General features: G+C 41.0%; 11 protein-coding genes and 1 non-coding gene across 27 annotated transcripts in view; 4 read left to right on the top strand and 8 right to left on the bottom strand.

Annotated features, from left to right (window-relative positions):
* Nucleotides 1-2,284: 2,284 nt before the first annotated feature.
* tmem181 (transmembrane protein 181) lies at nt 2,285-10,829 on the top strand. Of its 5 annotated transcripts, none has more exons than XR_004019189.1 (18): nt 2,285-2,608; nt 3,898-4,001; nt 4,137-4,204; nt 5,692-5,782; nt 5,899-6,017; nt 6,165-6,281; nt 6,412-6,492; nt 6,613-6,712; nt 7,675-7,805; nt 7,895-7,986; nt 8,074-8,131; nt 8,418-8,520; nt 8,611-8,662; nt 8,752-8,834; nt 9,121-9,210; nt 9,302-9,368; nt 9,476-9,610; nt 10,454-10,829. XR_004019189.1 is itself a non-coding variant. In XM_030721613.1 (17 exons), exons 1-17 carry the CDS (start codon nt 2,475-2,477, stop codon nt 9,558-9,560), a joined length of 1,575 nt encoding a protein of 524 aa, XP_030577473.1. In that variant the 5' UTR covers nt 2,286-2,474; the 3' UTR covers nt 9,561-10,316. The 5 variants fall into 5 exon arrangements, 3 of the variants coding, with proteins under 3 accessions (XP_030577473.1, XP_030577474.1, XP_030577475.1); XR_004019188.1 differs by having other exon boundaries at nt 2,286-2,608; nt 9,476-9,717; XM_030721613.1 differs by lacking the exon at nt 10,454-10,829 and having other exon boundaries at nt 2,286-2,608; nt 9,476-10,316.
* Nucleotides 10,830-10,852: 23 nt separating this feature from the next.
* Nucleotides 10,853-13,465, bottom strand: dynlt1b (dynein light chain Tctex-type 1b). The gene is made up of 5 exons (XM_030721616.1): nt 13,336-13,465; nt 13,098-13,139; nt 12,689-12,812; nt 12,243-12,320; nt 10,853-11,030 (listed from the first exon to the last, which is right to left on the bottom strand). The coding sequence occupies exons 1-5, from the start codon at nt 13,360-13,362 to the stop codon at nt 10,960-10,962; spliced, it is 342 nt and encodes a 113-aa protein (XP_030577476.1). The 5' UTR covers nt 13,363-13,465; the 3' UTR covers nt 10,853-10,959.
* Nucleotides 13,466-14,918: 1,453 nt separating this feature from the next.
* LOC115774975 (U2 spliceosomal RNA) lies at nt 14,919-15,109 on the top strand. The gene has a single exon (XR_004019247.1). It is a non-coding gene; the product is annotated as a U2 spliceosomal RNA (small nuclear RNA).
* Nucleotides 15,110-17,256: 2,147 nt separating this feature from the next.
* On the bottom strand, nt 17,257-18,463 carry gtf2h5 (general transcription factor IIH, polypeptide 5). 2 transcript variants are annotated; one of them, XM_030721782.1, is made up of 3 exons: nt 18,278-18,463; nt 17,866-18,021; nt 17,257-17,758 (listed from the first exon to the last, which is right to left on the bottom strand). In XM_030721782.1, the coding sequence occupies exons 2-3, from the start codon at nt 17,898-17,900 to the stop codon at nt 17,578-17,580; spliced, it is 216 nt and encodes a 71-aa protein (XP_030577642.1). In that variant the 5' UTR covers nt 17,901-18,021; nt 18,278-18,463; the 3' UTR covers nt 17,257-17,577. The 2 variants fall into 2 exon arrangements, with proteins under 2 accessions (XP_030577642.1, XP_030577641.1); XM_030721781.1 differs by having other exon boundaries at nt 17,258-17,758; nt 17,866-17,953; nt 18,278-18,453.
* Nucleotides 18,464-18,841: 378 nt separating this feature from the next.
* Nucleotides 18,842-25,719, bottom strand: serac1 (serine active site containing 1). Of its 4 annotated transcripts, none has more exons than XM_030721442.1 (17): nt 25,604-25,719; nt 25,000-25,124; nt 24,876-24,912; nt 24,635-24,777; nt 23,299-23,388; nt 22,551-22,682; nt 22,335-22,456; nt 22,123-22,251; nt 21,863-21,976; nt 21,449-21,611; nt 21,048-21,198; nt 20,807-20,948; nt 20,500-20,600; nt 20,266-20,363; nt 19,964-20,146; nt 19,738-19,881; nt 18,842-19,651 (listed from the first exon to the last, which is right to left on the bottom strand). In XM_030721442.1, the coding sequence occupies exons 2-17, from the start codon at nt 25,091-25,093 to the stop codon at nt 19,515-19,517; spliced, it is 1,980 nt and encodes a 659-aa protein (XP_030577302.1). In that variant the 5' UTR covers nt 25,094-25,124; nt 25,604-25,719; the 3' UTR covers nt 18,842-19,514. The 4 variants fall into 4 exon arrangements, with proteins under 4 accessions (XP_030577302.1, XP_030577301.1, XP_030577304.1 ...); XM_030721441.1 differs by having other exon boundaries at nt 20,807-20,963; XM_030721444.1 differs by lacking the exons at nt 23,299-23,388; nt 24,635-24,777; nt 24,876-24,912; nt 25,000-25,124; nt 25,604-25,719 and adding exons at nt 22,869-22,904; nt 23,033-23,150.
* A 2,838-nt stretch (nt 25,720-28,557) lies between these two features.
* On the bottom strand, nt 28,558-32,246 carry myct1a (myc target 1a). The gene is made up of 2 exons (XM_030721780.1): nt 31,903-32,246; nt 28,558-29,944 (listed from the first exon to the last, which is right to left on the bottom strand). The coding sequence occupies exons 1-2, from the start codon at nt 31,955-31,957 to the stop codon at nt 29,397-29,399; spliced, it is 603 nt and encodes a 200-aa protein (XP_030577640.1). The 5' UTR covers nt 31,958-32,246; the 3' UTR covers nt 28,558-29,396.
* Nucleotides 32,247-37,209: 4,963 nt separating this feature from the next.
* Nucleotides 37,210-174,216, top strand: syne1a (spectrin repeat containing, nuclear envelope 1a). Its single transcript, XM_030721981.1, is given in 146 exon segments — nt 37,210-37,268; nt 50,497-50,558; nt 55,681-55,776; nt 56,401-56,484; nt 61,175-61,267; nt 62,508-62,689; nt 62,787-62,983; nt 64,519-64,631; nt 65,032-65,070; nt 66,213-66,320; nt 66,686-66,823; nt 68,145-68,309; nt 68,477-68,589; nt 68,811-68,979; nt 69,199-69,295; nt 70,550-70,755; nt 71,202-71,366; nt 71,505-71,657; nt 76,072-76,215; nt 76,305-76,481; nt 77,176-77,334; nt 77,582-77,746; nt 77,952-78,086; nt 78,347-78,508; nt 78,635-78,843; nt 78,924-79,032; nt 79,129-79,293; nt 79,375-79,542; nt 79,722-79,886; nt 80,647-80,787; nt 80,880-81,040; nt 81,506-81,662; nt 82,200-82,427; nt 82,509-82,607; nt 82,751-82,938; nt 84,527-84,680; nt 84,806-85,461; nt 85,775-85,954; nt 86,050-86,203; nt 88,187-88,345; nt 88,940-89,122; nt 89,214-89,315; nt 90,584-90,787; nt 91,253-91,460; nt 92,130-92,242; nt 92,573-92,778; nt 92,888-93,049; nt 93,146-93,425; nt 93,692-93,864; nt 95,324-95,633; nt 95,748-95,912; nt 97,204-97,563; nt 99,020-99,156; nt 105,237-105,414; nt 107,510-107,692; nt 107,939-107,960; nt 107,963-108,081; nt 109,326-109,481; nt 110,397-110,403; nt 110,406-110,560; nt 111,591-111,763; nt 111,933-112,086; nt 112,295-112,437; nt 112,730-112,733; nt 112,841-113,005; nt 113,226-113,543; nt 114,630-114,785; nt 117,896-118,066; nt 121,118-121,444; nt 121,790-121,942; nt 122,145-122,312; nt 123,021-123,197; nt 124,294-124,440; nt 124,743-124,868; nt 125,000-125,176; nt 125,311-125,576; nt 125,803-125,959; nt 126,056-126,454; nt 126,642-128,246; nt 128,771-129,108; nt 129,258-129,402; nt 129,634-129,852; nt 131,102-131,388; nt 131,778-131,943; nt 132,727-132,882; nt 133,171-133,323; nt 133,896-134,078; nt 134,193-134,330; nt 134,647-134,832; nt 135,510-135,632; nt 135,814-135,996; nt 136,796-136,939; nt 139,269-139,499; nt 143,352-143,465; nt 143,669-143,830; nt 144,254-144,448; nt 144,573-144,746; nt 146,795-146,986; nt 147,695-147,826; nt 148,019-148,119; nt 148,272-148,422; nt 148,613-148,741; nt 148,875-149,048; nt 149,245-149,460; nt 149,569-149,670; nt 149,779-149,898; nt 149,976-150,176; nt 150,275-150,448; nt 150,576-150,707; nt 150,817-151,013; nt 151,129-151,261; nt 151,376-151,558; nt 151,973-152,122; nt 152,210-152,386; nt 152,467-152,622; nt 152,705-152,860; nt 152,949-153,119; nt 153,232-153,365; nt 153,486-153,690; nt 154,441-154,623; nt 154,729-154,875; nt 155,004-155,158; nt 155,817-155,964; nt 156,048-156,142; nt 156,244-156,478; nt 157,020-157,214; nt 158,307-158,432; nt 159,605-159,760; nt 160,045-160,203; nt 160,421-160,587; nt 163,632-163,794; nt 164,369-164,556; nt 164,874-165,024; nt 165,526-165,708; nt 165,874-166,011; nt 166,124-166,315; nt 166,427-166,745; nt 167,629-167,762; nt 168,181-168,307; nt 168,398-168,609; nt 168,912-169,118; nt 169,691-169,819; nt 170,183-170,437; nt 170,536-170,610; nt 171,165-171,223; nt 172,700-174,216. Coding segments are annotated over 146 exon segments (25,998 nt in total). The 5' UTR covers nt 37,210-37,252; the 3' UTR covers nt 172,977-174,216.
* Nucleotides 174,217-176,299: 2,083 nt separating this feature from the next.
* Nucleotides 176,300-186,347, bottom strand: esr1 (estrogen receptor 1). Of its 3 annotated transcripts, none has more exons than XM_030721060.1 (10): nt 186,281-186,347; nt 185,195-185,620; nt 184,136-184,344; nt 183,241-183,357; nt 182,517-182,710; nt 182,196-182,349; nt 180,708-180,846; nt 179,677-179,810; nt 178,219-178,402; nt 176,300-178,030 (listed from the first exon to the last, which is right to left on the bottom strand). In XM_030721060.1, exons 2-10 carry the CDS (start codon nt 185,488-185,490, stop codon nt 177,694-177,696), a joined length of 1,764 nt encoding a protein of 587 aa, XP_030576920.1. In that variant the 5' UTR covers nt 185,491-185,620; nt 186,281-186,347; the 3' UTR covers nt 176,300-177,693. The 3 variants fall into 3 exon arrangements, with proteins under 3 accessions (XP_030576920.1, XP_030576922.1, XP_030576919.1); XM_030721062.1 differs by having other exon boundaries at nt 185,195-185,616; nt 186,281-186,300; XM_030721059.1 differs by lacking the exon at nt 186,281-186,347 and having other exon boundaries at nt 185,195-185,633.
* A 1,349-nt stretch (nt 186,348-187,696) lies between these two features.
* dcph1 (damage control phosphatase 1) lies at nt 187,697-191,350 on the bottom strand. Its single transcript, XM_030721063.1, has 5 exons — nt 191,088-191,350; nt 190,592-190,697; nt 190,259-190,500; nt 189,607-189,772; nt 187,697-189,244 (listed from the first exon to the last, which is right to left on the bottom strand). The coding sequence occupies exons 1-5, from the start codon at nt 191,144-191,146 to the stop codon at nt 188,465-188,467; spliced, it is 1,353 nt and encodes a 450-aa protein (XP_030576923.1). The 5' UTR covers nt 191,147-191,350; the 3' UTR covers nt 187,697-188,464.
* Nucleotides 191,351-195,547: 4,197 nt separating this feature from the next.
* zbtb2b (zinc finger and BTB domain containing 2b) lies at nt 195,548-203,590 on the top strand. 2 transcript variants are annotated; one of them, XM_030722252.1, is made up of 4 exons: nt 195,548-195,849; nt 198,916-199,096; nt 199,406-200,550; nt 201,185-203,590. In XM_030722252.1, the coding sequence occupies exons 2-4, from the start codon at nt 198,924-198,926 to the stop codon at nt 201,196-201,198; spliced, it is 1,332 nt and encodes a 443-aa protein (XP_030578112.1). In that variant the 5' UTR covers nt 195,548-195,849; nt 198,916-198,923; the 3' UTR covers nt 201,199-203,590. The 2 variants fall into 2 exon arrangements, with proteins under 2 accessions (XP_030578112.1, XP_030578111.1); XM_030722251.1 differs by lacking the exon at nt 201,185-203,590 and having other exon boundaries at nt 199,406-201,053.
* Nucleotides 203,591-207,589: 3,999 nt separating this feature from the next.
* akap12b (A kinase (PRKA) anchor protein 12b) lies at nt 207,590-260,747 on the bottom strand. 3 transcript variants are annotated; one of them, XM_030722144.1, is made up of 4 exons: nt 260,472-260,747; nt 230,129-230,204; nt 208,726-212,961; nt 207,590-207,861 (listed from the first exon to the last, which is right to left on the bottom strand). In XM_030722144.1, exons 1-3 carry the CDS (start codon nt 260,610-260,612, stop codon nt 208,730-208,732), a joined length of 4,449 nt encoding a protein of 1,482 aa, XP_030578004.1. In that variant the 5' UTR covers nt 260,613-260,747; the 3' UTR covers nt 207,590-207,861; nt 208,726-208,729. The 3 variants fall into 3 exon arrangements, with proteins under 3 accessions (XP_030578004.1, XP_030578003.1, XP_030578005.1); XM_030722143.1 differs by having other exon boundaries at nt 207,590-207,864; XM_030722145.1 differs by lacking the exons at nt 230,129-230,204; nt 260,472-260,747 and adding an exon at nt 216,672-216,915 and having other exon boundaries at nt 207,590-207,864.
* A 3,690-nt stretch (nt 260,748-264,437) lies between these two features.
* Nucleotides 264,438-287,033, bottom strand: part of mthfd1l (methylenetetrahydrofolate dehydrogenase (NADP+ dependent) 1 like) — a 46,061-nt gene continuing 23,465 nt past the window's right edge. For all 3 annotated transcript variants that reach the window (XM_030721738.1, XM_030721739.1, XM_030721740.1), the window contains 8 exons: nt 282,689-282,828; nt 281,659-281,700; nt 277,764-277,867; nt 277,421-277,598; nt 274,816-274,923; nt 274,530-274,682; nt 266,268-266,380; nt 264,438-266,038 (listed from right to left, as the gene is read on the bottom strand). In XM_030721738.1, coding sequence (XP_030577598.1) covers nt 266,291-266,380; nt 274,530-274,682; nt 274,816-274,923; nt 277,421-277,598; nt 277,764-277,867; nt 281,659-281,700; nt 282,689-282,828 — 815 coding nt within the window. In that variant the 3' untranslated portion in view covers nt 264,438-266,038; nt 266,268-266,290. The remainder of the gene's footprint in view (nt 266,039-266,267; nt 266,381-274,529; nt 274,683-274,815; nt 274,924-277,420; nt 277,599-277,763; nt 277,868-281,658; nt 281,701-282,688; nt 282,829-287,033) is intronic.

Raw genomic sequence — 287,033 nt, forward strand, 5'->3', positions numbered from 1 at the left:
ACATTCAACCATAAAAAAGTCACCAAACGTAAGGGATGAACCAGTGTTGTTTACGCATAGCAGATAACTTGGCAAAGAAGCAATTTTAAACTATTTTAGGCACTTACTTGCAGCCTGTCGCAATAAACAATTTGTTCCATTTCTTTAGTTGAGGCTATGAAAAATACCAGCGATAACAGTTTGACAGGCATAAAATAGTATTTTTAAAGGGAATTCCCAAAGAGCTATTAGCCCAAAACTTGACATATCTCAGCATGGTGTGCAGTGTGCCATTATAAAGTTGAGGAAACTGAACAAGTATGGGTCAAAACAAGTGGCAGACCTTTAAAAAAAAAAAAAAAAAAGGACTATCTACACTAGTTTAACAGTATCTGAAAGTCATGTCCATAAGAAATTGGGAAAAAATGTTGAAGGCCTGACAGATTCATCTACTGTTCACTGAAGCCTCCTCAGAAATGGTCTCAGTGGAAGGGTGGCTGTCAAGGAGCCATTTGTAAGGAAGGGAAACAAATGGCTGAAGTATGTCAAATTACACAAGAACTGAACTGGAAATCAACAAAAGGCAGCAAACATCCAAAGATGAACTCTGAATATCCTTCAAGAAGCCTGGAGAACTATTCCTGAAGACTACTTAAAAAAAAATTGCAAGAAAGCTGCCCAAGAACATTCAGTTGCATTTAAGAATAAAGATAGTCATAATAAATACTGACTTTCAACCTTTTTAAAATTGTACAAATTCTGTTTTTTGCCTTTTATACTGCATTCCCATATATGATTTCATGTTTCAATAAATCGCTGCACCTATTTCCTGGTCTTCTAGAAAAATGTAGCCCTTTCATGCATGAATTATGAGAACCGTAGTCAAGATTTTTTTTTCTGAATGTTTTATTTCTCTTTAGGCAAGAAAAAAAGAATGCAATTAAAAATTTGTTTATGAACCTATTTTTCATGGAGTTACAAAAATGTCCACTCAACTGGACACCATGCATTTGACTTTTCAATCAGAGAAATGTGTATTTTACACACCAATAACAGAAAATGATATTGCATCCTCAGATCGATTGTCACTATTGCTAATATTCACTAATCCTGATTCTGTTAATTACATTCAAGTAACAAATAAAAATTAAAAAAAGCAACTCCCCATGACTGGCCAATCGGTAGCAATGTATGGGATGATGCACAAGCATCCACTGTGTTGACTGATATGCAACTATAACAACATAACACAGGCATATACAAGAGAACAGCTTTGAACAGCCGTCCACTGTAGTCACCACTATGCATGAAAGGGTTAAAGAAACAAGGGGTGGCTCAAGACTTTTGCACACCACTGTATACACTCTCATGGTTGAAATCAGATCTAAGCTGCTGCTGGACCAGTTTGGACAAGGTGATTCTATTGTCGCAAACAGCAGACACTTTGAAAGCAGTGACATACCTGCACAGCCATCGCTGATAGAAAAAGTACCAGTCAGTATGATATTTACTGCTGGGAAAAGGAAAAGGACATCACTCACTTCTCCCATCATAATGTTGATTGATTATTACATGTACAGTGTAAACATCTCCTATTGAATTATGCATATGCCTGTGGAAGTTCCACATTACATGACTGCTTAAAGGCTAGACAACAAATAACTTAATATACCTTATCTTGATTTTAAATTAGAAGAAAATGCCTTGAGTTTAACTGCAATTTTCATCAACTATAATTCATATTTATGAGAAAGCAACCATAAGGATTAAGCTTACATAATGTTTTGTTGTATTTAGATTTTTACTTGTTGAAGTCCTTTATTTTGTGTAATTTTTATGTCATTGAAACATTCGTTTTGTCGTATGATATAATTTATTTTATTGAACCATGTTTAAATGTTTTGACTGGTGTAATATAGGACCTTTTGGAATAAATAAATTTATATTGTCTTTACCTCAAAAAAAAAAAAAAGAAAAGAAAAAAAGCTATATTATCTATGTATTTTATACACTTTAAAAAAAATAAATAACCCACCTATGTTCCAGGACTGGATTTTGCTATGATTGCTCGCTCCTCCTGTCAGTCAGTGTGACTCAGACTGTGCTGAGACTCTAAAATGGCCTGTTTATTGATTTATTTTATGTAAAGGCAGTCTCTCGGGGGTTGTTACAGCTTAAAGACAGGTCCACAGACCCTTGTTACTGCGGATTTATGTTTCACCGTAAATCCTCTATTGACCGCAGTCTCTGTCCGTGGTGCTGAACACTGATCACGTGACTCTCTGCGCTTCCGCGCCCCTCTTGTTTTAACAGTCCCTTTTTTCCCCGCTTTTTTTTTCTTTTTTTGCTTTATTTGAAGCGACACAAACAAAACAGCTTGGGCTGCACTTTTAATTTACCCACGTAACAATACAGACAGGTGACTGTGCTGTTCACTGAAGGCCTCGGATTCTTTGCTCATAGCCATTTCGGGGCTCGACTTGATAATAATAACAATGGACACCGACTACTCGTCCGGCCTGGAGAACCCTCTGTATAGCGAGCTCAAGTATTTCTGCAGGAAGATACGGGAGGCCTACAATGAGCTCAAGGAGGACCTGACACCTTACCGCGACGACCGCTTTTATAGGTAAATGTACCCAGCCTATATATATATATATATATATATATATATATATATATATATATATATATATATATATATATATATATATATATATAATGATGGTGCGTTTACGTTCCAGTTCGCAACACATCGGGCCTCTTTCAATGTGCGTCTGAGTTTTAAGTCAGAAATCTCTTACGTGGTTGGTCTGTTGTGACGCCAAACATTTATTATTATTATCATTATTTTATGTTGTAAATTGTGCCTAAAGCCATAGCATAATACCGCAGAATTTCAAATGGATGAGGGAAACGGGAAAGCCATTGAATCTTTGTCCGACATATTATCACGTAGTACGCATATGTTAGCTAAATCCACAATTTAAACACGGTATGATTTCTATCAAAGGCAAAAAGTGCTACCTTGTAGAAGCTAATGTCTTTAAATCTATGTTATGGTTAAAAGTCATATTCGTCTTTTTTTTTTTAAATGTTGGTTTTCTGATCCGTGAGAGATTACATTTTGTTAAAAGTCAACGGCTGGCTTGCGACGTGTTCCTACCACGCCAGCGAGAAATTACAGTCAGCCGTTACTAAACGGGCGGCTAAGTAAAATAATCGGCCTCCATAAATTAAATACAATACCAGCCGAAGGTTTAGACACACTGACCCATTCATATGAAGGGGTAGGTGTGTCCAAACTTTTGACCGGTATTGTAAATGGATCTAATTTACAAAACTAAATTACTTTACACCCTGTACACTATGTTTCATATGGGATTATAGCACTACACGCTAGTGAGCAAAAAATAAATTAATATAAAAAAAGGCGAGAGGACTTGTCTCCTTCGCTCTCAGAAGTTCCCTTTTCACGCCCCCTTTTTTGCTTGTCTGCTGGCGTCACGTGACCGCGCCCCTCCCATTCAATGACGTTGCATTCCAGTTGTCGCAGACTGATGTTGATACGCGGATGTGGATTCACTGCGAAATTTTCACGGGTTTTCACACCACCGACGTCGCTAACCGACTGAAATGGAGCTGTACGGGTAAGGTTTGTCCAGCGGACACCCTCGCAGTACGCCGCTAGTACTTACACGTACGACGAGGAGTGGTAGAGCCACTGTGTAGCTCTGTGCTGGCATCTGCCACTGCTAGCACGCAGTAGCATGGAAGCTAAACACTGTTGACATATCCGCCTCTGAACAGCCTGTGAGCTAAAACAATAACCACTAAGCTGGTTTTGTTCCCGGTACTTTCTTCATGTGGATTTGTTACGAGTGTGTGGTAACCCCAGTGACTGTCTCCCTGTGACAGATTGGCTCCCATGCGGCTGTACACCCTGTCTAAAAGACATTTCGTGCTAGTCTTCGTGGTCTTCCTGATCTGCTTTGGCCTCACAGTCTTCATAGGAATTGCAGGTATGGAACATAATCATCATTCCTAACCCAGATTTTTGGGTAAACCAGTCGTCTCGTGTCTCTTCCTGTTTGGGGTTAGGTTTCTGGGGGTGTTGCAGTAATTTAAAAAGTCTCTGTGTTTTGTTCATTTTGCAGGCCCAAGGATTATTGCTGAGCAGGAGCAGAATGGTGACCAGTTTCTTGCAAAAAACTTTTCTGTTAAGGTAAAACATTTGTTAGACTGAAGGGTGTGCATTGGCAGTTTTTCTCCTCCTAAATCATTTAAACAGAATAAAAACTTGTTTAGATGAGAGATTGTTTAAATAAGGGGTGTGGTCGAAGAGTTCAAGAAATGCCCTTTACTTTGACGGAAAATGTCATGAAGTCAAGGTAAAGATAAGAGAACCATTGCTGGGAGAATCAGACTGGTCTTCCACAAGGCTTTTGTTGACGTGGGTCTGCAGTGGTGAAACTACAATGTCCTGAAGATGGACTACAAAAATGTCACCTTGAATAGTTTGCCCCACATGTTCTTACTGTGTTGTTTCATACAAGCATGGACAGCTTGGCAGAAAAATATAACACTCATAATTTCCTGCCAAAGAGACAATCCTTTTGTCAGTGTCTTCTTGTGGCTCTCTTTGACTGACGTCAGATTCATTAGTCATCATTAATAATAATAAAGGTGATTAATGCAAACTGAATGATGGTCAATGTTAAATTTACCTTTATTTTATAATCATCATTTATAGAGCTTTTTAAAATATATACAAAGTCAAAAGTGTGTCCAAACTTTTGACTGGTACTGTATATCAAGGCAGAAACTTGATAAGAAGCAGATTGTATTACATCAGCTTAATGTTCATAGTTCAGCTGTGTTTAGCAGCGTGTCGTTAAAGGTTCAAAGCTTATCAGCAGGTTTTGGATAATACACTATTGATTACCATTTACATGATGACCTGCACCACTTGTCAGTCATTTTGATTGTCTGATAGAGCATCCTTTCCTTTCATAAAAGTGTTTCCTCTAATAAATGAGGTAATGTTTATTATATGAGGTACAGTTTATTATATTGCTATGACCATCTTTGCTGTTGCAGAATTCTCTCATTCATTCACATTTTAATTAAGAGTTTCACAAATATCTTTGGTTTAGATTTCCAATGTAACTGTTTCTGTTCTGTTGCAGATATCAAGTTGCATGTAAAGGGGGTGACTTTCACACCTTTACATATATTGCAAACACAGATGTTTGATCAGGATTTTTCCTGCAAATAAAAAATCTGGCCTTCCCACAAAGGAAACCCACAAAGACTGTGCTAAAAATTATTTACCCATACATTAGTGCTTATCAAATGCCCCCCCCCCCCAAAAAAAAAAAAACTAATAGACTTTTGTTAAGTAACATAAGAAAGACTGTTTTTACATATGTGCAGAATAATTGTGCTTACATAGTCCCATCCCAAATGTCCATCATGCTCAAATATAATGTTTTTACAAGCAACACATTGCTATTAAATAACATTGATACTGATACACTGTTACACTAAAACTTTCTAAAGAATATTATAGCATATTACGTCATTTGTGTTGACTAAAATTGTCATTGATTGGAGCAGTCTATTTTTTTATGACTTTTTTTAAACAATTGATAATGTTGATAATAATGATAAATTCATAAACTGATTGTGTCGTTCTTTATGTGTTTTCAGACTGGGCCCTTTAATCTAGAGTCTCCTCCCCTCACCACCTACAACCAGCAGCTATGGCTCACGTGTGTGATGCAGGCTGAAAACAGCAACAGTAAGACCAGAGAATGAACTTGTTACAGTTTAATGCTGAGGGTGGAGATAGCTTTCTCTTTTAGTTTAACATGCCATGGTTAGTAACATAACACCACTGTTATCTATGGTTTTCAGTGAGAGATTTCAAGCAGCCGTTCGAGATCAACGTTGAGCTGAAGGGAGTCATACAGGATGCCAGTGTGAAGGACATCAACAACCCGCGCCAGAAATTGCGGATGCTGCACTGCGCGGCTGTAAGTGTCAGTCAGCCTCTCAGCGCTTTTCCTGACACATCAGCGTATGTGTATGAGAAGACATTTGCAAATTTAGGAAGTAGTGCAACAGGTCATTGAGGTTTAGTACAGGTGAATTTTTTATTTATTTATTTTTTTGTCTCACAGAAATGTGATGAGATCATTGTGCTCCATCTGGGTTATCTGAACTACACCAAATACCAGGTTATGGTCGGCTTCAAAGGCCTTGAAAATATCACCTATGAAATCAAGGTTAAGTTTGTGGTAAGTTTAAAAAAAAAATTTTGGAGATTTTTTTCTTTATTTTTTAATTGCTTGAGCCCTCAGGTAACTCATAGACTTTTTACTCCTCTTCTTCCCCTTCTCTCTTGCTCCCCTGTTTTTCCCTCCACAGTGGAAAACATACAATCCCACCTTCTCACAAGTGGAAATCTGGTTCCGGTTTGTCTTTGTGGTGTTGACCTTTATGGTGACAGTAAGAACATGGTTTACTTCACTCAGCATGATCTGCACACTCTGACCTGCGATGACACTTAAAAATTTGTTTTTCCAGTTTGGATGATAACTAATTTTTTTTTTTTTCTGTTTGTGCCAGTGTATGTTTGCTCATTCACTGAGGAAATTTTCCATGAGAGATTGGGGAATAGAGCAGAAGTGGATGTCTATTCTGCTCCCTTTGCTACTGCTCTACAATGGTAAGTTTCTCTTCTCACTTCAGGACATATTTTACCTGTAATTTACACACCTGGAGCCGGTTGCACCAATTCAACAATTAAGATCTGGACTTTGCCAAGGCTGCCCTTTGTCACTGATTCTGTTCATAATTTTTATGGACAAAATTTCTGGGCACAGCCAAGAGGCAGAGGGTGTCTTGTGCACGATGTGGTCCTGTTGGCTTCATTGTGCGACGGCCTCCAGCTTGTACCGGGGTGGTTTGCAGCAGAGATGAGAATGAGCTCCTCCAAGTTTGAGGCCATGTTTCTCCGCTGCAAAAGGGTGGGGAATGCTTCAAGTGGAGGAGTTCTGATATCTCGGGGTGTTAAGGAGAGATTGATAGGTGGATTGGTGCATGAGTCTGAAGTGATGCAGATGCTGTATTCAGTCTATCTTGGTGAAGGCAGAGGTGAGCGTGAAAGCAAAGTTGATCTACATTCCTGCCCTAATGTGTGGTCACATGCTGTGGGTATTCACCAAAAGAATGTCACAGATACAAGTGGCAGAAATGAGCTTCAGATGAACATTGTCTGGGCTCTTCCTTAGAGATAGGAGTGGATAACATCTTAGCTGGCTTGCTGTCCTCCCAGAAGAGCTGGAAGAGGTGGCTGGGCAGAGGGAGGTCTGGGCCTCTGGATAAGTGGCAGAAATTGGATATTACTAAATTAAAGTGGGTTTCACCTTATAAATACCTACAGTTTTGCTGTAGAGACTAGTTGCCATTTATTTCTTTATTTAAGCATATGTACGCAAAACTAAGGAGAGCTGGAGACATGACACTTTCAAACAGGTGACATGAAATGTGGTGAGCACATCACCTGACACATTACAGAAACATAAATAAACAAATACGAACAGCAGGGAAACCCTTCAGAATATCACTTTCTATCTAAAAGGTCCATCTCTCTGTGTACACACTCAGCAGTTTGTTTTCATCATTCAGATCCATTCTTCCCGCTGTCATTCCTGGTGAACAGCTGGTTTCCGGGGACGTTGGATGCCTTCTTTCAGGCCCTCTTCCTGTGTGCTTTGCTGCTCTTCTGGCTCTGTGTTTACCACGGCATCAGGGTCCAGGTGCGTGCAACTTTAATCCAGTGCTACGGTGGTTTCCTTCCATTTTTACATCATCACAAATCTTTTATCTCGATATTTTGCTTCTGCAGGGTGAGAGGAAATTTCTGACCTTCTACCTGCCTAAGCTGGTTATTGTCGGTCTGCTGTGGCTATCAGCGGTTACTCTGGGCATATGGCAAACGTAAATATGACCTCCACACAGAGCAAAGCTGATTGAAATTGTGATTTACATGCATGGAGAAAAGCTCGACTCTGTCTGTATTTTCAGGGTTAATGAACTCCAGGATCCCACCTATCAGTACAAAGTGGATATAGCAAACTTTCAGGTAAGACTGTTACCTTTAACGAGCTTTTCAACAGCTTATAAAGTGAGAGCTGAAGAAATTTGTCTCATCCGGTGTGTAATATTTGATCTGTAAGTTACCTACATCATTTCTTTTTGGTATTTGAAAGACTAAGGTTTATTAATGTTTGTTCATTTTTATTTTATGTCCTAGAAATTGAGATAGAAATTCATTTTGAGATAATTTTCTCACTCTGCCCTCTTCACAAAATGTCAGAATCTGTCTACAGCTACATCATTATTAACTAAGGCCTTTGTCATTTTTCAAGGGTATGAAAGTCTTCTTCCTGATTGTAGTCGCCCTCTACATCCTTTACTTGATATTCCTGATTGTCAGAGCTTGTTCTGAACTCAAGAATATGCCTTACTCAGGTATCAGAGCATACCACACTTCTATGTATTCGACTGGACTCCAGCTTTTAATGTAACATTATTGATGAGCTTTGTCTTCTTGATCACCAGATCTCCGGCTGAAGTTTTTGACAGCGCTGACATTTGTGGTCCTCGTTATAAGGTACGTTCAACAAGGAGCAGTTTTGTTTTGTTTTTTTCTTTGAATGTTGTAATTTGTGTCCGTGTTGCTGATGACTGTTTCTCCTCCAGCATGGCTATTCTCTACCTGAGGTTTGGTGCCAAGGCTCTTCAAGACAACTTTGTGGCTGAACTGTCCACCCATTACCAAAATTATATCCTTTCACATATATTTGTGTTTATTTGCATCACAGCATACTGATGGGCGGCTGTAGCTCAGGAGGGTGGAGTGGGTCATCCACTAATTGGAAGTTGGTGGTTTGATCCCTGGCTCCTCTAGTCCGCATGTTGAAGTATCCCTGTGCAAGATACTGAAACTCCCCAATACATTGGAGTGTGAGAATGTTAGGTTAAAAGCACTTCAGAAAAAAAGACGATTTTGTGTGTGTGTGTAAATGAGGCTTCCAATTAATCATTGCTGTTCCTTAATTCCCAACGTACCAGCTGAATTTTTATCCTACTATGGCCTGCTCAACTTTTACTTGTACACATTAGCATTTGTGTATTCTCCCTCTAAGAATGCACTTTACGGTGAGTCAAAAAGAAGTTTCCTTTTCACTCAGTTACACCAACACGCTTGGCTGAAGACTATTTTTTAAAATTATATTGTTTCATTTTCTAGACTCCCAGTTAAAGGATAATCCAGCGTTCTCCATGCTAAATGACTCAGATGATGAAGTGATATACGGGTATGTTTTATTAACTTGCATTTCTGAATTCTTGCTTTTAATTGTGCAGACTAAATTCAGTGTGAACACACCAAATCTCCCTGGTGATTTTGTTTGTTTGTTTTTAGCAGTGATTATGAAGACATGCCTTTACAAAACGGACGCGCTATCAAAGCAACCACCAAGTACCGGGATGAGAGTGACAGTGACTGAGGCGTCTCTGAGTGGAGTTTATGCCTCCATTGTGTCCACACTGGAAACTGGTGTGTGCATGTGCAAATAAGATGCACATGAATTTATGTACTCCAAGTGTACATAAATATATTTTTAAAAGGGTTCATGTCGACTGAATGTACTGTACTTTTGAAAGGTGAGGTATGATGTAGCCACTCAGACTTTTTTGTTCTTAATCAAAAACAAGGGAAACAAACACCTGGTTTTAATCTGTACACTTCACCCTCTCATTACCAGCATTTCTTCACCACCTGATGATTAAAATGATCAGGAAAAAAAAAATCATATTAACTGGGGATGTTTGTGTGAACAATTCTTTTTTTCTTTTCTTTTTTTAATGCCTTGTGTTGAACCACTGTTGTCGCTCTACAGTCTTGCATTAATGCCATTCCTTTCCACTCTGGGAACGATGGGAATTCATTTATTCGGTCAGAGCTGAGTGACATTTAAAGGTCATGCTGCAGCTGCTGTATGAGCTCCTTAAAGTAGGTAGTGTGGCTCGCTTGTCCTGACATGACGAATGAACAGGGAGTCTGCTGACATTCGTTTGTCTTCAGACATTTAAAAAAATAAATAAAAATACAGGGAGCCTTAACTCACGTGCAGGTACCACTCACTATTTCTATTTTTGGCAAAGCAGCTTTGTAATCGCACTTTTCAAGAGTTTTATTTATGTTGCCAAAAAAAAAAAAAAAAGTGACACTTATGTGACAAGTTGCATGTATTTTCTCACGACAGTATAATATAGGAATACGGACCTATCATGTTAAATATTTCTTTATCTCAGCATGTACCGTAGTTATAAATAAATGTTCCCCTTGTTGGTTTGTTTAATTTGAAGCAGTGATTTCTTTGTTTTTTTTTCCTCACAGCTTTGTTCATACTGCCTACAATGTGGAACACTGGGCCATTTCTTTAGTCATCTATAACTGGAGCTCAAGTAGACAAAACAGCCAAAACATGTATTTCTCTTCTCTATAAATATGTATTTTAACCAAGATGGTGCCTTGTCTTTACATCACTCAGTTTTTTTTTCCTAAATGGGACTGCAATCTAAGAATTGTAAATGCTTTGAGATCAGTGTACATGTCTGATTTTTTTTTTGGTGTGTAGCTCTTGTTTGTTTCAGGTGGCTAAACTGGATTGTTTTTGACATGTAGAAAATACCTGCCATATTTGTTGGTTCATGAGATAAATCCTGTACATGTAGCAGTATCATGTCATGTGTAAATAAAGCTATATATATATTTTTTTTTTAATATATATTTTTAATAAATCTCACTTAACACACAAACTATATACATATATGAAAAGCACAAACCAAATAATGCAAGTTCTCAAAAATTTGGACAATTCAAACAGTGGGGTTGTCGTAGGTTCAGATGGCGAGCCCAAAAACGCTGACAATGCAGTACATAGACTTGTTTTCCCATCTCACTGCACAGCTTCCTGTTGGGTGCAACATTACATTAGTAACTGAGTTACATTTACACATTCAAAGTAGATAATACTTTAATTTTCTGACAAGAGACAACTAGAAACAGCATGAATCAATTTTTAAGATTAGCACTCTGATAGTTCTCTTCATCACCATTCATCTCTGTTGTTTTGTCTGTGTTTAGTTCTGAATTTGAAGGCCGCACCACAGTATTTCAGTTAGGTTGAGGTATGGACTTTGACTGGGCCACTGCAGCACCTTGATTCTTTTTTTAGACATTCTGTTGTAGATTTGCTGCTGTGCTTGGGATCACTGTCCTGTTGCATGACCCAATTTCAGCTTTAGTATACAGAGGAGCTCATGGTCAACTCAAGGTGCCCACATCCTGTGGCTGCAAAGCAAGTCCAAATCATCACCCCTCCACCATCGTTCTTGACAGGTAGAATGAGGTGTTGTGCTGATACTGCCATGTTCTTTATAGTGAGGCATTCTCCTGATAACCCTTCCAAACAAGCCCTAATTGTTCAGTCTTTTACTAATTGTAAAGTCATTAACTTAAACATTTAACATGCTAACCAAGGCCTGTAGTCTCAGATGTAACTCTTGGATTTTTGTAGTTTCTCACAGTCTGAGCTTGAAGTGAATTTACTAAGACATCCACTCCTGGGAAGACTGGCAACTGCCTTGAATGTTTTCCATTTTGTGAACAATCTTTCTTGCGGTAGAATTATAGACTTCAAATCGTTTATGAATGGCCTTATAACCTTCCCAGACTGATGGCCAACAACAATTGCTTCTTTGAGATTACAGCTATGTTTTTCCTACATGTCTTTGTGTTAACACACACCTGAATACCCCAGACCAGCCAAAACTTCTGCTTTTATAGAGGTGCTCACACTTGCTGATGATCACTTGATTAAGTGTATTTGATTGGCTGCTACATACCCTCTTAATTCCTATGGATGCAGTAAGAGTGTGGTTGTTTTTCCCACACTGCCTCTGCATTTTGGCTTAGTTTTTGTTAAATAAATAATCCCACAGTGTAATATTTCATTTGGTGTTGTTCATCTGAGGTTGTACTGAAATAATTTTAAAACTGCTACAGGTTTGACCCCTGCAGATCTAAATACACAATCAACATACAAATCTTTTCATTGATGAACCAATAACTCAAGAAAAGAGCACAGTCTACATGAGAAATACACAAGTGTTTTTGTGTTTACCATCAGTAGAGTTGTCCCAGAAGCATGCGCTGGCTGTTTGCAGACCTGCTCCATTTTTCTGCATGATGACACAGGTTACTAACAGAACAAGAGACAATAAAAAGATATAAAATATTTTAAAGTTTTTTTTAATCCCAAAGGTTGGGAAATGTGCACAATTAATTTTTAGCTGCCCTTGTTACAGCAGCTAAAAATTAATTGTGCACTCTTATTTACAGTATTCAAAAGTATAAAAATAGTATATAGGTCCATAAAATAAAATACAGCATGAAATCATACTAAGTTCAAATTGCAATACATATAATGAGGTAAAATATGTCTAACTGCAACAAAGCAAGATGAAACAGAATCAGAAATGCAGTAAAAACAAATATGCAGTTTTTTAACATCCACTGAAGACCCTATGAAGCATCGGGTGGTTATTTCAGGGGCTGCAGATCACATACCGATGTATTTGAAAGGCTTTCCCAGCTTGCTGAGCTGACTGAGGCACTGCTCCACTATACTGGTGGTCCACTGGTTCACACGGTTGTGCTGGTAGGCATTTCCTCCAATGGCTGCTTCCACCGACTACACAATTTATTTTTACAGCTTAAAATAAGTTTTCACACAACTAGTATTATAAGAAAGTGAATAAAATAAAGAATTTTAATGAGTATTTACCTAAATGAGTAAATATGCTTTAGTAAATAGCTGTTCGGTTAGAGACGGTGCCTAGCAACCGTTACCGTATCCTTAGCAACCGCTCGTTGCTAATAAAGTTAAAAGCGATGGGCCACTAAAACCCCAACTTTAGGGTTTTTTTTTGGGGGGGGGGGGGGTTAAACATATTAACACTACCAATGTGTTCTTTACCTCATTTATGATTTTGCTCACGTCTTCAACGACGAATCCAGCCTGTTGGATGAGAAACAAACAAAACAGCGGAGTAAAAGCTAATCAGGCGACGCCGCCGCTGGCTTTCTAACCACACTTTAAGGCAAATGGAGTCTGGAAACATCTTTAAAGACAGGACTTGTGTGTGCTGAGATTTAAATGGGGATTGGAGGAGACAGAAACACATGCAACAGTTAGTGTCGAGTATAAAACCCACCTCTTCGTCTGTCTGATAGTCGTCCATGGTTGCGGTCTCCGGAACCGACCGAGAAATATCACTTCCGGTAGTTTTCCTTCACAATAAATGCATATCGAGAAAAAAATCCAGGGATTTAAGCGTTAATTCAACGTTTGACATGTTTTCTATCTTCTATTGAGAATTTATGAGATCTGCAAATCACTGCTTTCACATAGCGATTCAACTTTTTTGGAACTGGGGTTGTATTAACGTCTGCAGCTAAAAACATTTCACTCTCTTCAGTAAAATCTCATAGCATCATTATAAACTACATAAACTGTCTTTTTGAATTTGTTTTTTACACTTTGTCCGCAAATGTGCAGTATGGAGAGGTGTACACAGTAGAATATGTTATAAATACGGATGTAAACAAGCTGGTGCAATAGTTATTCAGCAAATAAAAAAAATAGCTGAAAATGGTTTTGTTTAAGGGCACATCATAAATGTTATTTTATTATTATTATTTTCTGATAAATGTTTTACGGTTTTAAGACGTCTTAAACCAGATTATTAAATCAAAACCGCCCCCTACTGGTCAATTGTAAGCATTTACACAACATTAAGGCTAACCTGAGGCACCTCTCGCTGTTTTGGGGACATTTTTAAGGTAGGCATATTCATAGTTTATGAAAAGTGTCTTTTATTGTTATTATTTTGTCCTTTGGCCTTACTTTTAATACCCAAGGTGACGCTACCTCTGGCTGCGTGTGTTTTTTCTCCAACTTCACGCTTCAGGACTAACTTAATATCTGATAAAGCAATTAGCCCGTCAGGCGTTGATGGGAGTCACTTCACACCTAAGTAGCCAAAAGTCAGACTTAGTTGCGACGGACTTAAACTAGTTTTGTATGTCTACTTCTATGGTTAGAAATTGTAAATCAAGAAAACATTTGCAACTGCGTTATTTTGAAAAAAGAACTCCGCATGTTTAAATAATTTCGGTATTTGCTTGATGAGAATTGGCAACAGGTGAATAGTTTAATTTAGGCGGGAAATGCCAGTCATTTTTACACATTTGCTTAGGATCTTGCGATATCCACGTTTCCTAAATTGAACCTTTCAGCACGACGTAAACTACACGAGTGAGTGAGTTAAGGTTTGTGGACTGGGTGCAGTTTTCCGACTGCACACCTGAGGGCGGAAGAGCCCTTCTCGTCCTGGTTTCTTCGTGAAAACGTTCATTATGATAAATCACTGATTTTCATTCCGACACACGAATCTGATATTAGAATTAGTTGTATAGATCAAATAATTAGTAGATTAGAAAAACAGTTGTAACACCAGGAAAATATGAATTTAAGAGTCTCCCTTTTAGCGATCGCTGATTGGCCTGTAGACTACCACGTGACCTTGAATATATTAACTGGCGAACGCTAAGGGTGAGAAAACAACTAAAATGTGCTTATATCGTGATCTTTTTTTGTGTCAGGTATCCCTAAAACATCGACCCGTCCACCGTGATTTGTTTGTTAGAAGTGGAATTTTTTTGTGTTATTGTTGTCAACCGTGAGTTAGAATCGCAGTGAGGAGAATGACCTCCCTTCTTCGCAGCGTATTTCGGTATCGCTTCTCGGCCTTTTGGCTAAGATCAAGTGTAGTATCTGTTCTTATCAGTTTAATATCTGATACGTCCCCTACCCGGGGACCATATATTAAATTGATTTTTGGAACAGGGAGATGGAATAGGGGCTTGCTCCGTCCACTCCACGCATCGACCTGGTATTGCAGTATTTCCAGGAACGGTGCACCCCCACCTGAACTGTTTAAAGAAATACCAAAATATAATGTATACGCTGTTATCGAAGGTTGTCCCTATCAGTCAATTTTAAATGGTATCAAAATCATGCAGGAGTCAGTTGATTTTCAGCATACAGTTGCTGGACAGTAAATAATGAATATATTTAGTGTTTTTGTGTGTAATGGACTTCTACCTGAAGGTGCTGCAGTCTGTGTTTTATGTAGATGGCAAAATGCTTGTAACTGGCATTTATTACATGATAGCTTTCCAGAGTCATCTACTTTGGATTGTCATAACTGTAACTTTGGATAAATACCATCCTGGTGGCCTGTCCAGGGTTTACCTTGCCTCTTACAGCTGGGATAGGCTCCAGCCCTCAGAAGAAAAAGGAAGAATGATGTATTTTAATATGAATAAGTAACATTTTTCCAATTTCTCTGAGAAAATCTTACATTTTTGACCTGTGCAGACGATTTTGCAGAGGAGAGAAAAGGTTGTATGAATGTTATGTTCCAATTGGATAATTGAAACATATCCTGACCGCTGTGTTTCGAACCACTCCGGAGCTGAGCTGGTCTTCAGAGCCTGTTTGTGTGCTTTCAAAGCCTCTGTGCTGTAGGGTTTAATCCCGGGATCCGGGATTCCCGGGAAATGCGATCAGAACCATTTCCCGTTTCCCGGGAAACGTTAGACGGGAAACCGGGAAAAAAGTCGCGCGCGTCGATTTGACTTTCAGAAAGAAAAGAAAGCTTCAGAAAGATAAATTTAAGGAAATATTGAGAGAAGGGTTTGTTTAATGCGAAAAGCATTACTCTTCATTTCAGGCACGTTCAGCCTCCGTTTAAGGCTTCAGCCTTCATCTCAAGCGTTTTAATAGAGGTATTACACAGTTGTGCTTTTTTCCTCTTTAATTTGTTGAAATCGTAGGCAATGTGTTTACCCTAAGGTATTTTGTATTATATAATTTTATATTATTATATATTGTTATATTGCATTATATAGCCTATAAAATATGCCTGCCCTGAACAATAAAGAAATATCTGTTTAACTTCGAGTGTTTCCTTTCCTCGTTTGCAGCCGCTTACTAACAATCATGAATTAGGATACGGGCCTAATGTGTGAAGAAATTATCATGAAATAGATTGCTTTAACATATTTTGCTTTTTAAATGGAGTTGAGTAAAATGTATATTTTTTAGGCTATAAGGATTGGCCAGTTTTTCAAAAGACGATTCACAGCGAACCTACTTTAACCCTCAGACACGGTGTTATAAATTTGCTGTTGCCAGAATGGCAATGACCAAGTCGTGGTGCATTACTCAAGGCCCTGTGTTATGCCATATTATAGTGTAGTACGGTAGTTAACTTTTCAATGACTATTACAGCGTTCCACTGGTGGAGATATAGCGCAACAGATGTCGCCACGACAGCGTGGCTGAGCCGTATTGTTTTGCACCAGCAGTTGTAAAATATCTTGGTATAATTCCATGTACAATGGAGGAATATTCGAATTATATTTGTTAAGGGAGTGTTGAGGAACGATACAACACCGCATAGCTCGAGCACTCGAATGTCCAGATGTAGGTTTTATTGCGTTAATCAAGCCGACGTTGCCCCCTACTGGGCATAACAGGACATAGCTGGAAAGCTACCTCTACAATATCAGAATAGGTTAAGGCCGACACAGGCTACAGAAGGCCTAATTAAAATAAATAAATAAATAAACTTTTTCCCGGGATTCCCGGGAAATGGCTCGTCATTTCCCGGGATTTGATTCATGTCATTTTCGGGAAAAATATTAAACCCTACTGTGCTGTCCTTTTCCTGCCACTTCCTCTATCTGGTGGTACATCCTATGCTTGGTATTACACGATAGATGGTTATAAAGAACAGGAGGAGGAACTATCTTTAGCTCCATCCTTTTTTTGTTTTTAAATATAAATATATATGAAAAGAGAGGCAACCTTTGAGCAGCAAAGTTAAGTGATGCAAAATAGTGATAAAAAGATTCTTTACCCAAAGTGATTTTCATTTGAATACAGGGCCTGAATTATTTCCAGTTCATAATTGTGTTTTGATTTACATTAGACAGAGCATACCAGCATTACTGAAAGCCTGTTTTAAATATTTTAGACCAACTTTAATCAGAATGACAAATATGAAAAAAGTTGCAAACCCAATAAAAAATGACAACCAGTTCAGTCAACTTATTTTGGTTTGGATCCTTGCTGCATTTATCCATAAATGAAACAAACAAACAAAAAAAGACAGTCTGCTGCAGATCCAGTAACAAATCTTCAATTTAAAGAAAGCATAGAGAAAGCACTAACGTACTGTGCAACTGGCTATTAAAATAGATTTGAAACTCCTTGAGTATTTTCACGTAATTCATTGTTGTCTGCAGTTAAAACGCTGCAAACCATATTAATCTAAATCACGAACATTTCATGTCAAAGATGAAACACCTCTTCTGAGAGTTTGGGGTCATTTCTGCGTGATGGGGAATGAATTCTGGTCCATTAACTCTCCAACTCTCTCCTGGAGGGTTTGAACCACCTCTGCAAGGATAAACACATGCGTGTCGTCAAGGTCCTTGAGGATGAACTTCTTTCCCAATGCCATCGTTTCATCCAGATAGAGGAGAAACTGTTTCATGGCAGGATCACTGGTTCAAAAAGCGAGAGAAAACGTGTTAGAGTATTAGTAACTTCAAAACGGATTTCTGTTAAACTAAATCCATTGGTTTCTTGCCAGAGCTGCAGCCTCCCTTACCATTCAACAAGGACCCCTTTGTGCACGTTGACCATGTTGACAGGTGCAGAGAAATGGGACGGTGGAGGTAGATCAAAGAGCCGAAAACCTGCAGCACAGTAAACAAACCGACAGCTGTAGGCCTCACATGGAAAAAGCTAAACTTAAGCGTAAACGCTTGTAAAGACACAAACCAGAGAGAGCAAAGTTACGCATGTTTTCCTTCACTTTAATAAGAGTTTTATCACAGTTAGAAAATGAAAACACTTTGCAAGCGTTTAAAGAAAATGTGGGTTAGTTCGTTGTTTTAGCCCCGGTTAGCATTTTGCAGCTAGCGTTAGCTCCAAATAACATTACCACGGGCGTGTTCTGCGACATACTACGATTCTCAAACGTCTAAAAGAGAAAACCTCGCATATACACATGTACATACCTGGCTACAGTTAAGCAAAGCGTTTACATAAAGCGGCAAACAGAGAGAGCTCCAGCTGTTTTATGCTAAGTTTTCACAGCACCGTGGGGTTTATGTAAGGTGTGCGCCAAGGGACAATCTTCTGCTCTCCAAAAGTCGCGTTAGCGTGTTTCAGAAATCTTTGGCTGTTCCTGTGCTGCTTTTCTCTGCTTGGCACAAGCTCCTTAAAACTGATATCCAGTCAGCCAATCACGTGGACGTAAGTCAATGCATTTGGGAATGTAGTCATGGTCAAGAGGACCTGCTGAATGTATCAGAATGAGGAAGAAAGGTGATTTAAGTGACTTTGAATACAGCATTGGAATCATGGATGGCATCATGGATGTGCAGCTGACGCATTTGCAACAATTGTTTGATGCCATCATATCAATATGGACCAAAGTCTCTGAGGAATGTTTCCAGCAGATTCCTTGTGGAGTCTGTCATGAAGAATTAACAGCTCTAAAGCCAGTACTGGCAAGGTGCACCTAATAAAGAAACTGGTTAGTATATATATATAGAGATGCATTAACGACTCATAAACCCTTAAAATGTATATATTTATTCAGTTCATTGCTAGCATTCAGCACTGTTAGTGGCAGTGGGGCCCGCAAGCACACGGCGATTAAAATTAATTTGCTCAATTAGTCCCATTCAACTGAATCTGCAATCTGAACTAAGGTATTGATTCAGGTCCATTTGAGGTAAGGCATAAGTTTTGGCACAAACAATGACAGTTGGAAGAAAAATACATATAAAAATAAAATCCTAAACCTTTGCTGCTGTCCAAAGTCAGGCTGCATATGTGGCAATAAAATATCAGTGCATTTTAAAGTAAACACGGTAGATAATGTGCATTGCGTGTCCCATATTTATCTGTAATATAAAATAAAGGGAGCTCTAGAGTAAGTTTTAATTTGCTGAATTTACTTGTAAACAACACTGGTGTGTTCCTTTAAACTACTTGATGTCCCATTAAGAGACCGATCTCAGAGGATGACAAGAAAAAAAAACGCATCTTAACACAACAAACGGTTTCCCACAAATAGCCACATGTACATTAAATATAATTTCTTTAGTTATACTGTCATCACATTTGTGGTTCTTAATGTGAATGTGCAACAGGGAGAGGCAATCGTGTCTCTGTTTGGTTTGGAGTGTGGTACACATGTCAAATATACACCAGATGGTCTCAGTGTCTCGTTTTTCTATATTTCAGTCAGTGGGTGACATAGCTCTGGAGAGCTTCCAGGATGAACTGGAGGCTGCGTTTGTACAGAAATGAGTCCTTCTTCTCTGGTTTGCAGATGTTTAGGTGATCCACATCCACTTCGATGAGCTCACCGATGCCGAGATCTGAAACCACAACAAATATCTCGATATTTAAGCTGTACATTTCAGACATAACAGCATTCTTCCCTATGTGCACTCAAGTTACATACTTGCAGACTGTGTTGGTACCACAAGTATCTTGATCATGGGACCGATGTTTGTTGGTAGCGTCTCCGCAAAGCTGAGCACCTTGAAATCTTTTTCTTTGGCCAGATTCAGGAAGTTGTCATTCAGGCTGTGCAGAGCTGGGGAATCTTGAAAATATACACATTAGATGTTGAAACGTTTTCATAAAAGATTAAGTCTTGGAGTATAGAATTCATCATGTTCACTCACCTTTACACAGTTCTCTGACCTCTATAGAGGGAAAGAGAAGATATCTGACATTGACAGAGTACTCTGCCATGAAGGTGCCGTGGTGAGGAACACTGTAAAACATGATGCCTTTGGTGTTCTGTAACAACCCATGCATTTCTGGGTCCTGTGAGGCATCCAGCAGCATTTTCTTCACAAGCAGTCCTGCAAGAGAAACCAAATGCAAGATGACAGATTTGTAATTTGTTTTTTTTCAAGTTGTATTCAAGGGATCTGAGTAGAAGTCCGACATGCTTGTGGAAGGAAAGATGTGGAAGAAATACCTCCCATACTGTGGGCTACCCAGACCACAGGCCTTTCTCCAATGCCCGCCAGCTTTAACTTCTTTAGCAGCTCCTGACTTCTGTAGGCCAGAGACTTTCTGAAGAGACAGTCAGCCATTTAATCTGCTGGAATAATGAATTAAAGGGCACCTAACAGTGCAAAATATTTACTTTTACCAAGAGTGGCAGCTCAAGTAGCTTCAAAGACTGACAATGTTGATATATATTTTTTACCTCTGATTCTCAGCAGGACACTGGGCCATCCAGTCACTGAGATGACTGTCATACTCCACCGACAGCACTCTCAGATTTGGACAGTCAGCAGCCAACCATGCCTGTCAATAAACAGAGACATAACACGGAGATATGATTCATTTTCTCAAGATAAATCTAAATCTGTGTGAGACATCATGTTTCACAGAGAGAAAACTGCACACTTCTGAGTCTCCAAAGATTTTATTTCGTTCTAAGAGGAAAACACTTGGAAAAAAAATCCATTAATGTAATCACATTAATTAGAGGAATAAGGTGCCTCCGTTACCTTTGGCCAGCACTCTGTATAGTCATCTTCACGTTCAGCCTCCTTCTCTTCCTCTAATGTATTGCGGTCCTTTTGCCTCCACGTCTTAAAAGCTGCCCCTAGAATCCCGTGGATGAACAGCACGTCTGCTTTGATTGGCTGACTGGAAATTAAAACACTGTCAAAGACAATTGTTGCGTTATAACAGTAAAAATAAAATGAAACAAATGCATTCATGTAACAACTGAATTAGTTTTCCTACTTGCCACGTGTTTGTGGGTGCAGGATATAGACGCCATCTGGGTATTTCTCTTTTACCGTCTCCCTGTCCAGGTTGGCGAGAGCGCGAGCTGCATGAGACGCCTGCATGACATGAGGGGACTGCATCATCTCAGCCAGGACAGACACCCAGCCTGAAGGTATTTTTTATGGGTAAAGTAGAACAAAGAGAAGAGCGTGAGCAACACTATAAAAACTATAAGTTGGGGTGGATAACTGTAGTGAGAGCATTAAAAACAATGCAATAAGTAATGGTGAGAACTTAATTTCTAATTGAAACAGACACAAACTTATCTTGCTTCCATAACATCTTTAGTGCATCCAGTCAGGATTACACATAATCAGAGCTTTCTCCAGTTTATTCAGATTCATTTACAGACTAACCGGACTGGGCTATGGCCTGATGGGCACCTTCATTAAGTGCCAAATTTCCGATGATACGAACAATGTTTCTCTGAATCTTCATCGAGTCTCTTCTGAGCTGATAAACTCTCTGGAGAAGCTGTAGACCCCCGTTGGCAACTATGTGGTCACAGTGGCTCCTTACCTGCAGATGATCAGCACATAATTCGGTACATTACTGCAAAGTATCAACCGCGAGGCAGCAAGGGCCACTCTAACCGTGGAGTACAAGAATCCACTGAATAAACTAAACTGTGGCATAAAGTGCTTTATTTTTTTCATAGAATTGACTTTAATACACTGCTACAATGACTCCAATGAATAGTTTGTTTTTAAAAGTAGCAAGCCACCTCCTCAAGACTAAGTCACCTTTGGATGCACAATGGCAGTGATTACCTTTGAGTGCTGTACCAGTGCCTGCAAATAAAAGGACTCCACCTTCTCAGAAGGAACAGAGGTGAGGCTCTGGGCATAAGGCAACCCATTGCCACCAAAACTCCACAGACCACCCTGGAACAAGGGGAAGCACACGTGTTATTGACAGGATATAAATAAGTATCTTTGTTTTGTTTTTTTTACACATCCCAGTGATTGTTGCTGTTCTGCTGTTTGCTGTTTTAGACCTTCACCTTTACATGTATGCATGTGATTATTACCCTTTGTGCTGCCAAGGACTGAGTGCTTTCTCTCAGTGCCAGTGACGTGAAGTACTGAACACATTTGTCCACCTCCGACTGAGGCAGAGATGCCAAAAGCTGCCTCAGTCCATCCTCTGCCGACAAACCCTGAGAAGACGTTAACACATTATAGTGACATACAAGCGCATATGTGAGGTAACCATTCAAATGGCAGATATCCTAAAGCGTACCTCCTCCAAGTCAGGCAGTGCAGGTGGGTGACGGAAAAACCGCAGGTCTACCTGAGGTGTCCGGGCCAAGCCCACTGCTGTCCGCTGGTCTATAACCTGGGCTGCTGTCTGGTACTGGTAGTCTGGATTATGCAAAACAGATGTAATCTAAGACCAGACTGATTCATGTGTTGTGTATCAAATTAAAAGTGACAGGAAAATTTTAGGGGATTTTACCATGCCAGTGGTGATTATCTGCAAGCTCCTGAACAGCCTGTAGTCTGACGGCTTTATTGGCTGACTGTGTCTTCTTCAACAGGACCCATAATGCCACCTCGTGTGGGTCTGCATCCACATGACTGAAGTGCTCTAAGGCACAAAATTACAGAACAAGCTGACCGGCTGAACATTTACAGAAAAAAACTGGGAGACATGTGCTGCTAATTCCCCTAATGTAACCTTTTAGCTATTTTAACTATGGCTAAAAGGTTAACTACCAGTGTCTACTGCACCAGCTTTAGATTATTACAAAAGCGAATGAGTTACAGTACAAACCTTGTGGGAGTGAAACTTGTGTCATCAACTTGGCAGCTATTAATTTGTAAAAGGTTAAAATAAATAAAAGTGAAATTAACTTTCTGTGTATAAATAGCTAAAAAAAAAAAATTAAGTCTGTGTATTTAATTTAAAACTACGGGTGGTTAAAAACAATCTCAGACCTGTTTTTTCCAGTGACTTTCACAATACACACACAATTGTACAACCTGTGTGACATTCCAAAACAGGATGTGTGTGTGTGTAAAGGCAGGTGTTTCCTTTGTTCTCTGTGTACAAAACTCACACAGAAAAAAATGACTGAATGACTGCAGTTTCTGAGCATGTGTGTTTATATTGGCAATAATACCTTTCAGTCCAAGAAATATTAGGAGTAATATTATGGTGTAATGCTGTGTTATTGGTGAGTTGGTGTGTCATAGCTTCTTACCATCAAGCGATTGCAGAAAAAGCCTTGAGGACAGTTCCACAAACCTTCTTGCTGCTTTATGAAGTTCCCTCCTTGCTTTGTGAGTAAGTCCTGGAACAGATGCAAATGTAAAAAAACAAACAAAAAATAGCCACCACCCGTTAATGAAATTTTTAATAACATTTCTATAGCAACATTACAAAGACAGCAGAAACTAGTAATGCTTTCCTGTAGAGGTGGACAGTTAATCAAATTTGAGTCAGCTATCTTCTGTTTGTATATTGATAATAATGATTTTATTGGTCTTCTCTTTGATTATACATCCATCTCACCGTTACAGCTATAGCACCTACCTGAAATTGTAACCTCTCTCCCTCCCTGGCTGTTGTGTTTTGCTCAGTTCATGTGTTTGTTTTTATTTTAAGTTCAAAGTAAAATGAACGCACTATGAGTGAGTAAATAATCTTAATTTCAATACTGATAAAAATGATCATGATTTTTATTTGAGCATAATTTGGTTGTGAAAGCTTCCACTAAAAAGTAAACCTTGATTAGTGGAAGTCAAATCACCCAACACCAAATGACCTAAAGATCCTGGCAGGAAAAATAGTAGAGAGGGAAAGGAAACACAGGAAGAATGAAAGCAGATGGCACTGCCCTGCTGGACATAGAAAAAAATAAAAAACTCAACAACTTTGTGCTCATAGAAGAAATAGATTAAGCCACTCAGCATATTTGCCAGATAACGCCCTGCAGGAGGGAAGCAGGAACATGCCAAAAACAGTACATCTAACCTAAAAGTCTAAAATGATCTTATACTTTTATGAGCTAGTGGAAAGACCCCCAAAGCACTTTAGAGGTAAAATAAAGCACAACAAATTTTACAGCACAAGAGGTTAAAATGACATTGTACAAGAAGTCATTGCCCAGCCAAATGGGAGAAGCTACACCTGAACTCATGTAATTTCAGTGGGCTGGAGATTCATCTGCATGTATGTAGAAACAGAATGTGAATATCTTGATGCAGTGAGGAAACATGAGACTCTGTGATGAGTGCATGTATTTACTTTTAGACTGTTTATGAAGGATGCACAAATCCTTTAAAGGTTGCATCAGGAAGGGCATCCAGGGTAAAAAAAAAATTTTCACCAAATCAAATATGAGGCGCTACCTGCTGTGGTGATCCCTTGTGAATAAGGGAGCAGTAAAAAGTAACTTTTATGCTGGGATTGTCCCAGAAACACCAAATAGTGTTTGCTGAAAAGGTGTGACCGAATCCAGGATATATAAATATATTAAATGCCACATCATAACATCCCACTTTGCCCATGAAGTTTTAATGAATGGCATTGGTTACCTGCAGTTAGGTTGTCTTTCTCATCTGAAGGAGTGGCCCTCAGATAGACGTATGACTTGTTCTTCTCCTGAAGAATTGCACTAGTGTCAATGGTCACAGCCTTATCCAAGGCTAACACCTCATAGGTAATAAAAAGACAGCCCCTGCAGAAAGGAGCTTGTTTAATAAACTGTGGCACTGAGATGATCCTTCTCACACAAAATGCAGAAATAAAAATTTGCATTTTAATAATGCAACTTACCCCAAGACAACTGCACCAGTTACTTTAGCAACTTTCCCTAAATATCAGCATAGAGGGAAATATTTATTAATAACATATTTACAGTAATGTGGTGTAAAACTGCTTATTATGTCTAATAACTTACTTAAATCTTTCCACTGGAGCACTTTCTTTACTCCAGGCGGTCCAGCTGTACTAAGCCTCCGACAGCGGATCCAGCGCAGAGCTGCTACAGACATCCTCCCCCTGCGCACCGGACTGCTTTCTGTCCTAGACAGACATGAAGACAGTGTCTGAAAAAGCCTGTCTAATGGAAAGCACGTATATAGCTAACAGTATGGCATAACGTAAAAAAAAAAAAAAAAAAAAACACCCGATAATTACATTTAATGTTGTAATTTCATCTTAAACAGTTAGCAGTGCTAATTGATCTAAAGCATCACCTTATTCAAAGTCAACTAACTAAATGTTAGCTAGCCGTAACCTAGCAGGTGGGTGCGGCTTACCGCTTGGTTCTCAGCCAGGTTAAAATAACATGAACACTTAACTTTCTGTCATAAAACCAAAGCTGGCATGAGCGCCACCACTTAATCTGGGTGAAGCTAAAGGAAGCGTTAGCTACCGCTAACTTGCTGGAGATTAGTTAGCATTTGGCTATCACTGTTCTAGCTCGGTGTAAGAGACCCAACCGGCTGACGGAGCGACCCGGTGGGCGAGCTGCGGATTAATGTAATGATAAGCGATATTACCGTTTTTTTTTATCGAGGAACACGTTTTAAAGGAACTACGATCGCGTCCTCCGAGACTGCAGCCGGTGTATATAAACACAACCATAGACATAACACAACAACATAAAGTTGTCCCACAAATAACACGTCATCTATCGCAACCGCTTTCATTTATTTATTGATAATTTCAAAAAAACAATGTGTGAGTACAAGATTATAATACAAAAACGATTTTATAAAAATTAAGTATATCATAACAGATACACAGGGAAAAGGGGATGAGCGAGTTATGGAGAGCTCAAATAAGGACATTAAAAAATGTAAATGGTTTTTCTTGTCGTGGGAAGAATAAACTGCCCACACAAAGTTCCATTTCCTTCATGAAAATAGGGAAATGTGGCTTCATTTTTGAGAACTCGGAATTTGGCAAGGAGTAAAATGCTTTAGTCTTTCTCACTAAACTCAGTACAATCAAGCAGGAGTTTTTATTTATTCATTGTTAAAATGCAAATTTTGACAAGCTGTTGTTAGAGCTGAAACTAGTAATGTCTTTACATAACACCTGTGTAAAAGACCAAAATAAATGGGAACAACTCTCTGTGAAGATCTCACAAAAAGAGCAAAATATATCTTTTTTTTTTTACAGGATAAAATCTATGAATTAATTTAAATGAAACTCACTTCACTTTGTTTGCAAGAAAAAAAATTGTGGTAAAGACCAAATCCTTATCCAGTCAATGTCCTTAACAAAGGTACTCTGGTAAGAGATAGATGGAGGAACAGAGATCACCTGTTGAAATTTTGGTACTGTGAGAAGATGTGATGGGAGATCTGCTGCAACTACCTCTGCAAGAGAGAAAACAAAAACAAACATACAGTAAAATATTTTCTGTTTTGCAATAATTTTTTTTATTTCATGTTTTGTTTTAAGATGTTTTCTCAAGCATTGTTTTCAGAAACAGTGCCTCAGTTTCTCAAAACTCTAAACACCTATTAAAAGGAGTTAATTAGTCAAAATTTCACCCATCTCTTTAGAAAATGAAATGAAACAGTGCTCAAAACCATATTCTCTATTCTCAAAACTGATTTCTCCCACCAAAACAACACACACACCCTTCATATGCTCATATCTTACAAACCATCAAAGAAATACTGATGCGATAAATTCAAAAACCTTTCCCCCAAAAGTATTTGTGTATACTTTTGGTGTCATGAGGAAATGTTACAAATGAAAATGTACACAATTGTGTGGAAAAGGTTTCCTTTTTCTTGATTTGGTGAAGTGCAGGGTCTTTTGTCCCAAAGTAGCATTTACAGTAGTATGTGTATGTGCAACACAAGTCTTACCTCTTTCATGTAGTATGCAGCAAAACTCAGTAATTTCACCATGTGATGTAGGTGCAGTCAGAAAACCACCAAGAAAATCAGTACAGAGATACAAAAAGGTAGCAAAATAAATGTTTATTTTTTTTTACTACAATACAAAGTGTTCAGCTGAGTTGACAAAGTTGCACATATTTCACTGGAAATATTGGTCTTCCTCTTCCTGCTCATCCTGGATAGCCTCTGCTTCCTGCCAGGCCCCCTCTTACTCTCACTCTTCCTCTTCCTCTGTGTTCTTGCTGCCCCATCCTCTTGCTCGTATAAGTCACTCAAGACCTCTTTTTTTTTTTCTCTGACACACAGTTGAATTGTTCTTCCAGATGAGATCGAGCAGCTGCAACATGAGTGAGACTAACTGTTAATCATTGTGTTGCATTTTGAAGGCCAGTGTTTCTAGGTGAACCAAATGTGCTAAATGATGCGAGTTGTGTGTCAGAGATTTGCGAAACTGTGATTTAGAAAGATATTTGACTGAGACCAATGAATCTGTGCCATTTGGATCTGTGTTGTTGATACATGAGCTTCATGTTTTCAGATTTGAGTGCATAGTTTTTTGTTTTTTTTTGGGGGGGGGGGGGGGGGGGGGGGTTGTATAAAATGGGGCAAAAATGTAATAAAGTTTAGTCTAATTTAATTTCCAGAGTTTGCTCAGTCATGTTAACATCCTAAGTTTTGGTAAACAAGTAGACAAAAACCTTATTGGGCAGCTTGTGATTTCATATTTAAGTGTAGTTTAGTTTTCTGTTTACTTTTAGTCAAGTGTAATAACCTTAGTTATGACACGCTTTGCTGTTAGGAGTGCTGCTCTTCCTTCGGTCCTGGAAAGTTCAAGAGCTCTGTTGACATCATGTCCTTCACATCTCAAACTTTACTGCTGCACACTAGTTCCTTCTTCAGGAAACAGCAGTCAGGATAGTAATAAAAGTGACAGCACAGCTGCAATATAAATACAGCAGTCTAATCCAACTATTATCCAATAAAAACAAAGTTAAGAATTTTTTTTGTGATCAAGAAGAGGTGTTTCTGCTGCTGGTGTTGACTGATTGACATGCATAGTGCATGGTGGTGAATTCTGTTTTTTATTGCACTATAATACATTATTGTGCATCAACACTACAGTCTTAAACTGTTGGTAACAGATACTTGGGTGAGTGCTTTTTTGGGTTGTATCATGAAGTCTTTATGTTGACTTTCACAGTGTGTAGTGTAATGGTTTACACATTTGCTTGGTAAGCAAAAGGTTGCTGGTTCAGTTCCAGCTAGCACAAATCCCCTTTGGGGTTGTGTGTGGAAGGGCATCTGGTGTAAAACTCTGCCAAATCAAACATGCAGAGATACCTGGTTTAGTGAACCAGTGTGAGCAGCTGAAAATAGCCACAGCTGGAGTGGTATAGCACAGGAATAAGAAGAACCTATTCGATTTTGAATGGCTCAGGATCATTTCTTTAAAACTGTGTATTAGAGGACAGCCTTTGGGGGAAGATGCCTTCTCTTCTCTTTTTTTTTTTTTTTTTGGTCATATACATATTTTAGTCACCTTATGTGAGGAAATGGCACAGACCTATTACAGACCACAATGTCTGCAAGGAAAATCTTTTTGAGTCTTGCTTTATTGCATTAACTTAAGAGCAGTGTCCAGTAAAATACATTCAAAACATATGTAACAGAAAGAAATTCTTACACCTAATGCCCACCTTTTCTTATGTGTCACATTCACAAGTGCTGTTCATGCAAACACATACATAAAATCATTTTGAGTTCCCCCCTCCACCCACACACACACACACACACACACACACACACACACACACACACACACACCCACACACACACACACACACACCAATTGTGGCAGCTCTGTAAATGTGTGTGATTCAGCAAATTAAAAAAAAAAGGTCCATTTTACCCAGTTTTCAACATTAATTTGACTGAACATCAAATGGGTCTTTTGCACTTTATTAACTACAGGCTTGCACACATTTAGATTTTTTTTTTAAGCTTCACATGTACAATATTATCTCCCTTTTTGCATAGTTATTGTATGACCTGCAGGGAGAAAGCATATGTCTTTCCTTGCTCCTTAAATAATCAAAATTACATACAAACTACTCGGTTTAAAAGGAATAATGTCTGCTCACATTGTGAGCAGCTGGGGCCTCGTGTGCAGATGACTGTTTTTAAATATTTTATAAGGCATTTAATGATGAAAGGCAAATATGTTTATAAATATAGAGCAGAAGACCTTGAAAAATTATGTAGTTTCAGAGACTTATTGTGTTAAGCAGGGCACTTAGCTGAGCTTGACCTCGACCTTGTTTTCGCCACCCCTGCTCTACCTGCTCATAAAAATCAGCATAGTTTTAGTCCAGTATCATGTGGAAATCCATTTCCATCTTCCAGTTAGTGTCAGCCTGTATTGCTCTCACTCCTCTCAGGTTTGGGTTTCCTGATAAGCCCTGATAATACTCTCATAAGCTGGTGGTGGGGTCTGTGTAGCATGGAGGCCTCGCACACTGTTGTTCCCCCAAAATGACTCTGGTATTGGTGGGGTGGCAGCTGGCTGGGCTACATTTTGAGCTGATCCAGTTGACATGGCCAGAGTTGGTGTACGTGGCAGTGTGGTTTGGCTCCCCTCCTCTGCCTCTCTTGCAATTTGGCTGCACTGGAGGAGCGGGTGGAAGGTGGAGCCCCTGAAGCTGGATTTGTGCGCCATTGGGTCAAAGTGATCTGGGGACGAAGTCTGGCGGTGAAAGGTGAACGCAGCGGTGACTAAGCTGTTGTTGCTTCGCCGATCATAGCTGCTGCTGCGGTTAAAGCCTGGACGATGGCGGGGAGAAGTGTGTGAGTGGCGAGGCGGGCGCCGGGTGATGCTGGCAGTGCCTGCTTTGCGTCTGGAAACCCAAGTCAGCATCACATAAACTAGGGCGCCCAGGAGAAGGCCCACTGCCACAGACACACAGAAAGCTATAATCAGGGGGACTGTGAAGAGAGAGAAACATACCATTAAAAAATGAACTTTTAAAAGTTATCTGTGCTGTATTATCTATTTTCAGTAACAAATATCACCATTACAGTGCTGTGAAAAAGTATTTGCCGCATTCCTGATTTTAGTTTTTTGCTTATTTGTCACACTTAAATTTTTCTGATCACCAGACAAAATTTTAATTTACACAAAGATAACCTGAGTAAATACAAAATTGAGTTTTTAAATTATGATTTCATTTATTAAGGGAAAGAAGCTATCCAAGCCTCTGACAAAGTGAAGCAGACTAAAAGATCTCAAAAAAGCAGCACATCATGCCATGATCAGTCTGGAAAGGGTTACAAAGCCATTTCTGAGGCTTTGGGACTCAGGACAGCCATTGTCCACAAATGGAGAAATCTTGTAACAGTGATGAACCTTCCCAGGAGTAGCTGGCCTACCAAAATTACTCCAAGAGCACATCAATGACTCATCCAGGAGGTCCCAAAAGAACCCAGATCAACACCTAAAGAACAGCAGGAATCACTCGCCTCAGTTAAGGTCAGAGTTTATGATCCGACAATAAGAAAGAGACTGGGCAAAAATGGCATCCATGGGAGAGTTCCAAGGAGAAATCCACTGCTGACCAACAAGAACACAAAGGCTCGTCTCACATTTGTCAAAAAACATCTGGATTATCCCAAAGACTTCTGGGAAAATATTCTGTGGACTGACGAGACAATAGCTGAAATTTTTGTAAGTTTTGAGTCCCGTTACATCTGGCATAAACTAAAATGGCATTTCATAAAAAAAACATCATACCAACAGTCAAACATGGTGGTGGTAGTGTGATGGCCTGGGGCTGCTTTGCTGCTCCAGGACCTGGATAACTTGCCATAACGGATGGAACCGTGAATTCTGTTCTCTACCAGAAAATCCTGAAGGAGAATGTCCAACCATCACTTTGAGTCCTGAAGCTCAAGCTCACTTGTGTTATGCAGCAGATCAATGATCCAAAGAACGACCAGCAAATCCACCTCTGACTGACTCAAAAATAACCAAAATGAAGGTTCTGGAATGGTCTAGTCAAAATCTGGACTTAAATCCTATTGAGATGCCTTGGAATGACCTTAAATAGACTGTTCATGCTTGAAAACCCTCCAATGTGTCTGAATTAAAACAATTCTGCAATTACTATGAAAGAGTCATTGCCAGTTATCACAAATGTGTGATTGCAGTTCTTTTGCCAAGGGTGGCACAACCAGATATTAGGTTTAGGGGGAAATTACTTTTTTAAATCATCCACTGTGAATACAAGGAATGTTAAGTTTACTAGGAACAAACTGAGAATTGCCAGAAGTGTCTTGAAAGATGGTGCCCCTTGACAAAATAATAACAGGCTTTCCTCTGCCTGTGTTTAACAGAGCCTTTTGGAGAAAACAAACTGACTGCATTTCATTTCCACAAAAAAAAAACAAAAAAACTTTTGACTTATTCTTGCTGAATGCTACTTTGCCTTGGAAGCAGCCAACATGAGCATGCATGAGAGAAGAGAGAGAATGTAGCAGATGAGACAAATACCACTGGACCTATGCCAGGAAAACAAATCAGTTTCCTTTCAGTAAAATGTTCAAAAAGCCTGAACCTGCTTTGTCACTAGACCACATTTCCACAAGTTTCTTTTTCTCTAATTTTGGAAAAAGGGAGGGCAGACACTAGTAAAAAGTCATCTGGAAATGACATTAGGGAAAACTGAGAAAAAAAAAACATCAGCAGCAAATAGAGTGAGCATTCTTAGAAGTCAGAAAAGTTTCTTTGAATATTCAAATTTGTTTGATAAAGCATGATTCGACGGCAACAGGCCCACATATTGCATGGAGGTGATTAAAGCTTGAATTCCTGAGGGCACCAATCAGAGCAACCACATGAAAAAAAAGACCAGCTGAAAGAGAAGGAAAGTTAGAAAAAAACTCACCAACATCGAAAGGCTGAAGTATTTCCAGAGGGAGATTTGTGTTGTTCTCAGCCATGACTTTATTTGCTTTGTCAAAGGAGAGGAGGAGAGACTGAAGCTCAGTTCAGTCTGCCTTTTCCTCTCTTCTTCTCCCTTTTCTCCTGTCAATTCTTTCCTGTCCTTCTTTCCTTCTGATGGATTTCCCTGTCTTTCTGCCCCGTCTCTTTTCCTGTTCCCCCTTTGCTTTGTCCCTCTTCTCCTCCCTTACTCACTTTTGCTGTCAGTATTTCTGACTCCCTCAAAAAGGAGGCTCAGCCCAGAGGCTCGCAGGACTGGCAGCTAACTCTGGCAGTCAACTTGTTTATGGAAGCGGAAAACTACACTGTCACATTTCCTGCTTTTCTGCTGGAAATTAGCAACAGGAGGGGCTTATCTATCCAGGACAAAGATCCTGGAGGTAGAGAGACCGGGTGTTTCTGTAATCACTTCCCCTGTCATCATTTCCTTCAGGTTGATAGTTGGAGAAAAAGGATCACCACAGCAGCACAAGAGCTTCAGCTTTTACCACAGGAGATCCCACTACGCTCACAAATATTTTCCTTCCTTTCAGAAATGATAGCTATTTAAATCTCTTGTTTTTTCTTCCACATCAGAGACCACAGGTGACAGGCCACCAGCAGTTACATTTCTGGGCTTGAAATGGGAGTTGAAGGCAAATCCCTAACTGGAAATGGTGATTGCAATTTTTTAAGTGCATTTAATATTATGTGTAGTGCCTGCAGCATCTTTGTTAGTAAGCTCAGTGTTTCCACAGTGTCTGCCAGATCAGGGGTGCTTGGATTGGAGAGGTGCAGTAAAAGCGCTGTAGTTTGATAAGAAAGAAAAGCTGCACAGCTACTCTTTAGATACACCAACATTTTTATTTCAAGTTGTTGCCCCCCCAATATTGACAACTCAAGATAAAATGCATGGAAGTGAGTTTCCATGTACTTGAAAAAGACAAAATAAATAAATTGCAGCCAAATCTGCAAATTAATCAATTCAGTCAGAAAGAAGGATGCGAGTAGTTACATTGGTATGCATCTGAAGTAGACCGAACCCTTTGCTTCAGCAGCAGATTTTTATTGTACTTTCTGGAGCTAAACAGCTTATTCAATAAAATACAAAATTATTGGCATTTTAGTCAAAATCTTTGTGAGTTTATTAAGTTAAGAACACTTCAGCCTTCTCACTGACAATGAGAGAGAAAGAGAGAGAGAGAGAACGAGCGAATCCCAACCAAAGCTTGAACTTCCTTTGATTGTTGGCTCTGCTGTATAACTTACTGAAAATAGTATGTCAGGCCATTGTGTTCCGATATAGAGATGCTGAAGGGCAATAGACCAACACACTGCTATGTGGTGGAGACATTCTTTGAGCTTTTATAGCTTACGTTCACGGTATTTATCAAATGTGATAGGGCAGTGTGGTGGGAAGGGGTCCTTAATATCTTAGTTAAAAAAAAAAGCATCCAGAAGGACTTCAGAGGTCTAGGAAGCGATTAAAGATGCAGATTTGCAGATTTAAAAAAAATCAATATTAACCTTCAAAACTGTAGCTTATATCATTGCGCACTTCTGGAACCCTAGCCTTTTGTAAAGCTCATAAAAATAAACAGATAGGTGAGAGGAAGAGAAACAACTGGGCAATATTCTTTCAGTTTAGAGAGGCTGTATAGGTTAGAAATAAATGCTAGCCACCAGGAAGTGACTCTCTGTGTTTCTTCTGTCCCCTCTTTGATCAGTAGATGGAGTAATACTCCAGGGTAACTTCAGAGAACGTCTCTTCATGTGATCTGAAAGTCAGAGAGCATGTCTGCTCCCACCCTGTAAACATTTGGGCTGTTTGAAATAGACCAGATAGGAGAAAAAAAAGAGGAGAAAGAAACATCTTGGTTGGCTAATCAGCAGACTTTTACAAGCCAAATGATATTTTGAACATTTATACTAATCTTTTCAGTGTGTGATACAGTGTGTTTGCAGACCTCCACATAATGATTATCATGCAGTGTTGCATTGAAAAAAGCCATGCATTCTGCAGCTTAATGAATAATGGGGTGACTGCCCTATAAGGCAGATACATAGGTTTTTCATGATTTGTGAAAATTTGTGTCCTTTTTTGCCTCGGAAAAAATATGTAAATGGCTTTTGAATTGAATGCATAACATTTTTTATAATAACCTTGGTGCATATTGGACATCAGTATAACTTGGTTCGGTTGATTGGTTTGGTTCATAAGGAAAAGAACATTTTTGATACTAGATTAAACAACTTTTCAGACATAATAATTCAGGACATATAATAGATTTGCAGAACAGCATTTCCCTCTTAGCATGTTGATTTTGCCATGCAGGTTGACAGCAAACTTTCTAATGAGATTTCAGAAAACTGCTGACTATGCATGAAAGAGATTACCATGCTAGCAGTCTTGGTCCCAGCTCTCTGCCTGTGCAATGATTAGATAAGAAAACGGATCTTAAAAGGGTAAGTATTGGATGGTTTCCTATTGACCTGAGTGTTTTGTCTCTGCTCTCCTCAGCTGCAGCATTGTCGGCTCTCTCTTTTGCTGAATCCGTTTTGGTCCACAGGGGCATTGAACGGTAGAGGTCACCTCGAGCTGAGTGGTGTAAAAATGTAGGACTCAGCAGTCCATTCCTGCTGCAGTGCAGCCGGCCAATCCAACTAAATCCCAGAACATTTCAATGCACTGACAAGTCAAACATCCAATTCTGACACATGTACTTGAATTGGGAAGAAGTGCCTGTATAGCTGATACTGAATTCACCAAGGTAAATCTTTGTCCCCAGATTTTCTAATAGTGGTAATGTCAGGCCTATAATTTGGATAGATTTTTTTTTTTTTGGCCTTGTCTTACACTGTGGTTTAGAATATTTTGTGGTAGGTTTACCAGTAATACACCCAAACCAATTAATCTTATTTTGGGGAGTTATTTTGAGGTTTTCATGTTTCTACACATTTTCTCTCCACATATTTTTGGCTGAAAGTCTGTTTTTCCCAGTAAATATAATGTTTACACAGTCACTGCAACCCCCCCCCCCCCCCAAAACAAACAAACAAAAAAAAAAAACAGCACACAGCAGAGCTTCAAAAGGCTGCCAAGACCTTACAGAAATCTAGACATCCAGAACTGCAGATATTGGAGTGGAGGGCTGTCCTGCAAATCCCCATCCTTAAAATCAGCCTTGTTCACCTGCTGCCAATCATTTACTGAAATCAAAGAATTTTCAATCATTTATAAGTTTTTCTGTTTTCCAGTCCTGCCCTTCTGTCTCTGCCTTTGTTGAATGGCGCTGTGGCCAGAGCTCTGTAGTTCCTTCTTTTAGTTTTCTAAGAGCTCTCCTGAGATGATGATGAAAGGACTTGTCTAATGGGATTACACATCGCGATAAGTGCTCAGAGCCTAGTGGTTCATCACGCCTCCCTCCTGCATTTCAAAGAGTGGCATTGATCTGTTGTAGAGCAGTATACCTTGGACATTGTGTTTTGAGAGCGATGCTTTATTAGCAGAGCTTTGTTCTTATTACTGTTTGTCGTTCCAGCTCCAGAATCTTCACGTGTCTTTTAAAATTACATTTAAAGAGAAATGTGCTTTGTTTAGGATCTCAGTTGGGTCTTTTCAAGGATTTTGATCCACAAAAGATATCAATCTCCCCCCCTTTTAACCTGAGCAGCAGAAGTGCTGGTTGTAAAGGTGATGTCATGAGATAATTCATGAAGTTCCTCAATAAGCTGTGAATTATGTAGCAACTGCAAGTTCTAGTTTCTATTCAAATAAACTGAAACAGCGTTATATCATACTAATGCACAGGTGTGCACATATGCTTCCTGTATACATATGCATGTTTAGATTTAATACTGCTAGAGATGGTCTAGCTCCATTAATACCAGTAAAATCACAGTTTTTTTTTTGTTAGGACTGATGACTAATAAATAGCAGTTCTAATCTATTATTTATAATAAGGAGAAAAATATAGGCAATATATTATTGTATAGCCATTGTATTATTTAATTTATTACAATAAATTCACATTAAACAACTGTATATTTAAGGTGAAACCCAATGCAAAAATATTAAAGAACAACACTAGTAAAACTTGATTTATAGAGCAGGTTGGAGCTGGAAATGCATTCCTTAACCATCAAACAAAGCCAACCAAATGTTAGTCTGCCTTAAAGCATTAGGATTTTCCACATCCTTATATGACTGACTATAAAAGAAATTTCCTTTTAGATTTTTATTTAGTAGAGCCATTTAACTTATTTTCAAAATAACATGCTTTCAAATTTAAAAGTGATTTTTGTCCAAGCATACCATACCATACCATCTTTATTTATAAAGCACTTTAAAACAACCACAGCTGACACAAAGTGCTGTACATTAAAACACAAATAAATAACAATTTAATAACTCTTTCCGGTCATTAGAACTAATTATTTTTCATCTATTTTGCCTGCGTTTTATTTTTAGTAATTTAAGAGCTGCTAATCTTGGTAAATAGCATCCATTTTCCACTGTTAATAAAACAAATAAATCAGTCCTTCAGTCTGGCTCAAGTTGTAGTTATCACTCTGGAGAGAGTGCCTAAGTTTGGCTTTGACCATTTCAACAAATTACACAAATTTATTGCTCTGTGTAACTTTTCTGCTACACCTCAAATTGAGTCTGATAAATTTGCAACAGCCTTAACATGTATTGGTGCTGACACAGCCTTTGAATGCCACCTCTTTTTAAAGCAGGATTTAGACTGTGTCACAGATTTTCTGCTACTTATTCTGATTTCTCTTGTTTCTTCCTTGCGTCTCTCTGCTGGCATGCACATTCCCCAGTGAAGAACTAGCAGGCATGAGAAGATGTCCTGTCCTGAAATCTCACTGAGATGGAAGAGCATTCCTTTTGGTTGGACAGCAGGTGGCAGCACATGCAGACCACAAAGCTATCCTGTCTGCAGGAGTAAAAGGCTCAGGCAAGGGAGGGGGGCCTCTAAGATGTTCAGTACACACACGCATACATCCTCGCATACACATCCAGTTTGCACTTACATCATCATTATCAGGGGAGGAGCTTTGCAGAATGTGAGGATTGCAGACAGCTACTGTAACAGGGATGACTTGAAAAGAAACAGCAACATGGACATGATACAGTCTTGACATCAGTCAGTGTAAAGACTCCAAACTGCTGCAGTCCTGGACAGAGCATGAGGATCCTGCCAGGGTGATTCACAGCAGCTGGGACGTGACTTTAGTGACCTCAGTACAGCACCATGGCATCACCCAGGCACTACGGACACTCTGCTAGGGATATTACCAACGTGATGCAGAAGCTGCAAGGTAGGCGTAAAATGCTTACTCACACTGCTCTAACTTGGTTTGCAGAGTGTTTAGAGGTGACCTAGAGCTTGGTGTGACACAGCAGACCAGAATGAGGTAGAGACTTAGTGTGAAAAATCTGTGTCATTTATCTGAGCCTCATGACATGAATGTCCTCGATGTGTAATGTTGGAATTCAAGTTCATATGGTTGTTGAATGTTGGGTATGAGAAGGACATAACTCAGTGGAATGTGCAGTGTCACTGCATGCAGTATGCAAGTACAGTGGAATTTATGGTTTACAATCAGTTTTATTTAATCTCACCTTCACGTCCTATCAGTGCTTTGGTTTGGTTTTAAATGCTCTGCAGCTTCTTGGCATGATTAAAAATAGAGATGGAGAAGGCTGTAGCTGTTGGAGCTGTTAGAGATATAGCTTGGAAAAAAAAAACAGCTTGATCAAATGGGTGAGTGGGAGTAGGAGAGACTACATTACTGTCATAGTCTTGTTTGTATTTTCTGTTTGTTTTATTTGTCCGCTTGCTCACTGTGTGTTTGGTGTATCTGTGTGGAGTGCAGCGAATGTGTGTGCGTGTGTGCATGTGTTTCTGTGTGTGGATTGACAGGGAAGCAGACAATAGCAAAGCTAATCCTCAGAGAAGCTGACAGGATGAAGTCTATTCCTCTCTCTTAACTTGGCAGTAGTAGCAGGACTTCTTATAATGGACAGTTATATTCTCAGCTTGTTGTGGCTGTAACACTGGCACTGTTACATCCATTGTGTTTAACCATTGGTCTACTTAAAATAAGAAGCTTGAAATATATATATTTTTAAATCTTGTCTCACCTCTGCTCTAACTTTTTTTTTTTTTTTTTACTGCAGCAGCAGCAGATAACCAGCATTTATTCAGATTAGCTAAAAGTCAAACACCAGGGCTGTAACTACTTCACAAGCTTCCAGTGGAAAACGGTGTATCTCAGTGTGCCGGGATCACATATCCGTTGCTGACAGGATCAGATTGATGACGCTCGCAAAGTAGCAGGAAAGTCAGGTGACACTAGAGCTGAGATCCAATATGGCTGCTCACTGTGTGGCTTCTGAGGTGGCAGTTTCTGTGAAAGCAGAGAACAGCATCAGCAGCCACGTGGTTCTTCTGCATCACTGTGTGCAGGTGTGGATGCACACTTTGAATCCCAATCGTACACTGATGGATCTAATTTTAGAAGCCTCCCCTCAAGCCATCTCTCCAGTGCAAAGACAGATCCATGCAGACGCACATTCAGTGAGAATTTAACCATTTATCACAATGCAGTGGTGTCAAATGTTTCCATTATTTATTCATACTTCTCAGAATGAAAAAAAAAATCCTCCACAGGCAGACACCTCTGTTTTAAAGAGGTGCATAATGTTTCATCTACACCTAAATGATGGTGTTTCTAGATATATGGCAAGCTTCCACTGCTCATAGGTATAGGAGTCTTAGTGAACTCTGTGAGAAAGTAAGTGACATGAGCTGTAAATATGTCAGTGGCTTGTTACAGCCACACTCTTCTGACTGGGTTCTACTTTTCTGGCAGTGTGTCAGCTCCAGTTAGTGAAGTCTTTATCTCATTTTAACAAACGGTCCTTTTACCAACAGTTGCTTTATGGATATAGGAATAGTACTGCTCTATCATAGCCACAGTAGCCATTACCACAAAGATACACTGTTTAGACAATGTTTGTTTCTATTGAATTTAGTATGTAGCTGTATCCTCAAGTAGAGATGTGCCACATGTCTGATATATTGCCTGTAGTTTGAATATACACCATTCTTACTAGATGTGTTGAAAAAGTTGCATGATTCTCAGACAAAATGCAAAATCTCTATTTGAGCTACACTCACTGGCCATTTTATTAGGTACACCGGTTCACCTGCTTAACACAGCTATCCAATCAAGCAATCATTGATTTAGAATTTAGGCATCAAGAATTTAGACATGTACACATCATCAAGAAGACCTGCTGAAGTTCAAACCGAGCATCAGAATGGGGAAGAATGGTTATTTGAATGCAGCATGGTTGCTGGTGTCAGATGGGCTGTTCTGAGTATTTCAGAAACTGATGATCTACTGAGATTTTCCCACATAACCATCTCAAGGGTTTACAGAGAATGAACTGAAAAAGAGAAAATATCCAGTCATCTGCAGTTCTCTAAGAGAAAATGCCTAGTTGATGCCAGAGGTCAGAGGAGAATGGGCAGACTGCTTTTTTCTCTTTTTGTAACATGTAGTTCTTTGTGTAGTTCTTGTTTTTGTTTCAGAGTACAGAGTCACATTAGCTTGGTGACGGGGGCATGCAGAATCAAATTTGTTTGATGTGTTCTGGTTGCCGTTCATCTCCTGGGAGGCGAGAGCTAAACCTGTGATAATATAATCAAGATGTTTTGTAGGAATCAAAGAGGAACACTGTTTTTTTATTATTATTAATCTGCAGATGAAAGTCAAAAACAACATAAACACGTTGTTTGTCTTTCTGGTATCATATAGTTATGAGTTTGTGCCCAAAGGACCGCTGTAAATGAAATCTATGTAGCCTTTGTTCAAGACACCTTTCCGTAAATTTCATCTCAGGCTCTAGTTGGATAATTGTTATGTTCACACATGTTTGGGGAAAAACTTGGTTGTAATCCAATTTCTTAACACCTGAAAGTTGTATAAATATAGGTATCTTGTATGCCTTTTAAACCCTGATTAGTTTAACATATTTTACTCATCATCTTGAAGGAATGTAATGTTCTCAAATCACCATGAAATGAACCATTCTCCCTCAAGGCTCAATTTGGCGGCCCTTTGAAAAGAAAGCAATGCAACATCAAAATAATCAAAACTTTTGCCCCAGTTTCATTGTGTTTTTTCCTCCCTTTAACCAGCTCTTTTGGTGCACCTCTCTCTGTCGCTGCGAAAAGAAAAAAAAACAAAAAAACATCGCAATTAGTGACACCATATGGCAGAGAATGGCGAGGCCGCTTTGAACACCTCCCAGCCTGAACTCATCCATATGCTGTGGAATTTGCCCGTTTGTTGTCTCTCATTAATGAGAAAAGCAATGCGCTGTTTTTGCTTTTACAATTTCTCACCTGTTTTCTCCGTTGTGGGCGACAGAGGCGCACATCCCCTGCCTACGCCTCTGGGCTCTGCCGTCTGCTGGTCTATCAAGTGGCCAAGTTTGTTAACTCTCACTGTGTTGGGTGCACACCTGCATGAGTTTTTTCTGCGTTGGCTGTGTGTAATCCTATGCTTGTGATCACATAGTACAGAAGAAGATAGCCACAGATCGAGTGTCTTGAGGGGGGATGCATTTGAGGAAACATGCAGGGTGGTTCAATTTTTATAACTCTCCCACTGATATAATTTTGGTAAAGGAAGAGACTTAGCAGGGAGAAAGGTTGAGAGGGGAAAGGCCATAGGCAACAGAGGGGCAGCACATCTGGAAGACATGAGCCCCATACTGAGAGTTTCAGATGGATAAAATGGGAATGAGAGAGGCAGCGGGAAAAGCAGGAAAATGAGGACTGGACAAGCAGAGTGGGGGGGGGGAGCAAGAGCCCACACACCAGCTTTTAAGCTCCTGATTGCTAGTGGGCCTGGCACAGATCCTCAGGTTGGCACAGGGCCAGCATGACATCCTGTTGCCAGGGGCGACATTATGATGCGGCCGCAGCCAAGGAAGGCCTGAGCAGACGGTCACCTTGAGCCATGCCAGCCTCCTGTTTAGCTGTGACACCACTATTTATCGTCCATGGCTCTGCATACTGTGGCTTCACACACATACACTGACACACACACACACACACACACGTGCCCAGACTTACACAGACACCGAAACAAACACTTGGTGTTAAAAATAGCTGTGATGCATCGTTCTATTTTTTGGTTTTTTTTGCCCCCCCTTCCACTATTATAGCACTGGGAGTCAGCAGTTTAGCTGAGTGGTTAAACAGACCCGGAGCAAGCCTTCAAGGCCACCAGACCAGAACAGTGGCAGAGGGTCTGGTCTGGAACAGAGCTGCAGCATGAGTTGTTATTTATTCTGCTGCTTCTTCTCCTTGTACTTCCAGATTGTGTTTGTGACTCGTTGCCATAAATGGCAGTCGCATGACAGCCAGCACGGGGCATTTTTTTTTTTTCACCCTGTGGGCTTATGGGCCATGTCTGGTTCAGGCTCTGCTTCTGTAACAGAACATTATGCTTGATAAAATGGTGTGTGTGTGTGTGTGTGTGTGTGTGTATGTGTGTGTGTGTGTGTGCGTGTGTGTGTGTGTGTGTGTGTGTGTGTGTGTGTGTGTGTGTGTGTACATGTGTGTCTGTGCACTAATGGATATCTGTGTTCAGCCTTTGCAAGTTTCTCAGTGACAGCTTCTGTTGCATCAGATTCTAATCTCCTTTAACCTGACAGTTAGTGAGCATTTGAGTGACATATCACAAGATTAGGTCACTGAGGGTCCCTCCCATACAATATGTAAGGTGGGTCGTGCTCATCCACTCTACAGGCTCTTTGAAATGTCACCCCTTCAAAAAGGTCAGAGTGTATTCCTGAATTATTTCAGTGAAGAAGAAGAATTATTATATCAAATCGTTCTTTGACTCCTTCTAAAATGCTTTGCAACCCAAGCGACATTTAATGCCTCTAAAGCTTTAATGAAAGGAGCATTTATGTTATCTTGAACTATTAGGTACTGTTGACCCAGTATTAAATACAGTGTGAGCCAAAATTACAGCTTTAAGCCACACCGATTCCACGATATGCTATCTTCTCTGATGCTGTCTGTCAGATTGAAGCTTCAGATAGGTTTGATGGACGTACCAAACAATGTCTTTACTGATAAAATCCTGACACCTGAGCTTTTGACCCCAAGACACATTCAGCCACCATCTGTAATACTTTTGAGTGTCATGCAGGCTCTTATCTCTCACCCACAGACACCTCTGTCCCCCTTTTTCCCCTCCGTCTCATTGTGATTGGATAGTAGAAACTTTTGCCTCTGGCGGTAAATTTAGCACTTGAAGGTTTTTAAAAAAAAATAGAGGTCAGATTGTGAAGCCTTGACCTCATAGAGGTCATCCAGCCAGATAATGTGGAAATAAGTAATTTTCAAGTTTTCACGTTAAAAATAATCTGTGGCTCACAGAAAAAAACTCTGACATTAAAAAAAAAAACACCTGAACGTATTTGTTAAAACATTTCATCAATCATTTTCTTATCTTCTTTATACAGCGTGTATGCAAAATGAACCACTCTGTCAACTGTTTACTCCTGAATTCAATTACCTTGTTTCCAGAAGGCCAGGGTCCACCATCACTTTTCATTTAATAAATGAAAAACAACGCAATGAAAATGCCATATCTATGAAATGTTATTTCCTGTTGTGTTGCAGGCTGACACAAACACAGCCCTGCTGCTCGACACAAAAACCCCTCTTTGCTTGTTGTTTTGTTTTTAATATATCCAGAATGTTTAGTGACTAAAACCTCCCAAAGAATTCGGGTGATGTTTGGGAAATTTGAAGGAAATGAAATATAATGCTTTTACAGAGCTGCACTATGAATTGGACAGGTGGGTTCGGTGAAACAAAAAGGCACACATACATCTGCCGGTCACAAAAAAGAATTGGTTTAGGCTCACTTTTAATAATGCAGAAAATGGGCCCAGCTGGATGGGCATAAATGCACTCAAGTGGATATGTGCAACAGGATTTTGCAGATGATTCTGGCTCCGTGCCAGGCAGAATTTTTTACTTCACAGCAAAGACGAGCTTCATAACTGAATTTACTGCTCTGGCCACAGTGATTTATTTAGTGTGCTGACGCCAGTCCTTTCACTTTACTCGTCCCTGTAATGTGTGGCTGGTCGCTGAACCTGGATAAAGAGCTTAGACTGTCTGAACCCCCCCTCCCCACACACACACACACACACACACATACAAAGACACACATAATCATCACACACATAATCATCACACACATTCATGGAGAGCAGCAGAGAAACATCCAGCAGAATTTTTTTTTTTTCAAAGCCAAATTGAGTCTTTCTAATGCTCTTAGTGCCACTGAATGGTGTTTTGATATGACCCCCTGTGCCTCCAGTGGAATAGATGCTTTGTATTAGCTGCATGTTCAGGTCTGATTGTGTGTGTGGTGTTAAAATTTGGTTTTGTTCACCTAAATGTATTTTGCTGTGAAAAAGAAGGCCTTGAAAACAAGATAGAAGATTGTAGCTCACAGACTAACACTAATATGCTGCAGGATATATCTTATTTTCTACAGCTTCTCTGTCAAAAATGAATCCAATTAATAATAATAATTGAAATAATTGAATAATAATTGAAGTAATCATTGAAATGACTATACTTTTTACCCTAAGTAAGATTATTTGTTTAGGCCTATATTTTTTGTCATATATATATATATATATATATATATAAATTCCTTTAGTTTGTTTTACTGTAATTCATTCTGTAATTCATTTGCATTCTAATCTGCTGGTGTGTGTGTGTGTGTGTGTCAGTACTGCAGGTGCTAAAATTGCTGAAATTACTGTATCAGTGGCCTGGTTTTAATGAACACTGTGATATTTGGACATTTTTGTCAAACGACAAAGTGCCTTCTCTGCACATCTGCTACTGAAAAGGGAGTGATGGTGCTTGAAAGATGCAAGGGGTTGTTTTGATAATCACTTTGACTTGTTCCCCCTGTCTTAGTCCTTTTAATGTGGTATCATTATTACTGAAATGTAATTAGGTATGCTAATTGGCTGACATTTGGACTTCCGTCTCAGCACTTATGTCGGGTCTGGTAAAAATGTGTTGTAAATGAAGTGGGATGGAGAATGAGGAGGCTGAATGGACGTGAGGGTTGAGTGGAGGTGCTAAGAGCATGATAGATGGTGTTATTGAGTGCTAGGGCTAAAGTACTCCAGCGGAAGTGCAGAGAAGGGTTTTTTTTTTTTTTTAAATTAGGAATTGTTGGGGTGAAAGAGAAGAGCTGGAGTCAGGAAGTGGATAAATAAGCTGTTGGAAGAAGCAGGGGTAGAAAACCTGTAAAATCACTTTATGTGTCAATGCAGTGGATTGCATGTCCGTGCAAGTGTTGCAAAATAGGCTGTGTGTGAGAGAGAGAGTATGGAGCAATTATAGGGTACCTCTGCAGCATACAACAAAGCCATCCATTTAGTGCATGATAGTGTTAATAGGCATGATCCATTAATGTTGTGCTGCAAGACACACTATTTTTAGAAAACTAAAAAGGCCTTATTGTATATACAGAAGTCCATGAATTTAAATGTCCACCAGCTTGAATAATATGAAGATAATATGATTAAATCAATGTATTATGACATTAATACTTGACAGCAGAGTGTGTGACCTTGTACAGTAAGTGTGCGGAGTGCCAGTCCATATGTGACCAACCATAATTATGGCTGGTGAGTTGTGGAGTCATTAATAGATTAAAAAAGATCAGAAATGCTTTGAGTGCAGAGCAGGGTCATCTGAGAGGCTGCAGTTTAAAGCTGAGCTTGTTCTTTTTAATGTCTTGTTGCATCTCTCTTCCTCTTGAATGCTTTTTGTGAAATAGGCATTAAAAAAAGCAACTTAAAATACTTAAAGCTTTACTTATCCACAAGGTGGCACTGTGTCTCTGCACAGTCATTAAGGGCTAAACAAGAAGTCTTGTTCTCTCAGAGAGCAAACCCAAATATCCTTAGGGTGAATATATTATATGATGAGCAGAAGCAGCGTTATTCCACCTTCCAGGGGGCCGTTTGTTTTTCCTTTAATGGCTGAAAAGAGACGGTTCCTCCTCTCCTCAGGAAGCATTGTACCCCGCAGACATACCTGTGTGAGCGCCGGGTGCTGACCCATGTCCAACCTCCACAACCTCAGTGAAGGATCTGGTATTTTCTGGGGCTGCCAGGGGCTCCAACAGAGATCCAGAACAGCTGAGGTTCAGGCAGTTTCAACCCCCCACCCCCCTCTTTTTTTTTTCTCTTGGAAAGACTGAAACACTCCTGAGATCTGCAGCCTAAAGGAGTCTGTTGGTTTATTCTTGTACATACAGTAGATGTGAAAGTGATTGTCTCCATTCAGCTTATTCTGTTCAGTGTGTGTGTGTGTGTGTGTGTGTGTGTGTGTGTGTGTGTGTGTGTGTGTGTGCGTGCGTGTGTGTGCGTGCGTGCGTGCGTGTGTGAATGTCTGTGTGCACCTGCTCACCCTGTGGTTCTCTTCACTCCTGTGGTGAAGTCTAATAAGTCCCATGAATCCTCACTGTGTTGTTTTGATTTTTGTCCCGGGGTTATTTTTCTTAACAGTTTAGCTCACAGAGAAGTTCTGCTTCCATATTTGTTGCTGTTAAAAAGGAAGAATTATCTAAAATGCACCAACAAAACCAGAATACTGTAGCTTAAAAGATTTGGACTGCCAGCATAACTATAACTGGTCACTATTTAAATTTACTGTATTAAAGTGGATTAAAAAGTCTCGTTTGCGGGTTCAGCACCTCGGCTAGTTCCCTCACACTTCTGACTTCTGTGCAGCTCTTTAGCAACACCTTGAACTTAGCAGAGAGGTTGGAATAAATGGAAACACGCTGTGTGTTGGTCAATATATTCTGTTTTATTATTTACATCATTGATAATGTGTGGGCTCACTAGAACAATAGATCTTTGTCTGGCTGCAGCGCAGTGTGGACCAAAAGATTTTCTTGCAGTAATTTTATTGAATTGGGATTGCGAGTTTGCACAAAATGATAGCCCCAATGGATTCTGCTTTCCACTGGTATAAATCATGTTTTTTATAGTCTAGAGAAGGCTGGTAAAGGCAATGCAAATGTAAATATAAAAAAAAAAAAAAAAAAACAGGGCTGCATGAATATTTCTTTGAACTCCCAGTCAAGCTAAAATGCTTGCACAGTCCGGCACATACACAGCTCTCAAACTGTACGTTCAGAAATGTAAAGCGCACCCTGACAGACACTCATTTCAAAGACACATCCGTGGAATAGGCTCATATTATGACGGCTAGTTCCAGGGCTGTTAGAGGGAGGAGTGTCAACGATGTGATTATCAGCAGACAGATAGCAGATGACAGCTGCCATCGATTATTGATGACTTTTATAATTAAAATCCCTTATGGGGAGAACCCAAAGAACAAAAAGGGAAAAAATCATACAAATGATGAATGGTCCTTTCATCTTTAAGGCAGATATAAGATGCACCAAGCTCTTCAGCATGAATATTGCTTTCCAGGAAACTCTCTGAGTATGGGTTCAAAGAGGAGCTTGGTGCTTTTAATACTGCCAGAGCTCACACTGGCTGCATGTTTTTGTGTCCATGTGTGTGCAAACACCTGTGTTTGTTAGAGGAAATGGGAAACAAATAGAAAAGTTGAATACAAGAGAGCGTAGGCCAGACAGAAACAGAGATACAAATCAGAGCGTGACAGGACAAAGGGTCAACATACTGGGACACTTTCTAATTTTACTACAGCCATGCTACATGCACACCCAGCTTTATGCAACATCATGAGATGTTCAATCAAAAGGAATGGCACAAATTGGTTTTTGTGTAATTCCCAGTATCATCTTGGGACTTCTTGCACCCAGAGAACATATCTTTATAAACTGAACTCTCAGTAGTTGTACAAACAATGCGGCCATTGTCTTATGTTTGTTTGTTGCCTTGTTTAACAGTAAATCTTTTACCAGCAGCAGTGCAATTTCCACAGCATGACTGAATCAGAATGAAAGTGGATTAAAACACGACTAACACTGTTATCTTTGTTCTGGAATTCCCTATATTGTTTTTGTCTTAGACACTTTGTAGACTATTTATGTTTCATGCAGTGTGACATCCAATTCTTATCCCAGATATTGCATTCTCCTGTATTTTTTTCCTCTTCTGTTCAGTACTCCCTTCCCCGAGAGAAAACAAACAGACAGATGTACTGTTTGTGACTGGCTGAGATGAAAGTGGCTCTTTTTTGAAGGGAGTACAGTAGCAGATCAGACAGGATGATTGTCAGTGATAGTCTACTCCCCTGCAGGCTCTATGGAGTAAAAAGCTGCTTGTCTCAGAGCACTGCATGGTATCTGTGTGGATGACAGAGGCAGAGAGAGGAGGGGAATTCAGAGTGCCAGCAGCACATAGGGAATTCCTGCACGCCTTAGAACATGTGTGTTTGTGTGTACGGTGCTGTCACAGTAGCACTCCCGCTTTATCTCTACTAACCTGCTAAATGGTCTCCTTTAACCCACCCACCACCGCTCAGTCCTCCCCCTACACATCCGGATGGGGCTACTGTGACATCACTCATTCCCACGCGCTCTGATTGGCTGGCCATTGGAGGGAAGTGGATTTTTCCTGCAGCCTATAGCGAAAAATTGAGAGAGAGAGAGAGAGAGAGAGAGAGAGAGAACAAGTAGGAGGGAAGGACCAAGGTAGAGCATGTATGAGAGGGGAAGAGCGAGAGGGAGAGGGGGAGAGGGGGACTAAGCAAAAAAAGATTGATGCTGAGGCAAGCCGGCACTGCGCAGCACTCTCTTACACACATACACACAAACAGTCATTGCATCACGCGTACTCTCACATCACACTCTCAAGCTGCTTAACAGGCAGGAAAACCACTGAGTCTGACTGAGTCTGCAGTCCGTTACTGCAGGACAGGACAGAGGACAGCAGTACGTAAAGGGCGACAGGACAAGAGCGTGGTTCCTTCCTCACTGCTTTACCTCAGCGCAACAGTTCCACTTCTGTCATCTCAGGAGGTCTGGTGCTCCAGGGAGCTCTTTAAAGACACCTTCCCAAAAAACGGTGGGGTGGGGGTGGTCAACAAGGGCAGGAGCAAGGGCAAGTGTTGCCTCTCCCGGAGGTTGTCGTTGATGTCCTCTCAATGTTCCCATGAGAACAGGCAGAAATCGAGGCGTAGTCTGGGGCACAAGATGGCACGGCGAGTAGGGGGCGAAGCCTCCCCGAAAAAGAACACATCCCTCAACCTGGTGGTGGGCTTCTACCACTACCTCCGGGGTAAGTGGGGCAGTCTGCGTGCGTGGCTGTGTGTGTTTCCTACTGAGACAGAGAGACTTTAAAAAGAAAGCAAGTGCACAAAATGTATATTTTGCATGTGTGTTGGGTGTGTGATTTAGAACGGCACTGCAGCATGGACTGTACGTGCCTGCAGGATATAGATGTGTATGTGTGCAAACATGAACAATTGTGTGAATTTTGCAGTGTAATTTTCTTACAAAGTGTTCCCTGAAGGATATGTTTTTCTTTTTTTTTTAAGCTGAGAGTGTGTATATAAAGTGAAATGAGCAGACATCTGAAGGGGGCATTTTCACATTGGCAGAGTCAGTGAGTGAGTGCATGTATCTGCCTGTGTATGTTTATGTGTGTGTTTTTGTGTGTGTAGGTCTCCAGCAGGTGAAACAAGCATGCCCAACAGACAAGTAACAACTCACTGCAGGTGTCACAGCACAGCGGGTTGACTGTCAAAATGTTTGATTCCTTATCTCTCTGTCTGACCCTGTAGCTATCTGCCTCTCTGCTCATCAGTATTTGGATACCACATATTCAGCATTCTGTCTGCCAGCTTGTCTCTGATAGATAAATCACATTATCAGTCTATTCTGCTGATAAGTTAGAAAGAAAATACGTTTGACAACTGGTTGGCTTGTTTTCACCAAGTTTGTACTCTTTTCCCTAGCTGAATTATTGATCATTTATTAAGGTAATATTCACTGTGGGGGTGTCAAATTGGGAAGTCAGGGACTGTGCATGAGACAAGTGATATAGAAGGTAATCAACTGTGTTAAAATGCTGCTGCGAAGGACAACTGTTTCCCATTGTGATATTGAAAGAATCTGAGCGTGCGTGCTTAAGAGTGATTGCGTGTGTGCGGCAGGTTCAAAGTCACCTCGTCCCTGAGACTGAGAGGCTGGCACTGAGCGCGCACGTGCAGGCATGTTCTCCGTCACGCATGTTCCTGCTGTAGGGTGTGTGTGTGTGTATGTGTGTGTGTGTGGGGCATCTTTCCCATTCTCATCCAATATTACCGCCCATCAATATTTGATTACTCTCGGACCCAATCAAAAGATTAATTCGTAGAGTGGGGATCTGCTCAGTGGCACGCATGACTATGTGTGAGTGTGTCTGCATTATGTATGAGCGATACCTCCCCTCTGACACAGACCTCTTACCATTTGCTTCTGTTCATAGTACCCAGTGACACACTAACCAACTTGAGTGTAATCAAGGTGTCAGCATATTTCATTAAGGTAGAGGGAGGCGCTGTGTCAGACGTCCTCTCTCACTGATAACATGCTTATCTCAAGGATATTGTTCTGCAGCACAGACGGCACACACACACACAAAAAAAAAACATAAATTGCTGTGTGTGATCCTCTGAGTCCCAGGTAGGCTGTGTGGTTGTGTACACTCTAATAATATAAGTGTAGCAGCTGCACATGAATTTCCCTGAGATAACCTCATTCAAGTTCTTTTTTTTTCATACATGGGCTACACAAAACATTGAATTTTGCTGACGCAAGACATCACGCCGAACAAACTGTGCATTAGTTGGTAAAAAGCCAGCAAAACACAAACACATACTTTCATCCTGTAAATGCATAGGAAATTGTATACATGCTTGGACATAGATTGACTTGATTTATTATATTATTCTCATTTAGGTTAAGTGGCTTTTTAGGGGATATTGTCAGCAGACATCTATGCTATTGATTGTGTCTTTCCAAAAGGGGCTTCATTACCTTAGCTGCCATAAACAATACCAATTAATTTGGAGTAATGTTGGCTTTGTGTACTATGATCACAGAACTGAACAGAGCAACAGATTTCATGCTTAAACTGTACTCAGAAATGACTAGATCATGGCAGATAAGAGGGAGAACCACTGGCCTTCTTTCATTTAAAGGGCATTTTTGAGAGCACAATTTTCCGTCCTCAACAAGAGGAGTTCAGATAATGAAAATGCCATCTGTAAATGTCAAATGCCTTCTCTTTGTACATTAGCGTAAGGTATGATTTGGTGTGACTGACACAAAGAGGCAGGAATATTATCAAAGATAACAAGAGGCTCCATCCAGCATTGCAAGCCCAATCAACTCACAACAGACAATGAGAAGATTGTGTTTTTAATCTCTTCTTTGTTTATTATTGTTTGTGACTAATAGTAATGCTCTGGGCTCTGATTTACAGATGAGCAGGAAGCAGTGCAGAAAAGGACGTTCACAAAATGGATCAATTCCCACTTGGCAAAGGTAAGAAAGTCTGGTTGAGTCTCACTGCTACTGCCAGCATTGTGTTATCCATTTACACAAAAGCTGGTGCTGGTGTTTGTTTTAAAACTCCCCGATCTCAATGTTTTTCCACTGTGAGTGACTTTACTGCATCTTGTGTGCATGCTCTGACATTTTCTGGGAGCTGGTCATGGGACTGCCTGTTCCAGCTCAGACCACACATGGTCCTTCTTTCTTGCATGCCTTTCTTATTCCTTGTTATTCCTTCAATCTTATATAGCTACTAGCAAGGATTTACTCTCACTCTAATTATCGCTTACACATTACAGCATTTAATACACTGTATAACCCCCCCCCCTCCCCAAGCTACAGTCATTAATTTACATCTTAGTAACCTCTTTATCTCAGTATGGGCCAATTTAGATTATTTATGATAAGAGTTTTTCATTAAAGCCTGCTCTTCATTTGTCTACTCGATGTTCTTGGACAATATGTCTGCAACTTATCCTAAACAAACACACTTGATGCCACCACATGCTGAGGGGCCTGTAATTATTGCATTATACTACGTTAGGCTCATCAGTTTCGCTCATTAATGCTTAAATGGTATGTCAGAAATAGGCAGACAAAGCAAATATGGCACAGTGCAACACAATTAAGTGTTATTCCAATCAGTGACGCTCCTCTCAAGGTTCCCTATTTGATTACGACAGCTGTGGAGGCCTTGAACTGCGGAGACGTGGAGCAGAAAATTCATTTGAAGAGCACTCAGAAGGGAATAAACCATGACGTAATATTAAATAAGCACGTCTCAGGACTGTGCCAGCAGAAAATTATACACACAGCCCAATATTTAAATGCTGTGAATTTTTAATAACATTTAAAGTATAACCACATACTTTATTTATCAAGCCATTCTCCTGCAGTAGAGCAGAGCTGTGGTCCTTTTGCTATTTCATGGTCATTGAAAATGTTGCTGAGGGATTCCCAAGAAGTTTGGACTATGAAGCTTAAAGGAATAGTTCAACATTTCTTTTTGGTTAAATGAGAAGGACCGTAAATATGGAGACGAGTAGATGTAGATCCAACATCTCAGGATCTTCTTTTTCTTCTATTTTCGGCTCCTCTTTTTATGGATCACCACAGCGAATCATCTGCCTCCATCTCACCCGATCCCTTGCATCCTTTTCTGTTACACCAACCCTCTGTATGTCTTTCATCACTACATACATGAACATCCTATGTGGTCTTCCTCTTTTCCACTTCCCTATAAATAAATAAATTAAAAAAAAAAAAAAATCTCTGGCTAAAGCTGACCATTTTTTAACATAGCAGTCTAGGGGAATTGACCTGTTTTTACAACCAGCTTCAAGTGGCCATTCATGGGGCTGTAGTTTTGACACTTCAGCTATGGGCTAATTTTCATCCCAGAGGTTGCGGCTTTGTCTGAGTTCTATATTTGCTCTAAAAGCAGGAGAGTGACATTTATTTTCTGACATAGCTTTCAGCATTAAGGACAGATGTCTAATCTTTTGGAATAAAGTACAATAAGATGGTTCCTGCTAGAACAACATTCGTGCAGTTAAAAACTCAAATGAACTGATCCAACAAAGATCCTGGAGACTTCATTAAAAAACCATTTAAATTTGCCTTAATTAATGGATTCAGGTAATTAATAGATTAGTCATACCACCACACTTCCCTGGAAGAGAAAACCATATTTGTTCCCTGTGCTTTTCGCTCTGTCAAATTGATCAAATTATGTAGCTGATGTCCTCCTCGCTCATCGTGGAGCTGCGTACACTTTCACCTGATGCCTGATGTTACCATAGTGATACTGATTGGCCTATATTTGTCTTAAAAATGTCTTGGCTGCCATGGCGGCTTGGTGAATTTTCAAAGAGCTTTGTGATGAGCAGGGGTAAAGGTTCACTAACTTAAAGGTGGTGCAAAGGATAAAGAGGGGCATTTCTTGAAGTCATCATTCTGCAGACTAGTAGAGATTATCTGGAATTTTATGTGCTCACTTTCACGCATATAGCTACTCATACACATTAGGCAAAAAAAAGTGGTGTGAAAGTGAGACAGGAGGATAGAGGGAGAAGATGAAGACAGAGAAGCTTTAACAGTTGGTTTGGCTCTGCTCTCACAGGGATAAATCATGCCCTTGGCCATGCAGATGATTAGGCCACTCCAGTTATCACAGGTCTTTAATTCATTGCCTAAAGGTATGTGATTAATCGTTAGGTGAGTTGAGCCATAGCATGAGGGCTTCCTTTTGCTATCTCCACCCTCCCCCTCACTTTTCTGCTCCACAGGTATAACAAAAGAAGTCTTATGAGTTCTGACAAAGACTTTGTATGAGAGGGGATCTATTGGAGCTGGTAATTTATACAGAAGATGAATGACTCTCATTAGTTCACCAGATTAACTCGCCAAAGATATGAACTATATGAGAGCTGCAAGGTAGTATTTTTCCAGAGTGTGCATTTCATTTAGATAAAGGTTGATGTCATTTAGAGCCACTGACTCACCCTCAACTTGCAAAATTGCTCTCCTCACAGTATATTTCAGTATACCTCAGTAGCGGGGTTTCAATCAGCAGACCCCAAGTTTCCATTCTGATAAATCCTTTCTGAGAATGTTAAAGCTTATTTACAGAGCGGCCAGTGTGAACAGCAGAGGTCTCATCAGCTTTCAGGCATTTTCCCAGAAAACAGCTTTAGTTCAGCCATCAGTGAAGCAAGTGTTCTTTGAGATTAAAGCCGTAAAAAAATGAAGCTCCCAGCTCCTCTCTCACTGTTTACGTCTCTGCTCCCACTGCTTGCTCTTTTTTTGGGGGGGTTAGAGTGAGGGGAGAGGGTGATAGAAGTTCAGACCCAGTAAATCATGGTGCATGGCATGTGCTGTAGCTAACTCTGCTGCTGGTATGTTTTTCATATTAAAAATTTCAAGCAGCCAACTATGCTTGTGGCGTCTGGCTGTTAATTTGTTGTTGGCACAGCCAATAACAAATTTATTTTTTTTTTAAATTTATGACAGTGTTTTTTTTTCTTCTTTCATTTCAACTTGTACTTTGTGTTTAGGAGTCATACACTAAGCTAAAATGATGATTTTGCTGAACACTACATCTCTCTATTCTCCTCTGCTGGAGCCTATCCCCGCTTGCATAGGGGCAAGAGGTGGGGTACACCCTGGACAGGCTGCCAGTCTGTAGTGGCCAACACAGAGAGACAAACAACCATTCACACTCAGAATTCACACCTAGGCTATTTTAAAATGGCTAATTAACCAAATGGGCATGTCTTCGGACTGTGAGGGGAAGCCAGAGTACTCCAAGAGAACATCCAAATTCCACATAGAAAGTAGATTTGAATAGTATGGCTGTTAAATACATGATTGTACTATAGCACTTGGACAGAGCCAGTGCTTTTTTTTTTTCAGTATTGCCCATAATGTAGCTTTAAGATCAGTTTATGTCTTCAGTCTTTCATTGTCATTATTGTTGCTTGCATCCACAAATTATTTCAAATAAATATTCTCTTAAGTCCTGCATTATTTAAAGTTAAACTTATTTCCATCAGTATTTAATAATTCCCTTTCAGAATACCATCATCCTCAAAAGACTTGGACAATAGCCTCCTAGGTTTAATTGTCCCTTCAAACTGGATGTATTGCAATTCAAACTTACCCCTTTCAGTCTTCTCTTTGTTTCTGCCCCTTCCTGTGGCTTTCATGCTGTTGATCTTTGGGGATCCAGTCAAATATACCAGGGGAATAACAAGAGAGCACAGACAGAAGCACATCCTCAAACTCCTCTGCTCACAATCAATTATGATCCAGACGCTCATGTGTAATTAGCTCATTAAGTTTGTGATTTTTTTTTTTTTTTTAACCGCATGTTGCCGAGCAGAGGGAATGAATATTACTTTCTTATTTCGTAATTAGTCTGAAATTTTCTCATTAGCTTTGGGATTATAATGAACAAATAGGTAAATTTGACTTCAATTAGCTCATGCTATAATTTATCCCTTTGAATTGGCTCTTTTCTAAGTGCTTCTTCTGTCAGTTATGATATGGGCACAAGTGCTGTCTGAAAACTCTAATATCCAAAGCCATGAAACGACGTTAGAAGAGGAATTAGTGAGAAGCGCTGCTGTATTTGCTAATTAAATTTGAAAGACGTGAGGTTAGTGTCCCTTCTCTCTCTCCCTCTGTCATGTTTTTCACTGCCACTCCTTCTTCTCAATTAAACCTCTCTCACATTTTCACTTTGTTGGGGCCGTATATATTTTCACTCCGGCTGCACACACACTCATGTGCACATCTCTGCTTTTCGCTTTTCCTCTCTTCACTCACTCCCTTTGCCGCTAATCTCCCTGTGAATGGTTCACTCGTCTGAATTCTCCCCCCCTCCCCTCTAAACCTCTCCTCAGCCCCAGCATGTGACTGTGCTTTAAGAGAAATCCTTGATGTGGCGGCGGCGAGAAACAGAGATATGTGGATTTCCTCAAGTCTGGAAGTCTGTGTCAGGTCAGGGAAGAAGTCAATGGGAAGCATACAGTTTGAAATCATCAGCATATTTTAGGATTTGAAGAAGCCGTTCAGAGTCCCCTGAGCCTGTGCTTATGGGTGAATCCAGCTGTCAGTAATGCATGGCACCACCAAACTCTGTTTGGTTTCCTAGCACAAGATTTTCTTTATCCATGTTCCACAAGTTTAAATTAATGTCTTACAGTGTAATATATGTATTATATTCTGGTTTATGTATATGCTGTGCAGCTTTGTGGGGGATAATGTGCAGAAAAACACACTTGCCTCATAGTTTTCTGTACATTGCTGGAGCTATTAGCACTATAATCTTCAGTCTTTAGGGTTTCGAGAAAACTGGGGAAGCTTTGTGTGACATGAAACCTTTATATAAACAGTGAGGGCTTGGTTTTTGCGCAAGGAGTTACATAAATTCAGTCACTTGTTTAGAAATATCTTGCTCGAAAATTATGAGGTTTTTAACTGTGTAATTGCCTTCTTGTTTTCATGTTGTTCTCAACGTTAAAATCCAAAATGATACTGATTTAAGCATTGCGCTTGAGTTTACATTCATACACCTAAATAACATGGCTGTGTTTGTTTTCTTCGGCAGCGTGTCCCTCCCCTGGTGATGACGGACCTCTTTGAGGACATAAAGGATGGTGTGATGCTGCTGGCCTTGCTGGAAGTCCTCTCAGGGCAAAAGCTGGTGAGCCTCTGGGCCATTTCTGCATCATGTGATTTGCCTACAAACTTCAAACAGTTCCTCTCCTCTGATCTCTCTAGATTACATTTTTTACTTTCTCACACTGGCCCGGTGTATAACCCGGCTCAAACTGATCCAATAACAGAGAAACGCTGTAATTTTTGACTGTTTATATAGCAATAGTCAATCTCCAGTGCAGTGAAAGTGAAATGCACCACAGTTATATGGAAACGCTTATTGATCTGCATTTATTAGGATGTTTGAATTGAGTGGGAAAGCCCAGATTAACAAGTACAGATCAGAGTTCACAAACACAGACAAAGACACACACAGCTTGAGGATTTTTACTGCCTAAGGTCTAATCTTTCTCTGTCCTATTGATCCAACTGTTTATAGTCAAACACAGCCTCTTAGTCTCAGTATTTCAGAACCTTTATTCTCTTTTTTTTTTAAATTTATGTCTTATTGTCTGTTTAAACTGTGCCAAATTCTTAAACATGTGCTGCAATATATACTTAAGTTACTTCTTTCCAAAACCACTGTTAAATTTTATCCTCTTGTTTTCTTTCCCTCTCAATCTCTCTCTCTCTTTCTTTCCATATCCATTGTTCTCCTTTCTCCTTCCAGCCATGTGAACAGGGCAAGAAGCTAAAAAGGATCCACTGGGTCGCCAACATTGGTACAGCTCTTAAATTCCTTGAGGGTAGAAAGGTAAGAGTTCAGCGCCTTCTTTTTATGTTTTTTTCCTCTCTTTCTTCACCCATCCTGCTCCTCTCTCTGCTAATCTGGAGCCTCGTGGGCGCAAATATTGAATCTTGACCTTGTGCGACCCGTTCCTCTTTCCTCCTCTCCTCTCATTGTCTTCACATTCCCACATCCTTTAGTTATCCTGAAACTAGCAGATTCTCTCGCTTTATATTTCCACAAAAATTTTGTTTGTTAAATCTGATTCTGTCTTAGCTACTTCATTTGATTTAATTGTTTGGCTGCCTGTAAATGATGGAAAACTACCACTTTCTCTTCAGCTAATTACCACAATACCTCCTGCACTCTATGTTATTAGTACTTAGCAATTCTGTTTCCCTGCTTCATTGGCAGAATTACATCAAAAAATACTATATGGTTTTGAATGTAATCATCTAAATGCATCAACTGCCCCTCCATGAGATTAGTAAAATGTTCTCAAAGCTTTGCCTGGCTCGTCCTTGGATATACATAAATAAAGCCATAAGTATGAGCTGACGTCTGCAGGGACATTGATTTGTCTTCCTCAAGTGTGACGGGGTTAAAACTGTAAATCCTAAACCAGTAATCTGCTGTCTGGAGATGAGACATCAGTGGGCACTCTGCTGCATGTGCCTATGTAGTGTGTGTGTGTGTGTGTGTGTATGTGTGTGTGTGTGTGTGTGTGTGTGTGTGTGTGTGTGTGTGTGTGTGTGTGTGTGTGTGTGTGTGAGAGACAGTGTAAATCTGAGAGTTGAAAATTAAATGTAAATATGTTCTGTGTGTAAAGCTGATGTACGTGCAGGACTTATTTACACTTCGTTTTAGAGTCCCAATTGCCAGTTGTCTGATGCATGATTGTGCCTTGCGCTGCTGTCATAGAAAATAACTGTGTGTCGGCGCAATGATGTTTACTGATGTTTGGAAACTGTTGAAACCCTTTAATAGAAAGCCTCCCTTCTGCTATAGCAGAGAGGCTGTGTAAAATGTAAAAAAAAAAATTAAAAGAAATTGGGCCCTCTGAGGCCTAATCATCAGTGATGACCCTGAACCTGACCCTATATTTTCAGAATATGCAATTTTTGTTCTTTTTTTAAAAGTTGTTCTCTCAAGTATTGACAATCAGAGATGCAAAAAAAAAAAAGATAAAAAAATAGTCATTTTATTTCAATGCTTTATGCCAGAACAGTAAAAATGACAACCGCTAGACTCCTGTTATATTTAAATTTCACATGTGACTTACAAAGCCACGCTCTCTTGTGCCACTGCGCTGATTGCTAAGTGAGAAAATTGAGCACGGTGGCGTAGTGGTTAGCACTGCTGCCTCACAGTTAGAATACCATCTGGAAGGCCTGGGTTTGATTCCACCTTGGCCCAGGCCTCTCCCTCTCTCTGTGTGGAGTTTGCATGTTCTCCCCGTGCTTGCGTGGGTTTCCTCCGGGTACTCCGGTTTCCTCCCACATTCCAAAGACATGCACTTACTGGGGTTAGGTTAATTGGCTAATCTAAATTGCCCATAGGTGTGAATGAGAGCATGAATGTGAGTGTGAAAGGTTGTCTGTCACTCCGTGTTGGCCCTGCAACAGGCTGGCGACCTGTTCAGGGTGTACCCCGCCTCTCGCCCTATGACAGCTGGGATAGGCTCCAGCCCCCCCGCGACCCTTAACAGGATGTGCGGAAGCGAATGGATGGATGGATGAAATAGTCATTTTAACTGATGCACACATTTCCCTACACATTTTCCCCAAAAAACTTTATTTTTCTTTAAAACATCGGATTAGTGTTAGGGTCAGGAAGATGTGATGACGCTCCCCTGTCCGTTCTATCGACCGATATTGATTGGAAGTAAAGAGCCGAAGATAATGCACGGGCTGGTGCATGCCACTCACGGCCCCCACAGTTGTGCATCCCTCACCAGAGAGATAAAAACCTAAAACTAAATTTCCTCTACAACTCAGACTAAACTGAGCTGGCCTGGTTAAGTTAAGGCACTCGGCTAAGGTTGATTTTGATTCATTTTTAATGTATTTGTCTGGTTGGAGCTCAGTACTTGACTGTAACTATCCTGGGGCAGCTCCAGAAGCATCTCTGGCTTGGGTGCAGCAGATGAATCCACATGGTTAAGATTAGGCACTCAGATCCTGTGGTTAGGGTTGGGATTGGTTAATAAAGCCTCTGGTTAGGGTTAGGCCATCAAAACTGTGGTTATGGTCAGGGAAGATGACTGGGTTGGGTGTCCATATTCCCCTGTTGCCAGATCCTGAAATTGTTATGTAGGTTGTAACTGACAGTACAGCACCCAGGAGACCCTGAGTCAGCTGCGTAAATCAGTGTATCACTCCCCTACATCGAGTTGGTTAGGATGAGGGTTTGAGGTCATCACCTCAGAGGTTTAATAATAGCATAAAGATCAACATATTGTTGAAATGTTGAAACAGTTTCTTTTGTTGTCATTGTTTTTCTGAAAACTACATGCTCATTTTGATTTCGATGCCAGCAACATGTTTCAAAAAAGTTGGGACTGTGGCAATCTGTAAAATGAGGGAAAAATTTCCAAGAGCCCGTGGTGATTTCTTCAGATGTCTTGTTTTCAACGTTGGCGTAAAAACCGCAGATATTCACCCGACTACTTTACAGAAAAGAAAAGCAAATGCTCACATTTGATAGGCTGGAACTAGCGAGTGAATATTTTATTTGGTTTGCAAGTACTTTTCACTGACTTGACTATAATCTGTTCAAACAAACACAACCACTACTATATGCTTACCTCTGGTCTTTTTTGCTGGTGTGTTTTTGGTGTGGTCACATGACACCTCTATTAAAACCACTTCAGCCTTCCATTGCTGTTTGATTTGCCAGGATAACCTGCTGTGTTTTGTAATGTAACACCATGCATTGCATATGTTCTTATCAGTCACTATTCCAGGGTTCCCGACGCTGCCCTCGCCTGCCCTCAATCTCTCCTTTCATGCTTGTTCACATGTACGGAGTGGCAGGTATTACCATTAGATGACCTGTTGTGCTGCAGCGCCTCAGTAATACAACCCTCTATGTGATAATATACAATACTTCATCATATCACAAGATACAGCCCCCCCTCTCTCTCCCGTTTCTTGCTCCACTCGGCTCCTCTCTCGCTTTCTCTCTGTCCATCTCTGCTGGATATAATCCCTGTTGCCTGTGTAGTGGTGATAGATCTCTACTCTCAGCCAACCACTCAAGTTATCTCACCTCAGAGATGCTACAGTATCTGCCTTTTCACAGTCAATCAGGCATTGGCTTTCAATCATCTGCAGTACTTATAAATTATCTTTTTCTCCCTCCTTCTCTCCCCGTCCCTCCTCCATCTGCCTCCAGTCTGCGTACAGAGGATCTCCGGTCAGTATTCATAACATTGCTCCACTGTCTTGTTCAGTGCGTCAGAAACAACTGCATGCAGTAGTGCTGAGGATTATATATGATTTACCTTAAAGATGCACTGAAATTGGTTTGAAACTATCCTTGATTTGTTATTTCACATGTTCTGGATGTTGAGTTCACTTGTTTGTAGTGTGTAGTTATATTTGTGCAGCTTTTTAAAAAAATCTCACTAGGACTATTTGTAATTGGAAATATAAAACATAAACTGCCTGGCTTAAAAATGGTCACACATTCTGTTAATTCATTGGACTGCTTTAGCTTTGATGACAGCATACATTTGCTGGGGCATTGTCTCAGTAATCTTATGCAATATCATAATATTTATTTTCACCTGCCAACATCTTGTATTGATGATGGGAGAGTCAGATTGCTGCATAAAGTCTTCTCCAGCACATCCCAAAGTTTCTCACTGGGGTTGAGGTCTGGAGTCTGTAGTGGCCAAGCCATGTGTGAAAATGATGCCTCACGCTCCCTGAGCCACTCTTTCACAATTTTAGTCTGTTGAATGCTGGCATTGTGATCTTGGAATATACCCGTGCCATCAGGGACAAAGAAAATCCATTGATGGAAAAATCTGATCATGAAGTTTTTTTAGCTGACTTCATTTTTTGGGGGACATAACACTGCTGAGCCTGACCAACTGAAGCAACTCCAGATGATAACACCTTTTCCACGACTCTAGACTGCAATCTTTATACTCCCTGGCAAAATAAATGTACTTATAAGTAGTTTTCTTAAGGCTACATGGCTGTTTAGTCCTAGTCCCTTGACTTCCCTTTACATTATGTAAATGTAATTACAAAATGTTCTTTTCTTTCACTGTTAAACATAGCTGTGAAATCTGCTGTTAATTTGTTATGATTTGATTTCACCAAACATTTAAATGATTTCTAATCATAATCACTCAAGATTTTTTCCAGCAACCACCAGTCATGTGTTGGACTGTTCTTCACCCAATTTTAGTAGTTTTTTTTTTTGTTGTTGTTGTTGTTGCTTGATGCAAGCGAAATATTTGACCCAGAGTAACATCTTTTCCACGACCACAGGACATGGTTGTTTAATAAATGAGAAGTGACTCACTGCATCAGTTACACTGCAGTAATTATCCAATGGAAGCCACTCACCTTTTTGCTTAGTTAAATCCAGGTGGTGATTTTTTTTTTTTTTTTCTGGGCAGTGCATATACATTATACTTTATATTGTTCATGTTCTTATGGGGTTATAGCGACAAGTTATAGAATAGTCTGTGTTTTCACAGATTAAGTTGGTGAACATCAACTCAACAGACATTGTGGATGGACGGCCATCTATTGTCCTGGGGTTGGTGTGGACCATCATTCTCTATTTCCAGGTAACTTTTTGCACCAGTGTCATTAGATCATCAAATTCAATGCACATAATTCAGCAGTTTTTTTGAGAAGTGATGGCAAGAAGAATTGAGATGGCATAAAATCCTGACATGAACATTATCACTGGCTTGCCGCAAGAACCTCAAGCAGACAGCTAATATGGATAAGAATATACCGTCTGCAGGGAGAGCAGAAGGCTTTAAATATATCTTTTTCAAGTGAGATAAAAGCTGAGTAATTTGAAATAACGAGACGTTTAAATGGAAAAGTCAATCTTTTAAAGTATCTGCACTCAAAATGAGCGGTGTCCACCTCAGGCATTTCAGACATGCAGAGCTCAAACCAGAACTTAATACTCCACTCTCTTAGCAGCACCAGCACATATCAATGCCTGCTATTCCATCAGACATGAGGATATTCAATAAAGGAAATGTACTACACTGGAAAATGAAGTCTTTCACTTACTGACATATTGATTTGTTTTATTTATGGATTTTCTGAGTTGTGAGTAGCCTGCTGACTGTAGAGAGCAGAAACTGTAGATCATGTGCAGGCCTGATTTGACATTATGACACTGTTGTCCCAATATAATAATTTACATGCTTTCTTAAATACATCAGCTGACTCTATACCTACAGATTAATAATTATTTGGTTCTAAAAACTATTTGTATATATTATATTTTATTTATTTAACAGTGACGACACAGGTAAACATCATGTTCAGGTAAAATGCAGCTGATGTACAGTATATAGGACTTATAGCCACTGCTAATTTGCAGACGTTGTTTCTGGATTAGGCTATTAGGATAAAACATTCTATAGAGCTGTTTTCTCTTGGGTGAGAGTTGATGATTTTTTCCATCTTTAATCCCTGTGATGTATAGGATGCATGATTTCTTTAAATATTTTTTTTTTTTGAAGAGAATATACAAATCCAGATTTGAGGTTTTGAAAATTTGTTGCTTTTTAACAAGTCTAAGGTAAACTTCTAGTACTTCAAACTTTCAGAAGAGAAGGAAGTAAAAAAATTCTTATCAACTAGGTGTAAAGTTTTATTTAAACTGGCTTTAAAATAGACTTTAAAGTCTTAAATCCTCCAGCCTGGAGGTGATGTATTACAGATATATTACATGTTCTAAAGAGCACTGTAAACATAAGAAAACCTAACAAGATAAAATTTAGTAGCTGCATCAGTAACTGTGGTTAAGCCTGACTTTACCTGGGATTCTGTTCCTTACAGATTGAGGAGTTAACCAGTAGCCTACCAGCACTCCATACCATGTCCAGCAGCACCTCCTCACTGGACAGCTCCACCAGCAGCACTGAAACCACCAGCCCACCTGTCAAAAAGAAGACTCTCCCTCCTCTGCAGGGTGGAGCCAGAAAGGCATTACTGAGATGGGTCCAGCAGACCGCCACCAAGTACGAAGGCTCATTTGATGGTCAAGTGTTGCTGCAGGTTGTAGGTTATGTTTTGTTTTTTGTGTGCTGTGACCTTGTATTTTTCTGTCCTTTCTAGAAGTCTGGGGCTTGAGGTGAGGGACTTTGGGCCCAGCTGGCGCACTGGTTTAGCATTCTTTGCAGTTATCAATGCCCTGCGGCCAAATCTTGTTGACATAGAGCGAGTATGGAGGAGGCCCAATCGGGAAAATCTGCAAGAAGCTTTCTTATTGGCTGAGACTGAGTTGGGCATTCCACAGCTTCTTGAGCCAGAGGGTAAATAACATTTCCAGTAGCATTTCTGAGTGATTCTGTCATTAAGTTCATACAAAGCAAACTGAGCAGAGTAAACAAAAAACCTACAACAACATGGCATGATGAATCTGTATTTTTTATTCTGATGTATTGTCTTAGAAATAATATTGTTTTATGTCATTACATTGGCACAAAATATAAATTAATGCAGTGAAGAGGCAGGCAGTCACTGGTGTATTATAGGCTTACATATACCCCAAACACATTACAAATTTGGGGGTTCTATTTAAGCTGAAAATGTCCTGTTTCTCCCTCTAACATGTGAGTCATTTTGCTGCCCACAATACTGCCTGTTGTTTCAACCCCTCCACCACCCCAGCATCCACCAGTACCAGATGCTAAACAGATGCTATGACAAAAACTAAGAAGCAGGGCAGGACTATTTATACACACGAGGGTAGTCAGTAAAAGTAGAAACAGAAAGATAACAAGACACAGCTCAATTAAATCAAGATGACAAGACAGCAGAAGGGAAGTAAAACTAGACCCAAGACAGTTAACTACCAAATCAAAACAGGAAGTGACAAACAATAGGGAGATGCAGAGACATCTAGGGGGTTACAGGAGGATGAGACAGGAAACACTGAGGGAACAAACAAACTAATACGATCATAAACTGGAACTAAGAACCAAAGACTCAAACGACTAAGGTAATATATGAAAACAAAGATTTAGATAATCCTGAAGCTAAGAGCTAAACAGAGAAAGCCTAATAATAAGAATTATTTAGGATAAAATTCCAAAATACACAAAAACTCTGAGAACAGACCAGTGACCATGGCAGATTTCTGTATGCAACATATTTGATTGAAGTGATGAGCTCCGAGTCTAGACAGCAAACTGTATCCTTCTGCAGTAATAAGTCATTTCAAAGATGAGATGAGACCTTTATTGTGGTTAACTCACAAGCTTCGGTTTTTAATATCATAGCTTTAACTTTCTGCTCTGTGGTCTACAAACGTGACACGGCTAAAACATTTGCTCCAACCAAAAGCAAACACTCTGTACATCCCATGTTAAATCTATGGTACAGTATCAGTCACACGGACTGTGTGGTACCACAGGGTGTCATACAACATGAATACTGTGGGAAGTGTTTGTAAGGCGTGTTTTAGAAAACAGAAATACTGTACAATACCGGGTCCATGCCTTCATCAGATGTGCATCTCACTTTCACTGCCAGACACCATCTGCTCCCCTTCATGCCTGCCCTTCAGAATGAACTCTAACAAATCATGCTTGACATCAGTATAATTAAGGTGCATTAGGCCATGAGATTCAGCATGGTGAAATCTCCAAACAAAACTTGGACACTGATCTGAAATGCTGAAGATTGATTTTCTTTAAGATGCCTGCTTGTCTCCTTCAGTCAAGCCAATTCTTATCAGCGGCTGCTATCTTTTCTTCTCTGTGAAAAAAAAAAAAAAACTGTTGAAGAATTTACAGCCAGCCAGCTTATTTGACTTCTGATTTTATTCATTTGGTTCCCGTCTCAGATGTCGATGTAGAAAAGCCAGATGAGAAGTCTGTTATGACATATGTAGCCCAATTCCTGAAGCATCTTCCAGACCGAAAGCAGAGCGGCTCCGAGGGACAGCTACAAGTAGAGGTAACCAGCTGTCTCAGTCTCGATAGCCTATCATTGTGCTCGTCTTCTCTCTTTCTGCATTGTGAATGTTTGTCTTTCTCTTAAAATGTTGTCATTTGTATAAATATATAGATAGATATAAGTGATAGATTATATTTTGTCTTTGTTTAGTGCTGAATTTAAATGTGTGTACAGCTGATGTTATATATAATTGATTCACAGTTTAGTTAAAAGCTCTTATGTAGTGAGTCGTGGCTATCTACTTTTTAAAGTAGGTTCTAACAAGCTGCGGCAGTGTCTTGTTTGTTCTGTCATTGTTTTTTGTACATCTTTCTCTCTTTGTGTCGTTCTTTGTCTTCTTCTCTGGTGTTTTTGTGACTGCTTTCCTGTGGTTGTTGTTGTGCTGGACTCTGTTCTGCAGCATGATCTTGCTCCTCGGGAAATAGAGGAAATGTTGGAGGTAGGTTATTTAGGCACTTCAGTTCCCAGGGGAGAGTTTTCGATAATTTCCTCCAACTCAGTGCAATTACCCCACATGATCATTCATGGTTTCCATATAAATCTGATTAATGCATATTTTCCTGCTTCCTCTGTTGGATTGCTGTATCAGTGCCTAGTGTACTTTGTAATGATGGGATTAAACATTGATTTTTCATGTCAAAATAAAGCCTATATCCTAATATTGGCTCTTTATCTAACCTGATGTGATATTCGGGCCGCCGGGTTTCTGAGCCACGATAACAGAAGGAAGTCCAATATAATAAGATGTGATATTACCATTTATGAACGTTACCATCTAATGCTTTGGCTCTCAGTCCCATTAGCATGACAATGAAGGCCTCTGGCATTGGCAGTGTGCACTGATACAGCACATTTGATGGAAAGCTCATGAATAGAGGTTGGCCTTTTTTAGGGTTTGCTGTGTCCAGATGTACACTGTATGTCACACCGTGTTTCGTTTTTTTATTACACTGATAGGGCTTTTTGCTCTTACTTACATGCTGATTTTTGCACTGAAGATTAAGCAGCTGTAGCAAAGTGTGAATTTATAAAATAAACAGAAGCTGAAACACTTGGTTATAAAATATTTAGGGAAATGATGGTGAGTAAAATATGACAGAGTGTTTCGTTTTAGAATTAACTTAATCTACTTCCAAGTTTTGAGCTGTCATAAAGAATAAAGTTGGGGCTTCCTACAGGAGCCAGAGTGAAGTGATAAAACTGAATAGATTCAGACTGAACAGCTCTCAAACTGCTCTCAAGCGTTTCAGCAGCATAGTATTATCGTCATGCTTATTTAAAATCCAATGAAATGTTCATAGGGGGTCTTAGACAAAGTCCCCTGTTTAAGCTGAGTGTTTTTGGCAGCTGTGGGTTTTTGACGTTTTGTCCTGCAGGGAGACACAGAGGATTAGGGATACACATGTTTAACCGTGCATGCTCTGCTTTCTTTTACCTTCTTTCCTCTTTTCATCCTGGTCAATCACTTTTTCCACTCTGTCTTCTTTTTCCACCCTCTTATTGTGGCGCACCCTCCTCCTGTCTTTTACTTCCCGACCTCCTCGCTCACTCTCCCACCCCTCCATGATCCCGGCCACCTAGAGAGAGCAGCGAAAGAGCCTGAGGGAGCTCAGGATGTGGCTCGACCAGCTGGAGAGAGACGCAATACAGGCTCAGGGGACTGATGGCAGTCTTGCTCAGCAGTACCAGGTTAGTGTGAGTGTGTGTGGCTGGGTGTGTTTAAACTGGGCACACTGGGCACAGACGCTCCTATTATTAGCTTAATCAGTGGCATTACACTGTGGGGATCAGGCAGCAGCCGTCATATTTTCAGTCAATCTGGCTTATTCCACCAAGCCTCGGGATACATTCCATATTCAGCAGCATGTGGGATATCCTCATTGTCTTTGCATAGCTCTGAGAATCTGAAGCCAGACAGAGGGACAGTTTTTAAAGAGAGATATGAGGGTCTGATAAGATGCAAATGGGAAAAGGGGATGACCTGTGAAAGAACAATTATTATCATCCTTTTCTTGAGGATAAAGAGTTGTGAATCACTTATTTTTGCTTTTCAGCTTTTCAAGAGTCTGCGCGTCCAGTTGGAAATGAAGAGAAAGCAGGTGGAGGGAGCTTTACAGTCTACTCAGAGGGACGGGATGTTGACTGTGGATCAGGCTTTGGTCAAACAGGCCTGGGAAAGAGTTTCCAAAAGGGTGAGAGCAGCAGGACCCCCCCCCCCCCCCCCCCCCCCCCCCCCCCCCCCCCACCCACACACCCACACACACACACACACACACACACCTCCTGTTCAGAATTGTACAGCTCTATTGGTAAATTTTTATCTATTTGACATTTATTAGAAAATTATTAGAAAAAATGTAGAAAGTCAGTTCAGATCTTTGAAAATCAGATTTTTTTTTAACCTTTTCAGTCTGGCTTTCAAAAGCAGCACTCAGACTGCTCTTTTCAAGGTCTATAATGATCTTTTATTACCTGCTTCTGACACATGGAATTATTCTGCAGTCATTTTACTTGATCTCAGTGCAGCCTTTGATACCACTTACTGTAACATTTTACTTAAGCTCAAGGTTTTGGCTTGTATCTCTGGCTTTGGGTTAGATTGGTTTTCTTCTTTCTTATCTGATGGGATTTTCTCTGTTAGGGTGAGCAAGTTCTCCTCTAACATTGCCTGCCTAAACTGTGGGGTTCCACAAGGTTCAATCCCGGGTCCATTATTATTTTCTTTCTACATGCTTCCTTTAGTTGGCATCAGACATTTCTTATCATTTCTATGCCAATGGCATTCAGCTGTGAATCTTTTAAGACCCACCACCTAGATAGGCTGTCCACCCTAGTTCACTGTTTAACCTGGATTAGTGATTGGCTCTCTAGTATTACCTTGTTTTAAATGCCAACAAGACTGACACCATTATTATTATAGCTCCACCTGAAATATATCCTGAAATCACTCAGGCTCTTGCTTCTTTTTGTTCAGCTGCTAAGCTGCTACAAATGGTCTCCTCAGCTGAACTGGATAAAATTATTAATGTATTTGTGTCATCACAATTAGATTACTGTAAAGCTCTGTTTACCGGCTTGGACAAATCATCTCTTTCATACCTCCAAGCTATACAAAATGCTGCTGCCAGACTATTAACATGTTCTAGCAAGCAAGCTCATATCACTTCCATTTTATACTCTTTACATAGCAGATTTTAGGATTCATTTTAAAATTCTTGTATTTACAGATAGAGCACTAAACGCACACATTATTTATCTCAATTTTATTGATTTTTTTTAAACTACCTGTTTATTTTATTGTGTCTTATTGTGTCTTTTTGGCTACTATGGCACTTAATTTTTTTTTGTGTACAGTGCTTTATGACTCTTTCTCTGAAAATATCATTTTGTGTGTCTTATAAAGAGCTGCTCATTCAGTGTCTACTTCCATTTAAAACAAAAATTTTAAGTTTGAATTATTTGTGCAATGAAGTAATTAATTAAGGAGGCATTGTCTTTATTTCTGCATCTCAGTTACTAGACTGGCATCTCCAGCTGGACAGGTCTCTGCCAGCTCCTCTGGACACAGTGGGGGCATGGCTGCATGAGGCTGAGGAAGCTCTGCGACAGGAGATAACCATCCAGCAGGCACACGACATCACAGCCAGCACTGTACACAGAGCTCTGGAGCAGCACAAGGTTAGTACAGAGCCATACATAGACCAAGAGAGAGTGAGACTCAAACATACCATTAGAATGAACATAAGCAAAGAGGCTGGCAAATCTCTGTACAAATTTTTTGAAATTGTAGATTAATCCTATCTTTTTGTCTGTTTTCATGACTTTACTTGCTGTGCCTTGCACAGGATGTGTTGAAGAGCCTGGAAAGTCACCAGCAGGTCTTTCAGAGAATCCATAAAGACAGAAGTGTTGATGGAGTGCCTGTTCCCTCAGACCAGCTCCAAGACATGGCTGAGAGGTAGACTAAACACCTGCTAGTCTGTCTTGAAAGCTCAGAATACAAAAATCGAGACATTTCTTCAAAGAATAGTAATGTTTCCTGATAAGAACCCATTATTTTAATTAAATTTAGTGCCTCAGTCAGTGTGGTTTCACATTCAGGCTTTTTGGGAAAGCAGCAGAATGAGAAGGTCGAGTTGTAGGTCTGATGTTCCCATATGAACTTTGTGTTTCTTTTAGGATGAACTTTATCTCTACGTCTTCTAGCATCCACTTGGCTAAAATGGAATTTCTGGAGAACAAGCATCACATGCAGGCCTTCCTCACTCTGGCTGAGTCTAAGCTAAAGTCCTGGATCATCAAATATGGCCAACAGGAATCTGTGGAACTGATGCTTCACAACTATATTGTAAGATCAGGCTCTGGTTTGTTTAGTTTAATCTTTCGGGTTCATCTACATATTTGTATGGAAAAGGATTTTTGCATATTACATAAAACTCATGGCTTGATAAAGAATAATTACACCTGTATAACCGGGTTAGTTTGCTTGCGTTGTATCTGTTCTGATGCTATTGACTTTTCATCGTTTTCACATGTAATAACATTTTCTTTTGGATTCTGTCCTCAGTCATTTGTGGAGAAGCAACATTTCTTTGAAAATTATGAAATGTTGTTCCAGTCTCTGAAACAATCTGCAGAGGCCTATGTGAGTGCTGACAGCTCAGGTGAGTAGTTCAAAGTGTAATATTTACTCTAATAGACAAAATAAGGATTTATCATTGTATCACTCTCTCATGATAAAGTAATTCTCCTGATAACTCTGGGAAGTGCTTATAAATATTCAAGCCAGACAGTAATCTGCTATAAAAGAGCTTTATCGTGATGATGTCAGAACAACATAAAATTTAATGCATTGAAGCAGGCCTTCCCATTGATTGTGAACATCATTATGTCATATTTCAAATGCGCTCTCATCCTTCTAATGTAACTTTAATCTGAAATTGATCGTATACCTCTAGTGTATTCTTACTGACATCAAATATCTCTCAATTGTTCACTGCATCTCAACTTTATTTCCCCTCTCAACAACTCAGTAACCAATGAGGCTTTCCCTGCCAGCAGCTCAGTATGCCCCTGACTGGTTTCACAATTTGATAGAGGAGGAGAGTCTGCAGGCTACAGCTAAATGAGGTTCCTCCACTCTCTGCTCTCAGTGGGGAATACGACCCCATTTGCAAGTTGGGGGGCTGCTCCACTTCTGCAGGTCTCTGGGCGCAAACTGAGCTAGCTTGTTGGTTTCATTAGGTTTCAGGGTTGCATTGCTTTAGGGTATGCAGAGCAGAGAAGTGAGGTATGGTGAGAAATCAGGACATCTGAGGTTTGATTGGTCGACCCCACAAATGAAATGCAGCGGGTCCTGCTGGTACTGTAGTTAGCACTGCGGTTTGTGATTGGCTGGATGAGAAAATTAAAGAAAAGGGTAAAGGTACTGATATGTTTTTGTCTTCCATTTTAAAGCGTCACATTTATCTGATTTGTGTCATTGTTTTACACACACAGTAGTTTGTGATACTTGACTGAAACAACTAGAGAGTTTGTACCTCACAATGTAGCACAAGCACAGATGATACATCTCCCTGTATTGAGTTTTTGGGGTCAGGGAGTTTTCTGCAAAGGCATGTGGCTCCTTCAGCTCCAGTGTGCTCTTCATTAAGTGTTCCTATGAAAACGTGTTCTGTGCCTTTGCCAAAGTGTGGTCACAAGAGACAGTTAAAATATAGTATAAGTGAAACAAAGCAAAGAAGGTCATCAGACACACAAACATAACAAGTATGACTGTAGCGCCAAAACAGCTGCTTCAGTGCTTCACTTTTATGATGACTCCTGTGAATAATGTCTTTATCAAGTGGTATTATGAGCAGCAATAGTCATAGGTCATAGCTGTCATTCTTGTTAAACTTTACATGTCTCTCTTCCAGTGGATGAAGGCGAGATGGGAGTGCGCAGGTTCATGCGGGAGGTGGTGACTCAGTGGAGGAGCCTGTCCATGGAAGTACGCAGTGTGAGGAGCATGCTGGAGGAAGTGCTGTCCAACTGGGAGAGATACACCTCCACTGTGGCCTCTTTGCAGGCCTGGCTGGAAGACGCAGAGGAAGCCCTGAGCCAGCCAGAAAATACAAAACGAGTATGAGATTAGATCTTAATACTGTCTGAGTCTTGAATTTTTTTATGATATTATATTGTATTATTTTTCTGTGAACAGATTAAAAGCCCTCTCATACATGCATTTATTTGATGGACTTTGAAATCACATTTAATTGTAGCAATCAACCCATTTAGAAGAATTTAGTTTTTTATGTAGAAGCCTATTAGGAGTCTCCACTCAAGTATTAAATGATCTCACAACAAGCCGCTGAGGATATTCCTGTTGTCGCATTGCCATGGTTACCATAGACTTACATCCCCGCCAAGGATTAGACATCTAATTACCCCACTTTTTTATTGTCCTTCCTTTGTTTCTTTCCTTGAATCCCTTTCTTTGTTCCTGGTTTTTTTTTTTTTTTGATTAGCTTTCTTCATCTCTTTCTTTGACACTCAGTCTTTGTTTCTCTTAATTTCTTTGTCTTCCAGGAGTTTTTCAGGAATCTCAGCCACTGGATGGATCAGCATGCAGCCATGAACGATGCAGGGAATTTTCTTATTGAAACGTGTGACGAGACAGTGTCGCTTGATCTCAAGCAGCAGCTACTCATTTTAAACGGACGATGGAGAGACCTCTTCCTCAAAGTCAAACAAGTAATGAATAATAAAAAAAATAACATCTAAAAATACTGCCTGTCAGACAAAGACAGAATTAGGTCAAAACATATGTGACGACTGTTTGTTTCATTTCTCAGTGTAAAGTATAATTAGCTTTTTTTTTTTTTGCTGTAGTATGCCCATTCAGATGAGTTGGAGAAGTGGAGAAAAGAACACTTGAAGGCTGTGTGGGCCCTGAAAGAGCTGCTGGACATAGCTGAAGCCAAGCTCAATGCTCCTGTTCAAGTGTCTTTCCTCAATGTTAGGGCTTTTCTGCAGGATGTGGAGGTGAGAAAAGCAGACTGTTAGTTTGTCTATCACATGTATTTTTGCACTTGTGTTGTAAGCCAGAGGCACTGCAACATCATCACATTATTAGAGCCTTCTTAGTCCAGTGGGCACTTACACTTGCATACATACTGTACATTAGACCAACCCTGATCACAACTCTTGGGGATGATTTCCCATCAGTTCTTTCTTTTGGTGGTAGTGAATAACAAGCCTGACTTTGAAGTGGCCCTAATATGCTTTTTTTCTGTCATGAATATATGCTGTTGGTGGATTATAATATTAAGCAAGACCAAAGTTGCAAATACTCAGTGTATGTGCAATTAATGTGAGTCCCTGTGAGCCAAAAGCCCCAGGCTTCAAACTGCTCTAAATGCTTGAGTTCCGTTTTTTCTACTCTTAGTTTTGTATGATATGAGAGTGAATATCATTCTGTGGTCATCACAGCTCTTTTGAACAGCCCCACCCACCTGCTGTTTAAACCTTCTGTTTACAAAAGGTAGCCAGTCAGAAGAAGCTGGCTGTGAAGGGAGGAGGAAGGGGAGGGGAGCTAAAATGGTTTCTTTCATGCAGGGGATGAACTGATGGAATCAAAATATGGAACTGGAAATGAACATAATAGTTAACGTTTAATGCCCTGATTGGATCACTGTTTTACTTACATTCTTATAGATTCCTATATGTATTAAATTATTGTATCTCCCAACTAGGGCTACAACTGTAGATTATTTTAGTAATCGAGTATTCTGTCAATTATTCCATCGATTAATCGAGTAACCGGATAAGAAGTACTTTTGTCTTACTAACAGTTTGTTTGCATATTTTAACTTCCGTAGCTTTACTGCAGTTTTTCTCTTTTTGAAACAAACAGCGATCGATCGAGCAGCTATAAAGTTCTCTTTTCTTTGCTTGCTGAACAGGTGGATGATGAAGGACCTCCAGCTGTTTCCCAGTAAAGGTTTTAGTGGTAGTTACAGGAAAAAGCGCTGCTGCTTTGGACACAAGAAAAACGTTTCCTTTCGTTCCACCTGAGCTCACCGTGTCCATAACGGTGCTTGTCACATGAGTGCAGACAGACTGCGTGTAAAACAACTGCTGCTGTTGAGTTTTCATTGTTTTTGTTGAAAACTGGGGCTGCATGAGCTTAATGTTGTAATGCTTTGAATTCACACGTGCCCTCCTAAATATGTTTCTATTGCAGGTCTATTTTTAGTTGCAGGGATTAAAGCCTAAAAAAAAAATTTGATGGAGCCCCGCGGTTGCTAGTGCTAATGGCAGTGCTTGCTAGCAAACTGTGGTGATTGCCATCCGTTCCTCAGCTAACAGCTGAAATTCTCAGCACAACGAGCAGACCACACACACACACACACATACACATGGGTGTGGAGAGCAGTGAAGGTGTGGAAAAAACGTATTGGCAACGATACTCTCTGTGTTAAAAGGTCGTTTTTTCCAACTGGAAATCCATTGCAGCGACGGAGAGAACTTTAATGCTAATGTGGGTGAAACGCTTACATGGAGACACCTGAGCACTGCAGAATTTAAACGATGCTTTGAAGCAACAAATTTGTGTTGAGGATTTTTTATAATTGAATTATTCGAGGAATCATTTGCAGCCCGTCTCCCAACTGTTTTGGGAAACTTTGCAAACTTAAGCCACGTACAGTCATGTGAAAAAGAGAGTTTTAGTAGACTGTGTAGTCCTGTGAAAAACTAAGTACACCCCATGATTCAGACGCTCATAGAACCAACTTTAGCAGCAGTAACTTGAAGTAGTCATTTTCTTATTTTATCAGTTGCTCACATTGTTGTAAAGGAACCTTGGCCCACTCTTTTTTACAACATTCCTTCACCCAAATGAGGTTTGCAGACATTTGTTTATGCACAGCTTCCACCATAGCATTTCAGTTGGGTTGAAGTTTGGACTGTCTCTCTCTCTCCCCTCAGCCCCAACCGGTCGCGCCAGATGACCGCCCCTACCTGAGCCTGGTTCTGCTGGAGGTTTCTTCCTGTTAAAAGGGAGTTTTTCCTTCCCACTGTTGCCAAGTGCTTGCTCATAGGGCGTCGTTTTGACTGTTGGGTTTTTTTCTGTATTATTGTAGGGTCTTAACCTACATTACAAAGGGCCTTGAGCCGACTGTTTGTTGTGATTTGGCACTATATAAATAAAATTGAATTGAACCGAATTGAACTTTGAGTGGTCCATTGCAACACTTTTATTCTTATTCTCTGGAGCTTGATAAAGGGCGACTGGACCTCTTTTTGTTTCCAGTCACCCTTTTTCAAGCTCCAGAGACTACTATGACCTGGATGACTGACAAACTACACAAACACTTTTATTCTTATCTTTTTCAGTCATTCTGTTGTAAATTTGCTGCTGTGCTTGGGATCGTTGTCTTGTTGCATTACCCAATTTGGGCTCAGGTTTAGCTCTTGGACAGATGGCCTCATTTGACTCTAGAATACTTTGGTATACAGAGGAGGTCGTGGCTAAATCAGTGACTTTTGGCTGCCCATTTTCTGTGGTTGTAAAGTAAGTCCAAGTCATCACCCCTCCACCATTGTGCTTGACACTTGGTGTGAGGTGTTTTGTTTGCTGATATACTGTGTTTGGCTTTCACCAAACATGGCATTGTGCAATATGGAAAAACACTTTCAATTTGGTCTTGTCAGACCAAAGGACATTTTTTCAGAGAGAAGAGGCTTTCTCCTGGCAGCCCTTCCAGACAAGTTTTTTTCTAATTTTACTGTTATGAACTGTAAAATTTACCATTCTAACTGAGACCTGTAGCATCTGAGATGTAGATCTTGGTTTTTTTTCTTTCAATTTTCTTTCTTTTTCACATGACTATATTTCAGACTTTTTCTGGACAATTAGGTTAGGACATGAATTGAATCCCAAAATATGGTTCCTAGGAGACACAGCTTCCATCAGTGTAAAATTATAAGAGATACTTTATCCTACTTGCAAGTACTGCAGCCAAAAAATGCATCCTGATCAACTGGAAATCGAAAAAGTCGCCATCAGTAAAACAATGGGCTGACTACCTGATCTCTTATTGCAAACCTGAAAAGATTCTGTATAATGTGAGAGGACGTCAGGCAACCTTTGAGAAGATTTGGGCCCCCTTTATAGACAGTCTACCCTTTCTAGATTTAACTGATAAGGCTGACATATGAACCCTCTAGGACTAGCCTCAAAGTAACCCATTAATTTACATCTTATGGTATTCCCTCGATGATTCTTGTGTCATGTATATATAAATATTTGAACGTGTATTGATGGATATAAGTCTAAAATGTGCATGTAAATGTGTAGGAATAGAAATGCTTGGAATCTAAGAGTCTTGTGGGGATGGGGGGGGGTTTAAAAAAAAAAAAAAAAAAAGGTTAGGACATGGTCTGAAGTTTCTCACTTGTAGTGCACAATAGGAGATGGTCTGCTTTAGATGCATTTCTACTAATGGTAATGTTGCACAAGACAGTTCCACAGGGTTCCGTGCTAGGACCAATTCTATTTACATTATCCCTTGAGTCGATCCAAAATGCTGCAGCTAGAGTACTGACAGGGACCAGAAAAAATAGAGCATATTTCTCCAATACCAGCTTCTCTCCATTGGCTCCCTTTTAAATCCAAAATTGAATTTAAAAAAATTCTCCTCACATGCAACATATTGAATAATCAGGCCCCGTGTTATCTTAAAGACCTCATAGTGCCATATCACCCCAATTGAGCACTTCGCTCTCAGGCTGCAGGCTAATTTGTATATATTTAGGGCTGGATCAGGTGAGCCTGAACCCTCCCTTAGATACACTGCATTAGGTCTAAGCTGCTGGGGGCTTCCCATGATGCACTGAATGTTTCTACTTCACTCACCTATATTCATTCTCTATGTGTTTATACACTATTCTGCATTTAATCATTAGTTATTGTTAGTCCCTGTGTTCCACAGCACATCTTTTGTCCTGTCTCCCTCCCCTCACCCCAACTGGTCATGACAGATGACTGCCCCTCCTTGAGCCTGGTTCTGCTGGAGGTTTCTTCCTGTTAAAATGGAGTTTTCCCTTCCCACTGTCACCAAATGCTTACTCATAGAAGGTTGTCTGATTGTTGGGGTTTTCTCCATATTATTCTATGGTCTTTGGCAGCTCAGGTTAAAATAACCTGAGGCTCACTCTCTCTTCTTTGCCTGAGAAAAAACATGTTTGAGTTATGGTAAAGTCAGATTTCACAGCTTCTGTTGATGTGTTAAACAGCTTTACTCTCATACATTTTTGATAAGGTGTTACTAAAAGCTGCAAGTCACTGCTGTTTTTATGTCAGCATTTTTATTACCAAAAGCAGTTTTGATAGCAGTGCATTCAGTTTAAAAATGGATAAGATGACCCTTTACCCTTGCACATCTTATCACAGAATACCAAGCAAAAGGTTGTCACTATGGAGACGCAGTACAAGTTGGCTGCCCGCAGCGCTCAGCTCCTTGCCAAGGATGCGTCACAGGATGAGGCAAACAGGGTCATGGCAACTATGGCAACAGTCAAAGGTCAACTAAGCAAGGTGAGACTCACTTAAGGCTAAACACAAAACCTTTGTAAAGTAACACCTTTTGTCATTTTCTGTGTCACTGGTCTTTTAAATCTGTTCAGGTGAGAGAGCGGTGTCCCTCCCTGATGAGGGAGTGTCATGTCCTTCTGCCACTGCTGGAGGAGATGGAGAAACACATCAGTGCTTTTTACCAGGCACTGGAGCGAGCGAGTCGCATCACTTCTGCTGGGAGAGACCCAGAGTCACAGGCACAAGCCCAGCAAAAATACAAGTGGCAGGTTAGACAATGAATGCATTAAATTCACATTAAGTGGTTACCAGATTTGTTTTTATTCTGGTTTCTTACAGTTATTATGAATATAAGCTGCCAACTCCAGAAGCAGTGATCTGCATTTGAAAGCCATTCCAGATCATTCTGGCCCACTTTTACCCCTGAGTATTGTGCTATAAATAATACATAAATTATATATTTTTGCCTATTTCATCTCGTTGTGTGCAATATGCAGCAGTGATGGATACATCAATGGGACTGTCTATTAAGTGTTACTGTTCCCTTCATTTAGGTTCATATCGGTTTGATGTTTGAAGCTGCGCGGTGACAGCAAATAATAACTCACCTCCAATGTCTTAAAATTAAAGTAATGAGCCTCTTTTGAAAATGGAGTAGAAAGTAGAGATATTTGTGTTAAAATGTAGGGGGTCAAAGTAAAAAGCTGAAACAAAAAGGAAAAGGAAAATTAAAGTACAGGCGCCTGAAAATTCTACTTAAGTACAGTAACAAAGTACTTTGTTACTTCTCATCTCTGTCCGGAGGATGCTGTGTTCATACTGTGAACTGTCTCTCAGACTGACGACCTCTCCAGGATGTACCCTGCCTCGCTAAATTGGAGCCAGATAAGCAAATGGATGGCTCGATGGATATTCTAAATACAATTAACATTTTTTTATGTTTTATTTCCCCTTTTCTCTCAGGATTTGTTAAATCAGCAGCAAAGCTGTAAACGATGTTTATCAGTGATTGAGAGGAACCACCACACCCTGCAGAGGGCGCTCTCCACCAGTAAGGTGCTCAGAAACTTCGATACGTCATTGCTGCAAAAGAGAGTTGCTGAAATTCAGGGCTCGGCACAGGTTAGTGGTAGACATACATGCTACATGCATTACATGCAAATACATGTGCCAATCAAAACCACAATACTGATTATTATACCACAGAGATTACAAGAACACCAAAACACCCTAAAGGATCCATGCAGATCAGACTTATCCACCATGTGTGTCACTGTTCATTTGCTTGATGTGGGACAAATAATGTAATTACACTGTATTACCGAGGAGACCCATTATAATCACTGCTAACCACCATCCAACCTCTCAGGCTTTGCTGAAGGAGGTTGGGGAATGGAGAAGGCAGGAAGAGGCCAACAACTGCCTGAGGAGGAGATTTGAGGAATCACGACAAGAGCTGGAGAGAGTGTTGAAGAAGGCTCAGGGTTGCTTGAGAGAGACTGGAGATGCTGAGGAATTATTAAAGAAACACTCTGTAAGATTAAATCTGTAACCTCTAAGCATGTCTGTAAAAGCTGCAGCTAATCTGCAGAAGCATTTCTTTTATCTAAATACATTTTTAAATGGAAAGGGGGATTGTTAACATTCCTGACTAACTTCTGCTCTATCTTGTGTGATGTTAGATCCAAAGCAGTGCTGAAATGCCACTTTTATTTCACGCTTGTGTTTTTATAATGCAGGATTTTTTTGGACAACTGGACCAACGGGTGCTGAGCGTGTTCTTGAAAGCGTGTGATGAGCTCACGGACATCCTACCACAGGACGAGCAACAGGGGCTGCAAGAAACTGTCCGCAGGCTTCACAAACTCTGGAAGGTCAGAGGTCACCATGCTTTAACACTCTCACTAATTACTGTGCATTTCTTGAGGCACATAACCACTATTTCATTAACCTAACCAGGAAAACCTTTGGCTTCAATAGATTCCCTCCGGTCTGGTTCCAATTAACCTGGTTAGATAAAAATGCAACCCTCTCTGTGTTTATTTGCAGGCAGTCCAGAGAACTTTTTATCTCTGACATTGAAACGAGAGTGATTGGGTCTTCTATGATTTGTCTCAACTTCATCTTTTTTCAGGACATTCAGAGCGAGGTACCATCTCACTTGCTCCGTCTCAAGGTGGAGGTGGAGCAAAGCCGAGTCGCTGTGATCCTACAAGACTGCAGAGCTGAGCTGGACAGAGAAATGCAAGCCCTGTCAGGCACCTGCACCAGCGAGCGAGTGATCAAAGAGCACAGAGTGAGTCTCGGGTTTGGTGAAAATTTTGAACAGATTAAACTGAAAAAGACAAAATCACTTAACGTTGTCATCGTTGACATTCTGAAGTCTCTCATGTTTTAATTTTCTTCTGCTTTTTTTCTCCAGACTTTCTTCAGGGAACGCAAACCTCTGACTTTGTGTGAAAAGAGGATTAGAAACATGGAGGATATGTGTTATAAGTTGCCTGACAACGACCAGGCTTATCGAATGCTTGACTGCACTAGAAGGGCTGTAGAAGAAATTCATGAGCAGATAAAGAGCACCCACCTTAAGCTGGAGCAACACCCTGATAAATGGAAAGAGTGGAATGAAAGGTAAAGATGATCAAAAAAGATGCAGATCTCACTGTACTTACAAGCAAATTCAGAACTCAGTGATCCTTTTTTTTTTGTAGGTTCTGTGAGCTTTCTGATTGGCTCTCATCTCAGAAAAGGCAGGTGAGGCTCTTAAGAGAGACTGCAATAACTTCCAGTCATCAGGAGCAACTTGATGCTGCTGTTCAGGTGAGCTAGTGCACTTCAATTGCTGCTCTAGGCACTGAGATTAAGTTATAATTCAACTTCAGTTAACATGCATCCCTGTCTTTGTGCTTCCGTCAGGCACTACAGGAAGCAGTGGACACTCGAGAGGAGAGTCTGCTGTGGCTCAAGAGCCGCCTTGCTGTGCTGTCTGATGTTAGCTCTGAAGTGGAAGTCCAAAGGCAGAGAACAGCTTTGGCTAAACTCTCAACTGACTTGCGGGCAGTCTTCTCTTCACTCTGTCAGGTATTTCAGGATAAGTGCTGAACATTTTCTTCCTTATTGTGACGTTTCATTAAAAGCTGATCTGATGCCTTTCTGCCACAGCTGGGTGAAGAGGGCTCTGCTATGTTCCAGTATGAGGAGCTGAGAGATGAGGTGCATGGTGCTCTGGAGGAGGTTCTGAGGGCCCAAAAGGAGGGTGAGGAGCAGATCAGCAGAATTTTGAATGCTGAGGGTCTGGAGGAAGCCAAACAACTTTATCTTATTCACCAGGTACTTAGGTGTTTAGCACAAACTCACATTTAAAAACTCAGTGTCCAAGTTTGAAATGTCTTTTATGTATTTAATTCAATAATTTAACAGTTTACATTATGGATGAGGTGAGCAAAGAAAAGAAAACTCAAGACTCCTCATAAAATAGTGTGTTGCTTTCATGTCTGTGTGTATTTTAGCAACACCTAAAGCGCCTGCATGCTAACAGGAGAGAGGCAGAGCTTCTGGTGTCCCACTGCCGCCAGCTGCAGAAAGGGGAGGTGCTCAGTCAATCTCTGCAGGAGCTGGAAGGGGCTTTCATTGAGGCTGACCACAAATCAGGGGCAAAGGAGCAAAATCTGCAGGTAGGCAAAGCCAGGATTTTTCTCATGTCAGTGTCCTGGTGTTTGCATGTGAGAGCGTCATTGATCATCCACACACAGCCCTGCTGGGATCATTGATTAGTCCACTTGATTGTTATGCTGCACCTTAAGTTTTTTTTATCTGTTACTTTGTGATTTCTTTGTAGACTTGTCATTGTCCTCGAATTGATCAGAAAATCTTTCTGCATGAAAATTTCCACAGCGGGCAGACAGCCATTATAAACATCACATTTTTGATTACATTAAATTGTTGTTGAATGGGACAGTAGCAGCAACACTTCCTGTAAAGAGCAGAGCAGCAACAGAATTTAAAGTAAGTCAGACACAGCATGAAAAAGAGGAGCTGGGGATGAGATGAGCTGCAAAGCAGGTTGCAGAAAGCAGCAGTTTTACAATAGATAGGCTAAAGCAGCCTAAATAATGCAGCCTATATGAGATTTAGCTGAACCCTCAGCTGATGTGAGCTGCCATTATGATCAACCGCTAGGATTGCAGCTGAGCTTGACTGTGGCCTTGCTTGAACTAACACTGTGTTTGATTTTTGGTAGAAACTGCAGAAGTAAAAGTTATCAGGGTGTTTTAAGGCAGCAGGTCATAAATGTTTAAATACTTACAGATGATTCTAGCAGAATGGTAGTAAATATTACAGTACCCATCTCCTCTGTGTGAGACTGTGCATGTAATCATCAGGTACGGATTTGTACCTGCTAACATTACTCTTTTATTTCTTTGTCACTTCAAGGCAACGCTGAGCTCCTGGCAAAATTTCGAAGCAGAAAGAGAAACAGTTTGGAGATTTATCAGCAATACCAGCAATGAGTTACACAGAGAACTTATTTTCAACAGCTTGGAAAGCCTGAAAATTGAGCTGGAGCATGACAAGGTGTGTATGTGCAAAACATGCATGCATGCATATTCTGTTTTTTTGGGCCTGTATGTGCTCGTGTTATATAATTGCTTGGTTTTTGTCTATAGGAGCTCTTCACAGAGGTTGAGGAGTACTCTGTACGAGCAGATCTTCTATTAGAGAAGGCAGAAGACATTCTACTCGGTCCGAAGAATCAGACTCTCCTCCTGCAGCAGGCACAGTCCACCAGAGAAGCAGTCGCACGACTTCAAGACCAGCTCAGCAAGAAGTATGTCCCATCCTCTTGCAATACAATGTAATATACTGTAATTTTTCTTAAAATCTATAGTTTGAAGAATAAAATCTAGGCAATAACAAAACTGCAAAGAGCTTACTCCCTGCCTCTTATATGGAATATTTTCTATAATACTGTTTTTGCATGGTAGTATCATTGGAGATACAGACAGAAAATGTGGAAATAGAGATGAGGATGAGCAACAAAAGTCTGGAAATCCAGAAATCAAATGTAGCATGGGCCCTAACCAACAGGCCCCATAAAGTGCTCTAAGTGTGAGAACAGACTTGTGATATTAGTCTGAACAAAAGTAAAGCACAAACACGTAAAATCATATTTTGCCAACATATGGTGTCTGTCTGGCATTCACCTGCAGATTGCATTTATGCTATTGTCTGCTTGTTTGTTTTCATTCCAATATTATGACCTTGGGCTGTTGCCTAATCTCGTGTGTCCCAGTGTTGTCCAGCTGGAGATGATAATTGTGTGGTGGGAGCGCTTCAGCAGTGAATCGGGGGCCTTCTCTCTTTGGATCAATCAGAAACAGAAGGAGCTGGAGGCTGTCAACATTTTCTCCTCCTCTGATCCTTTAGACAAACACATCAGCACTGTAGAGGTATGTCAGGTCTATATTTCTATCACAGCATTTCATTCTGTACCTTGTTTTTTATCTTGTGCTCTGGGTGGGGTTTCTAATTGGATTCAGTCAAAGGCGAGGCAGTTCACTGCACACTGTAGTCATTTTCCAGACACCTCCTTAAGTATTTTTCATATCTTCAGAAGCAGATACTCATCATATTTTTTGGTAGCTTCAATTAAACTGAGTCACATTGCTGGCTGGCCTTATGCCTGTAGTTTACAGTATCACTGTGGGTTCAAGATCATTAAGATTATGATGAAATGAGATTAAATTTTAATCAAACCCCAAGGGAAATTGGGTCAGTGCTGCAGCAGAAGCTGGAATATAAAAGAAATAAATTGATCATATTTAATAAAATATAATCTTGCCTTTCCTAATCCCAGACTTGTCAATCTCATGATGGTCTTTAGAAAAAAAGAGACTGCCATATTCTGCCATTTTTTCACTCTTTCGTTTCAGTAATTTCCTGTATACTTTCCCCTCATTGAAATTCCTGTTATTACATTTCTCCAGGCTGTGGGGGACACTTTAGAGGAGAAAAAGGCATCTCTTGCCCACATGGAGGCTGACTGTGAGGCCCTGTCCAGGTTTGTGACCCCTGGGGAGGCCGGTCGCATCCGGGCGCAACTTATCCAGGCGAGACAATACTGGGAAGAGCTGAAGGGGACAGTAGAGCGGCTTGGTGTACAGCTCAACCAGAGCGCCTCCTACAGGCAGAGATGCAATGATAATCTTGAACAGGTTTGGAGCATCACATAATTTATGACTTTATAAAAGGTATGTTAATACATAATAAAAACTGACATGTTTATTTTTTTACAGGTTAAGAAAACAGTTAGTGACCTGAAAGAAAAACTGGACTGTCCGATCACATACTGCGTATCATCATCAGAGACATACAAAATCCTCCAGGATCACATGGTAAGAGCACAAATTAATCCCTTTTTGATATACTAACAAGGATCGTTGGTTTCCATTTCAGTATGGTGCCATGTTATTATGTTGTATCTTCAAGGGTTTGCTTATTGTGGAGTTCATAGCAAGTATTTTTTTATTTACCCCAGGAGGTCTGCCAGAGTGTTGAGCAGCTGAAGCCCAGGCTTATGGCCTTGTGTTCTGCCACAAAGAGGCTCGGAGAGGGCAGCCAGCTGGAGGAAGAGGTGGCTAACCTCCAGAAGCAGCAGAGAGAGTTAATGGAAAAGGCTGCGGAAACACAATCTACTTTAGAGAGCCTTGTTGCTCTGTGGCAGAGGTACAGTAAACAGTAAATTATGCTTGCTTTTGTCCTAGACCATTTGGAAAATTAATATTAGTTCAGAAAATGTCAGTGATTCACTTTAGACAATGAGAAAAGAGCGTTATTGTTGCCGATTCCCAGTTTCTGCCGCCTTATTATCAGCTGAAGGCATGAGTCACTGTCCACTGTGTTGTGTGAAGTTTTCTCTGTTTAGTCATCATGGGTTTAGAGTTTATGTAGTGCCAACTCCTGTGGCGTGAAGCAGTTGTGTGCGTGTGTGTGTGTCCCTTCAACACCTAGAGGCCTGTTTGATTATTTAAAATTTTGTCACAATGAAAATCATAAGTATATTTATAAAAATATTATAAGATGTTTTTTGAGAAAAACCTGCTGTCTCCTTTGGGCCCTGCTCACCCCTACAGTATCTTATTACAGTTGTATAAACATTGCCATTTTCCTTTTTATTGTGCGTGTACTCTTTCTGCTGAATCCTTCTCTCTGTGCCAGTTTCCTCTTTATTCCTCTGAATCAGTATCTCATCTTAGTGTGATGTGGAAGAGCGAGATCTTGTCTGTCCTCCTGTCAGCCAGTGCATTTCTATTCTAATTATATGCTTTTCTTATCGCTTTCTTTGTCACACAATAGTCCTTCACTGGAGTGATTGTTTCTTTTCTGTTTAAGCGTGAGGAGAAAATAATGATCTAGCCACATGGTAGCTGTTTAAATTGCCCAAGCTTTAGTGCTTCCTTTTATTTACCCAGCCGGTGACTCTTTTCGAAATGAACTCAATTATGTTTTTGCCTCTAAACTTCAGCCGTTTTTGTGTGTCTGTTTGTGTGTGTGTGTGGCTTTGTGTCTCTGCAGTTAGCCTCATCCTGTCTCCTGCAGGTGTATGTATAAGGGATTACTTCCAGCACTGGGTGTACTGGCAAGATATGGTTGCCCCATTATGACCCTGTCACTGATAGTAAGCTTGGGTCAGATTAAAAAAAGGACAAACTGTGCTCTGTGCATGTAATTGTGTGTGAACTAACTGATATCCTAGGGGGATGCAACTTATATATTTGTTGATTTTAATACATGCAACATCTGAATCTACAGATACGAAAAGGAAAATTTGTCTATGAAAAGCTGGCTGGACAGGTGTGAGTCTGTGTGCTGCCCAGACACTGAGCTGCTCTCTGCCGATAAAGTAAAGCTTAGGAATGAATTGCAAAATGTGCAGGTACGATCATTTTGCTTTTTTTTATTTGTCTTCACAGGAAGGTTTTGTTCTTGTATCTGATTTGCATTTAATTTTATACCTATCCAGGAAATGCAGACGGAGACGGCATCCTACGAAGCTCTCCTTCAGGGTCTCGTGAATCTTGGGCTTTGTCTGTACCCCACAGCACCTGAAGCTCGTATTCAGGAGCTCAGTGATGATCTCACACAACTACAGGAGAGATGTGCTTCTGTGAAGAACAGCATATCACACAGGTATTTTTTAATATAGTTTATTTACATCTGGGTTATATGAAGGGATTTTTGCATTTATGCCATGAAAATGTTCAATAATCACTTCCATATTCTCAGTCCAAGCTGTTCTCCCCCTCACCTTTAGAATAAAGCTGCTGGAGCTGCAGTTGGAGCAGTTGGAGCAGTTTGATCAGGCACTGCTGGCCCTTACCCAGTGGAGTGAAAACTTCCTGTCTGTCTTGAGAAACTCCTCCCAGGTTGATACTGCTGATCTTGAGGCTGCAATTATGAAGCTGAAGGTGAGAGATCAATAATTTGCTGTCCTTCATAGGCTTTGTATATTGGGGCAATTACAGTAAACAAGTTTGTATCGATTGCTGTTGGAGCTAATATAAATGTGTCTAATTGAACAATTGTGTTGCAGGAGCATGAGACACAGCTACGGGAGAATGCATCACTGAGAGAGACGCTCCATGAAAGAGAGTCCTCCCTACTTTGCTTCTCCACCCCAGAGGCCCAACAGCAGCTCCAAGCATGGAGAGAGGATGGCCTGCAACCCCTCAGTGAATCCCAGCGTCTCCTGCTTCTTCGTAAAGAGTGCCTGACTGAGTTAAACACTTTCCTTGAGAAGCATAAAATGGCCGCAAAGGCTGTGCGTCGCCTTAACGAGGCCGTGGAGGGCAGGGGGAGCTGGGACCGCTCCAAAGCTGAAGAGCTGCATCGTGAAATAGGAGAGGTGGCTAAAGAAGTGGCGCGTCTTGAGGCTGAAGCTGTAGGGTTAGATGGGCAGCTGAGCAAAGCACATCTGCATCTGTGTGGAGCAGAGTGGAGGGGCTCTAAAGATGTGAGCCATCCTCAGGGAAGAACATCTTGCAGAGGACAGGCAGTTGCCCTGACAATGGCTCTGGAGGAGGTACAGAGGGGTGTGGGGTGGAGACAAAGTGAAGCAGATGCTTTAGGAGCCTTGTGGAGCTCCTTCAGAGAAAGGAGAGAAGAGGTGATGAAGAATTTGAAGAAACTGGAAGATGATGCAAGACAGGAGGGGGCCAGAGAGAGCTCTGTACAGGCCTTTCACAGCAGGTTTGTACATTTTAATCAAGATACTTCAGACCAGTAAATACATTATATTCATAGTATCAGCATAGTTGGCATCAGTGGATAATGTAGGCTTTCAGTAGAAATATTCCTATCAGTCTTTGCTTCTTTTCTACTTTTTGTATTTCAGGTGCCTACTGTAAGCTTTTGATTCAAAGATCTACTGTATGCCAGAGTCTGCTGTCTATTACTAAATCCAAACTACAGCCAGACACATTTAATCTCCTGAAAACTGAGATATAATATGTTGGAATCAGCTAGTAATCTCCATTGTTTTCTTCTGCATCTATTCTCCCAGACTGCGTTTCTTTGTCCAACTGGAGGATGAGCTCCTGTCCCTGCAGCACTCCCAAAGGTGGTTAGAAGAGAAGGGAAACCAGCTGGCCCAGAGAGACAGTGAGCTGGCAGGAGAAGCACTCAGGGAGGTAGCTCTGGTGAAGACAGCCTGGGATAACGTCAGGACTCTGATCATCAATGGGTAAAGAGTTGTTGCTGTTGTTGTTTTGTTTTTTCCACCCATTGTCACTTACTTAATAAATAATATCTTTGACCTTTTCTGATTTCTTTTCACAGTCAGGAACACAGTGGAGTTGTGTTAGATCTTCTTCGCCAGTTCCACCTCCTGAAGTCGATCCTCACCACGCTCGTGGATAATGCTCAGACTGTAGCTCACAATCTGCCTGACCACAACCACAGTGCTCAGGAGGCCAAAAGGACTTTCACACAAGTCAGTATTTTGCGTTAATTCTCAGAAAAGTATTGTTATTGAATTATTCTGTCAGTGCATCAAATTAACTGTCATAGATTTGCTTTGAAAAAAAATATCCAAGGTAAAGATAGACTTCTTGATAGGAATTATGCAAAATTTCAGGTTCCTACTGTCATTATTTTTCTCAAAATAAATAAATACATATAGAAATAATTTAAGGGACGACTGTAAGCCTTTTTTTTTATATATTTTTCTAGCATTGTTTTTTGAGGGACCATTTTAAAATTCCTTTATGTAGGAAACTACTTGAGCAAAGTCCTTCAGTTTTTTTAAGGCAGGTATGTTGTTATGGAAATTTATTTATCAAATGAGAGAGACAAGATTCCTTTACATGGTTTATTACTCGTACGAGGAGAAGTTATCCCCTTACCCCCAGAGGGGCATGAATGAATTCTGAATCTTACACAGAAACACAATGTACTTATACCCTTTTACACCCCCCCTGTTCTCCCCCTCCTTAACCCACCCATAAAGAAGAGCAGATCCTCTCCCAGTTACATGTCCCTCCCTGCATAAAGAGAAATTAACCAGAAGGAAAATAAAACTAACGAATGTGACCCCATTAACACAGAGGGTCCTGAGAGAGGAAGGGTGTATGTAGGTTACAGATAAGGGAATGGTCATCTAGACAGTTTTTACAGCCTACCGGTCACTTCATGGTCACACCTACTCCCTAGTTGAACAACATATAAGAGGTTAAAGTAAAATTTTCCATTACGATGTAGTACTGTGGCTCTGTGAATATGGATTGTTGTAATGGCACCCAGGACACATGCTTACTTGGCCAGAAACATAAAATCTTCTTTGACTATTTAAGATTCATACATTGAATTAAAACATTTTACTCTCCTTCCAAAACAGTCTTTAGCTGCCATCCATGATTTCATATAGGGAAAATGAAAAATAACATCATCATAAATTTTGGGTATAATATTAGAAGAAGTTAGAAGTTTTTGAGATAAACTAATGAGAGTAAGAACTTTAATTTTTTTTTCAACATTTCTATTAAGAAGTGTATCTGGAGTTTCAGTGTCCCTGGTTGGCTCACTGTCATGACTTGCTGGGACTTTTGATGGATCTCAGTTGTTGTAACCTGCGATTTTTCTGCTATGATGAGTCAAAATGTCTGCAATAAAAATAAGGGGGGCTGATTTAATTACTGTTAAAACCTGATATCATAGATCCAAGTATGATTTATTGTTCTCATATAAAAACTATGTACAAATGTTTTTATGAGCTAAGAAGAAAAATCAGCTTTATGTGGCATTTTCTGAGTTTTTAATCTGTTTTTGCTGAAGAGATGGAAGAATTTCTCAATCCATCAGGGAAATTAGTCTGATAAGTTGCCTCTCACCCTATGGCAGCTGGGATAGGCTCCAGCCCCCTGTGACCCTGAATTGGATGAGCAGATGAAAATAGATGGCTGGATGAAGTTAAGGATTCACAGCTTTCACTGGGGGTTGACTGTTTTTATTGTATATTAGAAAAAGACAGGAGGTGGAGCTGGAGGTGGCAGCGTTGACCAGGATGGATGGGATTGGAAATGAGTACATCGGAGGAACAGCTCAGGTTGGAGCCAGAGTTAGAGAGGCAAGGCTGAGATGCTTTGGACGTGTGTAGAGGAGGGATAGTGGATATACTGGACAAAGGATGTTAAATATGAAGCTGCCAGGAAGAAGGTAAAGAGGAAGACCACAGAGAAGATTCATGGAGACAGTGAAGGAGGACATGCAGAGGGTTGGTGTGACAGAGGAGGATGCTAGAGATAGGGTGAGAGGGAGACAGTTGACCCACTGCGGCAACCCCTAAAGGGAGCAGCCAAAAGAAAAAGAGGAATATTTGTTTCAGAATCTCAGAAATCCCCCTCTAACCTCCACATTGTACTGTGTCTCTCCCTCCTATGAGAGCCTGTTGTCATTGCCTTTGCTGCGTTCTCTGTAGCACAAGACCATCCAAGATGAGCTGAGAGAAAAACAGGAAGACATGGACCAGCTCATCAGGACGGTTGAGGATCTGCAGAGAGAGATGGAGAAGGTTCCCAACTGTGAAATGTGCTCCATCCAGAGAGACATGGAGACACTCAGAGACCAGTGGCTAGTGGTGAGTGGTGCTTTAGTACAGATAAATGTATAATACTGACATTCTGTTGTTTCAGGTGTTGAAGAAAAATATTTTTGTAACATGAACAAGTTGCCCAGAATTTGCCAAATTGAAATTCAGAAATTTTCCACAGACTCTAAATGTTGTTTTCTCTGAGTCTGGGGCTGAAATACGATAACTAAAAAAGGCCATGAACAAGTCTGTTGTTTGCTGACTATTAAAAAAAAAAAACAGTTATGTTGTGAGCACCTGCACCGCCACTTTTTTCAATTATATTTTTTCCTCTGCTTTTTCTTTTCTTTTATCTACATTTTCTCCTCTTTTGGGATGTTGTTGGCTGCTCAGCTGTCAAATGAGACAGAAAAATAAACAAGTCTAGACAGGTTATCTGCCTCTCTGCCTGTCTCTCTCGCTTCTCACTCGCACATCTGTCAGACTAATTAGGCTGCGATTTTCTTCCATCTCCCTGTAAAGCATACCATCCCTTGTTACAGAGAGAAAGCCAAACACAAAGGAGGTGGGCCTTCCTTTCCTCTTGATTGAGATGTATTCTCTTACTTCACATAGTCTGCTGGTCTGTGTTTTTTTTTTAAGATCTCAGAGAAAATACAAACCAACACAGAAAGATTAAGCTACTGTGTGACACTTTGGGATAACCTCAAGGCCATGGAGCAGGACATCAACCAATGGACCGCCACTTCCATCGCCGATCTAACCGACGCCGTCGCCAGTCTCAGTGACAAGGAGAAGACTGAGGCCCACCTTGTGACCTTTCAGGTCAGAATACGCTGCGTGAAAGTGTGTGTAAATAAATGTTCGTTGAGGTGATAGTGGATGTGTTTTAATTGTCTTGAACTTTGACTCATAGGCAGAGGTTGAAAAGAGGGAGCAGATGCTGGATGTTTTGCAGGGGAGAGTGACAGATTTGAAGGATCGAGCACGACTGCAGGAAATCCCATTACAAATGCAGGTGAATATGTAGGAGAAGAGAAAAATAACAGGGGGAATTATTATTGATCAAGAATTAAAGCCACAAAATGTGAAATGAATGTTTTGTCTCTCATTTGGTGTAACTCACATACCAGAAAATCCCAAACTGCTTCTCTGACCATGTGTGGTCTATGCATATAGAATAAAAAGGCTGTTTTATTCAAACTAGGTATGAAACTATTTTGAAAAAGATACCTAGTCCACGATACAACAGTCTCCACGTCTTGATTCGGTTTTCCTGTATGCAGTAACCCTCATATCTCCCACACCTGTTGCCACTGCTGTTGTGCACTTATGTTACCAGTAAGAGCATCAAAAATACCTTTGAGAGGATAGAGAGTTGCAAATGTTGCACAGTGTACTGAAGCTCAGTGCATTAATATAAACACAGATATACCGGGAGGGTTGTGTGACAGAGACACATCAGGAGGATTAGGTGACAGCTGTGGCAGAGAAAAGGAGGGGGCCACTTAACTGCTGTAGCTAGTGGCAGGGTCACTGCTAGTATGTTAGTCAAGCTTTGTGGTGAAATACAGTGTAACTGAGTGTCTGTTTGATCTTTTTTACACCCATTTACAATACAATACAGTTTATTTACTTATTTATTTTTAGCTCATAACAGCTGAGGATAAAAGTTGTTGTTTTTTTTGTTTTTTTTTGTGATAGCCTAACCATACTTTTCAATTATGGGCTCTTTCATGGCCTTCCCTCCTTACTGCAGTTCAGCACATTAGCAGCAGCCACATTTATCTTCATTATTCTACTAATTAATTTGCTATGCTATACCCCCTCTCCCCTCCACTTTCCTCAGTCCTGTGCAGGAGTACTAATGCCCCCTGTTGCTGACTGCCTGGAAGAGTATTGTGTGGATCAGTCTGAACCACATTTTCATTCAAAAATGTAGCCTGATATTTATGTATGTGAACGTGACAGATGCACTTTGATTTCTGCACTTCTTTTACATAATACATGTCTCTGTGATGTTGGACATTACCACGGTCATTGATGCCTGTGTAATTTACCTTTATCTGTGTTTTTGAAGCCTTATTATTATTGTTTGATGTGTTCATGTGGATAGTGTGCATATGATTTATTCATGGACTTGCTGCTCCATATTGTATCATGATCGACTTAAATTCTACAAATAAGTATTGCTATGGAGGACATTAACCAACATGGTACTGCACTGAAAATTAAACATACTTTTGTGTTGTTTAAATGTGACTAAAACGGATTCTGTCAAACCAGGTCCTGGAGTCCGATCTGAGGAAGAAAATGGCCCATGCACAGGAGGTGTACAATCAGGCCAAGCACACTCTGACCTACTTCAGCTTCCAGAAACAGCGACTCGAGGACCTCATGTCCCAGATGGCCGAGCGGCTGGAGGCAGTCGAGGGTTCCTTATCGGACCTCACTGAAACTACTTCCCCTGAAGACATTGGGACAGTTAAGGTATGGCGCTATCAGTTCCTTCAGTGTGACACAAAAAGTCACTAAGAACTGTACAAACTTTTTATCTACACACCTATAAGTAGTCGTTTACCTAATTAGTTACATTATTGATTATAGTAACAAATAATGTTTTAAATGTCGTTATTACAGCAGGAAACTCTCAAAAATATTTCCCTGGTAAAAAATTTGAGCACCCTAGGTGGTGTAGTACAGTAAAGAAGGAAAGAAATGTTTACATGACACCCTTTTTGATCCCTAAAACAAAACTTCTGTCCTCATTTATGATCCTCATCTGGAGGACAGATGTCAAGTCAACAACAGAGCAGCATCCTTTCAGCTAGCAGAGATTGTTGCCTGAAGACAGTTTTGCAGGATAGACACAGTACAACACATACAGATATAGAAAACATACAAATATACATATTCAGTTATTTGCATTCATTTCTCACTGTGGTCCATTTCCAGGACCTACAGAGTGTCGTGCAGCAGCAGAGGGCAGACATGGATTCGGCTAGAGATGCCCTGACTGCTCTGTGCAGATCACATCCCTCTGAGGAGCTGTCACGCCTCTCCTCTGATCTCACCTCCATTGCCAAGCGAACCGAGACTGTTTCCCAACGCTGCGCCAAGGCCAGAGGAAACCTGCAGGATGGGCTGCAGCTCCATTTCAACAGTAAGAGATCATCAGTTTTGTCTGGATTTTGTCGGCGAGGTTAGAGTTTAGTCCTGATGGTGTGTCAGCTGTTTAATGAATTTTACGGTTTGTCTTCATTTTGGTACCCTGAGCGATTTTTATCTAGCAGTAACAGTAAGTAGCCACTATAACTTATTCCCTGATGAGGAGAAATTTAAATTTTAATAACACTTAAACTCTCATAATCACCCAATCAAGCATTGCACTGTTACACGAAGCAGAGCCATTTGTTCGTGTTAGTAGTGCAACAGATTTGCTGTTGATTATCCTACATTTTCCCCAGAGCGCACTCAATCCGCCCACTACAACCCACACTCCATTGACACACACTGACAGGTACACTGGTGCACTCTCATTGCGCCGACACACACACCTGTGCCTCGGAGAGTAATGCCGCTCTCGTCACATCTGCTCTCGAGGGACTCATTTTGGGCTTGTTGCCAAGGCAACCTAGCACTCCATAGCATGGACACGCCCACGCTTTCCATCTGCCTTAACACACTGCCTGTTCTCGCACTTCTCCTTCAGGTTTCTTCACTTTTAAATATTTTCCTGCCATAACATGTAACATATCCGTCTTCCTCAATGTGTCGCTGTATATTTTTTTTCATCTTTTAACTCATCTGCTCTTTCTGTCCCTTGAAGCAGAGCTTGTCCAAGACTTCAAATCCTGGCTTACAAATCTGAAGTTGGAGCTGAAAGAATGCTCTAACCAGTCAGGAGATGTTATCCTCCTTGCAGCCAAGTTACAAAGGTTAAAGGTATGTTAGTTACATTTTTATATTGTATTTATCTGTGCAGTTGTAAGGGCACCCAAGTGCATATTATAGTCTCAAAGTTTTAAGTAAGTTGACTTGTTGATACCAGCAAGCTCTATAACTTGGTCAAACCAAAATCAGTTTGCATTAATTATGTAAAAAAAGCTGTACTTTTATAATGGCATATATACCTTACACAAATTTACTATCACAAGGCTTCAGATTAAACTGGGCTTGTAAATAAAAACCATTCAGAGTTATTTACATGGTTTGCGATGAAAACCCCCAAAAAACTGAGAAATCTAGACCTCAAGACACATCCTGTGTTCACAGGTATCTCTTCAGCAGACATCGGAGGGTGAGAAGCGCCTCTCTCAGGTTTGTAAAGAGGCTGCAAAGCTCCAGCTCCACCTACCTAAAGCTGGAGCAGCACAGGTTCAGGAGAGCCTCTCTGCCTGCCAGAGAGAGTGGAGGAGCTTCCTGGATGGCTGTTCTCAGAGCCTGCTGGACTTGGAGGAGAGCATTGGTCTTCTGAAAAAGTATCATCCTCACTTATAGTTATGTCTTGTTTTTATACAAATTTAAATTAAATAGAAATATAGCTCTAATTACTTCTTCTCCCCTCTTCCTTCCCCTCTCTTCCATTAGTTTTGATGACTGCGTCCAGGGTATAAGAGACTGGCTGAAGCAGATGGATCTCAGCCTTAAGACTGAGCCTGTTCTTGGGGGAGAAAGCCAAGAAGGACCCCCAGACACCATGGAAGAGCTGGAAAGGATGGAACAGCTCCATAAAGAACTGATAGAAAGAAGGTTTGTATATGTGGGTGTCTGTGGCCATATGCTATACATGCCACAGCATAATCTACTGAATATTCAGAACAGTAATTTGTCATTTTCTTTTCTAAGGGAGTCTATTGAGCGACTTTGCCAGGAGGCCCAGGCTCTATCTGAGGCAGGCCGGGGGTCAGGAGTGGAGGTCAGAGTAACAGGCCAGCTCCAGATGGAGTACCAGGTTCTACTGAAGGCAGCCAGGGAGAGGCTCCGAGGCTGCCAGGAGAGCCAGGCCTTTGGAGACACTCTCCAGGGAGTTTGGGGCTGGCGGGAGGAGATCCAGGAACGACTGGGTACAGTAGACAGCACGATGGGGACCAAAGAACAGTTAGAGCAGAGACTGGAGACAGTGCAGGTGAGAGGACCAGAAGACTACATCTGCAATTTCTATGAAATATTATGTACAATACTTAGTAATTGTAAGAATCACATATTTAGATATTTAATTTTCTTTATTTATGTAATTCATCATAATATTGGTACATTTATTACAATCGACAGTTTTTCAAGTGAACACAAGAGGGGGCTGTTTGCTCAAGATATTTTTTTTTTTTTTGTTTTTGTTTTTAACTCTTGACATCTTGATATCTGGTTCCATGAGACTGTGCTCTGTTTGCACAGGACATCCTGCTTTTGAAGGGAGAGGGGGAGGTCAAGCTGAATATGGCAATGGGAAAAGGTGAGCTCGCCCTGCGCAGCTATGGCGCCACCGGGCAGGAAGTGGTCCGCTCTCAGTTGCAGGAATTGGAGGATGCATGGGCTACACTACTTGTGACTGCCATGAGTTGCCACAGGTACATCTACTCATCTTTAACAATCACCTACAATATACTCTTATTCCCATATATCTAGATTCCCCACTGGGTACAAATGATAATCTTATTATTAAAGAAGCATTCCTGCCTTTAACTAATTTTTCATACAATTATACAATACAAGTATGCAGACAATAATGTTTTTGGGTGGCACATTAGTGCCTGTTTAGCACTGTCACCCAACAGTGAGAAGTTTCCTGGTTTGAATCCTGGCCTTTCTTTGTGGAGTTTGCATTTTCTCCCTGTGCATGGATGGGATTCCTCCGAGTACTCGTTCCAGAGAGCAAAAATATGCATATTAGAATGCATCCATGGATGTGATGTGGATAAAGTGCTTAAAGTTCAAAAAGCACTGTATGAATGTGTGGTTAAGATCATCCTGGCACCCAGGTGGCTTAGTGCTTAAAGCGACCACATACATATGCCACGTTGTGGTGCGGGTGGCACAGGTTTGAATCCTGGCCTCTTGCCAGCGTGCTCGCATGTCTTCAACTGTAGCTTTCCCTAATTTCCTGTCTCTCCTCTATTGCAAATAAAGCCGCTGTGGCCAAAAAATTTTTAAAAAGATAAGGTTTGAAGTCTAAAGCACTTTGAGTGGTCAGTAAAACTAGAAAAGCACTATATAAATGCCATTTCCATTTCTCTGGCACTGAAACATTTGCCTGTGGACAATGAAGAGGGCATTTTTCGATTTGGCAAAAAAAAAAATCCTCTCTTAGGAACACGTTATTTTCATCACCGTAGACTGATGTGTCAGTGCTGTTAATTACCATTAGGTTAAATAAATAATGAGAAGTATTTCTCTCATTTTCTAACTGTGACTGATGTGTTTTAGCATGTCCTCTTGGGTGTGTTTGTGTGAATGCGTCCGTGCGTGCGTGCATGTGTGCGTGACGGCATGCACGTACATCAGTTTGTGTGTGTGTGTGTGTGTCTAATTGACCAATTATGGCCCCACCTAGAAAAAAAATTGATCCCATTAGGGACTAAATGGTGGATAGCAAACAGTGGGTCACACATGGGGTGTATTTGTGTTGAAAGGGGAGACGGATAACAGGAGGCGAGGTGAATTAGAGGTGTGTGTGAGTATGTGGATATTGGCGTTATTTGCACGGGCAGGGGTAACAGATGGCAAGGAAAATTATGGGTGTGTGTCTGTGTCCTTGTGTGTTTTGAACCTCCTGATAAAAGGGGATAGAGGCTTTAAACCAGTACTGCTGCCATTTTACGTTTCTTGCCCCTCTCATTGGTCTGCAATATGCTATACAATACACTGAAAATGTACAGGAGAGTAAAAAGGCTTAAAAAGGTGTGATTTTTATGTGCCAAGATATCAGTTAAGCAGTCTGTGCATACATTTATATAAAAACTCCATGTATTTTCTTACACTACATGTGAAAGTCTAGGATTAAAGAGAGATCTGCTGTTTTGTCTCAAGTCGATTAGAGTGGACTGTGTCCCAGTGGGGAGGATACCTTGAGAGTGCTGCCCAGCTGCGGTGCTGGATGGAGGTTGTGGAGCGGGAGGTGTGTGCCCCTCTTACTCCTCAGCCGGGACCCAGAGAAAAAGCCTCCCAGCTGGAGAGACTTCGTGCTCTGCTGGCTGACCTTGAAGACCACCAGATGGCACTGTCCACTCTGGAGGAAAAAGCCAGAGAACTCTTCAAAAAGACTGGTGACGCCAGCTTTAACCATGGTGCTCGCACCCAGCTGCAGGTGCAGTTTGACAACCTCACGGCTTTGGTGGAGGTACAAAGAATGTCACTTTATTCATGAATTTATAACCTGAATGACCTTGAACCTCTTTCAGCTTGATCAGTGCATTCGGTAATATGACACACATTGTCTGTGTTTATTCTGTAGGAGAGAGTACGTCTGGCACAGGCGGTGGTGTTGGAGCACCAGGAGTACCTGGAGGCAGTTAGAGAGCTCACTGATTGGCTGATGACTGCAGGGGAGGAGCTACAGCACTGGTCTGATACATCAGGAGACTCCGCCTCCATCAAAAAGAAACTGACAGAAGTGAGGGTAAGGAAGACAGAAATTTGTTGGCCACCTTAAGGTTTTTCCATAAAAAAATCATAGAGGTTTGCAGGTTATTTTGTCCCATATTCATGAAGTGATATGGCCCTAGAGAAGACACAAATACATGGATGCTGATGACATTATCAACTAAACAATCCAACATTTATTTGAACATAATCTGTTGGAATTTAAATATGTCACGCTGTGGTAACAGCGCATAGTAGAATGGAGCTTTGTTCCACTCATATAATCTTCATCAGCAAATATGTTTGCTTAGTCATCTCTTATTTGTAATAAGGGTTACCTCTCTAAACATAATACAGATGTAATAATTCAGCTCATATTAATGGTGCAGTATCAGTGACTCTTGTTTTGAAGTGATGCTTAACTAATTTAAGACCACTTTGTCTTCAACTGTTCTGCATGCTTCAATATGTGTGTGTGTGTGTTTTTCTTCAATCCACACCCAGTTTTTGTGAAGATAACTGATTGCTGAATTATCTGAACCCATCTTATGAATATATTCTCACTATGAAGGAGAGCAAATTATGTGGAGAATTGGAATTGCTTCTCAGCTTGTTCCCATATCAGAGCCAAAATATTTCGGTCTCTCCTGATGCTTTACTGCCAGTGCGATATAATAGCCGCATGTAAAAGGAAAAAGAAAGGAGCAATGGATTTAATGCCCAAATCTTTCCCTGTTCAATAATTTTATGATTACAGGAGAGAGAAAATATGTGAGTAAAAATTGATTTGCATTTAAATTTTACACATGGGCACTAATTATCGCATTATAAATGTGTGTTGGCACAGTTATGCTGTGTGAGCCATTACAGTAGAAGAGGAGCTTTAATGTCTTGTGTGCACAATCTAGTTTTCATTTTTTATTTAGTGTCAAGGTTGCTCTTCGTATCTGTCTACTCCCTTTTTAATCCTTCTATCAGCTCAGTGCTATCACATCACACTCAAGTGTTTTTCACATCATCTGCCTGTCTTCCCTTAGAGAGGAATGGAGGTGAAGAGGGGAGGAGAGGAGAGGGAGAAAAAAAAATCCCTAACAGAGAGATAATACTGATATGGAAATTAAAAACACGGGAAATCATAACAACTGCTGCACAGACTGAATCAAAGAAGTACAGATAAACATGGAAGGTGATGAAGCAGGGGACATCGGATGAAAACACTATACGGCAGCTTTAAATAGACACCAGCACAGCCAGAGATTGCAGTTTCCTTAGCCACAGTTTCCGTAGCAACTTTGCCTCTTACCTACCTACCCTCTTTATCTCTCCAGGAGCGTGTGGAGTGTCGACTCCTGGAGGGCCGAGACCGCCTCAGCCGGGTACGTCGCAGCGCGGCGTCCACAGCGGAGCACACGGCGGCGGGAGGCTGCGAGGCCATGGATCGACAGCTGGGGGCGCTGTCCCACGCTCTGGAGCAATGGGAGGGGGCCGCTCTGAGGGCCCGGGATAGCCTAGAGGGGGCCCTGTCCGCTGCTGCGGCCTCGGAAGAGGAATACGATCGTCTCACCGCCCAACTGGAGGAAGAGTTAAAAATGTTTGATGGACGTCTGAGGGGGTGGAGCCAGGAGCTTATCAAAGCTGAAGGGCAGAGTAACGGCGAGGAAGCAGTGGAGGGATGGCAGCTGGCTAAGGTACTAAAGAATTTAAATAAACATAATGACAACAGAAGGCCTGAATTAGTCACTGTTCGTTTTCTCACAATGGTGCATTAAAAAACAAAACAAAACAGTATTAATAATAAAAACTCACTGGGGTGGGTGAAAGCTGACAGCGGCTATGCTGCCGTCCTATGATTAGCATTGTTTAATAGAAAGTACTCACAGACACGTGCACATAGACACACACACGCATACATCCTCTGCAATTAGCTATGCTTTCTCTGTCAGTAATTATCCATTCTATTTGTAAATCCTAAAAACAGATTAGTTTGTAAATCAGCTTTACTGGAATGATGAACGAGTGACAGCTACAATCCCATCACTTTCCCTGGTTTTCTGCTCATTCTGTCTTCCCTGCTGTCCCCTCTACCCCTCCCTGCTTAGTTTTTTTTTAAACCATTATTTTCCACTATCTCTCCCTCCCAAACATTCCCTCATTGTTTCTCCTGTCTTTACTCCGACTCGGTTGAACTGAAGTGTGCTGAGATGTCCTTCTTGGCTGCAGGGGTTGTTTCTTAGATGCTTGTGCTCCTCACCTCCCCTGCTGCTCTGTTTCTAACCTCCACAGGATGTTTACAGTGACAATTTCTCTGTATTGTCAAGGCCACGCCAACATGTTCAACCTCATACTCCTCCCCGGGATTCTTCGGCCATGCCTTTCTCCAGTTTTCTTCAATTTGGGACTGTCAAAGAACAGAGGAGGAGTTTTTTTTTCCCCCTCCTCCGCTCCCTGCTCTCCTCCTTCTCCAGCCTGTTTCCTGTGTCCGGCCTTGTTTTTGTTACGCGCTTGTTTATATGTGTTTCAACCAATTCTGCATCTGTGAGGGCTGTCAGCTGAATTCCACTGGGAGAGAGCGTGAGAGAGTCATCTGGAGGAAAAATGTGTGAGCGGGAATAAGTGGAAGGAGTGGGAGGAGGAAGAGAGAAAGAGGAGAGAGAGAGGAGGGGAGAGAAAGAAGTAGAACCGTAGGAGGAGGGAGGAAAGGAGAAGAGGGAGACGGGAGCAGCGAGTCCACATGAGCAGGCAGGGAGGGTTGTTTAATCGTCATACGTCAGGCAGAGAGTGAGTGAGAGTCACACAGAGAGAGAGAGAGCGCTTGTACATATTTCATGGGACAGGATTTCATGACTGTGTGAGTGCAGAATGTGAGGCACGCTGAGGCGAGCTGGAGACCGTTATCCACAGCTCCTTCCTGCCACACTCCGCCAGGAACAGAAATGCTTTTGTACAGGCAACACTGTGAGTATGTGTTTGAGCGTGTGTGTGTGTGTCTGCGTTTGAATGTGAGAAGAGCGAAAACGACTGAGCCAGGGTGTGAATAGGAATGCGAGCGCACTTATTGAAGGGTGTCATGCAGATCCGTTGGGTGCTTGTGTTTCCTTGTCACACACACACACACTGAGCCGGTGTCTGATTTGTGTTGTTTAGGATATACTGGAGGGCTTGCAGAGCGCCGAGCCAATGGCGGATAAGTTGAAAGGCCAACTGAATGACCTGGTGCGGTACTCCAGAGACCTCGGTTCACAGTCAGACCGGGTCACTGCGCTAATCAAACAACACAACAGGTGAGAAGAACCTTTCTGCTGCAGTGGGTGTGGGAGAATTGTTTGTGGATGTAAAATGAAATACTCACTGATTAATTAGTTGATTTATGATGCAGTATTGCTCAACTTTTTGGCACAGGTACAGCAGAGCAGTCTGTAGCATCCACATGATGATATGAACAAGTAAATGTGCTTTTCAAATCGTGCTGATTGTTGATGCTTTGCTCTGTTAATTAGTCGTTCGTTTGAAGGCTACTTTTTTCAAATGTTGATGAAAATGGTCCCAACTTAAGCTTCCCTACTTTAAAGCTAACAAAGTTATCCAATCAAACGCACAACAAAAGGGAAATTCTAAGACTCATTGGAAATGGAAATGAAGTAAATGATTTTCTTAAATGTTATTACACAGTTCATAGAGAAAATGTGGTTTAATACAGTATGAAAATATGAATTGGATCAGAGATTCAAACAGTGGATACCAAATGGAATAGCAGCACTGTGTACAGTAATAAAAGATGAGTTATGAGTTTTCAGAAGATGAAACAAAAATTTTACATTATGCAACCAGGAATATTTTAGATATTTACAACTAAGGAATTTTTATGAGCGGGAAGGAAAGCTCAGATTAGAACCATAGTAGGAGTCTGCAATTCAAAGAAATATAGAGTAATATCTACACTTTCCTAACAGCTAATGGAGAGGAAAGGAAATACACTTTATGTTAAACAGAAGTGGGAAAAAGAACCAGGTGTGAATATTTCTGAACATTAATGGTTGCATGTATGGAGAACACAACAATATACTCCATCATCACGTAGTTGGAGAGAACACTGTTGGAAAATTAGAAGTAAATTTCTCTCTGTATCACAGCCATGTTGGAGACAGTGTGGAGCAGTAAATGTAAACCATTCTCATGCCTTTCAAAAGATATTTGTTTAAAATCTTAATAGCAGCCTGTAAAAAAAATCAGCCCCACCAACAGAAGACGAATGGCTGAAAATAGTGAGTGAAATATTTATTATGGCGCAAGATAAGACTTCGTGAGGAACTGTGTTGAGAAAAATGGAAGAAATGGATTGTTTTTATGTGTCAGTGTAAGGACTGAAATGTCGATGTCACAGGAACAAACTGTAGAGACAAAGCAGTCTAGATTGTTCATGTTGCTGGTTTGTTTAGTTTCCCTTCTTTCTTTTGTGTATACCTGAAATTGAATAGTAATAAACATAAAGTGTCAAAGTTATAGGAAAAACAAATAACCAAAGTGTAGTCAAAATATGTTGAGGAAAACTAAATAAAAATGTATTTCATTTATATAATTCTAATATACTAAGATCAATGAGTGTAACCAAAGGCCACTCTAAGCTTTGGACCTGCAACAGTAAAGGCACACTCTCCTTGACTCACTAGCTTTGATCATGGAGCAGTTAAAAGCAGTTGTTTGGAGGATCTAAACCTGCAGCTTGGGTAGGGGACATGGAAGTTCTGAAAATCAATACTGTTGCTGAACGGTGGCCAGTGCAGGGATTTTAGTACTTGTGTAACGCTATTTCATTATCTGGTACCTGTTAGGAGTCTCGCTGCAACAGCTGCAGATGAGCTGAGGGCTGGTATAATGAAGTGTCAAAAATCCATCCTTGAGGAGAGTAAATGGGTTGTAACACTCTTTATATGGCTGAGAGAAAGGATGCACTTAACTGTGTCCCTCAGTTAAAGGTAATCTTTCACCACTAAGACAATCTGCCGAGTCTGCAGACAAAACTTTTTGTTCTACCTGTTAATAAAAAGCTGAATTGTCCTGAGATGATAGTTGATGGTTTTAGATTGCATTTTGGGAAATACAGTCCATCTTTTGGTCTCCACACTGATGTTAATCTGCATGTAGAGGTCAGTCATTACATACACAGCAATATCAAATCATCTGTTAAGATTCTTGTTGAGATTCATCTCTGAAGCATCACAAAAAATCAAGCCTTTACTGTCATCCAATAACTTGGAGCTGTTACATGAGATACAAAAACTAGCTGGTGTTTGCACATGATCCCTAATTGTGTTTTCCCTTCGCTGGCTTCCAGTGAAATTCAGGATACATTTAAAAATTTTAGTCATTACATATGAAGTCCTGTATGGACAGATTCCTGCATACATAGCAGACCTGCTGAGACCTTATTCCAGCAGTCAGCCTCTGATCATCTGATCAAGGTCTTTTGACGGAGGCAAAGACCTTTTGAGGTTGTAGCTCCTGAAATTGGGAACAGCCTTCCTCAGATCATCAGTTGTTTGTTTTAAACAACTGCTAAAAACAAATTTTTATAGGTTAGCTTTTCCTTAACCTTCTGCCCATGATTTTTGGCTATAATTCACATCTAATGTGCAATGGCAACATGCATGAGCACACGGATGACTGTGTGCTGGTATGTCCTGTATGTACATTTTTCTATCTTTTATCCAAGCAGTAAAGCACTTTGTAACTGTGTGTTTTAAAAAGTGTTATACAAGTTATATTATTATGTGACCACAGCATGCTCAAACCTGATAAGTCAGTAAACCTGAGACTTTAAGGTTATAGAGGTTTACAAACCAGAATGCTTCCCTTGCCTAAAGAGTCTGCATTTTCATTTGCAGTTATCTGTTTATAGACAATTGAACCGCATTAATCAGATTTAGATTGAATTGCCAAGTCAAAGGTGACATAGAGATTTCTGCAATGGGCATGAAATGTTGATTTCAGTGGTCCTGAATGGCTAGCCAAAATAATCACATCTGTCTTGCTGTCATTTAGCCAAAGACAGTTTTTTGCTATCTAGGGTTTCACATCATAGAGGCAGTTAAGGATGGCTCTAATAGAGACAGGATCCTCCAGATTTAAGAGGAGGTATATTTAGGTGACATTGGATAAACAGTGAAATGATGCATTGTATTTGCAAAAGGCAAAGTCTAAAGAGAACACGTACGATGCAAAAAGGGCTCTAAAACTGAATCCTGAGATACTCCATAATTGATTGGGGCAGTAGAGAGAGAGAAGCCCAATATTTGCTAAAAAAAGGTTCATTAATCATTAGTCAGCAACCTGCTGTGATTAATACTGCTGATCAACTGAGTTATTTACATTTCTTTAAAGTTATAAATAGTTTGCTCTGATGCAGCGTGTAACATACTATGGGAATAAGTTAATTGCTGTTATCATCAAAACTGTACAAGTATGCAGTTCTGCAGGCATGTAAAATATTTGTAATATAGCAAATTATATAACAAATGTGTTATTATCATGACAAGTTTAAACCAGCACCTGATTATTAGATGGGTGAGAGTTGTCTAAATTCCACCTAACAATCCTAAAAACTGTTCTATATCACAGTAACAACAGCAGGAAAGGAAAGTTCTCCTTCTCTGGTTTAAGTTCTTCCTGCTCTGGTTTATAAGCTTAACTTGTATGTGTGTGTGTAGATATGGATGGGTTGGTGTGTGTGCTTGTGGCCATCACACTGAGGCCCGACAACCGTGTCAGCCAGGTGAAGGTGAAAGGTGACAGAGAGCAACAGACCCACCAGTTGCTAAGCGATATTTAACCGTCTTCCCTCACTTCCATTTGTTCACTGTGTTTGTGTTCTTCTTCGGTTTAATTTTATGCAACAATGAGTGTAATTTTTAGGGAAATTAAAACATTTGGAAGGTCTTTTCCTTCACACTGATACTCGCTTTAGTCTCTTTACTGGGCTCTAATTGCCTGCTTTAAACCCTCAAGTGAGCTCATGTTCATTGAGCACCACTTGTTTGTGAACACACCGTGCAATGCCTTTTCAAATGAACAACAGTGCATACAAAAGAGCATGCACGCACACAGCCATACATATTCAGTGCGTGTAAACTTCTATCGTAGCATAAATTATCTACTTTCTTTGCTGCTGCTCTGTGACTAACATTTATTGGCAGACAATCTAAGTGAGGTCAGCTTTTTGGAAATGCTTTGGCAGCTAATTGGCTTTGACTGTTGATTGGCAAAAACACCACCTTTCCTTATTCACTTGGCTGTTTAGTCTGTAATAGACTTGGCCTGTGCACTCTTTGCACCTGTCCTGCATTAAAGCGCTGCAGAAAGAAGAGTGAACAGACAGAATGAAAAAAAGGAGTCAGAGGAGAGGAGGAAAAATCAGTAACTCCCCCTGGCTCCTCTTTATACTGCATGCCAGATTTTGTCTGTCACAGCAGAAAAAGTGCTTCTACTACACCCGTGCTATCCCCGCTGCTTTACCCTTTCATGCCCTAGTCATGCCAGTAAAACTCAAGAGTATTTGTATGCATATAGTATCTGTGCCTGAATTAAAGTGTGTGTTTTAGTGTACTGAGGCGCTACACGAGAATGGAGTGTGTGTTTTTTGTCATGTTTTTCATACCTCACTTTGGACAGTAACTCTTACTTAAACAGCCGCGCACCTTGTTTCCCTGCTGTCATCCACTTCTTCCCCCCCCCTCCTTTAACCTTCACCCACTCCCCACCATGTGTGAAATCCAGTCATTCTTTTCTTTTGTTGCCCTACATCATCTTTATCCAGTCTGAATGAGATTATATGCATACTTGAGGTTTATGTTGCATTTTCAGATTTTTTTTCTTTAACACACATTTGAAAGAAATTAATTCTACTGTTTGCACGTATAACTTATCCATATATTAATTTACGCAGCCCGGCATCCCAGAAAGCTGCATTCATATTGTTCGTACCACATCTCACAATTTTTGGTGATGTAAATTTACTACCAGGGAGAAGTGGGCAGTAGTGTGTGCAAGAGTGTAGCGGTAAAGGAGGTGGATTGCCGTGTAACACATGATGCTGGAGATCTGAATCTGAAATTAGCTGATAAACAAATAAATATTTGCCATTTTAGACTTTTAAAATAGCCTAATAGCGGGATTCTGGCTTTTTCCCCAGTGATCCTATAATCAACATTGTGTCTGATTATAGAACGACACTACTAATTTATTGGCTTCAAAATCTGACTCAAAACACCATCCACAAATTAAAAAAAAAAAATTAGCTCATCACCCGTCATTTTGTAGCTGACAGCTGGTCTCCCACCCCCTCATATGCCAATCAACAACATCCTTCACTCCCATCAGGCTGGTACTTTTGCTACTGGCGCTTTTGTATTCTCAGTGAAACACACAAAGTGCTTTTTACTACAAGCCTCATTTACCCATATAGTGCTTTATTTTATGCCTTTAAGTGCTTTCTAACTATTATGCACACACTCACACTCCAGTGGATGTATTGGGAGAAATTTGGGCTTCAGTATCTTGCCCAAGGACACTTCAGCACGTTGACTGTAGAAGCTAGGGCTCAAAACACGAACTTTAGTAGATGATCCGCTCTACCTCCTGAGACACCCTGAATCGATAATCGCGCATCTCAAAGTTGTGAGTTGTCCCTCGGTACTGCAGCACTGCTTGTCTCATCATGTGTGTACATCCCTTTCAACAAGTGACTTTATTGTGCTTCAATTACCTTGTTTTTTTTTTTTTAACCAAGCCTTATTGTTATGCATTTATATTGCTGCCATACCCTGTGGTTAATATATTTATAACAGAAAAAATTCCTTTGGATAAAAAAGTACATCCCACTAAAATCCAAATATAAAAGTCTACCTTTGAAATGCTGTCGAGCGTCATTGTAACCACTTCCTCACATATCTCCTCCATCTCATCTCTTTCATATAGCATCACGCTGTCATGCCTCGGTCCCTCCATCTTGTCACCCCTGTGAACTCTTGCCCAATCATATGTTAACTCTCAACCACCCCCCCGCCCACACGGTGCCCCTTACCACCATCCCCCACTCTCCCTCTTTGCCCCAGCGCTCATTCCTTCCACTTCACCCACTTTGCCATTTCTCCACCTGCCCATTTCTCATTCCTGGCTCATCCTCCATGACGTGAGTACAGTCTGGACAGTATCTGAGCATCAGCACGTGTCTTCTTTGTTTTGATAGACACATGGGCAGTAAACACTTCCTCCATTTATAGCTTTGTTCTTTCTTTGTTCATTTCCCGTGGGAGATTTCAACCTGTGAACAACGCGTTAAATGAGGCCTTCTTCTTCTTACCTGCAGTCTCAGTCTTCGTGCATCCAGGGAATGTCAAAATAAGGAGCGCTTGTTGGAGCAGAGGTTTCGTGCAGCCCTTAGAGACTTCCAGCAGTGGCTGGTCAATGCCAAAATCAGCACTGCCAAATGCTTTGATGTGCCACAAACTGTCACAGAGGCCTCCTCCGCTTTGCAGAGGATTCAGGTAAGAGAAATATTTTGTAAACCCGTATTTACAGCTGGCAGGTTTGAAATTCTTACTGTGTTTTTTTAATATTGGTGACATATAACTGTAGTAAAATTGAAGTGCATCATCTCCTTTGCACAGGAGTTTTCCCAGAATAGTCTTACCTGATGCAGAAAAGCAAATACACAGATTTAATCACATTTTTGTTATATTATTCCAGGGCAGACTGTGGACAGGCATATAAAGCAGTTTATTTGGATGGAAATGTGACTAAATATTACTGTAGTCAAGTCTTTTGAGAAATAATGTTTTCAATAACTTGTTTTGTGCTCATTCACACTGATGTCTCAGAGCTGCCACCCAGCGCGGCCGCAAGATGTTTTTTCTACAGGCAGATTGTTTCTTTGAGTATCCATTGATAGTTGAAGTAGGGAGTGTAATTTATTCACTTACATAAACCAGTCTTTTTCTGCTTCTCAGGGTGATGGTATTCAAAAGCTTATTGTCATGAAAGTCATCTATCTGTTCCTTGAGAAGCTGCAACCTTGCATCAGTTTGAGTCCACTTAAATCCACTCCTGCTAATTACAGATCAGTTCTCACTTTTATTTTCTTTCCATGGTGGCAGGCTAAGCAAAGATATGCTACTACAAAGAAAGATGTACTAGTTAAACAATCAATTCACTTTCATTGGAGATTTGCTCAAAGGGATGCATGTTGTGAACATGCCCACTGTTGAGTGTCTGCTGGTGGGCTTGTTGGAGTGATAGGACCTGCAGTAGGCTGGATAAGCTGGAAATGGGCTCATAGCCAAAAGGGATAAGAGAAAGCTCCGCAGCGGGGTCTCTCTGCCTTTCTCTTCAAAATATCTGTGTCTCTCTTTCTGAGAAGTCTCTGAGATTCTGGCAGGTCTGGCAGCCTCTTCAGAGCACTGCGGGGCTTTGGCTAATAGTCAGCTGCTTGTCTGTGAAGGTGGACATCCCCAGATCTCTGCACTGTGTTACTATCAAGAAATGTGCTATTATTTCTGAGCTCTTGTTCTTAGACAATATTTTGGAGATGTTAGATGATTGGTGAAGCAGTGAATCAACAGTTAGATAGCCAGAGCGAGAGAGCCAGAGCAAAGCAACATGGGGTTATTTGACAAGATAGTTTGCCAGAAATCCTCTGCAGGATTTAGAAAAGTCCAGTCCTTCAGAAGTTTCTAGGGCTTTTTATTTTTGAGGATGAGAGGGATTTTCATACTTTCAGACTATTTGGTGGTGGAGGGGGAGAGAGGCAATCATGTTTTATTTATTATTGACTTGGTGAGGAATGTGGAACAATGTTTCCACATGGCTGACCTCCAGGAGGGCCAGCGTGGGAGGGGAGGGGGCATCCATTGTGTCATGCTTAATTGGTGGTATACAGTTACACTGGCAGGGTGAGAAACATAGTAAGTGTGGAAAAAAAAGAGCGAGTGAGTAAATGAATGTAGAACAGAAACAGAGAGAGCGAGAGATGGTGAAAGACACAGACTTCCTTTGCTCGTGTGTGCCTTTTACTGTACTGAATGTGTGTGTGTTTTGAGGAGGCTGAAGCTAAAGTGTGTGTAAGTGATGTGCTGACTGCACAGATGGTGGAGTCGTCCCTGCTGCGCTACTGTCATCGGCTCAGCTCAAAGGGAGGGGTGTCTGCGTGTGTATTGCTGCATATGCGTGTTTGTCTTAATATGTGTGTGTACATTGCCAGTGGGTGTGTATGCAGACGCTTTGTTAAAAAAAAAAAAAAGCTGACACATTTCAAGCTCACTGACTTCCTTATCTGTGATTGCGTCCCTGGGTCAGACCCCTTTTTCATATTGATTTAGAATTAGTAATGACTTCCTCTACTGTAATTAGTGCTTTTCACAATGTAAGGTCAGATTCTGGACCCTGAGAGAAAATTTGTTGACAGTATAGAGAATAGCTTTGTTACCCATCAGGCACATCAGCAGAAACAAAAGGCAAAAAAGAATTTGGGATTGTCATTCAGTCCATTTTTCCCTCCTTTCACAACCCTTCTCCCTTTGTGTGTGTGCTTCTGTTAAATAGTCACTGCTCCTTTGTCTTTGTCTGTGTACTGTATCCCCTTAGGAGTTCCTGAGTGACAGAGAGAATGGCCAGGCCAGGCTTAGTACAGTAGGAGCCAGTGGAGAGCTGCTGATGGCTGTAGTGTCCAAGGACAGGGTGGAGGGAATCAAGGCCAAGGTGGCAAATGCGAGAGAAGACTGGAAGAGCCTGATGAATAACCTGCAAATGAGAGAAGATGCACTCAAGGTTGGTGCATTGTAGTTTATTTTGTTTGAAGGCTTTTTTTTCTCCATGCTTAGCATATGAGTAAATAAATGTCAGCTGTGTGATTTGAATGCAGTTCAATGTGGATTAGATATGCAAGAAAACAGAATTGATTAATAATTTCTTTTTTTTTTCATTAGAATGCTTATTTTCTGTAATATTTGGTACAGTTTGTTGCAAATTCAGCACCTCTCTAGTTGTATTTAAGAAGTTGCTTCACATTTGCAGAACCTGCAGTCCCAGATGACAGAGTTGAGGCCAGTGCCGAACCCCTACAGGACTGGCTGAACAGCACAGAGGTCAGAGTTCAGGAGAGCAGTGCTCGCCTGCATGACCTTCCAGCCAAGAAACAGGAGCTCAGCAAACTACAGGTACTGTGAAGCCCAACGTCCTGCTTATGATTCTGCCCAGTTTGAACATCTGGCTTCTCTTACAGTGACATTACCTCTGCAATTACTGTAGTTGATGAAGGGTCAGTCTGTTAGTCCACTCCTGTAGAAGTACATCAGGACATTTTAATCAATACTGTAGGGTCCATTTACTGTTAAATTGCATTACGTTAGTGAAGCTGCACCTTTTACATTTCCCTTCTCAGCTGCTCTCACTGATGTTTTCTAATTTCCTCTCTTCACTCAAATACCTGTCATTATAAAACAAACATACACCGCAAATTGAATATTAAGTAGATTTTCCAAGGATACTAAATAGTCAGCCCGCCATCAGATATGGATCCTAAAGTTACAATTTCAATTCAGTGGGGAGAAGAGAAGGACCTAATTACAATTGTTGAGCACCACTGGATCAAAATAGAGCTGCGTCTTGACACAATAGTCAGAAGAAAAGTCCAGAAATCTAATTAATTCTCCTTCTGTCAAAGCTGAAGCACTGCGTGGCTAAAAGGCCTTTTTCAGGATGCGATAACAGCCTCTGCCATGTCTGGCAGAGACAAAAAAGGAAGACAGGCATGAAGCGTTAAAAGATAAAACTGACAAAGAGGGGGAAAAAAAATATCAAACCCATCTCAAAGCTCTGCTCTTATCATTGTTGCTATTTTTATATTTATTCTGTCGCCCGCTGTAGTACTTCTCGTCATTTGCCTTTTGTCTGGCTGTGCAAGCAATTACATTCTTCTTCCCACAGCACCTGAAGTACAATACAATTCATGTAGACTTCAGTCTCTGAACCTGTGTTGGGAAGATCCTCTTTACCTTTAACATGCATACACCCCGCCTTTGGACTATGTTATCAGCTGTGTCTCCCGTGCCTCTTCTGTGCTGTGTGTCTAACTGAATAACAGCATTTATATGTAAAAGTGAACATCGAGAGAAATACTGCTGATGCTTGTGTTCCTCTGTTTACCCACGTATTTTGACGTGCTCTTGTTCCTCTGAGTGTACTTGTGACATGTTAAACCCTGTATCCCTCCTCTGTGCTTCTCGCACTCCTGTCTCCGCTGTCATGAAACATGTTGTGTTTTCTGTTGTTCATTTTCACCTCTAATGGTGCTCACGCACAACCGTTCTTCCCAACCATCATTCTTTTACCCCGCGCTCACCAACAATCCTATGCTCCATCTCTGTTTTTTCCACCATTCTCCTGCTTCACACTGGCTTAGTGTGTGCTGGAAGAGATGGCCTGTCGGGAGGTAGAGCTGGGCGGGCTCAGGGAAAGAGCTCATCGACTCTGGGAGGGACAAGCAGCTGGAAAGGGCTTCGTCCACAGGGTGTCTCAGCTGTCAGCACAGTTCCTAGCACTCAGCAACTTAACCAAGGTAACACCGCTCAGACCCTGTAACCTTGTTCCCCGCCTTTCTTCCCTTTATACTCTGCTTCTGTCGCAGAATGCTGCTGCATGCTGAAATGTGCCTTGCTTAGTCCATGTACTGTTGGTAACACTGAAGAGCTGTCTGTCCAGCCATGATGTTTGGTGTTTTGTTGTGTGATCTGCCATGTCATGGACTGTTGCCCAGTTGCACATTAGTAAAGTCTCTAAGGGAAGCCTTGGTATCCAGAGTAATTTACCTGAGCTCCATAATCTCTCTTACCTTCAAAATGCCCCTGTAGTTGCAGCCTCATCAGTATAAAAAGGCCAAGACTGTGCAGCGTACCTTTATCCACTAAAGCACTTCTGAAATGTCACAGCTGAAATGTGTCACTGCTTGAGAAGCTGACCTTTGTGGAGCTCTCATTAGAGTGGTCACACTCGTATGATTAATTTGATACATCACAGAACAAAATATTACACTGACCGCAGAGCACCATTCTCTTACCTCAGGACAAATGAAAGTACCCCAGCGATGATAAATGGGATTTATTTACTTGCTGGCCAGCCAGTGAAGTGCTATTTTTAGGTCCTCTTCCCTACCAGATGTGGAGACAGGAATGAAACATTTCAAATTGCCACCAGTTACTAAAGCTTTTATTTTCTCCACTTTGCAGTTGCACAGATGTTGCAGATGTATGAATGACAACTGAAAACACAATACATGTTCTTCTTGGGCTGTAAGGTGTGGGTGGGAAAGTCTCTAGAGATGTCTGTCTGAAAAAGCAAGACTGTAATTTCAAACACAAACAGAACAATATGAAGAAACTGTTGTTGTTCCGTGGAAACGAGTGTAATTTTAAACTCAATGGTAAGGAAAGACTTGAAGAGTATATTCACAGTACTGTACTCTGATATCGAACAGGACAAGGCATCAGGATTGAGCGCATTGTAGGAGAACACCGCCTTTTCTCTGAAGGACTTAAAGAGCTCCAGGACTGGGTGTGTGAGGCTCAGAGGGTCCTCAACACCTGCATCTCCACCACTACTGACAAGGGCGTGTTGGAGGACCGGATGTTACAACTTGAAAGTAAGGAAGGATAAGATGGATGGGTTTTCCTAAAAGAATTACAAAAAGTCTATTCATGCAATGTTTTCTTAGTAGTACAGTATGTAATGCTGAGAATTTAGAGATTTAAGGACCGAGTCACACAGGCCTAGAGACTGATTGGCATCCTGTCAACCACTGGCCACTAGGGAAAAAAATGAGTATTCCCCAGCTGTTTGGCATGGGTTACTGCAGGTTGCTTGCTGTTGCTAAACAAAAGCTATACGATGCTGCACTGAAAACCTTCTTGTGATTGCTTTGGTTGGTAATAGACTGCTGCATTCTCTTGTAATTTGCACGGAAAATGCCGACTTATCTCCCAACACTCGCCAACTACTGGCTAAGTGGTTGTGACAAGTGCGACGCAAACCAGAAATTGAGACCATTTGCCTTCAAAGGAAAAGTTGTGACTTTCAAAACATCTTGATTTCAGCGGTAAGGCACAACTTTTACTTCCCAACATTCCCAGTTTGCGTCATGCTTTTTCAAGTTTCGCTGCAGCTCGGTCGTTAGTTAGCAAGTGTTTGCTGACAGTTCGACGTCTTACAGGCAAACTACAGGCGACTACGGCAATCTGCTAGTAACCAAATCAATCACAAGGAGGTTTTCGGTGCCGCACCCTCTTTGCAGGCAATTTCAGCTCAACTAAAACAGTTGAGGAATAGACATTTTCCTCTCGTGTTGCTAGGCATTTGCCAACCGGTCTCTAGGCTTGTGTGACTCAGGCCTAAGGAAACTAAATACTGTATCTGGGACATTATACTTAAAATTTTTCAGAAGTAATGATTACACAAGCTGTTCACATTAATAGTTTTACAAACCGTGCCGCTACAGATTTCTGACTGAAGGGATAGCTCATCAGCTTTATCTTGACATAGGCAAGGATCAAGGATTCTATGTTTACTTCTGTGGATATGTTGCATCTATTTAATGCTTTAGAATGCAACACGAAGATATGTATTTATTCTTTTAGAGAACTATTTTCTTCTCTTTGTTCACCCCTGTCTGTAGGCCTTACTGGCTGCCCGTCAGGAGAGGGAGATCCAACTTAAAATGCTCCTAACGCGTGGAGAAGCAGTCCAGAGGAACACTTCAGCTGAGGGGGTCCCAGTGATTCGTAAACAGATCCAAGACCTCAAAGACTCATGGGACTCATTGCTGTCTGCCTCAATCCAGTGTAAAAGGTGAGCATGGGCCAATTAATCTGTCAGCCTTTGATAAATGGGACCGGGAGCTGCCTAGTTTCACTTGATGGATTTCAGCTGGTTGAAAGGTTAAACGGATTATTAGATTTAACTGTTCAGATTCTTGTTTGTTCCCTTTGTGTTCACTTTGCTTAATTTATTGTCACAGTCAGCTGGAAGGCGCTCTGTCACAGTGGACCAGCTATCAGGAGGACGTGGGTCAGTTTGTGCAGTGGATGGATCGGGTTGAAGAGACGCTTAGCTGCTCAGACAGACAGTACTCTGAGATGAGAGACAAGACTGCTAACCTGGGAAAGACCAAGGTATCACATGTCACTGTAGACTGTCTAAACATATCTTCTGCATTAAAATGAGCCTGCCTGTAATTTATAGACAGGTTTTTATCTTCTTCCAGAAAAAATGTAATATCAATTGTTTAGCGACTTATCTACTTTAGATTCATGCAACAGCATACATTATACCTCAGAACATCCCATTTGCAGTGATGCCTGCATTCTCCTTTCTTTCCAGCTTCTCTATGAGGAAGTACTGAGCCACAGCAGTCCTCTGGAGACCATCGCCACAAAGGGTTCCAATATGGCTGAACACTACACAACACAGCAGGAGGTGCAGCAGCTGCAGTGTAGATACAACGCCCTCAAAGAAAGGCTAAGGTGCTTACCCAGAACACACGGCTTCATTTTTTCATCTGCAGGCATTTGAATAATAAATGAATATTTTGAGTGTATTTCTCTAAAAGTGCGCTTCATGTTTTTTTTTTTCAAAAATCTGAATTATGTTCCCAAAAAAATATTGGAGGGTGTAAACTGTATGTTGAAAATTTTAATAACTTGCCTAATAATTATTTTAAAGTCATTACACGCATTTCTTTTTGAGCTTCAAAGATTTAAAATGTGTAACCACAAAACATTTTAACTAATAGGCATTACTTTAATCTTTTGCCAGCAAAGTTTGTCAAAATGCAACTCTTAATTTCACAATATTTGAATGTCTAATGCCCCCGTAATATTGAACCTCCATTAATGTTTGCAACATTTTTTTTTTTTTTTTTTGCAGAATGCAGTCAGCAAGGCCAAGGAGCTGGTGCTGGTCCATCAGGAATATCAGAGGGGGTTACATGTGTTTGAGGACTGGCTGGAGAAGGAGCAGGCCTCTCTGGCCTCATTGTCCCATCCAGAGGGAAACGTAGATACACTTGAGAATACTCTGCAGCAGCTACAGGTAGAAATACTGTGAAGCTTTGTGTAGAATTTGAATGGTCATGAACAAAGAATGCAGAATAACCTCCTAATATATAGTCGCATGCTTTTATACCTCCCCACACCCAAAAATATGCTTCAAAAGTAAATAATTTTTTTAACCAGGCATTGGACACCTAACCCTTTCAAAAAGTCTTCAGTCACTTAGTTTCTTTATTTTTCACCCTTTATTTTCTTCATAGAACCTGCAGGAACACTGTTCAAATGGCCAGGCTTTGCTCTCCGCTGTGCTTACCAGCAGAGAAAGAGTAATCCCCTGGGGTATACCTCAGATTGAGGACCGAGCGCTGGACACCGCTCAGCGAGAGTGGGCGGCCTATCAGAACCGCCTAGAGGATACTCAAGCCCAGCTGCGCTCCACGCTGACTCGACTGAGGCAGATGGGGCATAAGTTTCTGAGCCTGGCTCAGTGGCTGGAGGAGATGGAGAGGGTGGCTAATATCAGAAGTAATCGGAGGTCAGATGCAACCACCAAACAGATCCAGCTGAAGAAACTCAAGGTCAGAGAGAGGCATGATTTCTGCAGTCCATATAAGATACCAGCTCTTGATATTTCATGCAATTGTCAACACTGTAAAGCTCAAAGGGAACAGCAAAACACTTCAGGAAGCTACCTCTCATAGCCAAGAAATTGTTTAGTAACATTTTTGCAAATGTTCTTTTCTATTTTACTGGTCACTTCAGTTGGCAGTACCTCCTGATTATATTAAAAATCAAACAGAAGAATATCAAGCAGCTTACCTTTTCTTACTCCAGATTTCAGTCCACAGTAGCAATGAACTAACCTACAACCCTCAGCCACACATGCTACAATAATCAGACAGGATTTTGCTGTTTGGAATGAAGCCTTGTGTCACTATAGCACATCGCTTTGTCATGTTTCAAATAAAACAGCAGTATTTCCCCCTGCTTGGTCTCCTCCCTATGGAGCATGCTTCCTGCCACTGTCAGGATGCCAGAGAGTCTCAGTATTTTCCTTCCTTGCATTTACAGACACACACACACACACACACACACACACACACACACACACGGAGTCCTTCTAGGCCCTGCATGTAGTTGTTTGTGATGTTTTTCTTTTTTGTTTGTTTATTCAGTTTTTCTTCTGACATCTATCAAAATTTATGCACTTTTAAATAAACTTCCATCTATTCTCTTCCGCTTATCCTGTTCAGGGTTGCAGGGGGCTGGAGCCTATCCCAGCTGACATAGGGCAAGAGGCAGGGTACACCCTGTACAGGTCGCCAGCCTGTCACAGGGCCAGCACAGAGACACAGACAACCATTCACACCTATGGGCAATTTAGAGTGACCAATTAACCAAACCCCAGTAACTGCATGTCTTTGGACTGTGGGAGGAAACCCACGCAGACACGGGGAGAACATGCAAACTCCACGCAGAAAGGCCCAGGCCAAGGTGGAATCGACCCCAGGCCTTCTAGATGTTATTGTAGCTGTGAGGCAACAGTGCTAACCGCCACGCCACCGTGCTGCCTAAATAAACTTCACTGGCAATTAAATCTTGTATAATTTTGGCAGTATGTAACTGAAATAATGTATACATTTTTCTGTGTCCCTTGTGATCAGGGGTGTCTGGAAGCAGTGCTCACTCGGCAGGGAGAAGTTGATGGCCTCTCATCTCTGGCCCAGGAGGTTCTGGAGGAAACGTACATCAGTAGTCGTGTCAGTGTTACAGCCACCCAGCTCACTGCCCGCTACCACTCCCTGCTGCTCACCATACAGGTTTGGCACTTGTAATTTCTACATTACATATTTAAAGTGAAATGAAGGGCTTGGCATTTTCAGAGATCCTTGATCTGTTTAACAGTGCAGCCACATCTGGGATTTGTTGAAATGTCTTCAGACTGAAAAGCACTCAGTTACAGTGTAATGTTACACTTCCTTTCACTTCAGTTTATTTATTTGCCACCAATTCACAACAGTCGCCTCAAGATGCTTTATATTGTAGGTAAAGGCCCTACAATCTTGGGTGTATTTATATTTCTGCCTCTGGGCGCACTTTCCCAGTGAATGCATTTCAACCATTCATAGACCCAGTTTCCATCTCAGTTTCACATGATTTACCCCACCCACTTAAGCTCCCAGCATGGTACTGCGTTTGTACCCTGCAGGTGCTACGCCAAGCTTTGCAACCCACATCAGTATGTTGTAGCTGTTTGCTGTCACTTGGGGGCAGTGTGAAAAATCTGCAGAACAGCTGGGAATGTGGGCTACTTTTTTCGGGTTTGTGCTTAATTTGTTCTTTCAGCTTCGCCCGTGCAACAGTGAAGATAGAAATCATAATAGTCAAAGAGCCTCTTTGCAGTGAACTGAACTGAGCATCAGAAGCAGCCATTGTCTGTGCTCCCATTGTGATGTTTTATTTTCCTCCTGTTCGTGGTGAACTACGCTGTCGCTCCCTTTCCTCTTCAAGCAAACTTTTTAACCAGCTTTCTGCCTGCACATAGTTTCATCGCCGTGAGGCCGTGCTCTGTCTTTGTTTTTTCAAGGACTGCATGAGGTGTGCATCTCTGCATGGTCAAAGGGCTACTCAAACAAACTCTGCTGTAGGACTATAAATCCAAAGTTTTCACCTGTTCCTCTTTTCCTTATTTGTTCAGTGTTTATATAGACCCATATTCACCTTTTCTCAGACCCAAAATGCCTAGTGACTGTATCTGATGGGTTGCCTACCTCTAAGTCTTAATTGTCATCTCAGCTATTTAAAACACTTCAACAAATTTTCCTGCCTGTTTGTTTGGATCCATCCTCTTGCCTGCACAGCCAACCATGATGTGTAAATACAATTGTTTGTATTCTGGATGACATCCAGTGCGTAGAGAGCTGTTTAATGAACCTATGTAGTGTTTGTATTGCACAGAAGTATGTACATTATGGCTAAACAGTGCCTCTCGTGGTGAGGACAGATTAGTTATTTTCACTGCGGCAGTACTTCAGCATTCAATTCCCAGAAGATTTTCCTGAACAACACCAACCTGACAACATGAGTTAACTAAATATAAAGAATTAAGCAAGCTGGCTGCAGCTAAAACATTTTTGTGTTGCTGCCTCAATGATCTATATTAGAAAATGTAAATTTTTTTCTACATTGCCCTGGGGTCTCTGCCCACAGTGTGTTTTTCACACATGGTTGTTTTCCCTCACTGTGGAATTTACTCCTGTGAGAGTTTTGACTTTGTTTCTGTAACACCCCATTGAAGTAGCTTTGAGAGTTATCTGTTACCCCTGCCGCTGTTGCTCTGTATACTCAGATCCAGCCTCTCTATTTGTCTCCTCCTCTGGGGGGAGGACTAAAGGAAAATCAATGGGGCTCTGCTGGTCTGGAGCTAAAGCTGTAATTAAACGCTACAGAAAGCAATCTCACACCCTGCACCAGGAGTGGAAAAGCTTTGCCTGCACTGCATTGATTTTTTTTTTTTACACCTTCAGTAACATATCTGAGTGTGCGCGTGCGTGCGTGCGTGCGTGTGTGCGCATTTGTCCCCCTTTACTCCCTCACTTTTGTTTCTCCACCTCAGTATAACCCACACCCTTCCTTTCCTGTTAAAATGGTTTCAAATATGCATATGCTTTACAGTCATGCCTACACACGTATGCAGACACACAACATCCCTCTCAAACTGTGGATGCCTGTAATTATACTGTGTGAAGTGTGGGCCATATGGGCTTGAGGTGGGAAGCTGTTACCTCTGGCTAGTCAGAAAAAGGTGTGCATTCAGCACTATCAGCTAATTGGACCTCCTCACCACAGGATTTGCAAGTTGAGTGAATAATGTGTCAAAATCTGCAAGAAACCCTCTCCATACTCATAGTGTTATTGACTCAGAATATCAGTCAAGTGGATAATGCGTCAAAAACATAAAAACCCACTCCTCCTTGTAGTGAAGCTATTGACATTGAGCAGATGAAAGAGTAGGGGGGAAACGGATATTTTCTGTTTTGATGGCTGATCAGAGAGCTTGTGGTCCTTGGTGACTAATGTTAGACTGCTGCCGGGGCGCAACTCACACCTTCAAAAGAAAAGGATACAGGCACTGTTTCCCAGATTTTCCCCTAAAAAAAAAAGTATAACTTTAAAGAGTCGTACCAATAATTCTGAGATTATTTTTTAATCACGCATCCTCAATTTAAATTTAATCTACAGCAATCGAACTGACATTCTTGGGAAGGAGTAATCATATTTACTAAATCCGATCTTATCAGTGTATTTTTAAAAACAAGTACATGCCCACACCACAGTAATGTTTGACATAAAAGTAGAAAAAAATAGGGGTTGTAGACATTTATATGCTAAAATGGGTCGTTTTAGCCAGTTGCATGTATAATTCAACTTTAGTGGACATAAATTAGATGTTATTGTCATGAAATTAAAACATAGGATGCTTTCATCCGGAGTTGTAAGTCATTTCAGTCCATTGCTGGGCAGATGCTAGGCATCACGATGGCATCATAATATATCATGCATAATTCAGCCTATGTGGCTATAAAGCTGATGTCATTGTTGTCAAATAAAAATGATACAATCCTTTGGATATTGTTATATATGCATAAATGGTAAAAATGGGTAATTTTAGCTCATTCCTAGGTAACATAATGGGTATCATAGTACCTGATGTCTATAAAAACCTTCAGGGGCTGAAGCTCTACCTGTGTTCCCCAATTGGTTGCTCATCTCCTGATCGTCTAGGCGGAGTTCGCAGACAAAGAAACAAACAAATATACAGACAGAGAGACAGCGATTTCATGTATCATAGTAAGATATTTATTGTCCTAACAAATCCTCACTTAACATTTGTGAAACTATTTTGACCTTTTATTTTATCAACATTCAGGACACCATCAAACAGCTACAGGAGGAGCTGAGGAGCATTGAAGAGGCCGAAAACCTTTGCAAGTCCTTCACCGAGTGGCTCAGCTCCACTCAGAAAAACTTCACAGCGTTAACTGACACTTCTGAACCTCTGGACCAGGCGGCCATGGAGAAGAAGATGAAAAAACTAGAGGTATGTTTATATGGTTTCAATTTCACAGTTACTTTTCTAAACCTCTGTGGTTTAGAACCACAGCGATGCATTTGGATAGAAGGTGCAGTGCTGCACCTAATGCACCTCCCTGAGCAGTTTATGAAAACGAATTTGAGCACAAACTCATATGAATCCAATTTCACAAGCCAGCAAACAAAGCCTTTGTGCACATTTTTTTTGCAGCTGCAACATGGCCAGTAAAATATGCATAGACTTCCTGTCAAACTTGAAAAACATTAATTCATCGTATAATATTTGGATAGCGCTCTCGACGAAGAGAAAATCACTGTAGTTGCCTAACTGCAGCAGTTTCTCTTTATGTTCATTTCATCAAATGGGATTTTAGAGGGAGGTAGCCCTGCTCAGACATTCACAGACTGTAAAAGAAACTACTCACCGCTATAGTTTGCCTGGCATAGTTCAATCGAGTGTGTAGAGGATTGGGTGTATCGATTGGCTCTTTATGAAGACAAAGCGGGTGCTGCTTTAGAGGAAGCGTGGTAGCAGGGAGAGACCTCCCACTGTGTGTAAGAGGATGAAGAAGCGCCGGTGTCAGGAGCCTGCTGGCACAGACACTGTAATTGATGCAGTGCCCTTACTGCTTCACTACACACACACACCACACACACACACACACACACACACACACACACACACACACACACACACACACATTTCTCTTCTCAAACCCTCGTTTCATATCACAAAATCCATCCAAAGTACTAACTAACAAGCTGCAGCAAACTCTCAAACCCATGAGTCCTCACACATTTTTTACTTCCCCATCAGTATATCTCATTTCTTTTTGTCTTCCTCATGCACATCCGGAACAACCTTAACACACAGAGACACACACACAAACCAAACATAGATGTTTACAATAGATCATCTGGTGCGGTCTTTGCAGTAATCCGTGTCTGGGATCGATGCTCTTTCTCTGGGTAGGGACTGAAGACATGCTGCCACCACATGTGTCCTTCCAGCACTGCAGATAACACCCAAGCGCTCCATCACTTGCTCGTCTCCTGTAGTGAGAGCTACAGGGCTGTTCAGTGAGCCGGGATGATTATGCATCGACACAAAGACCAGTAGTCAATAGCTGTGTCAAGGGCCATTAGTTGGATTTGGACTTTATTTGATACTGTGAAAGTGTGAGTCATACAGTAGTGATGGGTTACCTCAGTTAGAAATATGCTGTGCATTCATTGTATGTATTGTGATCATGCAGAATATAAAATATAATTCAGTTTGTCCTCTTCAGCTTGAGATTTTTTTTAGTTTTGTGGGGATTTTTTAAAAAATATTTTGTCATAAGATTTCTTTTGAAAATAAAGCCTCAGTGGTTTCTACAAACATGTAAACAAGGCAAAATGCAAAACAGAAAAGGGTTGGTTCTCATTAATTAGGCCCCCCTTCCCCCCCTCCATAATTTTTAATTTCACTCGCATTTCATAAATGTTCAAGGTCATATCCTCCCCAAAGTCCCTGGTGGTCTCTGATGCACACAGTCAGGGTTTCTCTCCCAAAGGTAAAGGTAAATAGCCCCATTTTTAATTCCTTATTGTAATTGGGAATAATGCATGCATTTAGTATTGCAGATATCACAAAAATGATGGATGGATCTTAATTAATTTAAGCAAAATTTCCAGCTATGCAGAATTTAGCATTATCCTTTTGTTCTGAGGTTTTGCTGTAGTATGTGCCGTAAAAGCAGACTGCTAAACTGCTTAAAGGGTCATTTTCGTAATGTCCGTCCCTTTTGAGTAGGTAATGTAACTGCTAAACGCGGTTGGCACATCCATAGTAGATGCATTATAGTAGATAAAGAGCCTAGGTACTGACACAGCATCATCAATTACAGCTTGACTGGGATAATTGGGGTTGACATGCTATAAGACAGCTACAGCAGAAAGGGCACGGTGTGTTTAAGACCTCATATATATATTGTTCACCAGACTGTGCTGCCTTATACTGTATGAAAGCAAGAATCATTCAATTATATGAGCCTACACAGGCTTAAAGCCTTGCATCAATAACTGATGTGATACAAAGACAGATTGTGGGAACCAGATATTCTCTTAAGTTAAGTCACTGATTATTTCCTGCCAGATTCTGGAGAAACAAGCAAAACAAAGTCTTGCAACTTTAATTCAGCATATTAACAACCAGTGCTGCTGCTAAGATGGAAAACTGATATCAGGTGTGAGATGAAGAGGAGAAAATTAGTTTTTCAGCACTAAATCTAAAGTGCTGCAACTGCAATTACTGCAGACTTCTGTTTTTTAAACTCTTGGTAAACACACAGAACTGTGCGAAATTGAGATATAGTGTCGCTCATTAAAGCCATAAAGCAGGAGCGTCATTATTGGAATGATGAACAAGCCTGGAGCATCACATTAAGCAGGAAGCATGGACGTGTGCAGACAGACGCAGCTCTTGTTATATTATATTACCAGCAGCCGTAGCTGGAGATCAGGGTTTGTTGAAGTGTGAGGCTACTTTCTACACAAGCAATAACAGACTGATGATGAAAGCTAGATGGCATCCCATAGAGTGTGAGTATGTGTGTGTGGCATGTTATGGTTACCCTGGAAACCCCTGCAGCTACTTGTGCCTGTTAAGGGCCTGTTATAATTGGGTCCTCCTTTCATATTATTCACTGTGGTTTCTCCACACCATGACCTCCAAGTCCTCTCCACATTGCACCATGCAGGTGTCAGCCTACCCGATGAGTTCAAAGCTTTTCAAATGCACTGCAAGGCTGGTCTGGTTGCCTGGGACAGGACTGGAGGTGAAGGACAAAGGAATCAGTGATCTTGTGTTGAATGTTAGCCTCAGTCAAGTCAGTGAAGCTATGATATAAATGCATTTCTTTGTCCAAGAGGATGATTGCGGAGAATGATTTACTGTTTTCTTTCATTCAGTAGTGTGTAAACTGCCTTGGTTGAAGGTCAGTTAGTAATAAGCAATGGTGATAACACATTAGCAGCACCCATGGTGAGCTCTATTCATGCTTTCTCTTTCTCCCAGAGTCTCCAGTCTGAGCTCCAGCATGGTCACGGCTTCCTGAAATCCCTCAGGGAGCAAGCAGAACAGGCAGCAGGCTTCCTGAATGAGGCTGCAGCTGAAAGTTTAGGAGGAGAAGTAGAGGCACGTCTTTCCCAGCTGGAGGAGTTAGCCGGTGGCCTCAGGCAGGAGCGCAGCTTCCTGGATCGGGCATTACTGCTAGCTAAGGAGTTCCAGGACCGGTATAAGGCTCAGGCCCAGTGGCTGGTGGAGACCAAGGCTTTGCTCCGTACACCAGTGGAGCCCAAGGCTGAACTGTATCAACGCAGAGCACAGCTGACTAAGTATAAGGTACAGCAGAAAAAAACTGAGGTAGACATCTGGATTAATGTTACAGTAAGTGATTTTAGCTATTTGGTGAATTCAGCAAGACTGATATTAGCATAATGCACCACATGAGTGACCTTGCATGTCTGCAAATTAACTTTAAAACTAGATTTGCTTTAAATAGCTGCTGGCCATTTTCCAGACTCATAATGACAAATGCTTATGGTCTGCTTTAAAAATGATTAGCATTAAATAGTTGAACCCATTGGTAGCAAACCAGATTAAAAAATGCTTAACATCTAACGCCACATAACATACTCTATGGTCTGGAACCTACTAAAGATAAAACTTGTCTGTGTGTGTTCTTAGGCTCTGTTACAGATGGTTCAGTCCCATGATGGAGCCATCAAGTCAGTGCTGGAAAAGGGTGATGCCCTGCTTTCTTCTGTCCACTATCCCTCCATTAGAGATAAAATGAGCAGACTACAAAAGGACTACACTGGACTCTGTGATGTTGCCTTGGTGAGAACCTGTACCCAGAGGACATATCACATAATATGTTGTGTTTATCCTATTTTGAATACAGGGTTTAAGTGATTGGGTATTAATTTACATTGTATGCAAAAAGCACTGTTGTAATTCAGTGTACAAAAAAAAAGGGCTTTCATTCTCAGTTGTTGCATACACTTTGTCATCAGTATAGTTTGTGAACTGTTTGGTCCAGGCTCATGTGGAGAATTTGGAAGGCCAGGTGAAGGAACAGGAAGCTTACCACAACGAACTCCAGGAAGTGGAGCGCTGGTTGCTGCAGATGTCCAGCAGGATGGTGACCCCTGATCCCAGTGTTAGTGGCAGCCTGGAGGCAGCCACACAACAACTGGCCAGGCACAAGGTGACCAAATATAATATTTCATGTTTGCTGTTTTTGTCCATATTTGTTGCATGTTGTGAGAAGTAGCATTAAATAGGGAACAAAAATGATCCCTTTTGGCCTGTGCTACTACTACTTGAACTACTGTTTGTTGAACAGTGTCTTATTTGATGTTAGTGTTATCATTATTTGCTGTGGATTTGTTTCTTTAACTACATATCAGGATATAGCACACCATGGTTACTGTTTTTCTCCATAAATTTTACTTATGCCTATATAACATATGGGTATATGGATAACTTAAATAATTTATATCCATTTTGTATGATATATTAATATGGTTGTAAGTATGAGTTCTTCTGCTTAATGCTGATTTTCCTAGAGTAAGTGACACAGTACCTAATGTTCAGTGTGGTGTTTGGATTTAGCAAAAATAATGAATTTTATGAAAATTAATATGCAAAAATGTCAGACTTTTGCTTTGTAGACTTTGCTTTGTATAAGTAATGCATTAATATTGAAATGTTTTCTTTCAGTAGGTTCAGTCTAAATGTTTAACAGAATCAGAGTCTATGCAGATACTTGTCAACTAATCCGGCCAATTTAATAGCACAAGACCTCTCTTTGTGGTCAGTCTGCTCAAATCACAAATGGACAAACTCATCTGGCATTATTTCTCCACTGGAGATTCTCTCATATAATCCTGCACGGTTACTTTATCCTCCACAGGCCATCATGGAGGAAATTGCAGGCTTTGAGGATCGCTTGGCAGCCCTGAAAGAGCGAGGAGACCACCTGGTGGAAGGCTGCAGTGACCGTGTGCAGAGCAGGCTGAGACAGCAGGTCCAGGCACACCAGCAAGGCACCAGAGACAGCTACTCTGCCATCTGTAGCACAGCGCAGCGAGTGAGTGAGGAGGAGATGGAAAGAGGGAGGGAGGGAACGTGGAGGAGAAGGGAGGGAGTTGTGGGAAGCTGAGAAAGACGTAGTCTGTCTTTTGAAGTAGTGAAATGGTTATTACACATTTATAATGAAAGGCGTGGCCATTGTTTGGACTATACATGCATGCATAGAGTTTAGGTTTACATATCAGTGCCATTAATATTCCAACAGCTTAGATAGCCACGTAATCCTAAACCATTCTGACACTTAAACCCATCTCTTAAGACAGCCCTTCACTGCCAGCATAGAGGGCACAACCAATTAGGGCTGCCAAAGTAGAGCTCAACAGCAGCCGTACGCAGACAGGCCCCACCAGCCAAAATCACTAACTCAATCTCGCCATATTAATCTCCGTGTATCCCCTGTCAGCTCCACTTTTTCATGCTTGAGCCAAAAATGATCACACACCACTATTCAGTGAATCTGGCGAGCCCCATAATCCAGGCCCACTCTGTCATTTTGGCAGCCTCTGTTCTGTCATCATAGCTCACCTCCCAAGATACCACCTCAACCACCACTCACACATCCAATCTGGCATTGTGTGATCCAGCCACACTTTACCACTACACTGCTGGCTTCTCTACAACTGCGCCTCAAGTGTTACGATGGCTGCCAACTGTGTCCCAGCGCAACACAGCTCTAATATCCTGCCTGCCACTTGCCACCATGCCAGCCTTCTAGCCTTTGCCAAATACACTGGGCAGTTTGCCAGTAGTTGCCCCCCCTTATTCCTCTCTTTCGGGTTTCATATTAACACTGTCAATCAGACCTTGCTGTTCCACTCTCCCCTGGAAGGCATGGACGCCTCCACATTCAACACCTGTTAAATACAACAATGAAAAACTGCCTAATCATTTGGGTTTTTTTCATTTAATCCATCATTGTGTTTGGCCATAGGTTGACTTCAAAGCTATGCATTGTAGCATTGTGTCATCAACCAACAGTATAATTTTTTCCCTCTGTGTTCTGACATGTTTATTCTGCTACTGTTGCTAAAACAGAAAACATTTGAATGCTGTGTCATTGAGAACACTTATATTTCTCTTCCTCTGTCTTACAGGTGTATCAGAGTCTGGATCATGAGTTACAGAGACATGTGAGTCTGCAGGACACACTGCAGCAGTGCCAGACCTGGTTGAACTCTGTATCGGAAGAGCCAGAGCCTCCAAGGCATTCTTCTCTCAGCCTCGAGGAGGCTTTACAGCAGGTTAGTAACCCCCTACCTCTTTCTTAATAATGAGTTTAGCATCATAATCCGTCCACTGCTTGGAAGCATTAATTTTAAAATAACCTTTACTTCTTGAAGTTATGAACAAATCTAGTAATCAAGTGCATATATTCACTGACTATAGACTATAGAGTTTGCTGTTGCTGGAATTGACCGAGATATGGGGAAAATATATGCTAGATTTGTAGGCAAAGACCATGTAGTTTTGCAGATTGACCTGAAAAGATTATACGTCCAACCAGTAAAATGAATAAAAGCAATAAATGGCTGTAAACACACAGGTGAAGCAGGAACGGGCTCTCCAGGAACAGGCCAGCACTTACCTCCAGCTTGTGTGCTCCGCGTGTGATCTGTCTGAGCCGAGGGTGAGGGAGACCGCGGCAGCTATCCAACAGGTCAAACTGCAGGTCAGTACATTTTAGGAAGCCTTTAAGCAAAAAAGACAAAAAAAACAAAAAAAAAAAAACAAGATGTTTTCACTGTCCATGCTTACAGCTTTACTCATCATGAATCAATTGTACTGTATTTTTGTGTCTAGATCGAGGAGCGTATGCTGCTTTTTGAAGAGGTAGCAGACAGCTGGAGAGACATCGAGGAGCAGAAGGCAGATCTGGAGACCCAGCTAATAGAGACAGAGCAGCAGCTTCAAAATCTCACCAGGAGACCTGCAGAGCTGGAGCCTAAGATTGCACAAAACCAGCTGGACAAGGCCCAGGTCTGATTTTACTTAGTGCGCTCATGACGTTTTAAATTTGTTTCAGAGAGTTTTTTTTTTTCCAGTCACACACTAGTATCACAAATGAAAAGGTTCACAGTAATCCAAGAAACCAACTCTTATCTTTCTTGCAGGAGTTCCTGCAGCAGATTAGGGAAAAACAATCTGAGGTAACGCATTTGAATGAAGCCATCAGCAGGTTGATGGACGGACAGGTCTCTTCTGCCCTGGAAGAGATAAGGAGACTGAAGAAAAACTGGATGGACCTGGGCCAGCGGGCTGAAGAGCTGGAAGCCCTGCGGGGGGAGGACATGCAGCGAAGTGGAGAGTACCAGGAGAGTGTTGTTGCTGTAGAGGAACTTTTCCATCAAGTATCCAGGGAATGGGACTACCTCGCTAGGTATCAGACTTTTTAAAATCTTTTTTATCAAGGCTGTGATGTCATGCTGTGCATGATATGGAGTTATATACTACATGCATATATAGAAATAACTATATATCTGAATACACAGCACACTTCTATTGGTGTGACAATTATTAGTCTTTCTACGTCAGCGAAGATAGATGTCTACATTTTTTATTACTATATCCCTGATGTTCCTTAACCCATGTATGTGTGTTCGCAGGGCTGACACAGAGAGTACAAGTGAGCACCTAGAGGCACTAAGGAAGCTTGCCAGTGACCTAGAGGACCAGAGAGAAACTCTAGAAGACTTGAGGGACCAGAGACAAGCTATCCTGCCTCGACTTAGCCTGCTGGACAAGGAGCTGGTCAAACAACAGGTGAGGGCATTATACTTATGCTATAACTGTATGCTAAAGTGGTCACAAGGTTGAAGTAATATTGAGACATTTGGCTGAAATATTTTATTTCATCAGGTGGGTCACCTGGAGCAGCGCTGGGCACAGCTGGAAGCTCTGATTCAGCAGAAGATCCAGGACTCTGCACAGACACTAGAGGATCTTGCCCGAGTGGAAAATCAGCTGAGAGATGCCAGAGAATGGGTGGAGGAGCAGCGGCCTGCCCTCACCACTGCGCTGAAAACCAGCCCACCCCCTGATCTGGCCCAGAGTTTTCTGTTTGACCACCTGAGCGTATGTGTAGAACTGGAGGCCCGTCAGCAGCTGCTCGGTCAGGCGGTGAGGGAAGCCCAAGCTGTGGCTTCCAGGTTGGGACTGAGTGAGAAGAGATGCCTGCAGGAGCTCGTTGAACAAGCCCAGACTGAAGTGGAGGCTCTGGGGGCTCGGGTTGCCCAAAGAAGGAAGTATCTTAGTAAGGTAACAGCTGGACTTTTGATTTAGATTGCAAATAACATTTTAATTATGCCTTAAAGGGGCTAACTTTATTCCAAGCTGTTAGTCTGGTAAAACAAAACAAGAAACCAGGTAGCCCAAGAAATTAACTTTACTTGTCCTGCCAAAGTCCATTTATAAATAAATTGTGATGTTTATTTCTTCCACTCAGGCCTTCACAGAGAGGACACAGTTCCTTCAAGGCCTGGGGAGAGCATTGTCTTGGATACAGCAACAGGAGAGGAAGGCCTTGATTGATGACCACATAGCACTTCTACCTGAGGACCTGGCCAAGCAGGTTGCTGCATGTCGAGGTGTCCAGAGAAGCTTACGAGCTTATCAGAGGGAGCTGGCATCTCTCTGGGTACAAGGCCGGGATCTGGAAAGAGATGCCACTGACAAAGAGAGAACAGAAACCCTGGCAAGACTGGAGGAGCTACAGTCAGCGTTTGAAACTGCCCTCCAGAGGACTACCCAGCGTCTTGCGGGCTTAGAAAAGGCCTTGACCTCCAGGAAGTACTTCCAGGTTGACCTCGACAAGACTTGTGAATGGCTGAGACAAGCAGATGACATAACCTTCCCTGAAATCAGTTTAAGCAGTGTTGATGATAGCTCTGACTTGCAATCACAGCTTTCCAATTATCAAAATGTCCTAGAACAAGCTTCGGAGTATGAGAACCTCCTTCTTATTGTCCAAAGAATAGGCCAGGAGATCCTCCCGACTCTGAATGAGATCGATCATTGCTACCTGGATGAGAGGCTCAATGCCCTGCCTCAGCAGTACAATGCCATCCTTGCTCTAGCCAAAGAGAAAAAAGACAGAGTCCAACAGATAATGCTAGAAAGAAAAGAGTTCAGCACTTTCTTTGATATTACTCGTAATGCACTGGAGGAGCTTCAGGAGCAGTTTGACAATCTGGAGAAGCAGACTATCAGTATTGGAGGGGAGGAAGTTGTTAGCTTAATCAATGAACACAGAAATATAAATGAAAGTTTAATCCATATTAACCCTGCTGTCAGAGAACTGCATGGGAAAAATCAGGGGTTTCTCAGCAGGGGTCAGCACTACAGAGCTGAAGAGACACAGCAGCTTGTAAGTCTCCACAACACACTGAAGAGGAGGAATGATCAGAAGATTAAACACTTAAATGATTGCTTAAAAATACTATCTGAACACAAAGGAGTCTTTTCCAAGTTAGACTTGGAGTTAAAGTCTGCTAAAGAGAAACTGATCAGATTAAAATCAGACAAAGAAGTAAGTGCCACAGATAAAATCTCAAGTCTTTATTCAGTGCTGGAAAGTCTGGATAGGGTGACCTCTCAGGCTGAAGAATGCAACCAACAGATTAAAAACCTTTGTCTTAAGATCGATGCTGCTGCCTTTCAGGAAACTAAACTGCAGCTCAAGTCGCTGCAGTCTTTACGATGTGACGCTAAACGTTTCATTGAAGAAAGTGAAACGAGAGTTGCAAAGAATGAAGACTTCACAAGAGAGGCTGAGAAAGTGTTGGACTGGTTGAGGACTGTCAAGGAGACAGTGAAGGATCCTTTGAGCTTTTCAGAGGTCAAAGCTGAGAAGATACGCGAGGCAGTGCGGAAACTGAAAATCACAGAGGAAGAAGTGAAAAGTAGATTGAGGGTTGTTGATGTCTTGGGCGCCAGAGAAAAGCAAAAGTATGAAAGCAAGAAAGAAACTGTTCCCTCACACATAGAAGAGAAGCTGCAGGAGCTGGGAACACTGGGAACTGAAGTTCAACAAGAAATATGCGCTAAACAGGTTTGTGATTGTGTTATTTTGGTAGTTTTTCTTCGTCCTATAGCTATTTCCTGATTGGATTGTGAAGTAGAACTTAATTTATATAAGTCTGGAAATTACTGCCTCAGTCAAGTGTTCCACTCCTCACCATATCACTAATATTCCTGATCCATTATTCATGCTTTAATTCTAAATATCGCTGTTAGTCTCATGTTCCCCCTTACTGTTAATATTAATCAACTTGTGGAAGTTAAAACGTTTAAAATACAGTCTTAGAGATGCTCTGAAATTTGAATAAGTAAGTTGGTTTTTATTCACCCCCTTTTATAAAAGAAACTTTATAAAAACCTGAATTCCAGATTTATAAGATTTAGAAATCTTCATTAAAAATCACTACAGATAAGTTCTAAAACAGGACATATTTACGCATTAATGCACTTTAATTTTTAAATAATTCACTTCTCTATTAACACATTTACAAAGATAAAATCTTGTAGAAGGAAAAAAACAGAAGTTAATTAAGTCACCTTTTGGATATTCTATAGCTGGCTGCGGATCAAGCTCTTTCCCTGGTCCAGAGGCACCACTTATCTCTGCAGTCCATGCAGAAATGGCTGGACTCCGCTGCGGCTTTGCTCCAGAGGGCCACCTCAGGGGTGGAGCTTGAAAACCAAGCAGACTGTGCACAAGACCTGGAAGAAATTTCAGCTCAGGAAAAAACCTTCACAGCTGGTTTAGAGGAGTTCAGGGCTTTGGAGCCCTTACTGGTGGATTTTGTGGAGGCAGGAGTGATGAGTGAGCTTAGAGAAAAAGTTGAAGCAATTCAGCTAAGAAGCACCGAAGTCAAACAGCAAGTGGATGCTTACAGAGAAGTGCTGCAGAGGTGGGTGTTATATCAACTATTGCTTGTATTTGTACAATATTTGACATCAAGTGTACAGTTTATCATTCATTACACATATCTAAAACAATGTGTATTGTGGATATTTTTTTATAATCATATCATATCATCAATCAATACATGTTTCTTAGATGTGCAGCTTTATGGAGCTCCTTCCAATATGAGAAGGAAACAGTGGTTGAACAAATGAAGGGTTCAGAGAACAAGATTGCCACGTTCACTACAGCTAAAGCTGTTAGCGCCCACCAAGCAGAAGACAAGTGTCGAAGATACAAGGTGGGTCACTGTGTCAGAAAGCAGAGATGCTGTGTTGTCTCCATGTGCTGTCTGCCTTATTAAATATTAAATATTTACATAATATTTATGTGTAAGTTTCTGTTAGTGTTTGACTTGTGTTTCTGAGGAGTTACAACTTTTAGGGGAGACTTTTAGTTTCCCATGATTTGTTTCAGGAGAACATATTTATTAAAGCGCTCGTGTGTATCTCTTATAACCTTTTTATTCTAGTCGCTGGTGGCGCATGTTGACCTGCTGGAAATGCCTCTAAATGCTTTGAAATCGAGAGCGGCAGAGCTGGAGGAAATTGTCTCTGAATCCAGCAAAGCTATCACCAGTCACGGTGTATCGTCACTATGGCAACGATGGACCAGGCTGCGCAGTGTGGCCCGAGCCCAGGAGAGGGCACTGGAGGACACCGCAAGAGAGTGGAGAAACTTCAATGAGAAAGTAAGAGAACATTTATCAGTGGGTTTGTGCATGTTTGTGGGTGCATTCCTCATATCAAGAGGTGGTCCGCACAATGTAAATCATTAAGGGCACAGTTTTTCTTTAAGGTCTGTTTAAAGGTTCATATCATGAAAATGTGGTTTGATTGTGTTTTTGTCAACTTGAAGATGTAAAAAGTATAAATTCAGTTATTGCAGTATTTCCTCTAGCACCCCCTACAACTAGGCCACCTTCCAGTTTCATGAGCCATTGAAAATTGGATAATCCATAATCATAGAGATCTATGAGAGCTGTTTTAACATGTAAATTCAAAATAATGTGACATGTTAAAACATCAAAGTCCTTCTGAGATAATCCAGAAACTTGCAGAGAATATGGGACCTTTAAGTCTTGGGTAAAGGCTTGTGTAAGGCAAGAACTGGTTATAGTTAAAGTTAGACTTGTTATGCTCACAGAACAGTCACAAGTCCCCTACAATGTTCCTCCAGTCTGTCGGTCCCTGTGTGCTCACTATAATCAATGCTTCACTGGTGTCTTGGCAAATCTCTGCTTATTTTAAGAATGCTGTCATCCACCCACTTTTTGTTTTGATGTTTTTGCATTTTTGTTGTGAAGCAAAACAAAAAAAAGTGCTATATAAATAAAACTGTAGTTATTTATTTTACTTCTACTAAAATGCATCTGCAAATTTGGGTCAAATACAGTAACCGCTGGATACCAGTTGCATCAGTGCACAGTGATGTAACTCCAGGCTTCAGGCCAGTTATTTCCTCCTGCCAAAACACTGTGTCATGCAGCGTTTTCCCGCCTTTTGACCTATTTTGTGTTTGAACACTCTCAGCGCCCATAAATACCCACAAGACACTCTTCCTAAAAAGGGAAATGATGTCATACTGTAAGGAACTGTGACTTCCTCATATGTGGCACATTCCTGCTGTCCACTGTTTTTCTGTGGCCCTTTTGTTCAACTGGACATGATGTCACTCTCTTTATACACTGTTTCCTTTGACTATAACAAAGCCCTGTCACTTATACAGTAGACTGGCAGGAATCACAAGTGAAGACACAAAAAATTTAAAAACAAGTTATGTCCATTTAAATGTAATTGTCCACGTGCTACATGCCCATCTTGAAGCTGAATATGGACAACTCTTCAAGCCTACTGGTGTAACTGCCAGCTATCAGTAAACTTTTAACCAGAAATCTGCTGCATTGACTGAACTGCTGTACATAAACCTCCGTCCCTTAGATGGACAAGGTACGATCCGTGTCCAAAGACCTCCACAGTCGTGTCCCAGACTGCACGGTCGAGAAAGCAGCCACCAGGGCGGCGCTTCAGAGTCTCCTGGAGTACCATGACTCTTTCAGTCTAGAGGTGGAGCGGGAGCAGTCCATACTGGCTCTGCTGGGGCAACAAACTCGCAGTCTCAGAGGCGAGGATGACAAGGAGGACGTGATGGAGAAAAACACTGAGAATGGGCACAAGGAGACGCCGTGCTCACAGGAGATTGAGAGCATTCAGGAGCAGTATGACAGGTGAGAGGACTACTGCTGGGGGTGCTGACAACCACTTTAGGGGAGCTATAAATTTATAGTGGTCACCCCTAATAGCAGAATCACATGGCCACATGATGAGTAAATGGCATAACTGTACAACTTTTATTGGGTGGATATTCAAGTTACAGCCTCCCAGTACAAAGAAAAGGTGACTGCTATTCTTAGTCTATCTTTTCAGTTTCCTTTTCAAATGCTTTTATTCTATATGTGAATAATTCAAAAGCAAGACAAACACATGCTTTCCTGCTTTATAGCACTGAAAGTTATTTATATTAATATTAAGGCCAGAGAACAAGAAATGTAATGCACATCCTGTTCAAACTTCAACATGTTTGTTTATTTTGATTTTTTTTTTCTTCTCTTGTTAGCCTTGTGTTGCAGGTGCGAGCCAGCAGGGGTCAGGTTCATCAGGAGCTGAGGGAGAGAGAGGAGGTTGAGAAAGAGCTAGGACTAGTCAAAGGCTGGATCCAAGACACTCGTGGCTTATTGCTGAGTCCCACTGCAGACCTGGATTCACTGCTGCAAGAGCTGGAGGTAGGGCTCTGTATAGTCTATGGGAGAATCCAGTGTGCCATTTTTAGCTAGGTATAGACCTCTGGCTTCGATGGTGGTCTTTCTTGCTTGTTTACACACAAATACAATATAATAACAATAATGACAGATATGACTTATTCTGGAATGTGTGAGTGTGAGAGCAAAGCTCTCTTCCTTAGAGACAGAAAAAGGAGGTTGGTCTTTTGGGAGGGCCTCAGAGTAGAGCCACTTCTCCTCCACGTTGAAAGGGGCCTGTTGAGGTTGTGACTTAGGAATGCCTAGATGTCCTGAAGGAAGGCTGGAAAGCTGGAAGAGGTGGATAGAAAGAGGGAGGTCTGGGTGCCTCTGCTTAGACTGCTATCCTGTGACCCAGAGCCAGATAAACAGCAGAAAATGGATGGCTAGATAGATTAATGGAAATATGAACAAAAAGAGAGAGATCTCTCATCATTCATGTAATAATTAAAAATCAAAAAACCCCAAGGCACAGCCTTTTTAAAATCCTTTTTAAAATTAAGTGGAATCACCACTAGAAAAGGGTCATTGTCTCCATGCAGTTGTTCCAACTCCATGACAAACGTTTGAATGCTGAAATGAGTCCATTAGGGTAAACAAGACCATGCCATAACAATAAAAGCATTGTAATTATTAATTAAAAGAGTGTCTTTGAATTGTTGATCATTAAGCCCAAATATTTCCCTTCTCAACAGCATCATAAAGCATATTTATTTCAGAAAATGCTTCATCTCATATGTTATTTATGTCGTGCTCTTTGCATTGTAGACGGCACACGGTGAGGTCATCAGCAGACGTCAGAGTGTGGAGCGGATGACAGAGCTGCAGCAGTCCAAGTACCAGGACCTCCAAGCTGGTCTGCCCTCTGAGCTCAGCATGCAGCTAGCTGAGGTGGCACTGGCTCTCGGCTCTGCTGAGGATCAGGTAACCTGTCCAAGCTACAATATAACATTTTATTTATTGTATTATTTGACTGTATTAATCATACATATACATTTTATCAATGAAAGCTGACACTGATTTGTTTAACATTCATTTAGTCTTCTTAAAAGTTTTATGTTAGTTTGACAATTAAATAAAATGTGTGTATTTCTGGGGTGTCTACGACTCTCTCTTGCCACATTTTCTACCTATACCTTCTCTGCCACTATCAATAAAAGCCAAAAGCAGATATTAAATAAACAGTGTGTATATTTCTGATATCCACTTCAGGTGCAGGCAAGGGAAAGGGAGGTGCAGCAGACCAGAGATGTGAAAGAGGACTTCAGCTCCAGACTGCAGGACATTGAGGCAAAGCTGAAGACCATTGCTCTAAAATTGGAAGACAAGGGTGCCGACCTGGAGGAGGCCAAAGAAGACACCAAAGTAATCAAACAGACAGATTGACTAATTAGCAAACAATTAACCCTTGTTAAATCAGCTATTCATTTTGCAGATGTTGAGGTTAATGAGTGAATTGAATTCTGGCTTCAACAGTGACCCACTTTTGAGAGGAGTATTTCAGATGGGAGTTTGAGCCCCTTGCCTCCTGTTCTTCTTCTTGTCTCCCCAGCATGTTTCTTCCCTCACTCCTATGGTCATTTGTAAAAAGCTGTAGACTTAAAATTGACTTACAGGAGCAGTTTGTGCACATCCCCCATGCCTCTGGTTTAGTAATTAATCACTGCTCCTCGCCAGGAAAGCCACAAAACCGCAACTTGTCATTTGTACCCTTTCTCAGCTATGGCCACAAGTTAAGAAGTTATTACTTTTACTCCTAGAGTGTTACTCAAAATGTATCCTGACTATATTTAAAATAAACTCTAAAGTTAAGAGTTTATAGCCCCATGGGATATAAGGTTTCCAGATTCTCATGATTTCCCCTTCTTTAATCTCACTCTTCCTGACTCCTCTTTTCTCCTCTGTTTTTGCATCCCCTCCTCTCCTCCCATCTCCAGGCTCTTTGTGAGGAGTGTGAATCCTGCGGTTGCTCTCTGGCAGAATTGGGAGTGGCCGTGCAGGAGTTCGGGGAGCAGAACCCTTTGCTGTGCAAGCAGCTGGGTGATGCTGTGGCCAAACTGACAGAGGTCCAGCACCACACCTCGCAGCAGGTCCAGGACAGAGCCAACAGACTGAAGAAGGTGAGATGATGTCCCTAAGTTTTGGTAACAGTTTCATATAGTTGTGTTAAATAATGTTACATCAATTTGCTTTCTGCATTATTTGATTTGACTTTTTGGCTTTCTGTTGAGCAGGCAGAAAGACAGGTGGAGGAATATCAGGGTATGAAGGCATTCATTCTGGGCTGGACGAAAAAAGCTGAGGCTCTGGTCACTGGTAATATCATTTGGAGCTCTGCCTCCCAGCTGCAGGAGCAAATTCGAGCACACCAGGTGAGCATTAATGAGACACCCAGCAGGGAGCGTGAATAGCCATACGATGTCTTAAAGCTGCTGTTGTTACAGATGACTGGGTTTTATTAAATGTCATGTTTGTTCTTCCTTAAAAATATCAATAGAACTTTTTTTCCTCGTAGCCTTTAAGATCTGCAAATACCCCAACAAACTTGAAGCTAATTAGATACAGAGTTTTTTGAACTTCAGTGAAATGTCATGCTCTACACTGTGTTGGCTAGCCTTAATTAGTATAACTGCACAACCAAAAAAGACTCCTCTCTTTGACTTATAATTTACATTCATTTGGTGGCAGGCCTTACTGCGTGAATGCCGAGGTCTCCATGGTGACTTGGAAGCCATGGGGGAGAGGGAGGTGCAGCTGGCGGATGTATTGCAGACAGAGGGGTGGAGCCAGCGGGTGAAACACCTCAGCAGATGCACAGAAGAGCTGCAGCAAACTGCCAAGACTCGTCTCCAGAGTCTGCAGGATGCAGCTAAGGTATATCACACTTTTAGGGAAGCACTATAGGAGTTAAACTAAACCACCCTGCCTCAGTTTTACCAACATTGGATAAGCTCCATTGCCGTCAAAAAATGTGGCTATTTCCATCCCATAAATCCAAACATTTTGATGCATAAGTAAATATGTACATCCATTGAGCCACAACCCAACAGTGCCCCCTTATGGTCATTCACGCACATTGCTCCATCATAATGGGAGGCACTGTTTTAGCCTATGCAGCAGTAATCTGTTACACTAATCTGATTGCCATGCAGCTGCTTCCCAGACGACAGTCTGTTGCTGATTGTTGCTAATAACATTGTGCACTGGAAATCTGTTTACAACTCCTCCTGTGAGTTAGATTTTTTTTCTAGGTCTAGATTGCAGAGCACGAGTTTAATTTGCAGTGACTTGTAATTTGGTTTCCTTCCTATGAGACACATTAAGGTCAGTTAGAATTTGCAAATGAATGCATTTTAAAGCGATACACACCGTTGTCTTCATCCTTCAAACTGCACGAGGAAGAAAAACTTTTAGCTTCAAATATCCATAAAGCATCAGTGATACTTTTTTAAAATCTGCTCTCATGTGGGTTTGATTGCTGCTACATTATATATTATATCTTTGCCCACACATGCTTTCCTTTGATTTGTTTTATCTGTGTCTCTTCTCAGGACATGTTGCGTCTTGAGGCTGAGGTTAAGAGCCTCCATGCTGCTGTAGACCAGATACAGGTCACACTTGCTTCTCCTGAACTTAACAAGCTCAGTCTCAGAGAACAGCTCACACAGAGACAGGTAAACACTGCACACACACTGAATCAAAATCTCTGGCTTTTTAGAGGGATACTGCAAAATTTTCTACATGATACTGACAAACAACTTCAGTGTGCAGATGTCATTTAAAACACGTTACATTGATTTACATCCAGCAGTTCTTGCTCCTCGCTAATACCCACACCCTTTGCTTTTCAATTAGCGTCTGCTGGTGGAAATGGAGGGCTTTAAGCAGCAGGTCGCTGCTGTACAGCAGTGTCAGAGCGCCCTCCGGCTGCCAGAAGAGGTAGTGGCCAGTCTGCCCATCTGCCGCACAGCTCAGACTCTGCAGCAGGAAGCCAGCCAACTGCAACATACCACGATCCAGCAGTGCAACATCCTGCAGGTAAAAGGCAGCCCAAATATTATAAAGGCTGTGGATCAGCTGTTAGATATAAAGTCACAGTGACAGAGCCATGATGTAAGTCTGTTAAAACATTATATTACCAGCCTTTGTGATAAGAATCCTACTCCTGAAGTTTTTATATTAAATTTTTTATGTGTTTTATCATTCTCCTTAAATTACTAATTGTAAAAGTAACACCTAAATTGAGCTGCTGAAGAGATTTTTACTTTGAAGAGTGACTGCTCTGAAACTGGCTCTGTAGTGTCTCAACAAGCCTTCTACAGGAATGTCCGTGTTTTCTTTTAGCCCCCATCAGAAGATAACTGTACTGAAGCTTAGCCCTGAAGAAGAAGCAAGTGACTTTCAGCCAATGAATCAATTTATCCATTTTAACCAAGTGCGTCATTTTCAACAGGAAGAGAAACAATTCATCTGCCATGTGCTCTGGCTCAGGGTCATATTTGAGATACACATTCATATCCATCTTTGTAACCATAACATTCTGAGTGTAATCATAGGAATTTAGCTTTCACATACCTACATTAATTCAATATTAGCAAATGTCAGATGTGTGTAAGATTTTATAGAATTAAAAAATACAATTTATCCTTTGAGTACTTCACAAGAATATATATTTGAGCTTGCTGATTATCTGTCACTGGGAGTGCATATAGGAGTCAGCATAATGGTGTAGTAGCATGGTGACTTTTTGTGAAGAATGGAAAGAGACCAGATCATTTCCCTCAGGGATCTATGTTGTAAATACACTTTTATTTATTTTATATTAACTCCTTGCCAGGAGGCTGTGGTGCAGTATGAGCAGTATGAACAGGAAGTGAAGAACCTCCAGAGATTAATCGAAGAAGCTCACCGAATCATTCAGGACCGGCCCGTTTCCACTAATAATATACAAGAACTTCAGGCTCAGATACACCACCACGAGGTATGAAAGTCTCCCCACTTTCTCTCATTTTATTTGTTCAATTTATTAGAACAGTAGTATGTAGGTCTTAATCAGCTGATCCCAAAATCATCAACATTATAAACTAAATACTGCTTTTTTTCTACTAATTGTTTGGAAAAAAAATATTTTCAACATCAAAGCTCACAGTGAAAGAAACTGAGAACTTGAGTCATGTTTCCTGTCCTATGTTTAAGTGCAAAACCACAAAAAGCAGAACCTGTTGCAGCAGGGAATGTATCATATATCTTAAATTAGCCTTAGAAAAACCTTAAAACTGAGTTAGATTATAATTTAATCATTGCATCATTCAGCAAGTATAAGCTGCTTCTACAGATGGACTGCAGCCCTGAACTTATTAAGGATACCCAGCGGAGGTGCACGTGAGAACACATATGTTGATGCAGTTGGATCAGACATGAACTGGTCTTAAACCTTCCAGCTCCCCAGTACTAATGCCTCTGTGATGTTTTATTGCACCTGTGTGAGAGTAGTGCAGAGAATAGGCCAGTGAATTCACAGCGGGTGTGTGCTGTTCCTCCCGCACGCTCTACCCAGGCAGCTCCCTCACCTAAACCAACCAGTATCTTTCCGGTTGTCAGAACACATCTGAATGGAAATATCTTGTCCTGTGGGATACATGCAACAAAGGACAACTTGGTCCTGACTTGATTCTCCTGACATTGTCTGGAGATCAGGTGTGAAAACAGCAACAGTGACTGAAATCAAATTTAGGGTATCCCAGTATAGTGCGTGAGGTGGGGTACACCCTGGACAGGGCAGACAGCCATTCACGCTCACTTTCACACCTGCCGTCAATTTAGAGCTAACCTAACATGCATGTCTTTGGCTGTGGGAGGTAGCCAGAGTACCTGGCACAGGGAGAGCCTGCAGCCTCTGCACTGAGAGGCTCAAACCAGCCTGTGGATTTAAACCCAGAACTTTCTGGCTGTGATGTGTCGGTGCTAATCCTGGCACCACCGTGTCACCCTGATTAAAAATAATTGGACAGTGAATTTCTAATTACATCAAGCCCCCTAAATCCCAAACTAAATATATCTGATTTAACCTCCATTTAACATGATCGAAGCATGCATTTTCCCAAACAGCAATCCAGGAAAAATGTTACGTGGTGCCTTTTACGAGGTCAACTCACGCACATTTCCTCCTTTTATCTGATGGTGCATGTAAATATAATCTGCATAGATAGATGGCAGAGTTAGATAGTTTTCACTATTCAAGCCTCTGCTGCAATTTAACTTTGCTGGGTAAGTACTGTATGTTTCCCATGCCGAGAAGGAAATTGTGAAGGAGTGGGGGGTAGGTAAGTGCAAAGATCTGCAGAAAAACAGATCATATCTCCTCCACAGGCAACAATTTTTTATTACATTTGAACTTTTCCTGCATGTTTCAGGCAGATTATCTACTTCCAATGTTTGATTGCCTAGAATATATTAACCCAGGTGTTTGCAGATATTTTCTTGCCACTGCAATCACTTTGTCGCAGCAGAGTGCCTTGGCATGCCAACATATGTATGACTCAGTTTGATCTCTAAGCTCAGTGGAGAGCTGCAACTCCACTGGCCCCTTTAGTCACGTGACCTGATTATCAGCGCATTGACCATCTGTGGGACAGAGGGTGGAAAGAGGGATGGTGGAGGAAAGGCAGAGCTGGGCTGGCTTGCTAGCACGTTAGCATAGCTGTAATTTGACACCGTCTCTGTCACTCTTCCTCCAAACGCCCTCCTTCTCTCCTTCAGCTCCCTTTTGTTAGAAGTAATCTGCTCGAGGGGTTGGTGGAGAACCATAGCGCAGGCAGAAGAGGGGGAGGGTGCAGTGCGGTGAGATCACTTCCTGTTTTTCCTTGCCATTTGTGTATGTGTAGGAGAGGGAGTGTCTGAGGGATTTTGAAGTATTTCTGCTAGGGTCTCTGCTTCAACCAAACATCCTGTCTGTTAGCTTCAACACTTATCTGAGTCACCCGCCTCTGTGCTGCTCTGATTGGTTCAGAGATGTAGCGGCGAGAAAGAGAGAGAGAGTGAGAAAGACAGAGTGAAAAAAGGAGAGTGAGGCGGCGCTATTCTCTTTCTACACTTACACCAAAGAGAGTCAAACAGAGAAGAGAATGCGACTGGTCTGCTTACTCCTGTCAGACCGGCACCACATTCAATGCTGAACCAACTCAGCAAACCCCCTTTTACAGGATCCTATTTAACCAGGAACTATTGATCTTCTGCTCTGGACTCAGCCACGCTCTCCTGATCCTGGGGGTGGTGGTGGTGTTTTCTGTTTGGTGGGGATGTTTTGACAGGAGCTAGCCCAGAAGATCCGTGGCTACCAGGAGCAGATCGCCTCGCTCCACTCCAAGTGCAAGATGCTGACGGTGAAGGCCAAACACGCCACCATGCTGCTGACAGTCAGCGAGGTGGAGGGCTTTTCAGACGGCATGGACGAACTGAGTGATGAGGAGCTACCCAGTGCTGTGACCGACACCACCCCAGCTGCCACTAAGCAGCTTCCAGCACACCCCTCTGTGGTCATGGTGAGTGGGAAAACCTTTGTTGTACAGTTACATAGGGACTCAGACATTGCATGGATGTGTGAGCATGCGTGAATAACTTGTAGCATCTCATTTATCTCCCTTTCTGTACATACCACTGACTATCAAAGTGAGATACAAGGATCCCAGTGGGGCCTTTAGGGTTTGTAGGTGCTTCATTTCACTATAGTGTAATTAGGTTAGTTACCCTTGAGTTATCCTACATTAGTGCATGTCTAACAATAGCAGTTAAGATTAGATTTTTAAACCTTTTTCCCACCTTTAAGATCACAGTAACAGGTATGACTATAAAATTCTTTTCCAAGATTAAAATGAGCCAAACAGAAGTAGCTGGGCAGCAGGACCTCCCTCATGTGCATCTGTGCAGTTCTATATAACAGCTGTATATGTTTACAGCACTGTGCAACAGGCAATCAAAATAACATCTTTTAAACTAGTGATGTGAATATTTTTAGCCACCAGTTAAGTTCTAATTCAAAGTTCAAGTTCAAAGGTGGGTGGCTCAGGTGTGACAACCTTGCACTTTAAAACAGCACCACTTCTCACAGATACACTGTGAGAAGTGGTGCACCCAGGTGGGTTGTTCATTCTTGGCGATGTTGCCACAACTTCCCTGTGGATTTAGGCTGTCTCAGTGTCTTCTCTTTCTTCGTGTAATCCTGGAGTGACTTGTTGAGGTGTTGAGGCCAGGGCTCTGTGAGGGCAATGCCATCTGTCTCTGACTCCTTGTTCTTATAGGTGAAAATAGTTCTTTATAAATCTGTGTGTAATTTTTTTGGTTTTGCATAAAAATAACCTAGGCTTCTTTTTCCCTCTTTCCTCTACACTTCCAGTCTTATTATTTTAGCAGGTTCCTCCGGTGTATCGCTCCACTAATACCTTGTTTGTCACTTCGTATTAGCCTGAATCTGTCTTTCACCCTCATCTTGATCATTCATTTTTCTTACCGTTCACACATAAGTAACCACCCCACTTCCTTTCAGACTGTTTCTGAATCAGATTTCTGTGCCTTCCTGGCCTGCTACTGTTGTTTGTAGTGTGTTTCGTCTTTAGCAGGCCAGGAAACAGGATATTACTGCATGTGTGTGGGTGCGTGTGTGTGTGTGTGTGCGTGTGCGTGTGTGTTAGTGTGCTACCAGGACACTGTAGGTTTGTGTGTATGGTAAATGCATTGCATGGACTGCCGATGTCCTTGATACTTTTGAAGTTGCATGTTGTCGTTGTTACAGCACTGGTTTTACCAAGCGAATCTCACAATGTGAAAACCACAGAGTTTCCCACACATGCTGATGTGCTGATGCTCTTTGTTGCCTTGCATTGCATCATAAAGCCCACAAAACAGTCCTCCAAAGGTCCTGAGTCAGTAGACCAAGGTATGTGTCGACTGCCAGAAAGCAGCCGAATACGGTTTGGCTCACATTTCAGCTCTGTCGCTCTGCTGAAGCTTGCAGGCACACTGACAACTATGCTACTCTTAGGACAGCTGCTGCTTCTGTGTTCACCAATCCTAGTGTATTTTAGCTATCCCATGCTGTAGCAATGTCTGAGCCTTGATACTGCTGTGGGGTTTTCTATTAGAGACCTTATTCTTACTGTCCATAGGCTGTTTTTTTTTTCTTTTTTCTACTTTAATGTTCTGCTCTACATATGTCACAGTAGTGGGTTTCTGATACTAACTGCACAGCGTGTGCGGGTTTCTGTGTGATGTGAGCAATCACTGTCTGTGTACGTGTGTGCTTTCTCAACTTCCTGGTGAGGGCCATTCCTTTATCCTGATGTATCCTGTAAAAAATCCAAGTGGCTCGTTCATTGCCACTGGAGTCTAATGTTTGTCCATTTGCTCACACAGAGCATTGACTTTTGTTTCTAATGCGCTTTAATGCTGTGCTATGGCACAAGCATTTCAGTGTGGGATATTAGTCGCATTAATGTGATCTAATGGGTCTCCTTTCTGTGTGATTTGATTACTTGTGATTAATCAAGCAGTATGCGTTGCCACTTCAGTCTGCCTAACCTGCACTCCCCTATTAATTTTTATCCTCTCTTTTCTTCTTCTCCCTCTTCATTTTTCTCTCTCTGCCTCCTCTCCCCTTTCATCTGGTTGTTTTCCGTTTGGTTCCCCCTCCCTTTTTCTTTCACCTGCTTCTTTGATGTGTGCGTTTCATTTGTTGCGGTGTGTACGTGTGGTCAGATGACAGCCGGCCGCTGCCACACACTCCTCTCCCCTGTGACAGAGGAGTCAGGGGAGGAGGGCACCAACAGCGAGGTCTCCTCTCCCCCTGCCTGCCGCTCCCCCTCTCCGGGGGCTCACGCTGACGCTCCTCTTAACCAGGTACTGCAAATCCCACCCTGGTAAACTCCAAACCGACCAGTATTACCTGATCGTCTCAGCTGCCCTTGCTGCCACTGTGTGTTTTGCAACTTTAAATGTTCAGTCAACAACATCATTGTAAGAAGACATCATTTTAATCTTTAAAGCTTCAAATGTTGCATTGATGTACTGTATACTGTATTTTAATTCATACAAAATCTTAAAAATATTCTACATGTAACCAAATTACTTGTTAAGTTAGGCATGTCCCCTTTCTCTCCACCATCACCACCATAAGAAACCACTTCACCTCCAAACAGTGACCTCCCCACCATCACCACTGTTAACACAGTATGTTTGAAAGAGCTGGAGATTTGTTGTGCTTATTTCGCCCGCTTTCCTCTTTTTTTTTTTCCTCTTTATCAGCCTAATGTTTGCATATTTATTTTGCTGATGGAAGTTTTGTTTGCCACTCCTGTTTTTTCTGAAATACAAAACAGACTGTGCCATTTTGTAAACCCAACTAAGGTGTCATCAAGTAGCTTTTTGTGTTGTTTGTGACTTGCGAATGATGCAGAAGTGAAACAGAAACACTTTGTTGTGCTGGGAGAAAGGACAGTTTTTATCATTTCGTTGTTAAATACAGTTCTCTGTCTTGTTAGGTGTCATTAGACTTAACTATTGGGGGTGGGGGGCAAGAAGTTCAAAGACAGCTGGGAAGTTAAAAAAGGGACAAAAATAAACTATTATGTGGGAATTTTAACTAAATATTGCTGTGGGGGAAATATCCAACACAAAACACAGCAGATCTAACTTAATCTGCCTCAGGTTTGACCCATACCCACCATGTGGTAGGATATGATTATGGGGGCAGCCTCATTTTAAAATTACAGAGAACTGCCATTACTGTTAACTCATGACATACTGACTTTAGTTGCCAACGTAGCCTCAGCTCTGAGGGAAATATGGTGATACATGGAACCAATATTTATAAATGAATTTATTACTATGTAGCACATACATTATAGGGTTTCTGCTAGAAAAGTGTTCATGTTGAACTTGGTAAGTGTGGTAATTTATACCCCCTATATGACATAAACTGAACACTTTTCTCTTGCTGTGAGAAAGCGTAACAAGAGAAGGCAGGAATTTTATTTCTGTCTCCCAGCAAGAACAGAAAGTACCGTCAGCTGTATCAGCAAGAAAGTGCTGAATCAAGGTCAAACGCTTTTATATACAATGATAAATTGTTGGAACTACAGTATCTAGGTTGATATACTGTATATTAGTCCATCAGGTAAAATGGTATTAAGTCATAACATTTAGCTGCCTCTTTTAAGCTTATGTCTAAAAAAAAATTTTATAAAACTCCCTGATACTCAGGCAGAGTGAGGCAGCAGGCTCTTAATACACTTGATGCTGTGAATGTCAGCCCAAAGGTTTCCCAAAGAACTTTTCTCATCAACAGTGTAAATCACTGACACACTAATGAAGCCCACACTCATTTTGTCCTTGCTCCACAGGGTCGAGGTACATTAAGCCGAGCACCCCTGCAGGAACTGTACGACCCATCTATGGAAACCAGTGCTGCTAACTTGGATGACCTGCAGAGATCCTGGGAAACACTAAAGAATGTGGTACGTCACGTCATCAGCTTAATTCAACACATTGTTTTGGATTTGTGACACTAGTAAGCAATTATAATAACAAACTCAGGGATCAGTTTGACCCCTGACATCCTGAACAAGGTGACAGCGGTGCCAAATTAGGCCTGAAGCTTTACTCAGAACTCAGACTAACTCTGTCATGTCTGACAGTTTGATTTTGATCATATTTTCAGATCAGCGAGAAACAGAAGAGCCTGTATGAGGCTCTGGAGCGGCAGCAGCACTATCAGGAGTCCCTCCAGTCTATTTCTACCAAGATGGAGTCCATAGAGGGGGCGCTGAATGAGGGCTTAGAGCCCAACAAGACTCCAGAGAGCCAGATGGCTGCACACCAGGTGAGAGCAAGTAGGCAGTGGAGGGGGGTGGGGGGTTGGGGGGCAGAGAAGTCTGGGGATATTAAGGGACTTTGCTCGTGTGTTTTAAAGGGATAAAGGAACAGAATGTAGTACAGGTAATGAGTGAAATATATGAAGTGTAATCTGTAAGACTGATCTGAGACATCCTGACAAAGATGACCCAGCTCTGGGGAAACAGAGTATGATTGAGGGGTTAAATATTGCACGAGGTCGTGCAATGGTTGCACAGACTGCATGGCACTGTTCTTCATTGCTATGCCAACATCACGGCCTCAGCCAATGCAGTTTGTTTTTGCAAGACTACTATCAAGAGGTTTCTACACACCCTCTTTCACTACTGGCTCACCATTTTCAGGCTCATCTTATCCTTAATTAATTCCCGTCTGATCGCTGTCTGTTCAGGCTCTGATGGATGAGATCCTGATGCTGCAGGATGAGATCGGTGAGCTACAGATGTGTTTCTCTGAGGAGCTGGCAGAGAGCGACACTGATGGAGATGCTGGGGAGCAACTGGCCCTGCAGTCTACACTTACTGTACTGGGAGAAAGGATGGCCACCATTCGAATGAAGGCTTCAGGGAAACGACAGCTGCTGGAGGTGATTTACCCCATACTTTTTAATCGTGTGTTTATTACGTGCCTATGTATCTTGTCCTTACCTTTTTATATTTCCAGTGAGCTCACCTCAGATTTTAAGATATGTGTCACATTGACCTCTGCAGGAGAAACTCAGTGAACAACTGGAGGAGCAGCGACAGGAGCAGGCACTGCAGCGCTACCACAGCGAGGCCGAGGAGCTTGACAACTGGCTGCTCAGCACTCGTGCCACTCTCAGCTCTGCCCTTCAGCCCCAAAATGAAGACATGGACATGGAGGAGCAGCTCATCGACTGTCAGGTGAGGACATTTCTGCTTTAAACAAACAAAATTGGGCATGGCAGTGCCATTAAGCACTGTGTGCTATTTTGATATGTGCAATTGTGCCACACAAACATTTGAATTAGAATTTCTATTACTGCCCCAGGCACAGTATGAAGGCTTGTATGCTACTGTTTCATTAAGAGAGAGCTATCAAAGGCTGAAGTATCTGCCTGGTTCACTGTTCCAGAAATAGTACTTATCCTTGGACTAATTCCCTTGGTATTATATTACTGTTGCTATTTTAATCGTTTTAGTTCATCTGCGAAAACCAGAATGAATTTTCAGAACTTTGACTGAATATGGGAATCTTTCAGAAGGGGAAACAACACCATATGTTAGAGTAATATGAAGACACCCGCATTAGGATTGAGATCCTCAAACAGTCCTGTTCCTCCACTCAGCCATGATTTCATGATAACATCACCTTTATCTATGGACTAAATTGGCACGTTGCAGTTTTAAAAAATTTTTTTTTCCTTAAGTCAGAAAAAATGTTCAGGGCCATTTTGACCATTATCTCTACTCTTCACGCTTACATTGTCTGCTACAGAAAAACTGTATGAGTCCCGTTCTACTTCAGCGTCGTTTATTCTCTGTTTTTTGGGGGGTTTTTTTTGGCATATTGATTAAAATAGGGAGCTGCTAAGAAACCATAACTGCACTGGTTCTTCACTAATTATGTTGACAATATTATCATAAGTTTATTATTAACATTAAATCAGTATTTCATTTGTACAGTATTGCTGTTTTTGTCAGTACAGACATATCATTTGTATATGGACCTTTACTAATACTGGACACTGAGAGTTTAGTTTAGTTTTACTAGCCTTACAATATTTTAGCTGCAATTAATAATTCATGATTCTTCCTTATTTAGTAGCATCGGGTACTCAATCCTACTTGATTTGCTCCCTGGGAATTTTCTGCATGTTGGGCTCATGATTTAAATTTTGTGGGGAGGGGAATTTTAATGTTGAAAATATTGTCACTTCGAACTCCCTGCTGTGTCGAACTTGGTGTTCTCTTATGGGGATTGACAGCAGAGGCTTGATGCTAAATTATTCATGTTGCACATATTCTACATTTATATTACATATGAGCTGTGAGATGTTTATAGATTTGTCCTTTGATGCTCTGTAATTGGCTTCTCAAAAGTTATAATATTAAAGGAAGGAATAAAGGAAGTCAGTGTTGTAAAGTGTGTTTGTAGCAGCTGGGAGACTGTAAGCTGATTAAACTGTAGCTCACAAACTGCCTTATGTGGCATGCATGTCTAAAGGTCTGGACCATGCAACACTTCGTGTTGGGGGGGGTGGGGGGTAAAAACTGTATGAAACCATTTTTATTTTTTTTTTATTTTTTTATTTTTTTATGGAATAGATCCACTGGAAAGGACAAGATTTGATTATGAGCTTAGAGAATTCCAGTGAAGATAAAACTAAGTGGAGGAACTCACAAAAAGCCGAGGATAAAATTTAAACTTTGCATCATCCTATAGCAGTCTCTATTATTTTGTTTACTGTATCAGCAAAAAAGAAAACATAAAGAAAAACTTGCAAAAGTTTTTTTTTTTTTAATTCTGGTGTTTGGCGATTTAAATTAAAATACGCTAAGGAGGTTTTTGCAGTAGAAAGTGGAGATGAAACATTTTCTTTGCCTGCCCCCTGAATGACAGAGTGACGCTACAAACCGAGGGATAAGAGGCGCTCTGTATTGTTCTGGAAAATTCTCTGCACAGAATCTCTTCCCATCTCTGCCAAGGGCCCTTCTGTCCCTGTGTGAAAGAAGAGAATACAAACTACCGCCTCTCTTCACTTCCATACAATTGTTGGCACTTTTCTCACTTATTCTGGTACTTGTTCTAAAAGAGAAGACCCTTTTACTCTTTTTTTTGTATTAAGATTTTAAGTTGGGAGCTGAGGAAAACAGATTACACCTATGAAAAATGCTGATGATGGTGATATGAGTAGATGTTGCTTTGGTTGATCAACTGTAACCCTGTTTTTTTTTTTTTTTTTTTCTAGAATATGCTGTATGAGATCGAGCAGAAGGTGTCATACCTATCAGAGCTATCCGTCCATAGTGAGAGCTTGTTGTTGGAGGGCCGGGCTGAAACCAAAGGAGAGGCGGAGCAACTCACCCTAAAACTACGCTCCCTCAAAGACAGCCTGCTGGAGCTGCAGCAGATGCTGCAGGACAAACAGGTTGACATACAGGTGAGATCGGTAGCCATGCGTGTTTTGTTTCCCTTCTCCAAATCATTGTCCGCATTAACCCTCCACATCGCCACTTATTTTCACTTCCCAGCTTCCCTTCCTCCATGCTTCTGTGTCTTTTCTTTCGCTCTGCTGCATTATGTTGAATTGGGGTGCAATGTCAATGCTAGTATTGTGCAAAATGTACTAAAGGCTAATTCATGCTCTTTCATAAAAGTCCACTGTTTTCCACCGTGGAACAGCAACAGCTGTGTGACTCACAGTGGTGCTTAGACAAAAGGATGCTGACTCATCACATGCAAACACTAAATGCATTAGATCAATTGTGTTTCTGATGACACAATATAACATTTTAACTTTGCGTTGTGCTGCTGGTCTCCTTTAACATGCCCTTTTGATTGTTCAGCGTAGTCCTCAGATATTTAATCACTGTATAACAAATAAGAAGGTCACAGAAGCTTCCTAGTTACATGGAAATGCTGACAGCAATCTCTGTTTAATAAATATTAGTTTTGTTTTTTTTTTAGCATGTATACAGTAATTTTATGCTAAATATGATGGATATATGTTGGTGCTTTAAACATCTTTATTGGTGCTTACTAAAAATTGGCTTAACTTACTACTAAAAATTGGCAGTGAAATGTCTCCTGTCTGTAAACAGTATCTGCTAAAATCACGTCTTACCCCTGACATCTGTCTTTCTCTCAGGGTTCACTGCAGGAGCAGGAGGACAGTGAGCCAGATTCATCTCTGTCTCAGAGTCCTAATGTCCAAGATTGGCTGTCTCAGGCCCGCTCAACTCGCACACAGCAGCACCACGACAACCTGCGTCAACAGAAGGTAAAAGGCTGAACTCCTGTATACTCTAATATATATTTAAGAGACATGAGCAGAGCCTGTCTGACTGCTTTACTTTTGACTGTCTAATTAGCTATATGAGAATCTTACACTAAATAATTTTAACAAGGGTCTTGGAAGTAGAAAGTGCATATTTCGTATAGATAAATCAAACACAAGTGTAATATTTTCTAGGAGTTCCAAGAGCACGTGGCTAAGCAGAGGAGGCTGCTCCAGTCTGTAGCCAGTGTCGGGGAAGAGCTACTCTGCCAACAAACCACACCCAATGGCGACAGGTATTTCTTGAGCTCTTGAGAAAAAATTTACATCCTTAAACATTTCAAATTGACAAGTATGCTATTAAGTATGTTATTTCCAGTCAGGGTTTTGATCACACTGCAGCAGTTGCATTGCCTTGCACTCTAATGACCTCCTCTCCTTCCTGCAGCGAGCTGTCCGTCCCTGGTGGAGTGTTGTTGGAGAACGAGACCTTTTCTCCTCTGGAGCAGCTGAGACAGAGATGGGAAAACCTAAATAAAGATCAGAGCACGAAGCTGCAGCTCTCCCTGAACTCCCTGGAGCAAGACCAGCTTAGCCCGGTATACATTCCAAACAGTGTGGATTTTTATTTTCTGCATTAAATGTTGTTAAATAAACGTATTGTGTCAGATTTAAAGGTGAGGTGCTTTTTGATGGTACTGTTTCTTCCTCCGATGAAATTTCACACTTATATTATCTGTGCTGCCAGTCTGACCTTCAACTTTCTCATATTTCGTTCTTTGTGTGCAGGTCCTCCACCGCTCCCGTCTGTCCAGTCCCAGCGTGGTGTTCAGAGGTGAAGTTGCCAGCCAGGATGCATGCTCTCCTAGAGCTTTGTTTGAGGCCTGCAGCCAAACTCTAGAAAGAATCACAGAGGAGGTGAAGCACACATTTTCTCATGTTAATCTCTCTTTTGTGTTTCTCATAATTTATGGTTTTATCCAGTAATCCAAAACCATTCTTAGTGGTAACTTTCAAAATAAACAGTAAATAATCTTTTTGCACCTCAAAGGCGGCGGGCAGAGACGGTAAATTTGCAGCGTCTTTTGGAGGGGCAACAATCCAGCAAGACCTGTATGCTGCAGTATCAGCAGCCTCCTCCTGGTTGGATGCTGCTGAGAATCAGCTGCTTGCTGGCCCTGTGCTGCTCTCTGAGGACACAGAGACACAGCTCACACATTTAGAGGTAGGAAGAAATAAATACAATTCAGGTCGTTCATTCAGGAAGATATGAAATAGTCTGACATATAAATCGCAGCAGACAAAAAGCATTTGTATTGTAGTGGCACAGACACCAACAGAGCTCCTTGCAGACACAAGGATTTTCATGTGCAGATGTCCCCTTGTTAAAATAACATACCAAATGGCTTTGGTCTGTTTAGGGTCTAAATAAACAGCTGAAGGAGATAGCCAGGGAGGTGAACCATTGTAGAGATCTGCTGGGTGGAGGAGTGGACCGGCTATGTGGAGGAGAAGAACGAGCACTGATGGAAGACACACTAGAGGGCCTGCAGGAGAGGATGGGCCTGCTGGACTCTGCGCTGGAACAGCACTGTGACACAATGAGGGACAGGGTGCAGGAGCATTCCGCTTTCCAGGTTTTAAAGCTGAATTGTTTTACCCCAAATTTGGGTCGTGATGCATCTCATTAATGTTACAGTGTCATTATTGTTATTTCCTGACATTGTTTCTGTTATTTTTGACAGAACGAACTGAGGTTGCTGTTCACTGCCCTGACTGAAAGTAAACACCAGCTGCTGCATAAGATGGCCGGAACTGCAGACAGACCTGCATCCAAACAGATAGAGGTATGTATACGCACCAGCAGCAGATACCCAAGAATTAAATATATTTTTAAGAAGCTAAAGGGACTTCTGCAAAACGATTTTCTAGTAGATATGTTGTGTCTTTTGTAGACATTGTCAGAAGTGGAGGACAGTCTGAGGGAATTTGAGCAGAAAGTTACTGAGCTGAAGACCAGAGCAGAGGGACTCAAGTCAGACTCACCATCTAATCAGGAGCTACTCAAATTACAAGTAATACTTTTTTTCTGACACTGTGATCATAATGCACTGTAAAAGTGTGTGTTTCACATATGAATTTGTCTGTTTAGGATGCATATGAGGAGTTGGTGCTCATGGTGGGCTCCAGACGGAGTAGCCTGAACCACGGTTTGTCTCTGAAAGCTCAGTATGAAGCTGCTCTGCATGACCTTAATGACCTGGTGGACACTGCTCAGGACAAGATGGCTGCTGACCAAAAGATGACAGTGGCTTCTGTCATAGAGGTTCAGATGTTACTAGACAAACACAAAGTAAGGACGGTGGTCTGTTTTTGCCTCTCTTATTTGTTTTTAATGATCTCTTCTTCTCTAACATTGGACTTAAAATGTTTTTTTTCTTTTTAATACAGGAGTTTTTCCAGGGTCTGGAATGCCATATGATCCTCACCCAGACATTTTTCAGTAAAGTGTCTGGTTTGGTGTCTCAGAGGGAATGCCAAGCCCTGGAAGAAACCATGGCTTTAGCCCACAGTGTGCTCAAGCAGGCCCACAGGAGGGGGGTGGAGCTGGAGGGCATTCTGGAGGTGGGAATAATAATGAGTTACTGGTAAAAGTAGCTGCAGTTTTATTCGGTTTAATTCCAAAGAGTGGTGATTTGTGGTTTTAAAAAAATGAAAATAAATAACATACACTTTCCTTTCTCTCTTACAGTCATGGAGCAGGCTCGTGGAGGACTATCAGGCTCTGTGTAGACAGCTGGAGGCGGTGGAGTGTAGCATCCCTACTGTGGGTCTGGTAGAGGAGACAGAAGAGAGACTAACTGAAAGGATCAGCCTCTATCAGGTAAACTTCTTCACACACTGGACAGATAAAGAAAACTGCAGTGAGGTATACTTTTTTTTTTTTTTTTTTAATCAATGGATTATTCATCTGTCTCCCCCCCTTCTTGTAGCGTCTGAAGACCAGCCTGACGGAGCACCAGCCCCAGCTGTATCAGGTACTAGAGGAAGGCAAGAAGCTTTTTCTGTCTGTCGGTTGCTCAGACTTGGAGAACCAGCTGACACAGCTGGGAGAGCACTGGCTCTCCTCCACCACTAAGGTCAACAAGGAACTCCACCGCCTTGACTCGACACTCAAACACTGGACCAGGTAAGGGTCTGTGTTACATAACTCTGTTTTGGTCTGCTAGTAATCCTGTTTGTGACTCTTGGAAACTGAATAACATTGAAAGTATCCTCTAAGCCTCTGTGTTTGTAAATGGCAGGTATCAGAGTGAGTCAGCAGAGTTGAGCCACTGGCTGCAGTCAGCTCTGGACAGACTGGAGTTCTGGACGACCCAGTCGGTGACCGTACCTCAGGAGCTGGAGACTGTCAGAGACCACCTCTGTGCCTTCTTGGTTAGTTATCTTTTTACATTAACAGCAAAAATCTATTACAGACCTATCAATGAGGAGTTAATAAATATATGTGGAAAATCCAACTGAGCTGTGTTTTTTTTCTCTTTCTTGTAGGAGTTTTCCAAAGAGGTGGATGCTAAATCATCTTTGCGCTCATCTGTGCTAAGCACAGGTAACCAGCTTCTGAGACTGAAAAGAGTAGACACTGCTGGCCTAAGGACAGCGCTGGGCCAAGTCAACAGTCAGTGGGCCGAGCTGCTCACTCGTATCCCTGTAGTACAAGAGAAGCTTCACCAGGTTTGAGAACAGCAGCTGTTACATTATAATAGTAACAGTAATTTATTTGTATAGCACTTTTCAAAACCCAGAGTTACAAAGTGCTGCACAGTTTCAATAGAAGCCTCACATTAAAGATAGGTATTTGAACATACAGACACAAACTGAGCCAGTTGAAAGGGTGCAGACTTGAACTGTGATCTGATACTGTTGATCTTGCAAGTAAATGTTCATAGTCATTAGAAGACCTAGAAAGCAGACTGAGGGGTATTAAAGAGTCTGATGATGGTGCATGATGTCTTTTTTGTTAGCATGCCTTTTCTTCAGAAGGTGTTTTTTTTAAATCAATATTTGTCATAACTTTTCATTAAAGTTTTTTTTTTTTTTAATTGTGCTCCTGTAACCCTTGTTCCTTCTCCTCCTACTGTCCCTCAGCTGCAGATGGAGAAGCTAGCATCACGACATGCCATTACAGAGCTGATGAGCTGGATCTCGCTCATGGAGAACATCATAGAGGAGGATCAGGACAAGATCATGGCAGCTGTGGGCTCAGCGGTGGTTCAGGACTACTTGCAAAAGTATAAGGTACAAGATAGAGTCTTCATGCGACCACTCCTTGCATTGATCTTTGCTCCTTCATCAGTCTCATGATGCATCTTCTTTGTTTCACAGGGTTTCCGTATAGATCTGACATGTAAGCAGTTGACGGTGGACTTTGTAAACCAGTCAGTGCTTCAGATCAGCAGTCAGGATGTGGAGGGAAAGCGGAGTGACAAAACAGACTTTGCTGAGAAGCTAGGAGCTATGAACAGAAGATGGCAGATACTACAGGGGCTCATCGGTGAAAAGGTAGCATTCAAAGCGCACTTAAAAGCTGCTCTGTTCTGTTCTTAGTTTACCATTTCTACTTAACTATTATTGTATTTTAGATTCAGCTTTTGGAAGGACTTGTGGAAGGTTGGCTAGAGCATGAAAATGGAGTCCAGGCCCTGAAAACCTGGCTTACAGTACAGGAGGAGAAATTGAAGAAGAGACAGAGGATAGAGGATGTAGCATCAGTGCAGAGTGCACTTAAAGACTGTCAGGTAGTGCCACACTGCACACAAAAACACAATGTGATATATATATTTTTTAATGAACTTAAAATAAATAAAGTTGTTTTCACAGGAGTTGGAAGAATTAGTGAAGGAAAAAGAGAAGGATCTAGAGAAAGCAGAGGAACGAGGAAATGCTCTCATCCAGGATAAGAAAGGCGCAGCCTGCTCTGTTGTAAAGGAAACCCTTAAAGGACTGAACCAGTCCTGGGCTCATTTGGACCACATGGTGAGCTTCTCACATCTTTAATGTCACTTTTGGTTGGTCCCTGAATTTTCCTGCACTTATATATGTTGCCTCCCACCTTTCCTGTCAGATAAGTCAGATGAAAGTGAACCTGCGGTCGGTGCTAGAGCAGTGGACGTTGTACCGGCGAGCTTCAGAGGAGATTAATGGCTACCTGATGGAGGGGCGGTATTCTGTGTCCAGGCTGCAACTCCTTAATGGGTCTCTAGAGGCAGTTCAGCAGCAGGTGGAGAGTCTCGAGGTGAGAAATGCACAAAATAAACTGCCCTCTGTGTTCTGTGGCACATCCTTTAAAAAAAAACAAAACAAAGTTTAGCCAATTTTTATTTATTGTGCGTGTCTGTGCCATTTAGAGCCTTCAGGAGGAAATGGATAAACAGGAAAGTAGTTTGAGGAAATTTGGCTCCATAACTCACCAGCTGCTAACGGAGTGTCACCCGTCGGTGGCGGAAACACTCAACAAAGCTCTCCGGGACGTTAACGTCAGGTAACCATAACAAACAACAGATTCTCTGAGTGACTTTGAGTTTAATTTTTACTTACAATGTTAAATATCAGCTGTACACTGAGGTGATTTCAGTATGTAACCCCTTATTTTCTTCTTCAGGTGGAATCATCTGCTAGAGCAGATCTCAGAGAAGCTAAGGAGCAGTAAGGCCTTGCTCGGACTGTGGCAGCACTACAGGTCACTGTACAGCCAGTGTGTGACTGCAGTCCAGAAACAGGAAGAACGTGCTGATCGGCTTCTGAGGAGCGCCACTGACAGGGAGATAACAGAGGAGGAAAGCAGTGCCTGGATCAAGGACTGCAATGTGAGTAGAGCTGAGACACTGCAGCACAGCTGGCTGGCATGTGATAATATAGGTTTTTGTAATGCTTTAAACATTCTCTTCTGTAGTTATCTTCCAATGCCCAAGCTTAGCATTAGGTTATTACTGCATCCACATTTTGTGTGGCTTGGAATATATCCAAGGATTTCTCCTGCTATCCCTCAATCTCCTTTCCAAGGAATTTGGGAATAAGCTCCTAAACTGCTTGTCAGCTCACTGTGAGGACTCACAAAGCTTCTGTCCCCACTGCAGAATACCTCCCTGTCCTTTTGTCCGCTTGAATGTAGATTCATGACACAGTCTGACAAAAGCCTTTTCAAGGGAGACTGCATAGGGAAAGACAGACCCCTGATTTACACTACAGGGGTCCCCCCGGTGTCACGCTGGGTTTGTAGGACCGTACTGGGGCATGTCTAGAGATACACAGTCTTAATACTGTAAGCAGACTGTTTTATTTTGACTGAGAATCACTGATGCAAACCATTGCCAGACAAAGTTAAGAATTCAGAGCTCCTTTATGCTTTGTTTAAGAGTTTCTTAATTTTTGTTCCTTACTCAGTCTTGTTTTAGTCATTATGAATGCGTTTACAAAATTTTTATTTTCTTGACTTCCTTGATGAAGGCCAAATTATACTTTGATCTCACTAATAAAAATTTTACTTATAAACTCTCGTGTGTATGTCATTAAGTTATTCCTAACCTCTTTCTCTCTTGCTGAAAATGTTGTCGCAGGAGTGCCTTTGTGACCAAGACTCAGTGCAACAGTCTCTCCATCAGCTGCAAACATTGGGTGAACAGCTGAGGAGCCAAGTCGATTCCTCCTCTGCTGCATCCCTCCAGTCTGACCACTTGTCGCTCACACATCGCCTAGTAGCGCTAGAGCACGCCCTGCACAGGCAACAAGATGTACTGCAGGTAGGGTAGTGGGAATTAGAGGGAAAAGGCACATCTCAAAGAAAGGGATGCAATTGGTAGGCCATTACTTTTGTATTTACCTGGTATCCACCTGTCTGCTTTTAGTCTGGATCTGTGACATGCGGGGTTTTCAGAAAGCAGCTAGATAAACTGATCTGTATGGCTGAGGAGGCTGAGGAAGTGCTGAAGGAGTCGGACCCAGTTGGTTCACCCGACCTTAATGTGGTCCAGACGCGTATAGAAAAACTCAAGGTATGAAAAATTGTCTCCATTAGAAGATTTGTGTTTTAATTTATGTGTCTTTCTGTATTTTAATTTGACTCACTAAGTTTGCATCTTTTGTGGCCCCTAACTGGAAATGTGTAACACTGTTTTTCCAGGGTCACCTGTTGAAGCTGAGCAGCCTATCTCCAGACCTGGAACGTGTTAATGAGATGGTGTACAGAATACCAGTCAGTGACAGCGACATTAAACGGTTGCAAAGTCTCAACAGAGCGTGGGCCACTCACTCTGCTCTCCTCACTGAGAGATTCAGGTACCCAAAAAAACTCTCATTTTACTTTTAGTTTGTAAAATTTGGACACCAAACATAAATATAAAAATATGACTTACACTACTCCACAGTGTAATTGTCAACACACTGGCTTGTGAGTAAAAGGTCACTGGTTCAATTTCAGACAGAGACACAAATCCCCATTGGTATTGCATCAGGAAGGACATCCAGTGTAAAACTACTATAGCTACCTGCTGTGGTGACAAGGGAGCAGCTGAACGTAGATTCTTATACAGTAAACCTTAAGTGGGAAACCCTAACATGGCTCATCAGTGTGTGCGTGAAAGCATTCTGGCATTTGTTTCTTTAAGTTAATGTTTCTCTGATATGTCATTATGATATGACATGTCATATCATAATTTTGTGCGTGCCTGTTTATTAATGTGAGAGTATGCAGTCCAGTGGATCTTGTTGAAAGTGATACGTAGATGTTAGTAGGTCCAAAGGAGTGCATGTCAGAAGGTCAAAGGTGCTTGAAGAACCCATTAATAAAGAAGTTGATAAAAACAAAAAGATGCTACACTGACATTGATTGAGATACCTGAAAATGTGTCCGTCACTTATGAGATTACAACCTGCCAAATCATAAAAGATATATGTATATGTAAATGTTTCTAATGAGGGCTCTTTTCATCACCAGTAAACTGCAGTCGGTGTTGCTCCAGCAGCAGAGTTTCCTTGAGAAGTGTGAGGCCTGGATGGATTTCCTGTCTCAGACTGAGAAGAAGCTAGCTGCTGAGATCTCAGGCAACTACCAGAGTCTGCTGGAGCAACAGAGAGACCACGAGGTCAGTGTGTGTCTGTATATATCTGCTCATTTTTTTTCCTCTATCACTGTGTGTTTTATTGATTTATATGTATATATATGCAGTTGTTCCAGGCAGAAATGTTCAGCAGACAGCAAATTCTTTACTCCATCATAAGTGACGGGCATCATTTGTTGGACCAAGGACAAGTTGATGATGGGTAAACACACAAAGACAAATGTTATATCACTTTAGGGGTCTCAGGAAAATAAAACCTGGTGAGAAGCTAACAAGCTTTTCCTACTCCCATTACACTAACAGGAATGACTTCAGTGTGAAATTGGCCCTGCTGAGCAATCAGTGGCAAGGTGTAGTAAGGCGTGCGCAGCAGCGACGGGGCATCATCGATAGTCTGGTTCGGCAGTGGCAGAACTATCGGGAGATGGCAGAGAAGCTGCTGCGATGGCTACAGGAAGTGACCCGTGATCCAGATGTGCATCAGCCAGGAGAACCTGTGGCTCTGCAGCAGGCCAGAAACCTGCTAGATCAGATACAGGTAACCTACAGCAGGACTTTTACAGCCTTATTACCTTATTAAATAAGTGCCTCCAATGATTGCCCTCAGAACTTCTTCAGAAAAGATGTTGTAGTGGTTAACACATTTGCTTGCCAAGCGAAAAGTTGTTGGTTTGATTCCAGCCAGAGACAAAATGAACTTTGGTGTTGTTGTCAGGAAGGTGTTAAAAACTCAAATCAAGCGTGCGGAGCTGCCCAGTGTGGTGACCCCTTGTAGGAAGAGAGTAGCTGAAAGCTTATTACTTTATTAAAATATGCTTTTTGGTTTTTTTACTGCTATTTTGAGTTTTCTTTTGAAATCTTCAAAACTACTGTAAAAAAACAAACAAACTTTATATCCTGTCTTGAGTCTTTCAGTGTACTGCTTTTCACTCATCAAACTCCAAAGCTTAGTTAAGCACTAAATCAACCTAAAAAAAAAAAATATATAAATCCTATTCTAATAATAAATCTCCACCCTTTCCCCAACTTTAGTTAGCCTCTGCACCTTTTGTCTCATGTCTCTTCCTCTGCTCTTGCAGCTGAGGGATCGAGTGCTTCAACGGCAACAAGGAGGCTACATCCTCACCGTGGAGGCCGGCAGGAGTCTGCTGCTGTCAGCTGACACCAAGGCGGAGTCCACCCTGCAGACTGAGCTGATGGAGATTCAGGAGAGGTGGAGGCATGCCCACCATCGCCTGGACCAGCAGAGGAGGCAGCTGCATGGCTTGCTGAAGGTCGGACACCAGTTTAAATAACAGCTTATCTTCATAAAATATATTTTTGTATATTTTGTTGTTTGTGCTTTCATGACCGTTACTAATGACTTGATAGCAGTAATTTTTGAGGCTGAAAAAATGCCTTTCTTGTGTGCTATCAGCGTGCAGGCTAAGCCATGTTTTCCACATGCTGCAGTGTAAAAGGTGCTGTGAAGGGTGCTGAAGGGCATTGGCCCATCCTGAGCCTTTAGTGAGCATGCCCAGTTGTACATCTAGGACAGTGAAGCCTGGTTGTCACATTAATTATGCAGCGTTGCACCTTAAGTCCTGAAAAGAAGCAAAGTACAGAGATGGAGCACTCTTCTGTCCTTATATAAATAGCTTAGCCTCTGTGCTCACACACACACACACACAGGCTCAGGCATTACAAAATGGCACCAAGATATAAAAAAAAAATGTGCCAGCCCAGGGCACACATCCACACACACACACACACACACAGACTACAGACACTGCAGTGAGCTGTAATGATGAGAACCCAGCGAGGTGGATTTTACAGGCTGCAATAGCGGCCTGTTTGAAATGGGACTGAGTGACGCAGTTTAAAAGACACATCCGGGTTTTCTTCATACGCTCTTTCCCTGGTGACCTGTGTTGTCTTCCTTGGTTTGCACTTTATTAGCTGCTGTAGCTATTCTAGTCTTGCTCTGGCTCTGCTCTTACCATGACTCTTGCTTCAGGTATGCTACTTTGCTGCATTGCTTGCCAAATATTTTAATGTTTTATACTAAACTGGACTGTTGTTCAGTCTCTAAAAATAGCTGTAATCCATGTCCTTTGGAGGAGAACCTCCGTCTTTTCATTGCATTTGTTTAGTATCACTCTTTCTCGTAGTTCTGGCTGAGAGGTTAAGTGGGCCATTTGTGGCATAATAAGTGATGCGGTCTGACTTTAGCCTTGTGATGTGTATGCACTTAGGTTTCTAAGTTTGTGATGCCATTGCTATGGCTGCAAGAAGAATTTACAGCAACTTCTCTGTAAATGAGGAAATCTGCAGTCTGTGTGTAGGGGTGTGTTTTCTGCTCTAATTCTTACTGTGTGCTTGCTTAGAACTGGGAGCGATGTGAGAAGGGCATAGATGTGTCTCTGGAGAAGCTGAGGGCCTTCAAAAGAAAGCTGTCCGTGCCTCTGCCTGATCACCATGAGGAGCTACACTCGGAGCAAATCAGATGCAAGGTGAGGTCTCACACACACTTTTAAATATTCTTCATTTTTCCCTTATAGGTTAATGTTTTACTTAAAGTGTTGATACGTAGACCCTCTCTGCTCTCTGTCTTACTGGCTCTGTCTCTCATCAAACACTTCCTCTCTCTCTCTCTCTCTGCACATTCACACAGACTCAGACTCGTCCTCTCGTTACCTCTTTAATCTGTCTGTGGGGATAAACACACAGACAGTCCAGCAGCAAAAAAAAAAGAAAACAACATCAGTCTCTATCAGGCTGCTATCTCGTTGCGTGAGCTTGTGTGCTGGTAGTCGGGGCATTTTCCTTTGAAGACATAACATCTGATTTGCAAAACTACCTTAGTATTTTCTGTTTTGTTTATTTTTCTGTTTGTTTGTTTTTATTTTTTTAAAGCAAGCATGTCTTAATTTAATAATAGTAATAATTGTTTTGAGGTTTGTTTTTTTTTTGCTGAGAGAGAAGTAATTTCATTTTTGCGTGAAAATGAATTTTACGCTCACTCTTTCACTTCATGTCCACTGGACGCTGTATTCAGTCATGTTTCATGCATCAACATCCTCAGGGAGGAGGTGGAGGTGGAGGAGGGCCGTGTGAGTAGCTGCACATCGCATCAGCTGAAGAGAAAGGGGGTGGGGAAAGAGAAGGAGAGAGAGAGAGAGAGAGGGTGTGTGCGTGCACGCTTCCTTTTGTGTGTATGTGTGTTGCGTAATGGAGACATTCTCTGGGTCTGCAAATGATTACAGCACAGCAAAACCGTCACAATGACGGAGGAGGAGATGCAAGGTTGGATGCCTCTGTTACATTATCTGCCTTTAGCCTTGAATGTAGCTGTTCATTTTTACACTGAATATGATGCGCTGCTGTAATTTTCATGCTATTTACAGAAAACCGAGATCGATTTGTTGCGTTTGGCATCGCACCTTTTTCTTATAGTCGTTGTCAGTTTGCTGTTTTGCATTTTCTTGCTATTTCGGAGGGTGCAGCTGCTGCAGCTCAGCTTCAGTAAGCGTGCTCTGTGGTTTTCCTGCTCTAGCTGACTGTTTTGATCATGAGGGAATAAATCCCTCTTGACAGGCTCATTTCTGTCTTTGTGTTTAAATCTGGGGACTGCTTGCCTTGCTTGGTTTTTCCTACTTAATTTCTTGTCATGTCATGGATGCAGGAGCTAGAGAGCAGCGTGGAGGGCTGGACCGATGACCTTACTTCCTTATTCCTGCTGAGGGACTCTTTGGAGGGCGTGGTGAGTGCTGATGACATCACAGTTCTGCAGGAACGCCTCCAGCTGCTACAGCGCCAGTGGGAGGAGGTCTGCCACCAGGTACACACAAACACACACTAAAAATGTGTTGTTTTTTTTTTATTTTTCCTCTTTTGTGTAATATTAGATTTAGATATTTGTTGTGAGCTGTTGTGTTGCTGTGATTTGGTGTTTGGTCATTTGAAGAATTAAACACTTTAGCCATGCTGTCAGAACCTTAATAATTTTGTCTGTGCTTCATTTTTCCCCAGTTATATTCTTTCTCTCGATATGCTGACTGTCTGACTGCTTTATTCTCACTCTCACCCTTTCTCTTGTCCCTGTCTCCCCCTGTGTCTCCTCAGCTTTCCCTGCGCAGGCAGCAGGTGAGCGAGAAGTTGAATGAGTGGGCTGTGTTCAATGAGAAGAACAAGGAGCTGTGTGAGTGGCTCACACAGATGGAGAGCAAAGTCTCTCAGAATGGGGACATCAGTATCGAAGAGATGATTGAAAAGCTACGCAAGGTAATTTCAACACAGGGTCTAATGCACCTATAAAGAAACTACTAAAGACTGTGCTTTGATTATACACGAGTACTGAGTACACACAAAGAGGAAAGGATTGAGTCTAGCTTGTTTTGGCCTGAATGTTGTTCAGCTATTTAAGGATTTCCTGGCACTGCTAGTCAGCAGTTTATACATGTACATACACTGTGTTAACCTGCTCGATGTTTCTACACAGGACTACCAGGAGGAGATCAGTGTTGCTCAGGAGAACAAGCAGCAGCTGCAGGTTATGGGCGAGCGGCTGGCCAGGGCCAGCCAAGACAACAAGGCGGCCGAAATTCAGCACAAACTCAGCAAAGTCAGCGAGCGCTGGCAACACCTGCTGGACCTCATCGCAGCCAGGTGAGTGTACGGAACTTGAGGTGAAGGATGCAGGTCCATGATGTGGTTTCTTTGAAAACTTAACTGAGTTGGAAACAAACCAAAAAAGCAAAATTAGTAACTGTTTCCCAAACTGTCTTAAAATTATGATCAATTCAATTCAATTTTATTTATATAGCGCCAAATCACAACAAACTGTCGCCTCAAGGCGCTTTGTATTGTGGGTAAAGACCCTACAATAATACAGAGAAAACCCAACAGTCAAAACGACCCCCTATGAGCAAGCACTTGGCGACAGTGGAAAGGAAAAAAGAAACCTCCAGCAGAACCAGGCTCAGGGAGGGGCAGTCATCTGCCGCGACCGGTTGGGCTGAGGGGAGAGAAAGACATGCTGTGGAAGAGAGCCAGAGATTAATAACAATTAATGATTAAATGCAGAGTGGAGTATAAACAAAGTAAATAAGGTGAATGAGAAACAGTGCATTATGTGAACCCCCCAGCAGACAGCAGAGTTTCAGCCACAGACTGGTGTTTGCTTTTTGCCTGAGGGTTCTTCAAATATAGGACATGTTATCTTGAATTAATATACTGTGTTTTTGTGATGTGACAAGGTTTATTTTTTCATGTTCTGCGTGTTAACTGAAAGCTCAGAGTCTCCATGTTGACCTTACACACCTTGTATCACTCCTCCTAGTGGGGGCAGCCAGACATTAGTTGGCCTGGTGCCTTTAACTGTGGGGAATTTATTTTCCCACAGTGCTGCTGAGGAATTTCCTGAGTTCCTTGCTGGTGTCAGTGGGACACTCATGTAGTGAAGTTGCAAAGCAAACAGCGAGAGAGGTCACATTCCTCATCATTCCTGCATTGTATTTCTCTGTGGGCTGATATGATGTCTCTGCCCAAAATCTAAAGTTATTTAAAAAATCCATGCTGAAACTAGAGCTGTAAGCAACATTGGATTATTATTTCCAAATTTTATGGAAAAAATGAGCTCTTTTTTTTGTAGTTGTGAATTGAAAGTGACCTGACCCAAACTTTGACTCCAGCTGTCTTCCGGCAGTTGCCCTCTGGGACTGTGCTGGGGGAGGGTAAAAAGGGAGGACTCTTTCTAACCTCATACAGACAGCTGCAGACTCTTTGTTTCTTATAGCTTTCCTTTACTAAAACAAAAACACAAAGAGTGAGCTCGTTCCTCTCATAGAGTGAGCAGAATGCCTCGTAATTTAAAAATTTCTTGGTCTCTGGCTTTTGAGGGTTTTTTTTGTGGAAGCCAGGATTTATTACTATTCCCCTGCACACTTCTTATAGTCCATTGTCCATTGAGCTGCACTTACAAGCATGAAGTTTACAGCCTTTGCTGCTGTTCACACTCCCTCTGTGTGTTCTTGATGTCTGATATTCCAGCTCTGCAGCACATGCCTCTGACTGTAAGTCTCTTTTTAGAAACAGCGGCACTTGTCACTCTGCTCGCACTTGAACACGCACGCACACACACACACACACACACACACACACACACACACACACACGCCTGTTGGGGCTTCTCTTTTTTATGTACAACAGTTGATAAGTCACAGTTGTGCCACCCCACCACTACCTGCTGGCCCTCCCACTCTGTGCAGACAGAGAGTTGAGAGAAAGTCCCATGTGGAGCTCGCAGACAAAACGGAGTGTTTGGATCGACACGCTGACACTTCCTGGGGTTAACGTTGTCTTTGGGAATTCCGCACCCCCATGGTTTTGGATTTGGGTACGGATAATATGGAAGGGTGCACAAGCGAGGAGGATTTGCCGGATTGCGACTGCGACGTCAGCAGGCAGGAGGACCTTAAGAATTTATGTTAAAGCTGTTTTTGAGACACAACAACAGTCTGTGTTCTAGTTTACCCACTTGAAAGCCTCTTTTTCTCGTGTTAATCATATGTATTTCACTGTACTTTTAGCCTGCTACAGTATGTAGGATTACATATAAATGATGTTTTAATGAGAGACATGTACTTTGTGTGCAGTGTGTTTTTCTTGATTGTTATTTTAAATTCATGAGTGAGTGCAGATCTGGTTAAACTTGTGTCTAATAGTATTTGTTTTTTAAGTCTTAATGAGCTGATATTTTCAAGGGAGGAGATTAACAGCAAAAGACACATGCATGTTAGTGTGAGAATAGCATCATTTGCTACCATGTTTGCCTGCTTGAATTAGTGACAGTCTGTGTTTGATGTTGATCACATGTCAGGCTATCCAGTATATTTCCCTGTAATGTAAACAATCGAGCCATTGCATCCTACAGTATTTTGCGCTGAGTGACAATTGGAGATGCAGTGTGCAGCTGATACCATGCAGCACCCCATGCAAAGCAAAATACAGCTGCAGGTTGCAGGACCAATGGAGCCAGCTGTGTCATAACGACCATTATATGAGGTGGAGGAGACTTGCTAACTATTTTTAGAGGATTATGGGCCTCAGTTTGTTTTTTGCAACAAAGATTAGCCACAACCCTAATTCTTACCAAGTCTGTGTGGCGACATAGAGGGTTGCATTGCTTTGCAGGGCGAGGCGCTGAATGCTACACTTGCTGAACAATACTTGTAGGAGTTAGATGCTGAATAATATATGACACATTTTATGGAATGGGGGGGTCAGTGTTTAAAAATGTCTGGAACTTGCAGATCCAGAATGGTCCCCAGTTGTCATGTGGGGGTTCAAATAATATCAACAACAAAAATATCTGCTCAGATGTGAAATAATACTTGTCATTCTCAATTTAGTTCTATAGTCTGTTATGCTAAAGCAGAGCATATATTAACTGTTTGTTATTGACTTTTTTAAAGCCTCATTGTGTAATTCACAACCAGATCTCTTTCTTTGATGTATGTCTTGTGATTTTTTTTTTTTTAAATTGCAATACTTGTTTGATTCTTTATGTATTTAATTTACCAGTTATGCTTACATTGTTTATGTTGCACTGAGTGAGCAAAGTGTACAAGAATCTGTGAGCAAATTTCCCTCCCTTACAGTTTGCAGTCTTACCATCATTGACACTGATTTCTTCTCTGACTTTGTTCCAGGGTGAAGAAGCTGAGGGAGACCCTGGTGGCGGTACAACAGTTGGATAAAAACATGAGCAGCCTGCGGGCGTGGCTTTCTCACATCGAGACCGAGCTGTCCAAGCCCATCGTCTACGACACCTGCGATGACCAGGAGATTCAGAGGAAACTCAACCAGCAGCAGGTAAGGACTGCGCACACCTTAAACAGCTCAACTTCTTTTTACTTTTGCAGAACTTGGCCGGTCTGTGGTAATGTGGTTTGAATCTTACAGTGCAAAGGCTCAGCCGCATACGAAGCAGATTTTTTGCATACTGTGTGTCATTTTCTGTAAATAATTAATTATAGTGGGGGCTGTATGACTCAGAGTGAGCTGGTGGAAAATGACACCGAAACACATGAGGAAATCAAAGCATGACTTTAGCTGTTTGTTTATGTTAAGTGCTCTGTAGCTGTCAATAGACTTCCTCCTGCCAAGATGCTTCTCTAAATCTGGACTGGATTCTGGGGCCCCACTAACCTCCTTCCTCTTCCAAAGCTGTAGTTAGCTTAAACATGGATTTACTGTAGTTTGGCAAGGGGGGACTGCATTCCTATCTGAATGAATTTATGGCACAAAAGGAGCTTGCTTTCTCTCAGAAAACTTAATGAGAAGGATTTGCAGAGCAAAGCATCAGGCGACATTTAGAGTAATGTAAAATGCTGCACAAGCAGATCAAGTAATCAAAAATCAAGTCATTGTTCTGAATGTTTTCCAGGAGCTGCAGAGGGACATAGAGAAACACAGCACAGGCGTGGCGTCAGTGTTGAATCTGTGCGAAGTCCTTCTGCACGACTGCGATGCATGCTCGACAGAGACGGAGTGCGACTCCATCCAGCAAGCCACCAGAGGGCTCGACCGACGCTGGAGAAACATCTGTGCCATGTCCATGGAGAGGAGACTCAAGTCAGTGAATCCTCAGTAAATTCTGCCTAATTTTCCACGAGATTCTGTGCTGGTGGTGAAATTCAAACGCACCTTCTACCAGCTTTAGAAACATAACCGTTTGATGAGCTTTGTTTGTGTGTTTGGAGTTTTTTTTTCCTGGGTGATGTGTTGCCAAATGTGCCCTGAACTGTTTACTCAGCATCAACCAGTTATTCTTCTGAAGTATTCTGCTTTTACTACCACCGCTCATATCAATAACACAATGATATATATTTGCTTCAGAATATTTGTGAGCCCCTACAAGTTCCCTCATACGGTATCTTATTTCTTTGCAGGATTGAAGAAACGTGGAGGTTGTGGCAGAAGTTCCTTGATGATTATGGCAGGTTTGAGGATTGGCTCAAGACCTCGGAAAAAACAGCAGCTCTGCCTAACTCCTCTGGAGTCCTCTATACTGTTGCTAAAGAGGAGCTCAAGAAGTTTGAGGTTTGTCTATTTAACATTTATTCCCTCAGTGTAAAGTAAAAGACACTCTTGGCTGCATGGTGCACATGTAAATATGATTAAATCTGAAAAGACTGAGAGACTGTCACACTGCAAAAACTTGTTTGCTCTGGTCTGCTCAGCTGCTGCCGTCTGTCACTGTGCACGTGCGCATTCCTGCTAGCTGACTCGCCTGGGCCTTTGCCATCTGCCCTACTTGTGCCTGAACAGAAAGTTAATTTTAGTTGAATGTAGAATTTTAGGATTTTAATTTGGTTCAAAATGTAACAGCCAAAACTTTGTAATTAGACAAAATCAGCTTTTTTCTTAGGATTTTGTCTCAGAATTAAATTTCTAATAAAATCTTTAGCTGACTGCTGTGACATTCACTTTTCACAGATTAATGATTTTTGATATATCAGCTTAACTTAAACTAGGTTTACACATAGGCAATGACCATCTGTAGTCTTTAAATGTTTTACATGTTTTTTTTTTCTCTTGCAGGCTTTCCAGCGGCAGGTGCAGGAATGCCTGACCCAGCTGGAGCTCATCAATAAGCAGTACCGTCGTCTGGCCCGGGAAAACCGCACAGACTCCTCCTGCCATCTCAGGGAAATGGTGCATGATGGGAACAGGCGATGGGATAACCTGCAAAAGAGGGTGGCTGCAATCATACGCAGGCTAAAGGTAGTTACCTTTGAGAACTGTGAGATTTTGAATTTACTTCTGCCATTGAGCTTGTATGTTTTCTTTCTTTGGGCACATGCTACATTAAAAACAAACATCCAAAATTCATCAAAAATCATGAAAAAATACATACAAACATGAAGCATGGCTGTTTGTCTGTCACAGCACTTCATCAGTCAGAGGGAGGAGTTTGAGACTGCGCGAGACAGCATCCTGGTGTGGCTGACTGAAATGGACCTACAGCTCACCAACATAGAGCACTTCTCCGAGTGTGATGTACAGGCCAAAATAAAACAGCTCAGGGTAAGAGGGAATCCATGTTTGATTTATGTTTGAGATCACAATACTTGGAAACTCTGGGAAACACGCAAAGACTGCTTTTGACATGTCCAGTTAAAAACACGTGTCTCAACAGGCGTTTCAGCAGGAGATCTACCTGAACACGGGGAAGCTCGAGCTGGTGTTCAGGCAGGGTGAAGCTCTGATTGAGAAGAGTGAACCATTGGATGCAGCTGTCATCGAGGAGGAGCTGGAGGAGTTGCAGAGATACTATCAGGAGGTCTTCGGACGAGTGGACAGATACTACAAGAAACTCACACGTCTGCCTGTGAGTAATGATAACAAAGCTGCACTCATTTTTTTTAAATTTTATTCTGCTCATTCAATGAACACCATTTGAAATTGTCACCGTATCTCTTGTCTCGCATGTCTCCCTCAGCTTGCAGATGATGAGCTTGATGGTTCAGACAGAGAGCTGGACATGGAGGAAGGTGGAGACCTCTCTGAGATGCAGTGGTGTGACTCCTCTTTGCCCCGGACAACAACGCGGCGAGCCTCGGGCACTACGACCCTCGTCCGGGCCGACCGCTCAGGCCGAGACACGCCAGCCAGCGTGGACTCCATCCCGTTAGAGTGGGACCATGACTACGACCTGAGCAGAGGTCCGGAGAGCCCCGAAGGACAAGGCAACGGGGAAAGAAGCCCAGAGCATGAGGACGAGGACGTGTATATGAGGACGACTGCCACAGCACTGTCAGGTTTGTCTGATGGATGATTAGCTTGACGGATATTAAGGATTCAACTATGGGATGACACATTACTTCAAGGTTCCAAATAACTAATATTTCCCAGAGATGAATTATGGTGAAAGAGTTGCTTAAATATATCTATATATAAAAAATACATTACAGTAAGCGAGAAAAGCACTAGGATAATGAGTTTGAAGCGTTGCGGTAACAGAGCGGGTGACTTTGCACATTTGTCCTGTTAGCAAGCCAAATGTGTAAAAATCTGCCCCCCAGATGTTTTATATAAATAACAGAAGAAAAACACAAAAGTGCTCATAGGTAAACATTTGTCATTGGAATCAGTGCCAACTCAATTAAATCAAAGATAGGTATCTCTCAAAGTTGTGTGTGCATTATAAGTAGTGTCGGTTGTATGTCTGTGTTCCCAGATGTAGTTATTCCAGAGAGCCCAGAGGCCTATATAAAACTGACTGAGAAAACACTGAAATCATCTTCTGGTAGGAAACAGCATGAGTTAGAAGTGCATGCCATCAACTTAACCACACTTGTTTCTTTCTATTTATTTATTTTTAGAGTTTACAAGCGGATGTGCGACTATCTAGAAATATCTTTGTATAGCTGCATGCAGGCATGACACTACTGCATACTGAGGTTTCACTCACTAAGTAACCATCACATTTTTTTGTATTGTGCATCCTCATCTATGCCTCATCTAATATCATTCATGTGTGAAACCTGAGCTCTTGGGTGCGATGGCTTGCCGTTATGTTGTGTTTCAGACTAATGCATGCTGTTTCAGCCTCATTCAACATCACCAGCATGCTAATAAAGATTTTGTTGTTGGAACTTTTGCCCTTTTATTTATGTAGACCTGCTTGTTCTTTCTGTGCAGCCGAGCCAGGCCAGCTGGAAGCCAGTCTGAGGCAGCTGGATCAGGCTTTGGATGCAGGGCGATATCACCTCCAGCAGAGAGAGGCCTCTGCCAGCCGGGTCAGCCCAGATGTCGACTCCACGTATATGGGCTACGTGAGTCTTCCTCATGCTTATTACCTCACCCACCGATGTTTTCAGTCGCATTTGTCTGTCTGTTTTCGATGAAAATTTCTGGAGTTGTTGGGGGTGGTACAAGGAACAGTTGATTAAATTTGGGCCTTGATCCACGATCCAGGAATTTTTAACAGAATTCTTTGCCAGGCAAGTTATGCGCTCTACCGAATGCCATTCTAGTTTGATATCTTAAACAATGCAGACGAGTATACAACCCTCCCAGGGATTTAAGTCCTCTCCCAGTCTTAAACTAGGGATCTTCTGTATATTAGGCGAACATGTTAACCACTACAGAATGGAGCTACTATCATTAATGATGAATAACAAAAAAAATAAAATGTGTAACACTGTCACATGTCAACGAGGTAAAGGAATGTGGCTCATGTTCTCCTCACAGATGCGTCTGATGGAAGAGTGCCGCAGTAGCATAGATGCAGTGAAGATCGCAGAGGGAGAGCTGACCGAAGATGAGGAGGACATGCCAGGACTCACTAACCCTACCAGCACAGACACGCAGAGCGCAGGTCAGTAAACACACACACACGCGCACACACATACTGAACAGTTAACAGATATTGTGTGAGCTGTTGTTACATCGTCTCTTTTCCCTCCAGGTGTGATTGAGCGCTGGGAGCTGATCCAGGCTCAGTCTCTGAGTGAGAAGCACAAACGTAATCAAAACCTGCAGCAGTGGCAGGAGCTGATCTCAGATCTGCAAACCTTGAGGGCTTGGCTCGGTCAGTCGGAGGCTGAACTCAGCCAGCTGCGGGGGCTCGATCTCAGCACTGACATACAGACCATCCAGCAGAGAATCAAGAAGCTCAAGGTGTGTGCATGCAGTGAGCAGCTGTACATAAGTCCAGCCTGTCTGCAGTAATTTGAACCACCTGTCAGTGCGGTGTGCTGACTGTTTTGTCTGTCCACGCACACACATTCGCACTTCAGCATTTTGTCTAGATTTTGATTGCTGTAAAGCAACATATCACTATGCTATAAATATACTTTTCTCAACATAATTAACCTAAATCTGCTCAGTCTGAGAATATTTTTCCCAGCTTCCACTATCTGATGCCTGATTGCCTGACTCGTTGCTGCAGCACACTTATTAATCATTTCTCTTCCATACAGGAGCTGCAGAAGGGGGTGGATGCCCATAAGTCAGAGGTCCTGTCCATCAACCTTAGCAGCGCAAACTTCCTCCAATCAGAGTCTGACTCTGAGGAGGCGTGGGAACTGAGGGACAGGCTGAAGGAGATGAACTCGTGCTGGGATCGGCTCTGTGCCTCTCTGGAGCACTGGAGGGAAGAGCTGCAGAGGGCACTGATGCAGTGCCAGGTACTAAAAACACATTTTGTGATCAGGTGCAAAAATGTGGAGCGTGGTTTCCTAACTTTAGCAGCCCAATTTTAAGCCGCACAAATTTACAACAGTAAAAACATCTTTGGGTGCCAGTTTAGCTCAGTGATTGAGCAGGCAACCATACAGTCTGCCTCAGGGCCAAATGCAGCAGACCAGGGTTTAATTCTGACCTGATGCCTTTTGCTGCGTGACTTCCCCCGATCCATTTCTCTCCACTTCCCTATCTCTTCTTTACTGACCTATCCAAAAAAAAACAACTGCATAGAAGTATCTACACTGAATATATGGCACATCATGCATGTTTTATATAGAATCCTTTAAAAAAAACACAGCAAAAAAAAAAAAAAAAAAAAATATATATATATATATATATATATATATATATGCAAGGTTACATAAAAATACCAGCCGTCTTATTGTTTAAAGGTCTCCTATTTCCTCTTGTGAAAATAATTAAATTGATTGCTTTCTTGTGTATTTGTCCATTACTCCCAGTTTTGCAATCTTAACAAAAATAACTGATAAGACGCCCTGTTTATTTTTGTCAGGAGTTCCATGAGATGAGTCACGGTCTGCTGCTGTGGCTGGAGAACATTGACCGCAGGAGGAATGAGGTGGTTCCCATCCCCCAAAAAGCAAGTCGCGAAACATTACGAGCTCATCATAAAACACTTATGGTATGTCCCTCTTGGAACTGGCTGTGTATGGTAGATTTGTATCTGTGAGTTTCACAAGACTGTTTTAGCTTTTTATATTGATCAGTATTGCTTCACAAAGTGCACTTTAGGCACATCTGACTTGTTCTGACTTGTAGCACCTTTCATGCAGAGATGGAGACGCAGAGGCCCAAAATGCTTCATACAAAAGAACTAGAACCTGTCGGATTTATTTAGAAATAACAAGCCGAGGAGGCACGATAGGTCTTAATTTCTACTTAAAAGAAACAAAACAGCTCAAGGAGAGGATTTCCAACACCGGCAAGTAAAAATAACTGAAAACACACAGTGGGTGACTCTTCTGTCTGCTTTATTGTTCTGCAGCAAATCAAGTGTGAGCTGCTGGACTCGGAGCAGAAGGTGTCGTCCCTTCAGGAGCTGTCGTCTCAGCTGCTGGTCAACACTAAACCTCAGACTATGGCCCAGATCTCGGAGCAGGTCCAGGCTCAGGGCAACGAGTGTCTGGAGGCCCAGGAGAAGGTTCATGTGATCTGGAACAGGCTAAGGCTGCTCCAGAGGGAGGTCAACTCAGATCTGGAGGGGCTGGAGAGGAGACTAGGGGCCATGGATGCACAGCAGGTCAGTTGATACTGAATTCACACTGACTTCATTAGTTCTTTAGTGGCATTAGCTTCATGTAGATCTGAACATCATAGTGTATTTTGGTGTATTTTCAGGTTCACTCACCGTTGCCTGTTGGCAGATCCGCAGCTCCTGGTTCAGAGGTGACCACCCAAAGCCGCAAACGACTGGTAATGTTATTCCTCATAATGTCCAGAAGAGAAGGGGCTGAGCTCACATTACCTTCCAAATTTTGCTGCAATAGCTTTGCTAACATGTTTGTGGGAGAAAATGTTGTTGCCCCCCCCCCTCTACCCGCCTCCTTTTTATGAGATGTTTTGTTGCCCCACACCATAATGATCTGCCAAAAATTACAAGAAAACCTGGCTTTTCGTTTCTGTCATTAATTGTTTCTGTAAAGGTTTAATTTATGTCTAACTTTTAAACTTACATGCATTTTGACTTTTATTATAGTAACAGTTGAAACATTTTAATTGTGTGAGTTTTGTCTGAGCTTGACCTTGACCTCAGGTTTTAGTCTTGAGAAGCCAGATTTCTTGGTTCTGAAATTCAGTCACCGTCATCAATTATGTTGCTCCTCTTTGGTTATTGATGATTCTTTCTCTAGCGATGTTATGGCTCTCTTTATGTTGTTTTATTCTCATCTGAGGCTTTGCCTTTATTTGCCTTTGACTGAAACATTGTTTCCTTTCTTTTACCCCTCCCTGCTCATTACGCGGTTCAGCCCCGAGGCAAAAGTAGTCAGGCCCACCCAGGACACCCTGAGAGCAGCCCGCGCCACAGGTACCTCTCTCCTGGACTCTAGAAACTCGGGATGATGGTGGAACCAAACCTTTCCTACAAGCTAGATTTTTCTTAACTCAATTAAGCACAATCAGTTTTACACATTGTCAAAGATTTGGCATTATCAGATTATTTTGATAGCAGTGTCTGTCATCAGCTGCTTTGAGATTTTAACCCGGCGTTCCATGATCTTCCCTTATTCTAGAGACCTTGTTGTCAGCTCTTAAAAGAGAGGGGAATCGCCTCCATCAGGCTGCTCCCCTTCTCCTTTAAATGTTTTATTTCACTGCTTCTCTTTGCCCTGCTGCTTTTTGAATGGCACCATGAAGTATTGCCTTCACGTTTTGCTTCTTCTCTGACTTTGTAGTACCCTTCTTGCCCACTAGATGGCACTGAGCACCACTGTTTTCCTCACCCTCCCTCCCTCCCTCCCTCCAGCCACCCCTCAGCGGTCATGTCTTTAGCTCTTGTTTTCCTTTCTTCTTTCATTCCCTTTATAGTTTTCCAGCAGGATATGATGCATTAACTCCTGGTCTTCCTTCCACATTAACTCCCACTTTCTCCTCTGTTTCCTTTCCAGACCTCTTTAACCCCTCCCCACCCCCAACTCTCCACTCATTTCTGATTTGCCTTAAATGCCAATAACAATCAATCCTGATGAAGATTCGGCCTAAACTAGTCATCCCATGACAGAGCACAGAGCAACCTTTAAGTTTACCAAAGTAGAAATCCAACATAGCGGGAACCACACGTACACGTCTCCTCACAGCTGCTTTACTGTATAATGGAGGTCGATGAAACTGGGATGTCAGCACGTCTGACCCTCAGTCTCGATGAGGACGGGTCGCAGTAAGAACATGCTGTTCTTCCCCTTGAGTTTTGGCTCTGTCAGTGAAAATCTCCAGAGAGGCTTTTGGCATTTCTCCTCCTCCTGTTTGGAAAGATGCGTGGCATTGAACTCTCACATAGTCAGCTCTGAAGCCAGAAAGCCCCCCCCTAAAAAAATACACACACACACACACACACACACACACATAGAGCCCACTATCTGTGAATGCTGTTGTATGCGTGCAAATGTGACTCTTGTATGTTTTCTTAAACTTTTCTGTTTAATGTAATTTTGGTTTCATACTCAAAATGTGAGATTTACAGACAATAAAACGTAAGGAAATAGTGAAAAATGCCCCTCAGAGTTTCCTAAAGGCCACCGTGATTTTTTTCAGATGTCTGTCAACTCACTTTTCATTTGACCAATCCTTTCACGTCTAGCAATTCAGATCCTTTCCAGTCATTTGATTTGAATCCAAAGTAATAATAAGACTCTTCATTTACTGACTTTTTAAAATCTCATAAGGTTGGAGCATTTTTCACTATATAGTCAAACATTTAAACCTTCAGTTTTGACACAAAAAAGAAAATTAGTGAACTGAGCCCTGCTCTCTGCTGTGTTTAACTTTTGTCTGGGTCTTCCTGCAGCCGGAGCAGATCACTAGGCGCCGCTGGCTGCGTTTCCTCCCGTTCTGACCTCCCAGACGCCACTTCATCAGCTTCCTCCTCCTCCTCAAAGGATAAGTCCTTCCTGCTGCGGGTCCTCAGGGCAGCACTCCCCGTCCACTTGCTCCTCCTGCTCCTCATTGGCCTGGCCTGCCTAGTGCCCATGACAGAGGAGGACTACAGCTGCCACCACGCCAATAACTTCGCCCGCTCCTTCCATCCCATGCTGCGCTACACCAACGGACCTCCGCCCATATGAAGAGCAGCTGATTTTTTTTTTTTTTTTTTTTAAATCTACCTACTGCTTTGCCAAGGACTCCACTGACTCATGTGAATGTTTCCTCTTCACCCTGTGCCCTAAAGGAACAAATTCTTCCCCTTCTGGGGAGTGAGCTGCATTATGAAGTATTTCAGAGGTGATATGAAGACTACTCTCACTAAACATTGCACACCCACTCACCTGAAATCACCTCAGCCCTTTAAAACAAAAAAAAACAACACTCTCCAGAATAGATGGACCTTGATCTGGAGGATCCCCCCCCCCTCCCCAGTCCAAATATTTCATGTTGTTTTAACTTAAATGTGTATTTTATTTTTAAGGTTTCTGAAGAAACCTGCGAAATCATTGAAAAACAAAGCACTATTTATATACTGTATGTTGGGAGCCAAAGTCAACTGTGCATTTTGTCCATTATATCGAGTGCTGCTACTATTTATTTAGTGTTCAATCCGTTAATAGATTGTTAGCATTGATTAAGCTAAAGCTCTACTGTGAGTGGGGGATATTGTAAATTGTAGAGCAGGCCTGCAGTTGGAGTAGCAATCATTCACAGCCTCGGGTGTGAAGAGTTTCATTTCAGACTGACACATCTGAACATCGACTGAGAAGACATGACCGAAGCCGCACAGAACGAGGTCAGAAGTACTTTCCGAAGGATGACTCGTTCAAAAGGAGCCTGCTTAAATTTGGAAAGGAAGTCTAAAATCTGCACATATAGCACTGACATGAGCACTGTCTGAAGGTACTGCACTGATGCCCTCCGGCCAAGATGGCAGACTTTTTTCTCCAAAAGCCAAGGCTTGTGTTTTTTATTTTATTTTTTATTTTCTTTTAGTATTTTACAAACTGGGACAAATCTGAAGAAAAAAAAAAAAGAGAGAGAAAAAGATGAGCTTTCATTTGTATATCAATGTTTGAAATGCTATTGAGTACGGGCAGTTATTTTTTTATCTTTCTGTTTGAGCATGCACTTGAAAGTCTCGCTTTTAAGAAGGCCAAACAATCTCTGGTAGTGTTTTAGTAGATGGCTGTGACATGAAATAGTTTGCTTTGTAATAACTGCGATTATTATTCTGCGGTGATGAGACATCTGGATCATCATGTTAAAAAAAAAAAAAAAAAAATTAAATATGAAAATGGTTATTTATGTATGTACAGTTTGCTAATGCCAACTTCATGGAGATACCCTCTTTGCAAATAATAAAACATGAAATATTTACTTCTGGGCATTTTGATTTGGAGAAAATCGACTCGGGAGAAACATGGTGATGAACAATACTTGTTGCTTTTATTTAGATGCACAGCAAACAAACAACAGTCAGGGCAGGCTTGGCTGGATTTACGCTTCAAAAATCTCATTTTCTGATCCTGTATGGAAGCTTTCCACACATCTCCAAGTGACACAAATCTGCAGCTGCCTCTTATTTTTATTAAATGTTTCTCTGCTGGCAACATAAATTGTAATCGCCTGCAGTTTCTACTCATCACAAGTTCCAGGTAATTTCATGTTCAAGCTGGCAGTGTGTTGTATCAAAAGCACGCAGAACAGTAGCCAGACTCGTGTTTATCTATACAGAAGCTGTGTTTTGATCCCAGATTCAGTTGCTTTATTTAACTGAAGTCGGCTGTGGGTAATGACCTGTGTATTTTTTTTTTTTTTTTTTTTGCATCAACTAAAGACTGTAAGAAGCATTTCATGTCCCCCAAATGCAATTTAATTAATGAAACAATTATTTAAAAAAATGCAACTAGAAAACCATCAAGCAAAAAGTGTCAAATACAGATCATCCCAGCCTCCCAAGTGTGATTGTGTGCAGGCAATCAGATGCTGCGCAATTGCAAACAAACTTAAGAGAAAGGTACACCTAGTGAGATGAATGCTGTATGCATCGGCTTTATTAACATACAGCGAGAGAAAGGAAGGAAGCGGGCAGAGCCGGGGTGCCATGCACTCAAACTGGTAAGGATGGCGCTAACCAGAAGTCTCCAAAAGCTAATTTGAAAAATTACCTGACGGTGTTAAAAACAGAAGCTGCCAAACGGATTGTGTGTCAAACTGGATACCAAGGCCTGTGCGAGACTATGGTCTACATCACTGAGCAAAAGTCAAGGCACCCTTCATTTATTTATTTTATTTCCAAGGAGCCAGACTTTCTTGTAATTTTTAAAGCGGTCTTAAGCAACAGCTCTTTCTGATGGTCTGTCAATGTTTTTCTTTGGACATTGGCTGTTTTTTTACTCAGTGTCAATCTAGTCTTTGTATCTGACCATTTGCAGAGGAATGTTTTATTTGTTAAGCCACTGAACACAGACCTATTCAAGCATCAAAAAGATACCTAAGTCAAGGGATGAACCAGTGTTATGTTAAACATAACCAATGTTATGTTTAACATAACACTGGTAACATAACAGACCACTTAGCAAAGAACCAATTAAAAACTGTAACTTTAGGCACTTTGTTACTGGCAGCCTGTAGCAAAAAAACATCATTTGTTCCCATTTCTTTAGTTGAATCTATCAAAAATACCAAAGATAACAATTTGACAGGCATAAAATATTATTTTGGCTAGGTGATTCCCAAAGAGCTATTAGCTGAAAACTTGGCATCTTTCAAAATTCAGGAATTTGAACTGGAGGACAAAAGAAGTAGTAACAGGTCTAAAAAGCAGATAAACAGTATCTGAAAGTCATGTCCATAAGAAATAGGAAAAAATCCAGTGAAGCCCTGACACAGGAACTGGTGAATCCAAATTTGGCATTTTTGGTTCAAATCATTTGTCAATAAATACGGAGGAGGTCAGGAGAGAGGTAACAGAGTGTGAGTGGGGGATGTCATAGTTTGATGTTGGAGAGTTTGTCAAAATTGATGGAATTATGAATGTAGAAAAGTATCATCAGATTTTGATCCAACATGCAATACCATCTGGTAAGCAGCTGATCGGCAACGGCTTCATTTTTCAGCACGCCAATGATCCGAAACACAGTAAAAATAATGTCTGGATGGAAAAAATATATATACATAATTGATCCATCTACCATGGATTGGTTTCCTCAGAGCCCGGACCTCAACATTACTGAAGCAACGTGGGATCATCTTAACAGAACAGGAAAAAAAGGCAGCCAACATCACAGAAAGAAGAGCTCTGAATGTCCTTCAAGCAGCCTGGAGAACTATTCCTGAAGCCTACGTAAAGAAATTAGAAGAAAGCTGCCTCCGAGAGTTCAGGCTGTGTTGAAGAATAAAAGTGGTCTTACCGAATGCTGACTTTCAAGCTCATTAGAATTGCACAATATACTTTGCTTTATATACTGCATTTCCATGCATGTTTGCATGTTTCAATAAATTACTGCACCCATTTCCCATTTCCTAGCAAAATAAAAACAAATGAGGGGTGACTCAAGAATTTTGCTCAGTACTGTATAGGTCTGCCTATATGCAGTTTCTATGCAGTCCAAAATGTGCATTTAATCCAATGTAAGTTACAGTTTCAACTGATTTTAAGCCTAAAAATTTTAGTAACACGTTTTGAATTTTGCAAATTAGTCACGGGCTAAACATCAAAAATCACAGTCAAAAATCCAGCTCTCAGATGTGACCCCCTTTCTGACTGCACTATTAAAGTTGGCACACTGGCTGTTAAATTTGTCTTCACTGTTTGACGAAACACGATCAGCGTGTCAGGATTTCAGGCTGTTGGTCAGACACAAGAACTCTTTGAATTCGTGACTTCTAAACCAACTAATTATAAAGCAGCTAAATGAAAAAAAAAATCTGATTAAGATTATACTGGATGTCTTCTTTCTTCATCTGCAACCAATTCAGCCGATTTCAACAGAAATTGGGTCAACGCATATTCATTTTGGTGATATCTGGTTAGCGCTGTCATTACCTGTATCAGTGCATGTGTTACAGTCTCTCCGTTAACCACACATGTGCACAGTGAACAGATACAGATACATAACAGATTAAGGAAAAAAGATTTGGTGCAAATAAAGCACAGAAAGCAATCCTCCTGTACACAAAGGTTACCCAGCAATCAAACATCTGTTATTTAGGACTACCAACTTAAAATCCACAAGTTACATCCTCAGCTGCTGCTCATTTCAAAATGTGATCACAAAAAAAAAAATTTTCTCTCAAATATATCAAGTTTAAAATTGACTGTGCACATGCACGTTACCTGATGTCTATTCGTTAGCGATGCTGGAGTCTAAGCACAGCAAATTCCACATTCATTTTAACCAGTTTTATCACTATTTACCATGTAATTTTTTTAACTTCATATGAAAATGTAAAAATAATGCCCATCAGCCTCTTAAATCAGAGAGGAAGTGCACTTTGGTCGAGGCGAATAAACAGAAAGATTAGCTGCTCATCGTTTGAAATCACCGTAGCTAACAGAGCACCACATTAAACAGCTGCTGTGCTGAAAACGAGAAGCGGTACTGAAAAGCTGATTCAAAATCACAGATATCATTAAAAGCAGTGCACAAGGTCAAGTGCACTGAGATTCACACTGCTGTGCAGCTCCAAGGAGAAGGTTCTCACTAAGCAGCTATAAAATCACTTTATTTATAAATATTCTCTCATGTGAATTCAAATATAACCACAATCTTTAATTCTCTAACCCTTTTCATTCTGTAAGACATAAACCATCAATAAAAAATGACTTTTGACCTTCACATGCTGCTCATTTCATAGGATGCGGGTGCAGTCAGAACGGGACCCTCTGTACTGCAGGACACCTGGACCCGTGGGCGCTCTGCTCAGGTTCTCATGGCACGGGCTCTTGTGACTGCCTTGAGGTCCTGAACTGGAACCAGCTGAGAAGACACCATCATCACCACCACCACCGCTGTTGGTGGTGCTGCTGCTGCATGTGGTGGGAGAATCTCTGTCACCCTGGGACCAGGATTGAAATGGTTTGACTGGCCGATGTAGGCGGTGAGCGTCCAGCATCTCCAGCAGCAGGTCGTACAGAGGCACTTTGTTCTTGCACTTTATGCTGTAGAGGTGCTCCATGCCTTTGTTGCTGCAGGGGCAGATGAGGAAATGGTCAGTTAAAACCTGCTTTCTGGCACCGCTTCCTACAACCTGGGACTCTGTTAGATTTTACAATGCGTTCTAAACCTTGCTTATATTATTACCATCATCACATTGGGGTGATTTAAACTTGACATTTAAATTCAAAGAAGTTTCCCACAGTTTTTGGAGTCTTACCTCATGTGTCTGATGTGGGAGAGCAGCAGGAGCAGCTGGGCCTGTCTTCTCGACTGCTGCTGAGCCGAGCATCCTGATTGGCTGATATGATATATGAGGGCATCAGTGATGGTATCTAGCATGTTTTGCACTGCCGCACTGTCGTGAAGGGGCTCCAGTGTACCGGTGCAGAAAGAAAATGCACCTAAGAGAAGGAAAATTATCACCTCACTGCCAACTTTCCATCTAATGTTCATTTGTTTTCTTGAATGAGGGCTCCCAAACATTTGCCAAATAGAAGTGCACCTATACTTTTCCTTATTTTCTCACAATATTCATATTAAACACAGCCAAAGTTTAAATAATGATGTCACTGTATGTTCAAATAGCCAAAAGCTTAAATGCTCTGTCTCAAGTTTTTTCTACTCTTGTCTCTGTTTGACGTCAGTGAGAATAGATATCCCTGTGCAATCTCAGGCACACAGCACAGAGCACAGCAGCTGTTTCCATCTGTTGTTCAAACCTTCCGTTTGGGAGGCACAGCCAATCAGAGGAAATTTTGATTGTGGCTCAATCCCATTAGAGTAAAAATAGGATGGCATCCTCCTTGACGCTAGGAAAAAATTGGTGGTTGCCCATGAATGCAGAAGATTTTTTTTCCCACTACTGAGCGAATGCAAGTAGCTGCATTGACCAATTAGTTGCCCACAGCTTGAGTGCAAAGGTCACCTGGTGGGGGGTCAACCCATCTCCAAATAATCACAGTGCAATTCAGACTGTCTCCAATCATCTCAAACAGACTTGTGAAGGTTTGCAAATAATTGCCATTTAATTTATGGACGCATACAGACGGCTAACACATTGCAATCAGTCTCAGTCTGCAACGGGCCTTGACTCAAGTGGTTGCCAACTGGTTGTAGTCTGCTTATATTCTGGACATATTCCAACATATGTCAAAAAATATTCAACTTTTAAAATCGAGAAAGGATCTGACTCACACACTTAAAATGACGCTCTGCAATCACAGTAATCAAAAGTTTATCCCACTCCAGCAGCTGAGCCAGTAGTGTCATAACACGGGTAATTCAGCCCTTTCATATAGAATATCTCAATCTTCAGGGCAAACACAGCCCTCTGTGCCGGCTCATGTTGTCATGGGAACGGTTATCAGGCATATTGCCGGTACAGACCTCACCAGAATGCTGTGTTTGCCTAATTTGTCTGCGCAGCACTCAGAGCATCACCTCTGTGGGTGTAGTTTGACACTGCTCAATATTTACTCCCTGGAGCAGAGAGACAAACCTGAAGGGTCTGTGGTGTGGCGTGCTTGCAAACAAAACTGTGCGGATATAAAAATAAACTAACTAGGCAGCGCACGCTTTTATTTGTGAAGTGTCCTCAATGTTTCCAGGTATCAGTTTGCGCTCTCTTGCTTCAAAAAATGTTTCACAAGGAGGTCACGTTAACATGCTCTCTTACCAGAGTTGAGCAGAATGATAGCTTTGAGACAGACAAACTCCTCAGGTTTGAGCTTGAGCACGCGGAAGCGGGACGCGGTGGCCAGCAGCATGTCGAAGATCTCGGCCATGCCTTCAACACAGGTGCCTTCATTCCTGGACAGCAAAATGAATGAATGTGTCATACAGGGAGAACTTTAAAAAAAAAGCAATATCAACTATTTAAAAACAGCTAATGGACTGAATGGCTGCAAGGCTCCATTTGTCAGCACAGTTGAAAAATGATAGAGGGATAATGTGGTTGGAGTGCAAGATAAACTTGGATGGCACAGAGCCAGGGGAATTTGTCTCCTGGCTTGATCACGACAGCATTTTAGTCATCAAGTCCAATTGGCAAAAACACTCATACAGGGACCAGGTTTTAGAGATAATACTCTCTAATACACTTTTGAATCAAATAGGACCATCAGGCACATCAGATGGTAAAAACCCTGTCTGCCCGCATGTCTCCCTCATCTCTCAATCTGTCTCTGCCTCACTCTTTTTCTCTGAGGTAGATACTGTGGTTTGGCCAGCTTGTTTACTCTTAACATGGCGGGAAAAGGAGGGAACAGGCTGTGCCTGCAAAACACCAAACAGACGTGTCTCCCCGTATCTCTATTTTCTCGTCCTCTCTGTTCATCTTTTAGCTCTCTCTCACTGTCATCTCTCGCTCCGTCCTTCTTCATTTTCCATCATTCCTTGCATTGAAGCTTTGATTAAATCTCTTTCCTGGCTGCAAGCTCAGCACTGTAATGATGACGGGGTATTTCAGGTAGGAAAGAGGCTGCTCTCTTCTCCATGGGGAACATGTAATTAGTCTTTCACTCTGTGACAGATGTGTTGGGATGGCACAATGGCTGGCAAAGTGTGAAATGGAAAATTTACAATGCTGATGTATCACTCTTAAGATGTGTCTGAGACAGAGAAAGAATGAGAAATAGGTTGGAATAGCAGGGACAGAGAGATGAGAAAGAACACATAGGTGAAAATGAGGGAAGTACACCTCGCTACCTGTCCAGGATGAGGTCCTGTGCAAAGATGAGTTTGCCGGGGCAGTGGATGGACCTCCAAATGAGCCCAATCATCAGCACCTCTAGCCACGAGCTCTCAAGCAGCAGCACCTGATCATGAAGGGACAGCTGCAGAAAACCTAGAAATACAAAATACAAAGCACACAGTGATGAACGTTTTTGGTGCCATAGAGGCGAAGCATCCACCCTGAAACAATACAAGACTTTTGTCCAACAAATTCTCACATTATAACAACCAAATAAAAATCTTCACTACAAAGACAGGGCACTAGGTGTTTTAGGCTGATTGCAGCAATTATCTGCATCCAGACACCAAGAAAAGTAGATAAGACTTTTCAGAATATCTGTGGTTTTTAACTGTGACAAGTAATGGAATATTAATGTCTTCTGATCACCTTCAACCTACTCAAAAATAAAAACACATACACACACACTCTTGTTTTATGGCAGGGAATAGCTACTTAAATGAAACCATCTGTAATCTCTCTCTGAATTTAGCCAGCTGGCTAAATTCATATATAATTGCAGCCACTTCGCTCCCATTGTCCCCCTCTGTACAACGTTTGGGACCTCTTGCAATTAAAACTGTGTATCTTTAGGCTTTTAGTGACGCACGCGGTTGTAATGCCTCAAAATCAGGGTTTACTCTCTTAGAGCTCCCTGCCAGGTTTATGTGTGTGTGTGTGAGAGAGAGAAAGCACATGCAAAAAGGCTGATGTGCCTTATACTGCATTTAGGCTCTATGGGGTGCCTGCAGATTGACCAAACAATCCTCTCAAAGGTGATGACTGTAATTACCGTCACTGTAATGGCTCTGCATTTATGTGGGGGCTCATGTTTGCTTTTACTACAAAGGCCTCGCATCTCCTTGCTGTTGCCTAAGAAGTCAAATAGACAACAACACACATATTACATCTGTAAATCTGCATGTGTAAAAGACTACGGCCAATATTCTTATTGGATGTCATGATGCTCCGACAGAAACGGCTCTCATACTTTGCACATGACCTTGCATGCATACTCACATGACAGGTATTTTTTTCACATCACTCCAAAGCTACAGACTGATTAGCTACAACTATTTAACAATAAGCAATAGGATATTGTAGCACTTGCATGATTAATGGAAACATTTGATTAAAATAGGCCCTTAAAGGCATCACTTTGACTTTAGGGCCTAGTTATGCACCAAGAGGCTTTGAGTCCATCCAACTATACCTGATTGTTTTTTCATTTTGTTATGTAAGCCACAGTTTCAGAGCCTGTTAGATGTTTTAAGCTGTTAAAATTACAGTGGGAAAATGAAGGGTTTTGGAAAATGAAAAACTGTGCATGACAGTCCTGTAATAATTTCTTACCACCTTACAGCGGGGATATTTGTTGATGTTAACAGCCAATGAAAATACCAGATCCTTGTCATAGCCTAAAGAGAGTTCTCCTCTGCTATTATATTTTGATTCATTCCAACCTGGAAGCTTCTTGGCCCAGGCGATCATGTGAACCAGCTCCTTGTCAGCCATGCTGGTGAGCAGGGTCATCATGGTGACCTCTGTGTAGGGTCGACTCATCTTCTGACGAGAGCACAGGATTGGGGGCTCAGCACCCTGGAGCAGGAGGAGCACCTGGGGACATAAAGGATCAACAGACTACATAACTGGTAAACTGTTAGAACAATTTCTACATGCACTGGAAACACTGGGGAAAAAAGGAGGATTATAAAAAATTCCCCCTAATCAACAAAACCTGAAAGTGGAGCTTCAGAAAAATCTGCTATAGACAGTTTCCTCACCTGATCAGGAGGTATGCTCGTTAAAGAAGACCTTCCTCCTCCACCACTTGTAGTACTGCTGCTTGATACGTGCTTCCTCCCATCCTGAGGGGGCACCCTTGTGTGCTCTGGATTTTTACCAGACTTGTCTCTGCCCGAGATGCCGGTCTGTCGTTTTTCACGCCGCAAAACACGTCCACGGTCCTTACGCATACCTTGAGGACACCAGGGACAATATAACATGCGGATACAAAAAATAAATAAATAAAAATACAAACAAGAAATCGCGCACATGTACATAAATCATTTGACTTTTTCCACCACATTGTTCAAAAATAACTCCATATCCTGCTCTTACCACGGATGTGCAGATTTATTTGCACTGCTGAGTGATTTAGGAAGTATGAAAACAAAAATGTGACTGAGCAGTTGTACTCCTTAACAGGAAATCTCTTCAAGGTCATGTTAAAGTTAGTCTCAAGCTTATCTGCATCCAGCAGCACCCTCAGGCTTGTGCCAAACTTTTCTAAAGCAAGCCAATTAGTTTTTAATTTGTCAAGAAGAGTGTGATCATATTGCACATCAGACTTTAAAAACAATATACAGAAAAGCAATTTTTTTTTTTAGGTTTCTTACACAGTTTTATTAAAAATAAATACATAAATAAACAAATACATAAAAAAGTACACACAGATTGGCCCTGCAAAACATGGATAATCTTTTTTCTGCTGGTATTCACGCTCACCTCCCTTCATCATGCCCACTTCATAGCACTTCCTAAGACGGCAAGCCTGGCAGCTCTTCCTCCGATTCTTGTCAATAGTACACTGATTGGTCGCTGGGCACATATAGTCATTGTGACCTGGGATGAAAGAAAATCTATTACTTTCAGCTACCCACTCCAGTGTACAGTTCAGATTTAGGTTATTTTAGCCAGGAACACTCTATTCCCCCCTTCTAAATGAATCTGAGATGGAGCAAATTAAAATGTGGCATCTTGGCTTTGTCATTGCCATGGAGACAATCGGTATCTTCATGAACTGGCTTTCACTGCGAGACTTTGCCTCAATTCACAAACTGCATCACATCATAAACATGACGCAGCCACCAAGCAAACGAAGTTTTGGTGTACACACAAAGGGGAAGGAATTTGGAAAACAGCTCATGGCTCACAAATGAAAAGAACTAATGTACTGAAACCTAAATTGTGCTTCCTCTCAGTTTCACAAGTCCCAGTTTATGACATACATCCTTCCTCTGTCTCCTGCCCGTGATAAACTCTAGTTAGACTGCTTATTTTTCTATAAAAAATTACAGGTCGTTCACTTCTGTGAAATGAGTCAATGACATCCAAGCTCCCTGTTAGGAATGTTCTTAAGATTTCGACGTCTTAAATTAACCCATATTTAATTTCTTTGACTGAAGGACAGGACACTATGTCTTTTCTGTATGATAGCGCTCTAGTTAAGAAGCCAATTACTATAGTGCACTGTGTTCTTTAATGTTATTTTCTATGACAGACACAATAAAGCACACGATTTAGACAACTTCTTAATTTAATCAACTCGAATTAATCTGTAGTGTTTAACAAGACTTGCATCCACCAGTGGTAAAACAGATAAAGCCAACAGTCTACCTACCCTGAATGCTCCTCTTAAAGAAGGCCTTGCAGCCCTCACAGGACCACACCCCGTAGTGGTACCCAGATGCGTAGTCGCTGCACACGGCGCAGAAACGTGTCTCTTTGATCATTTCAAACCCCCCAGCTCCAGCTCCCAACTCCGTCACATTGTATGCCTCGTCACGGGTACCACACTGGTCCTCTCTGGGGACCGGCTGGTGATTGGACCTGGAACGGGCCGTGAATTTTAATTTGGTAATTTCTTTTATTTTCATAAAGCTCAGTTGTGGTGTTAATAAAACAATAAAACATGACATTTTGTCAAAAAATTTATATCTTTTCTCTGAAAATGTTAACCAAGTAATTTAGTTATGAATCAGATCTTATCAGAATGACTTTAATACGACAGCAGCTGACTGCAGGAGCAGTTTTATTTTCCACCTGAGGCAGGAAACAAACTGCATGTGTGCTTCTGTTGCATGTGTGCTTCTGTTGTTCCTTTTTCAAGGTCCTTAACAAAGTCCTTAATCTCTGGAATTAGAAACCAGGACAAAGCTTGATCCTTTCTACGGAGATAATGGTTATGTTTTGTATAAAGCAAAAGAAGAAAAAAAAACAATATGGTTATATATTTATGTTATCTTAATGAGGACTTATTGCCATAATTCACTAATTACACATATTGAATTTAGTTCTGCAGCAGTATTTTGCCTTACTGTCCCCTCAACAGAAAACTCCAAGGTAGTAAATAAATGCCAGAAAACAACAGGGTTATTTATTTATTTGTGTGGTATATTCACCTAAAATTTACTATAAAGACAGCTCGAAGCAGCTAGAGCGGTCGTACTGAAATAATAAACCTGATGAACTGCTTTTGACTGTACTTATCCTATTCTTATCATATTATGCTTGCATAATCACCAAACTTTTGCACAAACTGACCAAACAATCAAAACCAAGTACTGGATGCACCACTGTGAGATACAAAACTAAATGTGTCAGCAGGGGGTCATAATTTCATTTAATGACTATAAATCCGATGTCACCTTTCCTCCACAGAAACACTGCATTTCCTCACCTGTAAACGGGTGTCGAAGTGGTTTCCAGATAGTGGTGACTGGGTGGGTGCATAAAGGGGCTCAGCCGTGGGCTGGAGGGCACAAACACAAGAGGACTGGTCGGCCCACTGCCCAGGGACTGAAGACTGCCATCAGAGGGTGGTCCGTGAGTGTCCAGAGGAGCGGAGTAGCAGCCAGTGGTGGAGTGGCTGTAAAGAGGAGTCGGAGCAGGGGTGGGGGCAGCATAGTCATAAGTCCCTTCCAGGAAGTCCATAGTAGCTACCCCTCCGGACCCCCGGCTCTCTTCGGGGTACATGTCGTTGAGGGGGGCACGAAGCGAAGGGGAGACGCGAGTTGGAGAAAGGGGCTCCAGCTCTGAAGAGGCTGGGCTATCCGTGGGTCTGAGTACTGGTCCGCACGGCTGTCTGCTCTGCGCTGGGCTCTGCCTGAGCAACATCACAGCACAACAGCACTGATAAGCAACATGATTTAGACTTGCTCTCCCATTTGCTGGGAGGGGGAGTGGAGAGGAGTGTTGCTCTCCCTCTCTTTTTTTTTTTAACCTCACTCGCTCTCTGGATCTCTTCTCTTCAATAAAGCCTGTCAGACAACTTGAAGGGACCACTATTCTTCAACTCCTTTTGCCATATCTGCCTTCAGCTTCTGCCTACCAAGCTCCAAAAGAACAGGAAAAAAAAAAAAAAAAAAAAAGATCTAAACAACTCTTCCCTTCATTTTTTTTTTGTCAGCAAAGCATCTCCTTCTTTTCTATTTTATCTTCACCAAAGTGTGGGAGGAAGGGAAGGCTGGTGGGAAAAAGGAGAAAAAGATGGCCAGAAATAGTGATTCACAAACAACTTCTGTCTTCTCATGCACGCCACAGTTCCAACTTGTCATTTGTGTAATATGGAAAAGCTTTCACTGGTTGCACCTGGTTTGCTGAGAAAAGTTGACTGTATAGTCGTTATTCACTCAGACGACAGCAGCACAGGACAAATGCGATGTACTGCAGTCTATTTAGAGTCAGATTTAAAGAAATCACTGTGGACCAGTTACAACAACAGAGGCTACAAGAAAACCAAAATCTACCACAATACACTACTCACCTCTTATTTACGAATCATCCTCATATGTGCTGTCCAGTACAGTATGATTCTTCTCTCTTTGGCTCTGCTTGCCTCACAGGCATTTAGCTGGGCTCATTGGATGCAATGGGAAGAGTGGAAAGGTTTGAAAAAAGGATAAACAAATTAAAGATACAGCCAAATCGATAACAGTGGTGTGTTTAAGTGCCAGGTCACCATAACACAGCAAACAAACATAAGGTCAGATCTCATTCTGACAGTCTGTAATTACACAATCAATCCCCAATGAAGAGACTGATAATCATTTTTATATTTCACATTTGTTTCTTCTTCTTAAACATTTCAATGAAAAAGAGAAATTTTAAAAGATAGCTTCCAAGCCATATTTCATTAAAAGATGGTGGGTATATGCTATAGAACCACAGCATGGGCCAGTTAATATTCACTTTATCTGTTCAAATCACAGCACACTATATATACATAAACAAAACAAAGGGGTAAACCATTGTTGATAAAACTCAAATGTAGAAATAACTTATTGGCAACAAATTTCAGGTCAAATGACAGAAAATGCACAAAAATTATTTGGGCCATTTGAGTGTTCTTGCTACTCAAGTGAGACACATTGCAATTAATATGAGAAATTCACAAAGTCAAACATGTTCTCATGCACTAATTGATGGCTACACCAAGGGGGGAAAAAAACTTGACACAGAGCCCTAATTTTCCTTTCCCTGTGCTACATCTTTCTTGTGTAAACAGCCCAATTTTCAGGACATGTCAGGTCAAGTGGAAAACAAGTGGCTGTGATGATTTTTTTTTTTTTTTTTTTTTTGTATTTTCCCTAGAGTAAAATGAAGACATTGTTACACCAGGGGAAAAGAAAATGAAGGCTGAGAAATGAAACAGCTAAATCACCTAAATGACTCGAGATGGGATGCTTCCTGCAGTAATACGTCTTCATTTTCATAAAGGACCACATTCACAAAGCATCATAGCAGCCTAAATTATGCCACTGAGTTTTTACAGCTCATCCAGAATTGTAATGTACATGCTGCTGCATTTCCAGCTGTTTTGTTGGCTGTTTCTCTAGGTCCAACCCGACCTGCGTAAATGAAAGGTCAACAGGCAAACGCTCATTAAATACAGATTAGAGGTCACACTCCTGATGAACTCTGAAGCTACCTTATGACAGATTATTTTGCGTGTTTAATATGTATTTGATCATTGATTTAACATTAAGATTAAGGTTAACTGGTTCATTATATTTGGGTGTGCATACATGTAAATCAAACTCTCTTGCTGTACTGTCTTGATTCAAATGCAAGATAAGAAAAAAAATGCAGGTTAACTTTAAGACTGACACTTGGCCCAAAACCACTATTAGTACTCAAACATTTTTCTTGCCTGTAAAGTATGAAAGAAAGAGGAAAGGAGTGGTCATAGTAGCGATTTATTAAATCAAAACAATTAATCAAAATATTTTCACCCAGCAGCACTGTGAAGAATCCAATAAACATCACCTGTTGAGTACTGACAAACGACATAACAGTGTGCACAGAGACATCCACTTTTATCTATGGAGATAGGGGTCTGGGTTCCCATTTTAAGAAAAACAAGCACATGCCACTTATTTTTACACTGCTCCAACAACAACAAGGTAGTATCTGTCAAAAAAATGTTTTTGTTATGATCTGCTTTGGGTGAATTTACCTGTTTGTAATCACACATAGCAAAAAAGTAAAACAACCTGAGCTGAATCAAGAAAAAAATAAATACAAATTACATTTATCATTATTCTCTGCAACTGCATGCAAAAATGTTGCTGCTATAGTACTCATTTTCAATTTTCCCTCACAGCATTAACCTGTAAACAGCATAACTAAATTCAGGGTGTACAACACATTAGCTTTTGGGATCAAACGCAAGCTGTGATGCTTGCTTTGAGGATAAACAACTGTTAAGATTAAACATGAAACAATACAATCTAAAAGTGCTAACATTTTGATATCAGATGGTGTAAATGTTTGGAAAATTATTGAAAATTATTGTGCATTCCTGAATCAAACTTGATGAAATGGTAGTAAACAGCATTTAACAAAATATCCCTTAACTTAAGTAGTCTAATGGCTTAAAGGTACCTCCTGCTTATGAAGCTTCTTTTTAAACCCACGTTGTCAAAATGAGATCTCGATGTGAGTCTTGCTAGTCTGACTTTGGGTTGTGGAACTGAATGACAGCGTACTTGCCGTTGGTCATCCAGCTTGGATCTTGGGAGGTAAGCTTCTCCCCTTGTCCTGGCTGCAGACCAACCTGAACATTAGCCTTGAGAGTCCTCAGGCTGCACAGTGGTGCAGGCCCAAAACCTCGCAGTGCAGTATCAAAGCTCACTGTGTGCTCCCAGTCCCTGTCCCCAGTCAGCTTCCTGTAGTTGAGATCACCTTTAAACAGCACCAGGTCTGCCCCCTGCAGGGTTGCATACAGGTCAGGAGCATCAGGTGCCATGTCACAGAACTCATGGGGCTGTGTCCAGAAAGGATGGTCGTGATAGCGCCACAAGCCATCTTTCAGATACCCCTGCCACTGAACCCCACACTTGGAACCCCACTTGTGATTGGACGCCATAGTCTGCCGGATGGTCCACTGAAAATCTTTAGCCGTGACATCAGAGACAAACCACGGAATGGTTTTGCCATGAAAATGGATCTGACGTGCAAGGCCAGAGGAAACCAGGAAGTCAGCTAAGACCAAGTCAGTGACCAACTCAAAGCCAGCATTGTCTAGTACAATATCCACTCTGTCCGCAGTGGTTTTCCCTGACTGTCCCAGCTTCTGCGCAGATAGTAGAGTTGACCATACCCTTTTGGTGTCATCCACTAAGATGAAGGTCTGCAGGCTGTTGAGGGAATCTAGTGGACTCGCCTTCTGGGAGTTTTCTTGGCCAGCAGATATAGACAGATCACACTTGTTTCCCCACAGCGATACCTCAAAAGAATCACAAAATGTATTTAAATGAACAGTAATTAATTAATAATGGCACAATAACTGTAAAACATCAAATCTCCAAGAATTAATGCCCCATATTTATAGAGTATTATAGGTTACAATAAATCAGATCTTATAAATGCTGAAACTGGGTATTGCGCACTACATATTTTGACTGATGAAAGGCACTTGCCAAACTACATAATGAAGCTCCAAACCTACTGGCATTAGTGGTTTCATGTTAAATAAGAGGAGAGCTCATGTCAAGTGTAGCCATAATCACTCACTTCTTCATACTACAATACTACAAAAAAAAAAAAAAAAGGAAAGTGTATAGCTTCAAGGATATAAAGTAAACTGACCTGTACTAGTTTGCTGAAAAGCTCAAACAGCTGACTCTCAGACAGCTCCTCTACGTTCTTTTTGATGCCCTCCAAGTAGGTACATAAAGCCATCACAGCCTGTGAAGACTCAAAAAAGCTCTGAGTCTTTCCCTCATTAAAGACATCGAAGTCACTGATGGGAGGACTGAAATAAAAGAAGAAATAAAATCATGACAGGTGCAAAAAATAAACAGTATAAAGAAACTAGAAAGGGAGCTGGAGAGCACATCCTCTATCACAGACAGAGCTCAGATTTTCAAAGAGACTGATCTGGATCTACACTACAAGTAAGTGGGTGCTTCCTTTTCTCATGCTCCACCTTTGCATAAAGTTTAATGAAATTTAGTTAGGTAGTTTTTGTCTAATCTTGCTAACAGGCAGACTACTGCAAGCCTTGACAGGCGCAAATATTTACAGGGGATGCACCAGTTGTGAAATTCAAGGCTAATACTAATGGTCAAAATAATTTATCCACTACCCAATGCCACTCTTTAAAAAGTACACCACTATATACACCATAAATGCATCCCCATGTACCTCTTCTAAGGCTGGCAATATACTAACAGTTATTACCAAATTGCAGGATTTAGATCTGCAGTAGCTTCCATTGTAATATGTAAATGCTTCTCACTTGAGCAAGAGGGCCTCATGTATCCTACGGTACATGTAGCACTCCACGTAAAGCCAGGGAGACTTGAACCAGCTGACAGGCTCCTGGTCCCCTTGCAGTCTCTGTTGCCTGTGTAGGTACTGGTTCCATGGCTCTGTGTCCACTAGGCCGTCTGTCAGTGCTAGCACCGGCTTATCAGTTTGCAGCTCATTCCTCAACTTAGACAGCAGAGATATAGCTTGCTTCTCTGCCTGGATACCTTCCTAATTTAAAATAAACGGGAAACTCTGGCAAAATCCAACTCAAGTCTTAAAATTAACCTTATAACGGCCTCAAATGAATGATCCATCTTACCTCTCCATATTCTTCAAAAAACTTGTTTTTATTGCGATGAATTGTGTCTATAACTTTGGTCAGGATGGTGGGTAATCTGTCTCTTACGGTCAAATAAGCAAATGACCTGTAGAGAAAACGTAAAGTTATTAATGTCACACACATCTCACTATAAAAACTGCAACACTGACTAGTAGGCTAGCCAGCTAATTAGCAACATGTAAGCTTAGCTCTTGCTTTGTGGGTATTTCGAATACAAAAATTATACTTGCTACTGTTATAGTTCCTCAGTATGTTTATCTTGGTTTAACCATAGCACTTCAGGTTTAACCGAAACCACGTTCTGCGCTTGAATGTCTACACCATCACTATCAACTTAAAGTTAGCAATGAGCTAATGCTACTGCTAGTCTGAACTCGTCGGTCCTACCGTTATGAGGCTGTTTAGTTAAGACAATGTAACCCCCCGCGTTATTAAAAACACTGTGAAAAAGTCATTAATTCAGCTGTCAACCTACCCAACCACTCTGGCAGACAATGAAGGGGGAACTCCGTGCATAGTTTGATCCGCCGCCATGATGTTAGCAGGGGTTCAAATTCAAACTTTATCAGTAAAAGCACCGGGACAGGAACAGAGTTTATGGACTAGCATGGGAGGGTAAAAGTTATGGTAGGAGCAGGGCCTTTTCCTGTGAAAAAAAGACAGGCTGCCCCAAGCTTCACTTATTATTTTTAGTAACCAATATTTAACATTTTAATATTTTCTTCCTGGTTGTAGACCGACTTGGGCTTTTAGCAGGGATCCGATGCTACCATCTAATGGTAAATGTGGAAACTACAATGCTGACAACGTGCATTTTAAAAACACTATCACGTATGATGTATGACAACTGGTTCAGTACTACATATTATCTTAAATATTAAAGGTTTCAAAGTGGGTATTGTCTGCGGTGGGCCAAAGGTTGGTGCGTGCTGTCGCATTGCCTTAAGCTACTGTGGCAGGTAGCACGCTGAGCATCACTTGTTCTCCAGGGCAACAGTTGTCATGGAGACATTGATTTGCCCTATTAGAAAAAGCCAAAGGCTTTTTGGCGGCAAAAGGGGAAAAGGGGGGTGGGTAGACTGGTTTGCGTAGAGGGGAAAAAAAAATCTCCAGTGACTTTCTTTTGAGACCCTTATCAAATATTAATAATTAGCATAATACATGAAGGTATACTAATGCAGACAGATGTCGTGTCGTGATTGCTGATGTTTCAATGTGTTTTTATATGTAATATCTATAAAAAAAAATAGACTTGTCAACAGAATTGGATCAGTCAGAATGGATTATATAAAATAATTACCTGTATCTTTATATAAAGATACTAAATATGACTGAATTACTGTACATATTCTGTGTTCTACATTGTAATCAAGCCAGTCCTTTTTGGGCACTTAAAATATCTTTATAGAACTGTTATATATGTTGCAAATTCTGCTGCCCTCTAGGCTCTTCAAAAAAAGACGTATTTAATGTCAGTGAGACTTTTTGCCTGGATGAACAAAGGATGTATAAAAATGACTGCCAAAATAAATAAATAAATTGCAGCTTCTACCTTGTGTCAGGAATGTGCTTTCTGGCTCAAAATAACTTGATATCATTCCTGAGAGCTATGTTTGAGATGTGTTTTACAGATTATAGGCCAACAAGTTTAAATATAATTTTTGGCATGACAATGGCTATGTCGTTTGTGTGTTTATCCAATATCTTACAGGCTATTTCTTGTTACAAACAGCATATTTTTGATGACCCATAACTTAGATGGCTTCCAAAACTCTTTTTTCTAAACCATTAACTGTTAAATTGTACACTAATAAAAAGCAAAACAAAAAAGCCTGTTCTCTCAAGGAAGTTTTTGTAATTTTTTTTCATTAATTTTCTATCCAATGTACTGACATTTAGAAAATAGGTATTTATATATCATTTGACTATTATTTTCATATTCTCATTGCGATCCTGAAACTGATCAATCGAAAAGTTCAATGAAAAGCTGACCCACTTACACACTTTTAATGACAGCTCCCTCACATGCAAAGCCAAGCAGATTAAGTAAAAATAATATAAACAGAAATACATTTTGGGAACTCAAGTTGACAAATGCAGAGGGAAGGTTACACATAAATAAATACATAAACTCATATCAAAATGATCAAATCAGTAAAGAAAGTGGAAAACCAAATGGAAAAGTAATGGAAGAGCAAGTAAATACCGAAGTTTTTAATTAATTATTTTTGACACATTATTTTTGATACATTTAAAGGAACATTGTAATGAGTCATTCATTTACATTTGCATGACAGGCAACATCAAAGTACCGACGTAACTTCGTAGTTGATCCATTCGAATGCGTTGGAAATGAGCCAAAACATAGCCAACTGACTCTGTGGCCACGATTTCTGGCTTGGAAAGATGCGCATATCAATTAATTCAAGCGGTGTTTTCCCCTCTCTCAAATCAGCCCCGGTCACTATGGGAACACTGCCGGGCCGTTGTCAGGATGTGGGGGTCCCTGGGAGTGGGAGTCCAGCTGCGTCCACCTCCGGTGTTCATCCATCGCCGGCTTCCCATCCCCCCACCGGGCCCCAGCCTGGCCGGATCTGTTTTTCTAAACCGAGAGAGCAGTGACTCACCACTCCGGTTTCAAAACAGGCCAAGGACGGGGGCAGGGCGGCAGTTAACGTTAAAGGCCCTGTTCAACTGGGTGTTTCAGCTCCCCACACGCAGTCACGCTGTGCATTGCTTAACAGCACGATTTCATTTGAGCGACAATTCCCTAGAAATTGTGCACGAACAGACACAAACCTCACAGTATGCTGGTGTTAAAAAACAAAACAAAAAACGTTTTACAGCAGGACAAATGAATTAAATGGTAATATGTGGCAGGGCTGCAATGTGAAAATAAGCTGTTCTGAGAGAGGCTAAAACAGATTAAGGCCATATAAACAAACGTGGGCAACAGTCCATTCATCCCAATGACAGAGCATAAAGCTTGAACGTATTGATCTTCACTGTAAACAGTATAGCGATCCAGTGGTAACAGTTTATCTGCTACATACAGTACAACCCAGCTTCTGTGGACCTTTCAGCAGTGCAAACAGGCTTTTGTACTTGATGTCCTCAAACCCTGTTTAAAATATTTTGAAAACCTGACCTTAATCTGACCTTAATTTGTATTTACTTGCTCTTCCATTACTTTCCCATATGGTTTTACACTTTCTTTACTGATTTGATCATTTTGATATGAGTTTTTGTATTTATTTATGTGTAACTTTCCCTCTGCATTTTGTCAACTTGAGTTCCCAAAATGTATTTCTGTTTATATTATTTTTTACTTAATCTTAATCACAGACCTACATTTTTATTAACTGGGTAGATTCAGTAACGTTGTGAACAAGATCAGGTTTGGGTTTTTTTTAACGCCCTTAGGCTCCACTTAATAGCTATTTTGCCCCCTCCTATAACTCCATTACAGACTCCACCCAGCCTCCTGCAAAGCAGGGATTTTTAAAGAACTCGCTTAGCCTCACCCTCCCTTACAGACCCCATGTCCTAAGGCTTAAATGCAGCTCAGTAATAGCAGGACTTGAAAAAGGGGTGTTTACACTGGAACAATATCCAGCAACTCACTGATGACAACATCTGATGACAAAATATTGACATGACTCCAAAGTGCAATAGTGAAAAGGTCCACATACACTTTCTGTGTCTCTGGTTTGGTTAAAATTCAACTGAAACTAATTCCCTCTCTTGAAACTTTTTTCTTTGTGCAGGTATTTTTGAGTTTAAGTTGTGTACCTGTGAGTGTGCTTGGTGTTGCCACAACCAAACCATGTGTTTGCAACTAGGAATTTACACATACCTCTGTAAACCTCTCACAACTGTATTTTAACATTGTGTGTAGAGCAATGGTGTATTTGCCAAATTACTTTCACTCTACAAACTAAAGAAAAGAAAAAGTGATGACTACACAAATACAGGCAGTTGATGATGCCTAGATGATTAATTTTTACAGTGATCTGTATAGATCACAAATCAGTATTTAGCAGTGATGAATAAATGTTGGATAAAGCATTAAAATATAAGTTTAACCGAACACCTGACATGATGCAGAGTTGTGTAGCAACCAAGTAGATAGTATAAACAGAGTTTATTTTTTAAAGATTCTACTTAATATAGTTCTTTGTTAAAAGATAATTAGTTTAAAAGTAGGCAAGACAGACTAATGTGGTTGTAATATAATATTATTCATCATCATCATACATTTAGGTTTTCAGCTGCACAAATAACGAAAAAAAGGAGCCCACTATACAATATCACTATTATTACTGGATTATGAACTTAATAGGTAAATTAATTGTGGTCTGTTCCTCACAATAATGTCCACTTTTCTTATTCAACTAAATTCAATAAATACTTATCTGATTTCACAAATACCAAAACTTATTTAAGAGTTAAAGTGGTAAACAAAAAAGAAAAATCAGTATTTTGCTGAGAATGAGCATCATACTCGCGTCTGTTGGAAAAAAAGTCAAATGATGACCATTTAAACACTGCGTCTTCTGTAGATATTTTAATTCGTCTTTCGAACTTTTATTTGACATCAGCAACAGCGCCCAAGATCCACGGGTGCCTTAAGTATCTCTATCCTACCTTTTAACTTGTTGAAAATCTACTTTAATCGAATATGCAAATATAAGACGACTTTGCAATGTGGCCCAACGAAGTTTGCAATGTGGCCCAAAAGTAATGGCCAACACACACACGCAAGCACACAGCCACACTTTGGTTTTATGTTTACGTGTCGTTAATGGTAGCGGCACAATTATTAACTCGCAGACCTTGTGGAGCTGTTGGCTGTTTATATTCAACCTCTTCAGCCGGCTGTCAAAAAAAAAAAAAAAAAAAAAAAAAAAAAAGACCAACGAAAAAAAAAGCTGGCAAGCGGGGGTTGATCTCGCGGCGGTTACACAGTGCGGGAAATTAACGTTAACTCAAACGCCCCCTGCTCAACGGATTTTACAACGGCTGTTTTTTGGCTGGCTTTTACCCACAGTCATGTGATTGTAACGTAAAACCCCTAACCGGAAAACACCGACGGACGACCCTCTCTCCGCCGCCAACGAATGCAGCGTTTACAAGGAACAGTTGAAGCTGCTGCGAGCCTAGAGGACGGACGAGTCTCCGGTAACAAACAAACAACGGCGACACGTCAAACTCCGTCAGTCTAAGAGAGAGCGCAGGTAGGACTGTTTTCAGCCACATACCCTCCAGTTCGTTTACTTGTGTTGGAACATTATTGCGCTGCTCGTCTGTGCTTCGGCTAATACTGTAATTGTCACGGGGAAGTTAAAAGAAACGCGTTCGTGACCAGCCCCATCCCCCTTGCGTCTCTCGCTCGCTTAACTCGTGCGTGTGTGTGTGTGTGTGTGTGTGTGTGTGTGTGTGTCTGTGCGCGCGCGAGCGCATGCACGCATGTCCGATTTCTCGCGCTAGCAATAGCAACCGAGAGAGCCCCAAGGCAGGGGCAGGACTCAGTCCGGGCGCGCTCGTTTTGTACGCTCCGTCTGGGCTTCTTTATGTACTCGACGTGTAATTTTCTTTTCTCAGTGATGAACTGCTTTATTTCCCCTGCGTGTTTGCCTTCCTCGCATGCTTCCCTCACGCGCAGTTCTACGGTGAATTTTTCGGAAAATCTCACTACGGAAGTAACTGTTCCACGTGTCTACATCACAGCAGGGGCGGTGCTACATTGTTAAAAACAAGTTAGTATTTTAAGATGCGCAGTATTGGCTGTAAAGTTGCCCGGATTGTGGTTAATCAGTACTATTGTGTTACAGAATCGTGTGAGTTGAGTGATGCGCAAAATCATACTACTTTAAGAAAACGAATGGATTTGGAGGCTCACCGTGATTTCTGTAGTTGCCTTGGACCATAACTGCAGCATTAAAAATGTTTATAATATATATCTCCCAATTAACAGTCTTCAACATTGTCTTTAGGGAACAGAACACAGTAAAAACTCATATTGTTTTATTTTTACAATGTTGCTTTTAGGCCTGAAAAATAATGAAAATAAAATATTACATATTTTATTAACGATGCAGGTCATTGTAGTTAAAGAGACAGCTAATGGGTTGCGATAGAGAAGGTACCCAGACTAGAAGGCTCAGGGCAGCTATTAATAAAACCATTTATTGATTGTTAGATGTATAGAGGTACTGTAAAGCGGCCATGCAGCTGTAGCACACCTAGATAAAAATAACAACCCTGCAATAAAACCATAAAGATTATGATGTTCAGTTTTTTCCAACTACCTAGTAGAGGCATGCTTCAAATTAATGACAGTTTTGAAGAGCATGGCAATTTTGAATTGTAAAGTGAGGTATTCTTAATAATAAAGACTATCTTCACTGTTATGAATGTGTAATACTGTGAGATTATGTGTTTAAGGTGAAAGGCCCCATCTTTTTGTGCTGTTGTGATGTTATAGAGAAAAGCAGAAGGTGTCACTTGTGAAAATGGAACTACAGATTGTTTTGCAAATTTGACTAAAGATTCAAGACCCTTCATAAAAAGATTAAGCTAATATATGCATCATATATATAATGACCCCCCCCCAAAAAAGGCAAATTATAAAAAAAAAGTTATTTCAGCTCTCATTTAGTCTCAGCTAGCAGATATGAATGAAGAAAACGGAATAATTTAGTCTTCATGGAGGTTGGGTTTACTGCTGTGCTGTTATAATTCTAAGGTGTACTTAAAGTGGCAGCTGGATGCATGTATGTTATGCATAGCAGAATCCAGGTTGGTGTATATTGTAATTTAGTCTTCAGAGTCTTTTGTTACGGTTTTAGTTGTAGAAGCTCTGGTGTGCTACAGTGCGTGCATCTTTGCACTCTGATCTCTGATGAAGTACATATGTAGAGGGCTTTTGAGTGTTTTGGGGGGTGTTACACGTTCTGATCTGTATGAGGCAACTTGACTGATGAGGTGTCCATTATTGTCTGCTTGCGCAATGTGGAGAAAGTGTTGGAGATAGGAGATCCACCCTTTCCAGACTCTTATCCACTGGAACAGGAGTAGAACCAGTTTGTCTTAAGAATGTGTGCCGACACCCATAACCCTGGTCATGTGATGGCCCGAAGCCCTCTCAGTCCTCCAGTGACCTGGGGTCAGCAAAAGCTCATCTCATTGGTTAGATAAAGTCGCAGACCTCAGAAATGCCCCTTGAGATTGAATTCCCAGGACATGTGCTTCCTCAGAACAGAGTGCTTCAAAAAGTTATTAGCACACAGAAATGAGCTGTAGATATAACAGTTACTATGTAATCACAGTTGGATGCAGTTTTTAACAGAGCTCAAATGTGTTTTTCAGCCCTGAAAATTATATGTGGCTATCTCCTGTAAGTTTTAAAGGCTCAGAAATTCTGGAAAACATAACACCAATTAAAAAGCGTGAAATTTCTACCTACTATGTCATTTGACGGCCTGTGACTCAAATTTTTTCATGGTATGATAATAAAAATTTCCATACCTTCATTAAATATTCTGAGGGTGTCAAGTGGGAACTTTTTTCAGATTTATTTGATTTATTTTTTTTTTATTTTTTTATACATGTTACTCTCGCCTACTCTTGGTGGATAGCTTTCCTGTTGTAAGATTTTAAATGCAATTTAAAGGTGTATATGTTGAACAGACTTAACATATTTCATCATCTCTATCATTAGCACACAACCTTGTATTAGACATTTTGCAGTTTTCATGACTAGGTTTTTTCATCATCTCGGGGATTAGGTAAGAAGGGCATTTTTGAGACTGTCATTAGAAGTCAGTCAGGGACTGAGTACAAAGCTAGTTTGAAAACTTCAAAGGCAGCCGGATCAGTCTGGATAAAATTGATTAAAAGTGTCTGGTCTCTGAAGTTTATTCAGAACAAGAATATTTTTTCCATGTGTCTGATGTTTTGGATGAAATTTAAATTAAAAACCAACTTGTTTTCCCCCATATTTGCCAATGCAGAACACTCCATATCCACAGGTGTTCAATACAGTTAACCAGTCAGATTAAGATGTTTTGATCTGCTAAATCACACCTTTGATCAGCATGGATTTCTGTGAATTAATGCTAGGCAGATTGTCTCCAGTGTCACTAAATGATTCTTTACTGTTACGTCAAGTCGGCCTTTACAAGGTCGTTAGATCAGCACTGTCAGCCTAACTCTTTGTGGTCACAATAAACTCTGGTCTGCTTCCAGACAGGAAACTCACTGCCGCTACTGTGTGTGTGTTTTTGTGCGTCTTTGTGCAGGTTGAAGAATGGAGTTGGCCAACCATGGTCTTATCCTGCTGCAGCAGCTTAACGCTCAGAGGGAGTTTGGCTTCCTGTGCGACTGCACCGTAGCTATAGGAGATGTCTTCTTCAAAGCCCACAAAGCCGTCCTTGCTGCCTTCTCCAACTACTTCAGAATGCTCTTCATTCACCAGGACAGGTACAGTAAGAAAGTCTGAATAATGGTATCAGACTCAAGCTTAGCATTAAAATATTTTACAGTAATCACATCAGATAGTTTAGCACAAAACCATATTTGTGTTCTAGTGAGAATTCCCTCAGTGAAGAATATTTGCATCCAGAGGGATTAATGCATCTGTTGTTCTTCCTGTTGAGAACTGAAACTTTTATAAGCTGCTGCTGCTGTAGCATTTTGCTGCTGCTTTTGATAATAGACAATATTATCTAATGTTGGCAAGAGCTCAAAAATCATTTGCTATTAGCTGACTGTAGTCTGTATGTGTTTTAGTGACTGTGTGCGTCTTAAGGCTACGGACATCCAGCCAGATATCTTCAGCTACCTCCTCAACCTGATGTACACAGGCAAACTTGCCCCCCAGCTCATAGACCCTGCACGACTGGAACAGGGGGTCAGATTCCTGCATGCCTATCCACTCCTGCAGGAGGCAAGCCAGTCCGTGTATTCCCACCCCGAGCATAGCATCAACCTCTCCACCTCTCTCTATGGCATCCAGATCTCTGACCAACAGGTGGCACTGTCATCCCGACTGCCCAGTCGGCGGAATCTCTCTTCACCTTTTGATACTGAGCAGGTTAGCTCAGAAGGGAAGTATCCAACCATGCTGGCTGCTAATTCAAATACAGATTCCTTACCACCCAAGCAAGCTTCCTCACCTCCAGATGTGGAGGCTTCAACCAGTGGCACCAAGCCTGCTGTTGAGGATGGGGGAATGGATGTGCTAAGTCCAGACGGTTCATCAGCAGGTGCCATCCTCCATGTAAAGCCCAGTATAATGAAGAGGAGTTCCTCCTTTAGGAAGCATTACTCCTGTCATCTCTGCAGGAGTCGATTTACCCAGAGAAGTCTCCTGAGAGAGCACCTCCTGCTGCACACACAGGCTCTTCAGCAGACCCTGACAGAGCCCAGCAATTCACTCTCACCTGTCATAGCTAAAGAGCATGGACTGCCACCTGAGGGGATTCTAAAGGGAAGCAAGGCTGGGTCAAGTGCCTCGGCTGCACCGATGGCGGTCGAGATTATTAGCGACAGCGAGCAAACCCCTGTTTCAGGTACCAATTCGGACTCTCCTCGAGCAGAGGTGTCCACTTCTAGCTGGGGAGTAGGAGGGTTAAATTCTCAGGCCGACACACCTCCTCCTTCAGACATAGCGGACATTGACAACCTGGAGAGCGCTGACGTGGACCGGGAAGTGAAGCGACGGAAGTACGAGTGCTCCACCTGCGGCCGCAAGTTTATTCAGAAGAGCCACTGGCGTGAACACATGTACATCCACACAGGAAAGCCCTTCAAATGTAGCACTTGTGGTAAGAGCTTTTGCCGTGCCAACCAGGCAGCCCGCCACGTGTGCCTAAACCAGGGAGCCGACACGTACACCATGGTTGACCGGCAGAGTATGGAGCTGTGTGCTGCAGGTGATGACAGCAGTCAGATGGAGGCTATGTTTATGGGCTCATCGAAGCCTTACAAGTGTAACATTTGTGCAACTACCTTCTCTAGCCCCAATGAGGTGATCAAACATCTGTGTTTCACCCAAGGGGGATTAGTGGGGCTGCAGGGAAACACGGGTGCAGGTGCGCTGCTCCAGCGTGAAGAATTTGCCAAAGATGAAGGCTCAGATTTGTCCAACTCTGGTACTCCACTAGAACCCATAAAGACTGAGGAAATCCTCGTAGAATAGTGCCAAGGCTTGTGCATTTGTCCCTTTTTAATGTGTGTGTTATCTAAATTATGTTCAGTAGGTAAGCTAAGGGTCAAGCTAGTTAGGTATGTATGTTTGAGGCTTTCTTAAACTTTATTTTTAATGGTGCAGTGTTTTGGCCCTGTAATTCAAGATTTAAAGTAAAAAGCCTATAACTCTCTCTATCCAGAAGAAAATTAAATAACAGTGGCATTTGGCTTGAGGCTAAGTTGAGTACCAGTGTTTCATGTTATCATTTTATTGTTTGTGCACATTGGTGGTATATCACACATGTTAGGGTGTGCCACACTCTCATGAGTTACTGTTGTGTGTGGTGAGGCAGTTTTTTTTTTTTTTCTCTATAAAAGGAAGAGGAAGCTGAGGCAGTTCCGGAGGAGACAGCATGTTGCGAGATGAGTTGCCTGTGCTAAATTTGAGCTAAGAGGTACAAACAGTTCCTCTGGACGTGCACAATAGAGTTGTTTCTACATGGCCAAGAATGAGATGCTGATTTTACAAATCAGGTATAGAATAAAATTTCAAGCTAAAAGCACACAGCCCTGCGACAATCTGTGCTCTTATTTGAGTAGATTCTTAATATGCATCAAACTATGTTTGTCTTCCATTAGTCTACCTGTGAGGGCTCAGCGGATTGAACACATAATCGCCATTAATTCTCAGCAACGATTTAGTTTCTTTTCTGTTTTGCGGCCTGTGATTGGGGTTCCTGTGTCAGTCCTGTCACGCCACAATAAAACATAATGTGTTTGGCTACCTTAAACACAGCAGTTGACATGTCTACAGCTGTGCCACTTTGATTTTTGTGTGTGTGTGTGTGTGTGTGTGTGTGTGTGTGTGTGTGTGTGTGTGTGTGTGTGTGTGTGTGTGTGTGTGTGTGTGTGTGTGTGTGAGTGAGAGAGAGAAACATATTGTATAACTTTTTAGTTTCTGATTGAAGAAATAACATGATCTATCCAGACACACAGACCTAGATGAAAGGCTGTACAATATTGTACATCTTTATAATTCACTTGGATCATCTCCTAAAAGTCCTTAAATTTTGTCCTTAAATGTTTTTTTTATTAATATTGTTTTATATACTCTGCTATACTTGCAAAGATATTATATTGCAAAGATGTGTGTATATTAGTAGAAAAATAAATGCATATAGGGATGGGCATGATAAATGTATTTTTCCAGAAAAATTAGGCTCTGATTAAAAATATGGGATTTTAAGCCTCTTTGCCAAATTAGTGCTAATTACTGACATTTTTTGGAAATCATTTTGTGAAAAGGGAATTTATTTGGGGAGTTGAGGGGTTTTTCTTTTTTCTTTTCCTTTTCATTCTTTAGCTCTGTCCATAATTAGAAAACAGTAGTGGCACCAACACTTGTCCTTCCTAGAAAAACCTTGAAGTTGTTTAAGCTGACCTTTGGATACAGGAATAGTTTTGCATTAATAAGAAGTATGCAAGATGTATGAAATAACAGGGTTATATAGTTATATGGAATTATAAAATGTGCTTTTCTTCAGTTCCTTGGGATATCTAAACACTTTGTATGTACTACTGATGACTGGAACTTGTGAGACATATTTGAATAAGTGTGGAATAAATGTGAAGCCAGGAAAAGTGTTTACTTGTTACATAATTTCTCATACTCAAGTATAATAAGTTCCACTGCTGTAATTTGAGTGATTAAAAAATTATTAGCGAGCACATTTTCATTTCTCTTTTGCAAACCTGAACTCCATTTTAACTGTGATTAAAAATGTACTCTTAGAAATATGTTTAATTTCTGTCCTTGCATATATATATTTTTTAAATATTGTAGTGAAGTCAGTGCAGGGTGCTGTGTAAACATGTCTCAGTATTTTATAATGTTCCTTCCAGCAGGAAATTATTCATTGTTACAAAATTGCCTTTTTAATTTACTTTTAATTGGTTGTCTTTCTAAATTTCTCAAATATGCTTTTAAGAAATTCCTGTGTATAGGATAAATAAAGTATTTCCAGCCTGTTTCTCATGAGGTTTAAAACAAACAAACAAAAAAACAAACAAAAAAAAAAACATACTGTACTCGTGCTTTCACATATCTTTGGCATTTCTGTGACAGTTTAATGATTTTTTTGTTTCCTGTTATCCTCTTCTATGAGGCAGTAGTGGTGGTAGTAGTAGAGGCTAATTTAGCAGTTTAGAAATATGGGAAGAAAATACAACTGCAAACTAACACAGCTGCACTGCCTTTGTAAAATACATGTTTTAAGTGCCTACATATTGTAATTATTTTAGGAATCAATGAAAATACTAAAAATGCTCATCCCTATTATGTTTAATATGCTTAGTCTGTTTTTTTTTTTTTTTTTTAATAACCCCAGCTCTTGAATTTGTTTTTAAATTTGTTTGGGTCTGTTTTTCCTTCCTGAGTAGCAGAAAGCAGTTGCCGCTTTGATGCAGTTGGCCCAGTGATTAGCTAGATGGCGCTGTTTGTCTTTACTGTCTGCTCAGGCCTAACAAGGGGAAAGCTATCAAACTTAAAACAGTGATATTTATACCAGTCTGACTATGTGGTTGCCATTTACATGACCTGCTTTGCCATGAATTATCATTGTCATGTTAATAAAAACACAAATGTCTGTGATTATGTACTTGTGCAAATGTTCAGTCTTATAACAGGGAGCGGTTCTTGCTTGTCTGTCTCACGTGAGGCAGTTGAAATGCTGTACTACTGACATTCATTTCTCTGAGCTACAGTTAAAAAAAAAAAAAAAAAAAGACTAGATCCTCCCTGAAGTTATAATTGTTTTTTAGACACATCAGTCTTGTAATTTAATGGATGTGTTTGTGTGTTGTTAAACAGCTCAGTGTCTCAGGAAGATGAAATTTTTGTCTTTTCGGTTTGTCCGTTTGTTTTGAGATGAGAAACCCCCAACCCATGAAACATGACTGCAAATAACGTTAGTCTCCTCCCTGGTGGCCATCAGACATCTACTGTGATCATTCGTATTCTCAGGAATGTGAGTAACTTTTCTGTACAAACTTTTTTTTCTGTGAAGAAAGAACAATAAAAAAAAAAAATTCTTTTTTTTTATGTTTGTCTTTTTTTTTTTTACCACTTGGAGCAGCTCTTCAATTGTGTTTCCACTAGTAATAGTAAACTAGTAAACTTCTGGGTGACACATTTTATATTGTAACTGATTTACTATAAAATTAATGATTGTTTTAGACCAGCTTCCTTGTGTGAATGTCTGCTGTTGGGAGTCAGTTTTTGACATATATGGCACTGTGCAAAAGCCTTAAGTCAGCCCTCATTTCTTTATAACTTGCTAGGAAAATGGGAAATGGGTTCAGCGATTAATTAAAAGACGCAAACATGCGTGGAAAGGCAAAAACAGCATTTGTACAGTTCTAGCAATCTTGAAAGTCAGTATTTGATGTGACCACCTTTATTCTTCAACACAGTCTCTCTGAGGCAGCCTTCGTGTCATTTCTTTAAGTAGTCTTCAGGAATAGATCCCCAGGCTTCTTGAAGGACTTTCAAAGCTCTTCTTTGGATGTTGGCTGCCTTTTGTTCTGTTCTCTGTAAAGATCCCACACTGCTTCAATAATGTTGAGATGTGGACTCTGGAGAGGCCAGTCTATGACTGATAGTGTTCCATTGTGTGTTTTTCTATCCAGGTGTACTATTACTGCATTGTCAGTGTATTTGGGATCATTGTCATGCTGAACTATGAAGCCGCTGCCAATCAGATGGTATTGCATGGTGGATCAAAATCTGATGGTACATTTAGGTGTTCATAATTCCATCAATTTTGGCAAGATCTCCAATACCACTGACTGAAATGGAACCCCAAACCATGACAGAGCCTCCATTGTGTTTTCCAGATGGCTGTAGACACTCACTGTTCTGCCTCTCTCCTGACCTCCATACATGTTGACGATAATTTGAACCACAAATTTGAAATTTGGATTCATCACTCCATAAATCACGCTGCCACTGATTTTCAGTTCAGTTCTTGTGTAACGAGGCTTACCTCAGCCTTTTCTCCCTCTTTCCCTTCCTTAAGAAAGCTGCCCTTCAACGTAGACCATTTCTGGCACACTGTGCTGACATCCAAAGTTTTTGGCTAATAGCTCTGTGGGAATCACCTTGTTGGTGCAAAAATACTATTTTATGCCTGTTAAACTGTTATCTTTGTCTCTTTTTTATGTGTAGATTCAACAAAAGACAAATTGTGTTTTTGCCACAGGCTGCTAGTAACAAAGTGCCTAAAGATACAATTTCTATTAGTTCATTGCTGGATTTTCTGTAATGTGTAGACTCAGCATTGATTGAGCTCTTGAATTAGGTCCATTTTTTGATGCTTGAATGATTTGCATTAAGTGGCTCAAACAAACAAACAAAAAAACATTCCTCTGAAGATGGTCGGGTACAAGGACTGGACTGAAAATGAGTGAAAAATCAGCCAATGTCCAAAGAAAAACTTTGAAAGACTTTCAGAAAGCCTGGAGAACTACTGCTCAAGACTGCTTCAAAAACTACAAGAAAGTCTGGCTCCTTGGAAGCAAAATATAAAGAAATGAGGGGTGGCTGAAGGCTTTTACACATTACTGTACAAAAGTATATACGTTTACTCTTAATAATCACTAGATAGTGTCAAATAATACCTAACTGTAATTCATCGTACTTCAAAGTATTCACAATACACACTGTTTTTCTCTAACTTTATTGAATGAAATATAGACAAGTTTCTGAATCCTTACTATTAACAGCTTGGGAAATATAAAAGACATGCTAGGTGAATATTATGCTAAATGGCTGCAGGTTATTAGTTAATATTACAACAATATGCTTTAAGTACATACAGTAGGTATACAATCTGTACAAATGTTAACAGGTTCACAGTTAAGAGTGTTACAAAAAGCAGGGAGGACTGAAGGTGGGCGGGTGCCCCTAAATGCTTTACAATATTCAGCAATAGCAAAAGTCTTTAGTTCACTGTTTTGCTGTTAAATCATTTATTTTACATAAAGCGTATATCACTAATGTGACAGGCCCTCTAGAGTCAAAGTAAAGTGAAGCGGTGACCTAGATAATGATCCAGACCCCCTGATCCTTGACTTGTTTGGTAATAAAGCTGAGTGAAAGGGGGAGCCTTCAGAGCTACTAGCATCAGGCACCAAATTAAATTGATCGGATGAAAGAACTCACATCTAAAAGAGGTTCAAATTAATGACACAGTTCAGTTTTTTGTTTTTTTTTTAGGAGTTGTAATGAACAGATGCATGATTACTTTGGCGGTAATACTGCATCACAGGAATGATGCAGATATTCAGAAATCATCTCCCACTTTGCCAATAAATCTCCAAAATAAGTCCTGACCTGACTCAGTTTTGAGTTTTGATGCTTGAATCAAAGTAGCTGAGTAGACGCTTTGGGAATCTTAATTGGATGCAACTGATGTCCTATCCTGTGAGCAATGGAAACCACGACTCCCTGATTTATCCTAACTTGATTTGGCTTTTAAACTAAGAGTAAAATGAGCTATTGTTTTAATTTCTGGTACCATGCATCAGTCTACGTCCTCCCTGGTGCCATTTTGATGACCCTGAGCAACCATGCGTGGTGAACGAGTGCAGGTCAAGACTGAGCTTTAAAAACTTTAGTTTAAAACAGCTGAAAAAAAGGACACTGGCTGATGACTAATGGGTGTAGTACTTTTTGTAGACAACAGAGGGCGTTATTATACTTTCATTTTATTACTGACTGTGACTCTAATGCAGCAAAGAAAGTGTTAAACTGCTTCACATCAATTAGACATATTTCACAGAGTAGCTGAGGAAACATGGTCATTAAAAACTGCAAACAAGTGCAAGTGTTTCATGAATGCAAGTTTACCCAGTGTCAAAAAATTGCCATCTATATTCTTTGCACTGTTTACGGGACACCTATGTCACAGTATCAAATGAGGTGGTTGTAATAGTATTTTAATGTATTATTACATGAGAAAATGAGTAACAATGTCTTTTTCACAGTAAATCAGGCAGTGATTGATTTCTTATCTACTCAAAGCTGCTTTTAAACATTTTGATTGGGTGCAGAGTGGCGAAGGACACACTGTGACAGAAGAAAGTCAAACACGTGATGCATTTCTGCTAAGTATCATCATGCTCTCTGCCCCCTTATTGTTTTCTCTGTCAGAGGAATAACACTTGTACCATGGCTTAGTTGCAGTTGCTACAAAATCTTGAAATAATCTTTGAATATGACAGTTAAAGCTGTGATACGCTAACCACTTTTATGTAACACTTTCACATTTGTTTTGGTAAAATCTGATCAGATACATTTAATAATACTGTAGAAGTTGGTGTGGGTGCTCCAAAATACCTGTTACATCACAGCTTAATATTGGAATTTTAAAAACAGGCAACAACGTTCATACAATAACAAAGCAGAGCAAAATAAAGAAAAAAAAATGAAGACCTACAGGTGAATGGAAGAAAAATCAAGATATAAATATAATATACAAGATAATAATCCATCTCGTCACTCTCTGAGGCCATCTTACTCTTGCTTCTGTACACATACACACACACACATATGCACAGAAACACACTCAGCCAAGTTGCAGACTTTCACTGTATGCAACAAAGGCAATGGAAAGTCAGTGAGACACTGAACATACACTGCACTGGCTACAAGCCAGATGGGATGCTTCTGAGGCGCAAGACATGCATGAGTGTGTGTTTGTGAGAGTGAGTGAGTAGGTAGGTGGGTGGGTGGGTGGGGTGAGGGTGCAACACTGGGTTGACACATTGTGGTGACAGGGTTGTGGGATGGGGTTGGAATACAGGTGGGAGGGCAGCTGGAGAGAATGGCGGTGCTGTTGCTCTTCTCTCTGGGCGGGATGGCCGAAGCCATATTCAGCATGTTACCACAGAGCAGCTTCTTTTTTTTTTGTCTCTTACTGTCTCTCTTTTTCTCTCCCTCATCACTCATGTCCTGGTCCAGACAAAGTGTCTCCCAGGCATCAGTCACCTCCTTTCTGCTGTGGTGGAGAAGCACATAAAACATAAATGAGGAAGAAGAAATTTCTGGATCTTGCACACTGTAGGACCAGAATATCATCTTAAAGCTGTGTTAAATGTGGTTGAATTAGCATTAGCATTGTATTGAATTACTGTGAGATGCCCGCTTTCCCCGGTCAGGAGATTTCCTGCCCTTATCTCCCATTTCTGTTCCTCTCCAGACTCTCCTCGCATCACTTAATACATAATAAAGCAAACTACGCCCAGTCCCCCTCCTCTCCTCCTCATATCTGGTTGTATCAGGTAACGTCACACTGTATTTCTAAAACTTTGCTCACTATAAGAGAGATAATTCGGTCAAAACTGAGAGAAAAAAAAAAACTCCTGCTCTTTGAAGCTTTGTAATTGAGTCTAGTAAATGCGTACTCCGACATGGTTTCTTGACTCCATACTGAGCCTCTGATAGAAGAAAAACAGAAGGAGGGAGCGGAGGAATCATAATCAGCCTTTCAACACAAGTTCATCTGCCCCTCACACACACCGCTTCCCTTTAAGACCCCGGCCTACAAAGAAGGGGTCAACGACGGCATTCCTGCTTTGATATCAAAGGTCCCCTGGTTACTCATAGCCCGAACAAAAGCTTTTTCATCTAGTGAGAGTGCAACCCCCCCGCCCCCCTAATAAAAGCAGGACCCATTGATGTTTCAAAAAAAGCCACTATGAGAAGATTGTTTGATAGGCCAACAAAGGAATTTTGTAAACCACTACCCTTTTTTTTCAGTCTCATCGTGGGTTTTAAGATACTGAAATACTACAAAAGCTACTTAAAGTTCTGAGACATTCAAACATGCAGCACAGCAATGATGTAAGATTAGTCTCACCTGTTCATGATGCTGCTGTGATCTCTGTGGACACAGGCTCGATCTCCTTCACAGCCTCCTCGATCACCTCAATCACCTGCGCCATCACTTCTGCACACTTTGAAGATGTTTTCTCTGCCTCTGATTGGCTACCCGCTTCATCTGTGACTCGGCTTGAAGCGGTGTCCTCTGCTGAATTTGTCGCTTGAGGTTCTTCTGGCAGCACTGGGAGCTTCTCGCTTCCACTGCTCTTGGGTGGCGCACTGGTGTCTTCAGTTGCAGGACCGTTGCTGTCAAACTCTTCAACAGCCTCTTCTTCAATTGATGGTTCCTCAACCACATGAGCTGTCTGCAGGACCACCTGGACTGGCATGTGGACTTCAAGCACTTTCTCTTTTTTCTCCTCTGAAGGAGCTTCAGACTTGGCTTCCTCTGACTGTGATTCCACCTTCTCGGGAACTTCTTTTACTTCTGCATCCTGATCTTTGCTCTGTTCTTCCTCGACCTGTTCAGGTACTTTGCTTGTCTGACTCTCTTCCTTTACCTCTCCTGCTTCTTCTACTTCAGCTGTTTTTTCACTTACTTTAACCTCTGCATCTTGCTTCACACCTTCTTCTGGTTTCTTTTCCACCTCTTCAAGGTTCTCTGTGACCTCTATTGAGATTGCATCCATAACCTCAATGGCAACATTGAGAGGCTGAGGTGACTTTGTTACTGGCTTTTCACAGACAATGGGAACAGGGGTGTCAGTGATAACAGGGGCTTCAGCTGCAATGTCAATCTCTTTTTCTATTGTTGCTGTTGCCTGGACTAGTGTTGGGATGGTGGCTGATGGTGTGGAAGGCTTTTCTGGCTCAGGTGCATCTTCTGAAACTTTATCTACAGCATCCTGAATGACAGTCTGGGCAATGGCCATGCTCTGAACCTCAATTTCACTGACATGTGGGACTTCCACTGCAGTCTCTGCAATGTCCTCTGTGGTTTCATGCGCTTTGATTTGTTCAACATTGGCTACTTTTGACTCTGATGCAGTCTGATCCATCACCTCCTCTGACTCCACCTTGACTGGAGCGACAAGGACAACTGTATCTTTGATAACAGGAGCCTCCTCACTTGGAAGAACTACAGGGATGGAGGCTTCACTCTCCTCTGTGAGGGTGGCCTTTGTTGTTTCACATATATCTGATGACATCTCTGCAGCCACAGCCTGAAATACCTCTTCTACAGGGATATTTTCTTCAGTGGCAGCAAATTGTTCCATTTCTATTTCCACTTCCTTGATCTCCACAGTTACCTCAGAGACTTCTACACTCTGGGTGCAGATAACTGCTTCAGCGGTTGCAACAATGGGACTGACTAGCACAGTTTTAGGAGAGTTCTCGCTCACTGTGGTGGGCTGAAGGACCTCAGACTCCTCTGGAACAGTGTTCACAACTCCAACCTTCTCGATCTCTGGTTCTTCACCCAAACTGGCGACTTGAGTGCTTACAACCTCACTTTCCAAATTTTCAACAGGAAACTCAAGCTCAGTGGTTTCTACTTGCTGCACCTGGGCTCTCAACACTGGGTCTTCTGTGAAAACTGCTTCCACTATAGGTGGCTGCATCTCCTCCACTGACACCTCAGAGCTCAGAGCATCACGGATCACAGCCACAGTCTCTACCATAGGCTGTGCAGGCTTTTCCAGAGCTACTTTGGCGATCTCCTTGGTGCCAAGGCCAGTGCAGATAGCCATGGCCTCTTCACGAATATGTGGCTCCAGGATGACATTTGTTGTGGCCTTAGCATTCTCAATCTGTGGTTCAGGCTCTGTTTTTTCAGCAGCTACCTCTACTGGTACATCTTCTACAGCCACACATATCTGGGATGGGATTTCACTGATTTGGACCTCAATACCCTCCATAACCTCTTCTGCGTTCTCCGACTGTCTCTGAGGAACAGGGGTGGTTGCTGCAGCTGGAGCTGGATCAACAGGCTTCACCTCAGCGGTGGACAGTCTGCGCCCTGTGCGTCCTGGAGGTTTAGGCAATGTGGCCTGGTCTTCAGTTTCTTCCTCTGCAATGTCGGTATCAACAGACTTTGGTGTAGCAGCATTCTCTGCTTCCTCTGGGATATCACTCAGCTGGTCATGCTTATCAGCAACGTCTTCGACACCAGCTGGGATCCATGAAGGGGATCTGTCTTCAGCGGACACTTTAATCTGGGCTGGAGCTGCTTCTGCTGGTGCTTCCTGTTCAGCTTCAACTTGCCCATCATACTCTGAAAGAGGAACCACAGCTGGAGTTTCAGAGTCCTCCTCTCCTGAGCTCTGGTCAGTGGAGGATTGTTTTTCAGCCTTCTTCTTCTTGCGTCCTGGGAAGAATTTCCTCAGAGAGAAGGCTGACTCATCTTTTGGTGCTTCACTGTCAGACTGGACTTGGTCTGCAGCCTCCTCGGGCTTTTCCTCAACTTTGGCCTTAATTTTTGGCATAACCATGCGTTTTAGGGTACCCCAGGTAGACTCTCTTTCAGGGGAGCTGGGTAAAGGTTCAGGTGAAGAAACAGGTTCTCCTTCGGTGTCAGTGGCAGCCTCTGCTTTACCTTCCTTTTCTCCTTCTGCTGATGCTGCTGGTGTTTCCTCTTCAATCTTGGTCTCCTCATCATCAGAATCAGAGGTCTTCCTGCTCCTCTTTTTGGGTCCACCCATACACATTAGAGCCTCCCAGGAAACAGAAGTGTCCATTTTCTTTTTGGGCTCTTCAGTGCTGCTGAGCAGCTTTTCAGTGGTTTCGGTCTTTGGCTCTTCCTCAGAGGGCTTATCTTCTTTAGCTTCCTCAACACTCTTATCTGCTAATGCAGCACTCTCAGAAGAGGACAGTGTGGCTGACTTGGCTGGCTTCTCACCAGTTGTTTCATCTTCACTCTCAGATGATCTTTTTACACGCTTCTTGGGCGTCACCAGTTTCTTGAAGGAGGACCAGGCCATGATCCCCTCCTTTTTCTTCTCTCCATCAGATCCAACTTCACCTTCAGTCTCTTGGCTAGACTCATTCTGGGACACCTCCACAGCTATAACATGCTCTCCTGACTCCTCTGGAGATGAGGGTCCACTATCAGCTTTAGGAGCTTCTGCTGACTCTGTGGAGGACTGGAGTTGCTCAGCTGCCTGCTCCCCAGACTCAGTGAGCTTGGCCTCAGTATCTTTCTTGCTTTTCTGTTTCTTAGTTGAGAGCTTCTTCAGGCCAGCTCCAGTGAAAAGCTTTTTCAGGGGGCTTCCTTGAGGCTTTGCCTTCTCCTGGGATGATAGCAGCTCAGCTTCAGACGTCACCTCAGTTGGAGCTTTCTCCTCCTCTTCTGTAGTAGCTTCTGCTTTTTGGTCTTCTTGTTTTGTTTCATCAGTAGTAGTTTCTGCAACAGCAGGGGTTTCAGCTGTGACCTCAGGCTCTGGGTGATCTTCTGATTTTGCTTCTTGTGGGGTAATCACAGCCTCTTCCTTGGGCTCAGAGTTTTCCTCCACAGCAGTCTCTGACACTTCCTCCTTGGTTTCCTCTACAGTCGCATCTTTGGCCTCCTTTTCTTCAGCAGCAGTAACAGTTTCCTCTGTCTTTGCTGTCTCCTCCTCAGTAGCCACTTCCTTGACCTCATCCTCTTTTGGCTTCTTTATGCTCGCTTTCTTTCGCAGGTTCGAGAAAAGACCTCCACTGAAGAACTTCCTGAAGGGGGACATGGCAGACTCCTGAGGTGGTGTAGTGGTCTCACCTTCCTTCTCAGCACCTTCCTCCTGGACTGCTTCATCGGTAGCTTCAGCAACAGCGTCTTCAGGTGTGGCTTCAGTGATTTCAGCTTTCTCAGTATCTGTAGTGACCTCAACAGCAGATGCATTTGTATCAGCCTCCTTTTCTTCAGTTGTGCTTTTCTCTTCAACAGCTGCAGCCTCCTCCTCCTCCTCCTTTGCAGGTTCATCTGCCCCGCTGCCCTCTTCTCCTTCTTTATCTTTGACTGTCAGCAGCTTCACAGGGTCTTTCTCCTCACTTTTGTCCTTCTTGAGTGTGAACTTAAAGCCCACAAAGCGGAAGATCTTCTTGAAGCCAACTTCACTTGCATCATCAGGTTTTTCCTCTGCTGCCTTCTCCTCAACAGCTGAAATATCATTTGCATCAGGGGCCTCTTTATCCACTTTCTCTCCATTTACTTGAGGAGTCACTTCGTCCTGGAGGGTTTCCATGGTCTCAGTAGCCTCCTCTTTCTGACCTACAGACACCCCATCTGGCTGGCCAACTGAAAGGACAAGAGAAGAGAAAGAACTTTCTGTAAGATGTTGATCAAATTTCTCACTTTAGTTTACGATTTGTCTCTCGTTGCAGAAAAATCACAAATAACATTCCCATGACATTCATATAAAGTTATAATGTGCAATATTGAATTTAACAAATTCAGGTTATGTTGCGGAAATCAAATTACTGGTTGAGACAGCATAAATCCATAAACATTTCCGAGGAGATGACCCAGTAAAAACAACAAAGAGTTTTGTATCATCCACAAAACTCTCACCCCAATCTGCAGAAAATAAGAGAAGTTAAACAGAAAGTATTTGATGTTTGACTACTTAATTGCAATCAGACTGCAATTTGCTCCAGCTAATCCTTTGCTATGTAAACATGCCAAAGAAATAAAAGTTTAAGGGTTGACATAAAAAAATAAATAAATAGTGGTGATCCTCAAGTGGAAATTAATTGGAAACGCTGTGCAAGCAATCCTTTTGACAGTTTGTGGATTATTGTCCAGAAGCCTGTAATGCAACTCTGCTATTGTGTAATGTGTAAACAGCTTCCAGTTGCCTTTGATGGTCAAACTGAAACACGCTTTCCATTATCGTGAGTGATTTTTTTGGTAGTGATACAGTTACAAGACAAATGAGGCTTTATAAGCTCAGATAAGAGACAAAAACCACATGCGCAACACACATACACGTAAAATGAACGTCTGCCATGTCTGTCTGTGTTTTGACAGAGGAAGGCGTGGGGTGGGGGTGAGGACTTGCCAAAGAGTCCTCAGATCTCACTACAGTCTGGGAAACCTCACATCTAACACCCCTAGACTCTCGAAACAAATTCCCAGAACTTTAATGCCTGGATATCAGGTTACATGATTACACAGGAGGGCACACAAGCATTCCTCAAACCACGCACACTGTGGGAAATATGCCTTGCTCTTAGCTTGCGACTCACCAACAAGGCAGACTTTCAAATATGGAAGGAACAAGACAGGATATGAAAACCGGATTCAGCTCGGAAGCAAATCTCTGATCTGTGAAATATGACTTTTCATGTTGCACACAAAAATGTACAACCCTGCATCTGCCTACGTCCTTTTCCCAAATTATAGGCACGAATCTCCATCCGCCGCATTCCTTGAATGTTTTTGCTTTAAAACAAACAAACAAAAAATTAGTAATGTAACAGTTTAAAAACTGTTTTTGTATGGTAACTTGTTAACAAGGGCCCGCCCATATCTTATGCACGAATTTGACTTGAGAGGAATGCGAGCTATGTGGTTCACCCTATGTTTAGGAAAAGAATTTTAGGATATCTAAACATAACTTGAAATTAAATCCCAGCAGATTTCAAGAAGGCTTATTTGTTTTTCAGTTAAATCGTGTCTCGTCTGTGCCCATATAATACACAAAAAAACAAAAACAATACAGTCCTCTGCTACCCCTCCTTAGAATAAGTCCCAATCCCCTTGACCCAAATTCCACCACAGCAGGATGGATGGGGACCCACCCCCTTCCCAAAGCAGATACGCATTCAAACACAATAGCCTTCTAACCCTCTCTGGCCTCTGAAAATAAAGGAAGGGGGTTGGTCAACTTTCCTATTATCAAGAGACACTGCAGCCTCGAGGAAGTTTGAAATTTACTTGGAGTTGGCTAACTTTACTTAGCTGATAATTACATCAGTGTCACACAGCAGTGGGCTCTCTTCCTCTCAAGTAGGTGTAATTTTCAGGGTCCGATCACACCCTTGTTAAATTGGCAAGACAACACCAACCCCCCCCCCCCCCCATCAAAACAGACCAGTAGAAAAAAATTTCACATAATGTTAAAACGTTCAGCTTAGGTATGCCAGCAACAGAAAATCCCCTAGTGTACATAACTACACCAGCTCCACTGAGCTGTCCTCAAGGACATTTTGGTGTAGCAAAGACTGTTTAGTGTATGGAGGAGGGGTCAGACAGTTAGTGAGTTAGTAAACCAGGCCAGCAACAGCCGTGTGTATCTACATGGATAATAAAACAGGAACCATGGTGATTTAACAGACTACTGGCATCTCTCTCTCATCTTTTTGATCTCTGTTTGCCAGCCCATCTTTTTTTCCTCCAGACACACAACTGTTATCTGGGAGGAGGAGGAGGGTTTTTAAGTAACGACTGTACCAGAAAGAATGTGAGAGCGAAGGGCGAGGTGGCTGTGGGGGGGGGGTAAAAGATGAAGGAACAGGGGTGGTGGTGGTGGGGTGTTTTCACCCTCTAACGCACTTTAGAGGGTGTCACATATCTCAGACACACACATTCATAGCTGAAATGCTTCTCTCCACTGGAGACAGGCTTTGTTTATGTGTGAGTGTGAGTGCATGTGGTAAGGCGAGGCTCTCATATTAAATATCATCACTACTGCAAAAAACTGGAGGTTGTTGTTCATGTACTCCACTCTACAGATCAGATACTGTTTGTGTTGAGGCTGCTTCAGCACCACTTTGTGATTGTATGGATACGGGGTGGGGGGTCGGGGTGGGGGGAGCGTTAGGGAGGGAGGTCAGTTAGGAGGATGAATAGCAGCTATTCTTTCTACACAGTATGTAAAACATTGTAAAATATATGCAAATCCTTGTTATAACTACTGTAGTCTGGGCCAGAAGCTTTAAAACAAAAGAAGTCAGTTGAAACCAAAGTAGGGACAACCCCCCCACCCCCGTCCTATTAACAGGAGGAGACTAACAGACTCTGCCTTGCACCCTCTGTCTATATCAAAGGTGTGGCCAGAGTGTCTCTGTGTCTCCAGGGGGGGGACACATCAACAGCTGCATCACTGCCTCCCAGAGTAAGCCAAAGCCTAATGTGAGTTAATCTGAATTAACCAGCAGTGAAATATAGAAACTTGGGTCACTATGAAACAAAACAGTCCAATCCTGCTCATTCTGAACCTTCACACCCAGTTAGATGGCCTGAAGAAGGAACAGTCCTGGCATGTAATTAATTCCATACGCCTCTGTCTCTTCCCTCCCTATTCACTTTGGCTACATTAAATAACCCTACTGGGAATTGGGATCCCACTCTAATCTAATGAAACACTTCACATGATTGGATGCAGGGAGCAGAGCTGGATGAGATGGTGACACGGTCCAAAAGTAGGGTTTCAAAATATGTCTGCGCATACATCGTCACATATCTCCAGCCATCAGCTGTCTGTGTGAATTATTTCCTCACTAAGACGTTTGGCAGTAATGTGGGATGTATACTTTGGGATCAGGGGAAGTAGGAAGTAGGTCAGTAGTTTGAGGCTGAGAATATTTGTTAGAATGACTGTAAAAGTGTAACAGTTATTATTTTACTTACTACAAAATGAGGCTCTACCTTACGGTGATCAAAGCACTCCGACTGAAATCACTCATCTGTGTCGGGGAAAGCTACAAGCCACAATGCTCATTTAACCACACCCTTAGGACACCAATGCCTTTGACAATACACCCTCATACAGTAAAATAAAAATATGCTTTAGGTTTCAAAATTCCCTCAAATAAACTAAAGCAAAAGACGCAAACAGAATATTTTACTTTTAAACATCATCTCGATCAAGGACAGTAAAGCAGCAGCCACACCTCTATAATTCATGTATTTTTTAAGCACGTATTAATGCATTTTGTACTGAAAAAGAGCTCCAGATTTGTCCACATACAACTGATCAGATCCTACTTAATCATTGTCCTTACCTGTTAGAGTGATTGTTCCAAGCATTGGTAGAAGTCCAAAAATCCCTTCTCCCAAAAATTCCAAAAATAAAAAGATGCAAAAATAAAATTGGAGTTAAAAACTATAAAAGCCTATACTCTTTAGCCTTTTAGCGTTGCTTTCCTTCACTCCTCTACACACTCAGTAAAACCTCTCTTTCACTTTCGTCCTTACTATTAGACTCAGAGCTGTGTGTGTCTCTCTCCTTCAGTGCTTCTCAGTCAGTATGAACAGCAATCAGTGCTCCACACACATTTCAACAGTCCCACACACATGTCATGTTAGGACCACCCCTGCCTCCCTCTTCCTCCCACCTCCCTTTCTTCAGCTGTTCTGAATGACCCCCCCCCCCCCCCCCCCCCACACACACACACACACACACACACATACCCACCTCCTCCTCCTTTATCCGCTCACACTCCCTCAGACCTGAGCATACACCCTGAACAAGTTGAGCTCATCATGTGACCTTTCGAGGAAGCATTTTTTGATTTGTACTATTGTACATGTACAAACCTCCAACACATACACACACACACACTCACACACACACACGCAACCCCCCCAAGTTGCATCTATTCTCCGCACTGTCACGTAGACACAAACTTTACATTGTTTCCTTGGAGGTGGGGAGCTCTACAGGCATCCTTTCTGGCCTTGAACACCAAAGTCTGTCCTCAAAAGACAGACATGGGTGTTTATGAATATGTTATTTCTAAAAAATAGCAATTGTAAAACAGTCTTAAGGACCCCAGCCCCCCTCAATCCCCTTTACTCCACTTCTTCAGGGGATAAGCAGGCTCTCCCTTGCAGTATGTCGTGGCTCACATCACCAATCATGTAGAGGAATGCCGATGAAGGGAACCAGAGGGAAATCCAGGACTTTATATGGATGCTAAGTGTACTGTATGAAAATTGACAGAACATTAAGACCTAACTTACAACACTGACCTCAAGTGTTCTTGTTTAAAGAAAGGTTGGTACAAACATCCTACATCAAAATCATGAATGGGGGCTACCATCAAGTTCCAGCGTGCCTCCTGTGAATGTTAATTGGGCTCCATCAGTTGCTCCAATACAGACACATTTAATTCAGTCTTTGTCTGTGGGGCAAGAGAGACGTCAAGGAATGCAGATAAATCCTCAGGTAAATACCAACATAATCAGATCTGTCACACTTCAACATTGTCCCACAGGAATGTGTGAATTCCACCTAGTGGGCCCCCCAAATGGGTGATAACAGTAGTAATCAAGTCCCGTCTGAAAGCAGCTGCCGAAAATGTTTATGTGCGTGAGGTTCAAAGTGTGGGAGAAGTGTTCACACAGGGGGAAGTTAATCGACAGCAAGTCTAGCTGAAGTAATCGAGTAAAGCGTCACCTCCCAGTGTGAGACGACTGAAGAGTCTGCTCTGATTTTTCAGCATAAGCTATTAAAACAGTTCTTACTGCTTTCAAACCTCCAGAATGTCAGGCTAATTTAAAATAAACCAGTGGGAGAAAACAAGGATCAAAGACAATACACGTGTAAGACAAATCTGATTTTCTCTTTATCCAGCACTGATTTCTGTGAATTTTTCATGTGATCCACTAAACGGAGACAGTTGTGAATCTACAGTGTAAAGAAAAAATATATATGTAATGAGATCCAGAAAACCTGCCACCTTCTCTGAGCCCTAGCCTGGTTATAGCCCACATTTCAGATGCCAGCATCCATTATGGTATGTGGGTGCATTAGTGCACATGGCACGAGTAACTTGCACATGTGTAAGAGCACAATTACGATTTTTATTAGATGGCAAATTATGCTGCCATCTAGACAACATATTTTAAAGAGAAGGCAGTAAAAGAGCCCAGGTGTTTGCCTGCCTGCAGGTCAGAGCTATCACACTGTAAACATTTTGAGCTTTCTGAACTGAGAAATCTAATATCAGGCAAGGACGGGAAAGCATTTAGCTTGAAAACTATAGAAAACTACTTCTTCGGTGCCCAAACTCCTGATGGTAAAAAGAAACAGTTATGCAGTACAGTCATAAGAAGGCTGGAAAGTACCTCACATCATAATTGAAATGAGAAGATGGCTTCCAAAAAGCACCAGAATTTCTCAGTTTCATTATTTCACATTTTGAAACATAGGTTTTAGTCTCAGTGACTGGACTATGTTTTATTTACTCATTTGGAAATGAGGTTATAAGGTATTATACTGGGGGAAAAAAAGGTGCAGAGAATAACAGAAATTATTCTATATAAAATTACAAATAAAACCTTAAGATTCTGTTTATGAATGCCATTTCCCTTATCTGGTTTTTTGTAATGTAGAGACATGTTTTAACTCATAGTTTTATTCCAGTGGTGCAATAATAAGTAATAGCCAGTTTAGAGTGAGAAAATCTTACTATGCCATAAAGACTGATTCATCTGATGCCAATCATTTGCAAAGAATGTCATTCAGACACACCAGAGAGTCTTTCAGTTATTGGAGTGACTCATCCAAGAGTTATTTCACTATCTGTCCGGTACAAAGTGACCATTTTGACAGGATACTGTGCTGAATGAACACTGAGTCAGACTGAAGGGAATTTAGATAGAGTGCCTCTAGCAGGTCAAACCACGTCTTCCTTTTCCCTGCCAGCTTCCTTCGTGTGACTCATCCACATCAATCACATTCCTGGACTTCCATACATGCTGAGAGATTTTTATTTAGACTACACAGTATGGGAAACACTGAAGACAATAAAGGAAAGCTCCATATGTATTTTCCTTTTTAAATTACAATTATTAAAAACAAAGCAGACAACAATCAACTCTAAATTTGTCCTGCTGCTAAAGGCGTCTACAAAATATGTTGGATTGGCCTGACTTGATATTCCTGCAATACAAAAGTACTATGTATTTGAACTGGATGTTATGTTCTTCATAAAATAGCACTAAATAATTAAGTCTTACAGAGCTTTTGTTGCCAAGTCATTACAAACTAACAGTTTGCGGCCAGAAATCTTTCAAAACCGCAGAAACTGATAATTTTGTTTTCTTTTTTCAGTCAGTGTTCATTCAGCGAGGAACAAAGAAAACATAAAGCATTTACATTTGAGAAGCCCAAATCAGATTGTTTTACATTGCCTGTTTGAACTTTGGTGAAAGTATAAAAAGTATAAAAAAGAGTATAAAAAAGATCAACAGTGCTGTGAAAAAGTAATTGCCTCCTAAAACTAATAACTGGAGGGTTTTCAAGCATGAACGGCCTGTTTAAGGTCATGCCAAAGCATCTCAAGAGGATTTAAGTTTGGATTTTGACTAGGCCACTCCAACACCTTCAGTTTGTTTTTGTTTGTTTTATTTTTTTAGCCATCCAGAGGTGGACTTGCTGGTGTGTTTTGGATCAGTGTCCTGCTGCATAACCCAAGTGAGCTTGTGCTTCAGGGCATGAACTGATGGCTGGATATTCTACTTCAGGATTTTCTGGTAGCAAACCTTGTAAAAACCTTGTCAAAAGTTCAGTTTTTGTCTCATCAGTCCACAGAATTCTGATCTTAACTGAGGCGAGGGAGGCCTGAAGTTCTTTAATTGTTGATCTGGGTTCTTTTGTGACGTGGTGGATGAGTCGTCGATGGGTTTTTGGAGCAATTTTGGTAGGCTGACCACTCCTGGAAGGGTTCGCCACTGTTCCACGTTTTCTCCATTTGTGGATAATGGTTCTCGCTGTGGTTCACTGGAGTCCCAAAGCCTTAGAAACGGGTTTGTAACCCTTGCCAGACTGATAGATATTTCTATGTTTCTGTGATAGCAGTTTCTTTAGATTGTGGCATGATGTGTTGCTTCATTCAACAGGTCTGGCAGTAATCAGGCCTTGGTGTGGCAAGTAAAATTGAACTCAGTTTTCAAAAAAATGTGGTTAATCACAGTTAATTAATAATTTAACAAGTGAGGGGACAATTACTGTTTCACAGCACTGTATTTGAATGGTGCAGCAACATAAACATGGAGTCTTTGGTTTGAACATTTCATTAAATGCAAACACTGTTTAGCTTTAATGAGGAGGTGGAACAACCTGTGTCTTTTCCTTTAATTTAAAATTGTATTTTGACTACAGACAAACTACAGGTGTACCTTTATGTCACGCTCTGCCTCACGTATCTTGATAAATTGGAAAATGTGCCTGAGTGGAGGAATGTTTGAGGAGGAGTTCTGAATGGTTGGACGGGTGGGGGTTTAGGGTGCTGGGTGGAGAGGCTTTTTGTAGACTGTAAAGAAATGAATGACATCATTAGATAGCGCAGAAGAAAACGCCTCATAGTCTTCCAAGAACTGGTTTGGATGATGTTGAAATAATTGGAGGAAAGGGAAACTAGAGCAGTGAGTGTGTGAAACTGCCCACGAGACCAGACAGATTTTTCATTCAATGACTTTCCTTTCTTCCACATTTTTGAATTCTTCTTTGCTCCTTTCACACTGTAGTTTATTTCCCAAATCCACACCCCAATCCTCTTTTATCCCTCTCCACTACTTTCCCCTCAGTCTCTGCTATCCGCTTTAAACCCCATCCCACCCCTCCCCCCATTTGTGCGTGCACCAGCGGGATGGATAAGAATGTCGGACAGGAAATGATCACTTCTTGACATCACTGTTTCCTCTTCCCATTTCCTCAAGTTACACTCATTCTGTACTCTACACAGTCTGTCCGGCAATCTTTCCGTGTCCTTTATGAAACTGTACATTACGTGATGTCGCGTGATGAAGCGTGCAGCGTGGCTGTGATGTCTCCCATGTTTTTGTTTATTTTTGCTGCACAACAATGGGACAGTCATGTTTACAGCTTTCAGTAATCAGAGAGAAGGTTCTGACTCCACTAAAGCAAATATTATCTTGCACGCAACTGGCTAATATTACATTTGAGCCAATTAAGCTCTCTTCCAGTGCTGCTGGTCTTCCTGAAGTCCTACAAAGACAAAAAGGGAGTATAAATTTGGGTGAGGCAGTTCTCACTAAGCAGTATGTTTAGCCAACAGCTGCCATCTGATATACACTTTTCTCTGCATTCCTGAAATATCTGGTCCAGCAATTTGGCATTCCAGTTGTTGTTATGCATCATCTTCTCTTGCAGTACAGACTGGAATGTATAAACGGGGAAGTGGAGATCTGAAGATCTCCCCCTGGAGCTTGGAACTTGTCAACATTTACAAATGAATGGAGATGAATGGTGTTCCTTTATATCAGCTGCCAGGTCAACAAGAATGCAGGCTTTCATGTGCATTTTGCTTCCCTTTAATTCACATTTCAAATGAATATGTACATTGAAACTAACTCCTGATAAAACCAAAAAGTAGAGACATTTTGAAATAAAATAAAATTACGAAATATTGCCCAACCCCAAGGTGGCTCACATGTTCAGGCTCCATTATGCTCTTCCTGGCTGCTCATCCTGTTTCCTTGCTTCAGTTGCTGTTTTATATTAGCGTCTGGCAGAGATCTGTTTACTTGTGATTGATGTGCACTCAAAAATGCTCATCCTAACCCTACTTTTAATTTCAACTGAGCGTTCAAATCTAATTTTTCGTGAACAGGCTTGCGGAGCGAAATAGTTCCACATCAGTTTTGATTAAGTGGAATGAGGCAGACTGCATAAGTATCAAGTATCCTCCACCACAACGATTTCACTAAATTTCTGCATCAGAAACAAGTGAAAAACCTCACCTCACTGGCACATCCCTCTTGAAGGAACATTTTATCAACAATATTAAGGTACAAATGACTAATCATAGTATATGACCAGCTGCTGCACAGCAAAAGGATTCATAATGGCATTAAAGAAGGAGGGGAGGACGGGTCAGACACATTTTTGGTCCATTTTCGCAGTCTTCCATGTGCCTGAGGGATGTTGGGGTTGAAGAGAGAGATTAGGTTCCCTGATGCTGGGAAAGATGAGAGAGGAGCGCCCGTGGAGATGAGCAGGTCCTTGGGGGGGATTCTGAATGTTCTGATGGGAGCCTACTATAAATTTGACATTATTACTGTACTGTTAGGCTCAGTGCACTGAGAACTATTATTTAAAACTGCTGGACTGACAACCTAATTTAATGATTTCAAATGGTTTGGTTTGGCTCACAAACGTTTGTGTTTTCAATATGTTGGATTCTGAAAATAGTATATGTTTCACCTCAGGCGGACCTGACTGTTTATTTTCTTACATGAATGTTAATAAATGGTCAGGCTTTTGAAGCTAAAATGTGAAAGAAGGGTTGGGTTTGAGGCACAATAAGATAAAAAAGATTCCTAATGCTCTGGAAGGTACATTAAGGCTACTCTAATCAATCTTTTTTTTTTTTTAACGACTTTAATCACAGACAAAAATATCTTTGTTGAATGTTAAATTAGGGATGTAAGTTTCAAAGCACTGATAATTAGAAGTCAAAACTGCACTCGCCCTCAGCTCTACTAAGCTCTTTAACCTCTTTTACTTTATTCTTTAGAGTTGCTTTCATCTACTAATATAAACCCTGCTTCCAGTTATAACACGGATTTGTTTCTAGTGGAAAAATCCAAAAGAACTGGCTGTGCAAACAAGAGTAGGGAATAGCCAGCAAATATAGTGGAGCCAAAAAGATGGCTATTTCGGTCCAGAGTAAGTGGAAAATATATATTAGACTTAAACTGATAATGAATTTATGTGTGTGCCTCCTTCTGTTAAGGTCTGCTCGATGTGTAAAGACAGACTTGACCATCAGTGTTTTTGGTAGATCAGTGTGCTGTCAGCCATATATTTCTTAAGCATTTTTTTTTTTTATCAGCCAAATTAATAATAGATTCAATTCAAGCCTTAATGACACTAAAGATGCCTTGATTTTGGAACAGAAAAATAAAAAAACAGAATTCTAATTTAGTCTAAATGCTAATTTGATACTAGGGATGCGCCGATCCGATATTCAGCATCGGTATCGGTCCGATCCTGGCCTAAATACTGGATCGGATATCGGAAAGAAATAAAAAATGCAATCCGATCCGATCCGACCCACATTTGTTGCATTACAGTTCTCCGTCGTCTTCTTCTTCTTCTTGTGGGTTTGCAGTTGACCAAACCAACTTAGAGCTGCATTACCGCCACCTACCGGAATGGAGTGGGGCTCAGGAAATAACCCCCTCAGTTCTCCGTCGCTGCGATGTAATGGATGATCACTGACATGTTTTTCCACGCTTCCACTGCTCTCTGCGTGTTTGTGTGTTGTGCTCGCTGTGCTGAGAATTTGAGCTGTTATTTTTTTTCTCTACTTCAGCTCCCGGACATACTGCTAGCGAGTGCCGCATCCGGTACCGTAAGGACCCCTTCCCCGTCAAAATATTTTTTATACTTTAATCCCTGATTAGTGACTAAACATAGACCTGCAGTAGAAACGTACTTAGGAGAATGCTTGTGAATATAAAGCATTACAAGATTACGCTCGCAGCCCCCAGTTTTCCAACATAAACACTGATAGCACAACAGCAGCAGTCAGCTGATTTACCTGCAGTCTGTCTGCACAAGCGCAAAGAGGCGGAGCTGGTGAGCTCAGATGGAGCGAAAGAAAGCTTTTCTCCCTGTAAGCACCATTAAACCTTCAGTGGGAAACAGCTGGAGGTCCTTCATCAACCAACTGATCAGTAAGTGAAGAAAAGAGAGCTTTGTAGCTGCTCCATCCACCCTGTTTGTTTCACACAGGGAAAAACTGCAGTACGGAAGTTAAAATATGCAGATGAACTGTTAATATGAAAAAAGTATTTCTTATCCAGTTACGCAGGTAATTGATGGAATAATTGATAGAATACTCGATTACTAAATTAAGCGATAGTTGCAGCCCTACTGAAATTTGCAACATACCATAAGCCAATGCATCACCTTCTCACATAGGAGCAGCAGGATTCAGGTGATAGAGCGATTGTTGTAAGTAAGTAAAGTTTATTTATTTAGTGCTTTTCACAGACAAAAAGTCACAAAGCGCTGTACAATAATTAAAACACAATATCAAAACCCCCCAGATAAAACACCATGTTAAAACATATTAACATTTCATATTAAAAGAAAAAGAATAAGAATAAAGTCAACAGAAAGCCTGGTTAAACAGAAAAGTTTTCAACTGCTTTTTTAAGATGCCACAGAGTCAGCTAAATGGAGCTGGAGTGGTAAACAGTTCCAGAGCTTTGGCACCACTGCCTGAAAAGCTCTGCCCCTCCCTGGTTCTTAGTCTTGTACGTGGGACAACTAAAAGATTTTGATTTTGTTGTGTGAGAGACTGTTGACTTATGTAAAATGTATCCAGGCATTTGAAATCAATTGTTTTTTGTTTTTTTTAAAAAAAAGATTGGATTTGTATCGGTATTGGCAGATATCCAAATGTAAAATATCGGTATCGGTATTGGACCTAAAAAAGTGGTATCGTGCCATCCCTATTTGATACTAGGCTTTAAGCAGGCTACAAAGAGATGCTCGGTTTTAGAATCAGATATTTGTGCTTATATACATGAGGACAGTTTATTAACCCCCCTGTGATTTTTTTTAAAGTATTTCCCAAGTGCTGTTCAACACAGCAAGGAATTTCATACCTGCTGATCTTTTATCTAGAATACAACCTGGTCCAGAGCAGTTCACAGCACAAGTTACTATGATGCTGTATCCCAGTAAGAATCATTTTCATAGTACAGAAAACACTAAAGTTACCCAAACATAATCCTGCTTCATACTACTAGCCTCAGAGTTCAAATTCAGGGTAAAAAACTGAAACACAGTAAAATGGTACCCAGACAGCAGTTTAAAAGACGGGTCTTCAGCTGCTTTTTTGAACCAGTCCGCTCAGTTCAAGGCTAGACTGGAGGCTTTAGTCTAGGGATCGATAATAAGGCCTGATCAGAAAACCTGACACTCCTGCTGGTGACATGACTGCAAAAATAGATGTTGGTGGGTGCTTCATGATGCGGAGCCCTAAAGGTGAAAACCAGAACTTTTTGAATTGAATTCTGAATCTACCAACCAAATGGAAAATCCTCCCACGTTTGGTGCTTGGTGGGACCCCGCTGTCCACTTATCTGCCTATTGCTGATGATGTGGATTTCCAAAACATAGCTGAGCATCAGTTAAACAGCTGAAACATTAGATATTTTGTTGCCCCTATGAGCTGTGTGTTTGAGTAGGAGGCAAAAAGCCCCCTGCCTGATCAGTGGAGAGGCTGAGATAGCAGCTGACAAAAGAAAGCTTTCTAATAGGGTTCTCCTATTATCTCCTTCTCTGAAGTGTGTCCTTAAAACACCCACTTCATACCAAGGGACTAAATAAAACATGCAGAACAAATGGACATAATTGCACTTATAACTGGACAATGATGGATCTTGGGGGACTGAGGGGCTTTCAAGCACTCTGGTCTAAAACTCTGCCTCCCTAACACTTTCCTGTGGGATATCTTCCTTCATATGTAGCTAGAGAAATCATTTTGACATCTCAAGGCTAGTTAATGGATCACAGTGTGCTCGCACTCACAGTACAAACCAAGAGCACACAAATTCCTTCCAGTACTGTAAGGATAGTTGAAAAAGATGCACACACTATCTGAGCCCCAACTGCGAACTGTAATGAGTATTGTCAGTTGGAATGTAAAAAGAAATATGAAGCAGAAATCCAAGAAGAATGATCCAGTGGCTGGACTGTGTTAGGAGCTTGAAGCCTTACTGGCAGAGATCAGATGGAGCTTAAGTGGAGGGAGAGGTCGCTTCCACAGGCATGATGAACATTTTGGCAACATAGCTATGTATTCCCCAGGGCCGAGCCTGAACAAGTCCATCCTGGGATGAAATCATGGCCACACATAAAACACAATCATACACATGCCTACCAGACTGCAACATGCTGTAAAAGTTTACACCTGCAGCCAAAAAAATAAAAAAATAAAAATGAAATGCAGAAAGACACATGTGAACTATTTCTGCAAATTCATAACAAACCACAGACCAACAGAACTTCAATAACCTCGCTTACTTTGTGACGGCTACAGTGTGTGCTACAGTAACTGGGCTGTGACTAGAAATTGTTGCCATTATTTATTAGTATGTTGACTACTTTTATTGCTTAGTCTGTAACATGTTAAAATAAGGCAATGGCTTTAGCTCAGAGCTGTCTTTTTGAACAACACCTAAAAACTCAAAAGCGATTCAGCCTAAAGATTATAAAGATATTTCAACATAGTATTTCTAGAGCAGTATGACAGAAAGATTTAAATCCCTCACTTACAGCATCCAAAACTGATATGCACACACGTTAATGAAAGTATTCTTCAAATCGACTTCAATTTGGTGAACCCCACCCAACTAGTCCCGTGATTGGAATGTAACAAACAGACATGGACAATTTGACCAGCGAACGATGTCCGGTTGCACTACAAATAAACACAAGCATCTCCAACACAGACTCACACAGTCAGCAGTATCCCCCTCTCAAGTCTTCCACATAACTTCATCTGTCCTCCTCTTTGAGCCTGCGAGCCATCTGGGAGGGTCAGTCAATGCTCTCGCCAGTGAATTACCTCAGCTTTTATGTCATTCTTTGGGCTCCCACTACACCCCTAATGCACCCACGCCTCTGAATCACACATGCAGGCTTTTACGCAAGTCTACATGGAAAAAAAAAATTCTCTTGTTGCTAATATAATTAAATGCTGTACAAAAAAAAAGCAATAAGGGAGACAAAAGCTGAATCGATGTTGATCCATTTGGAGTCCGTTTTGTAGGGTTTTGTAGGGGTTTTGCAGTGGGTTATGTAATAGGTAGCTGCATCATTTATGTCGTTTCCTCTCTTTACCTATTTTTACTTCTCCTGCCTCTAGCTTTCTGCTCCCTTCTTTTTATTTCCTTGCAAAGAAACATTTCTGAGTGCTTCTTCAAAACTCTAACATGCAATATTCATTGAGCTCCTGTCTACCTGGTAAAGTGTCATAAACCCTTCATTTCAAAGCCTTTGGCAGAGTTAAATAAGGATTTTCAAATATGATTATAAGGAATTTCTTATCATTTTTTGTTTAAAAAACTGAGGGCTTCCAAAAATGTAGACTAGACTATGTATTTCCTCTTTCACAAATGAATACTGTACCAAGTTATGAGTATCTTTGAGCTTGATTTCAGTTATTTATATACTGCTTACATGACTGTTTCTGACTGTTACTGCTCATCTGCTTCAGAAGATTCAGTGTTTGCATTCACAAAGGGGTTGACTGGTGACAAATGCGCTGGGAAATGTAACTCCCGACCATTTCATAGATTGATACCAATTCACAAAGTGCCTCTAAAGCATATCTTTTGCTACTTGTTCACCTATTTGTGACTTTTATCACATTACGAGGTATCTCCGAAAAAGGTCACTATGCTAAACATGTTGGAAACATGTTTGTAGGCTGATGTGTGACATGTTTGGGGAGTTTCATGCCTGGGCTGGCCCACTAACCGTAAACACTCTTCTTTACCTGATACAGAGAGATTATAGTCATAGTGTTTGCAGTATGCGTTGGGTCTTTTGATCTGAAGCCAGTCTTTTGTTGTTTTTTGGCGTTATCGGAGAGATTCCTCTTCTCTTCCTGTCTCCCACAATCCATTGGTGTCTTTATCAGGCTGTCTATGAGGTAGAGTGCTGCTGCTTACTCCCCTGGACTCTTCTAATCTGTAGCCTTGAAAGTTCTTCAGAACTGTTTTCTGTTGTTTATCTCTCTTTTTCTTTTCTTTTCTTTTTCTTTTTCTCATTGAGAACACCTGGCGGCGCGATGGGAAACCAAAAATTATTTTGTTTTTTATTGGTCAAAGTCAAAAGTCAAACTGGATTTCTTTTCTTTTGAAGAATTAATATATGAATGTTGGGTTCAGTTAGGTTTGCATGTCTATTTCTAATTCTGAGGCCTTTTGGTTTAGAACAATTAACAGAGCCTGAGACTGGATATAAAATAACTTTCAGATCTGAAAAGTGAAGCTAATGCAAAAGTGCTTTAAAACCAATTCTTAGTAATAGACAGCACAGGGCAACTCCTCTGGCTTTAAAAAGTCCAATTATATAGAGATGTCCTTCAATACACACTTTCCTGGTGAATTAATGGTCTTAATCGCTAGTTTCAAAGCGGAGTATGCTTTAGGTTGATCTGCCTTGAGTTCAGTCTTCTCTGGTTCTCAGTCAGAGAACCTCACTCGTCACATATGCAGTACAAACTGAGTGCAGCCAAAATGATCAGCTGCAGACTTTTAAAAAAAAAAAAAAAAGGTCTGCACCAGCAAAGGAGCTGCTTGTGTTCAAAAAAATAATTTTAACCTAAATAATATGAAATGATATGGTTTTGTATAAATGAAAGTAACCAGGCTGCAGCTTCTATGTGTGCACAAAATCCAATTATTTCTAATAAGTGAATACCTTGTTTTCTGTTCCACATACTAATTAAATTACAGTATATAGCCAGAGAAGGAACTACTTCACCAACAGAATTGCTCTCTGGTCTACATGCCACATCAACCCATTCACTCTGTACTTCTGCACTGAAACGGGTATTGGGTTACTCTGTGGATGGACAGGATCACTTCATTAAATACCTTATTAAATATGTTATTTGACAGAGTGGTATGTGACATATCTCTGTGTTTTAAGTAGTATAGGGTTACTCCTTCTCCTGGGCCGTAATATATTATGAAGTGCACAGGTTACTTTGTGCAGGGCCCCGGGTCACGGCCTGATAAATATTTAAGGAGGGTGTACGCACCCCTGCAGCCCTCCCATACTGAGGGGGACATGATAGATATAGTATGAAAAATAAACAAATGCAGCTTTAGTGATGGACAGGCACTGCAGGAGATGAACAGAGCAGGTTGGCGCACGTGTTAAAACAGATTTACACAGTTTATTACTGTTTAATGGTTATAAAAGATAACTGATTTATAATGTCCTTAGAGTATCTTCCACAATGAAACAGACCATTTTAAATATCCCCATTTAATGAGAACAAAAATTCACAAAAAAAGATGTATATAAGTTCAATTTGAATGCAGTCACCTGATAAGTTAAATAATAAAATAGAGAGAAAAAGAGTATGTTGGTATGTGGCCATGTGGAGTGTGTGTGTGTGGCTCCAGTGGGAAAAGCTCATGTAGGTGTCCCCTGTGTGTTGACCAAGGGATTAGTTTAGTATCAAGTAGATCATGCAAAGCCATGAAGACATTTGCACACAAGAATTCATCATGCACACACTGAAAGCAGACCCCACACAAACAAGCTTACCCACTGCCACTGCTTAAGACACAGTAAGAAACCCCAGACACAAACACACACAAACATTGCCACCACTTAACCACATTCACCAAAGAAAAAGCAGCTCCCAAAGTCACACACAGTAAATAAACACTACTGACAGGACAAAACATGCACACACACACACACACACACACACACACACATACACACCTTCTGCTAGCGTGTTGTCCTCTGAGTGTCCATTCAGGCTAGTCATGCTGGAGATTTGTCCATTTTTCTGCAAAGACTGAAAAAAGAGAGCAAAGAAAAACAGGTAAAGAAAATGTTCCTTTTAAAGGGACAGTTTGATATGTTATCCACATATTTCCTGACTTAGTGAGAGTTACATAAGAAGATTTATCACCTTTGTCTGTGTGTTAAGTATAAAGCTGTATTAGCTTATGTTAGCACTTTAGCTTAGCACAAGTTAATATAAAAACTGGAAGAAGAGGGAATAAGTAACAAAATCTATTTAGCAGTTTCTATAATGCTAGTTAAATTATCACTCTCATATGTGTGTGCTCATTGTGGAGCTATCGGTAGCAAGAGTCTAGCTTAGTTTTCTGTAGCTTAGCGTAAAGACTGGAAATAACTGGGCACAGGGCAAAACTCAAATATACACCACCAAAACCGCCAAAGCTTTCTAATTAACAGACTGGATAGTGTTTGTTTGATCAGCAAATGGGCAGAAAAGTAAAGCAACAGCTGGTTTAGCAATAGAAGTGACTTGCTGGAAGTATTTCTTGGCAAACCGCTAGCTGTCTGACCACCCACAACATTTGTTTAATTCCCCATAAAACCACCGGTTGTAACTGTTTGTGTATGGATTAAGCGAACAATATTCAAAATGTTGGCCAGTGAGCTTTAGTGGTATTGGTATGAAAATTTTAGAGCTGTAATTGGACCCAGCCAGCTGTTTCCATTTGTTTCTGGTCTTTGTGCAAGAGAAAAGCTCAAATAATGGGTGCAGATCAACTGCAGGTAGGCTGCGAGTAACAAGTGAAAACATATAAAATTAAACATAGATCATTTTTACGTTAAGATGAAGTTTAAGTTTTTATTGTCACTGAATCATTAAATATTTTGTAGTGATAACTTTTTTCCAACTTTTTCAAAGTATCCTAATGGTCTCCTTGCTTGATAGCGTCACAGCCACCATAAATCTTTTCATCTAAATCTCTGCAAGGATCCAAGTACATTTTTTTTCTCCAGATTTCTTTAAAACATTCAGGACAGTGGCAGCTCTCACTTAAGTACTGGAAAAGAAACAAGAGTAATCCTGTTCAGCCACATTTCCTATGCACTCTGGCTTTCAAATAATCCAGCGCAGCAAATAAATGTCTTTATCAGAACCAACTCAGGTTTACAATTTGCAAATAAACCTGTCAGGATACCGAGAGAGAGCCTTAAATGGTGTATACGAGCCACTGCCAGTATATCATACATCATCCACAAATAGGTTTATTAAAAGGCAGAGAAATTTATGTGTAAGACAATGGATACACTAACATCAAATTCACCCCCCTGAAATAATTACTTTGTAAGTATTTTTTAGAGTATGCTTATATTGTTCATTTCACTGGCAGATAGTGACCAGATCTTGAAAACAGCTACAGTAATACACCACAAACACAGCAAAAATGAACTGATTAAAAAAAAAAAAGTAGCTTTTCCTACTTTTTTTTCATCGTGAACACGTGTGTAAACAAGTTAACAACACAAAATCTGGCTCACAGGACTCTTATCAGAGGATCTGAGCCCTGACAGTTTTTCTGGCAACCACCAGCGCTGACTGACAGGTGGACAATTGCAGGCAGGCCTGAGCTTTTGTCCTTCCCAGCCTGGGGAAAGGGAACCAGAGCCTCCCCACTGAGATGCTAATATAACTAATGGACAAGTCAGGTTGTATTCCCAGCAGCCCAAAGTCCTCTAGGAAAGCCCTGAAAAATGACACCATGGAGGAAACAATCTGCTCGGGACAGGTCAGAGGGATGAACTAAAAGAAAATGGGATCAGATTAGAAGAGTGCAGGGGGACTCAATCATCAGGTGGAGGGATGGTCTACACGGTGGCATAACTGCTTGGTATCCAAGGACAAATGCAAAGGACAAGCACAGCGAAACCGAAATGGAGATTAAAAATGCTTAGAAAGGCGGCATATATTCTCATTTAAAATGATGTGGCTGATGTTTGATCAAATAAATTCCCTGAAATGTTAAAGATAGTTGGATCAGCCTAAACTGCTAAATATTTTCTTTTTTTTTTAACCAATTCATCATGAATCTTTAAAGAAACAAGAAGATGCTCCTCACATTTTCTCAGAAGCAACAACTTCAATTTCCAGGTTTTTATTACTAAGAAAGGCAACAAATTCTAACATTTGAGAGACTAGAATCAGGCAATGTTTACCGCAACTAAATAATCAATTATCAAAATAGCTCAATAGGTTCTAGGAACCAAATAATAGGGAAACTTTAGCATCTTAAACGAGGCCTATGAAATTTAGCTGCATTATATTATATTAAGTTCTAGATGCACAGAAATCTCGTATTTACTCCTGAATTCTGTCAACACTGCAGCCATCAGCCATGAACATTTCAGAACTTGGCCAGTTATTTCTTGGATCGGTAAAATATCACATTTGTTTGTATTGGCTTATAATGATCTGGCTGGCTTTGATTGGAAGGGGAATCAGTCATCTGAAAACATGTTTACATCAAAAGTTTTATCCACCGCCTACCTCATACAGCAAACTTCCATAAAGAACTGGAAAACCTCGTTGTGAAGTCATGAACAATTTGGTTATTTCACTCATACTAAAAAGTTCATCCATCTAGAAACATGATACTCGATTGAAAAATTGCCATCCGCTTGTGCAACTTTTCATTCTTCAGTAATAGAGGAAAAAAGAAAGTTACCAATCCTTATCTGATTCAAAGGTTGCTTTGAACTATCAAATTTTAAAAAAACAAACAAAAAAGCTCAAAGCCAGCAGATGTGATTGGTTTTTGGAACTGGGAAGCCTGTTTCACAATATGTGCATCATGCAAGCTGCAATTTGTAACAAGAGATCATTTTTTCCTATAATTTTGACATCTTTCAGTAATTAAAACGATAACTGCAACCCACACAAGTTTGCGAGTACAGCTCTCAAAAGTAAATGTAATTTCTGAGTAACACGTGTCTTTAAAATCCCACCATCTGTGATCTGTATTTAAACTTTACTCTCAAAACATGGCAAAAAAGTGCCCCAGTGGTTTTCAGCAAAGGAGCATTTACACCTCATTTATATGAAAAATCCCCCCCTCTCACATGCTTGCACACAGGGGAGGATGGTTCTGTAATTTTAGTCCTGTTCAAGCCATCAGAAGCTACAATCAGATTTGGGATGTGAGCCACCAGCTGACCTCCAGACCTGCAACATTCCTGGCATTCCTTGTCCCCTTCACCAAAATTCCACACCTGACTCTACCTACCCCAAATGTTCACCCCCTGCACTCCCACAGTCCCTTAGACTGACACTGGGTGCTTGGGATTAGCCTAAATTAACCTCCGTCCAATATCCCTAAGAATTGTGTCCATATTGGAAAAATTTGCATCTCATAATTTTGAAATGGTGGCAGTCATGGTGGTTGTGGGTGCAGCATGTCTGATCATCACATAACAGTGACCCTGCAATTAATGTGGGCCTTTATATTACCTTTAACATTTTCTTTTCTGTTTTCATTTCTAATTCCAAACAACCACAGCTCATTACCTCAAACTGCTAACTTTGTCTGCCTTAACTACAAGTAAGTAATTAAAGTTTATTTACAAAGTGGTTTTCAGACATAAAATACAATCAAACTACTAAAAACTAGGAATAATCACAATAAAATGCAATAGAAAATGTAAATACAGTTAATAGCAGTATAAGACCTTAAATGCTTTTTAAGGAGTCCACAGCTAAATGAAGATGAGTTGGACACTGATCCAAAATCCTGGTGCCACAGACTGAAGACTGCAAGCAGCAGTGTGTTTAATAAGAAGCTGAGATCAATAATCTGGAGCTTGTCCATTTAGTGATTTATAAGTACAGGAATTTTAAAATCTACTGGGAGCCAATGTAAAGAATATAAGATAGCAGTAATATGAGCATGCTTAGTAGAATGTGTTAGAAGTCTGGCAGCAGCATTTCGTATAGCTTAGAGGTGTGAAAGAGACAATTTATCTAAGCCAGTAAACAAGGCAGTAATCTAGGTGCAATGACACAAATCTAGTTCAGCTGAGGAGACTATAGCTTGCAGTTTAGAGATGTTCCTTAAATGTGAGATAGATTTTACATGCGAATCAAAGCCCAGAGAAGTATCAGATATTACATCAAGACTATGAACACCGGACTTCACAGATCAGCTGAAGGAAGCAAACGCTTGACAGATTTTTGGATGTAGTTTAGGAAGAGCTTTAATCATGGCCTAAATCTTGTTGGAATTTACTTTTGGAACTATCTATATGTCGACAATATACACCACACATCATAGTTTCTAAGTTATAAGGCTTTTTGTCAATTTTCAACCAATAAATCATTAAGTTGACCTTGAAGGTCTTGGTAGATATAAGCCAAATTTTAATGGATCGTTAACATGACCCCACTCTACACCCCTACAAAATTTTATTAGAATTCATTCAAAACTTTTCAAGCTATTGTGTTTACAGATGGAATGTCATGCACACAGGCAAACGCTACCACAAATATAACCTCCTAGGTGGAGGTAATAATAATGGGCCGAGGACTGAACCTTGTGGAACCCCACAGGTTAGGGAGCCAGTGTTAGAGGAGAACTTTCTCACCCTAACAAAGAAAGCCCTGCCAGATAAATATGAGGAAAAACAATTTAATGCTGAGACAGATATGCCAAACCAAAGCCTGTTAAACAAGATATGGTCAGTGGTATCAAAAATTAATCAAGTAAAATCAGCATCTATGTGCAACAACAGATCAGGTAAGGAAAGACAATAAATATTATCATATTCCACACCTCTAGAAATGATTAGGAGTGAAGATTTTGTTGGTATTAAAGGAATTTTATTTGCATTTCATTGTTGCACTGAACTGAAAGTGAACCGACCCAAACACTGAAAAGTGGTGTGACGCCTGAGTAACTCTGAATACCTTTTTTGAGTGTTTGGACACGATCCGTTGCCGTTTCACTGCCAGTTCTGCATTTTTGATGTCTGGTCAGCATGGTCTGCCACAAAGATCTAAAGGCAGACTTCCTGCTGAAAAAAGTGCACAAGGAATGGTCGCATAACGAAATGTCTGCTTAAGAAAACAACAGCAAGGAAAACAACAGCAGGAGATTGTTTTTCTTTTTTTTCTCTTGTCTGGTCTCCTGTGTAATATGATCAAGATTTTGCCCGTTGAAAAACATTCGAGAAGTCGCGTTTCTCTCTTTGAATAGATTTGATTAATTCTGGTGTCTAGATTCGGAGTAGGCAGCAGAATTATATATACAGTACATATGGAAGCATATGTTTACTTGTAGCATTCATGCGGTAGAGCAGCACAAAGTCACAGGGAGCAAATATTAGTAAACACCACCTTCCTCTCTTACAGCCCCTTTCTGCACTTCTAATACGTTCTTGGGCTCATGTTCATTTATCACAAGGAGCCTTGCACTCACAGTGATTTCATCTTCCCTTCCCTTTTCTTCAGCCTCTTCCACTTCAGGGATTACACATCCATTAAGCACCTTTTCTGTGTGGCACTTACTGTACCTGCTGAGTCACTGTTTACACTTGCAAATAAATGCTGCAATTTGTTTTAATTGACCTATAAAATCGAACTAGGTCATTAGAATCACTTTATAATTACGTTAGATGAAGGAAACATTCTTAATATTTTGGTCCATATTGACACGATAGCATCAAACGATTCCTGCAGGTTTGTCGGCTGCACATCCAAGATGTGAATATCCTCTTCCGCCACATCCCCAAGGTGCTCTACTGGATCGAAATCAAGACTCATCAGACCAGGCACCATTTTTCCAATCTCCTGTTGTCCAATTTTGGTGAGTCCGTATGATCTGTACCCTCAGTTTCCTGTTCTTAGCTGATAGGAGTGGTACCTGGTGCGGTCTTCTGCTGCTGTAGCCCATCTGCTTCAGGTTTCAACATGTTGTACATTCACAGATGCTCTTCTGCATACCTTGATTGTAACGTGTGGTTATTTGAGTTACTGTTTCTGTCCTATCATCTCAAAGCAGTCTGGCTATTCTCATTCTCACAACATCAAGGCATTTTGGCCCAGAGAACTAATGATCACTGGATATTCTCTCTTCTTCAGATTATTTTCATTAAACCCCAGAGATGGTTGTGCAGTGGTTCTGAAATACTCAGACCAGCCCTGACACCAACTACCATGGCACGTTTAAAGGCCCTTGAGGAGTTGAACAGGTGTACCAAACAAAGTGGTCGCTGAGGGTATAGTTTAAAACTAGAACTGTGTTTTTCGCCATTGTTGCTTTTATTTATTATATCAGCATAAGAAAAACAAAAAGGTTGCCACAGCAACAGCTCTGCATGTTTGAATTGGCAGAGATCAACACTGGATACCTTTCCTGACAAAACCCCAAAGGGTTTAATTCCAGCTGGAGTTAAACCCACAACGTGTGAAACCCACTACACTGTGGAGCCACTATATCACTATATGAAAGCAATCCAATAATTTTCTTACACACCAAGAACTTAACACTGTTATTTATTGTCATGCTCTTCAGGCATCAGCATCATATTTGAAGTCTGGAAAAGTTGGGTAGTGAGTGCATTCAAACGTTACAGATTGATTAGTTGTATAACTGATGTGTAAGAAAGCCCGCATATGAAACTACCTCTAGTGCACCTTCATTTATGAAATAATTCCAGCTGTAGTTTGCGAAAGCAAAATGATTCAGATTAGATTTTCGCCTCTCATCTTTTCTCTCACTTCTTTTCTAGTCTTGGTGCTTTCCTTTTATCCCCATTTATCTTTTTTTTTTTCTAATTCTTATTCCTCTTATCTACCTCTTTCATTTACTCCTTGGCTGCACCTCTACTCATTGGCTCCAGGAGAGAGACAGCCTGCTGTCTTCTAAACCACTTCACAAAGGGCTGCAAAGGAGATTTATATCCTTGGAGCTAATGGAAAAGAAGAGGGTGACACAAATGGCAAATTATGTCTTAAAACCAAGCATCTAATCTAAGATGCTAAGCTAAGCGTGTAAGCAAAGTTTGGTGACCCTCTTAAAAAAAAGAAAATCTCCAGATAAAACGGTGTGGGGAACAGGCTACAGTTCAAATGACCCAAAAATTTTAGGTGAAATTGATTTAGGAGCTCACATGTAGAGAAACAGTGGGACGCTTCGGGTTTAGATTTGGATTTGTTGCGGTTTAATCTAAAACACCTGTTGCTTTGAAACTTTATTGCAATTTATGCAATACGTTATATCAAGCTGGCTTAAAAGACTGAAGTCTTCAAAGAAATGGTTCATACAGTGAAACAATGGAGGAAAGTAGCTTTTATTGGAAGTTGAAAGATACAGTAGTCTAATATTTTCAGTCTCACCAGGAAACAACCCATAAATGTGAATCATAACACACAATAATGATGAAAGGCAGTCGTAAACGGCAGTCGTAAATGTACTCCATCAGACCTTTATGGTTATTTTGTTGCCAATATATTGACAATTATGCGGTAAAGTACACAGAGAGGAAAACCTACCCTAAATATTAAGAGGTCTTCTAGATGTTTTGATGAATGGCTGTGTTGCAGTTTAGTAACACTAGCTAAGATGTTAGGATTATTCTCAGAGAGACAAGTCACACAAAGGCAAACTGGCAGCATGAGATAACAGGCTTAGAGTTTCTCAGTGGGGACATAATTTGTCCAGGACAGTTAACGTGTCAACCTCTGACCTCTGAGGTGTGGAAAGGGTCTCCGAGCGGACCAAAGGAGGATGATGCGGGCAGAGGGGGCGACTGGGAAAACGGAGACAGGAAAGATAAAGACTGGGGTTTAAAAATTTCCAGCGCTTTTTGCGACAATCATATCAGTTCCCACCACGTTAGCTACAAAAGGTGCAGATTGCACTGGAGGTTTCTGGGGCCTGCAACACCGTCATGTCAGCCCCCCTCTTACGCCCTCCCTCGCTCTTCATGTCTCTTCACCCCTGTCAGCCCCCAAACTATTATCCCTGACCTCCACATTCAGTGCATACCAAAGATCAAAGCCTGACAAGACCCCCGAAGAACACTCTCACTGATTCCACAACCCATTAACTCTGCTCAGGTGCTCAAGCTCAGCACCTGTGCTTCTGCTTTTACGCTCTCTAGAGTGTTTTGAGGTGAACTAACAAAGCACTAAATAAGTCTAATATTTCAGGAGTTTCAGACTAGTTTGTGGAATAATCTCTCATTTTCAGCTACACAATGTGAAATGTTTTTTCTTCCTTCTTTTATTCCAGTTGTCTCATACATTTCTGCTCTATACACAGAGCAGGTTTGCCACAGTGAGTATACTTACTGTGGCTTTCGGGAAGGCATCCATTATAATAAATTTGCCAATTTTTTTCCCAAACACACAGGCAAAAGCTGTATAAGGAAATACTCCCCTGCTCCTCGGGTTTTGTGAGAAGGCCTGTGTGTTTCTAATGTGTGGAGGTGTAGCTGCCAGTTTTTTATACCAGTTTATCTTTAATGGGAGAACATCACATTTAGTCCTGTGTTTGTGGGAAAGTTCAGTAAAGTCCTGCAAATTGCAAAAAATATAATTTAGACGTTCAGAATTGAATTACTCAAACTCAATAATATGCTTTTAAAACTTGATTTGGATTTCGCCACCTTGAAAGACCTCACAGTAAGAGAGCAAATGACTGCATTGGGTCAAACTTAGGTGAAAGTATGAATTTTAGATTTTACTTAATATACACTTCACAAGCAAATGCCTTTAGTTGCATTGGTTCTATGCACTGAGGTTAACCATGTGACATTAACTTGTCTGCCACTTTGGATAAGACAATCATGGTGACAATGTAGGATCAAGTAAAGCCCCACTCACATAGGCTTAAAGAACAGTACATTATCATCTGGTAACCACCGATCATGAGGGAAAAATGAGTATTCCTTGACCGGTTGCTGGAGGTTGATGGCAGTTGCTGGAACAATGTTTGGGGTCGAGGGATACACATTTTTCCCTAGGTACATTTGGGTCACAAGGGGAAAATGGCAGTCACTGACCATTCTCTGGCAAAAAAACCCCTTCGTGATTGCTTTGGTTGCTACCATATTGCTGCAGTCACCCGCAGTTTGCACTGAAGCACTGGACTTGTCTACAAACACAGTCCAGCTACTCTCCAAGGTGTAGTGAAACTGCAAACAGCGCAGCACAAATGGGAAACGAGGACTATTTGCCTTCAAAGTAAAGGTGCTTTTTTGAAAGCTGCTGGCTGCAGCTCAGAGGCACAGCTTTTACTTTGAAGGTGAACCTTCTCATTTCTGGTTTGTGCTTCACTTTCTTAAGTTTTACTACCACTGAGCCAGTAGTGAGTGTTTGCAGACAAATGTGAAAAACTACAGGGAACTGCGAGTAATCAAAGCAATCACTAGGAGGTTTCTAGTGCGGCACCTTCTTAATAACCAATTTCACCCAGTGACAGCCAGAAACCTCTGCCAACCAGCGAGGAAATACACATTTTTCCCTAGCAGTGGTTGTGTCAATCTGGCAAATAAATCTCGTGCATTTAAAGTTTCACTTTCCAAGTCTGGGTGTGCTTGTATTGTCCTTTTGTCATCTATTGTCAGGTTTAAGTTTGGTGGTGAGAGGACCCAAGTGCAGGATTTAGAGGCAGGTGAGGCAAATAACAGAAGAGCTTTTATTGACCAAGAAACACAAAGTCCAAGGGAGATAAACTAAACTGGCAACTAGCAATGAAGCACGAGAAACCATACAACAAGAGTTTAAAAAAGAACAGTATTTCAAATCACAAGAAACATGGGGAACATAAATGGATAATTTGACGAGGGGAAAAACAAGATTATAAATATACACGGGGTGATTTGGGAATGAGACACAGATGAAATAAGTTAAATTAGTGTTGGGTAAGCAATAAAGGAGGAAGAAGAGGGGGAAAGTAAAACTAGAACAACACACATGAGAAACTAACTTTCAAAGTAAAACAGAAAGTTACTAAGAGACAAATTAAGACTGAGACAACATAAAGACTAACACTAAACGCAGAAACTGCACTAAAAACCAACCAAACTAACAGGGACCAAAACAGAACAACTACAGAGAAAAACTGTGACAACTATACAGTGAATCAGCTCTTCTGAAATACTGTTTGAAACCTCCTCTAGTGTGTAGTGCACACCAAACTGTGGGGCAGCTGCTGTGTGAAAATCTAATGGTTATGACATTAATTCGCAATCCGCGTATTAGAATAATTGTACAGATACAGCTGCAGTCCCCATGTCATGTGTGGACAAAATATTTTGTACTGAAAAGAGATTAAATATTTTTCATTGTAGTGGAGAAATATGTCACTTATAATGTGTAGGACCCACTTATCAAAAAAAAAAAAAAAAAAAGCAAAGTTGTGGTGTCCCTGACCTCACTGTGGTACAAAATATTCCCTGGTTGTTTATGTAACAGAGAAAATAAAGAATATCCACTCCATAATTGTCACTGTTACAACCAAAGATTGTCTAAAATGTACCAACAGCTGTCTCCACTTATTCTCCTGTGAGTCTTCTGTGGGTGAGTGAGAGGACAGACATCTTGTGATCATGGCAAAAAGTGTAGCTGAAAGTTTGTCATAAAGGCAGTTTTGAACACTTTGACAGGTCTTTAAAGTCTACGTCTCTCTGTGGCTAGAATACTCAATACTTTGTAGATAATTAAGAATATGGTCTCAAAACTTTAAAGGTGTGTAGATGAGATCAGCTTCTGCAAATGGGTGTGGCTGGACCATGAGAACCTAATAAGGGCTGCACAGACAATGAGAGGACAAGGCACTGTTGCCTCTCTTCCCATCTTCATGCCCTGTTACACATTCTTTGTAATTTGCAATTTAATTGAAACACTCTGTTATCTGTTACATAAACACACAATATTTTCAAAGATGGGTGTGGTCCGAGAACTCAGTGGCATAGAGCCATGGTCTATGTACCGAAAGTACTCAGTCTCAGATACATTGAATACTTCAGCTGAAGTCATTTTAATGGTCTGGAGTCAGAGATATGAATGACCTGCACTTTAATTTTAATTTCAACTGTGTGTGATCAACACCTTATTATATTGACTCTGTTGGTTTCTAAGAGCTAAACTGCATAAGATGCAATGCTGCCTGTTTATAGCACCCACTGATGTAAGTAGCTCATCCGGTTTATGATCCATCACAATTCACAGGTTATTGTAATGTGTGAAGAACAGAAATAAGTTATGAGTTGTGTTATCATTGGTTGCCTGTATTGCACAAAGTAAGAAGAATGAAAATACAAGACAAATTAATCTAATTTTACTAAAATCTGACTAATACCCTAGAATACCCTAGGAAGAGTGGAATAAATGAAAAGTGCTTGTAAAGCAATAACTATGGCCTTGACCTTTAAAAGGAGCAGGGATTCCTGTGAACTATGGAGGAAAAGATGGACAATGGATGCCTCACTATCACTGAAGCTCACCAGACCTTAAAATTATATTTATAACTATTTTTAACCAATTACTTGGTTAATCATTACTTAACATGATCGCTGATGGAAACCTTTCCTTGAACTTTAAAGAGAAATGAAAGAGAATGAGAATAAAACTATGAACTGAAATAAACATGCAACAGCCTGGCTGGGAGTAAAGGAAAGAATGCAGCACAATAATCATTTCTCGTATTTTAAGATGAGAAGACAAAATTATACCTGAAATTAAATTTTAACTGCCCACTCTTAACAAGACCATATCACTGTTTTATGCTGCCCACTTCCACTCAGACCTGAAAACTTCATTAGTCTCTCTGTGTGTAACTGTCAGCTGTATTTAATTTCCGGTTCACATACATGATGTGAGAGGAGGGACCACAGGGACACTGAATTAGATTAATTAAACAAGAGAGGGATAAAAATAAACCCCATAACACAATCTTTTCTGTGTCCATGCATGCCTGCGCGTAAGAGAGAGAGAGAGAGAGAGACATGGGAAAGAGATGAAAGCAATGCAAACCGATGAGTGACACTAAAGCTGCAGCGACACGCACACCTGTTAGCTGCGATTTCAGGACAACACGAGAGGGCAGGATGTCCTCCTCTACCTACATCAGTGCATCACTAACCTTTTAACCGCAAGTCTCTATGCCTCCCACCATTTGTCTGTTTTTCATCATCCCCACCCCCTCATCTGTGCGGTTTGCTACACTTGAACAGCAAACGGAGCCAAACAACAACAACAGCCGGGCCGCAGTTAAGACCCCCCAGGACACGATCGTAATCGGGCCACACTGGCCAGTGTTTGACCCCAGGGGCCTGCCTCTCTAAATGAGTTGAAATAACAAATCCAGCCTCTTTGCTGACCCTCCTTGTCTTGAATCCGATAAGAATTTGAGCCTTAGAGTCCTATATGAGAGGAGAAGATGACTAGGAACCATAACATGGTTTTAATTAGCGAGGCACTTAAAGTAGACTGTGTTCTTTATGGCTTTGGGCCTCAAATTACTCCTAGATTATTGCTCTGTTAATGTCTATATGTTTCATCCAGGTTTTGGCACAGAAACAACATTCAGTGTCACATGATCTGTGGTGCTGAAGAGATGGATTTTTTTCATATTGGGTGTCACTGAGAAGGAGCACATATTTCTCCTTAAAGTATATATATAACACATTTTTTTCAAATTACAAAAAACTGTAAAACCCATGGCAATAACTTTATTTATTATTTGTTTGGCAAAACATTTTCAACAACAGCTTATGGCTGGGCCAGTATGGACCACAAATCCACAACAGCAAATCTGACTGCATTTGACGTGGTTATAATGACAGAGAACTTTCACAGACCTGCAGCTCTCGAGCAGCCACATTTTCCACAAGGTTCACCAGCGAGCCACTTATTTTGTTTGAGGTAATGAGATATGATTTTAAAAGTCAGAAAATCTAAAACACAGAGTTTTAAAGATGAAGTTACAGTTGTGGGTTTGTATTCGTGAGCCAACACCTTCCTCATTACAGTCAGCTGAACCAGCTGAAACACACATACTTATTTATTACTGCTTTAATGCTAATGAGAGATATTAAATCATGTTTTCTCACTTATAATAATAATAATAATAATAATACATGGAGATCAGCACTGAAGGGCTCTGTTGGATTCTGGCAAGAAAACAACCAGCTCCTCAGTGTTGGCCTCCTCATCTCATTACATTTATTTATCAAAGATATATTTCAGTTTTCAAGTCAATAGAGCTGTGAATGCTTGTTTGCTGTCACACTGTAACACTTTAACTTCAGGCAAATAGCATGGGCCCCTGGATTCCACTGTGCTATATGTTTCTAATCATTCAGAAATGGCATTTTGTGTCATAATATGCCACTTATGCTACTTTCCCACCGGAGCCGGAGCAAGTTCCCGTGCCGATCCCAAGGAACCGGCGAAACGATTAAGAATGGGCCCGCGTTCCCACCGCGTTTCTGTGAACTGCTCCTTTACGTATGAGCGTGGGCGGGTCCTCGTATGGACACGGAAGCCGAAGCGCACAAACGTGGGAGAACACGCTCCCCTTTCTTGTGCTGCAAATACGTTTTACTGCGTTCTACTACAGCATGTGTGCAGCACAGAGGTAAACACAGACAGCGATTAGAGCAAGACGACAAGTACGCACTTTGTGTCCTTTTATCTGTGATATGAACTGATACAAAGCAGCAAGTTCAGCCTTAGAGCCCAACCTAATTCACAGCCGTGAAAATCGCTTCGCTTTTATCATGTAATACACATGTAATATGGTAGAAAACTTGATGTTGAGACAGCAGAGTCACGCCCCTCTGCCGCTTTCGGCACGCGTTCCTGGTTCCAGGCCAGCTAGTTTGCACGAAGCTGAAGTTAGTTTCCGATTGCAGCTTCCGATTCAGGAAATGGCTAAAGGGCCATTCCACTTAATTTTTCGCTACCTTCAGCATCTTTAATCTGCTCTAGTTAAAAATCTACAACACCTACACACTTCAAACCTGGATTAGATTATTCTGCACTAATAGTAGAGTATTTAAAACCAAGTGTGTGATTTGTGAAACCTTGATCTGATTTGTGAAACTTAAATAAATGCACATTTCAGCACTTTTTATGCATCTGTATCACACTAGAACTGCCCCAGCTCCAAATCTACAACACCTACACACTTCAAACCTGGACTAGATTATTCTAAACTGATAGTAGAATAATTTAAACCAAATGTGTGATTTGTGAAACCTTTATCTGATTTGTGAAACTTCAATAAAGGGCGATTTCAGCACCTTTTTTTGCATCTGGATCACATTAGAACTGCCCCAGCTCCAAAACTACAACACCTACACACTTCAAACCTGGATTATATTATTCTCAACTCATAGTAGAGTATTTAAAACCATGTGTGTGATTTGTGATTTTACATTTTTGGATGTAACGCAGGCATTCATAAATGCACTGAAAAAAAACCAGAGCACTAACGAGGGCTGAGGCAGTGGAACAAATTGAACATGGCCAAGTGGAGGAGAGGTAAGAGAATTAAAATGACTGAAGCAATATGACAATCCAAAAATAATCATGTATAAAAAACAGAAAAGGAATTCAAGTGATTCATAACTTAATGCCTTTTTTGCAGTGAGAGAGGAGAGCTTCTCATGCAACTACGAGCAGAAATACAGAGACGATCAAATCATTAAACTCAAAGGAAAGCTCTGAATAAAAGTGTTTACAAATTTGAAGTTTGGCATGTTTATGGTTTTAACTAGGACTTGTCATACTAACACACACTTGCCTATTTTGACTTTTCTTTTCATTGTGCTCTAATTATTTAGCCAGTACAATAGAATAATCTAGTCCAGGTTTGAAGTGTGTAGGCGTTGTAGTTTTGGAGCTGGAGCAGTTCTAATGTGATCCAGACGGAAAAAAGGTGCTGAAATCGCCCTTTATTGAAGTTTCACAAATCAGATAAAGGTTTCACAAATCACACACATGGTTTAAAGTATTCTGCTATCAGTTTAGTATAATCTAATCCAGGTTTGAAGTGTGTAGGTGTTGTAGTTTTGGAGCTGGAGCAGTTCTAATGTGATCCAGACGGAAAAAAGGTGCTGAAATGGCCCTTTATTGAAGTTTCACAAATCAGATAAAGGTTTCACAAATCACACACTTGGTTTAAAGTATTCTGCTATCAGTTTAGTATAATCTAATCCAGGTTTGAAGTGTGTAGGTGTTGTAGTTGCGGAGCTTGATCAGTTCTAGTGTGATACAGATGCAAAAAAGGTGCTGAAATCGCCCTTTACTGAAGTTTCACAAATCAGATAAAGGTTTCACAAATCACACACTTGGTTTTAATTATTCTGCTATCAGTTTAGTATAATCTAATCCAGGTTTGAAATGTGTAGGTGTTGTATTTTTGGAGCTGGAGCAGTTCTAGTGTGATCCAGATGCAAAAAGGTGCTGAAATCGCCCTTTATTGAAGTTTCACAAATCAGATAAAGGTTTCACAAATCACACACTTGGTTTTAAATACTCTGCTATTAGTGCAGAATAATCTAATCCAGGTTTGAAATGTGTAAGTGTTGTAGTTTTGGAGCTGGAGCAGTTCTAGTGTGATCCAGACGGAAAAAAGTTGCTGAAATTGCCTTTTGTTGAAGTTTCACAAATCAGATAAAGGTTTCACAAATCACACACATGGTTTTAAATACTCTACTATTAGTTGAGAATAATCTAGTCCAGGTTTGAAGTGTGTAGGTGTTGTAGTTTTGGAGTTTGATCAGTTCTAGTGTGATCCAGATGCAAAAAAGGTGCTGAAATCGCCCTTTATTGAAGTTTCACAAATCACACACATGGTTTTAAATACTCTATTATTAGTTGAGAATAATCTAGTCCAGGTTTGAAGTGTGTAGGTGTTGTAGATTTTTAACTAGAGCAGATTAAAGATGCTGAAGGTAGCGAAAAATTAAGTGGAATGGCCCATTAGCCATTTCCCGAATTGGAAGCTGCAATCGGAAACCAACTTCAGCTTTGTCTAGTTTGCGGGCCGGAATTGAACCCATTTTTCGGCCGAGCACTGAGTGCTTTGGCAGTGGAAAACCCGCCTAACGGTTCAAATTACGGCACAGGCTCCCTGTTAGTGGGAAAGAGTCCAAATAAAGTGTAATGTATTCAGCATATGGTTTGGGCTAACAGCACTTTTAGTTAGGCACAAAAGAAATCCCAGATTAGAGCTAGACTGTTTTTTTTTATCTTTAGTTTGTGACATAAGCTACAAAATTCAGCTTTATCTGAATGACACAGTGCGTATACCTGCTGAAGTTCAAACTGAGTATCAGAATGGGGAAGAAAGGTGATTTAAGCGTCTCTGAATGTGGCACAGTTGTTGGTGACAGACAGATTTGTCTGAGTATTTCAGAAACTGCTGATCTACTGGGATTTTCCCACACTACCATCTCTAGTGTTTACAGAGAATGGTCTGAAAAAGAGAAAATATCCAGTGAGTGGCGGTTCTCTGTGTGAAATTGCCTTGTTGATGTCAGTGGTCAGCTTAGACTTCTTTTAGCTTATAGGAACACCCAACAAAACTTGTCAAACCATGAAGCAGATGAAGTACAGCAGCAGAAAACCACACCAGGTGCCACTGCTGTCAGCTGAGAACAGGAAACTGAGGCTACAATTCGCACAGGCTCATCAAACCTGGAGAACAGAACCCTGGAAAAACGTTGCCTGATCTGATGAGTATCAATTTTTGCTGTGATATTCAGCTGGTAGGGTCAGAATTTGGCTTAAAGCATGGATCCATCCTGGCGGTGCTGCTGTAAAGGAGTGAGGAATTTCTTGATACATTTTGGGCCCCTTAGAGCCAACTGAACATGGTTTCAGTCCCACAGCCTACCTGAGCGTGGTTGGGGACCATGTCCACTTAAATAATCTCAAACTGGTTTCTTCAACCTTTGGGATGTCTGTGAGTGTTTATTGTATAAATAGTGTTCCTTGTGTCCTCCTCTTCCTGTTGGTGTTCAGCATCTTTACTTCAGTAAAGGTTGTGTTACCAAAATAAAAAACAAACATCACATTAAATAGCAAAAGCAGAGTAATTTGATATAACTAAACTGTAATAAAGATATGCATTAATACAGTAACCACACTTCAGCTGTACAGATTACAGTGGCTACACTGCCTCTCACGAGCATCCACACAGCAGCAGCTATGACTCACCATTTGTCCTTCAAATGCCCCTACTCCCACCAGAGCCACACACACACACACACACACACACACACACACACACACACACACACACACACACACACACACACACACACACACACACACACACACACCATTACTGGAAATACACACAGACACACTCAAAACATGACCTCACACATCTTCCACTGTGTTCTGTGATGCAGTTAGTGCTGCATCAGGACCAAAGCTGATGAAAAATAGATGTGTTAAAAAGAGCAACAGAGAGGAAGGGAGCAAGAGAGGTGAACGAGTGCAAGAGAGATGGGATGAGGAAAACTATGACTAATATTTTGCTCCTGCTCACCTTCTCCACCATGCTGAAAACAACAGGAAGGGAAAGGTTATTTGCTAATGCTACAGAACTTGTTCAAAGCTTAAAGCAATGATGGCTTCACTTTTTCCCCCTTTCAGGTGCAACAACTGAAATAGTAGCATGCCATAATCATATATATGTGGTCTAATTTACACTTGTTTACTTTAAGCCATTGTCTCCATTAGTGTCATCACAAGTTGAACCTGTTTGAGTCACGGGATGCTTGAGTGTGAAGACCCAAATGCAAGATGCGAAGGCAGGCAGACAGAGGTGAACAAAAGGCAAGCCGTTTATTAACTGGCTGCTGAAATCCACAAGACAAACAGTTCAAAAACAAACAGAAAACAAAAGAACAACAGGGACTCCAAAAACACGAGTCCAAAAAAAGGAATGACAGTTCAGAAAGCCTGCCAGGCCATGGGGCGGGACCTGGAGAAAGAGAGTCCAGCAATGGAGGCGAAGCAACTCAGGGGGACAGCCGGGTAGACAGCAGTGGGGATGGAACAACTCAGGGGGGCCACCGAATGGGCAGCGACGAGACGGAGCAGTTCCCTCAGAAACCCTCAGAAACCCTCAGAAACCCTCAGACTCCGACTCAGGCAGCTTGGAACTCACGGGCTCTGGCTCAGGACTCTCAGGCTCAGGTGGAGCAGGACCCACTGGCTCAGGCGGAGACTGTTCAGCAGGGTGATCAGGGCCCTCTGGGTTGAGCTGGACAAGCTTTCCAGTACATGATGCAGGAACAAACCACAGTGACTGGGCTGGCCAGGGCAAAGGCAGGCAGAGAGGACCCTGCACCAACAGACACGGGTGTAGAAGCAGTCTCCGACTGGAGTCCAGCTGCATAGGTTCCACAGGTTTCTTAAGATTCACAAGTAGCACCGGATACTCTCTCTCGCTCTCTCTCTCTCCTCCAACACCTTTGGACTGCTCAGCAGGGCACACCATCTCCTCATATGACTGGGGCGCAGGCAGCTCTAGCAGCATACTCAAGCTGCACAACCTGAGTACACTGAGTATAATAGGAGATATGCCCATGCAAGGCACACAGCCATCTCTCCTGAGGACTGGGGCTGCGCAGGGGTCACAGTCCCCTCAGAAGACTGATGATGCTCCACAGGGTTCGCCAATCCCACTGAAGACTGGAGCAGATCAGCAGGGATCATAGTCTCCTCAGAAGGCCGTGGCTGCACAGAACCCATTGCTGACTCTGGAGGCTAAAGCTGAGACTGGAGTCTGGGCCCCCTCACCCTGGAATCAAATGCAGGAGCAGCCTAACCCCACTTTGGAAGCAAGGATAGATGCAGGGTGCTCAGTCTCTGCGGAGGCCCCAGGTGGAGCAACAGTCTCTGTAGGGGCCTGCACACATGCATCATAAACAGTGTCTGGGGGCATAAAAACTGTTTCAGGTTGAACTAACTTAGGAACATTTACTGACTTGGACAAAGCTGGCTGAGTAACAGAACACGTAGTATCTGACAGGAACACACAAGGAATTTACTCTGAATAAGGAACACTTATATAAGCATTAAACAAATCAGGAATCTATAGAAGATTTACAAAAAACAAAGCTGAAAGTTGAAATTTTGAGTCTTTTGGCAAACCAGGACCATTTGTACAGTTTGGTGCCTGTGAAAGGATGGTAAAAGAACTGTTCTACTCTACACGAGCACTTTATCTTTCACACGCACTCATACAAGCACTTTCTACATCTAAGTGCTTTCTATCTAACATTCACACACAATATCACACTCTGATGAGTGCAACTCAGGGCTCACTATCTTGTCCAAGGATACTTTGTCAAGTGGACGGGAGAAGCCAGGGATCAAATCGCCAACCTTTCAATTAGCAGACAATTTGCTCTCCCTCCTGAGCCACAGACACCCCAAATGATCATGTCTGTGTAATTTAAACATAACTGCTTGGTTATACAAACAGAAGACTCTTTTGGGGCTACTTCCACCCATTTTGTTTCAACAAATAGACAAAGTAACATACAGCAAAATGGAGAAACCTACTGTATGTCCACACTCGGTTTCACACTGTGCAGAGTATGAGCTTTAAGGTGTGTGGAAAGATAAAAAGATGACTTATGAAGCTGCAAAAGAAGAAACCAAAGGGAAGGCTGGTGAGCAAATCCAAAAATGCTTGAAGAGTGCCAAATAAAGGACACTGTTAGAAGAGTAACCATGTTATCTGAAACTCCCAAAATCAGCCAGATTCACTGGTTCATGCTGGTTGGATAGGTGTGGCCATATAAAGCAATTATGCTTTAATCAGATTATGTATAAGATCATAACCTAATTATGCAAGGTTGTGTATGCTTATTAATATGATGTAATGTATAAATAATACTTGTGTTTCTTAAGCCAAAAATAAAATAAAAATATTTCTGTTTCTTGAGGTGTTCCAGTCTTCTTTGTTATCTTTACTTCACATGAAGACTCAAAAACTGGTGAAATGATGCTGAAAGGCTGCACATGTTTGGGATGCTGATGTGGGAGAGTTGGCCCAATCATAATGATTGATTACGACAGAGCAGCTATAACAGTCCCTGTGGGACGGTGGACAAGACAAGTCTGGCAGGTCAGACCTAGATATTCAATAATGTATTATCACCACAAGACAACAGCTCTCAGTGGACAAAACCTCCTCCCAACATCTCCAGTTAAAGGAGAACAGAAAAGGATTGTAACTTGTAAAGTGAATAAAAGAATTTTTCAATTTCTGTTGACGCAATTCCAAATGAAATATCAATAACAGAATGGCAAACATAGCCAATAACTGATTAGGTCCACGTCTAGTTTTCTTTGCTTGAACAAATCATGTTATAATGGTTACAGGCAGTGTCATTGTAAGTGCAACGCCTTGCTGGTCCATCCTCAGGGGGGTCATGACCTAGTGTACTCTTAGTACTAGTCTCAAACCTCGATAAATGGGAGGTTTGTGTCAGGAAGGGCAATCAGTGCCAAATTAAACATGTGGATCCATCTACTGTGATGGAAGATCAGGGAACAGCCGAAAGTACCTTCTTCTATAGTACTGGTGTCTAAAATTACTGAAAAATTCACAGTTTGAAGACATGTATTGGTTGTGATCAACTTGATTAATGTGTATTGTTCTTCAGTGTGAAAAATAAAGTTTTCCAGTATCTATAAGAAATAACAAAGAAATAATCATATTTTTAGTAGGAGAAACTTTTCTTTCTGGGCTTTCTGTTGTGTTGCATGAGTGCAACACAACTGCCATCCGAATATTGCGTAATTAAGCTGGGAGAAAAGAAGTGGAAATACTGCACAGACGCTGGAAAAACAAAAACAACAAAGAAAAACAAACAATGCAGGAAAAAAAAAAGTCATTATGTAATATTTTGATGCCATTTTGGTATTTGGTATTGTCTCATGGATTCATCATTTGACAAAATTGGTGATGGGAGGAGAGGAACAAAAGAGCACTGGTTTTTCACATCCTCAAACACCCACGTCAGTTTTTATTGAATTGGCAGTGTATCTGAGAGATGGGCCATAGAAAGCTGGCTGAGTGACAGACCAATTAGAAGAAAGATACTTCCTGTTTATCCTCAACGAGAGCATGGGAAAAAAAAAACTTTCTAAATTTGATTTCCCTTTTAGAAAAACAGGGAATGTTCATTGTTTTAGTTGTCTGCTTGGAGTGCGTAGAGTTTAACTGCTGGGTGCATCTATATTATAATGAAGTAATATTATAGACTCACTTCACTTCATTACGCACACTTTTCAAAGACTTGTTAACACAAATATCTAATCAGTGCAATCACATTACAGCACCTCAGCAGGTCAAGATGACCTGCTGAGGTTCAAACTTCACACTTTCAAGAAAGGTGGTTTAAGTGACTTTGAATGTGGCATGGTTATTGGTGCCTTATGGGCTGGTATGAGTATTTCAGAAACTGCTGATCTACTGGGATTTTCCCACACAACCATCTCTAGAGTTTACAGATAATTGTCTGACAAAGAGAAAATATCCAGTAAGCAGCAGTTCATTGAGCAAAAATGCCTTGCTGATGCCAGAGGTCAGAGGAGACTGCTTTGAGCCAAAAAGAAGGCAACAGTAAATCTAATAACCACATGTTATAACCAAGGTATGTACAAGAGTGTCTCTGAATGCACAACACATCAATGTTGATAGTAGATGAAGCCACAGCAGCAGAAGACCACACCAGGTGCCACTCCTGTTAGCTAAGAACAGGAAACTGAGGCTACAATTCACACAGGCTCACCAAAATTGGACAGAAGATTGTAAAAAATGTTGCCTGGTCTAACAAGTCTTGATTTCTGCTGTGATATTTGGATGGTAGGGTCAGAGTTTGGCGTAAACAACATGAAAGCATGGATCCATCCTGCCTTGTATCAACAGTTCAGGCTGCTGCTGGTATAATGGTGTGGGGGGTATTTTTTGGCACACTTTAGACCCCTCAGTACAAACTGAACACCACAGCTTACCCGAGCACTGCTGCTGATGATGCCCACCCCTTTATGATCACATTATACCATCTTCTGATGGCTGCTTCCAGCAGGATAACGCACAGTGTCACAAAACTCAAATCATCTCAAACTGGTTTCTTGAACATGACGGTGAGTTCACTGTACTCGTTTGCCTCCACAGTCAGCAACTACAGCAACTATGTGATGCTATCATGTCAATATGGACCAAAATCTCTGATAAATGTTTCCAGCATCTTGTTGAATCTGTGCCACAAAGAATTAAAATAGTTCTTAATATGAATACGAACACCTTTATTAGTCCCACAATGGGGAATTTACGGACATTAAAGACATTAGGAAATTCAAGTTTGTACATTTCAGAATACAAAAAAGTGCCATTACACCATAAATGTACATTTCTCAATGGAAACCAACCTCATGATTATATTGCATACTGCTGTCTTTTATACTTTTTTTTACATCTTTGTAAAGACAGATAACTGGACTTTTTTTGGTAAAAGGGTTTGATTTAGTACTGTTTTGTACATTTGTACACTTATTAAATCCCCTAGACTTGCTGCTCTAAATCTATTTACTGAATTATTTAGTGCCTTCAGATTACCACAGGGTAAACATATTACTCCTTGGTGGGCATTAGTAAACATTTGTCAGTGGTGAGATATTTAATATTTTCTGTTTCAGTTTATAGCTGGTAGAAAATGCAGGTAAACTCTTAAGTGGTCTTGAGCAATAGTTCTCCAGGTTTTCTGAAGATCTTTCAAAGTTTTCTGACATTGGCTGATGAACACTATATGAAAGTCATGTCCTTAAGAAATAATTAAAAAATCCTGACAGACGCATCTGGCCCTTCACTTGATCCATCTACTATTCACTGAAGCCTCATCAGAAACGGTCTCAATGGGTAGGGTGGCTGTCAAGAAGCCATTCTTAAGGAAAGGAAACAGGAAGAAAAGGCTGAGGTATGCCAAATTACACAAAAACTGGACCAAAATTTAGTGGCACCAGGTCTTACAAGAGGAATGCAATGTCTTGACAGAGAACAGAACAAAAGGCAGCCAAGAAGAGCTTTTGAATGTCCTTCAAGCAGCCTGGAGAAATATTCCTGAAGACTACTTAAAGAAGTGACAAGAAAGCTGCCTAAGAGAGTTCAGGCTGCGTTGAAGAATAAAGGTGGTCATACCAAATATTGACTTGGAAGCTCAGAATTGTACAAACTGTTTTTCCTTTATATTCTGTATTTCATTGTATAGAAAGAAATGTAACAAGTATGTTTTTAAAATGCTGAAGGAAACCAACACACGCATGCAAACTCTGCACAGAAAGGCCCCAAACATCCAGGAGGTTTAAACCCAGAACCTTCTTGGTGTGAGAAGACAGTGCTAACCAATGCTGCCCACCTGTGTACTGATCCAAAATAAAACTTAGACGCTCATATTTTTTTGTATAAACTCTATATGTTAAGTGCAATGAAATGTTCTTGTGTGGTGGCCGTCGTTTTCCTACTTCATATTAAGTCGATAAATCTGCTGAATGAAGCAGGTAGATGTAACTGCAGAGTGGAAAATAAATCAATGTTCATTCATATTTTTACTTTGTCCTGTGATAGCAGGAGGTTCCATACCTCCACTTTCAACACCTACATTAACAAACACTCTTTGCCACCTGAGCCCATTTTCATTCAACCTCTGTCATCAGTGTCCTTTTAAAATCAGGCCAAAGGGAGGACTGAGAAAACAATCGGCTGATTCATCTGCCTTTGTGTCACACTGGCAGGCCCCCTGTAACTCTCTCTTTCTCAAACTTTTCTCTTCTTGTGTTCTACACCCGTCCCCTCTTTTCTTTGCTCACCCAAAATACTTTTCCACCCCCTCCTCTGGTGCACACAGGGGCTCCTCACTTGTCCCCATGCCGACCCATCCTCAATGGATCTTCTGTCTGATCTCTTCTGCCCCCCCCCCCCCCCCCCCCCCCTGCCCCAATCTCTCTTTCTCTGTCTGTTAAACAGGATAATCAGAGCCAGAGCAGCGTCTGATCAGCCACAGCTCATTATACAGGAACGTACAAGCCTCAATCAGCACACATTACATTACATAACATGATGTTGGATCACTGGAGTCACCTGCCGCTGCCATTGTAATGGGAGGTGGACCCGATTTGTGATTCAGGTCTCATGTCCAGGTGGGTACTTGTAGTGCATTTGCTATTGTTAATCTCAGAGTCTGTGTGGATGAGATTTAATGCAATAAGAATTTACATTTGCAACACTAACATTGTGTTGACAGACATTTCCCATCTAACTCCAATCAAACTGGGCTGCAAAAAAAAGGAAGCTGAAGAAAACGCATGCACTGTGATACACCCTCTCCTGTTATACCATATCAAATCTCTATCTCTGCCTGCTGATGCATTCAAGATCAGATTAACACCACTAGGAAAGTTTTATTTACTGATCTTATAGCATTCATACATCTCATTTGATGAGAAGAAGACACAATGTGACATATCTCACCTGTTGGTTTACCAGTAATAACATTGTTAATCCTTGTGTTGCAATTGTAAACTCAGGAGGATCCTCACCAAAACACTGCAGTCCAAGTTTAAAGTTTGGTGGAGGGGGATTATGGTGCGGGGTTGTTTTTCTGGAACTCTTAATGCTTCAGCATACTAAAACATTTTGAACAATTTCATGCTCCCAACTTTGAGGCAACAGTTTGGGGATGGCCCCTTCCTGTTCCAACATGACTCCGCAACAGTGCAGAAAGCAAAGTCCATAAAGACATGAATGAGTGAGTTTAGTGTGGAAGAGTCCTGACCTCAACCCAATAGAACACCTTTGGGATGAATTAGAGCAGAGACTGTGAGCCAGGCCTTCTTGCCCAACATCACTGTCTGACCACACAAATGCACTTCTGGAAGAATGGTCAAAAATTCCCATAAACACATTCCTAAACCTTGTGGAAAGCCTTCCCAGAAGACTTGAAGCTGTTATTGCGGCAAAGGGTGGGCTAACATCACATTTAACCCCATGGATTAAGAATGGGATGTCACTCAAGTTCACATGCGTGTGAAGGCAGACGAGTGAATACTTTTAGTAATATAGAGTATATATAATTATAGAAGCTTTTCAGATCAGAGCTGAAAATGTTTTCAAGAAACTCAAACAAGTGAAGTTTGCCTTTGAATATCATTTCATCTGGATTCATGAGAATCCTCACAGTACCATCACATTAAAGTTGAGCTGTAATAACATTTGGCCCATCTGTTCAGTTCAGTTTGCCTCAAAAAATTTCTGTTACAATTTCCAGTTCATACCATCAGCCTCACAGATCACAGTTTACCTTTTGCTTCACTTTGTGGTGCTGTAGGAAGAGACAACCTTCCCTGCAGAGATCTAATGTTCATGAACATCTTGGCCCAGGTGCTGACCCCTGGAAACTTTTACTGGCATAAGAGGATTGCTCTAATATATTAATCATAAATTCAGGTTTAACATTTTGGGGAGTTTTTCAAAAGACAAACTTACATATTGTGCAGCAGATAAATCTAATATTTGCAGATTCTATATCTGGAAGAAGCTTCTGAGGAGAGATTTTTTAAGATTACTTGTTTGCTATATTAAGTATAAAAGCATTATAGAGAGACATAACCAAACACACACACATTGAAAGAAAGGACTGTGGTGCCATCTAAAAACTAGGATTCCCGTATCTCACTTAAACTGAATTACACAGGCCAAACTAAGGCATACACATAATCCCTCACCTGATTTATCTTCCTGGTTGAAATGCACACATGAGCCTCAAAGGTCACACAGTATGTAATGTAAATAGCAGCAAAGCTAGCGGCGGTGGGTGAAAGAAAAACATTTTTGCGCTAAAAGCAAAATGTCTCAGAAACACCTACACGAATTACAAGCATAATGTGATCATTTTGATAACACTTGTGAGGCCGAGGAGGCAAAGAAGTATGAGCAAGGCGGGCTGTGGCGGTGGTGGAGAGGGAAACATTTTTAAAATTCCTCTGTGGAGTGAGGAGGATATTTATTGACTGTATATCAAGCACGAAGGCTCCAACCGCTCCAACCAGGAAAGCACACACATGCTTCCCCCTCTCGCCCCAAAATACAACATATTATACAAGCGTACATGAAAATGAACCCTTAAAGATTACATGTCGTGTTTCACACCGATGTTTATTCGAAATAAATGGATTTAAAATATCTGTTTTCTCTGTAAGTGATGTGCATCACTTACTGAGAAAACAGCAGTTTTCCTGTTGCTCCTTCCCTTTGCTGAGATAGTTCAAGAATAAAACATACTTTAAAGCCACAGTCAAGGTCATGGTTGTCCTCTGTGCTGGACAACAGGCATACCAGGTTCTGCTTGCAGCAGCTCAGTTGTTCTTTTTCAAAAATGATTATAAAGTAACAGATTAGAGAATGAAGAAAACTGAAAAACCCCAAGTTGGGACACTGCGTAAAATGTAAATAAGAACAGAATGCAATCATTTGCAGAGCTCATAAACCCATATTTTATTCACAACAGAACAAAGGAAACATATCAAATTGAGAACATTTTAAGAAATGTTTGGTTTTGATGGCAACATGTCTCAAAAAAGTTTGGACAAGGAAACAAAGGCTGAAAAAGTAAGTGGTATCATAAAGAAACAGCTGGAGGAACATTTAGCAACTAATTACGTTAATTGGCAACGGGTCAGTAACATGATTGGGTATGAAAAGAGCATCTTAGAGAGGCAGAGTTTCTCAGAAGTAAAGTTGGGCAGAGTTTCACCAATCTGTAAAAAACTGCATCTACAATTTGTGGAACAAATTCAGAATAATGTTCCTCAATGTAAACTTTGATTATCATCTACAGCACATAATTTTATCAAAATTTATCAAAAGAAATCTTTGTGCACAGGGGACAAGGCTGAGAATCCATATTGGATGCCTGTGATCTTCAGGTCCTCAGGAGGTACTGCATTAAAAACAGGCACGATTCTGTCATGGAAATCACTGCATGGGCTCAAGAACACTTCCAGAAATCACTGTCTGTGAACACGGGCCACTGTGCCATCCACAACTGCAGATTAAAGCTCTATCATGCAAAGAAGAACATATGTGAATATGACCCAGAAATGCCACAATTTACTCTGGGCCAAAGCTCATTTAAACTCTAATCAGACAAATTGAAAATTTAAATTCTTTTTGGAAAACATGGATGCTACATCCTCTGGATTATAGGGGAGAGGGACCATGTGGCTTGTTACCAGTTCTCAGTTCAATAGCCTGCATCTCTGATGGTATATGGGTGCATTTGTGCCTATGGAATTGGCAGCTTGCACATCTGGAAAGACTCCATCAGTGCTGAAAGGTATATACAGGTTTTAGAGCAACATCTGCTCCCATTCAGATGAAGTGTTTTTCAGGCCTTGCATATTTAAGCAAGACAATACTAAACCACATACTGTATCTATTACAACAGCCTAGCTTCATAGCTTAAGAGTCTGGATGCTTAATTGGCCTGTCTGCAGTCTAGACCTGTTTGACACGTGTTGCTGCCAATAAATTCAAAATAAACTAATATTTTTCATGAAACAGTAAAATGTCTCAGTTTAAACATTAGATTTGTTTTCTATGTTCTATTGTGAAACAAATATGTGTTTATGAGATTTGTAAATCATTGCGTTCTGTTTTTATTTACATTTTAATCAGCATCCCAATTTTTTGGGGATTGGGGTTGTATATAAAGTATCTACATCTGGCATTTCTGCCATTTCAGCAGAAGTGCTGTCAGCATCTTGTAGCATCATCTAGCTCATCATTATTTCCTGTGTTCAAAATAATCAGTTTAATTGTGAAATTTACTGTGCCTGGCCTCACAACAGAACCAACATAAAATTCACTGATAATCAAATCAGTGAATTTTATGGTGCCTTGCAAAGACCCTTCAGCTCATCATGTTAAAGTGGCAGTCCACTCAAAAATCAAATGTATTTTAACACTGTTTATCCATCTAAATTGTTTTGGTGTGAGTTGTGCAGCTTTGAAGATATTGGGTGTGGAAATGTCTGCAGTCTCTTTTTTCCCTTTTACCGAACCACACCCACTAAACGAAGCACTGCACAAGAAAACATCCATTCACCCATGACGAGTGGCTCGTGTTTAGGACAGCGTGACTGGGATGGCGCCCCCCTCGGCTGAGCTGCAATGTCAGCTTGCTGCAGGTGAGAGGAAAAAATATGTAGATTTCATTTTTGTCGGCGGTAAAAGATCTCTTTAAAGATCCCCGATTCTGCTAGGATTTAGGACAAAAGATCTGTTCTACAAATTTTTATGCATTTCTACAAATAAAATAACATGTGATACTGGCTGATAATTACTGATGTGGAATTAATAAACAATATGAGTGGAAATATGTTGTCAGTGGCAGAGATGAAGATCAGGAGTCGTAAACTTCTTCACCTGTGACGGTTGGAATCACAGAGGATAATAGATATACTTAAACCACACTGGCAGCTTTGAAATATTTCATATCACAAATTCCAAAGTTACTTGGAAATACAAGTGAAAACACTGCAACCATGATGACACCTGCGATAAGAGCTCGAGGCCAAGACATCCAACCGCCACACAGACGTTCTTTGGAAATAAACAAGAAGGAATGACTGTGATTAAAATCTTGACAAAACTCTGCTTTCAGGGACTGAGATGGGCCACAAAATGTGACCCTTTGACCTCTAACCTATAAAAAACTCAATAAATCCAATAGGTTATATGAGGCATGAATGGAGCAGGTGGCCATGACATAAATAGTCCTTAGTAGGCACTTTCCAAATATGCATTCACACAATACTGAGCAACTGACACACTGGTAAGAGTGCAGTGTTTGCAGGACACCTCAGATGGTGGCAGCTGGACCACAGCATGGTGCAGGGCTAAGGCAGTGAAAACAACATGTTAGCCTTTATGAATAAGTGTTGTTTATGCACTTTTAAATTCAAATGTGGAAAAAAAGAACAAAGATTAATGACAAATAACAATTCCATGCTGTCTATACTGTCAGTGTCCTGTAATTACTTTCAGTGGGACTCTGGAGTGTCATCCGCCTTAAATGTGAGAGTAGAGTTAGAAAAACGCCCGGCTCATGGGATATCTAAAGCATTTTAATATTGTTTATGCCTAGCAGTGGAGTCACGAGATCAAAATGCTTGATTTGATTTAAAGGGAAAGGTCTAAAGATTTAGACAATCAGCAGCCCTGTTCGTTTTCCCCCTCAGTTATGTTTCAAGTGAAAATGTCAAACCTCTGATTTCCTCTAATGAGAAGATCTGGTGCTTTTCTCTGAGTAAACTGAATATATTTGTCTTTGTGTCTGAGACTTTTCAAGAGGGGGCACTGAGACATTATAAGAGACATTTTAACTATTTCGTGACCTGCAGAGATCAAACAAAAACAGGTGTTTCTTCAGTGCTCTCACATCAACATCTGCATGAAACATATAATACTATGATGAACCTCATAAACTGCAATATTCGCCATTTTAAAATGATATATTTATACTACTAATGGAGTATCACATTTTCTTTCTTTTTTTTTTAAAGAAAACTTTTTTAAATGTTTTTATTTCCCTGTTTCTGTTTTCTTATAATTACTCTTGTTTTAATAAAAAATATCGATTTTTATTTATTTTTTTTTTTTAAAGATATGTGCAATTTATAAAAAAGATATGTGAAATTGTGCTGGGATAATTATAAAGCCTAAAAATAACTTTTTTGGTGCACAGGAACATGAATTGCCTGTGAGTATTAGATCCTTTACTCATCCCGTCAAAGCAGTAAAACAGTAAATTCACTGAACTGCTATTTTATAAAGAAATATACGCTAACGTTCCGTATCCAGGACTAAATGGCGGCTTGTCTGGCTGCAAACCTGGACCCGGCTGAGTTGCTGCTGGCGTTTTATTACTGCGGGACTGCAGACTCGACCCATTACTCAGCAAAAACAGCGTCAGGCTCACATGGAGCCCGTGCGCTGCAGCACATTACTCATGCACACAGTGAAAGGTTATATGAGGCTGAGGGGGAAGGGGGGCGACAGGTACATTTGCCAACACACAGGTAAACCCACAATAAAATGGCAAAACGTCAGCAGCTTTACAGCTGGAAACAGATGCAGACAGAGCCCCCCCCCCCCCCCCCCCCCCCGGGTCTGTCTCTCTGCTCACTGTGACAGGGACTGAAAGGCGCAAGTATCGGCTGTACCTTGCTGTCGAGGACGCTGCCTCCCTCCTGGTGCGCCTTCACCTCTGTACTCAGATCTCCGGCGGAGGCTGAAGCTGAAGCTGAGGCTGTGGCATCCTCCTGGCTCTTCCCATCCCGTTGCGCTGAGCTCTGTGCTCCCATGGCGAACTCTTTTCGTCTTTGGCTACTTTCAATCTAAATAAGCCTCCACAATAAACGCAACCAGAGCAGGACGACTGTGCTTAGAAAGCGAGTATCCAAAAGCGTCCGAAGAACGATGCAGCTCCGCCCCGGCGTGGCCTGGATCTGGAATGATGAAGTGTCGGGTCTAGCAAACTCTTTCAGGACGCCCCCTCCTCCTACATCTCCCGTCAGTATCACATGGGGCTCCGGTGTGCGCGGCACGCCTTGCAGCATCCGAGTCAGTGCTGATGGAGGATAAACAAACGACAGAAGAGGAGGGCTGGTAATTAAAAGCATAAAGTGCATTTATGCCGCACTGTTTATTCACACACTGCATTAATCGGTTCTTTCCGTGCAGACTGGTAAATGAAATTTGAGCCATTTTAAAGACACAGCAATGACACATGGGAAGGAAGCCTGCAAGTTTGTGCAGAAGTTACAAACATCAACAGAAGAATGAAAAAACAGTGCATTTTTATAAGAAATAAGACTCAACGAAACGCACATTATTTGTGGGGACAGAAAGTATACGTAATGTGACAGGTAAAATTTACCTGGGCACATTTGCAGTTTAGTCATGAGTATTTGGACAATGGTGCTTTTTTTTTGTAATTTTGCCTCTGTAAATCAGCACAGTGGTTTTTAAATCAAATAATTAAAATGTGATAGAAGTGCGGACTTTAATTCAAGTGGTTTAACCAAAGGGTTGCGTTAACTGTTACAGACATTTATATACACAGACCCCAAGGCTCGAAATTAATTGGACATTTGACTGTCAAGCAGTTTCATGGCCAAGTCAAGTCAAGAAAAAGAATTCTTTGGACAGATGAAACCAGCTCATAATCCAAAGCATACTATACTGTCTGTCAAATATGGAGGAAATGGGCTTGTATGGCTGCCAGTGGAATCGGCTGATAGAAGTAGCAGGATGAATTGTGACATGTGCAGGCCTATACTCTGCTCAGATTCAGCCAAATGCTGAAATGGTTGGACAGCACTTGACAGTGCAAATGGACAATGGCCCAAAGCATACTGCAAAAGCAACCCAAGAGTTTCGTAAGGCAAAGAAATTAAATATTCTTCAATGGCCAAGTTAGTCACCTGATGTCAGCCCAGTAGAGCATGCTTTTCAGTTATTAAATACAAAACTGAAGACAGAAAGACCCCAAAACAAGCAGCAGCTGAAGGCAGTTAAGGTCTGGCAGAGCATGACAAGGAAGGGAACACAGCATTTGGTGATGTCCATGGGTTTTAGAGTTCAGGCAGCCACTGATTGCAAAAGAGTGGTTGGAGACGAGTGTCAGGGGTGACTTATGACAGAAGGACAGCAGCAAGAGTGAAAGGGAAGGTTTACATGATGGTAAACCTCATGGTTTAGTTTGGAGATGGTGGCACTGACAAAAAGACAGGAGGGGGAACTGAAGGTGGCAGAGCTGAAGATGTTAAGATTTTCACTGGGAGTGACCTGGATGGACGCGATGAGAAATTAGTATATCAGAGGAACAGCTCAGCTTTGGGCAGTTTGGAGACAAAGTTAGACAGTCGAGGCTGAGATGGTTTGGACATGTGCAGAGGAGGGATGGTGTGGACATATTGGACCAAGTATGCTCAATACAGAGCTGCTAGGAAGGAGGAAAAGAGGAAGGCCATCAATAAGATTTGTGGATGTAGTGAAGGAGGACATGCAGAGGACTGGCGTGACAGAGGAGGATGCAGAGGACAGGGTGAGATGGAAGCAGGTGATCCACTGTGGTGACCCTTGAAGGGAGCAGCTGAAAGAAAAAGGATTGTTTTTAAACTAAGCATGCTTTGGGCTTTTTTTTTAAAGCTATCTTCTCAACTTAGTTCTCCCCTTGTTTAAAAATGTATTTTTCATGTCTGTGCATTTTGTGCTATTATGACACTGAGATAATTCATATTGCAGCTAGAACAATCTTTCTTGTGCTTCATGTCAAAACACGAACACAACCTTCGTAACACATGCAGCAAAACAGACAGCTTCTTTGTTATTTCAGTTGAATCCAGTCTCTGATGTAATCTCTCTCTCTCTGACATCTCTGTAGCTTCTTCTTTTAATCTTGTTTATGATTTGCTGTGAGCGGAAGCGAATGGATGGATGGATGGATGATTTGCTGTGACTCACTGTACTGATGAAGTGTATGTGTAGAGTTGCTCTGGTTTGCAGAACTGGTTTGAAGTTCTGGTTTAAACGGTAATTGCAGGTTTAGCCATGTGTCATTTTGTTTGGAATTTTTGAATCCAAAATTTACAGTCCAAGCAAAGCCAAGTTCACACAGGCCTAGACTGAGGGTCCCGACAGCTAAACCAAAACCAAAACCCAAACACGGAGTGCAGTGACACAAATGAAGGCTTTGCACAGAGAAACACAGCGAAAAAACATGACATAACCTGTCAAACAACAGCAACATGAACTGAAAGTGACTGTAGAGATCATTTTGCTACTTACTGGTAATATGCTGCGGACTCAAGTCTCACTTACAGCAGCATTAATTGATTTTCATGGACATTCACCCCATCCATGCTCTTCTGCTTATCCTGTTCAGGGTCACAAGGGGGCTGGAGCCTATCCCAGCTGACATGGGGCGAGAGGCAGGGTACACCCTGTACAGGTCGCCAGCCTGTCGCAGGGCTAACACAGAGACAAACAACCACCCACACTCACATTCACACCTATGGGCAATTTAGAGTAGCCAATTAACCTAACCCCAGTAAGTGCATGTCTTTGGACTGTGGGAGGAAACCCACACAGACACAGGGAGAAAATGCAAACTCCACAGAGACAGAGAGAGAGGTCTAGGCCAAGGTGGAATCGAACCTAACTGTGAGGCAGCGGTGCTAACCACTGCGCCACCATGCTGCCAAACATTCACCCCCTGCTTTATAAATCTTTTATTTTCCTATAAAATTACTCTATGTATTGGAGACTTGCTTTCTCTGCATTTGAATTTTTAAAATCATTTTGACTTTGTGAACTGGTTTTGACTTGGATTTACCTGAGACTTCCATAAAGATTGGATTTAAATTTGAGTATGTGAGAGGTTCTTCACCTGGATGCTACATCTAGAAGATAAGGCAATATGTCTGAATCTAATAAACAATGGAAGCAGCCATAAATTGGAACTGCTGGAACACCAGCATCACTGTCCACAGTGAAGTGAGATCACCGTGGACCGAGAGGGTGCCAACCAAGGAAGAAGCCCCTGATCCAAAAACCTTCAAGGTTGATTGAAATTTGCAGCTGCCCACATGGACAAGCCAAACGCCTTCTGAAGAAAAGGTATGTTTGGAGGGGTAAAGGTGAGGCTTTCAAACCTAAGAACACTGTACCAGCTATCAAGCATGGTGGTAGTGGCATCACATGCTCAGTATTTACAGATCACAAACAAAAAAGTGCAATAATAATGCATTAGTCTTATATAGCGCTTTTCTAGTGTAGATCTCAAGAACAACTGAACGCAGTATTACAATAACACTCAGGAGCTGCAAAGCAGAGTTGACCTTCCTGTAAAATCTCAGATTTACTGCCAGCAAATTCAAAATGATGTCAGTCTTTTTCTTGAAATTGCATACTTTCTTAAACATTTGATACGTTCTATTGTGAATATAATATGGGAGATCTGCAAATCATTGCATTGTTTTATTTAAATTTTACATGGCGTCCCAAAATTCTTTGGAACTGGGGTTGTATTGGAGTTTTCCTGCAACCAAAGAAAATCTAAACTAATTGCATCACATTTGGATGGAGGTAATACACAAGGCAAGAAGAATAAATTGAGGACCCAGTTAAAAATGCACTTTTATTGTATAAAAGCAATCAAATTGCCAAAAGGCAACTGACATAGTGAATCAGACATTTGGGGACCCTGACATTGAGGCACAGGGTCATTCCGCTTTGAATATTTGGAGCCATTTTCCAGAAACTCTTTAGTTCCTCTCACATAAAACATTTAAAGGGACACTGTCCTTGGTACTGAAATTGGACAATCTATTAAATCTGTCCAGAAGTGCTAAAAGATGAGAGCCTAAACAATTCTCAGATGGAGGCAGAAACTCAACGTAAACAACTCGAACCTAACAAAATGGGGATCTGTCAGCACATTGCAGAGCCATGACAAAGTGCCCAACTTATCAACACCACATCTTTAAATCTGTCATCAGCTCTATCACACACCCATACACACACTAAATCTGCTGTAGGAGTGCTACTGTATAAATGAGAACATTCCTAAAGCCCTAACGGTTAAAGTGCCAGATACTGCCGGGTGAACACGGAGAATAACAGACTTACAAAATGTGGAATGCCAGCTGTGACGCATGTTGAAAACCTGAACACCTCATAATGACAGAAGTCGCACCTTGGAGTGCTGCTGGAGAGGGCGACTTTCCCCTTTCAGGGACTCTGTGAGTTATATTGAGTAAATCTTAAAGGTTGCAACTGTGAAAGGAGGCATGACTGCATAGAGGCACCTTACAAAGAATTGTAGACAACAAGAAAAGCGCTCATGTGTCACTGGGGTGACATGCTAGTTGGATGCTTGATGTGAAAACATAAATGCACAGTCTTGGAGTCAAGAAAAGGTTTAATAATACTGTAATAAGGCACTTTTGATTTTTTTGACGAGTAAAGTGTTTGAGATACAGCAGCTGTCAGAATTGTACCACATGTTTTCAGAGAATGCTTTGTTTGGTTCCCACTCAGTAGAATAAAACTATAAATTCAGGGAATGGCTCACTTTGGCTTTGCTGAAGGTACTACTAAAAGAAGCTCCAGAATCTGGTTGGTTACCATTGTGTGAAATACCCACAAACAACATATATATTAGAAGAGATGCACAGTGTGGTCTTGTCATGACACAAAACATAATAGTTTACAATATTTAAAAACAAACAAAAACGTATGACTATAATCAGCATCTGTAGTGTTTTTCAGTGTATGTAGAGCACCTTTGACATTCAACACCCCTGATCGGATTAGGAAACTCAAAGTCACACGAATGCGATCAGGGCTCTTTGTGCGTACACCAGCAGCTTAATTAATAATTATGCACACTATCTGAATTTCAGTTAAAAAGCAACAGTCTTATCAAAAAACAAATCCAGGCAAACGAACTTTTCTTTACACAGAAAAAAAGTACAGAGGTCAAAAGCATACACGTGTAGCATGTATGATATATGTGGTGATATAGGACATCGTTTTGGGCGTATGAAACACATGTGCAAATACAGCATAAAGATAACGTTCCACTAATTCTCCCCTCCCCATGTTGCTTTAGTGTGGGGCTGCTGGGAACAGTGAGAAATCATTTCCTGCCGGTGATGCTGGGGTTAGATGAGTCTGATGGTGAATGCATGGAGCTGATGATCCTGAAAACAGAGCAGGGAGCCTGGGGAAAAAAAACAAAACAAAACACGATGTTTTCAGAGGAGTGTCGCAAACTGGAGCCGCGGCACTGAGTCAATCAGCCAGTAAACTGAAAACTCCAGGCAGCCAAACAATGTAACAAAACATACTGACAATAATTACTTGTAAAATATTTATAGTGACAATGCCGGCTTCTTAAGATGGGCGTGATGGCAGAAGCGTTTATATGAAGCGAATGAGATAATACCCACGAGGATAACTTTGGTGAGCATGCTCAGAAGAGCCCAGTGATCTCCTCCGTGACCGGGTCAAGGTCAATGTCGTAGAAACAGGGTCGGGTGGGCAGACCTGGCATTGTGCTCATCTGAGGGAAAACACAGCACACCAGAGAAGAACTTTAGCCCATATTTAAACTAATATTAATGTCATTTTGACTGATTTAATTTGAATTGTTTCAATGATTTACTATCATCATACACCCAACAATCTCTGATAGTCACAGAGCAACTTAACAAAAAAAACAAACAAAACAACACTGTTATGTTGAATATCAACATATGGGAATCATCAATATCCATATATTCCTATAAAGAATAAGAAAATTATAGAATTAATTAATAATTAATGCATTTACCACATACGGTCATAAGAAAAAAAAGTTTTAAGTAAAAAATTAAGTACACCCTTACTGCTTCCATAGGAATTAAGAGAATAACTAGCAGCCAGGCACTGCTAATCAAATGCTAAAGGTGGTTCTGCAAGCTACTGAATCATGGGGTGTACTTTTTTACTTTTTAAAACTTTCTTTTTCACATGATTGTAACACAATCCACATTCACCAGAAATCACAAACATGCTCAAATAATATCAAATAATAAGCAAGGTAATCTGGACAGAAATAAAGTATATGTTTATCTTTATGTAATGTTGTCCAGACTAAAGAAAGTTCTTAATGAGTGGCCATATCTGAGGAAGCAAAAACAGCTGGTATAGATCTTCTCATAAAACTTTCAGTGGCTACAAAAATCAAACAAGAAGGTAAAAATTACAAGCTATATAATGACCTCATATTAAGGCCATCACCACAACACAGCTGTTGTACACCGCCAACAATTAGCATCAAAACTTGTTTAAAGTAGACAGAGTAGGGTCGCTCCACACGAGCTCAATGACTATAATCTAGACTTAATTTAACTCAACGTTTGTAGAGATGAATGTGACTGCAGAAAAAGGCAGCTTTGTTTTTACTGTTGTCAAAATAAAGATAACATAAGGCGCTGTTTTGCAGATATGAGACAAACTTAATAAGTGGCACATAAAGTCAGAGAGAACTTCTCAAAGAATCACAGAATTTAGAGTGTAAGAGGGTGGAAATGCTGCCAAAGAAATTTGACATCACAAGGACAGAACGTGTAAATGAAGGGTCACAAGATGTTGACATCAAGCTCCCTGAGCAACTAAGAAAACTAATTTAAAGTCAGGTCCAATATAACTCAAGTGTCTGTTGGATGACAGGTGAAAGGAATGGTTTGGTTTGCACAGTTCAGCAGATCAAAGACTCATATGTGACTCATAAACCACTTTTCCTCTCAAAACCCAGCCAGATCATCTCGGCTCAAAAGTAAATTATCTTGCTCATTAGACAGGCAACGACATTCTCTGCATACCTCCCTTCTTCTGACCCAGGAGCAGTTTTATGGGCCCATAAGTGGGAATTAAACAGGAGGAAGTGGGCAGCAAGCTTCCTGTCTGAGGAAACGCGGCTCTGCAAGTAAGCCGAGGCACAAAACAGGCAGGACATGTTTTCACAATCTGAGAGTGCAAATGACAATTCCTCAAATATGACTGCTGTGACACGGGAGTGTCTTTTAAAAGTCCACCAATAATGCTTAAATCACACATGAATCCAACAAGGAGAAGATATAAAGGAATTTTAACAAAGTATTATATTAATTTGGAATAACAACAGTTATGACAGGATTACTTCACTCCATGAACTTATTTTACATCACAATGAACCAACTCTGTGGCCATGAAACTGTCTGCTTGTTAAGTCTGAGGTCAGTTCCAGGTCTAAATGTTCCTTCAGTCACCAAAAGCAAACACAGACAGACCACTGAGAATTCAAATAAGGTCAAAGTTGTTTCAGCTCCAATAATATGATCTGTGTGGCTGTTGCTAAAAGCACACTGTCCATGCATCCATGAGAAAGAGGAATTATGAGGCTAAGCCGAGTAAGCAGTAAGTTAGCCAGGTAGCTTATACCATGTTGTGACTTAAGTAGTCCTAAAAGAACAAAAATATACATTCAGGATGTACAGTAAAGTTTTCATCCTGGTTGTGGAACACTGGACCAGCTTCAAGAGTACGGGCTGGATTGTTGTTGTAGGCCATCAGGTCCCTGTATATCTGCAGTGAGAGCTCCATTTGCATTGCTGGGAATGAGCTGGACTTTTCATGGACAGAATTTCTAGTTGTAGCCAGGCAACGGTGGGTCTCTACATTAGTGATCCCCTCCGAACAGATCCTGAATGCCTCCTAGGTGAGGTGTTTTGGGCAAGTCTTACTGGGAGTGTGCCCCAGGGCAGAAACACTGGAGAGGTTATATTGAGCCCCCCCCCCCCCCCCCCCCCATTAATATAAGTTTTGTGGTTTGGGGTGTTAAATATTTTCTATATATTTTTTATAGTCATGTGAAAAATAAAGCTTTTCAGTCAATGTGAAAAAGTAAGTGCATCCTTATTGTTAAAGCCAGGTGCTGCAAATCAAATGCACTTGATTAACTGATCAGCAGCAAGTGTGAGCACCTCTATAACAGCACAAGTTTTCTCAGTTTGCTGGCCTGGAGCATTCGGGTGTGTGTTAGCACAATGACACAATCTGCTCAGGAGTGGACACTCCAGCAAAATCACTCCAAAACCAGACTCTGCAATGCTCAAAGAAATTGCAAAAAACACAAAAGCTACATCTCAGACTCTCCAGGACTTAGTTAGCATGTTAAATAGCCATAATGCATGAAGCCACATCTGGACAAAACCAAACACCTCATACCACCTTTCAAGCTTGGTGATCATTTGGGTTTGTTTTGCAGCCACAGGACCTGGGCACCTTGCAATCACTGAGTCAACCATGAACTCCTCTGTATACCAAAGTATTACAGAGCCAAATGAGGGGCCATCTGTTTGACAGCCAAAGCATGGCCTAAATTGGGTCATGAAACAGGACAATGATCCCAAGCACAGCAGCAAACCTCCAACAGAATGACTAAAAAAAAAAAAAAGAAAAAGTCACAAAAAAGGATTATTGGTACAAGCTACAAGCTAGTGAATCATTGGGTGTAGAAAAAGTGTTCAGCTGCATTTCCAGTAAGTATGCTATACATGCATTGAATTTAATGTGCTGAAAACAGTACAAGCATGATTTTGTGATGTCTGACACCAATCATGGCCCATTATACATTTTACACATGGCTGCTGTACAAACTTGGAAGCATCCAGCATGTCTGACATCGAAATCAGACTTTGGATTTGGAATTTCAAAGGCTTTTTCAGGGAATGTGTGGTTGAGGTAATTTTACATATCTGTAATTTATTACTTGGCAATAGGAATAACTTTTTAGTCATGGATTTCTGACACTAAACTCAGTAACAGTCAGTAAGCACTTTAGCCATCTATCTCTACATAAACAAGAAAATTATTTTGTTCCATATTCAAATATTAAATTATTTTTCCTGCCCCAGATTCTCTAAATGCTGGCCATGTCAACTGCGCATCTAGGAATCCTCATAACAATCAGCTGATAAATAATGAGCAAAAGCATCCAATTAAGGACTGACATTCAGAAAAATTAGGCATATGGCATGTGACCAGACAGCGTGACAGAGGGAAAGCTCTTTACAAATCTAGACTGTTTTGTGATGACTTTTGTGTAAAAATGCAAATCTTTTGCCTTCTTAATTATCAAAGCAGAGCTGCAACAGGGAAATTTCTCCCCTTGCTCCTCAAAAAGATCCCACTTTCACTTTGTTTGGCTGAATGAAAGACTACAAACTGTCAGCTCACAGGAGGAGACAACTCAAACCTTATTTAAAATAAAATTCAGATTTACAAAAAAAAAAAACTTTTCTTTTCTCACTTTTCTTCTCCTCGAATGAAATATTAGGCAGCATATTTAAATATCAAAAGATAATAAAAAGTGTATGAAAACCTTTCAAAGTTCTGAAAGCAACAAAAGATGTGGTGCTCTGCCAGTCCTCCCCTCAAGCCTGAGAACAAGTTGGCACTCGCGAAAACACATAACACTCCGTGGCTAAAGTTGGAAAGCCCATTCAGGCAAATAAGTCCCTTCATTATGCCCAAACACAATGTGCCTTTGTTGGGGAAAACCCTGGAGGGGACAATGTAGCTGGATTTTTACCCCCCACTGATTTTGGAGAAGCGTCTCGGTCAACAAGCAGCAGCGTTTCAAAAAGAACTGAGAGGATTGAAAAGCCAACAAAAAACAAAACAAAACAAAAAAAACCCCACTTGTCTCAATTTAGAATTAGTGGACTATTAAAGGAACTGAAATTCATAACAGTAAATCTTTGAAAGTCATACGGATCCTCCAGAGTTTATTTCAGTTATGGAGCTACAGGTTTTTATTTAGGCTGCATGTTCATTTTAAAATGAATCATTTGTGGCTGTGAGACAGCAGAGAGAGGGATCAGTGGATAAAATGGAAAGAACAGATGAAATTACTGTGTAATCATCTTGATAATAGATGGTAATTCCTGTATAATATATATATATATATATATATATATATATATATATATATATATATATTTATTTATTTTTTCCATATAAATTTGTGTGTCCTTACAGCTTTTTAATTTTTTTTTTTTTATTGTTTGACCAAATTCTGTGCATTGCTGACTCCTCTTGAATCTTGTTCTGTGATGCACATCAGGCTGCATGTGTGCATAAAACTTGCTAAATAAATAAAGTTGAATTGGCAAATTTTTCTTCTTTTTGTGTCCCTCTGTTTGTACATTTACTGCTTATGTTTGATGTGTTTGGTGTTTTCCATCCTTCATTTTTGATATATCTGATACTACATATATACTACTATAGACATAGACATAGACCCACATTACACATCTGCTCTTATGCTTCTGCTGCATTGATGATGAAAGAAATGATTGAGGTGTTTGATGGATTAATGTGCCATTTCATGATGCTGTCCAACTTCACCTATCTCTGCTTCATGTCTAACCTAACTTCAGTAAAAACCACAGTTGAAGCACAGGTCAATTTCTGGATAAATGCATTTACTGGACCTGTTGGCCTGAAGGTCATTAACATAAAGTTATCCAAAATAAATTAAAACTGGGGTAGGCAGCTGGTTTTTGCCATCACTAGACAAGAAAATCCAAAATAACCTTCCAGCATATTGTCAAGTGGTCTGAGAGGGATTCCCGTGCCACTACTGGGCTTTCTTTATGAGTGGAGCCAATCACAGGTCTGTTCAGGTGAGATCAGTAATGTTGTATGATGTCAGAACAGATATATCAGAACTAAAATGGTACAGTGCAACAAGCTAAACATAGGATTTAAACCTGGGGAAAAAGGGTTTGAATCACATGTGTAGAATGTATCAAGTGTGTGTAGTAGGGATGTGTACAAAAATTCAACTGGACATTTAACTGGAGTTTATGCTTCAGTGGGAAAATCTATGCCATAATCTACGCCATAACCTGACATGAACCTCCCTAGAAATGTAACTACAGGTGAGGTCGACGCAGCCCGCAACGATTGTGATTGGCCTGTTCAGCACCGCTGATTCCTCCTGTGCATTTCGGGCTATTTTTTTGCTGCAGTGAGAGAATAACAACCATCACCTCAACATAAGGAATAACAATCATAGCACCAATGCAAGGACGCACAAATGTCAGTAAATTCCTGGTGGGAGACTGCTGAAACTATCGGAACGGACGTGAGGGAATGAAGGAAGAAGTGGAAAAAGTAGAGCTACAAATATGTTTGCACCTGAAAAAAAACTAACCACAATTATTGTAGTATTATTGTAGGGTCTTTATCTTACAATACAAAGCACCTTGAGGCAACTATTGTTGTGATTTGGCACTATACAAATAAAATTTAATTGAACTGAACAAAGAGCGAGGACCCAGGAGGGAAAAAAGTCCAAGGATTTTATTTGTTTCTATCAGCTGGCACAAAACACTGGGACACGACCACACGGTAGTTAACACATAATGCACCTCGCACAAGGATAAATGCTGTCAACGATGTCGGCCACATACACAAGTTACGCTGTAGGCTCGCCAAAGATTCAGCGCAGAAATCAGGCCTAAAACGTTGCTGCTCTTGCCAATCAGCCAAATACTAGTTGTTTAACACATTCTTCTTGTTTTATTAATGTACAGCAGCAGTTACCGCATCAAAGATGGTACAACACCACTGGCCACTACCCGAAGATGCGGCCTGGACAGACGGCTGCCACCTCCTCCACACTTTTCAGCAACATTTAAAAGTTGATTTGATTAACTGGTTCATACAGATGAAATATTTGTTCAGCTGAAGTTTAACCTCGTCCACTAGACTGTTTTCTGCCTTTTCGAATAATAAGCCTAATTTTTCTCTTGTGTAACAAGCTAGTAAATTACAATTTAAATAAATTAAAAATACTTTCAGCTCCTCCCTTATTCATAAGGGGCTGCCACAGCAGGTATCGCTATATGTTTTGGAAGATTTGTTATGCAACCCCAAAAGGATTTATCCTTTCTCCCAAGATCAAACCAGGGATCTTTCGTTTGTTAGGAGAATGTTTAAACCACTACACCTAGTGCTCATCTGATGGGCGGGACTTAGAAAAGAAGCGAGCACTGCAGGAAAAGGACTCGTATTGCAAACTGCAGCTTTAAGGCTTACTTCTACTTCTGTTTTCTTTCTTAGAGTTGATTAATTATCAACAATCTTTAATCTTTAACCACCAATCTGCAGCCCATTCAACCAGTTGTGAGCATGGAGACTATTCAGCCAAGAAGGGAGTTTTTATAAACCTGAGTTGTTTAGGGTGTAATGGTGCGTTCTGACAGGATATGAATTCCAAAGAGATATATTGTTCTGCTTGCAGCTCCTCCCATGCATATCTAGAGAATGACATCAGCCCCTTCCTGACTCTTCACCCTATAAAAGACCCCTAACCTACCCATCAACCTAAAACCCTGCCATCCTCCTCTAATTATCCTGACACAGAGTTTTCTGAGTTTGTATGTTTTGCTGTAATCAGAACTAAGGGATCTGAAGTCCCATGACCCTTCCTATCCAAACATGAACTCTTTTCTTGGCTTTTCTAAAAAAAATCAGAAACATGGTTTCAAGAAAACTTTGAGAACCTCACTATTTTAAAGAAAATAGCACCATTTTAACTCTGCTGTTTGTACTGAGCAACAGGTGCTAACATGGAAATCACATTGAGCTTAAAAAATCACTAAAACTTCAACTTGTCTTGGGTCAGTGTGTCGGGCAGAAGCTATGCCAGTTAGTTCAAACAACAATTTAGAGGCTTCCTTTGGGTTAGAAGTCACAGTTCAAGAGATGTGAGTATGCCAGTGGCTCCATGGGCAGCAGCAGATCAAAGGCAGGTTGTGAAGAATGGACAGATGCCACACCACAACACCGCAACCCTTTCCAAGCATGGCCAGTGTCTGACACTTCTGGCTCAGCCTTTCAAAGTCAGACCCTGAGGGCACACTGGTGAAACAGCAGGAGGTAAAGCACTCAGGAAGCCGCTTCCTTCCTGCCTGCCCGGCCCATCATCAACCAAGAGGCTCCAGCCAGCCTTGTTTGCTCTAAGCAGTACTATATGGGTCAGGAAAAGCAGGAGGCAGGACCAAAATCACACATACTGTCCAGAGAGGGACTCATGGGAGGAAGGAATGATCAGGAAAAATGAATTAAGCACCTGCAAAGACTAATAATCCTATGTGGGTATGCAGCGACAGCACTGACCACAACTTCCAGAACTCATTCAGTCAAACTACCCACCTACAACTGTTAGAGATCAGTATGAGCAGCTGGAGATATTACCTTTGACAAAGCTCAGGAAAGGTACCATGTTAAGAAAATTAAATAAAAAATTGCCACACTGGCAAACACGAATGCAAAAGAAACCAGAAAACATTTTTGCTATGATTTACCTTTGTACAGGATGAATGTTAACATGATTTTACTTTAAGAATAATGAAGTGATGTTGCAAAAAGTAAATGTGAAGAAACTGCTGCAGTAAAAGGGAAAAAAAAATGAAAATATAGATTCAGGATTTTCCTGGACAGATTTCTACCATATGAAGGGTTTCTCTATAAATTACAAGCACATGTACTTATTATCACATCTGTGCAGGGTTGTGGAGCCAATCACTTTCAAAAAGCTCTGTAATGCTGACTTCTGGCATGGATCCAGAAGTCAGTATTAACCTGTGCCTCCTGAACTGCTGCAGTCCACATACCGTTCCCACTAGTGGGTAGATGAAGCCAGCCCCGATGCTGGCACGGACATCTCTGATTGGCAAAACAAATCCAGTGGGGGCTCCCTTCTTGTCAGGCATGTGGGACAGGGACAGGTGGGTCTTGGCCATGCAGATGGGCAATGAACCATAACCCTGGTTACAGAGAAAAGGAAAACAGTCATTGTGTGCATGCGTGTGGGTGACACAGAGGAGCGAGAAAGGAGATGAGATCCACAAAAGATCCTGTGAGTGTGTGAGTCAGTTACTGCAGCAACAGTGAGCTCACTTGTTGATGGTAATAATCTGTCTTGGTCTTGGCCTCTGGAGACAGCTCGATGTCATCGGCCCCGTACACTTTCTGGGCTATTGTTCGGATCTTCTCCACGATCGGCATCTATGAGAAAAGACAGGTAACTACACAGCAGCTCTACAGTCAAAGGAAATTTGATTTAGTGAATACAAATCAGCGTGACATCAGAGTCAAACACGGTTCAGCAGAATAAATTAAATCTTTCAACTTTTTACTCTTCAGCCCTTATCGGACGTGACAACTAACAATGCTAGCATCATTCTTCTATTCAAGTGATAGTACAGTTATCCCTCGCTATATCACGGTTCACTTATTGCAGCTTCACTGTATTGTGGGTTTATTTTAAAAAATATATCTAATTCTGTATTGCGGCATTTTTGCTATATCGCAGAATTTTGCGGTATATAGGTATTTATATAACTCCCCATAATTATGTTCATCATTTGGACGAAGAGATCAGTTACGCCTATGCCTTTAGCAGAAATAGAAGTTACGGCCGAGGGCGAAGATACTGCACCACCTGATGAAGCCCCTGATGAAGTGGCATTACAGGTCACAAGACCTGTAATGCTCTTCTTGGTTGTACAGTACTGTACATTCATCTCATCGTCGTCACCATCAGTACTGCACAGCTACATAATTCATCATCTTCATTATTCAAGTTGTAGTAAGACAGTGTAAGAAAGTGGGGAAGGTTTATAGGAGTGTAGGAAGGGTTTATATAGCCTTAAAAAAAAAAAATTATATATATATATATATATATATATATATATATATATATATATATATATATATATATATATATATATATATATATATATATATATATAATTTTTTTTTTTTTAAATGAAAATAACGTCGCTACTTCGGGGATTTTCACCTATCGCGGGGTCTGTGGAACATAACCCCCCATGACAGGTGAGGAATCGCTGTATTCTGATTTTCAGCCCATCTGACTGAAGCCAAGAACACAATTACAGCATTACAGGTCTACTTTTAATTACTTATACTTTTTATGAAAATTGTTGTGTAGTTTCCATATGTATTTATTGTATTGTATTGTTTGTATTGCTTGTATTTTCTCTCCTTCAATTTTGTGTAGTTTAGTCATTTTAATCTTGATTATATAACTTTTGTTTGTTTTTAGCATGACAAATTGTGATTTGTCCAGGGACAACAGATGAAAAACAGCCTTTTGGCTAATTCTGGCACATTTACAGGACTGTTTATTAACGTGCATTGTCCCTACTAAATAAATAAATTCAAATGCAAATTCAATGTCATTTGCTGTTAGATCCTGATCAGTCTTGTCTCCATTTCAGTTGTATTTACACAAAGATGTATGATGGACATAAGTGCAGTTGTAATCCTAGTATTTGTCAATGTGATGGCAGATTTCTGCCAAGTTGAAAATGATACAGAAAAGTTTCTTGATCCTCCGATTTCTATAGAAAAAAACTGACCAGGGCGTGCATTTATTCACAAAGCCGACACATTTGGATGCCATTAGATTAAGAAAGGTAAATATGCCTGAATCTTACTTGATACTGCATAGCTTTGTTCTCCTCTGTGGTCAAAAATATATTTAATACATATGTAATACAGAGGATTCACAGCACTCTGGCATTAACAGCTTATTAATGAAAAACATGTAAACCTTGTTCCATGAATTTGGACAATTTGAACACATCTCTTATACATCCCTACCATATTACTCCTCATGCTACCTTCTGCTCTGACAAGCATCCTAGTCTTGTCTGTCTGGATGCTGGCTGACCTTCCTCCCAACTCATCTAGCACATTGAACATTCAAAAGAGTAAACACTTTATTGTTCATCCATCCATCCATTCCGCTTATCCTTTTTCAGGGTCGCGGGGGGGGGGGGGGGGGGGGCTGGAGCCTATCCCAGCTGTCATAGGGCGAGAGGCAGGGTACACCCTGAACAGGTCGCCAGCCTGTCACAGGGATAACACAGAGAGACAAACAACCTTTCACACTCACATTCACGCTCTCATTTGCACCTATGGGCAATTTAGAGTAGCCAATTAACCTAACCCCAGTAAGTGCATGTCTTTGGAATGTGGGAGGAAACCGGAGTACCCGGAGGAAACCCACGCAAGCACGGGGAGAACATGCAAACTCCACACAGAGAGAGGGAGAGGCCTGGGCCAAGGTGGAATCGAACCCAGGCCTTCCAGCACGGTGGCGCAGTGGTTAGCACTGCTGCCTCACAGTTAGAATACCACTTTATTGTACTGGAGTTAAAATTGTATTTATTAATTTAATAACCACTAAATCCTGCTTTTGAGACTGTTTGCATGCAGGCACATGCTTACTCCAAATAGAGCCATGCACAAGTACACACAAACAGTATAACAAGGTCAGTTAATTTAAGTCACCACCTCCTAGACTCACTAACTCAAACCAGCTGATGTTTTCTTACTTCAACCTACTCTAGCTCCCAAAATCAATGTAATTTATGGCAAACCAATTATCATATACTGAAACAGTAGGAACAGGGATACTGCCTATCATACGGCAATAACTAAATAAAATTTCTACTACATTCTCGGCACTCACTTCAGTGTTGTACAGTAACTGGAAGTTACTGGGTTTGCTGGCAGCCTCCTTCACAGCTTGGGCAAGCTCCAAGCTACCTCTCCCACCCTGTGCCCAGTGGCTGCACGGCAAAGCATCAGACGCTCCGCACTCTTTCGCTATCTGACACACAAGGTCAATCTCTGCCTGGGTGTCTGTCCTATAACATCACAAAGAGAAGAAATGCTGTTAGCAGAGCCAGACTGGTATTTAGATATACAATTAAACACAATTAGTATCTTTATTTGCCATCAGTCATCATTTAAAAAAAAAAAATTATACAAGTAAGAAAAGTTGCATTTTTGTAGATGTGCACACATCTTACTTAAAGACATTGATAGCAACCACGACTGGTACTCCAAACAAATGTGCAATCTGGATCTGCTTCCTGAGATTGCTACGGCAGCCACCAGCAACCAAGCCCAGATTCTAGAGAAAGAAAAAGCAGAGGTAACAAATAATTATTATTATTATTCAAATTTAAAAAAAAAAAATGATTTGAAATGATTCACGATCTGAGAGCCAAAAGGGAGATGCTTTCTCCAAGAAAGTGCAGCGCTTTGCAAAATACGCAAGAAAACTCTTACTGCTAAAGATGGAAACAGCACGAAGGAGGAGTTACTAGCAGCTGGTGATGTGCGACCCAAATATAAACAAATGAGTCCACCAAGCGTCATTGGAGCACTCGCCTGTTGCACTCCATATGACAGGAGGATGGTGGCTGGAAATCACTAATTTGGTTACAAGGTGGAAAAGCAGGGCTTTAAGAAGCTGGTGAAAGAGCTCAATTCAAGACACAACATTTGAAATAGAAAATAATTTTCAATTTCTATTTTACCATGTGACAATATTGTGAAGCTCCTGAAGCGTTAAATTACTGTAGTCTTTGTTAAAGTGTTAAGCAGTTATTTTGTACTTTTATTTAAAATTTCCAGAGCAACCACTACCTAAACTAGTTTTCTGCTTAGATTTGACTTCTGTTGCATAGTTGTACAGAATACTGCTTAAATGACTTGTAGATCTATTTCCTGAAATTATTCAGTGTCTTGATAAAAATGCAACAAACTCCCCCCAAAAAACTACAAATGAGATGAAGACAGTTTTATTACATTGTCAGCTCACCTGGGAAATCAATGCTGAAGATCCCAGTTTAACTGATAAGTAGTTTACAGAGATATCATTTAAAGGGAATAACAGGAAATCCGTGTTTCTAGTGGGAGCTTAATTTAAGTACCTTCATTTCCTATTCGCCATTTTGTATAAGTTGTCATGTCAAATGTCATTGGTTGGTTTTATATTATTTTTTTTTTGGTGTAGTGTTTTGCATTTATGTACTTGGTCTGGCAATGTAGCTATGCAGCTATTAAATTATTCACTTACTGAACTGCACCACACTAACTGCAAAATGTCAGTTACTCACATTATGAGCTTATCGTGAAGCTACTACATTTGAACACAGTAATCTAATCTTGCTCCGTGTGTGTGTGTGTGTGTGTGTGTGTGTGTGCGGCCACAGGCTAAGAAGAGTATGGTCATATAGGTCCCATAAATTAATTTCCTGAGCTCTGCTTTCCTCAGTACTTCTGGTTCTTATTATGGGCTTTACAGTTAACTTTAATTAACTGCTTCATTATTTACTCAGCTGGACCTGCCTCAGAGACTACTGATTTTGGCCAGATATGTATACCCACACACACAGATAAACACCAAAAGAATCCTGACCCCACTTCTGCTAAGGTCTACATAGGTGGAAACCCCAGGCACATGTTCTTTTAATATAATAAGTGCTCCGAACCATGGCTGTTGGCAGAGTATCTATGCGTGTAGGTGGAGAATTAAATGTCAGTGGGAATACAGCTGGAAGCCTGAGGCAGACTGATTCAGTACAATCTCAAAGTCCCTTTATTGCATCACATAAATATAAATTATAAATGATATCAAACGGTGTCTCCTTTCCTAGACTTTCCTAGCTAATATCACACACTTGAAGTAAAGGACAGACTGAGGATAAAATAATACTAGAAAGATTGTGCATTAATGTAGCACTGCCCTAACACATACACTAAGTCAGTAAGAGTTGGGTCACAAAGCTATATGGAGAGGAAGTCGAATCACCACCCACAGTCATGCTTCACTGCCATTTTAGTTTACTCAAAACACAACACCCAAGCACACCAGCAAACAGAGTTATGTTAATGAGCGTAAATAGCCTTAATTTTCCTGAAAACATCCTGAACCTTTAGACTAAATACAATAAAAACCTAATTGGAAGTGACGCCACAGGCCACTAATTATCTCCCATTATTTTGGCACAGTTGCTTTTTCTTTAACTCTAATATCTAATCAGCCAATCACATGGCAGCAACTCAGTGCATTTAGGTTTGTTAACATGGCCAAGACGATCTGCTGAAGCTCAAACTGAGCATCAGAACGGGGAAGAAAGGCGGTTTAAGTGACTTTGAATGTAGCATGGTTGTTGGTGCCAGATGGGCTGGTCTGAGTATTTCAGAAACTGTGATTTTCCCCACACAACCATGTCTAAGGTTTACAGGGAATGGTCAGAAAATGAGAAAATATCCAGTGAGCAACAGTTTTCTGTGTGAAAAAGCCTTGTTGATGTCAGCAGTCATTTCAGACTGCTTTGAGCTTAAAAGAAGGCAACAGTAAATCAGATAATCACTTGTTACAACCAAGGTATGCAGAAGAGCATCTCTGAACACACATGTCAAACCTTGAAGCAGAAGGGCAACAGAAGACCACTCCTGTCCAGAAACTGAGATTACAATTGCACAGGCTCACCATAATTGAAGATTGGAAAAATGATGAGCCTCGATTTTTGCTGCAGCATTCAGTTGGTAGGATCAGAACGTGGTGTAAACAACATGAAAGCATGGCTCCATCCTGCCTTATGTCAAACGTTCAGACTGGTGGTGGTGTAAAAGGTATGAGGGATATATTCTTGGCACAGTTTGGGCCTCTAATTGTTGACCATGTCCATCTCTTTATGACCACAGTGTACTTATCTTCTGATGGCTGCAGGATAGCGCTCCATGTTATCAAATCCTGAAGCTCAAATCATCACAAACTGGTTTCTTGAACAAGATGAGGAGTTCACTGTACTCAACCACCACAGAAGCCATTGTTTGGTGCTCCTGACCTCTATGGCCTCAGCCCTTTAACAATTTGCATTTAAAACAAAACAAAACAAAAAAAAACTTTGCCTTGAACTTAGGAGTGATTTTTGACAGTAATCTATCTTTTGATACATTAAGACTGTCATTAAAACTAACTTCTTTCATCTCTGGCTGCTCTGTTTTAGAGACTTTGAGAGAGTAATCCACGCATATATTTCATCTCGGCATGACTGCTATAAAACACTTTGTTCTGGTGTCAGACTGTCACTACTTAGCTGACGGCAACTGGTATAAAACGCTGAGACACGGTTATTAACTGTCACACGCAAGCGAGACAACACATCCCCCACATTAGCGTTCCTACACTGGCTGCCAGGCAATTTAAGATTATGTTATTTGTTTTTAAGGCACTGCATGGGTTGGCACCTTCTCACCTCTATTAAGTTTGCACATTCCCTCAAGATCAGCGAGATCTGCTGGTTCTAGATGTCCCAAGGTCTAGATTTAAGCACCGAGGAGATCGGGCCTTTTCAGTTGCTGATCTGAAACTGTGGAACAAACTGCCCCTCAGGACCTCTCTAACATTAAACGCTTTCAAAACCCGTTTGAAACCCCATTTTTATTCTCTGGCTTTTAAACAAGAATGAATTGCGAGTACTTTTATCTGTGTTGTTTGTACTCAGGCTTTCTCACATTATGTCTCCTTTCTTAAACTCTGCCATTTTGTCCTATGTTTTAAGATTTTTGATTATTTTAGATGTACAGCACTTTGGTCAACAGCAGTTGTTTTTAAATGCTCTAGTACTTGAGAGTCACCAGATCTCAATCCAACAGAGCACCTTTGGAATGTGGTAGAACGGAAGATTCACATCATGGATGTGCAGCTAAAAAATCTGTGGCAACTGTGCGATGCTATCATGTCAATATGAGACAAAATCTCAGGAACGTTTCCAGCACCTTGTGCCATGAATAATTAAGACAATTCTGAAAGAAAAAGGGGGCCAAAGCAATACTAGAAAAGCATATCTGTGAGTGGCTGGTGAGCGTATATTTGGGTATGCTCATGCATATTTTTATAGCTCCTACCTCATCGGTGTATTCTTGGGGAAGAGGTGCACCTGCAGATACCTAAAACCATAAAAAAAAAAAAAAAAAAGTAATTACACACTTCAGCATCATATCTCATTCAGCAATGCACTATTTGAGCTTCCATATAAGCTTTGTCTTTGGACATGCTCACATGGGTGATTCTTGATTTAAGTTTTTATACATTTCCCAAAAAAATTTAAAGGAACACTTTGAAAACACATCAGATCTCGATGGGAAAAAAATAATGCTGGATAACTATACTGATATGGACATATGGGTAATGTGTCTGGTCCTTGGTTCCTCCTGATGGATTAAAATGTGTTCCTTTAATTTTTTGGCGCAGTATATTTTCATTGAAAAGTCTATAAACATAGTTATGAATTTGGAGGATTCATTTCAGCAAACAGGATCCAAGCTAATGAATTCCAACCCTTAGCAGATTTCTGTAATTGTTTTAACTGTATTAATGTGCACAAGTACTTTTATATAACAGCCACAAGTTACAAAATCAAAATGGAACATTAGCTGAGTGAACAGAAATACTGTTTATGTTCGCAAAATTATTGTTTATATTGTGCATGCGATCGCTCACTGCCAGCAGAGATGTGGCAGGTTAGTTTGCAAATTGAAAAAAAATAATAAACTGTAGTTTTGACAGATTTGATTGAATCAAACAAAAAGAGTTTCTGTTGGTCGAAATGTGCAGAGTAGGAATGCCTGATGAGATAGCCAGTTCATTTCAATTGAGTTACGGCTCTTTAACAGCATAACAGTGGCTTTCATGACCATTAAAAGTGTATTACTGTTGGTGTTTGCGACAGTATCACATGCTGCTCTAGGTTGTCAGACACATTTAAGTAAGTGGTTCTTTAACTCGAGCATGCCAGAGAAGAATTTATGGGTAGAAGTCCCTACAATGCATTATAGTATTTCACACTAATGCAGCAGAGAGAAAAATAATCTGCTGAATTTGAAGTTGTAACTGTTATCAATATTGTGCTGTTGTAACCGTGCTGTGGTAACTTACATTTGGGCCGCCGCCGTGCATCTTTAGTGCTCGAACAGTTGCAACCAGAACCACCGCATCGGGCCTCAAACCTGAAGCTCGACATTTGATATTGAAGAATTTCTCCATCCCGATGTCTGCTCCAAAACCTGCCTCAGTCACTGCGAGAAACCAGACACAAAGCATATTAACATGTCTACCAGTGAATTATTGAATTACATATTAAATTTATGGTCAGCATATAAAGAACGTGAGCAGACTGCAGTTCAGCCATGTTAGAAGCTGGACCAGCAGCACTGGACACAGGAATTAAAGTATCAGCTTGCTTGAAATAACTCATCTTCCATCTACAAGCCATGTTTGACCCAATTTGACCTCAGAGCAACACATGTGAGCTCGATTAGGTGCCTTGAAAAGACATGGGAACAGTTTCTGAACAGTAGTACAGAATAATGGGTATAATGGTGGGGTTCTCCAAAAGACAGAGGGCCTCTGATATGGACAGTCTTACACACGGGCCTCTTGAACAGGCTCCAAACAAAGCAAATAGTCCACCTGAAATGGCAGCCTTGTTAAGATAAGGTTTCCTGTTACTTCTTGTGTGTGGGATGGCGTTCGTGCGCACAGAGCCACACGTGCTGGTTGGGCAAAAGTAGACTTTTAGAATCAAACTCGGGTTTATTTCACATCAAAACTGTTTACTGTTTACTGCAAGCTTCCCAGTCTGTTTCCTTGTGATTGCTGAAGCTTTTTGTTTGTACTTGGCAATGATGAATCAATATCATTGCCAAATGAATGTTAATTTCTGTAGGCTAGACTGAATAACATACTGAAAGCAGAAATGATTGACTACATTTTTACTTACTTTAAATATTATTGGGCAGTCTAGCCTTTATTTAAGGGGACAGTGCAGCGAGTGTACAGGAAGGTAGGGAGAAAGTGAGGGGAAATGAGAGGGTCTGGAGTGGCCTGCAGTCATCAGCTCAACCAGGTGAGCTTAAATGCTTTGTATTTGTTCCAAGACAAAATGCTATGAGAAACCTAGTAATAAAATTAAATCTAAAAGCCAAACAGAATCAATGCACCGTAACGTGCATGGAGTCCACTTTGTGTGTGAAGCTTCATGAACTCTTTGTGACCATGAGAAGAGCGATTAAACCTTCAAATACAGCATGACTTTCTGTCAGTCAAATTAATAATGTTTGTTTTGATTTTCTCCCACAGGTCCTGATAATGTAGAGGACGTTGTCAATGTGACAGCATGTTGACAAGTCATGGTCCATTAGTAACAGCTGGGCCTTAGTTAGTGTAAAATGTTAAAATTTAATAAAATAAAAAAAAAAAAAGGACCCAGTCTAGAGCAGGTGATCCCAAGACATATTTCTCAAAGTAATTCAAATTTAGCATTAATGACACATTAGATTGGAGTAAACTTAAGGAATAAAACCAACATTCAGTGATTAGAGCAAGCAGAAATTCTAATTAGGCCTGAAAGTGATTTTCACAACTTTCAGACTGATCAAAATCACAAAACAGACGATGTCCGATCAGGGGGAAAAAAGGCACATTTTCATAGAAAGCATAATCATTAAATAACACTGAAATCCACAAGGAATATAGTCCCATGAGAACCAGATATTATTAAGGCATAAAGACTAAGGGATGGTTTGTTTTAACAGCCAGGGTTTATTATCCATAATACAGTTTTATTATTCTAATACGGATCTATTAGCTTTTGTAGTTGCTGAACCAACTGGGTGGCCAGGTCAGGACATTACTGACTAAAAACAACCACAGGATTTAAGTGCCAAAAAAGGGGATTGTTGTGAGAAAAAAACTCTCCAAAATGACCAAATGTTACACACTGGTTAAGTCAAACCTCTCACTAGAAATAATATATCATATAGACTGAAAGACACAAATATTTTAAAAGCTTGAGGACCGTTTTTGACAGAAAATCAATCGGTAGTTTGCTGCAAGCTTGCACTTTTCTTGCCTTCAAAGGACATGAATGACACATAGCAATAATAGGAGCAAGTCTGTTAGTCTCTACCCATTTTTTTTGGGTAGTTTTAATATATTTGAAAACAAAATTATATATATAAAAACAAACAACAACAACAACAACCACCTCGCTTTCCCTCTGCTCGACTTGACCAAACGATCCTGCATAACTGCTTGTTTCCAACGGTCTAACATCTACGCTTTTCAATGCTGCATTTGTGCGCATGCAGCTAACTGCTAACCTGATTAACAGTTAATTTGATTGAAAGGATAAAATAAATAAAAATGTGACTCCAAAACACGCAAAATGTTTGCGTCATTTTAATCAATTTTACATCTTGTACAAGTCTTTTGCGCGTGAGACTTTGCGCACAGACTTCAGCTCTACAGAGTCGGGCTTTGACGAGTTCCAGTTATGAGCGTAGACGCTAATGATGGAGCGATGCGTGGCAAATTAAAAAAGGGAAGGAGCGAAGGAAGACTTCTCTCCACTTGGAGGGAAGCTTCACTGCAAATCAAATCTGAGTGATCACCTTCATTCTATGATAAATCACTTCTACCCTAATGAAATTAGTCTCTTCCAAGATGACAAAGCCCCACTGTGCACGGCAAGAGGAGTCACTGAATGAGTCTGATGAATGTGAAAATCAAATGAATCATATGCTATGACCTTCAAGACCTCTTTCCACCAGCATGATCAACATACTAAATCATATATTCATTTATTCAGTTTTTTTTTTGTAATTAAATTTAAAAAACAGTCATATATTTCATATTCATTACATGTAAAGTGTGATACATTAAGCCTTTTTTTTTTTGTTTTAACTTTGATGATTGGAGCTTACAGTCCATGACAACAAAATAATGAATCCCTGCTACATTTCATTAGCTAAACTGTGATTGAGCCAAGAAATGCTACAAGCACTCATGGAAATGCCTTTGGAAAGAAAAGAGTACTGGAGCTTGGTGGTACTTATATCTGACACTTGATGAAATACATCTCTCTGCGGCTTTACAGAGAAAGCAAGTGTTTGCAAGAAGAAATGCGTCACTCTGCTATGATTCTGTAATACCAGTGATAAAAAGATTTATTTCATGAGACACTTGTGTAAATTTACTTCAAGGAGGGACAGAGGGAGGAGAGAAAGAAGATGTAAATACACGAGGAATGAAATGAAATTAAAATGATGGGGAGAAGAAGAAAAAAGTAATTTTTCTAATAAGACTTAACAGTTTCTTGGAATATGAACAACATCATTTAGGAGAAATTGTGACTTGGGGGTCTTGGCCGCATCGTCTGCATATTAAAAGATCTATCTGCTGAAAGAGGAAAAAAATAAAGCCCGTGGGACGAGTGCAAGAATATAACTTGACTTTTTTTGGGCACATATCGCTGAGTGCAATGTTTCTCATTAGCACCACACTAGAGCTTTGGCTCCGAATACTTAACCAGTTTGCCAACAAAAATCAGATTCTTAGGAACAGCATTTGTGGATTTCAATAAACTTCATGATCTCTCACAAAGTGAGCACAAGAGTACTCACACAATACAGCACACCAAAGCATATTCAGCTGTGAAAGAAAGAAAACAGAAAAGACAGTTTCCCTCTACGGCATTACACCAAGCAGGAGAGTGACCCGAGAGGATGTCCTAAGGAAACACTTGCAAGCTTCCTGTTCTGTGTGACAACCCTGAACTGTCCAGAGAGCGAGAAGGAAGGAAGAGGTCGATGTTGTGAGCAGGGTCAGAGAGAGGGAGGGAGAGAGGGATGGTGAAACTACATGTCAAAGAATTGGGATCAGCACAGCTGCCAATAAAAACACAAACATAAATGCAGCAGAGGAGGCTACAAAGAAATCAATGTGCTGTTAGTTTTCCACAATAAGATACTTCAAGTAAGGCTACAGTGTCTGAGTATTGTTGAAAGAGATTACTATGTCTGAACTGTCAGAACATATGCCACTCATTATTTGCCTGAAGTGTGTTCAGATACCTTTAATTTTGTCTGATGAGAAAAGCAAAAGCAGTCAATCCTATAACATTCTTAACTTAAATATTTGCGCAATCATAAAAATGTGTGGTTTATTTCTCATCCATCCTCATTTACCCATCCAAAAAGTTGGGGTACAGTCTGGACAGGTGGCCAGTCTATTTGCAGGGTTGACACAGAGAGACAGACAATCATTCATGCTCACATTCGCAAGTCCTGCCAATTTAGAATCACCAATTAACATGCATGGATTTGGAAGCTGGAGAACCTGGAGAGAACCCATGGAGGCACAGGGAATACTTGCAAACACCACACAAAAAGACCCCAACCGACCAGTGGAGTCAAACCCAGAACCTCCTTGGTGCAGGGTG

This window comes from Archocentrus centrarchus, chromosome 24, assembly GCF_007364275.1.
Source record: "Archocentrus centrarchus isolate MPI-CPG fArcCen1 chromosome 24, fArcCen1, whole genome shotgun sequence".
Lineage (NCBI taxonomy): Eukaryota > Metazoa > Chordata > Actinopteri > Cichliformes > Cichlidae > Archocentrus > Archocentrus centrarchus.

What these genes read in the sequence shown, in the direction of transcription:
- serac1 (XM_030721441.1), bottom strand. Translation starts at nt 25,093, where the DNA reads ATGTCTGTAGCAGCTCTGCGCTGGATCCGCTGTCGGAGGCTTAGTACA. An exon ending in TGTCCTGCTGAGAATCAGAG is followed by an intron (nt 20,364 to 20,499) that starts GTAAAAAATATA and finishes CTGTCTCTTCAG; the next exon opens with AAAGTCTCTGGCCTACAGAA. An exon ending in GGTAGCCCACAGTATGGGAG is followed by an intron (nt 20,147 to 20,265) that starts GTATTTCTTCCA and finishes TTTCTCTTGCAG; the next exon opens with GACTGCTTGTGAAGAAAATG.
- esr1 (XM_030721059.1), bottom strand. Translation starts at nt 185,631, where the DNA reads ATGTTGCTCAGGCAGAGCCCAGCGCAGAGCAGACAGCCGTGCGGACCA. An exon ending in CAGGACCTCATCCTGGACAG is followed by an intron (nt 179,811 to 180,707) that starts GTAGCGAGGTGT and finishes TTTGCTGTCCAG; the next exon opens with GAATGAAGGCACCTGTGTTG. An exon ending in TATCATTCTGCTCAACTCTG is followed by an intron (nt 178,403 to 179,676) that starts GTAAGAGAGCAT and finishes TCCTTCTCTTAG; the next exon opens with GTGCATTTTCTTTCTGCACC.
- dynlt1b (XM_030721616.1), bottom strand. Translation starts at nt 13,362, where the DNA reads ATGGACGACTATCAGACAGACGAAGAG. An exon ending in ACTATCAGACAGACGAAGAG is followed by an intron (nt 13,140 to 13,335) that starts GTGGGTTTTATA and finishes CTCATCCAACAG; the next exon opens with GCTGGATTCGTCGTTGAAGA. An exon ending in TGAGCAAAATCATAAATGAG is followed by an intron (nt 12,813 to 13,097) that starts GTAAAGAACACA and finishes TAAATTGTGTAG; the next exon opens with TCGGTGGAAGCAGCCATTGG.
- gtf2h5 (XM_030721782.1), bottom strand. Translation starts at nt 17,900, where the DNA reads ATGGTCAACGTGCACAAAGGGGTCCTTGTTGAATG. An exon ending in AAAGGGGTCCTTGTTGAATG is followed by an intron (nt 17,759 to 17,865) that starts GTAAGGGAGGCT and finishes TTTTTGAACCAG; the next exon opens with TGATCCTGCCATGAAACAGT.
- zbtb2b (XM_030722251.1), top strand. Translation starts at nt 198,924, where the DNA reads ATGGAGTTGGCCAACCATGGTCTTATCCTGCTGCAGCAGCTTAACGCT. An exon ending in CTCTTCATTCACCAGGACAG is followed by an intron (nt 199,097 to 199,405) that starts GTACAGTAAGAA and finishes TATGTGTTTTAG; the next exon opens with TGACTGTGTGCGTCTTAAGG.
- dcph1 (XM_030721063.1), bottom strand. Translation starts at nt 191,146, where the DNA reads ATGGCGGCGGATCAAACTATGCACGGAGTTCCCCCTTCATTGTCTGCC. An exon ending in TTGTCTGCCAGAGTGGTTGG is followed by an intron (nt 190,698 to 191,087) that starts GTAGGTTGACAG and finishes TTTTCTCTACAG; the next exon opens with GTCATTTGCTTATTTGACCG. An exon ending in TTTTTGAAGAATATGGAGAG is followed by an intron (nt 190,501 to 190,591) that starts GTAAGATGGATC and finishes ATTTTAAATTAG; the next exon opens with GAAGGTATCCAGGCAGAGAA.
- akap12b (XM_030722144.1), bottom strand. Translation starts at nt 260,612, where the DNA reads ATGGGAGCACAGAGCTCAGCGCAACGGGATGGGAAGAGCCAGGAGGAT. An exon ending in GCAGCGTCCTCGACAGCAAG is followed by an intron (nt 230,205 to 260,471) that starts GTACAGCCGATA and finishes CTCTTTTTTCAG; the next exon opens with TCTTTGCAGAAAAATGGACA. An exon ending in GGACAACACGCTAGCAGAAG is followed by an intron (nt 212,962 to 230,128) that starts GTGTGTATGTGT and finishes TTGTCCTTTCAG; the next exon opens with TTGGCCAGCCAGATGGGGTG.
- myct1a (XM_030721780.1), bottom strand. Translation starts at nt 31,957, where the DNA reads ATGGCTGAGAACAACACAAATCTCCCTCTGGAAATACTTCAGCCTTTC. An exon ending in ACTTCAGCCTTTCGATGTTG is followed by an intron (nt 29,945 to 31,902) that starts GTGAGTTTTTTT and finishes CTCTCTTCACAG; the next exon opens with TCCCCCTGATTATAGCTTTC.
- tmem181 (XM_030721613.1), top strand. Translation starts at nt 2,475, where the DNA reads ATGGACACCGACTACTCGTCCGGCCTGGAGAACCCTCTGTATAGCGAG. An exon ending in CGCGACGACCGCTTTTATAG is followed by an intron (nt 2,609 to 3,897) that starts GTAAATGTACCC and finishes TCCCTGTGACAG; the next exon opens with ATTGGCTCCCATGCGGCTGT. An exon ending in TGTTGACCTTTATGGTGACA is followed by an intron (nt 6,493 to 6,612) that starts GTAAGAACATGG and finishes TGTTTGTGCCAG; the next exon opens with TGTATGTTTGCTCATTCACT.